The 281,345-nt window shown below is 30.4% G+C and overlaps 21 protein-coding genes, 4 long non-coding RNA genes and 4 pseudogenes across 66 annotated transcripts in view; 13 read left to right on the top strand and 16 right to left on the bottom strand.

Moving 5' to 3' along the window:
* The window catches only part of LOC149891335 (uncharacterized), a 216,200-nt gene extending 196,508 nt beyond the window's left edge, over positions 1-19,692 (bottom strand). The window contains exons 1-3 of the mRNA XM_090083009.1: positions 19,259-19,692; positions 18,812-19,067; positions 18,232-18,764 (exon numbers count right to left, since the gene is read on the bottom strand). The gene's annotated coding sequence lies outside the window, so the exon portion shown is untranslated. The remainder of the gene's footprint in view (positions 1-18,231; positions 18,765-18,811; positions 19,068-19,258) is intronic.
* LOC149891334 (uncharacterized) overlaps positions 1-31,451 on the bottom strand; it is a 111,099-nt gene extending 79,648 nt beyond the window's left edge. For 6 of the 10 annotated variants that reach the window (XR_016451097.1, XR_016451096.1, XM_090083002.1 and 3 more), the window contains exons 1-4: positions 31,388-31,451; positions 17,476-18,681; positions 16,699-16,836; positions 194-307 (exon numbers count right to left, since the gene is read on the bottom strand). Coding sequence is in view for 5 of the 10 variants with exons in the window: in XM_090082995.1 (XP_089939121.1) it covers positions 194-307; positions 16,699-16,836; positions 17,476-18,013 (790 nt within the window). In the remaining 5 variants the exon portion in view is untranslated. Of the gene's footprint in view, positions 1-193; positions 308-16,698; positions 16,837-17,475; positions 18,682-31,387 lie in introns of those variants that run through there. The other 4 variants (XR_016451095.1, XM_090083000.1, XM_090082999.1 and 1 more) reach the window with 3 other exon arrangements.
* Positions 2,322-4,576, top strand: LOC145192294 (uncharacterized). The gene is made up of 2 exons (XR_016451361.1): positions 2,322-3,922; positions 4,015-4,576. It is a non-coding gene; the product is annotated as an uncharacterized LOC145192294 (long non-coding RNA).
* Positions 5,057-6,951, bottom strand: LOC149891337 (uncharacterized; annotated as a pseudogene).
* On the bottom strand, positions 10,801-13,204 carry LOC149891336 (uncharacterized; annotated as a pseudogene). Its single transcript, XR_016451099.1, has 2 exons — positions 13,167-13,204; positions 10,801-13,018 (listed from the first exon to the last, which is right to left on the bottom strand). The product of XR_016451099.1 is annotated as an uncharacterized LOC149891336 (transcript).
* Positions 24,775-45,071, top strand: LOC149891333 (uncharacterized). The gene is made up of 3 exons (XR_016451100.1): positions 24,775-31,165; positions 44,708-44,796; positions 44,903-45,071. It is a non-coding gene; the product is annotated as an uncharacterized LOC149891333 (long non-coding RNA).
* Positions 45,072-55,990: 10,919 nt separating this feature from the next.
* LOC149891332 (uncharacterized) lies at positions 55,991-57,036 on the top strand (annotated as a pseudogene).
* A 9,575-nt stretch (positions 57,037-66,611) lies between these two features.
* Positions 66,612-94,330, bottom strand: LOC149891331 (uncharacterized). Its single transcript, XM_090082078.1, has 7 exons — positions 91,671-94,330; positions 79,003-79,264; positions 72,697-72,867; positions 68,208-68,251; positions 67,522-67,613; positions 67,050-67,391; positions 66,612-66,961 (listed from the first exon to the last, which is right to left on the bottom strand). Exons 1-7 carry the CDS (start codon positions 94,200-94,202, stop codon positions 66,736-66,738), a joined length of 3,669 nt encoding a protein of 1,222 aa, XP_089938204.1. The 5' UTR covers positions 94,203-94,330; the 3' UTR covers positions 66,612-66,735.
* A 1,828-nt stretch (positions 94,331-96,158) lies between these two features.
* On the bottom strand, positions 96,159-111,800 carry LOC145202365 (uncharacterized). Of its 7 annotated transcripts, none has more exons than XR_016450508.1 (14): positions 111,567-111,748; positions 110,829-110,931; positions 108,994-109,426; positions 108,208-108,644; positions 107,715-108,043; positions 106,932-107,595; positions 105,445-106,704; positions 104,790-104,939; positions 101,772-101,906; positions 97,827-97,937; positions 97,641-97,684; positions 97,340-97,431; positions 96,888-97,232; positions 96,159-96,758 (listed from the first exon to the last, which is right to left on the bottom strand). XR_016450508.1 is itself a non-coding variant. In XM_090081046.1 (14 exons), the coding sequence occupies exons 2-14, from the start codon at positions 110,875-110,877 to the stop codon at positions 96,242-96,244; spliced, it is 3,615 nt and encodes a 1,204-aa protein (XP_089937172.1). In that variant the 5' UTR covers positions 110,878-110,931; positions 111,567-111,800; the 3' UTR covers positions 96,159-96,241. The 7 variants fall into 7 exon arrangements, 6 of the variants coding, with proteins under 6 accessions (XP_089937172.1, XP_089937171.1, XP_089937174.1 ...); XM_090081046.1 differs by having other exon boundaries at positions 106,396-106,704; positions 111,567-111,800; XM_090081045.1 differs by having other exon boundaries at positions 101,766-101,906; positions 106,396-106,704.
* A 2,136-nt stretch (positions 111,801-113,936) lies between these two features.
* On the top strand, positions 113,937-115,679 carry LOC145180652 (uncharacterized). The gene is made up of 4 exons (XM_090081121.1): positions 113,937-114,090; positions 114,237-114,312; positions 114,387-114,472; positions 115,113-115,679. Exons 1-4 carry the CDS (start codon positions 114,055-114,057, stop codon positions 115,359-115,361), a joined length of 447 nt encoding a protein of 148 aa, XP_089937247.1. The 5' UTR covers positions 113,937-114,054; the 3' UTR covers positions 115,362-115,679.
* Positions 115,557-122,068, bottom strand: LOC145180651 (AFG1-like ATPase). 6 transcript variants are annotated; one of them, XR_016450525.1, is made up of 12 exons: positions 121,771-122,068; positions 121,366-121,605; positions 121,157-121,258; positions 120,805-120,938; positions 120,496-120,595; positions 120,356-120,414; positions 120,161-120,212; positions 119,905-120,070; positions 118,263-118,372; positions 116,912-117,052; positions 116,126-116,323; positions 115,557-115,873 (listed from the first exon to the last, which is right to left on the bottom strand). XR_016450525.1 is itself a non-coding variant. In XM_090081116.1 (12 exons), the coding sequence occupies exons 3-12, from the start codon at positions 121,242-121,244 to the stop codon at positions 115,751-115,753; spliced, it is 1,020 nt and encodes a 339-aa protein (XP_089937242.1). In that variant the 5' UTR covers positions 121,245-121,258; positions 121,366-121,605; positions 121,771-122,068; the 3' UTR covers positions 115,557-115,750. The 6 variants fall into 6 exon arrangements, 4 of the variants coding, with proteins under 4 accessions (XP_089937242.1, XP_089937244.1, XP_089937245.1 ...); XR_016450526.1 differs by having other exon boundaries at positions 116,213-116,323; XM_090081116.1 differs by having other exon boundaries at positions 116,213-116,323; positions 119,969-120,070.
* A 275-nt stretch (positions 122,069-122,343) lies between these two features.
* LOC145180653 (transmembrane protein 242-like) lies at positions 122,344-123,064 on the bottom strand. Its single transcript, XM_080055579.2, has 2 exons — positions 122,658-123,064; positions 122,344-122,572 (listed from the first exon to the last, which is right to left on the bottom strand). Exons 1-2 carry the CDS (start codon positions 122,937-122,939, stop codon positions 122,438-122,440), a joined length of 417 nt encoding a protein of 138 aa, XP_079911705.2. The 5' UTR covers positions 122,940-123,064; the 3' UTR covers positions 122,344-122,437.
* A 147-nt stretch (positions 123,065-123,211) lies between these two features.
* On the bottom strand, positions 123,212-135,278 carry LOC145180650 (lon protease homolog, mitochondrial-like). The gene is made up of 16 exons (XM_090081115.1): positions 135,097-135,278; positions 134,913-134,957; positions 134,211-134,430; positions 134,008-134,096; positions 133,760-133,876; positions 131,518-131,755; positions 131,153-131,285; positions 130,759-130,901; positions 130,260-130,480; positions 127,256-127,455; positions 125,630-126,216; positions 125,393-125,555; positions 125,118-125,257; positions 124,819-125,016; positions 123,523-123,561; positions 123,212-123,407 (listed from the first exon to the last, which is right to left on the bottom strand). The coding sequence occupies exons 1-16, from the start codon at positions 135,237-135,239 to the stop codon at positions 123,258-123,260; spliced, it is 2,826 nt and encodes a 941-aa protein (XP_089937241.1). The 5' UTR covers positions 135,240-135,278; the 3' UTR covers positions 123,212-123,257.
* Positions 135,279-137,533: 2,255 nt separating this feature from the next.
* LOC145202584 (cyclin-dependent kinase 8-like) lies at positions 137,534-147,594 on the bottom strand. Of its 4 annotated transcripts, none has more exons than XM_090081112.1 (10): positions 147,476-147,594; positions 142,731-142,873; positions 142,394-142,469; positions 141,266-141,376; positions 141,042-141,182; positions 140,672-140,729; positions 139,635-139,766; positions 138,881-139,024; positions 138,379-138,785; positions 137,534-138,028 (listed from the first exon to the last, which is right to left on the bottom strand). In XM_090081112.1, the coding sequence occupies exons 2-10, from the start codon at positions 142,856-142,858 to the stop codon at positions 137,870-137,872; spliced, it is 1,356 nt and encodes a 451-aa protein (XP_089937238.1). In that variant the 5' UTR covers positions 142,859-142,873; positions 147,476-147,594; the 3' UTR covers positions 137,534-137,869. The 4 variants fall into 4 exon arrangements, with proteins under 4 accessions (XP_089937238.1, XP_089937237.1, XP_089937239.1 ...); XM_090081111.1 differs by having other exon boundaries at positions 147,437-147,578; XM_090081113.1 differs by lacking the exons at positions 142,731-142,873; positions 147,476-147,594 and having other exon boundaries at positions 142,285-142,426.
* A 6,158-nt stretch (positions 147,595-153,752) lies between these two features.
* Positions 153,753-156,113, bottom strand: LOC149891330 (zinc finger BED domain-containing protein 4-like). Its single transcript, XM_090083583.1, has 2 exons — positions 154,415-156,113; positions 153,753-154,071 (listed from the first exon to the last, which is right to left on the bottom strand). Exon 1 carries the CDS (start codon positions 155,315-155,317, stop codon positions 154,562-154,564), a length of 756 nt encoding a protein of 251 aa, XP_089939709.1. The 5' UTR covers positions 155,318-156,113; the 3' UTR covers positions 153,753-154,071; positions 154,415-154,561.
* A 1,266-nt stretch (positions 156,114-157,379) lies between these two features.
* Positions 157,380-182,614, top strand: LOC149891328 (uncharacterized). Of its 8 annotated transcripts, none has more exons than XM_090082428.1 (19): positions 157,380-157,510; positions 167,067-167,231; positions 167,394-167,704; positions 167,988-168,142; positions 168,261-168,489; positions 168,656-168,842; positions 174,560-174,724; positions 174,887-175,197; positions 175,481-175,635; positions 175,754-175,982; positions 176,149-176,335; positions 176,482-176,694; positions 180,112-180,416; positions 180,597-180,751; positions 180,852-181,032; positions 181,143-181,338; positions 181,765-181,864; positions 182,139-182,188; positions 182,319-182,614. In XM_090082428.1, the coding sequence occupies exons 1-19, from the start codon at positions 157,462-157,464 to the stop codon at positions 182,498-182,500; spliced, it is 3,525 nt and encodes a 1,174-aa protein (XP_089938554.1). In that variant the 5' UTR covers positions 157,380-157,461; the 3' UTR covers positions 182,501-182,614. The 8 variants fall into 8 exon arrangements, with proteins under 8 accessions (XP_089938554.1, XP_089938555.1, XP_089938556.1 ...); XM_090082429.1 differs by having other exon boundaries at positions 157,398-157,510; positions 167,028-167,231; positions 167,988-168,067; XM_090082430.1 differs by having other exon boundaries at positions 157,398-157,510; positions 167,028-167,231; positions 175,481-175,560.
* Positions 176,707-180,007, top strand: LOC149891329 (uncharacterized; annotated as a pseudogene).
* A 2,267-nt stretch (positions 182,615-184,881) lies between the features above and the next one.
* On the top strand, positions 184,882-187,181 carry LOC145202578 (uncharacterized). Its single transcript, XM_080075565.2, has 2 exons — positions 184,882-185,457; positions 186,560-187,181. The coding sequence occupies exons 1-2, from the start codon at positions 184,903-184,905 to the stop codon at positions 186,719-186,721; spliced, it is 717 nt and encodes a 238-aa protein (XP_079931691.2). The 5' UTR covers positions 184,882-184,902; the 3' UTR covers positions 186,722-187,181.
* A 5,339-nt stretch (positions 187,182-192,520) lies between these two features.
* Positions 192,521-204,735, top strand: LOC145202510 (protein TEX261-like). Its single transcript, XM_090083416.1, has 6 exons — positions 192,521-192,669; positions 197,987-198,066; positions 198,148-198,301; positions 198,451-198,518; positions 204,160-204,268; positions 204,380-204,735. The coding sequence occupies exons 1-6, from the start codon at positions 192,603-192,605 to the stop codon at positions 204,502-204,504; spliced, it is 603 nt and encodes a 200-aa protein (XP_089939542.1). The 5' UTR covers positions 192,521-192,602; the 3' UTR covers positions 204,505-204,735.
* Positions 192,663-197,108, top strand: LOC149891327 (uncharacterized). The gene is made up of 2 exons (XR_016451258.1): positions 192,663-193,382; positions 193,518-197,108. It is a non-coding gene; the product is annotated as an uncharacterized LOC149891327 (long non-coding RNA).
* Positions 200,471-202,038, bottom strand: LOC149891326 (uncharacterized). Its single transcript, XM_090083623.1, has 2 exons — positions 201,443-202,038; positions 200,471-200,625 (listed from the first exon to the last, which is right to left on the bottom strand). The coding sequence occupies exons 1-2, from the start codon at positions 201,957-201,959 to the stop codon at positions 200,600-200,602; spliced, it is 543 nt and encodes a 180-aa protein (XP_089939749.1). The 5' UTR covers positions 201,960-202,038; the 3' UTR covers positions 200,471-200,599.
* Positions 204,736-205,332: 597 nt separating the features above from the next.
* Positions 205,333-209,867, top strand: LOC145180309 (tetratricopeptide repeat protein 33-like). Of its 2 annotated transcripts, XM_090082476.1 has the most exons (5): positions 205,333-205,595; positions 207,194-207,275; positions 209,011-209,142; positions 209,213-209,263; positions 209,434-209,867. In XM_090082476.1, the coding sequence occupies exons 1-5, from the start codon at positions 205,396-205,398 to the stop codon at positions 209,572-209,574; spliced, it is 606 nt and encodes a 201-aa protein (XP_089938602.1). In that variant the 5' UTR covers positions 205,333-205,395; the 3' UTR covers positions 209,575-209,867. The 2 variants fall into 2 exon arrangements, with proteins under 2 accessions (XP_089938602.1, XP_089938603.1); XM_090082477.1 differs by lacking the exon at positions 207,194-207,275 and having other exon boundaries at positions 205,370-205,595.
* On the bottom strand, positions 209,410-216,532 carry LOC145180308 (vesicular glutamate transporter 3-like). 8 transcript variants are annotated; one of them, XM_090082470.1, is made up of 10 exons: positions 215,699-216,532; positions 215,479-215,512; positions 215,123-215,322; positions 214,726-214,813; positions 214,555-214,650; positions 214,267-214,397; positions 214,007-214,153; positions 213,798-213,924; positions 210,330-210,568; positions 209,410-210,247 (listed from the first exon to the last, which is right to left on the bottom strand). In XM_090082470.1, the coding sequence occupies exons 1-10, from the start codon at positions 215,858-215,860 to the stop codon at positions 210,047-210,049; spliced, it is 1,425 nt and encodes a 474-aa protein (XP_089938596.1). In that variant the 5' UTR covers positions 215,861-216,532; the 3' UTR covers positions 209,410-210,046. The 8 variants fall into 8 exon arrangements, 6 of the variants coding, with proteins under 6 accessions (XP_089938596.1, XP_089938598.1, XP_089938597.1 ...); XM_090082471.1 differs by having other exon boundaries at positions 209,908-210,247; positions 210,330-210,373; XR_016450908.1 differs by having other exon boundaries at positions 210,110-210,247; positions 210,330-212,024.
* On the top strand, positions 215,956-220,601 carry LOC149891325 (uncharacterized). The gene is made up of 2 exons (XR_016450909.1): positions 215,956-216,034; positions 216,568-220,601. It is a non-coding gene; the product is annotated as an uncharacterized LOC149891325 (long non-coding RNA).
* Positions 220,602-221,429: 828 nt separating this feature from the next.
* On the bottom strand, positions 221,430-225,936 carry LOC145201972 (uncharacterized). 3 transcript variants are annotated; one of them, XM_090082467.1, is made up of 13 exons: positions 225,824-225,936; positions 224,205-224,552; positions 223,946-224,058; positions 223,746-223,799; positions 223,556-223,603; positions 223,256-223,444; positions 223,042-223,182; positions 222,923-222,952; positions 222,779-222,808; positions 222,259-222,291; positions 222,115-222,147; positions 221,944-222,018; positions 221,430-221,843 (listed from the first exon to the last, which is right to left on the bottom strand). In XM_090082467.1, the coding sequence occupies exons 1-13, from the start codon at positions 225,852-225,854 to the stop codon at positions 221,799-221,801; spliced, it is 1,170 nt and encodes a 389-aa protein (XP_089938593.1). In that variant the 5' UTR covers positions 225,855-225,936; the 3' UTR covers positions 221,430-221,798. The 3 variants fall into 3 exon arrangements, with proteins under 3 accessions (XP_089938593.1, XP_089938594.1, XP_089938595.1); XM_090082468.1 differs by having other exon boundaries at positions 223,259-223,444; XM_090082469.1 differs by having other exon boundaries at positions 223,262-223,444.
* A 2,543-nt stretch (positions 225,937-228,479) lies between these two features.
* On the bottom strand, positions 228,480-231,132 carry LOC149891324 (uncharacterized). The gene has a single exon (XM_090083294.1). The coding sequence runs from the start codon at positions 231,076-231,078 to the stop codon at positions 229,120-229,122; it is 1,959 nt and encodes a 652-aa protein (XP_089939420.1). The 5' UTR covers positions 231,079-231,132; the 3' UTR covers positions 228,480-229,119.
* Positions 231,133-236,627: 5,495 nt separating this feature from the next.
* On the top strand, positions 236,628-237,065 carry LOC149891323 (uncharacterized). The gene has a single exon (XM_090082077.1). It carries the CDS (start codon positions 236,628-236,630, stop codon positions 237,063-237,065), a length of 438 nt encoding a protein of 145 aa, XP_089938203.1.
* A 1,985-nt stretch (positions 237,066-239,050) lies between these two features.
* LOC149891322 (uncharacterized) lies at positions 239,051-255,207 on the bottom strand. Its single transcript, XM_090081033.1, has 11 exons — positions 255,084-255,207; positions 254,494-254,583; positions 250,988-251,116; positions 249,441-249,611; positions 246,984-247,100; positions 242,111-243,144; positions 241,758-241,851; positions 240,409-241,655; positions 240,191-240,317; positions 239,934-240,047; positions 239,051-239,675 (listed from the first exon to the last, which is right to left on the bottom strand). The coding sequence occupies exons 1-11, from the start codon at positions 255,105-255,107 to the stop codon at positions 239,580-239,582; spliced, it is 3,243 nt and encodes a 1,080-aa protein (XP_089937159.1). The 5' UTR covers positions 255,108-255,207; the 3' UTR covers positions 239,051-239,579.
* On the top strand, positions 255,181-256,436 carry LOC145180261 (uncharacterized). The gene has a single exon (XM_080055121.2). The coding sequence runs from the start codon at positions 255,407-255,409 to the stop codon at positions 256,376-256,378; it is 972 nt and encodes a 323-aa protein (XP_079911247.2). The 5' UTR covers positions 255,181-255,406; the 3' UTR covers positions 256,379-256,436.
* The last annotated feature ends 24,909 nt before the right edge of the window (positions 256,437-281,345 follow it).

The following is a 281,345-nucleotide window of genomic DNA, read 5'->3' as shown; positions in this document are numbered from 1 at the left end:
GTATGTCCGCATACCTTGTATGTTTGCATATATGTATGTATGTTTGTATATATGTATATATTGACATATATTTGCAGTAATAAACACAAGATATCAAACAAAACATGAATAGATGAAATATTTTTTTAAAGCACAGTCTTTTCAATTTTTTTTCAACATATATTGCAAACTTTATGATTAATTTGCACTGTACCTGTAAAACATTTCTTGCCTTCGGCTTCCAATTTCAATCCAGCAGGACAAGAGCAGACTGTATTGCCTGACACGATACTACACATATGAGAGCAGCCGAAATAATAACACGGATCTTTGAACGAAAAATAAAAAAAGCCTTTCCTTAATCAATGAAAAACTTAAAAATGTAAGGTAAGATAAAGCGCCTACGGTTGTTCCGGTTTCTCTATTTTCATTGTGTTTATTATGAGTGTCAGCATGAATATATATTTATACAAAACTATATTTATGAATAAATATATAAATATAAATATCGATATAAAGTTAGGGAAGAACCTTAATGAATGGGACGATTATTGAATGGGACAAACTCAGATTCTTATACAAGCATCGATGTAAGGATATTCAAATTCCTGTAACAAAGAGTAATAGAAACAAGAATTCAACTGACCGACTCATCCATCCTATTGTGCTATGACTATTATTTACACACTTTTACACTTCAATATTCTACTTAAATAAAAAATACTAAATAAGACATTCTAAAATGAGAAAGTTCCACTTTGATTGAAATTTAATTAGAGTTAAAATGTTTAAAGTTAAAAGCTTTTTTTGTGTGGTGCCTATGTATGTATCTATATATTTAACTACATTTACAATTAATAAGCCAATTTAAAAAATGATAGAACTAAATACTTTCATTTTTAATTCTTTTATGTATGTTCCATTCAATGAGACATATATGTCTCATTGAAAGGAACATTAATAAGTATACTTATTAAAATGGAAAAATGTCATACTCAAATGAAACTCTGTTTTTACCAATAGCCAAATGCAAATCCAATTTTTTTGTTTTACCATATCATTGAGCAAGAGTCGGTGGTTGTCAAACATATTTAAATATATGCATGTATGTATGTATGTATGTATGTATGTATGTATGTATGTATGTATGTATGTATGTATGTATGTATGTATGTATGTATGTATGTATGTATGTATGTATGTATGTATGTATGTATGTATGTATGTATGTATGTATGTATGTATGTATGTATGTATGTATGTATGTATGTATGTATGTATGTATGTATGTATGTATGTATGTATGTATGTATGTATGTATGTATGTATGTATGTATGTATGTATGTATGTATGTATGTATGTATTTATGTATCTATGTATGTATGTATGTATGTATGTATGTATGTTTGTATGTATGTATGTATGTATGTATGTATGTATGTATGTATGTATGTATGTATGTATGTATGTATGTATGTATGTATGTATGGATGCATGCATGCATGCATGCATGCATGCATGCATGCAAGCATGCATGTATGTATGTATGTCTGTATGTATGTATGTATGTATGTATGTATGTATGTATGTATGTATGTATGTATGTATGTATGTATGTATGTATGTATGTATGTATGTATGTATGTATGTATGTATGTATGTATGTATGTATGTATGTATGTATGTATGTATGTATGTATGTATGTATGTATGTATGTATGTATGTTTGTATGTTTGTATGTATGTATGAACATAGGCGTAGAACGCGCTACGGCTCGGGGGCTCGAGCTCCGTCCGGAATATTTTCGCTGGGGCTTTGTCTTAACTGGGAATATTCACCAAGATTTCAAAAATATTTAAAAAATAAAAACCAAAATATACTTAAACATTAACAAGTATAACAATTTAAAAACGATTTTAATATTTCCGCAAATACCTATATTCATTTTCAAAATTTTAGGCTTTTAAAAGTTTATTTCATTTTTCGAATTTCAGAAATTCCACGCTTCTGATGAGTCTCAAGGGAGTTTGAGATCGGTAAAAACGTAGAAAATAGCAAAATAACGAAATTTCTTAAGATAAAAAGTTGTGTGAGCTAAACGCTCGTTTGGTTTGGTTTTTTTTTTGTTTTTTTTCTGATTACTTTGGTAGTATGAATTTGTATGAATTATTTAAAAGTTTTTAATCATTTGAATTAAGAAAACGTAACTTTTTGAAGAAATTTTTTAATTGTTGAATGGTACATTGACTTTTAAGTAATAATTTATACAATGTTAATTTAGTAATAATTTATACAATGTTGAAGAAGAAAGAATATTAGTGAATAAAAGAATATTAGTGAATACTTCAAAAAAAGAAAATCAGGTAGAAACAGTTACATTATTTTCTGAATCTCAAAATGCTAATAACTTTTAAAATAATACTCATGAAAGTTTATCATTTGTTCAGTCAGATAATGCAACTGATTCAACCGCTGTTGTTGAGTCGCCGTCTTATACAGAGGAGCCTAGACCGTGTTGTTCAAGACAGTCATCTTTTCCATCAAAAAAGGGAAGAAAATTTAAACCAAGCTGGAATGAAAAATATAAATGGGTTTTACATGACCGCGAGAAAGAAAAAGTTTTTTGTTCTATCTGCATCAAAGCTACACAATTGAAAATGCTTTTACCTCGTAATTCAAGAGAAAAACATTCTTCAAAGCTTTAATTTTAAACGGATTTTCTAATTGGAAGAAAGCTTTACAAAGTTTTGGTTCTAACGAGCGATCTGAACTCCTTAGGGTGCTGTTAGTATAATCTCCTCAGCAACACTAGAATCGACCGTTATTTAACAGCTTAATTATCACCAAAATGAAGAAATGATGGATAATCGTACGGTTTTATTAAAAATATTTACAAACACTTCTTTATTTGGTAATTCGTCAATTTCGTTTAAGAAAATTTTAGATAAACTATCAATCATTAAGTTTATTTACTGGATAACTAAATGTTTCTTCTTAATGTATTACGGAACGCAATACCTTGCCATTCGTGGAAAGGTTGAAAATAGTGCAAACTTTCACATGCTACTCAAACTAAGAGCAGGCGATTCTCTGAAATTGAAGAAATGGTTGAGCCGTCCTGAACAGCAAAATTAACTCTCGTGTGATATTGAAAACGAAATCCTATAAGACTTTGCTCATGATACGCTTTGTAAGCTATGCGAAAGTGTAAGGGAATCAGAATTCTATAGTTTGATGGCAGATGAAATAACAGATATGTCCGCGAAAGAACAAGTTTCGATCTGCATTTGGCGTGTTTATAAAAAATTTGAAATTGAGGAGCTTTTTATGGGATTTTACCAAACCGAGAACATCAAGAGCGCAGCTTTAATAAACTGTTTGATGGTTGTTTTATGTCGATTTAGTCTGTTGATTCAAAGTTGTAAGGGGAAAATGTTTTGACGGATCGTCTAACATGTCTGGAAGTATCTAAGGATTGCAGACTTTAATTAGGGGGAAAGTAGAGCGGGCAATTTACGTGCACTGCCGCGCTCATAATCTCAACTTGGTAGCACAAGATTCTGTTGAAAATCAAACAGATATCGGGAATTTTATGAATTTAGTGCAACCATTCATCGCATTTACCCTTGGATCTCCGAAACGATAGGCATGTTTCAATAAATTTTGAAATGTAGAGGATCTAGAAAGCGGAAGATCACTGCGGCCATTTTCTCCCACTCGATGGATCCTTAGAAAACCGTCCATTATATCTATTACGAGTAACTATTCCGCCATTATCAACTGGTTAGAGGATTTTGAAAATCATTCTGATAATTCAGCCAAAAATAAGTCAGAAGCAGTGGGTTATCTGGAATCTTTCTGTAAGTTTGATACACTTTTCAAATTGGAAATTTTGCTCATGATCTTCACGATAATCGTGGATGCTAATACAGCACTCCAAGGTAAACATTGTTTTATTTCATGGTGTTTTTTTTTTTTAATATATTATTTTAAGCAAATTATAATGTTAAACATTTATTGAAAATCATTTTAGGCTTGCAGCTTAATTTTTGCAAAGCAAGAAATACCATCAACACGCTGAAGGAGGTGTTAAAAGAAGCCCGGGGTCGATGCTCGCTTCAAAGTCTTATGGGATGCAGCCGTTGTAGCAGCAGAATGTAGTTTACTTGACAAACCAGAGATGCCACGGAAACGTAAAATTACATCAAAATTTACTGGAAGTGGAGTTCCATACTTTACTACGACTCCAGAGGACCACTACCGACAGCTTTTCTATGCATCTCTGGATTGTGTTATAACGGGGCTTACGACCCGTTTCGAACCGACTGAGACCACTAAGCATTTAGCAAACGTAGAGAAATTTCTAATTGGTCAATGCTTAGAAGTTGGATTCGTTGAGGCTTTTTACAAAGATGACTTTGAAGATCATAGAAGGCTGCAACTCCATCACAACATATTTAAGGATCATGCAAATTTCAAGAATATTCAACTAATTGATCGATGAGTTTATATGAGTATATATATAATGCGTGCTTCCATACGCATGAACACATTTTACTAGAGAAAATAATTTATATTTTTATGCCCATTGAAAACACTTTGTATTTCTTATTACAGATTTTTAACTCCTACAAAATAGTTTATGCCCCATCCGGGAAAACTAAAACTCTACGCCTATGACTTTCACCGCTACCAAAAACCCTAATCGCCATTTTTAAAAAATCTTTTTCAAAACTATTGTTTTTTTTGCGAACCATTTTCGTTGTGCATTGTTACAAATCCTTATTTTTAAACAATAGAAATTAAATTATATTAAAGTCTGTCGGATTCGTCCAGAGGATCCAAAACCGAGAAAAAATCGGAGCTTCGATAAAACTTTGTTATAAATTAAAAAATTAAACTATCTAGTTGATAATTAAACATTGTTCTTATATTTAATTTTTTTATTTTTATATATTTCGATTTATAATTTATAATAGATTTTTAAAAAAATTTTATTTTTATATTCCTTAGTACTTAAACATTTTTCTTATCGCAATCTTTTAACGAACAAGTTTTATCTAATAAATGGCTTTCTAACCAGCATCGGTTAGGAAGAAGGCGTGAACTTTCAGTTAAATGCCCTTCCGCGGTGCTCTGTAATAAAGACTTCTTGGGGTACCTGTAGTAAAAACTAAAAAAAGAATGTTAAAAAAGTATTTATTCTGAAGATCTTTTAAAATAACATTTTAAAAAGATGAAAACATTTATCATTTCATCAGAAAGTGAACTACAAAACTTTGTGACAAATCTGGAAGACGAGGAGAGAATTCTTTCTGCTTCCGAGGAAGTTGCTTGAATTCTGTGGATGGCTAGTTCAAATTTCAAAACTGCTTCTGATTTCACACCAGTTACTTCGTATTCTTTTAACTGATCGGTGAAGGTCTTGACTTTTTTTGGCTTTTTAGCTGTTGATTGATTTTGATATAAAACTTCTTGAATTTCGACAAAAAAAGATGTCGATTGTGATGGTTCTTCTTGTTTGCTTTTAGCGCCATCATCTGATTTTATTTGGAGACTAATTTCTTTTGTTGCAAATAGTTGATCAAATAATTTTGCAGCATAAACTTGAATATCTTTTATGGAAGCGTAAAAAAATGTGTGGTTTTTATTTTTAAAAAAGTCGGGATTGTGCAAATAACGACTTAATGATACCAACATAATGTTTTTACGATTTTCGTATCTGGAGGTTAACGCCTCTGCAAAATTACAACTGATGTCAGTTTCTACAACCTTCAATTTCCTTACTAACGTTTCCATAATGATGTCACACTCCAAAATTGTTGTATTTGGTTTTTCCAATCAAACTGCAGCGTCAGCAATGATTTCCAATAAGTCAGACAGCGAAGTCAGAAATCCAAGTCAATATCATCTAACATGTTTAAGCAGTTTAGTTCTTCGAGTATTTTTTTTACAGCTTCTAAGCAGTCAAAAAATCTTTTGATCATCTGAAAAGCACTGTTCCATCTAGTGCGGTTGTCGAGCAATAGTCCTTTGTCATGCGAATATCCGTAAACTTTGTGTATTATTCTTTTAAGAACTTCATATCGAAACGATGAATATTTTAAAAACTTAATTAGTATTCGAAGTTTCTGTAGACTTTTTTCAATATTTTCTTCATATTCAACCTCATTCTCCGAATAGTCAATAAGAAACTCTCCTTCAGTCTCTCCATCAGTTTCTGTTTCTGTTTCAATATCCGATTCAGTTTCTTTGTTCACAATTTCGCGGCAACCTTTTTTAGCGTATAGCAAATCACAAACACTCAAATGAATTGATGTGGAAACTTAAACATGGTACCCAATTTCACCATCCAGTTACAGCCATCCGTAGTTTTACCTGCAACATCTTCATCATCTATACCAAATTCTTTTAATTTTTGCATTATTAAAATGTTTAATGTTTCGGCAGAACTAGGAGATGGCAATTTCACCATTCCTAAACAATATGTTCGGTCGTGATGAACATTTAAGTTGTAGTATCTTCTTCCTCTATTGCTACACCATTCGTCACCTGTTAGTCCAAACTTTTCTCCTTTTGCTTTCAATGCAGCCAATTCAGCGATCATTAAACATTTGGCTTCAGCATCAAACATCTTAATTTTTTCTGAAGTTGTGGACGCTGACTTGGGCAAACTATGCCCATAATTTTCGAAAAGCATTCTTAGTGTTTCAGATTGAGTTATGGACCTAATCGAGTATCCATCAAGTGCTGTCAACTTGGCAAAAAGATAGTTTAACGATATCTTAGTCAAAACTGGTCTGGAACTGGATGGTTTTAAATTTATTTTCTCGCAACTTTTAATGTGACCAATTAGGCCGTTTGTGCTGCTTCCTGGACAAGCGATTCTTTTATGGCATTTTTTGCAATCTCCGTATTTCTTATCATTTACTACAACTTTATCAAAGTATTTCCACGCTTACGAAACCATTTTTCTCTATAAAAGAATATTAGACTTAAGGTGGATAAAATTATTTTGATCATACGATATACGACATTATTGTAAAAAAAAAAGTATTATATGTTTAAAACTTACCTCGTTATTTTAAGACCAGTTTTTGTATATATTTGTGGGGAATTGTTTTGACTTTCCCTGAGACACTGAAGAGTCACTGTTTTCTTTATGAACTTGATAATATTTTTTCCCATCTGACTGCGAATCATACATTTTACAAACTAAACTCCCCTTATATACAGTTTTACAAACGAGTCATTTTAACACATTGAATACATTAAGAGCGTACATACTTAACAACTACGTACATTACCCTTTCCTGCCTTACGGTACTTAGAAGTACCACCAAATTTTTCGTCTATTAACTTAACACAAAGTTGACGGTACTTTTAAACCTAGGTCTTGGAAATAGTACTTCTAGGTAAAATAAAAATCTTAAAATAATCTGAGCGTTTCCTTTTAACTACCTTAATATAATAATAAAGTTAAAAAGCGGAAATTTTCAAAAATCACTACCCCGGCAGGAAAGGGTTAAGAACCTGCACACATTAGCACCTACATACATTAAAACCCACACGCATACATTAACACCTACACACACGCTAATTGCATCTTGAAGACATGATTCACGACATATTGTAAATAATGATCCTGACTTTCTTTTGTAAAGGTAAGCTACTAAATAGTTAAAATACATTAACTAATATCACACACGCATCATATTTTAAAAGTTACTGTTTACAATATCTTTGCTTAAAAATTAAAAAATTCTTGCTTTTTGACAAAAAAAGATATTTTATTATGCATTACATTTTATTATACCGCAACTGATTTTTGTGGATTTAAAAACTTCTATTATTAAAAAGATACTATTATAATCAAAAGAGTTTCTGAAATAGTACAATGGAAAAGTACGAGTATGTTCTGTTATATGGTTTGGAATAGAATAAGCTTTTTTTTTGAGGTTTTTTCCACCACCACCATCTGTCCCACTGTGCATTACTAATTGCTTTGCGATGTAAATTTGTGTTGATATTGAACAAAGAGAAAGCTTATATTTTGAAAACAACATGAACTATTGTAAAAGCAGCGTAGAAATAAAATATGAATTTAACTATTTTACGAGTAAAAATTGATATTTTCTAAAAACCTCGTCGAAGTTCCGTCGAGGTTTCTCGATTTCTCTCGAACTCCGAAACTCCGAAAAACCGAGAAAAATCCGACGAGACGGAGTTCCGAATGGATCCATTGGATTCGTCGAAAGTTTTTGATCTCGTCTAACCAGTCACATCAACTTCCTTTTAGTTATTCAAGATAACAGCAATAGAAACAAGTTTTAAGCTTAATTTTATATAGCTAGACATTCTTAATATTTTCAGAAATAATGCTGATGATAATATAGAAATTGAGATCATTTACTTAACTACTTTTGTCCATGTATAACTAGAGATAAAATAAATAATACAAAGTATCAACTACTTTTTTAGCTACCTGGAGCACAATAGTTTCATGTCCAGGGAACGACTCTATCTATTATATTGCTGTAGACTTCCAGTTTATAAATATTATAGAATTTTCTGCTTTTATGTTTAACAACAGAAATATATACAGTTAAGGATAAATAACTTATACATAAAATGAATGTAAATACAATAAAGAAAAAAGTAATTTGTCACAGTTTTAAAGAACTTAGCTAGGCCAATTTATGGCAAGCCGCAAGAATAATTAAGTATTTATTATTAGCATGGTATGATTTACCAGCTATATATAAACTAATTTTTATTTGACAAAAACAAATTGGTTATTTTGTGCTTCTTATGACAGATGAAATAATATATGAAATATGAAAAACAAAAACATGAAATATATGGCCACATTTTGCAAGATAATTGTAAATTTGTATAACTTTTTATAAGGTTTTGCATTATCAAATTATAAAAAAGCCCATTAGAAAATACACCTACTAAAAAATAATGCATTGTGGAACATATATTATGGAGCTTTAAGAGTAGTCGAGGCAAAAAATGGCGACATATCGGAAAAAATACTTTGAAAATACACAAAATTAAGCTTGGTGAATGAAGGACCAAGGAGTTGAATGAAACCAGACCTTGACTAAAAATTTTATTTCAGCTTTTTTAAATTTCGCTATACTTTTTTAGCCATTTTAAAATTATCCTTACAGATCCATTTTATTATTAACGGAACTTTGTTTACACGAAAAAAGTTCCCAAGTTTACAAATGTTTATCTTGGAAAAATGATGAAAATCTGTTCGTGCTGACAACTAACTTCCTTACCTTGGTGTAATTTGTTTAGTAATTTGTCAACGCGTTAAGTTGTTAAACAAATGCTATAAAAGTTTAAACTAATACCACATGATCAGAGTTTCTGTTTTACAACTGTGGGCAACCATTTTTATAGATTTTTTTTGTTGACGGGTGAAAATTTAGAGTTTGTTGGAAGCTCGCATGGCTCGCTGGTTTTTGCGGCCTCTTTGATGTAAAACAACAGGTTGCACGTCCATCTCTTATAGGTCCATGTTAAAACCACTGATCTCTATAATAACTGGATAGCGCATCTCTAATATCAAAATTTACGCCAAAATCGCCATATTGGAAAGCCCCAGAACAATGAAATCTGATATGTGCGATAAAGCGATAAAGCGATAAGCCGAAAAATAGAACTTAAAGCTTACGGGATTAAAATTTTTGGGGCTTTCCAATATGGCGATTTTGGCGTCAAAAAATAAGAAGTTTTGCTCGGAGTTGCGCTATCCAGTTATTATAGAGATCAGTGGTTAAAACGCTTTGCTCTTAAATGAAAATTAACTACCGTTACATTGCGCAATAAGCAAAGCTGGTTTCCATCAGCATTAGCATTATTTTAAAGTGCCATAACGAAGTCAAATTAATTCAAGATTTAAAATAAAGATTGAATGTAGAATATTAGAATGTAGACAAATCGATGAATAATTACTATTGTATCGTAAGCTGGTTTTTTTATTAAGACAACGCTATGAGGGTTGTATTTTAAAAATTTAAAATGTGATAAAACGATTATAAATTAAATTTCAGAATAAAAAAATTTCAGGAAATAAAACTGTTGAGTTCTTTTTTAAAAGTTATTACAAAAGTACATTACTTGCATTATAGTTTATTCTGTATTAAACCAAAAAATGACTGTTTTCATAGCCACAAAAAATTGCGCAAGATAAACCTACTTCAACGACTTTTTTAATGTAAAAGCCATGTTATAAAAGTGTTGCTTTTGTAATCTAAAAGCAATGATATATCGCTAGCCGAGAACCAAGAGACCGTATCTCCACTTTTTGTGATTTGGAGTAATTCGATTTCCAAATTTTAGGGCACAAATAGTGGCAGTTGATCATTTTGTAAAATATTTATATTTTCAAATCTAATAGTAAATTAAGTCTTATTTTTATCAAAAGTCATAAAAATTTGTTTGAAAGGGTGGTTTTAATCTGATAACGATGCAAACTAAACCTAGTTGTGGACATGGAGCCTGCTGGTTTTTATTTCTTTAAACTTTAATAAACGGCGTTTTGCAGAAAGCGGTTTATATGATTACTCTTGGGTGATTAATAAAGGAGGTTACACTTAAAGTTTTTATTCTTGTCATGACTGATATATATTTCTATAACAAACGTCCTGTGCAGTGTTTTAAGCACCAAAAAGGTGCTTAAAACACTGGTTCTTAATTGTTAGCCTTTCATGATAAATTATTTTTTAAATATTTTAATGCAGTTTTGAAAAGTATAAAACCAAAAAAGATTGCAAAATATAATTTTTTGTTCACGTGGGTCAGTTATGTTGACGCAAACACAATACAAATAATAATACAAAACTAGTTTCAGGGTTTTTGAATTAAAAAAACATATATACTTAATTATGTTGGTTACAATTTTTAAGCTGGTTGCAATAGTAAGTATAAATTAAAGACTAATCCAAAAATTCTGTTTTACTTGAAAATGAAATACAGTCTTCAAATAAAAATTTATGAAATAGTTTTTTTTATTTGATCAAAAGTTTATAAAAAGAGTTCAAAAAAAAATTGATGCAGAACCAAGGTGTCAATAGAGCATAAAATTGCTGCAAACAAAAATTGATAATAGTTAACATTAAACACTAGGTGAATGTTTGTAAGACCTATGGCATATATTCTTTGTCTTGAAGTGGCATGAACTTTAACATTGATTATAGATCTTTTACTTTTTTTATTGAGATTTCTTCTTTTTTTTTAAGCACATTCGGTTGCACAAACTTAATATAGTTTACCATTTTTTTATTATTTGAATTTTGGTGTCTAGTGTTATAGTTGAAAATATTTTCCAACTTCCATTCAGAACTAAATTCAGTTTTGTATTCAACACTCCATGGCTTATCAGCTGTGTATTTAAGTATCTTTACTTTAGCATATGGAACATTTTTAAGCAATGAATAATTCTTAGCAACCGTTTGAAAGTCTGCTCTTCTTTAATTTGAATCAACTTGATTGTATTCTTTCGAGGTATGTATTTTAGAATTCTGACAAGGCCAATTGGACTGTAAACTTCAGCTGCTTCCATATTTCTTTCAATAATACTATGTAAACTGTTTATCTCCTGGATAACATGATGTCCTAGCTCACAAAATTTCTGAATGATTGTTTTAATTTGCGGATGAATTTGCATGAAAATTTTTAAAGCAATTGTCATAAAACTATTTCTATTCCGCGGTACAAAAGAGTCGCTCCATAAACAAATTTCAGTTATCTGAGATTCATCTGCAACTAATTGATAGAGTATAACAAGAAGAGCACTAGCTATATCATTTCCTGTTCGACCACTTGTAAGTTCTGACCAGACTGCACTATAATTTTTTTTTGATATTGAGCATTGTGCAGTCAAATGAAAAACAGCCAACTTTCGTTTGTAAAAAAAGTTGGAAATGTTTGCTGTTGGTAGGCTGAAAACATTATCCATATCGAAGCAAATAACACCCTTGCTATTATCAAGCCTATCATAATTATGTTCTTCATTAGTTTTAGCTTTGTTTTTTATGTGAATTTCATATTCTATTTTTTCAAATGAGTTTGGTGAAGAATTCATTTTCATACTTTCACATTTGTCACATCTATCTTTTTTAAGTCTATGAACTTCAATGTTAAACTCTGTGTTAAATATTGATCTATACATAGTTTTTTTTGCAGGAATAACATTTTCAGAAACACATTTTTCACAATATTACTCATACAAGATGGTCATATTCAGATTTTCTTGAATGTACTCTTTGTTTTTACTTTTGCAACAAAAGTGACTGTCGGTTCTGGGAATGCTTTGAATATGTTTACGTACAGAATCTTTAATGTAATTTGGGACAGTTCTACTAGGTACTTTACCTCTTTTATACTGTTGAGGTGTTCCTGTTGTTTTGTTTTTTGTTAAATGGTAATTTCTAACTCTTTTTACATCAATATCTAGAGTACATAGATAAAATTCTTTGCAAACACGTAGAAGTTCATCAGAAACAATAAAGTAATATGAGTAACTATGTTTTTTTAATTCTAAATTTTCAGCAAAACAAGACCTTTTTTTGTTCTCTACAACTGTAGTTTGAAAGTAAATAAAACGCTTTTCTTGATCATTTAAAATCCAGTGTTGTTTCTGCAAAGATTCTTTATCAGCAATATTACTTTTAATTTATATTTAAAACGACATTGAGTGTGGTCTCTCTTATAGTCTTTTTATAAATTTCGCCCGTTGTATTTTGCCTTTTGAGGCTATGTATTGCTGGCCACTTTGTCTAAGTTTTTTTCTTATTTCTTTTTTCCAGAAGGTAGGGTCTCTTTTTCGTTTGCGTGTAAGATTTTTTCCAGCTCTCCTGTATTTTCTGCTACTTTCCCTGGCATCTCCGTTCGAATCAGTTTGATTAAGGAAATCATCATTTTTATCAACATGTTGTGATTGAATAACAATGATAGATTCAGAGTAGTTGAATTGAAGATTATGTTGTAATTGAATGTAATCTTGTTCCTTTAAGTTTCTAAATTAATAAATATTATATATACAATAACAATAACAATATTAACAGTTATAATATATTAAATATATAGAACTATATAGTAAGCATTGACTAGTCTAAACAATACTTGATTTTATAATTTTAGAGAACTTTATATTTATATACGTACCTTTGAGAGACTTCATCAGTAGTTTCTTGGTACGCCATTTTTTTGATAACAAATAGAGTTTTAGCGGTTCTCAGGTGATTTAAGGCCAGTCCAAATTTTTACGGTAGTTCGTCCTACCTTCTACAACTCCTTTTTAAAAAAAACTGTTTATGAAAATTTGTTGTCTAAGCTGAATAATACTTAGCAAAAGTTGGGCTAAGTTAAAAAAAATATTATTGACAAAAATATGGTGGATGACGCATATTGTCCTTAAACTTAAAGATGAATGTTTCAAAAAATAAGGGTTTAAATTGTTAAGCACAACTTTTCTAGTTATCTACAAGCTAAAAGACATTGATATTGAATTATATTGTTTTTTCATACTTTGATTCAGAAGGTAGGGTAGAAAATCCGACATATAATAATTTCTTTCAACGACGTACAATTAAGTGTCGAGAACTCGGTAATACTTAGCGATTTTGTTTTGAAAGGCTTTTTGATAACCGCATAAACAGAATGGTTTCTGTCGGTGGAAGTTATTCGTAATAAACAAAATAGAGCGTGTGGTCACCATATATACATATAAATATACATATTTATATGTATATAGTGTTAATACAATCTATTATGTTTAATTGGTATTTAGAATTAAATAAATTTGGTTAATAAGTTTGCTCATTTGTTTTTATAATTTTTTAAAAGGTACTTATTTTTATGTCTGCATTTAGAAATAAGTTCAGTTTTTTTTATTTAGTAAATTTTCTTGATCTAAATAAGTAATAATTTCAAACTTTTTTGTTAACAAAATATACATTTTTGAGATATGTTATTATAGGTAGGCGCAGTTTTTAGGATAGACCAGTTTAATATAAAGTTAATATTTTTTTCTTTTAGTTGCCAAATATATTTTGACAGCATAGTCTCTTTTGAGTACTTTTCATGATTTTTTAAATTTTTTAATGTAGTTGATGGAACTTCCTGGTCAAAGAAATCAATTACTATTTTACAATGCTTACTATATAACTAAAAAAAAATTATTTACAAGTATATTTTATAATTATATAGAAATGTGATTTATTTTACTTTAGGAGGATGGATCCTGCTTAAATACAACACATTGAAATTTGACTGATAGCATGTTTAATTTTTATAGTAAAGATAAATAAAACTGGAGAAAATAAAGAAAAAGAAAATGTTTATTTAACAAGAATGAAAATATTGCGAGAAAGAAAAAGATCTAGATTGAAAATAAATAAATTAATAAAATCAGCAGTAGTGTTTAGTACACTGTTGACACAACGAATTTAACCGATTTGTTTGCAAGAAATAGAAATCGATTTATTAAATTCTTTTGTAGTAAAATTATTATTATTCGAAATACATTATAAATCAAAGACAACAAATGCATGGTCATTAGTTGAATTAACAAGTAATTTACATAAATTTATTAAAAGCAGCTAAATAAGTTTAAAGATTATGGCAATTGTCGAATGTTTAAATACATCAAAATGAATTGGAAAAACCTTTGAGATTGGTTTTAAAAACATCCCTTGTGATATTATTGGAGTAATAGTTTAAATTCTAGTAATAAAGTTTTGTTAAATAGAATATGATTTGTATTGATTATCATTATTTAATTTATAATTTTTTATTCATTTTGTTTTAACAATAATCATCCAGTCAATTGATTTATTAATTTTTTATTTGTTTAGATATTATCTAGATTATCTAGATTATCTATATATATATATATATATATATACATATATATATATATATATATATATATATACTTGCTACCAGTTTCTCTTTTTTCAGAATCGTCAAGAAGTTTTTCTATTTTCTTGTTCTTTAAGAACATTGAGCACTTTCTATTTTCTATGTTCTGTTTTGAACATTGAGCACTAATTTAGTAAAATATACTAACACAATTTACATCCAATTTAAAAAATCTATTGCAAATAATAAGTATTCAAGATTTGAATAATAAATAATGTGGTTTTTTATAAATCATTATATTATATACTAATTCATAACATGTTATGAACTCATGATATATACTTAAAAAATTAGAAAACTTTCTTGTCGGACTTTTTTAGTTACCGCTTTATTATAAGCGTTTAGAAAAATCCCACAGGATCTGAACGGCATAATTTTACGTCACCCTCAGATAAACGAAACAAACCCGAAATTTACGGAGACTGGCCTTAAACTACATGAGTTGTTTAACAGCGTAAACAAAGTCTTGACTAATCTGATTGGTCAAAGGACATACGCCCAGTTGATAATAACAGTCATCTCTTTTTTGGACATACGGCCTTCAGGTTCTATTAGTATAACCCTAAGTTTTATGATTTTTGTGACTAAAATTACTCATAGCATAGATTTCATCATATAAAACATTTTTTAGTAATAAATAGAAAAAAAGTCAAAACTGGATATACGGCCTCTTGGTTCTCGGCTGGCGATATATTAACCAGATGTCTAACTTCACAAAAATCCCGTAAAAAAAAGTGAAGCAAGCTTTTTAATTATAATTAATTAAAAAACTTGCTTCACTTTTTTTAATTCATCTATCATTTAGACTTTTACTCATTAAGTTATTATTCTTTTAAAAGTTGCAACCCTAAAGGGCTCATATCAACTTGCAATATCTTGAAATGCTGTTCAATGCTTGTAGTGTAAGTTTTATTATCGGTCAAGTTTGTTATGTTAAAGTTATCTGGTTACTCAAAGTTTTCCCGTCCCTATTCTGCTTTTGCAGATGTTAGTTTTATATGTTTAAAGTAATCTGCACAGCTCTCTTAGAGATTTTCAATTTTTTCTGCAACGCAGCTACGTAGGTAAAATTGGCTAGTGCAAAAAAAAAAAAAACCTGCCTTATGAAGAAAATGAGTAGTTTTTTTCCACCCAATATCTGACGATTTAAAACGAGCAAAATATAAATTATATGGAATTTCTGAACCCTCTAATACATAATCAGAAAACCTAAAATATTAATAACAGGATGATTTTCTTCCCGGTTTCTTTAGCAATTTTTTCACTAAAAATCAATTTTATTGTTCAATACCCATAAATAATTTTGTCCAAAATCCATACATTTACGTAAAACTGTCATGCATAATGATAGTGAAAAAAAAAATCGAAGTTCTTGCTGTAATCAGCCGCAAGCTGTTATAAGTCGCACTAGGCTTGAGGCCGTAACCACCCTACGGAATTTTAAGCCACGTTTGCTTGAGCCGTATTGACTCTATGCCGAAGCTAACCTTGAAACACAGCTTACAGCAGTCAGCACTTGTGTGCTAACTTGACCAAGCTTTATCTAGCTTGCAAGCCAAGGAGTGTCTAAATTGGCTGTAAGACTAAAAAACCTACCACTTCAGGGTATAGATACAATTATTTAACAGAAAGTAGTAATATAGATATGTTTAACATTCGTAATTCATATGTTTAACAGAAAGTAGTAATATAGATATGTTTAACATTCAATAAGTTCCATTTTTGATATATTTTATAAGTTGTTAGTTAAAAAAGAGGTAAAAAAAGAGTTTACCTTTACATACTTCAGTTAATGTTTCAATGTCTCCAAATCTTGTTTGGTAACCATTCTTACAGATGCAATTGTAACTACCATTCGAATATACAAAGTTAGCATTAGCTGAGCAGTTATTCTGCAGTAAATTGCACATGTCTTTATGAAACACAAAACATAAGTTAATATATTGATAACCCAGATCGAAGTCAATTTTTAAAAGATTATCAGTAAAATAATGATAACTATGAATATAATACTTTTAGATATATTTGTTGATTTCCCGTACATTCATAAGATAAACGAAAAAAATCAAAAACAAATGTATAGAAAAAAAGATTTTATTTGTATAGAATAAAATGGACGCTTATTCATTAAGGTCTTATAATTGTTTCTTAAAATATTAATTCGGAAATCAAAATAAACCAAGCTAACTATTTTAGCGTCTTTACACTAAAATCTTTACGCGTCTGATGCTGTTTTATTTTAATTTATCGCAAGAACATTAAAACATTTGAAAGGAATTTGATATACAAGTAGGCAACAATGTAAAAGTAGTTATCAAATTTAGCAATTTAGTAGGTTTACGTAATTTCTTTTTGTATAAGAAAAAGTAATAAGATAAATAAACAATCCCAAAAAACACATAAAAAAATTATTGCAGTGCAGTAATACTAATTAATACAATATTTTCGTGCATTAAGTAAATAAAAAAAATCAAAAACAAATGTATAGAAAAAAGGATTTTATAAGCATAGAATAAAATGCAGGCTTATTCATTAAGTTTATAAAAATTACCTGTTTCTATTAATTGTCCTAGCGCAATAAAACTTCTTGTTTTATAATTAATGCAGTTGCCAGAAATTTTTACTGTTCTTTCTCGCATTAGTTTGCTGACAGCTGCAAGATTACAATCACAATTCAAGGGATTGTTTTCCAAATCAACCTGAGTTAATGACGTTGTCGATTTGAAAACATCAGGCGGTAGGCTGGCTATTTGGTTGTATTGTAAAGAAAGAAACCTTAATGAAGTTAATGATATGAATATGTTTGGTGGTAAACTGGATATTTGGTTGTAGATTAAATCAATGTACCATACTGATGTTAATGAACTGAAAACGTCGACCGGAAGACTGGATATTTTGTTCGAACCTAACCCAAGGTTATATAGAGAACTTAAGGACTTGAAAACGTCAGACGTAAGATTGGATATTTGGTTACCATCTAAAATAAGTGTACTTAATGATGTTAATGAATTGAAAATGTTTGGAGGAAGACTGGATATTTGGTTGCCAGTAAAATAAAGTAACGTCAATGAAGTTGAAGAGTCGAACATGTCAGACTGAAGACTAGATATTTTGTTAAAAGATAAAATAAGTTCTCTTAATAAAGTTAATGGCTTGAATACGCCAGATGGAAGTATGGATATGCTGTTGGAATAGAAATCAATTGTTGTTAATAAAGTTGATGAGTTGAATATGCCAATCGGTATACTGGATATTTGGTTGTAAGATAAGTAAAGTTCTTTTAATAAAATTAAAGAATCGAATATGCCTGACGGAAGACTCGTGAATTGGTTGAATGATAATCTCAAAGTTGTTAGTGAAGTTAATGGCTTGAATAAGTAAGGAGAAAGATTGAATAATTGGTTGAAATAAATCAAGAGTTTTTAGTGATGTTAATGAATTGAATGTCTCAGACTGAAGACTTGATAATTTAGTATTGTCAAGGTAAAGCTCGGTCAATGAAGTTAATGAACTAAATGTGTTTGCGGGAATTGCAGTTATTTGGTTTGAACTGAAGCGAAGAATTCTTAATGAAAATAATGATTTGAACATACCAGATGGATGAATGAACAAATCGAATGGTAAAGTAAGATGTGTTATATTAGACGGAATTCCGTTAGATGTTTCGGTTAATGAAGTGTATTCACAAATTGTCTCGTCGAAGGAAAATTTACAGTTTGTCGGACTCATCTTCGCACCGTATTTCAATAATTGGATCCTAAAGAAATTTATCAATTCTATGTCACTACAAAACTATTAAAGACACATTAGCATATAAACCTTTACCTAAGATCAATAAAACTGTGCAACAAAAAAAATTATCATAAAACTTTATAAACAAATATAGCTATATTATATGTATTTTTCGGTCCTGACCGCATCTGGCGTTAATTGTTATGTATAACCTACAGCTTTCTCACATTTTGACTTAAATTGTATTAAAAAATGGGGCATGTAGGGATTAAAGAAATAGAATATCTTTGCCGATTTCGTAGTTTGATTCATTTTAGAAGTTATTTTACTCAACACATCATGTTTTTTTTAGTTTAAAACAAAGACCTGGAAGCAAACAAGCAGAAAAAAGTGGGAAAAAATAGAAAAGTGCTCATGGTAACACTTACCATCAATACCATTCTAGTATCGTTTGGATTTACCTTATGTTTTGGTATACTAAATTGTACAGATAGGATAAACAGTTTATTTTTTGCAGTAATGTGTTTTTTGTAAGAAAAATACTTTAGAGTACTTCACAAGTTCTGACTATCTCGTACAACGTGTAAATATTCATAAAAAACTATTCTGAATAAAATTTAACATTTCTTCGTGTTGGTTTGACAAGATTCTAACTAATCCATGAATAGTTTTGAGTAAATCGGTATCAAAGATTATTATGTTCCTACCATAGAAATTTGTTAATATGCACTCATTATACTTTTTCCTTTTTAACAGAAACAATGGTCATTAATATCACTATTTTTGTAATATAATTTTATTTAAGTAAAAATGTTTCACTCATCATAGAAAAATAAATATCCCCAAAATGCAGTTGGAACCTTGCATTAGAGAAACAGTTACATCTTCACTATGAAAACGTTTTAACTACCATTACCCAATATCATATTATCGTTTCAGTCACAAAATTTCAAAGTAGGTCACAATTTAAACATTTTTCTTTACTCCTTTTATTTTCTCTATCAAACTGCATTTTAAGGGTACATTTTGCAACGATCCAGGTTTCATGTTTAGATGTTCGTTTTCGGACATTTTTCTTTAACGTTTGCTAAACATGTTCCCTGGAAGAAAAGCAATATTTACATAGTTATGTAAGGTTTGGTTAGTATTAATATTGATGCGACTTTGAAATAATGCGCCTATCAATTAATCAATTATTTTATTTTCCAAAGTTGACCAAAATCGAGTTATACATTTTCGAATCAACTAAGTCGACTAAAAGTCATTTTGGTTAAAATATTTGAAAAAAAAATTAATTTTAACTAGAGACCGCCAATTCGTTACTGTTTATCCGAATTATCTATGCTAAACAGTTCAAATTACTTACTGATTGATTTGATCCGAAAATAATGTATCGGAAAAAAATTCGTTAAAATTTTTTCGGATTATTTTTTCGGATTGCAATCCGATTCGATACTTTCGGATCGGATTGCAATTCGAAAAATTTTTTTTGAATCGGAATTCGAACCGATATTATTTTTACGGATTTATACGGATTCAGAATAAAAAATGCTTTTGAAATAAGATTCATTTTTATTTATTTATAACATTCAAATATACAATGAAACGAATTGATTTCCTTGTTAGGAAAAAAAAAAAGTCAAAATCACACTGAAAGTTAATCATTTTCCAAATACATTTCCTGGCCACACAATGTCTTGAATTTTACTGAGTTGCTTAGTGTTTTCTTTCATATATACCAACATCTCAACCTTTGAGATTGAAAGATTGGTTCTTCTAGAGCTGTATATATTCCTTACTGTTGAGAAAACTCTTTCAATTTTTGATGATGCAGCTGGTATACAGAGGTTTTTTCTGGCCAGCCTTGACATTATTGGGTAAGTATACTGGTTTTGTTTCCAGAATTTCAGTACATTTATATTTGCTGGAACTGGTTTTGAATTCAAATACTCCTCAATTTCAGCAAAAATGGCTTTCTTGGTGCTTTTTTCACCTCCAGGATTAATATAACCTGCACCAATTACTTTTTTCCTCAGTTGTTCAGTGAAATCAAAGTCGTTATCACCTTCATCATCCAAGATTGAAGGGGAAGGAGTGCTTTGGCTAGCCAAAATTTCTTTTTTTGACAGTTCTTCCATAGCTTTCTTTACTGCAGTTTTGACCACTTCAAATTTTTCCTCCTCATTGTGGATGAGAGGGAAAAATTTGAAGCCGGATGAAAGATTGAATAGATTCCACTTCATCATCTGTTGGTTAAAGATCTGTCAACTTACAACCTCCAGAAACAGTAGGGTTCGGGTTCTTTAAAAAATGCATCGCCGGGAGAAGATCCACCACAGATTCCATTTGATGGAGGTCAGAGCTCCGTTTTGTGGGGTATCTCTGTACTAACTTCGTTCTGGAGTTATTTAAGGCTTTGGCAGCATTAACTAAAGTCATAGCTTTTTGAGAGGGCTGGTTGAAGTGACCTACTAATTTTGTTACTTTGTGGTTGAGAATTGACCATTTTGGACATCTTTTATCATCGACAGCACCACTGACAACTAGATTTAGACGGTGGTCGACAAGTTCAAGTTTGTTGATAGATTCATTGAGCTTCTTGGCAATATTGTCGCCAGTATGTTGTTCGGGGAAGTAGGACATTTCCACCAAGAAGCGCTTTAATTGGAACTTTGAATCTATATAGTGGAGTTTAAGGCTCATGAAAGTCAAATTGGTGTGATCAGTGGTCCACACGTCGGATGTAATGACCACTCCATCAAGATTTGACTTGTCTTAATTGGAAATGTTTTTTACTTGTTCCTTGATGAATTTAAAAAGGAGAGGCATCTATTTTGTAGATATATTGTTTGCTGTAATAGCTCTGAATTGACCGTTGGTTGCAGTTTTCACCATCCGGGTGAATGCGTCAGTTTCTACAATAGAAAATGGTTAAGTGTCCTCAACACCCATTTAGTAATGTAAACAACAGTTCTTATTTGATTGATGTCAGTAACTTCCCATTAAGGTTTGGTAGCCTGTTTTCTGCATTGCCGAATCTGTGTGTTGGAAGTGCTACAAGTTCCACTTGGTCCAGGATGTGGCAATGCTGGTGTATCTTTTGTGTCTGTGGACATCTCCTCTCTTTTTCTCTTTCTTGTGTTTGTTCAAAATCTGAGACTTCAGATGCAAGCTCATCAAAAATATCTGGGATTGTTGATTTTTGCTTGTCTTTCCTTTCTTATTGTTTATATAAATTCAAATGGACTCTTTTCAAATGGTTCCTTAAAGGACTTGTGGTGCTTTTATTGATTAAATATATTTTGCCACAGGTCTTGCATTTTGCCTTGTTTTCCTCCACATTGTTGAAGAATTCCCAAATATTAGATAGCTTAGGCATCTGAAAAGAAAAAAAAGTGAAATAAAAAAAAAGAAACGAATCTGATTAAGTTTGCCATATCGGATCGGACGAATATTTCAGATTATTTATTGAATTTAAAATCCACAAAAATGGATCAGATTACACTTGTCAACAAAAAAATACTTTTTGAATGCACCATAAATCTAAATAGTTTTTTCTAAACCAGTTTTTTGCGCTGATTTCAAATCTGTTTTCAGTTTTCTTCCAGCACGTCTAGTTCTTGAGATATTTGGAATTTTAATTTTCGGACATTCTGTACTTTATCCCAATACATAAACATTGAAATACATTCAATATTTCAAGCACCACTTATGTTTCTATACAAATAAGTCAAAGTCTCTGTGACTAGGTTTATTCGTAAACATTTATACACATTTAATAGTTTAAAGGCTGTTGACTAAAGCATGTAAATCACTTAAAATCTCTGTGAATATGACTTCCTTTTGTAGACTTTTTCTGGTTCATCACAATAAAGCATCCAACAGTTGTCAGCTAACATGCTTTCATTCCAGAATCCTTGGTGACGCTTTTCCATCACTTGAATATCTTGATGGAATCATTCACCTTGTTCATCACTCACAGAGCCCAAATTTTCAGGAAAAAATCCCAAATGCGAATACAGAAAATGCATTTTCAATGACATACGACAGCCCACATTTTGGAACGAATCGAGTAGCTTTTGAATACAATTTTCATATTCACACGATTTGTGATACCCCAAGAAGTTCTTATAAACCCATAAAAACGCTTTCCACGCTTCTTTTTTGTCGGAAGTAAGTGACTCTTCAAATCCATGGTCTTTCAAAACCTCTCGAATTTGGGGTCGGTCAAAAACGCCGTCTTTGAGTTTCGTTGCACTAATTTTGGGAAATTTTTCAACCAAGTATTGAAAACCCGCTGATTTAGTTTTACCTAATGCTTTTACAAAGCTTTTCATCAAACCAAGCTTGATGTGAAGCGGTGGCAAAAATATTTTGTCTAGATCAACCAACGGAATATGGTGAACGCTGCTTACACCGGGTTTGTATTCAGTTCTCAACATCCAATCACGTTTTACGTAATGTTCGTTCACAGCATGACTATCCCATAAACAAAGAAAGCAGCAGAACTTGGTAAACCCTGTTTGCATACCCATTAACATACCAATTACTTTCAAATCACCACAAATGTTCCACTGGTGAGTTTTGTAATCAATAGCGTCTAGTAATATTTTCATATTTTCGTGAGTTTCATTCAAGTGTACGGAATGAGCAATTGGAATACATGGCTTCTGATTGCCAATATGCAACAACACGGCCTTCAAACTCCTCTTGGATGAATCAATGAAGAGGCGCCAATCACGAGGCGAATGCACTTGAGATAAATTTTTGAAAAGACCATTGACATTATTGCAGTAGCACAAGGGTCCATCAATGGTGAAAAACCAAGATAAATCGTTGTTGCGCTTTCGAAAGTGGGATACTTTGACACCAACTGCTAACAGATTCTTTTCTTTCAGTCTTGACGCTAAAAGTTCAGCTTTTTCCTTGGAAAGATACAAGTCTCTAACCAAATCATTCAGTTCACCTTGTGTGAAAACTTTGGGCTCTTCGCCATCAATATCTGGATCAAAGTCAACATCAGCCGCATCTTGACGTTCAACATCAACAACATATTCGTCTTCAACAGAGTCTAATCCATCAGCTGGTGGTACTGGAACGAGCAGGGTGTTGTCATGGAAGAGGCCTCATGGCCGAATCCAAATTCGGGTACACAATTTGGTGCTTATTTTTCGACGAAAATCCAGCAGTATTAATGGTGCAAAAATAGCAGTCATTGAAATGATCTTTTGGTTCCCTCCAAATCATCGGTAGAGCAAATTGAAAAGAAGACTTTCGTTTGTTGATCCAACCTCGTAATAAGCTGCAACAACTATAACAAGCCACATGTGGTGCCCAAGTTTTATCTTGATCTCCCAAAGGACAACCGAAATACAGCTTGTAAATTTTCGAGATTTCTGGAGTGATTTTCTTTCCCTGCCCTGACAATGTAAATTGCCCACAAATGCAGCAAAAGGCGTCTGGCGAATTTTCGCAATTTCTAGGCATTATATAAGTTAATTTTATTGAAATAATTACCCTGAAAATAAAGAAACATTAGTATATTTCACACTTAAACTAGATATTAGTGCAAAAAACACACATACATTATCTAAAGATTCAGACGTGCTGGAGAAAAACTAATCACAGATTTGGAATCAGCGTAAAAAACTACATCTACTAAGCCTAAAATTAAAGCTTGTGCAAATTCATTGTTGACCAGTGTTATTAATAAGGATTACATTTCGGATTAAATATTCGAAAACACGGATCAAATCACATTTTCGGTTTACGGATTTTTTATTGAAATATTTGCCTCAATATTTTCTTAATATTTGCCTTAACAAAACGTGATTGTTTTTGATGCATACAAACATTTTGCGAAAAAGAACTAATTATTTATTAAGTTATTTGAAAATTTTCCTTAATATTCGTCTTAACAATAAATGATATTTGAGAGGCATGAATAAAGTTTTCAATAAAAGAACTAATTATTTGCCTTAATTATTGAAATAAACGTAACAATTTTTCAAATTAGTTTTTATCTCTATTTCTATTTTTATTTCTGTTAATATTTAAGCAGAAGAAATATAACAATATAGATTTTATCGGACCAATTCACTAATTGAAGTAATCCGCAATGTGAAATAGTTCGCAAAGGAATTCAATCCACAAAAAAAAAAAAAAAAACCCGCAAAAATTCAGTTTGAAATATTCTTAACTTTTAAATCAAAATAATACAACAATGGCTTACCGTGATAAATGTAGGTGAAGAATAGAAGACTTGATCTGTTGAACGAATTGTTGTAGGTTAAGATTTCCAAATAGGACTGATTGAGAATAAAAAGAAATCCACTATTTATAGGACGCGCACATAATAAAAATGTAATTTTTTTGGACCACACCATTTAATGGTGACGCGAACGGAACGCGATTCGTATAATTCGCAAAGCGAATTAAAGTTAAATTGATTGGTAAAAATTTTTCGAATAAATAATCCGAACAGCAAAGAGAATCCACAAAAAAAAATCCCGCTAATGGTTCTTAAAAAGTTTTCGGATTATTAATCCGAACAGGGAAGTGAATCCCCAAAAAAAAATTCGCTAGTGGTTCGTAAATTAGTTTTCGGATATATTCAAGGTTTATTTATCCGAAAAATTTTTACGAACTGACTGTTTTAATCCGCAAAGTAAGTCGGATTGGCTTTTTGGGGATTTTACGAACCGAATCGGCGGTGCCTAATTTTAACCATTTACTTAATGTTGCTTGAATATTTACCTTTTTAGATGTTACGAAATAAATAAAACTTTAAGAGAATAAATAAAAGACTTGGTGGTGTGTAATACTGCTTTATGGATACATGCTGTTGATATATCAAGAGCGTGAATATTTTTGTTCGATCTTTATTCATTTAATGTTAGATAAAACCGAATGAACAAACAAAATAAAACGGAAAATACTACATAAAGTAAAAATAAATGAGATTAGCATTTGGTATGTCTTGGTTTAACAAGACTTATTGCTCATCTAAATCTGGTTTGTCTATTTTGCAGTTCAGTTATGATTTTGGCATCACTTGAAAATAACTCTTCCATAGGCGTTGATGAAACAGTTATGTAAATAAAGCATTCTTCACTATTTTTGACAAAACGGCATAAACTATTTTTATAAAACGCAAGAGGATATGAATTTTCTGATTTTATATTCATTTTAAATAACTGATGATTTCATCGTCTACTGATAACGAATCTTTTGATGACACATCTTTTTTGTCATCGCATGAAAATACTTTTCTTTTTTTCTTTTTTTGATTTTATTCTTTGATTAAATGACGACTCTTTGTTTGACAACTTGTTGATATGAGCTCAAGGCTTAACTAAACAACTGTAGAATGCGCTTTTTTAATACAAGCAAGTTTTCGCTGTTTCGTTTTATAATAAATTTAAAAGTACGAATAAATTTTTTATTAAAAGTGTGTATAACTTTTCAATTTTTAGAAAATCTTAACATCTTCGATTAAAATGGTCTTTTAATTTGATGCCAAGATTCATGACTGCACAAACATTTGATTCACTTTTAAAGTTGGAAAAATAATCAGTTGATTTAGGAACGGCTGGTAAAATAATTGAACTAGTGGTGTATTGTGATCCGCTAAAAATTTTTGTAAACTCATGTATTGGCTCTAAAAATTCAATTACATCGCTAATGGTTTCCAGTTCCCAGCTATTAAATAAAAATTATTTATTACCTTTATTCTCTGGTTTGATTATAACGTCTTTGAGTCGCTAAGTTCAAAAAATGACTGCAACATCAAAAAAGCCAATTTCACGGAGTAGGCATAACTTATTTTAAACCAACCAGTTTCCTATATTATTCTAAAATTATGAAGCCACAACCATTTTCTTAAGTTGATAGCTCATTATCTTTTACAAGAACATCTTTAAGAATTAAATTTACTTTTCCACAAAAACAACGTATATACAATTTGTTAAACGGATCTTCAAGACAGTTCGCAGACATGTCTACACTTGTTAAGAATATTTTATCATTTCTTTTCCATTCATTTATAATTAATTCAATTTGTCTCTTTAAATATAGATTAGAATAAGTAAAGTTAGCGAATAGTTTAATTAATAGGATACAGTGAAGTAGCGAGGTGTAGGCAAATGGGGCAAGTAAAACGTGTTTTGGGACGGCAGGTTTATAAAACTTCTCATCTTTTTTGCATCCCTAAGTGAGAACCATAACGCATTACTTATTATTTTGTTTTAAAACGTATCAACTGGTTACTATAATGACAAAAAGGAAACATATTAATGAGTTGGTGCTACATAAAGTAAGCTGGGAATTAATCATCATCATACACTTTAATCATCATCAAAAGTATAACAAATTAGGTTCAATGTTCAGATGTTTTGGTTGAAGTTAAGAAACCTCTATGAATAATATTCTTATGCAAGATTTAGCGTTTATAAATAGTTTATCTTTACAAGATAAACTACTTACAAAGATATCTCTTTATTAATGGGTCATGACTAAATTAAAGATTGGTAAAGTTAAATCAAGTGAATAAATGGAAATAATGATGTTAGTATGATTAGCCGACTAAATCGACTTTTAGTCGATTAGGAGGAAATTCATAGTCGATTAAACCGGCTATTCAATTTTTTAAAGTTGACTATATTTCAACTTTCGACTAGTGGATTTTTGGTCGATTTAGTCGAAGTCAGAAACAAAATTAGTTAATATATATTAGAAGAATATAGGCTATTATTTGTAAGACTTACCCCTATTGCAGGAGGGCGATCGTTCTATTTACAACATTTCATGCTGAGTCAGCATTACACATTTGTTGTATATCCATGCCTATTGTAGAGTTGTTTTCTGCCTGAGCCAAATAAACATAAATTGCATTTCCTTCATCAGCAACTTTTAAAATATCTTTTTTAGGATCTTGTAATATTTTGGTAGAACTAAATCTCTGTTTAAATAAATTTTATAAAAAGATATGTTGCAAAGCTGCATAAATATTTCTAAAAATTATCAATTTAGCAGCTTCAATCTGTTAATGCATGGCCAAGGTCTGTACACAAAAGAGTAATTTTTGCATAAATATTCTAAATGCAGTGAGTCTAGCAATCTAAATTTAGTGCTTTAGGCAGTCTATAGTATTTGTATAAATAAAATACTAACCGTGTACTAGGTTCGTGGTACACTTCACTTCTTTCACAGGTTGGAGACATGTAGTATTCTCGCAACGAATTATAAGGCAAAAAATCGTCATGAGAAACCTTCTATATCAAATAATACTCCTTCCGTTTCTTTGTGCTAAAATTCCATTCGCAAGTAAAGATATTGAACCAAACTTGTGTCTTACAAGAGGAGAAAGCTGCAACCAATTTAAGTGGAAAAGTTGCTATAGATCCAGCAAAACTATGACAAGGTCACCATGAGAACCTATATCTTTAATTTCAAAAGAAGAAGAGTTTATTGCTCTTGAAGATTCACCAGCATTATCTGAGTTTGAAGATTGGGGAACTCAAAGTAGTACTCAAGAATCTTCTGCTAATGGAACACCAATTGGAACTCCATTGGGTAGTCTCACGTTAATTGCTCACACTCCAACTATGTCGAGACACACCTCAATTGGGACTGCTAGTGCTGGTGCTGGTGCTGGTTTAACAACTGGCCATGATTAGACATATTCCCTGTTTTGTTTTATGTCTTTTCACTTTAATTGACCTTTAATTAATTAGGTTTTATTAATTCAATTGACCTTTAATTGATAAGCTTTAAATTTAATTTGATTTTGTGAGTTTTCATTTTAATTTTATTTATGATAAAAAAATACGCGAAGTCACGTAATGATGCCAATAGGCGCAATCAAGAGTAGCCCCGCCAAAAGACGCCATTTGTTGCTAAAGTTTAATTTGTTAAATAAGCTAATAAAATATAACATTAACAACTGATATTTGTATCTTTTTTATTGTTTATAACAGCAGATACTGATAAATACTGTTAGTTATCTTTAGTTATCGAAAAATAACGAGAAATACGAAAAATAACGGGAATTACAGTTATCGTATAAAAACGCAAGTTTATTTTTTACCTCTAAAAGCTCCGCTAATATCGAAAAATTTCGATTACTTATTCAAAGAAGTTTGATAACTTATCGTTTTAATAACATTTTCGATAACGTCACGAAAGTATATCGTATCGAAGTTTTTCAATAGGCAGACGCCTAATTGAAACGTGCCATATTGTATAATATTTTCATATTAACTTGTTACATCAATGTATTTAAGAACATCGATTGACAGTTAGGAATAAACGAAGTGAAATAAACATGTGTTGACTTACTGTGATTGAAGTATTCTGCAAAATATACTTCCATCGACTGACCGTTAGGGATAGGCGCAGGAATATGTACTTATATCGACTGACGGTATGGTTGTGAGAAGGCAGTATTTTCATTATTTATATTTAAAAATTAAAAGAAAAGATTTAGTTTAAACCCCCTTTTAAATTTGTTTTTATAACGATTTTACTTTTCACGAGTTTTCCCTTTACCTATGAAGTATTTGAATAAAAAGGACAACAATGATAGTATTCTTGTTCTGTTACGTGATATTTTGACGAAATATCTACGCATTTATGCTGATTTCAAATATGAGCTCCGTTTTTGCTGTTCGACATTACCAAAACATTAAAATTTTTGTTCTTATAAACATTTTTTTTCTCTGTTCGTTTTCATCATATTTTCGAATAACTCAAGTCGTCTTACATTAAAACATGAACTTACATTAGAATGCCGGTAAACCAATAAAATCTTTACATACGAAAATAAAATTATTGTTTGAATTTAATCCAAATTTTAGTTTTGTCAATTTCTAAAAAGTTACAATTTCAATAAATAGTTACAAACATAATCCTGTCTCATTCTGTTACATTTTTAGGCTGCTATATGCATTTCCAACAATACTTAAATACTTATATTACACTAGGCAAAAAAAAACAAACTTTAAATTAGCGTTAAACTCTTTTTTTTTTTTAGTTTTTAATTTGATAACAGCGGACTCTACATTCTGTGTGCCCATTTTGTGAAGAGAGTCTTCGTGACTTAAGAAGAAGAAAAGCGGTCTTCTTTTAGTTGTTTTAAAAGTTTTAAGATAACCATTATACCTCATTACTGAGGCGATTTTTGTAAAAATAAAGTAAAATAAATCAGACAACAATAGCTTTTTTATCCCAGCATCTCTGCGGTTATTAGACCGATTTCAGACTCAAAAGAAGTTTTATTTCCAGTTTTTGAAAGATTTTAACCCAACATACCAGATAAAGAAACTATAGTATTAATAATAAATTTGGGAGACTTATTGTACAATGTTCAATATTGAAACCTACTTTACTTATTTTTCAGAATAAACTTCATGACTTTTCTTAGCAAATAGCTGAGTAGTAACTTTTTTTCGATTAAACAAAAATAACCTTTTAATTAAATTTCTTGGCAGCTCTGCGAACATTCTGACTTTAAAACAAGATAGCAAAACTTTTTCTCTCATTAAAGTTGTGCATTTCCATACATATTCTAAAGGCGATAATTCAAATAAAAACTCAAAACTGTCTTTAAAATAGGGAACCAAAAATTGTCATTCTAATATATTTGTAAAAAATCTACTGTGTTGTTAAAGTAGTGTTTCAGTTAATTAAATATCTGGAGCACAGTTCGATTATTTGTGTTGATCTTTGAACGGTTAACTTTCAACTTGGTTTAAACAAATTTTCTTGTTATCTCTGCATTAGAGCTATAAGTTAAAGTTTCTACCAAACTGAGATTTTGTAAGGAAACGTTACGTTGGCTTCAGTCTTTTTTATTTTGTATAGTTTACATTAATTAATTCATAAAAAGCTTAGAAATTAACTGGTTGCTTAGCGACTTGTTTGGCAAAGATGCTGAAACATTTTGAGTAGTTCTATATTGTTTGCAGCTAAACAAGTTGTTATTGGAAATATTTTTTCTGATGCAGCTAATGTAACTCGCATCCCGTACGATCAAGAATGACTCCTTTCTCTGAGTAGAATAGTTATTCATAAAAGGAGTTTTTTCTAACAATAACACAGGCCGAAAGTTTCCACTGCGGCACAAAACCTACTTAGTAGAATGGTAGCAGGGTTTAAATTAAAATGTAGACAACAAGTTGTTTCTTCGATTTAAGATATGGCATTAATTTATACTTCAAAACACATTTTTATCTTCAAACATCTAAATTTCTCACAGCTTACTTTAATCCCGTACAATATAAGTTATTAAAAATCGGTATTCAATTCGTTAAAGCATTGTTGTTATCTTTTTAGTCATACACTTTAATCATCATCAAAAGCATTTACAAATATTTTGAAGGAAAGGAACTTTGGTTCTCGAATGATTTTGTAAATTTAATGTTTTTTCATTATGATGTTTTGCCATAAAGTTAACGTATTGCGTGAATTAGAAATTGCAAAGTCAACCTTGAACAATATAAAGTAAAAAGGTTTGTGTTAATTTAAATCACGTTTTTTTAGGAATCTCAAAATAACTAACATTGCTAAACCTAATGATAATTGCATGTAGTTCTTTGAAGCAATTATTGCGCGACCGTATTTTTGTTTATGATCAATAAACTAAAACATTTTTTCACTCAACTCGTTACAAATTCATTAAACTAAATTTTTGCACTACTAACAAGTTGAATTACACCAAATTATTAACTTACATTAAAATGCAGATGACGGAATAGAAATTCATACTTTTGTCAATTTCGTTGGCGCTGTTAAGTTGTGAGCTTAATAGAGCTTAATGGCTAATAGCTTAATAAATGGACGTGATGCTTCAAATGCGCATGCTCATGACTCATACATGCGTATTCAAAGAAACAAATAATGGAGCTTTTAAAACAAAGTTTCAAGATATCTGAACACAATCTGAATGACATTTAGTAAAATAGATGGTTATTAGGAATTGAAATTCAGTGTAGCATTTGTATTAATTTATATTGCATGTTAAAAAGTTTTCGAAATAGTACATTCAAATTTGAATCTTCGGTCTAAATTCTATTACTGTAGTTTCATAAGGAACAGGCATAATGTCGCCGCAGGTCGGGTTTGACAAAAGCAAACAATTTATGCATTTCTAAATTGTTCATAGTCCCTTGTCTTTATAGCAAGCGCAATAGTTGCGGGTTGCCAGTTTAGCAATCATATCGGTATGGTTGGCTTTCTTAGTTGTTGCTTGAATTTATCGTGGGCAAACGGCATCTTGAGATAATATTTACGGCTTTAGATAATCACTTAGAATTTATTTATTAATACTTTTTTTTTGCAAACATAAAAGTGCTGTATCTGAAGCAATAAAATTGCACAGATTGTGTGTAAAATAACATTTAGGGCGTATCGAAAGTTCTTTTCTAGTCATTTCATAGATCTATAGTAGAAATGCATTTGTACTAAAAGAGTATATTGAGCTATTTATAAATGAGTTTTTTGTGGAAAAAATCAAAAAGCATGTCTTAATTTGTAATTTGATACAATTTATTGGTAATATAATGTATAAAAAAAAAAAAAAAAGGGTTTAAATAGTTATTTTTTCACTTAATTTTGAAAGTAAATGTACTTAATAAGGTTTCAAGAGTCAATAAAAATTTGTTAACGGAGACGTATTTTTATTATTGTTTTACCCACCGGTAGTTTTTTTGACCTTTTTTCCAGGGTTTATTTGCACTTTGTCAGAAGTTCATACCTTAGGAAATGCTAAGATTTTCACGATATGCATAAGCGAATTCAAATCACGCTTTAAATAACAAACCAATATTTTGGTCTATAAAATGAAAACGATACATGTAGCAGTTAAACAATTATTATAAAAATTGTTGTTATGACATAGTAGAACACTTGTGTAACCAAAATTTTGAAAATAGTGACTGAATATCACAGTAATCGGTAATGTTTTGCGGTATAAGTAGTAAAAAACTAACAAAATTTAAACTAAAGCTGCCATAAATCCATAACTAATAAACCAATCCAACTGAAATTTTATCCAAAGTTTGGTGTGGATATAGGCAACATTTGCACCAATTTTTATAAAGTTATATGAGTGGTTCTCATTCTACAGGCGTTTTTTATTGGCGCCATATAAGTGGCGTCTTTGGTCAGCTAGGTTGGCATTATCATGTCCATGATAACTGTTTTGACCGTAGTGAAGTTTGTTTCCATTTAAAGCCGATGTAGGAGCATCTCCTAAGCTATTTAATTTGCGGGAAAAATGACAAAATTTTTTTCTGCATATTGAGTTCAATATAAGTAATATGATCATAGTTTTATATTGTTCAAAACTAATTTATGGCGTGGTTTGTTTATTGTACAATTCTCAACAGCTGAACTGGTTCAAATTAAGATTTCAATCATTAAAATCATAAAGGTACTAAAACAAATTTGGCAGCGGGTTATGACTTGAAATTAAAATTGTCAAATTCTCTTTTTTGCATTTTCTTACAATGACTATGCCACGTCAGGATGGTAAAAGTATTTAAGACCATACCCATAAAACCTCGTAAAAGGCTTTAAGGCCATACCTATAAATAATTTGTGAGATCATTTTATAAAGACAATCGCTTTTTTTTTTCAGTTTAATAAATACTCACATGTTGATGATTTTGAACAGCTGGAAGGGCTAAAAATAATTCCTACTAAGTCTGGATACTGGATCAAGTTCAAAGTTAGAATACAAAATGCGACGATATGAATGCATTTATATTCATCCTGGTCATAAAATGTTTTAACATTGAAAAACTACTTATTTATGTAAACACTTCAGATGTCCTACATTTAATTGATGAAAACCACTACTTAACTGCAAAGATACCAGTAAGTTTTAACTTCAACCTCATGGTTTTTGTCGCTTTCAAAAGCCCATTTCAAATAAATTCTAGAGATTCAGAACAGGAAAAAAGTTTTGACAGCTAAATTGTGGTCTGAAACAGCAAGCCATTTAATTCCTGGCACTTTTTTCCCCAAAATATAACTGCTATAGATGCAACTTAAAAGTAGCACTTTGTAAAACTCCTCAAAGATCTTCTTCGAACTTCAGAAGAGATTAGAATAATTTAAACTTTTTATCTGGTTCATTGACTGATGAGCTTTATTTCATCCACTCGTTGCTGTAGAATAGTTAGATGAAGTTGATAAATTCCCTTATTTTATTCACTTTAGGAAAAATTACAACTGCTTCACGCGGTAGTTGTTAAATTTATTGTTTAGCAAACATAATGAGTAGTTTAATTTTACCATTTAAAAAAGTTTGTGACAAGTTTCACGTATGAAAGTGCAAAAACTCTTTGTTCTGCTGTATTTAGGAATACCCTTAAAACCTCAGTAGCAGCCTTTGTCATTAGGAATTGAGCATTATTGTCTCTCCTTTTCGAGCATATATTATTAGGAAAGCTTCAATGAGTGCTTAGACTCGTTTTCTTTCTGAAACCCAAGTTTTTACTTTTAAATGTTTCGGTTGTGCATCCCTGTCACATCTCACTTTTATTTGAACTCTTTGGATTTTAAGTAAATCACCAGCCTGAATGTTTTTTACACAAGCTCAAATCAAGGCTCATCTTGTTCCGTGCCTAACCGTTGGATAAAGGTACATCTTTAAGGCTCATTTTCTTTTGCGCCAACGAACAATGACTCGTCGCCTCTACATTAATATTTTTTAGGGTAACAATTCAGTCATTTAGACATTCACTAATTGAGCTATTATTCTTGTTTTGTGCTTTGTAGTTATTATTTAATAATTTCATACACATTTTGTAAGTATCTTTTAAAAGTCGCAATGTCTTAAAGGCTAATATCAGCTTGCGTTAGTTTAATATGCTGCTAGTACTGTGCTGTCATTCTTATTATCGGCCAAATCAGTTTATTATCTGAACTTTTTATGGTCTTTATCCACCTATTCTGATTTGTAACTGCAAGTTTTATAATGTATTTTCACAGGTTTTATAAGGTAACTTGCACAGCTCACGAAGGGATCTTCAATTTCTCAGTAACGCATCTACGTGCATTTGTGCATAGAAGAAATAATACTACGTTACGAAAATGATAAGTATTTTTTATTCCACCAATAACTATTTCAAATGATCGAAATATAAATTATATGAATTTCTGAACCTACTTATACATCATCAAAAAACATTAATTGACCTAATAGAAAGAATTTGTTCAAGGTTTCTTTTATACTTTTTTCAATATAAATCAATATTTAACATTGATTAAAAAAACATAACTTTTCTGAAATTACATATATTTGCGTAAAGCTATCATGCATTTAATAATAGTGAAAAAAAGACTCGAAGTTGCCGCTACAATCAGCCACAAACCGTTTTAAGTCGCAGTAAGCCGTAACCAGCCTAAGGAATTTTAAGCCACGCTTGCTTAAGCTGTATTGGCTCTATGCCATAGGTAGCCTTGACACACAGCTTACAGCAGTAAGCACTTGTGTGCTGACTTGACCCAGCTTTATCTAGCTAGCAAGCCAAGGAGTTTCTGAATCAGCCATAAGGCTAAAAAATCTACCTTTTTAGGGTCTAGATACAATTTTTTGACGGAAAGTAATAATAAAAACATGCTTAGTATACATGATTTAAAAAAGTAGCTTAAATTAATGTAAAAAGGATGTGGACTTATCAATTCGATTTCTGATATATCTTAAAATTTGTAAGTTAAAAAAGAGGAAAAAAAAAAGAGTTAACCTTTATTTCATACTTCAGTTAATGTTTCAACGACTCCTGATTTTGTTTGGTAACCATTCTTACAAATGCATTTATTGCTATCAAATTTACAAAGTTGGAATTAGTTGAGCAGTTAAACAGAAGCATACTACACATGTCTTTATAAAACACAAAACATAAGTGAACATATAATGAAGAACGATATTGATATTAAAGAGATTATCATCATTCAATAAATGATAATTATGAAGATTATGCTTTTAGATATATTTTTTAATTTCCCTAACGTTGTTAGGATAAATTGAGCAGCTGTGTGGGGTAAGTTAAAAGTAAAGTCAGTAAGTAAAGTCAACAAGTGATGCCAGATAAGTGTTTTTTTGAAGAATCTAAGAGAAAAAAAGGCAAATATTATTTTTTACTTTTTTGGTCAAATATCGAAAATGTCCCCGTGCATCTCACTTGATTGCGATCCAACAACCATTTGATACGAATTGTATTACCATTATATATACCTATCTTTATCCATTAGATGTTTTGTCGTTTAATGCGTAGTTTTTGAGATATTTTAGTTGCTCAACTTCCCCCTATGCTCAACTAGCCCCGCCCTACCCTATAAGGAAATCAAATAAACGAAAAAAAATTTAGCATCTTTACACTTTTGCTTGAAATGAAATTTCGATAGTAATTTATAAAGTTTTATCTTAATTTATCGTAAGAACATTTCCGAAAGGCATTGCACAAATCATTTGATATAGACATAAACATGTAACTATGTAAAAATGATTATCAAATTTAGTAATTTAGTTGGTTTACACTATCTATTCTTGAATAAAGTAGAAAGATAAATTTTGCAATGCCCAAAAACATATAAAATAATCACCGCAGTGGAACTAATTAATTTTTCGCGTGCAAAGTAAATAAAAATAAATTAAGAAACAAATATTTTACAAACCTAGGAATTTTTTGAACATAAAATTGAATGCTTATTAAATTAGTTTATAAAAGTTACCTGTTTTTGTTAATTCTGGCATAAAAATTAAATGTCTTGTTACATTATCCAAGCAGAAGCCGAAAATTTCTCCACTTCTTGCTAGCATTAACTTGGCAGTTGCAAGGTTATAATCACCGTTCAAGGGATTTTTTCCCAAAATGACCTTTTTTAAATAAATTGTTGATTGGAAAATATCAGACTGTGGGCGGGCTTTTTGGTTGCAGCTTAAATCAAAATGCATTAATGAAGTTAATGATATAAATACTTCTGATGGAAGACAGGATATTTAGTTGTGAGATAAATCAAGTAATGTTAAAGATGTTAATGAATTAAAAACGTCAGACTGAAGAATAGATATTTGGTTGTTGTCTAAGTAAAGGTCACTTTAAGAAAATAATGGCTTGAAAAAGTCACAGGAAAGATTAGATTTTTATTGTAAGATAAACCAAGTGATTTTAAAGATTTTAATGAATTGAAAACGTCAGATGGAAGAATGGATTTGTAGTTGATATCTAAATAAAACTCACTTAAAGAAGTTAACGTCTTGAAAACTTCAGTCTGAAGACTGGATAATTGGTTCTCTATTAAATTAAGTGATGTTAATGAAATTGATGAGTTGAACATGTCAGAGTGAAGACTTGATATTTTGTTAAAAGGAAATCAAATTATGCAAATAAAGTTAAGGGCGTGAAAACGACAGACGGAAGATTGGTTATTTGGTTGCTCATTGTATTAAGCGATGTTAACGAAGTTAATGAGTTGAATATATGAGCCTGAAGACTGGATAATCTGTTGTAAAATAAATAAATGATGTTAACAAAGCTAATGACATGAATACGCTAGATGGAAGTATAGATATTTGGTTGTGAGATAAATGAAGTTCCTTGAATAAAGGTGAGGAGACAAAAAAGTCAATCGGAAGATTGTTTAATTGTTTTGATGATAGTTGAAGACTTGCTTGTGAAGTTAATGACTTAAGTACGCAAGACGGAAGTATAGACATTTGTTTGTGAGATAAATCAAGTGATGTTAATGAAGCTAATGAGTTGAACGAGTTAGCCTAAATACTGGATACGCAGGTGAAAGACAAACTCAGTCACTTTAATAAAAGTAATGACTCAAATAAGTTAGACATAAGACTGATTAATATGTTGAATAATAATTGAAGAGTTGTTAGTGAAGTAAATGTTTTGAATAAGTCAAGAGCAAGGCTTGTTGAAGCCTGTTCGGCTTCAACAACCCTTCCTCTTGAATTATTCAAAAAGGAGTGCAATTTGTGTTTGTGTCAGAATTGACCATAGTTTTTTTGAGTAAACATCATTTGTTGTTGTTGACACTCATAGGGTTTATATATAATGTCAAGTATTTCTGGGAAAAGACGTATTCGTACCATTACGGTTACTGCAATAAAAAGTATATTTCAAAAAGCTAGATTGCAAGATAAATTTTAGCTAAGGTAGTAACTCGTTAGAAGAACTATTCTGTTTAAAAGAAGTTTTGATTGAAAAATAAAATAAAGTTAAAGCTATTAATGATGATTTGATTAACTTAATTAAAGACGATGATAAGTTGCAAAATGAAGAGAATTTAGCTAATGAATTTTTTTTATAATTTAAGAAAAATATTAAAATAATTGAAAAATTTAATGATAATAATTGTAAGAGTAATAATAAGTCGCAATCTGGAAGTGCACAAGGCTCTACATCTACTTTTGGAAAGAATAATATTAGATTTCCTCCTTTAAAGTTAAGTACCTTTGATGTAAAGCCTGAGGAATGGCAGAAGTTTTATGAAAATTTTAAATTTGCTATACACAATAATGAAGATCATTCCCCAATACAGAAACTTAATTATTTAAGTAATTTATTTGAAGAAAAAGCATTAAAAACAATTTCAGGCTTAAAGGAATGATAATTATGACACATCATTTGAACTGCTTAAAGAAAAGTTTATTAATAAACAACTTTTAATATCTTCACACATAAAGTCACTCCTTTCTTTAGAGAGTGCAAAGTAGAAACAATATTTCCTCGCTACGTCGTATACATGACAATCTTCAAGTTCAAATTAGAAGATTAGAAAATTTAGGTATAGATTCCACTATGTATGGAACTTTATTAATTTCTACCATAAGGCAAAAAATTCCAAAAGAGCTAAATTTAATTATTGTTAAACAGTTTGATTCTTATGATAATTGGTATATTAAGGGCAGTTTAAAGTCTTCAAAATGTGAATTACAAGCTAGAGAGAAAGCTCATTCAGGCAGAGAAGGTAAAATTAATCATTCCACTGCAGAGGTGCCTCATTCTAGAGCTTACTTTAAGCCACAGATTGATTTAAAATAATTTTTTTGCAGCAATAGTCACAGAAGTGAAAATTGTAAAACTAAGACTAATATAAGTTCCAGGAGAAACATTTTAAAAGAGAAGAAGCGTTGCTTTAATTGTCTAAGGCCGGGCTATGTCTGGTAATTGTCGTTCTAAAATCAGTTGCTTTGAATGCTCCGGGAAGCATCACGTGTCTATGTGTTTTAAAAAGTTTCCTTCTCATGTTGATGATGAAGAGGAGTCAATTAGTAAATTGACATTTGTTGCAAGTAATGAATTATTAAAATCTAAGAATGCTTTATTCCAAACAGCAATGGTCATTGTGAGGAATAAAAAAAATACACAGATATGTCGGCTTCCCTGTGAGAGTTGCTCTCAACTAAGTTATATTCCGCCATCATTACTAAAGAGCTTTTTCTTCCCACAATTGGTAGGAAGCAAATAAGTATTAAAACCTTTGGTAATCAAACCTAAACACAGACTTTAGATATGGTTCAGTTTTCAAAAGTAATCATAAAAAATTTTTTAATATCTATAATATGTTTCGTCAAACTCATATGAGCTCCTTTTAGTGGTCAATTTATAGAAGTGGCTGTCTATTCTTTTGAGCATCTTAAAGGTCTCACTATATAGTAATATTGATAGTAATATTGGTTGTAGGTCCTTAGAAGTTGATGTATTAATTGGTGCTGATTATTACTGCTCATTTTTTAATGGCAAATTAATTCGGGGCAATACAGGTCCTTAGAGTATCCAATACCGGTCAAAAAATCAATACCGGTTTTTCGGTATTATAAAAATATAATACAGGAATACCGGTATTAAAACCGGTATCAAATATTTTAAATTTTTAAAGCAAAATAAATAAATTTAAGAATCACGAAAACTTGAAAAGAATTCAAATTTATTGATCCATTTGGTAGAACCTTTATCTTTTATTCCATGAAAGTGACCTCTTAAAAAACAAAGAGCATCCAGAGTTTTGTCGTCCATTCTGCACCGCAACTTGTTTATAATAATACCGGCAGCAGAAAATGCTCTTTCGGATTCAACACTAGTTGGCCGAATCGTTAAAAGAAGATCATAAACCTGTTGCAGATATTTTACTCGCACACCTTTATCTTCGAAGAGACTCATTTCTTTTTTTAGACACTTGATTATATCATCAGCGCGTTGTGGCTGTTTCCCGACTACCTTATAGTTTGTTTGTTTACAAATGGCCTTGAACATGTATTTTTTCATTGATTTCTCAGAATCTTTTCCTTCGTTAATCTCAACTGCGCTAACCTCAAAAAGAAGAATTTCCCGGGCTCGTTCTTCAACAGCAGTGCTTTGATTCCAAAGCCCCTTCTGATTTATAATGCTTAAAAGTGAATTGAGATTAACGCTTTTGGTGCACGTGGAAAGTAAAAACTTAATAAGTTTCAGTTTCTAATACCATCTTCTAGACATTTATGCAGATAAGAAATTAAATTGGACAACTGCGTTTTTCTTACAATAATACGTTGTTCTAAAGCACTCATAAATTCTATGCTCAATGATGACTTAATTTCACATAGCCTGTCAAACATAAGTGTCAATGCTGCATCCGTAGAAATTAAGTTCGCATTCTTGCAACAAAGTGACTTAACGGCTAATTTTACCGGCAAAAGTGCTGAGATAGTAGCTGAAACTGTTTCAAAATAAGTTTCTGTAAAGTTTATATTAACTTTTAAATCTATATCTAATTTTTGAATGCATGACTTTAATTTGTAAAAACGCTCGAGCATTGCAAAGAGGCTATTCCATCTAGTTTTGGAATCTGCGATTAAGAAGTATTCTTTACGAAAGTCGAGCTTTACATAATTCTTTAGTACCTCATTTTTTAATGTTGAACGTTTGAATATTTGTACAATTTTCAACTTGACTATGTGTTATTTCTGTATCTTGTTGTTGTATGTCTTAATCCATCACTAAGCCTTCCTCGTATGTATTTTAAATATATTCAAAGGCACGATAGTTTTCGTACTCTTCGACGTCTGAATATGAATCGAAGTTTATTGATTCATTCGAGCAAAAGGTTCTTTCTTCGGTTGTTTCTTTTTTATATAGAACATCTACAACTGCAAGTTGAATTGCATGGGCTAAGCACAACTGCTGAGCAGCCGGTATTAATTTGTCTACTTTTTTCATAACTGCTGCACCATCATTTGTTAAACAAACAATATTCTTTTCCAATGACAAACCATACTGACTCAATTCACTACCATTGATTCGAAGAAGTCCTAATTTCCAAAAATTTGACTCCGAGTGAAGACTCACGTTTATGTTTCGCCGTTTCCTTAAGGAAGTCCACTCATCAAAAGTACTACTAAAGCCTTTTCCATTTAACTTATATTCTGATATTTCTTTAATTACTAACTGGAAGTTTATCACTTAAATTTTGGAAGTTTATCACTTAAATCTAATGCTTTTAATGATTTTCGAAGATCATCTGATGTAAAGAAAATTCTGAATGGAAGCCCATCAAGTGCTGTCATTCTAGATAAGATTGCTGCCAGCGTGTCTTCTGTAGTTTTTTTTTAAATACTTAGTAATTTTAAAGGAGGCGTATCAGATATTGAACTAGATTCACCAAGAGGTTCAGTAGCATCTCATTTTCGCAATATTACATTATGCTTTGTTTTTAAATGTGTATGAAGGGCGCTTGTTGGGCCACCTGCTGTTTTTATAATTTTTGCGCACTTCTTACACTTTGCACTGTGCCCTTTTTCATTTTTGAGAAAGAAAAACCAAATAGAATATTTATCTCCGCCTTTTGAATGCTCAATAAACTTTATAATTTCGCTCTCCATCAGCTAAATTAGAATATTATCTCAATTTGTAAATATCTGTCACATTTTATCTTCACAATGTTTATATTAGTCACATAATATCACTGATATAAAAATTTAATACTTAAATGAAATGAATTTAAATAAGTTTAAACTTAAAAACGTTAATTTTTTAAACTTACCAAAGTTGTTTTTGGTAATCATTTAAAAAAAACTATTAAAGAATTAGGTATATAAAGATTTTGTAATTTGTAAAAATGTTAGCCCGTTTTTTACTTTTAGATCCTCGCCGTTTAACTAAAAATGTAAAATCAAGAACTAAAGAAAGAACTAAAGAATTTTTAAGGCATTGCTTTAAAGTATACGCACTTACGATTGTTTCAAAAAAGAATAAAAACAACAACCCGTAATTTTAAACCTGCTGGGAATTTAAATGATTTTAAAAATGAGTCAAGTAATAATGAGAAGAGTTTCATTAAAGAGTTCTCAATGAATCAGATTTTGACAACTTTACTTTTATATATAAGGTTTTCACTCAAGCAAGTAGTTTAAACACATGATAGAATACAAAATATTTTAAAAATAAGCAATAAATGTTTACGAACTTTGATATATATGTAATCTGTAATACGACAATGCGATACGTCTCTAAAATAGTTGCATTTTAACATCTACTTAAATGTTGTAATACTTTTATTAAAACTTTCTTTATAAATTAATTTAAATAGGTACATGAAGTATACAAATATTGCTGAAAGTAATAAATAAAAAATAACCATTCAAATACCAAAATACCGGTGTTTATGCCCTTTGATACCGGTATTCGAAACTAGACAAAATAGACCGAAATCCCGGTTTTCGGTATCCCGATACACCGGTTTTGGATTCCCTAATGAAATATGAAACAAACTAATAGCATTTTTTTCTTTTCCTAACAACTTCTTATACAAAGATGAGTAATAATTTTTGTGATAATCTTTGTGATAATCTATGTGATAATATTTTTGATAATCTGTCATGACTTGCATGAACTCAGAGAGCAGAGATCGGAAACATATCTCACTCATGGAGATGATAGATATTAAATGTTAGGAAAAACAATAGGAAAAAAATTACAACTTATCCTCTCCGGAAACGAATACTTCAATGAAAGTTTGTTTGGTAAACAGAAAATTAACATTTTCTAGTATTTAGTTTTAGAACAATTTCATGGTTTTGTATTAGTTTTGCAGTTTTGTTTCTCAATAATAAAGAAATCTTTAAAAGAGAAAAATAAATCAGAAGAGAAAAAGCAGGTTTATTGATAAAGTCAAATCCGAAGAATTAAAAAAAAAAGTTAGGATTCCTCTTATGAGAGGGATCAGCATAAAAAAAACTGAAGACCAATTTCTCATTCCTGGTCCACAGCCTTCAATACCTTCTACATTTACAAAGCAAGAGTTATTTTTCAAAGGTCTTAAAAGCATTTCTAAAATAAGCAAAAGTATATTAAGTTGATAATTAGAAGAAGTTTGTAATTATAATGTCAAAACTACCGTAAAGTTTGAAATTCTTTATAAAATTTTGATGAGAATGTACTTAGCTACCAAATATTCAAACATCTAATACATTATTTTAAAGCAACATGCAAGTTATAAAACCAAGCAACAAAAGAAAAGCAAGCTTTACCAAAAAAAAAAAACTTTCAAAATACCTGCTATACAATTCTTGCCGCTGGAAAGTAATATCATTTCATGAGGACACGAGCAGTTTGCAAAACCGGACTTAATTCGACATATATGAGAGCACCCAGAATAAATGCACAAATCTAGAAAGGACAAATAAAACTGATTCAAAAAAACATGTATGTATGTATGTATGTATGTATGTATGTATGTATGTATGTATGTATGTATGTATGTATGTATGTATGTATGTATGTATGTATGTATGTATGTATGTATGTATGTATGTATGTATGTATGTATGTATGTATGTATGTATGTATGTATGTATGTATGTATGTATGTATGTATGTATGTATGTATGTATGAGCAAATGAAAAATTTTTATGTATGTGTTAATGGATGTTTTTGGTAATAAATGCATCAGCTTATGACAATGACACTATTAGAAGTTTTAGTTTCATTTTTTTTGTTGCAGAAGCGGAATCGAAGACTTCAATTGGTCACTTTAACTTTATTTAAGGTCCTTGAATAATGATTGACTTTCTTATATATAAGCATTGATAAACTGGTTTAAAATTTAGATTGTGGGTGAATGTTGTAATGGCAAATATAAGAACCATGGCCGATGCTTAGATGATAGAAAAAGGATACAAATAATTTACTATATCCTCCAACAAATGGCAGCGCTTTTTAACTGATTAACATTTTTACATAGAGAAATAGTCACTTAAAAAAAAACAGCATCGCTTGCCATGTCAAAGGAATCAACATTTGGCTGTATATCCTGAATTTAACCAAAAAGAACTTCAGAATGCAAATCCTGCTCAATCTTCATGTTGGTCAAAAAATACTTTTAAAGAAACGAATGAAAATAAAATATAGTTCAGGCCAACCATAAAGTATTTCAAGCCCACCGCCTTTTTGATGTTGCAATAAGAAATGCATTTCAAACAGTAAAAATTGATGAGAGTGTTTTGCATTGTTTTCGCTATTAAGGTAAATGATGTCTCACCATAACACTATTTCATCCACAATAACAAGCGTTCTTCGAAAACCACAATGTTTTTCTTAGTGATCTTAGATGTGGCATGAGTTTTAAAAAAGTTGAAACGGTGATTTTTATACTAGCTATAGTCTACTTATGAACAGAGGGTTCAAATAACTTTTTAAAAGCCAAAAATTTGAACTCATTCTAGCGTTTTCTAAAAAGGCGATTACTTACCAATTTATCTTTCTGTCTAATCTTGCACTAATTGTTTCTTTATCTTTGACTAGTGGATGCAATTCAGTTTTCAAGGCGTTTTAGCCTCACAATTTGTAGTCAATACAAAAGTATTGACTGAAACGCTTGAAAACTGAATTGCATTCACTAGTCTCTTCTCTTTGGATATTCTTGGCACTTATGAACTTTCTCCCCATTGATGCCTTTGGCTTGCTCCTAACCGCATAAATTGTAATTTTCGCACTCTAAGGTGAAACTTTGGCTTCTTTTTTTGTTTGTGTAATTTCCATTTTTATTGCAGGGAAAATAATATTAGGTGACGCCAAATTTCAAGCCCTTAAGCTCGCTGACTGCTAAGATACTACCAGTTATCTGAATGCGGTTTTTGAGGTACGCACGCCAAAATATTTTTAAGTTTAGTAGACAAAAATAACAAAACTATTCCTAAAAAGGCTATCAAACTAACCGGGAAGAACTTATGTTTTCATGTTTTTAGAAGATGCAGAAACAACAGAAAAAATACAAACTTCCGTTCGCACGCCGGGTGCATTCTACATGGTTTGATGGAACGCACCTGGTGTTGGCATTATCTTATGCAACTAACGAACCGTGATGCTCTACAGTCCAATGGAAAAGAGAAGTCTCAAGCCCTTTAAAAAAAAGGATCCTGCAAGATGGACTGAGAATCTTTCTTTTGATGACTTCAAATGATCAAAATTACTCTTGAAAGTAACAGAAACCTAATTGTTTTTCAGCTTAACCTCTAAAAAAAATCAACAATTTCATAAAGTTATTTAAGTTTTAAATTGGCTTCTGTAAACTGAAGTTTAATTTTCTTTCTCAATTTTCCTTTTAAGAACTCTTCTTAGCTTTAAAAAGAACTTATCATGTGTTAACCCATATATTGAATAGCACATAGCCGTGATTAGTGAAAAATATTATTTGCACTTTTGTTTGCAGCTAAAAGCTTTCAAAGAACTGTGGCTGGAGAAAAACCTAGAAGGTAACATTCTGACATTTTTTTTGAACTCATAGCTGCTGATGCCAGAGTAAGTATCATAAAACACTGAAAAGTTTAACCACTATATTCCATGGCACTTAACAAATTTAAAACCTAGGAAAAATGGAAAAGGCAGCAATAGAAATGAAACAAAACGGATTTTAATTAAATCTGATGGACATTGTCTGGAGTGAAAACAGAGAATGTTTGATAAAAATAGCTTCTTACAATCTAAACACTGTAAGAAATTAGTCTGAAAATTCATAGTAGTAGAGCAAATATATCGACCAGCAAAACAAGAAAGGTCCGATAAAACCTTTAATTGTAACAGACATCATTAAGAGAAATAAATAATTTTTTGTATTATGATATCGACTTTTCAATAACTAACATGATTAAAGATCAAATAGGTAGATAAAAGGTTGATAATACTGAATAAGGGAGAATTGCTTCAACTTTATGAAACTTAATCTTTTTCTTACGGTGCAAGCAGGAAGGGTAGGAGGAGAATTTTTCATTGTCTCAATGGAGAGTGAATCGTTTTAAAGAAAGTTAAAAATGTAATTAATGTAGTAGAAAACCATAAAACAAATTGTTCGACAAATTAAGAAAGGGAATGCTAACAAAAATCATTCGCAACCATAACTTGATTTACTAATGAGCCTTTACCAAACGAGTCGTTTATGACAGGTACACGCTAAACAAGCAAATTCCATTAAGTTGTTAATTCTATTAAAAACTACACAAAAATAGTGTATTAATGTAAAGAGAAAGATGCTTGTTAAGGGAAGCAAACTTGCTATATTATATGTAATTGGCATTCACACCGCATTTTTAAAAATGCTTTAAAAAAGTATTCTTTAAACAAATTAGAAAAAATTTATACCATATAAACAGTCCTTGCCATCAGTCTGCAACTTATAACCAACTAAACATGAGCATACTGCAAACATTGAGACTTGAGTACCAAGATGAGAACAACCTTTATAGTAACAGGGATCTTAAAAGGAAAAATACAAAAATGATACTTAATATACATAAAACAAGTTTACAATAAAGTAACCATAGTTGATATAAAAAAGTATGCAAACTATATTACATTATCAATCTTTTATTAACAATTGTCATAAATGAGATCTCTTTTTTTTCTTTTTTTCAGTGAAAATTTAAGAGTTGTTGAAGGTTAGCAAACAATTATGCTGTCATGAAATAAGTACTTTTTTTTATATAATTTTTTTATCTCGCTCAAACTAAACATCTAACTCATTTTCTCTTTTCTTTAATACATATTCAAGATTTCCTCAAAAATAAACATTAATTAAATAGATATTGGGAAACTAAGGAGTCTTTCACTCGTGTGTGTGAGGGCTAGCACGCTTATCTTTCAGAAAGAAAAATTGGTTTGACATTTTGAAAAATAAACTTAAGTAACTATTTCTCGAGCAACAAAAGACACAGCATCTGGTATGACACAAGCATAGAAATTTGGGAATAGTGCACTCAAAACTTTCCATTTTATGTCGAGTAAGTTAACCTATATCAACCAATTTTTGTTACATTAGTAACTATAAGACTTATTTAACGAGTACAAATTTTTTGGTCAGTATTTGTGATGAATCGGTCAGTATTTTTTGAAATAAATGTTCAGTTTTTTTTGGTCAGTATATATATAATTTTGGGTCATTATTTTAAACAAATGGTCAGTATTTCACTTTAGTTTTGTCAGTATAAATAATAAAATTGGTCAGTATAAATATTAAAATTGGTCAGTAAAAACAGAAGTTGGTTAGTAAAAGCTTTATTTATACACTTTTGAAAAATATTTGATCTCCAAATATTTAACAATATGAAAATGTGATCAGTCTCTTAGTAATGCTTTAGTAGCTTTTTTTGGTCTCCCACGTTTTCCTTTTTCACTAATAGGAACATCTTTTGCTGCCAGTGGGGGTTTACAATACTTCATTCGAATTGCAAAACCAACAATATGTTTGCACATGAATTTCTTAAAGAAATCTGAACAACTACATACATTATGTGACCAATTTTCTTCATTCTTGATAATAGTTAAGGTCCAGAACTTAAAAGCTTTTTGTTTAAATTGGTCAAAAGTCTTCCATTTCATTTCTTTAATGAAATCTATTTCTGAGTAGTTTTTATTTCATCATTTGCAGGTAAATAGTATTCAGTTGATTCACCCATTTGCTTTGATGAAATTGATTTGTTGGTCTTTGCCCACTGATAACCTTTTGCCCACAAATTTAGTGCAACTGTTGGTTCTTGGCTGTATTTTTTCATGTTTGTTTAATATTCATTTGACTATTTTGCAAGCATCTCTAATGCAACCTCTTTAAAACTTGAAAATGGATGCCTTTCCCATCTTTCACCACTCTATTAAATGATTCAAGAGCATTATTAGAACTTGGTGTGAAATGTCTAAAGCCTTCATACCAAGTTTGATGAGAATTCAACCATTCTGCTTCAAAGTACCTAGAAAATTCTGGTTCAAGTGTTTTCCATTTTTTCAAAAACAAACCTGAAGCTTTTTTAAAGATCTCTTTGTTCTGACGTTTTTGCAATGTGTCTATATCCTCAATAAGTTCATCTTGATGGGTTTTGTTCACCATTGCCTCAACCTTTTTATATATATGCGCCCAACACATCACCATATCCTTTTTGCCAAAAACATCAGAAAATGCATCTCGAATTGAATCAGCACCATCTGAGATTAATACTTCAGGTTCATACCCTCCCAGGATGATTTTTGCCAAACCATAAGAAATGCTATCAAATATAAACTTGAAATCTGCGGTTTTTTCATTGGAACACATGGCCATTCCAAATACATGAAAATGGCAATCCATATCAGTGGTCCCAACTAGTAACACAGGTAACCCTTGCCAATTTAGTTTGTACGTAGCATCAACATGTAATTTATCTTTTCCTGAAACTTGACATAAGAGTCTTTTTGTTGATACCAAATTTCGAAATATCGAATTGTCTAGGACATCATCATTTTCTTCTTTGACATCTGAACCATCTGAGTAAACTATTTTGTAGTTTACTATGAAAGGTTCATCCTTACTGTTGGGAACATTATTATTTTCTAAGCACCATTGTTCTAGTTCACCAAGAGAAACTGATGTACTACCATATTTTTTCTTTTTGTAAGCAGTTATATAGTTTTGGAGTTGTTTCATTTGGATTTGGTGGCCATTATCTACAAGGGTTCTTAAAATTCTTTTTGGTTTCATAAGCAAGTCACACATTTTGTTGATTTCAGTCTTTAAAAAAATAGGGATGGTTTCTTTGGACATGTTGTTACTGTCATGTTCATGTCCATTTTCAGTTCTGTAAATGATTACATTGTTACTTGCTGAATCAAATAACAGATAAACTGCAGCATCACATTTCTCTTTGCCACTTTGAATGGCTTTACATCTATAGTATGATTTTTTTCCATCGTTAGTGCATTTGGAATAATGATAACTCCATTGATTTTCTGCTGTTATCGCTGAAAAAGTATTTGAGAAGAATTAAATAAAAAGAAGAGGAGAAAGAAAGAGAGAGAAAGAGAAGAAAAGGAAAAGAGAGAGAGTTATAGGAGAGAGGAAAGATGGGAGAGAGCAAAACGCATCTCCTCTCTCTCTCTCTCTTCTCTCTCCAAATGTGCAATGAATCTATATGTTTGTAGACCTAAATGGCTCTTAGGCCTAAAAGTTTGTCAATCTAACTGTAAGGGACCTAACTGTCTGAGACCTAACGGGTGGTTACTAAAAATCCGGACAAACTTTCATGGGCAACAACTCCCATAGTTTTTATGGCAGAGATTAAATAAAACTATCATTAAAAAGAGTTTTTAGTTATTTATTTATTTTGATTAAGTTTGCCTTCAACCAGTCTGTTTCTTCGGATTCGGCCAACTCTAACACGAGTTGACCCAAAAAGTGAAAATACAAGGTTAAGGTCAAATTTTTTTCATGCAAAGCTTTATTCTGGTTTGTAGTTGCTTCACGTCTTTTGCTTGCCAGCTACTCTCATACACTTTGCCTTTCAAAATAGCCCAAAAGTCTATTGGACGACACTCCGGTACGGCTGGTGGTTTGTCAACTTTTTAGATAAAATTGATGGTATGAGTCTCATAGCAATTGGTCACGGTTTTGGCATAATGCGAAGACGCCAGGTTTGGCAAAAATATATAATTACCATCGGCATGATGAGCGTTGATGAACGGCACTAATCTTCTCTTTAAACAATTAATTTCATAGATGGCTTTATTGACTGCAAGGCCGTTGAGGACAAAAATGGCTTTGAAATACCTTTGTCAGAAGCGGCCAGCCAGACAAGTACCTTGGGTTCGAACTTGCGCTTTTTGCGATATTTAAAACTTAGTGAAGTCTTGTCTCTGTTGCTAGAGTAGTAGGTGCTGTTTCCATTAATTGTTGAGTGTGACAGCGTAAAGTAAGGCTCGTCGTCAAGGATGACCGATTTTCCTTTAACATCACGATAAAGACGATCAATGCCGGTTTTGATTCGCTCATTCTGGTTCTCTTGCCGATAAGGTATACCCTGTTTTTTATAACTTTTGATGTCAGTGTACTTGGCAAAAGTTTTAATGATATGTGAATGACTGCATCCATATTTTAGACCAGCTTGCATCCTCGAAACTCGGTCACTGTGATCAGATATGGTTTTCAGGCGCTTGATACCCTTTGGGGTCATGATTTTGGCCACACGACCACTTCCTTGCACTCTTTTGTACCCAGAATCATTCTCAACACGTTTGATTATATCATAGATAGTGCTTCTTGGAATTTTTTCAGCATTGAAGTAAGCTACTGTGAACTTTTTACCTTGCAATTTATTATTCAAATAGAACTCGTAAATCCGTTTTCTTACCTCTTCTTGCTTGGCCATCATTATTTTCTTAATTATTATTAATGATCTAAAAACAAGTAAATTAACTTACAGAGAACTAAATAAGCTTTAAAATGGATATAAGCATGAAAAAAAAAGATTTAGCTTGTGGCATTTAAAATTCAGTTTAAGTTAGTCCGGATATTTAGTAACCACCCGTTAGCTGTCTGATGACTTAAAAACTGTTTACCTGCAACTTATCCATTCACGTTTTCGTTTCTGTTTCCTTGATTTCAATGATGCTTGCTCTTCTATTGTCTCAATTTCTTCTTCACTAGAGGACTTGTATTCTGGAATAAAGTTTTCCATTTTTTTAAACTTTCTTTGTTCAGTGCTCAGATAGAAATGGCAGTCTTATTTGTAAATTTTATCTAATTACTTTGGTCAAAGTTCATAATACTTTAGTTAAATAACAGATCATTTTATTTATGTTACACATCTTTAAATATTTGTTTAAAATACAGATCGTTTAATTTAAAATACAGATCATTTTAATTAAAATACAGATCACCTAATTTAAAATACAGATCATTTTGCTTAAAATGCTAATCATTTTAATTAAATAACTAACCACTTGGTTAAACTACTGACCATTTAATTAAAAACTGATAACTAAATTAATTAACTGACAGTTAATATATAATACTGACCATTTAGTTAAAATACTGACCATCTTAATAACATACTGAAAATTGAAAATAAAAAAATACTGACCGACTCATTAAAAATACTGACCCAATAAATGTCACCATTATTTAACAGTTGAATAAGCAGCACTCATAAAGCATCGCATTATGTTAGGAAGTCAAAATCTAAACATACAATAGATATGGACATGTGCTTTAGCAACAATGCCAGCTTAAAAAGTAAATCCATCATTTCATATAGCTTTCATTCATTGATGTTGCCCAGAATAAGAGAGCAGTAAAAATGTTATCAACACTAACTTGCTCAAATTTCCTTCGTAAAATGCTGAACAAAGTTCTCCTGTAATTTTTAGCGCTGTTGTTTCTATTTTAAATGCCGTATTTAAAGGTAGCAGCATTCATATTGGAATAGAAAGCTGTTAGGATTGCTTAAGTTTTTCAAAGTACTTTAGTGCTACGGATAAAAGAGGAAATTTGTACAGTCGGAAAGGATACCTACTTTAATTGACAACTTTCTTTTCACTGCAGCATTCCTAGAATTTTAATTTCAATCAGCAGTTTACGCTAGCAATTTACCCTAGCTGAGACTGAAATAAACCTACATGGCCTACTTGATTTTATTTGAATAAAATTTCTTTAATGGTATATTTTAAAGAAAAGATTACTCACTTCAGTTTTTGTAGCTACTCGTTTGTGACTATCAACGAATACCTTTAGCTCATGACTTAAATGAAAAGGAAAAGGTGAATTATTGAAGGTGGTTAGGAAGTTCTAATGGATAACTTCACATTGTGTTGATTATTGTTTACTAAACAGATTTTGTGACTAAAGTGTATATTTTTTAAGTTGTAAATTAAAAGATGAGATCAGTAAAAGTTTTCAACACATGGGATTAAACTTACATGCGTTTGGCTAGCTCATAGGTAGATCTTTTCAAAATCAATTATGCCTAACCTCAAACAAGCTTATAACTATTCACTATTACACTTATTTACTAAAATGCTTTTTAAAACCGGGCAGTTCACTAAGGGTAACAAATAATTAAGTGCTTAAAAGCAAATATCTAAACTTAATTCAAATTGAGTTATCGATGGTAACATAAATCAAGGGTTGTTTTCAACGATTCTGTTTTTAGGCTTGATTTAGGTTGTTTTTGTTTATTGCATTTTATTGAATGCGGAGCTGTGATGTAAACAGTTCTGAGTTGCTTTGACAGGTTCCTTTACTCGTGTTGGAATACGGCTGATTTTTTTTTTTTACTATAGCTATTTTTATTGTCCTGCGAATACTGCCTTGGGATATATGAGATATGACGTTGACCGAGGAGCTACACTTACATTGACAAAATAAGGTCTCACATGTGAAGATGATCAAAGGTTATATAATAGTAAGGAGAACTTCGGAAAAGGTCAACTCTCTCCACAGAGTTGTTTGACGGCTACAGTCAAAAAGCGTTCATAGCTTGAAGAAAAATTGATTTTTCTCTTAAGATTTAGTGTCAAACTGGAGGCTTAATATTTTCAATTTTTAAAACACCTAACATTTAATATTGGTAACTTAGAAGGATAGAGAGTCAAGTTAATATAAATGCTTTTAAAAAAATGACAAAAGAAAAAAAAAATTTTTACACTTCAATGTTTACCTGAGTAAACTCCTTTTTTAATTGAAGAGAGCTTTAAAATATGCAAAAGCAAAAAAATAAACATGCTATTTATTTCAGTAGTAACTACTAAATAACAAGAATCAGTGAGTGCATGCTAAGAAATAACTTTTTTTTCTTTAATCTTAGGGAAATGTACAATGCTCATAAACAAATCTACTTGATTATCAAGTTAGTACAAGAGTATTTAGATCTGACTAACCTCTCCTTTATACCTTAAAATTACTGCAGTATATCCTATGCTAATCCCTAAGTTTGATGAGGTTATTTACTATGTAAACTCTTTGATCATCAATTAATTACTCAATTCTGTACCAGGCCTACTTTTCAGGTTAATATTTTTACAAAAATCTGCAAACAAATACTTCTTCTACATACACAAACCAAGTATTATCTTCCAAAGTCTTAAAAAGTATTTCTTAAATTCATAAGCGCCAATTATGTCAATAGTTTGATGAAACTTATAGTAAAAATGCTAAAAAAAAAAAAAAAAAATCCGAGCTTGGAGTGTCTTTTCAGATTTCTATAAGAATGTAATTAGCTGGCTATAAATCAAACCTCAGATACATTATGCCAAAGCAATACACAAGAATTTAAACAATAAACTATTTTTAAAAAACACAGAGTTATCAATTTGTTATTATAATATATTGAAAACTGTATGAAAAGGCACAATACCTGTTAAACGCAATCGCTGTTAAAGATTGCTAAAAAAGCACAATACCTGATAAACATTGCTTGCCGTTGGGCTGCAATTTCATTCCAACTGGGCATGAGCACAATGCAGATCCTGACACACTACTACACGTATGAAAGCATCCGTAATAACAACAAGGATCTTTGAAAGAAAAACGAAAACATTTTTTTAAAACGATGTGAATAACTGCTATATAATAAGTAAGTTAATGTATGTATGTATGTATGTATGTATGTATGTATGTATGTATGTATGTATGTATGTATGTATGTATGTATGTATGTATGTATGTATGTATGTATGTATGTATGTATGTATGTATGTATGTATGTATGTATGTATGTATGTATGTATGTATGTATGTATGTATCTATGTATGTATATATGTATGTATCTATGTATGCATCTATGCATGCATCTATGCATGTATCTATGCATGCATGTATCTGTGTATGTATCTATGTATGTATGTAAAAAAAGCAACTACTTTATTTGTAAAGAAGAATGTTCATTTGTGCTTTATGTCCTTTCTGAAAAACAAAAAGCAATTGCAAAATACCTTGATAACAATTCTTTCCTGTTGAATCCAATATCATTCCGATTGGAAATGAGCAAAATGCTTTCCCAAACCAACCATTGCACGTGGGAGAGCATTTTTTATGAAGACATGGTTTTTTGAAGGAAAAACAAAAAAGCATCACCTTAACATCAACAGTACCTTAAAAATTTAAAAAATGTGCTAATGATAATATGCAACTATATTGTTCTTCTCATTTCTTCCAAAAAATGTATTAAGGCATAAATGTTAGGTATGGTGAAGAATATTTTTTTGATTTTCGAAAATTGTAAGGTATATTGGCGGATTGCTGCATTCAACAAAAACACTATGTAGTTGTGAAAGTTATTTATTTAAACAACTGGAAATGATGTAAATTGATAAAAATGATTTTTTTTTAATTTAGAAAAAAAGTTCCACTTCAGTTGGAGCCACAATTTGAACATGTGAAGTAGCTGGTGAATGTTGTAACACATGGAATGAAGTCCTTGACTACATGTGTCTCCTTTTATGGAATGAGCTCCTTGACTACATGCGTCGAAATTCCGGGTATTGTTGCGGTTGACCACAAGTGGCATTGGTTTCAGATAAAGAATACAAAAATCTTAAACTGCATCTTCTTTTGCTTGCTTCTTTTACATCCAGCTTGCCCTTTTTGCTACCGGCTATTCCGGTGGTGTTCTTTCATTTTCTGGTGTTTATTTCTTTCCGGCTGGTGTTTTTTTGATCGAATCGCACTTTTCTCTTCTTTATCCAATATTTTAAGCTTGGTATCATATTTTTCAAGCGTTACAGACACATTTTTAGGCGAAGTTAAAACATTGAACTTCATCGGCTTTTGATAGCAATTGTATTTTTTGGTTGTTGTTCCCATCTTCAGCGTCCCAATAGTTTCAATTCAAAATGTAGAGATGATATCGAAGTGGCCAAACTCAACATACTGCCTGATTTACTGAGTGTCGCAGAAGACTCATATAGTGACTTCATGCGCAGCAGTTGAGCTCACTATCTCGTGATTTGTTAAAATAAAGATATGGCGCTGGTCTTCCGGATTATCGCCTTCATTGCCAAATAGATTTTCGTCACTTCATTTGGCAGCAACATAATCACTTTCGGAAAAAACATTTGGATTAAATGATTAATAATACTTCCTGTTTGTTTGGGCATTTTCGTCTCACGAAGTGGATATTTGATGTCGATCTTTTTACCTTATTCATATGTCAAGATCCTTAGTTCTTTAATGCTTATATCATAATAAAGCGATCTTGCACGAAGGAGATATTTAACCAGTTCCTTTCCTTGTTGAGCATTCAAGATCTGATACACAAAGATAAACAAAAATAATTAGCTTTTCATTTTAAAAAAACATTTAAAACAAGAAAAAGAACGAAACAGTTGAAAAGAATTAACTAATTTTGGTTTTTGAATTGCTGGTTTTGGACCGAATGCAGAAAAACAAACAAAATACTCTTCACCACAATGTCAGTTTCTTTTGAAACACTAATATTTACTTCGTCGAATTTACTAATGTAGTGTCTCAATCTGGTTTTCGGAGTTGCGTTTGCTTTAGAAACAGAGGCCTTGTAATTGCCATGAACATACAACATTTTGATTGCCTTAATCATTTGGTATAAGTCAAATGTTTTTGTTATTTTGCTTTATGTGAAATATCAATATGTGGGGTTTAACAAGTCCGCCACCATACCTTCCACGCCATAATACCTATATATATATATATATATATATGTATATATATATATTTATATATATTTATATATATATATATATATATATATATATATATATATATATATATATATATATATATATATATATATATATATATATATCAGTGTTTGGAAGAACGAGTTCCAGGAACTAGTTCTTTTTTTTGAGGAATGAAGCTTGGAACTGATTCCTTTTAAAATAACGGAACGAGGAAAGAGAACGAATTCTTTTTTTGAAGTAACATGAACAAAAAGTATTAGTTCCATAAAAATTTTTTAACTTCACTTTTTGAAATAGTTGTTTTTAAAGTTCAAAACAAAATGATTTGTTTTTAGATAATATCCAATCCAAGTTAGTGTGCATTTAAAAGACCTTTTATTTAATGTTTATTTTACGCGATTTCTGCGAATTACAAAGATTCACAAATCAAGAAATTCAATTAATTCATAAATATTGTGAAGTAATGACTCCTATTGCCTAATCTTTAGACTTATTACAAGGAGAAGAATCAATGTTCATTGGGGTATTTGTTACCGACACTTTATGGATTGGATAAAAATTAATTATTTTCCAACAGAAAAATATGAGCTTTTGTGGTCCACTTGTCAACACAGTAAGAACTTCAACTAAAACTCGATTTAGTACTATTTGGGAAAAAAAAGAACTAATATTAGCATCTTGTTTAATACCGCGTTTTAAATTATTATGGCTTTATGGTATTAAACGTTTCACAGCAGAAGCCTGGTTAAAGTCTTTGTTTGAAAATGTGGATCTTAGTTCTACAGCTTGCGAAACCGAATCACTCGACGGAAGAGGTGTGTTAAGTTCTAAAAAAACTTTTAATACTGCTTAGTATAATAATAACAGAGTTAAGCCTTTTGATTGTGATTTTAAATATAACTCCAACTCCTAAATACCAGAAGTTGCTTTCCACTGGTTAACAGAAAAAGTCTTTTTTAGATGAACCTGTTGCTATATGTGAAGAGGATTCGGTTTCGCAAGCTGTAGAACTAAGATCCACATTTTCAAACAAAGACTTTATCTGAAAATGTGGATCTTAGTTCTACAGCTTGCGAAACCGAATCCTCTTCACATATAGCAACAGGTTCATCTAAAAAAGACTTTTTCTGTTTACCAGTGGAAAGCAACTTCTGGTATTTAGGAGTTGGAGTTATATTTAAAATCACAATCAAAAGGCTTAACTCTGTTATTATTATACTAAGCAGTATTAAAAGTTTTTTTAGAACTTAACACACCTCTTCCGTCGAGTGCTCCGGTTGAACAGCTATTTTCGACAGGGTCTTATGTGATGACTAAAAATTAGAGAATCACACAATGTGACTCTAACTTTTCAAATAGAGAGTCACATTGTGTGACTCTCTATTTGAAAAATTAGTTTTATTGAAGCAAAATAAAGTTGGCGTCTAAAGTTTTCTTTGTCTTTATACTTTTTATTTGTTTTCTAAATCTTTATTTTCCAGTAACAGTTTTATAATGCTCATACTTCCGAGCTGAAATTAATATATCAATTTTATGTGTATAATGTACATGCAGAGGCAGACTAGGCCGGCAGGACACAAGAAATGTTAAAAAAACTTTTTAAAAGTAATGATTAAAACACTTTAAAAAAGCGTCTGCTTCGCGAAGCAACAGATCTTCTCTTATTTTGTTACAGATTTCCTATAAGTAATACCATTTACTATGTAAAAATAAGTTTAAAAAGAAGAACGAAGTAGGAACGAGTTCTATTTTTTGAGGAACGTGTAACAAGTTCCTTTTTTGAATAAGGAACGAGGAATTAGAACGAGTTCTTACTTTACGAAATGGGCGGGGAACGGAACGAGATCCTTTTAAAAAGGAACTTTCCAAACACTGGTCAACATATAAGCTTAACCGTTCTCTGAAGAGTACTTGAATCTCTTTTTTTGTTTAAGTCTACAGATAATTTTTGCTCAATTGTTTTTGGCTTAAACTTTTTAATTTCAGTTTTATAATTCAAATAAAGAATAAGTTCCAAGAATTTTATCCAGCAATGCAAAGCTGAAATTCCAAGCCCCGAGGCTGACTCATTCTCAGTTTTTACTTTTAATAAATCAATATTGTTCATTTCGTTGGGTTTAGCATTGCAAAGATTGCTGGATTGAGTGGATTTTGTCTCTGTAAGTTAGTAAACTACTTTATTATCTGATTCTTCTTCTCTGGATAAAGTTGGAATCTCTTTTTTATATTGTAGATGAAAAAGTCTACAAAAGTGACAACTTTAAGGATTTCCATTTTTCTAAATTTCGCCATCTTCTACTTTGAGCAATAAAGGCACAAAAGCTGTACAGAAAAGATTTTCTTCACTCTTAAGTTCTATTCTTGTGTTGCTTGTCTCGTATTTCTGTTTATAAATACTTTGGCTTGATGCTTAGGCACCGCCGATTAGGTCCGTAAAATCCGCAAAAAGCCAATCCAACTTATTTTGCGGATTAAACAGTTAGTACGTAAAAATTTTTCGGATTAATAATCCGAAAACTAATTTACAAACCACTAGCGAATTTTCTTTTTGCGGATTCACTTAGCTGTTCGGATTATTTATTCGAAAAATTTTTACCAATCAATTTAACTTTAATTCGCTTAGCGAATCATACGAATCGCGTTTCGTTCGCGTCACCATTAAATGGTGTGGTCCAAAAAAATTACCTTTTTATTATGTGCGTGTCTTATAAGTAGTGGATTTCGTTTTTATTTTCAATCAGTCCTATTAGGAAATCTTCACCCTACAACAATTCGTTCAACAGGTCAAGTCTACTATTCTTCACCTACATTTATTACGGTAAGCCATTATTATACTATTTTGATTTAAAAGTTAATAATATTTCAAACTGAATTTTTGCGGGTTTTTTTTTTGTTTTTGTGGATCGAATACCTTTGCGAATTATTTCATATTGCGGATTACTTCATTTAGTGAATTGGTCCGATAAAATTTATATTGTTACATTTCTTCTGTTTAAATATTAACAGAAACAAAAATAGAAATAGAGATAAAAACTAGTTTAAAAAATTGTTACGTTTATTTCAATAACTAAGACAAATAATTAGTTCTTTTATTGAAAACTTTTTTTTGAAAAATTAAAAAAAAACACCTGAAAAACTAAACAAATCTTGCTATTTCACACCAAAAACCTGGCTGTTTTAAACGTATGAAGAGTTTTATTTTAATAAACTTCAGAAAATTTGATTTATATTAAAAGATTGATATAGAAATTTGTTCTTTATTCATTATCATTCGTTAAAAAAAAAGGAAAAACCAAACACTAACGCTTGATAATGACTTTTTTCGTCTAAATAAAGTATCCACCTATAGTGGTTGTAAATAAGCTCACTCCACTTTAAATTTGGTCGCGATTGCTCTAATACACTGATCTTAAAATATAACTGGATAGCTTATTGAATTGCCTAAGCAAACGAAAAGCAATCAAACCCAATTCAGAAGGTAAAAAATATCAGAATGTAAAAGAAAAAATATATGTATGTATGAATGTAATATATGTATTTATGTGTGTGTATATATATATATATATATATATATATATATATATATATATGTATGTATGTATGTATGTATGTATGTATGTATGTATGTATGTATGTATGTATGTATGTATGTATATATGTATATATATATATATATATATATATATATATATATATATATATATATATATATATATATATATATATATATATATATATATATATATATATAGCTGTGTGGGTGTTTGTATGTTTATTTACAAGAAGAAAAAATTGAGTGCTAAGATCTGATAAAAGTGTTAAATACTATAAAAACTCATCTGAATTTAAAAAAAAAAATTATTTAATTTCTACGCTCAGAAAATTAGATAATATATTTTTAAAAGTGTAAACAAATCAGCATATTCAAGAGTGTTAATTTACTTAGAAAAGCGCAACTTTAAACTTTTTGATATAAACTTTATCTTATTTGAATCATTTTCTTATGCAACTGAGATATACTTATGATTTTAGTTTTAGAAAGAGTTTAAAATGTTGAAATATAAGGAAACATTTATAAATAATCAGTCAACTAAATAAAAAAAATCGTTGCTACGGACCGTAGCCATTATTAAAATTTGACTTTTTTAAAGTTACTACTGCGCTTGCGTATAATAACTTGTCACCTCTGAACGACCGTGAATCATTTATTGTTAAGACGAATATAAAGAAAAATTTTCAAATAACTTAATAAATAATTAGAGGGCAGAGGTTCTATCTCCATTTTGGGTAGTTTTGCAGGAGAACAAAAACAAAGTTTGACCATTAAGCATAAATCAGCAATTTCATTTTTTGTTAGTGTTAATTTTTTTTGATCAATTAGAACTATCAAACATGATAGGAATAATTCAACTTTTTTGAAATTATTAACATTGAAAAGAGTATGGCACAAATTATAAAAGTCATCATGGAGATAGAACCTTTGCCTAAATTAATTGCGAGTTGAATGGAATTTTTGAAATTTATAAACATAATGAGTCCAATTAAAATTCTTTTTTAATTAATACAAAATGCTTTTTATGATTGTGTAAACTATCAGATAATGACAATCATGGTTCAAACTTTTTAAAATTAGTAACATTTTGGGACAAATTTTACAATTACCATAGAGATAGAACCTTTACTCAAATTAACTATGAATTGAACAGAATTTAAAAATTTGTAAACAATTTTTTTATTCTAATCAATATTATTAAATTCTAAGTGAAATCTTAATCTTAATTAGCAGAAAAATCAGAAAATTGTTATAATAGCAAAATTATATAACAGAATAATAATAGTAATACTGAAAAAAATGACTGACAGAAAACTAAGTCTTAGTTCTAGTTGTCTTCATAGTCCGATTCATCAATTTCTGACTCATCAGCAGTTGGTTCTGGTAAACTGTCTCTCATGGCTACTGCAGACGGTAGGTTGTTATACCATTGGGCATAATCTGGTGGAATAACACGCGATTTCACCATGCGCATGAGATCTTTTTTTTTCGCATCCGAAATAGGTAGGCGAGTAGGATACAATGGCTGAGGCTCTAATCCTTCGATGTTGGATCGTCGTCCTCTTCCAGACTGTACATTTATTTCCATAAAGGTAGGCGAAGTAATGCTATATTTGTACTGCATAATGAACGGTCTTGACTTTTCAAACCTTGCCCACTTAATATTCAACCAGTTGACGGTGTCTCCTTTAATATTTTTTGTACGATTTTTCACAATTTTACCGCAAAGTTGTTTTAAGTCAAAAAAATCGGTGTGTTGCAGTGGTTTAACAAGATATGGACACGGATTCTTGCGCGCTGCAGCAATCAGAACTTCGTATTCTCGTGTAGTGTAAATTTTTTGATCGCTCTTACTGCATTCAATAGTACTATGCATAGAGTCAACTTCTAAATAAGAATGACCCGACTCCATATACTTCATATCGATGCATTCCAGGTGAGTTGTTTGAACAATGTACATCATTGTCGCAACAATAAATTGGTTTCTATTTTGTCCAGAGCACGTATCACTAAAAGAAGTCACCCTCTTCACAGAAACTGGAAGAGACTTCATATAATCTAACAGAGCTGTATTTATTTCATTGGCTCCTCGTTTACCTTCACTTTCGTCCCATAGGTAACAAATTCCTTTTTTGGTCGACGTTTCATAAATAGTAAAATTATAAACGACAAGTTTCCGCATATAGAAAATTTGTGCATCACCTGCAAATGGAAGTGGTAACACTGCTTCGAGGTCAAAAGTTATAGAACGAATGGACTTGTCAGCAGCAGATGCAGTCTTATCAGAATTTTTTTCGTCCATAGCTTCCTTTTCACGAAATTTATGACTGTCATAATTTGGTCGTAGCGTTTCTTTATCATCACCACTGGCATTTCGAAAAGCATTGCAAATCGAGCATTGGTCTTTTTTTGGAATAAAAAATTTTATATTAAAATCAGTAACAAATATTCTTCGATATACACCGATAGAAACTGGATCTGTGATATTTTTCGTTGTGCAATAATCATCTTTGTATAGTCTATAAAGTTCCTCAATACTTAGTTCAGGACTAAGGTATTTTGCCTTTGATGAAGCCCGACAGTAGTGAGATTCGACCTGAGGAAAGCTTAGGATGTGCTCTCGAACTGCATTGGTTCGCATTTCTGAAGTCTTATTGGCTGGAGTTTTTCCTTTTTTTGAATTTGGTGGTATGAAATGACCAATCTCATTTTTATTTTTTACAACAAACTGAACAGTTTTCTTGCTTATGTCCAAAGTCGTGCAAAAAAATTTTTGGCACACTCTAATGACATTGTTTTCATTCGCTTCCACTGGCAGATGATATACACAGGATATTGTTTTTGGTTTTATTCCTGAATTGTCACGACAACGTGAAACATTGCTACTTTTCACTAAATGGCATATGAAATCTTTTTTTCTATTTTCACCCTCAGGTTGGTAGTAGTGTTTATTTATTTCTAGTCGTTTGGTTTCCTCAAAATGTTCTCCACACTTGAATTTGCACTTTAAACAGTTCACCGTTCTAGGTGTTTTGGGCGGTACTGCTTTACCTTTTCGCGTCTTGTATGCCATTCCTTTCTCTCTTTTGTCTTTTTCAACAAATCGTTTCCAAAGATTTGGTCTTTTGCCTTGTTTGCGTCCAATTTTTGGTTCAGTGAAAGTTCCCTTTTTTGAACCATTGTTTAATTCCATGGTGAATTCTTAGAATTACGAAAAAAACTATTTAAAATTACCTCTGTTTTAATAAAAGGTTGTTTATTTATTATATTTCGTTTGTTATCGTCTGCCATTTTCAAGAATTACGTCATAGGGCAAAGAAGATATCTCCGGTATAGTCAGATGGCAAAGAAGATAACACCTTTGCCCTTTTGGGATTCCGCACAAATGTAGAGATAGCTCAAAACTCGCACAAATTTATTGCTCTTCTCCTACTATGTGGAGATAGACCCGCTGCCTAATCTGATTCTAGCACTTAAAATAGATGTCCCTAAAGTCATAGTTGAATTTGAGCACAACATGGAGATAGAACCTCTGCCCTCTAAGGCGACGATATATTAAGGAAATATTGAGGCAAATATTTCAATGAAAAGTCCGTAAACCGAAAATGTGATTTGATCCGTGTTTTCAAACTTTTAATCCGAAAAGTAATCCTTATTAACAATCTGATCCGTTTTTGTGGATTTTAAATTCAATAAATAATCCGAAATATTCGTCCAATTCGATATTGCAAACTTAATCCGATTCGTTTCTTTTTTTTTTATTTCACTTTTTTTTCTTTTCAGATGCCTAAGCTATCTAATATTTGGGAATTCTTCAACAATGTGGAGGAAAACAAGGCAAAATGCAAGGCCTGTGGCAAAATAAACTTAATCAATAAAAACACCACAAGTCCTTTAAGGAACCATTTGAAAAGAGTCCACTTGAATATATATAAACAATTAGAAAGGAAAGACAAGCAAAAATCAACAATACCAGACATCTTTGATGAGCTTGCATCTGAAGACTCAGATTTTGAACAAACACAAGAAAGAGAAAAAGAGAGGAGATGTCCACAGACACAAAAAGATACACTAGCATCGTCACAGCCTGGACCAAGTGGAACTTGTGGCACTTCCAACACACAGACATGGCAAGGCAGAAAACAGGCTACCAAACCTTAATGGGAAGTTACTGACATCAATCAAATAAGAACTGTTGTTTACATTACTAAATGGGTGATTGAGGACACTCAACCATTTTCTATTGTAGAAATTGGCGCATAAACCCGGATGATGAAAACTGCAATCAATGGTCAATTCAGAGCCATTACAGCGAAGAATATATCTACAAAATAGATGCCTCTCCTTTTTAAATTCATCAAGGAACAAGTAAAAAACATTTCCAATTAAGACAAGTCAAATCTTGATGGAGTGGTCATTACATCCGACGTGTGGACCACTGATCACACCAATTTGACTTTCATGAGCCTTAAACTCCACTATATAGATTCAAAGTTCCAATTAAAGCGCTTCTCGGTGGAAATGTCCTACTTCCCCGAACAACATACTGGCGACAATATTGCCAAGAAGCTCAATGAATCTATCAACAAACTTGAACTTGATTTTGGAGTCAAAACCTAAATAACAGTCGATTGTGCAACTAATGTCTAAGCAGGTGTCAGGAAATCAATTGGGGTTCAAAGTGCAATTTGGTGTGTTGACCACCGACACACCAAATTGCACTTTGAACCCCAAATTGACCATTTTGGATATCTTTTATCATTGAAGGCACCACTGACAATTAGATCTAAACCTAGTTGTCAGTGGTGCTGTCGATGATAAAAGATGTCCAAAATGGTCGATTCTCAACCACAAAATAACAAAATTAGTTGGTCACTTCAACCAGTCCTCTCAAAAAGCTATGACTTTAGTTAATGCTCCCAAAGCCTTAAATAACTCCAAAACGAAGTTAGTACAGAGATGCTCCACAAGATGGAACTCTGACCTTCATCAAATGGAGTCTGTAGTGGATTTTCTTCCGCCGATGCATTCTTTAAAGAATCCGAACCCTACTGTTTCTGGAGGTTGTAAGTTGACAGATCTTTAACCAATAGATGATGAAGTGGAATCTATTCAATCTGTCATCCGGCTTCTGAGAGGCTTCTCAGATTTCTCTGAGAAATGCAGCAGCAAAAAGAATGTTAGCATCTGTTCCGTTGTTAATTGCTTATACAACATCAGAGGAAGATTAGCAAGGGAGATGATCAAGCCAAAAACCGAGGTGTCATCAGAGCTTGCTCACTACTTCAATGAAGATCTAAACAAAAGATTCGAAGGAAAGTTGATGAATATTGAATTCTCTATAGCTTATTTTTTAGATCCTAATAGCAAGGGCATGTGCTTTGTGGATGAGGGGGAAAAATTTGAAGTAGTCAAAACTGCAGTAAAGAAAGCTATGGAAGAACTGTCAAAAAAAGAAATTTTGGCTAGCCAAAGCACTCCTTCCCCTTCAATCTTGGATGATGAAGATGATGACGACTTTGATTTTAATGAACAACTGAGAAAGAAATTAACTGGTGCAGGTTACATTAATCCTGGAGGTGAAACAAGCACCAAGAAAGCCATTTCTGCTGAAATTGAGGGGTATTTGAATTCCAAGCCAGTTCCAGCAAATACAAATGTACTGGAATTTTGGAAACAAAACCAGTATATTTACCCAATAATGTCAAGGCTGGCCAGAAAAAACCTCTGTATACCTGCTGCATCATCAACATCTGAAAGAGTTTTCTCAACAGCAGGGAATATATACAGCTCTAGAAGAACCAATCGTTCAATTTCAAAGTTTGAGATGTTGGTATATATGAAAGAAAACACTAAGCAACTCAGTAAAATTCAAGACATTGTGTGGCCAGGAAATGTATTTGGAAAATGATTAACTTTCAGTGTGATTTTGACTTTTTTTTTTTCCTAACAAGGAAATCAATTCGTTTCATTGTATATTTGAATGTTATAAATAAATAAAAATGAATCTTATTTCAAAAGCATTTTTTATTCTGAATCCGTATAAATCCGTAAAAATAATATCGGTTCGAATTCCGATTCAAAAAAAATTTTTCGAATTGCAATCCGATCCGAAAGTATCGAATCGGATTGCAATCCGAAAAAATAATCCGAAAAAATTTTAACGAATTTTTTTCCGATACATTATTTTCGGATCAAATCAATCCGTAAGTAATTTGAACTGTTTAGCATAGATAATTCGGTGCACAATCTGCAAACCGATAAACAGTAACAAATCGGCGGTTTCTATCGATGCTCCATCAAAAACAATCTTTCTATATATTTCCTTACTTTGACCACAATTAGGCATTTCAATCATTTCAGTTATTCTACTCACAGTGTGATCTAACATGCTTTGAAGAGTGCACTTTGCAGAAATTTCAGAAAAATGTATATTCTCAGGATAGCATTTCAATTTTTCCACGAAAATATTGTGCAAGGTAGGATAAATATAATGATCATAAACTGGCTTTAACAATTGTCACATTGTTACATCCTGTAATAACACTATATTACTAAGTTAGCTTTATATTACAGGAAATACTAAAGTTGTTCAGTTAAGCTTTTTCAAACATGTTGTACTTATCAAATGATTAATACTTTCAAAAATGGCGGAAAACAAAGTTTTTAAGTGTTTATCAACATTTGTATTTCTTTAATAATTTCCAATACCGCAGGAGGCCGCAGTAATCCCTTTATAACTTAAAAGTAGAAATGTTAATTAACTAAAAAAAATGTGTATATTTTTGGAACTCGGTGGAACATTTTTTTGGCTGATATATAAAAATAAAAAATACAATTACTTGCTACCTTTTTTTTTAGAAGAGTCTTGAAATTTAAACAAAAAATCAGACTTTTTTTTTCTTTTTAGTAAATTTGAAATATATAAAGCCAAAACATTATCTTAAAAATAAATATACACTTTTATTTAAATTAAAAATACTCTATTTTAGTTAAATAAAAATCTCACATTTTTCAGATTTCTTTGAAAATAATATCAAATTCTTTTACTTCTTTTAGCTATAAAATACAAAATAAAAGGTTTATGAAACAATTATTTGTACTTTTGAAATAAAAAATTATTGCAATTTCATATTATTTAAAAAAGGGCACTTAATTTATAGAAAAGTTGTGAGGGGTTTATTACCATTTTTTTGCTGTTTTGAGTCACTGCGCAGCGGTTGTGATAATGTACCTCAATATAAAATCAATAACTTCATTGAGAATGAAATGAAAATCTTATAAAAATCCAAATACTTTAATTACCGGTATACATACAGGAGCTGATTTAGCATTCATTCAAACTCTTTCGTAAACTTAAATGCTTTTAAATGACTTTAATAGCCTCAGTATCTTGCAAACAAACTACCAAAACGAACAGAAATAAAATGTCGATGTCAAGCAGAAGTTTGCCGATAATATAATTTTTTTTAATATAAAAGAAATACTGCTTTAATAAAACATTTAAAATATATTTAAATAAAGCGTTTAAAATAAATCTTTTCACATGGTGTTGAATTTTTTTACATAAACTATTAATTGTTCGACTGCCCAAGTGCAAATGGTTCATATGGGGGAGGAGGCTCAATGGATTGAAGCTCAGATTCATATGTTTCATACGGAGGAGGAGGCTCATTAGAGTGATCTAAGTTGATTACCCCCATTTCATTAAAGAAATTATTAGTTTGAGTTGGAGCTATTTCTCTCACCGTTGTAGTTTGAGATTCAGCTGTACAAGTTATAGCAGCATTGCGTTCTCTCCTATTGTTAAAGGGCATAATTTTTTTCTCTCTTGGTTTTAAAATAAAAAATCAATTGAAGTTAAATATTTCATTCGATTTAATCTTACCGTTTTTTAAGTCGATGTAAGTAAAAAATGACGGTAATTAAAATTATAATCGCTCCTATGGAGAGACAAACAAGTACAATAGTCAATGCTTGACTTCCAGTCTTTTCATCCTCTACATTCTTTTTACCATCAGGTAGAAATTTTACCCAATAATCGTTATAGGTCAAAGTTCCTTGACTGTATAACCCGGCTTTTATTGAATCGATTGCTAAAACTTCTCCATCTATAGTAGCTATTACAAAACTCAAATGCAGCATTTGGCTTTCGAAATAGAAACTTAAAACTAAAGCTCTTAATTGGTTGTTAATTCTATTTTTTCCAGTTCCATTTGAGTTTGGAGTTCTATGAAGATAAATAAATTTTCTTAACTCGCACATTTTCTTTGGGAAAAATTTTATAATTCATAGTTATGTTAACATTTTTTACATCATAAAAAGTTTAAATCTATAACTATTAAAATTTAGGAACTAACGGTTGGGAAGTGTAAAAAGTGAGGCAATTATCGTTATTACAGTAGTTATTGAACAAAGATCTCAACATCTCTTCGACATGAAATTTTTGTATCTAAACAGAAAAAAACGCAGATTTTTGTAAAATCATACAAAATATCATCATAATATTTCTAACAGTGGGCATGTAAAATACTTTTAAAAATTTTGCTATTAATGAAACCAACACTGAACGCAATACAAATTGTAATTATCATAATTAACTCTATATTGATTTGAACAATTGAAAATCCTTTACATTACATCCAATTATATTATTATCTCAAAACGGTCCTAAAACAATTTAGGCACCTTTAGAACTTTACTAACAATATTCATAATGTTTATAAAATTGAGACTTTGTTTTCTAATAAGACAACTCGTTCAAGCAGCAGTTACTATTTAAAAAAAAAAAAAGATTAAATTTAAAAGTCCTTTCTGAAATTTTTTCCTTTTATCTCTAAGGGGATGAGCTCCATCACTTTTATTCACTCAGGGGGCAAGTCTTTGACTCTTTTTATTCAAAATATAATCATGAAAAATAGTTTCACTTTGCTTAGCTAACCTAAAACACAATATTCATAAATATGTATTAACATAGATTTTTTTTTTTTCAAATAACTCTAGATAAAGTTTTTCCAAACTAAAAAATATTTGTGAAAGAACTCACCTTCAAGCTTGATGTTTCAAATTGTGCCACAATTGTTTGAGATTCTGAAAAATAAAAGCTTAAAATGACGTAATTGTTTTTTTAAATGACTTAAACTTAGATTTTAGAGTTTAATTTTAGATATGAGTAGGAGTTACATCATTTATTGAAGAAGCTTCATCGTAATGAATTTTAGATAGGAGTTAAAATGACGTATTTGTTCTTTAAATGTCTTAAACTGAGTATGAGTAGTAGTTACATTATTTATTGAAGAAGCTTTACACACCTGCCCGGAGAGCCTCAAAACATAAAAGTCATGCTCAAAAAATAAAACCAATTGGGTTTTGTAGCCTATACATCCATGTTTCAAAAAACAAAACAATTGAAACCATCTGCCTACGTCCAAGGAAAAAAAATGACTTTGAATTTTCTCATGTTATTGTCTCCTTTCCTATAGGTATAAGGAAGAAAAGATGATACTTATTTATGAATAACTATAAAATTTGATAGATAATTACTAGAAAAAATAAAATGTGATAAAAAATAACCATATAAAATAAACAAAACGAAACTAGATTGCTTTTATTGTTAATCCATTTTAAATTGCATAACCCTAGGGGTATCTTTACCTGCTAATTCGCTTTCTTTTAAAAGTCAAGTGTTTTAAACTTTTTTTTAAGCCCATATTTTTGAATAGCTAGGTCCTTTTTATTGCTTAGTACTTAATGTTACAGTGTTATATATTTATGTCATTTAATAGTGAAATAAAGAAGCTGTAAAAGCATAAATTTTTTTACTAGTTGCTGACAATAAATTATCCATTGGATAATTCTACAACTTCAAATCCCAAAAATCCCCTGAAAAGATGTTCAGATTGTCACCACTACCCAGTAAGCATATGACGTTGAAATAACGTTGATCAACGTCGATCAACGTTATTTCAACGTTGTTTCAACGTTGTGTGCTTGCTGGGTAGGGAAAGGCTTACCTCATAAATGCTACTCGATTTCTTTGAATTTAAGCCTTAGAAAAAATTTCTACAGAGAACAAAAAAGTTTTTGAACAGATAGCCTCTGCAACTATCAAACGTCAAGAATCATCACCAGGTTAGACAATCAGGCTGTCAGTGACTAAGGGAGGTCGTCCATTACCTGTTACCCTCGGTAACTTAAATTTTGTATCATTCCTGTTTTAAATGGTCCCATTTAGTCTATTCTAAGATTACATTTCATAGCAAGGTTTTTTAAAATTCGTCTTTAGGAGCATCATGCTCAAAATCAACAACCGCAGAAAAGTATAAGTTAAGTGCCCAAGACCTGGTGCAAATTCAGCAAGCTACAGGCATGTCTAATATTGTCAAAAAACTCATCAGGCGAAAAAATGCCACACAAAGAGTACACAGTTGTTCTGTAAAAATCTCTCTGACTTTCTAGCAGAAATTTCACTTAAGAGACAACTTCAAGCAGGTCATCTCATAAAAGTTGGGATTGAAGGAGGCCGAGCCTTCCTAAAGCTTACTGTAAGTCTTCAAAGAATGAATGATGAAGAAGATTCAAGCAGTCCACCTTCAAAAAAAATTGTTACCTCTCAAGTTCTAAAAGACAGTGGAGTTAAAAAGCAAATTCTAATTGCAGTTGCAAAGGATCTACAAGAGAATTACAGCAACATCAAAAACTTTATTGAGCTTGTTCAACCTGGAAATGTAGACTTTGTGGTCTCGTGACTTGAAAGTTGCTAACATTTTATGTGGTTTGCAATGCCACTCTAGCTCACATTTATGCCTATACTGTGATAGTGAAGCAAAAAATTTAGCTGAAAAAGGTGTGCTCAGGACGCCGTCTGATCTTCAAAATTGTTACACAGACTTTCTTTCAAAAGGTGGTGACATTAGGAGGGCAAGATTTTTCAACAATGTTGTCCATAAACCACTTCTAAAAGCTGATCCAAGGAAATTCATTTTCAAACTAATTCCCCCAATGGAACTTCTGAAAAATATTGAAGTGATAGATCAGATCTTTGAGAACCTAGATTCATCAGTTTTGGCCATCATTGATGCATTCAAAAAATTCAGTGCTGTTGTTAAAGCCTGCTATGGAAACGTCCTTGACAAGGAATATGAAAAAAAAATTGATTTGAAGGATTTGTAAGTGTTACCCTAAAAGTACACATCGTTTATTTCACATTGATGTTTTTATCAGAGTGAAGAAAAAATCCCTTGGCATTTTCAGTGAACAATCTTTAGAAGCTCTTCATCACAATTTTTCCGTTCAGTGGCAAAGATACAAACATTCAAAATTACATCCACAATATGGAAATTGGCTTGAAAGATGTGTAGTTGAATACAATAGCAAGCACATTTAGGTGAAATATGTCTGTTGCATCTTTAATGAACATTGAAACCTTGCTACTTTAGAGTAAGTGTTTGTGGCAAAAAAAATCAACTGAGAAATTACCAACTGATTCAAAAATTTATTTATGAGATTGAACCCATAGTAAATAAAACCTATAATACTTAGAATTTTGAAACAGCCTTTGCCAAAGTTTAATTATAAACACTATTTTAATAGTTTTTTTATTTTGCGACAGTGTTTTAAGTTTAGAAATGATTCAAGTTCAAAGAAAAAATAGTGACTAAAGAAATCTTTTCTATTAAAAGTAAGGGCAAAATGACTGACAAGTTTAAAGTAACAATGATTTCCAATACATTGACTGATGGCTAAATTTTTTATTTTTAAAGCCTCTATGATTAGACTATGCATATCAATAATAGTAATATCAGTTTTATTATTTATTTCTTATTTTTGAGTGTGTCTTTTTCTGTTTGAGGCTCTCCGGGCAATAAAGCAAGGAACAAAAAAATATCAAAAATATAAAAAAATACGCTTTGTTTTTGCTTTAGCTTCTGCTTTACGCGAAACACTTGAAAAAATCATAGTCGATGGAATGGAGTCAAAAAAACGTATAGAATTTTAAATGCAGTCCACCTAAATGGTAGGTCAACGAAAACAAGTGTTAAAACGTCAAAGGTACTGATATATATTTATACCCAACGTCTAAAGCAGTTTAAGTTTAAACAACTAGGGTCGGTTTAAACAAAATTTGTATTTTGTTATTTATTTTTTTTTTTTTTTTTGTTTTTTTTTCATGAGTTAACTCTACTTTTTGCAAATTTGAAATTACCTTTATTATAATAAAACCACTTTTGTGGATTAAACTTTATGTTTAAAATTTGCAAATCACATCAGCTTGATATTTACATCAGCTCATTTTTATTGTCTCTTCATGGCAGGCAATGATCATTCCTCATAGAATATGGGCCGTAACATAACAAACAGAGTTTCCTAACCAGTGTAATCTTCTACAGTTTTTTCAGGACACTTTGGTGGCTATGTTTTTTGTAATATTTTTCAATTGGGGCATATTTCATGAAATGTTGTTCTTCAGTAATGAGATTTTCAATTTCACTATTGCCATTTTATAATTCAGTCTTTCTATTTATTTGGACATTTATTTAAGTCAGCTTTAGCTTATGGTTTCAGAATCTCAGCCCTACTTTATTGTTTCAGAATCTCAGCCCTACTTTCCAATTGAGTGCTAAATGGACGTAATTGATTTCCATATGTTTGTGATTAAGAATGTAATCTGGAGTAAAAGGATTAAGAATGTAATCAGGAGCAATAGAATGCTTTTAAAATTGAAGGTAATTGATGCTTTTAAAAAATTGATACTTTTAAAAAATTGATGCTTTTAAAATTGAAGGTAAATATGCTTTGTTCCCTTTTTTTGAAGTATCTGAAGGACATTGCTCTCATCGTTTGCTCAGGGATGTGTCTTCTAGGTCTTGCTAAGCGCGATCCAGGTCCCCTAAACAAGCAGACTGATAAGAGAACACATATTAGAGTCCTTGGCATTCGAAGAGTGATAAAAGGACGTTGGGATGAGAAAGTTTGATATTCCAAAAATAAACTTTGACTCAAACGACTGCATTGAACTAATTTAATGGTAGCGGAGTTACTTCGCTGCACAAAGTAACTGCGCCACCAATACTGAATCATATGACCACAAAAGACTTGAAAAATATGCTGAAAAAACCTATACCAACTGATTGGGGTTCTACATAGTTTTCATGCAACTCATAAGCTGCGGAAAGAACAGTAAAATTGGTTACGGAGGCCTCAATGAAAGCAAGTAGCCCATGACTGAATTTAGGTGCAAGAGACAGTACAAAACCTAAAGACCTAACAAAATACGCATTTTTGTACTTTTAATTTTGAATACTTATTTCTTTATTCTTATATATAATACTATGTGAGAGTATGAAAATTCTGTTTTGTATTTGACAAATGTTGGTTAGATAATGAAAAAGCAGTGTATTTGTTTAATGTATATTTTAAAATCAAACTCATAATTTAAAAGATGTTCAAATAAGTAAAAGTCATACTTTAAAAGATATTCAAATAACTAAAAGTCATACTTTAAAAGATATTCAAATAATTATAAGGAATCTTACCTCTGCAATTGACACATCCTAAATATGACGAGAATACATATGTTTGATATAAAAACAAACATTTATCGACCGTCGCTTCAATGCAATTTGTCAAAATACTGTGTTTGGGGAGTTGATAAAAATAATGGCAATTATCATTGTCCATTCGACTTGTTAAGCATTGGTTGTATGCTAGTTTATAAAAAAAAGGCAAATGTAAGTTTGTAGTTTTTAACAAATGTAAAGTTTGTAGTTTTCACTTGATATAAATTGTTACAATTAAAAGTATCGATATCAGTAAAGCCGAAACAAATGGTGCACACAACTGCATGAAAGATAAAACAGTCATACAATTGAAGTTTAATTATATCGCAAATAAATATTAATGCAATCGTGTGTTTAAACTGAAATTTAAATTGAAAAGAAACTTTTAGTTTTTCTCTTTTAGTTTCAAACCGAACACTGTTCTTCATTAGTTCCAAACCGAACACTGCTGGTTTCATTAATGTTATCATAATCTATGCAAACAATTAATTATTGTTAAAACATCAGTTGTTGCAGTTTAGGTGTAACATCCTTCTCAACAGGGACATAGCTCTATTAGCATTGTTTCCATACAAACCTATGCTATTGTACCCTCATATCAGTATGTAATGTGTTTTCAAACAGCTTCGAAAAGCAAGCCAATTGCATAAAAGCAGAGTAAAAAGTTTACCCACATAAAACTTTACCTACAAAATTTACCCACATAACTCCCATGATCATCAGGAGCTCAGGTGGAGAAAGAAACAAAAATAGAAAAGTTTTTTGATCTTCTTTTAAATGAATTAAATACTCATTAGATTTTTATATTCCTGCATTTCCTTTTTTTATTATCAGAGCGACGCGTAGTGCGGTAGAGAAAATCTGACCGAATCTTTAGAAGGATTTTTAGGAGAGCTTTCAGAAGATTTTCAAAAAGAGAGATTTGGAGAATAGTGATGTTTAAGAAAGAGTTAGAGAAAAAATAGTAAAAGATTATTTTCAAAAAGAAAGAATAGATTTTTAAAATGAGAATAGTTCAAATAAAGGTAGACACAAGTTCCAAAGTTGGCAAGAGAGTATTTTTGAGTGACGTTTGATTGCACATTATCGTTATTTGTAAATATTAAAAGAGTATATTTGAGTTATTTTATGAAGTAAAATGAGGAAGATTTCTAGTAATTATCTTTTTTTTTTTTTACTATGATATAAGAAATATTATATTTTTGTAAATTGTATTGGGATTTTATTGACAAGCGTACGTTTAAAATGTTAGAATAGTCTACTGTTATACGAACCGTTACACGAGTTACATTCACCAACAACATTAAGGCCAATCCAACAACCCAATCATAAACACTTAAACACTAATTGTTCCACCTGTAGCAAATTTAGGGGGCTTACCGACCATTTTTAACCAACTTCCAGGCACTCGAGTAAGTGCATCGGCTAAGTTTGACTCCGGGGGTACAAGTTTGATATCCACTCTGAGTTTGAATTCGTCCACAATATTTGTTATGGTCTGAAGCTGTCTTTTAATCAGCATTTCCTTTGAAGGTTTTGTCTTCAATCTGGATTTTCCAGCCAATGCATCGGTGACCCAATAAAATACTGCTTTTAAATCAGTACAAGTATGCAAGATATTCATCTTCCAATTGAGACTAATGTTTAGTCCCTTGATTGCTGCGTCGAGTTCCGACATGCTTATTGGTGTTATATCATCTTTTTTCAAGCAACTTCGATTATATTGCCATCAACTTCGACACTCACACTAGTGAAGTATCATCCACCCACACTGTTGCCTCGTTGCCATTAACATTCTAAACTCATTTGGCAGGATCGTTGTTACGTGTTATTTTTACAATATTTTTTATCATTTTTTCAACAAAATTGCATGGTATCTTTTCAGCCTATGTTTTTATAGGGCGTTTGTTGTTCTTTTAACAAAGAAAGAAGCTACACGTAACCAACCACAAGCAGGATAATTCCTTGTCATCTTTCTTCATAAAGAAGAGATCTAACTCCTCAAGAATATTATCAATCTATGATAATGTTTCTTTCCAGATCTTTTTGTCTTGTGATTGAAATTTGTCTAACACTGTTTTCGTTTTGACGGGCGCAACGTTTAGGCTTAATCCCAAACTTGTTAAACAAAACCTTTGCCCACGGAATACAACAGTTTGTTAAGCCTAGAGTTTCTCATTGATTTTGAGTGGCATGTAGGCCAAAGATAAACCAAGTTCTCTGACTGTTTTTTATCTTCTAGCAACCTCGGATCAATACTTTTAACTGAAGCAACAGCACATTTTTCGTCCCACTGTTTCGCTCCTCAATCATAAGTTGTAAGATCGTCCATGCAAGAACTCGATCTCAGCATCTGTTGAACTTCCTCGGGGATGCTCGGGGAGCCCAGCAACAAAGGCACATGCAATTGCATTGTCTGGCAGCCCACCAATTAGGATAGATAATTCTCGCAGTTCCGAAATAAAAACATCAACTTCCTCTCTATGCTTTAGTTTTACCACACGTGCCAGATCAGTTACACCAATCACTTTGCATACCAGTTCAACCTTTTCCAGTCATTCTACAACTAATTGTTGATCGTTCCCACTAAACTCTGGAATTAACTTTAAATCAACTTTAGTCGATATTTTGCGGAAATAACTTGTAGTTTTACATAAAAAAAGATTTTTAGTTATGCTAAAATGCAGATATATCTATGTGAAGTTCAACATAATTTATATACAAACTAAATCCCTTGACATATACGCGTAGGGTAAGGTTGCCGATATTGTACCCCCTAAGACCAAATTTAAAAATGTAGACAATCTACTGAGTGGAAACGCGGATTTTCAATTGGATTTCATAATTTAGGGATTGTTTGTTGTAAAGACGTTAAAAAAACTCAAAATTTAAAAAGCGTTAAGTCTCGGAGAATCAAATTAAAAAAATAGCGCCAAGAGTACGATTAAGGAAATAAAATCCTTAATTGTACCATTGTAATCCAATATTGTATCACTTTCTTGATTTCAAATACTTTACAACTTCGCAAATATTTTATGATTTTAGATTTAAGGGATTAAAAGAACTGATTAAAACGAATGGTTTTTATAAAATCAGCCATTGGAAATATTCTGATATAACATAACATAACACCTAACTGCCCATAATATAATGAAATGAAGTTTTTTATTTAACAAACTCTATGCAAATTGAATTTTTTTTTCTTCTGGAAAATGTCGAAAACAGGTATCACCACATATGGTACAATTTTTATTTGAATTATCTTTTTAGTTGATATGGGTAAAACTGAATTAGAGAGTGCATCTTTGTAAAGACTACTTGTCAATACAAGAGTAATACTGAAATTTTTCTTTTTTTGTTTAAGTGGCGAAATTCGTATTAGAAGATGGGTATTTCTTTAAATGGAATCTCAAAAGGGATTTGTTAAACTTTTCACGCCATTTTTAGCGGTCAGAATGGTAGCATCGGTACAATTTAGGATCTGCCTTGAGGTACAATTTACGCAACCAACCTGACATTCAGTTGATTAAAAAATTTAGCAACTAATAATAAGGTATTTTAAATTCTAGGTAGTTATTTCGAATTTAGATAAATTATGCTTTAATATAAATACACTGAACAAATCTTATCTTCTACTTTCTTTAGTGAAATACGCTTGGCCATAAATCCCTAAAATAAGAAATCTCCAATAACAAACCAACAAAAGCTTACTCCGGCCTTAATGCAGTTGGATGACAAAAAAAACACTTGAACCCTTAATTTCATTCAACAAAGATAAAAAACAAATTAAAAAATTTCTTTTGGGTTGTAAAAATAACGAGTTATGTTAAAAGTACAATATAGGCATCGGTACAATATTAGCAACCTTACCCAATCTTTTTATGCATACAGTTACTTACAAGTAACGCTAATTGATCATTTGCTATAATTACAAAAACTTAACAAAAGCTAAGAAAGGTATTTCTCACTGATAAATAGTAAATTAAAAAACTTATTTTGGAATCTGGGAAATCATCAAATAGCTTTCCAAGATAGTCATACGCCCTCGGATAGGAAACATCCGAAGAAACGGCGTTGTTAAAAAAGATTTTAGAGTAATAAAGAAGATATAACTCTATAAAACTCTTATTTTACAATTATTTTTGGTAAAAAAAAATTTGAATTCTTTTAAATTATGGTCATATTTTAATGAAAGTAAGTTGATACGAAAATTGAGATACAAATAAAACCCATGCTGCACAAACCAGTACAGCTGCAAAGAATGATAAAATATTTCATGTAATATTTTACATAAGTACAGTTTGTATTTGTGGCAATGCCGTAGGTCAAAAAAGAATTTGAATAATAATGATGGCACAGAAAAAATTAACGACATCCGCAATTGAGTGAGACTACAAAACGAACTGTTTGAAGATTTGAACAAAGCTGCTTAGAGATTTATGGTTTATTCGAGAATCATGGGACAGATGAAATCGTCATTTACATGTCGATATAATAATACGAAATAAATATGCACATTAAAAACAGTGAATTTTTCAAAAACACAACTGAATATACGTTATTCAGTTGTGTTTTAGAGCAGTGGTCCAGTTGTTACTGAATAGCCGGTACAGGCCGATACGAGCGCAGTTACTTGGGTAGCAATATTATTGCATAAAGTTATCTTAACAAATATAATTGCTAACTCGTTAAGCAATTGGACGTTTAAGGACGTTCAATGTTTACTAAGGACGTCTAAGGACGTTCAATGTTTACTGGGAGAGTTTGTTTTTGAGGTTCCTCTGCATAACATTTAAATAGTTTAATCAAAATTGCAAAATAAAAACACCCTTTTTCAAAAAGTACAAACCGTAGTTCGAACAAACCTTACCTTGAAACTTACTGATCCATATCAAGAAAAAGGAAATTTCTATTATCGTGACTAAGTCTTTTCTCATCATCCACAAAATTTTTTAACACAGCTTTTTCTGAAAATATACAAGTGCATTCCATCAAGCACACGATGCACAACATTATTCAAAATCTTATGAAAATCCTATTAACAACTGGCTATAAACTGCCGATATTTTCCAGAAACATTAACATATTTGCGAAGCCTTAAATATTTAGAGCGTGTTGAAATGGTAACCAACCAAATTGCAAGTAATTACGCGAAAAAGCAAATTAAAAAGTCTGATCAAAGTTTTTTTGATTATCATTTTTCCCGTGTCACTTAAGAGTTTCGAAACTTCTATAAATAGTAATAATACAAGTATTACGAAACAAATAAGTTTCGATCAGACAAACTTTCTTTTTAATTAAAGTACGAAAATATTAATCTGTTTTTTGTTAAAAATAATGAAGTTAAATCCTCAAAGCTCAAAACCTTTTCTCAAAAACTCTTTTGTTGATTTCTTTACGTTAAAGTAAAATAAAACTCTTTTTAATATCAAATTTTCGATTATAGTAGGTTACCTTAAGCCTATATAACTACTATAAAATGCGGGTTCTGGCTCATTTTCATTTTTGATCTCTGTTCTGAGATTTTTGTATAATCGCGGGTTGAAAATGTTTTCCATCTCCGTTCTGTTTTTTTTTTATAATCGCGGGGGTGAAAATTTTCTGGTTTAAAATAAAAAAAAAATCGGTCAACAAAAAACATTTTTTTCATGACGTGATAAACACGCGTAATGAAAAAAAATTTAATGGCTGTAAAGGTGTTTAAATGTTGCGCGAAAAATTTCTTTTATTCTTTGCTCTTGTTTTTGTTCTTGTTCTTGTTCGAGAATTGATTTGTACCTTTCAATTTCGCGCCATCCTACTCCTTTGCTCCTTAAATATTCAATGGGGTCAAGTGTTTTTATGCTTTTAATTTTTCCGTCCTCATTTCGCAAGATCCTAGTTTTTCCGTTCATTTTATTATGCCAAGAAAATTATTTAACTCAAAAAATTTTTTTTAAAAAGGATTTTTGAGAATGGGTCCGAGAAGCAATCAAGATAGGATGGGTACATATTTTCTGTCTCTTTTGAAGTATAATCCATCTTTGAGTGAGCTTTCTGTGACCCAGGGTGTTAAAAACAGTCCGTCTCCTTTGTATGTGGCAATTTTCATTCCTTTTCCATTGCTTTTGAGGTAAGCAATACCATTTCCAACAATTTTTTCGATCAAAGTGGGCGCAAGAGCTCCCAATAAAGGTTAAAGAAAAGGAAGAAACCCTCCTTCTGATTTTATTCCATTTCCTAAAATTTTGTCGATCATATTGGATCCAAGAGAAGAGGCAACCCCGCCCAAAGCGGCCTTACCAAAAACTGGGACGGCTTTAGCTGTAACCCTTCCCAATAAAGGTAAAAGAGCACCAAGAAATCCTCCTTCTATTTTTGCGTTGTGTTCCAATTGAGTTTTGCTCATTTTTATGGTGACTCCAACTCCTCGATTGAGAGCGTCCACAATTTTTCGATGTTGGCTTTCTGTTAAAAGTGAAACGTCGTTTCCGTGTAGATTATCTTTTGAAATACGGATGCTAGCGGGTTTTCCTTCAATGATTGATTTTTTTATTTTATCGATCTGTCCTTGAGACACATTTAATTTGACACGAATGTAATTGCTCATTTTTAAAATGCCGGAAAAAATATTTATTTCACTTCTCGAATGTGAAAACGGATCGTGATGTCCTCGCCGCGAAAGTCGATTAGGTTACCGTTTTGATCGACAACGCGTGTGACCATCGTGGAAATTTCTGGTACTTTGACAGGGAGGTAAACCAAATGGGTGGGTCTTTCGATGATTTTAAAGCCAGGACCCACAGAGGGGTAAAAGGAGTAAATGCAATTTAATTGTGATCCGTTGATGTATGCCGACCCGATAACGTTGTTGACGATTCTGATCGTGTTGACGTTTGTAATTCTGACAATGTCGTCGGACTCGTATTCGGAATTGGAGTCTAATTGTCTTTTTGTGAAGCCCAAGACAGAGGCGATGCTGTTTTCGACGTTCAGGTCCATCATATAGTTCAATCCAAGTTTGATGGTTGATTTTAAAGTGTTTGAATTGGATCCAATCTTGATGTTTTCTGGGGAGTAGCTGATTTTATTTGCGGCAACCTAGCTTGCGCTTTGAGATGCATAATTTTTGATTGTGTTTGAGACGGTTTTTTGCAAATAATTGTTGATGTCGATAATGTCGTAGCTTCCTTCTGGAATGACGACGTTTTCCCAATTGGCACCGTTGGTCATGCTGTACCGGAAAGAATTGTTTTTGCTGGTGATGTTTGGAAAGCTGTTGTATGTCTCAAGACCGAGAAAAGCCATCTCATATTTTTTTTCTTTTTCAAAAACGATTTTGTCCAAAAATTCTGTTATTATTATGTTGGATGTTCCATCCACATCGATGATTATGCCTGACATTTTTTTAATGGGTGAAAAAATTTTTTAAATGGCTTCTTTTGGAAAACAAAAATCATCAAGTCCGCGTCGATATTTTCCATTGCATTTTTTTGAGGTTAAATCGATAACAGCAAATCCGTGATCATCCTTCCAGCATTTTTTGCAAAATTTTAAGAAATCTTCTTTTGTCATGTCACCCTCCACGTGTTCGTTATAAATGAAGTTTAAACTTGTTGGGCCTTGTTTAAAGAGGCAAATAAAATTGACGTTGTCTCGAATGGTTTGTTTTGGTAGCTTGAAATAATTTTGAGTGAGATAAAAGCAGTCGACGTTAGAGTGCCTTCCTCGGAGATAATAATCTTCGCACTTGCTTTGTTTGGTATTTATTAAATCGTCAAATATCATTAAATTTTTTTTTGTTTGAATCGAGATCTGCAGGGTCAGGTACATCGTCATCATTTTCGAAAAAATGGCACTCTATGTCTTCGTTTTCGGGTTCGTTTTTGGCTTCGTTTTTGTTTTTGGCTTTGTTTTTGTTTTTTGCTTTGTTTTCGGAATAGTTTTTTGAAAAGTCGTTTATGACAGATTCATGGTTTAAATTTAATTTTATCATTTCTTTTTGTAAATCGGGAGTGAGCATATTTAGAATAATCTTTTTTTGCAATTTTTTCTCGAACGAGCTTTTCAGTATTTTGTACTCGGGTTGGAAAAGAGATTTGCCAAAAACTTGCAAATGGTTGTAATCTAACATTCCAGGCTGAAGCAACAAATTGAGAACCACCGTTGTTTTCCCGCAACCGGATTTACCAACGATGATTCCTAGAATGTTTCTTGGTAAAAGCTCGCTATTGTTTCTTTCATTTTCTTTATTAATAAATCTCAAATCGATAATTGACATTTTTTTTTTAATATAAAAATAATTATTTTTAAAAAAAAATGTACTGCGTCAAATGTAAAAGGAAAACAGAAACGATCCATTTGAGAAACGAGAGGACAAAAAACAATAGAAACATGATAAAAGGGACTTGCGACTCTTGTGGAACGACCAAATGCACGTTTGTTTCTTCGACGGCAAAAGGGGGTGACTTGGTCGAATCGATCAACAATTTTTCAAAAAAAATAAAGCTTCCGTGGGCAAAATTTCCAGGAGAAATGCATATTCCAGGAATGAATTTTGCAGGGCCTGGCACAAACCTGGACAAAAGGCTTACATCCACCGACATGTACCAAGAGTGGAGCAAACCGGTGGACCGAGTGGACAATGCAGCGTACCACCACGATTTAGCCTATAAATATTTAAACGACGTTAAAAGCAGAAATTTGGCAGATCAAATGATGCTTGAAGAAATGAACTCCATTCTAAACCCCACTCAAAAAGAAATAAACGAAAGAAAGCTTATCGAGCCCATCATCAAAGCCAAAGCCAAATTCGGACTGGGTGTCTCAGCTAAAAAATCGAAGATTTTCCATGGATCTGAAGGATCTAAAAAAAAAAATTTTTTCAAGATTAAAATGAACGGATCAGCTTGCAGAAGAGCTTCACAAACCGGTCATTCGCTATTTTAAAAAAAGAAAAGTGTTTGTGAACGACATCGATGAAATATGGGCTGTCGATTTGGTTGACATGCAATCGTTTTCAAAATTCAATAAGGGCGTAAAATATTTGCTCATGGTGATCGACGTGTTTTCAAAGTATGGGTGGATCGTTCAATTGAAAAGCAAAACGGGTCTTGAAGTGGCTGAAGCGCTGAAAAAGATTTTTGAAAAAAGAAAGTGTGCCAAAATGTGGGTGGACAAAGGAAAAGAGTTTTACAACAAGCACGTGAAAGCGCTGGGTGTTCAATTATATTCCACTGAAAACGAGGAAAAAAGCTGTGTAGTCGAGCGATGGAACAGAACGATGAAAGAAAAAATGTTTAAACATTTTTCAGCCAACAGCACCAATAAATACATTGACGTTTTGGACGAAATGGTGAAAAATTACAACAGCACAAAACACTGATCCATAAAAATGACTCCAATTGAAGCCAGCGAGGAAAAAAATAAAAATATGGTCTGGATGAACCTGAATGGAAAGATACAAAAAGAAAGACCAGAACCAAAATTTTTAATGGGTGACAAAGTGAGGATCACAAAAAAGAAGACCAATTTTGAAAAAGGGTACACGCCGAGATGGACCGAGGAGGTTTTTACCGCATCAAAAGTTCAGCGAACGGATCCACCCACGTACAAGGTTACCGACGTCAACGGTGAAGACATTCAAGGAACTTTTTACGAGCAGGAGATGCAAAAGACGGATCAGAGCATATTCAGAATTGAAAAAATAATTCACAGAACAAAAAGCAAATCACTGGTCAAATGGAAAGGATACCCAGACTCGTTCAACTCATGGGTGGACAATAAAGAATTGATCCGTTTGAAAAAATGATATAAAAAATTTTCTTTTCATATAAAAAAGATGAATTTCGTGACGATTGAAAATTTTGACGACAGCAAGCTATCGGTTGGAGAGATTTATTCCGCAACCAAACCAATTCAATACCAAAAGATTCCGCTTTTTTATGAGTACCCCTCTGGAAAAGGTCCTTTTATTCTAAGAACCCCCGTTTTGTTTTCTCTGGGTGTGTTTGAGAACTGCAGTTTTAGAACAAACGAGCTGGAGGGATATTCCATGTCCTTTCTCGGTTTCAACGAAAAAAACGGAATGAGCGAAAATGAAAAAAGGTTTATCGAGGTGACTGAAAAATTATCAAAATTTCTTCGCGAAAAAGTCAAGGAAATGATTCCCACTTTGAAAAAAGGAGGAAGAACGAAAAAAATAACGACAGAGGATCTGTCCATTTTTAAAAACAAATCAGATAATCTGCATGCAGCGCCCATTTTTTTCGGAAAATTGTTTACAAAGAAAAGTGAGAAAAACATTGAGGTTTCTTCTTTGTTTTTCAAAAAGAAAACGAAAGAGCTTGTGAAAATGAACCCTTTGGAATATGTTCGACAAAAGTGCTATGCCGTCGCCTCTTTGAAAATTGAAGGTGTTTTTGTCGGAGCGCAGATCGAGTCCATTTAGGTAAGGATTCCCGAAGTGGTCATTGCAAAAAATGCACCATCAGTTCAAAGCATCATGGGTGACGATTTGGATTTGGGAGAAATGGAATCTGTCGAAGAAATGTGAAAACACTAAGAAAAAAATGAAAATAAAATGCGTTAAAACATTTTCTTTTCATATAAAAAATGCATGCCCCTCACAAGTTTTATAAAAACGTTTCCTCGGCAGAAAAACATGTCGATTCGAGTTTGGAGATCTCGAAAATGTATTTGGGACACATGGATGAGAGGATAAAAGAGTTGGAGCGATTCAAAGAGTCGGATCGAACCAAAAATTTAGAAAATTTGGTGGAAAGAATCAAAGAGCTGGAAAATTTGGTGGAGATAATCAAAAACCTGCAAAAAAGACATCCCAAAATATTATTGTTACGAAAAAAAAATTGGATCACCCAAACTGTTTTAACATAAATGCGCAACACGAGATTTTTGCTCAAAAAGACATAAAATTTGCTGCTCTTTCTAATACAACAATATCATTGTCCGTTGGACTTAATCTATTCAGAGGCATTGCAGTCGTCACTTTGATGCAATCGATCAGCGAAAAATCAAACTTTAACAAAAACGATGCCATTTTTTCTGAGCCTGTGGAAGACATCGTTTTGGATATAACCAACAACAGTGTTAATGACGTCATTGTCAAAAAAGGCGAAATGCTTTGCAAAATAAATCACATCGATTCGAATTAAAAAAATCTGCCTTTGTTAAAAAGATGGAGATAATAAAAAACACTGGAAAAATTTATCCAGTTCTTCCAACAGCACCAACCGATGGAGCACACGTTTACCGCCTTCAAAAAATAGGAGAGATCCAAAAAGAAATGGAGGATGAAAAAGTGAAAAGAATGGCTTTGAGCAAAAAGTATCATCGAGTGTCAAAAATTATTCGTTTCGTAGACGATGGATTGCAAATGGTGTGCATTGGTTTGGGGATTACAGGTATTGCACTTTTGTCAACCGTCGTTGCTACCCCAGTTTCTATTGCGTGCGAGGGGATTGCGGTTGGAATGGGTGCTTTGTCCATTTTTGGAAACCATCAAAACAAAAAAATGATGATAAAGGCTGAAAAGCACGAAAAATTAAAGGTTCTTTCCGAGTCGAAATTGAACACGATTAGCGATCACATTTCAAAATCGCTCATGGACGGGTTTGTGAGCGATTCCGAATACGAACTAATCCTCGGCGAGCTTCAAAAATTTAAAACCATAACCGAAGAAATCCGAACAAAAACAAAAAGCAGCATTGACAAATTGACCTAAGAGTCGTTGATTCAAAAAGGAAGAGAAGAAGCCATTCAAGCATTTAATAACCTTTACAAAAAAGGAAAATGAGCGCAAACGCAAACGCAAACTCGTTTTTGTTTAAGTTTTTTTCTCCGTATTTTAAAAAATGGAGTTCTTTAAAATACATGACCCAAAAAAGAGAGATGAGATTGTGAAAAATTACATGGCCACTAGGGAGAAGCTTTACAATGAGAGCCTTAACCGGGACGTTTCAAATGCAAATTATCAGACTGATCTGTCAAAGTTTTTTCAACCGATGATCGAGAGCAACGAAAAAGTGAAAAACGAGATAAAGAGCATCGCATACAAAGAGGATGGAAACACTCCACTGGCCTTGACTTACCCAGAAAGCGAGACGTCTTTTGAAAAAATGAATGTTGGAAATACTGCTTTTGATTATTTGTCAAAATACGCAGCCAAAGCAGCTGTTGCAGACAGAGTGTTTGGAATCCACGCAAAAGAACGTGGAAAAATGTTTATTGGAGACAAAGAAATTTTTATCGAAAATAACGACATCATTATTGATGGAGAAAAGTATGAGGGTAATTTAGGTTTTTGGGAGCTGATCACAAGATCCAGACCTGATATGACAAAGGTAACAAACGAGGACTTGAAAAATTATGAAAAAATACTGGTCGAAACGCATGCAATGGAGAGAGAAGGGAAGCCAACCATACCAAAAGCTTCGAGAAGTAAAAAGTGGGAGAATATTGTTTCAAAATTTTGGGAAAAAAATTACACAAAAACGAGGGGAACAAAAGGTCGCGGAGTAATCATTCTCCCGAGCGATCCAAATGCACTTGTTCAAAGACTAAGCTTGAGCATCGCCGCTGGTCATGCTGGAAATATTGCATCTAGAAACGAAGCTGTGGCCATTTGTGACGAGCTTTTGAGGCAGGGTGAAATAAACAAAGAGGAATACTGATCGATTCAAAAATACATCGAGTCGTGAAACACGAATTTAAAAAAATATTTTCTCATTTTAAAAAAATGCTCATTGTGAACAACAGAAGATATTTAAAAAAGAACGTCGTCGGAGGAGGAGGGATCGTGGACACGTTTAAAAATTTTTTAAGGAGAATGATAGCATCAAACGCATCAAAGTCATCTCTTCATTTATTGAGGAAAGCAGCAGCAAGCGAAATTGGAAGAGAAGCGATCACCGCCGCCAGATCTGCAGGAAAAGAATTGGCCTCTTCAGCCATATCAAACGCCAGAGACGTTGCCATCGACAAAGGGAAAAAAGCGATTGAAAAAGTTTGCGCCAAGACGGGGACGATGAATCCAAACCAATTGGTTAACACAATTGTAAACGAAGCAGCAAAGGTGGATCCATACGCGTATATTAATCCGATGGAAGAGCTTCATAAAAAAATGTTTGGTTCGTCCATTCAAGTAAAAAAGAAAATGACAAAAAAGAACGCGGCTAGAATCCAAGATCTGGTCAAAATGGGGAGCGGGCTTTTGATTGCGTGATTTTTTTGACGAATCAAAAATGACATAAAATTTTTTTTCTCATTTTAAAAAAATGATAAACACCGACAGATTAAGAGTTGATGAAATGCCCGAGTACGACACCGGCATTGAAAAAGTTGATTTTTTCGAGTACCTTCCAACGAATCTCGATTTAAATTCTTCAGGATCAATCGTTTTTGATTGCCAGTCTGTGCAGACACTTCCGTCTGAGGCTTACATCCTCGTCGAAGGAGTTCTGAAAAAAGCGAACGGAACTGCTTACGCGGCAGCAGACCAAATTGTCTTGGTGAACAACGCCATCATGTATTTGTTCAGTGGCGTCACTTACGACTTATCAGGACAGCAAGTGGAAAGAGTCATGTATCCAGGACAGGGAACAACCATGCTTGGATTGCTAAAATATCCTTTCGGTTTTCAGCTGGCTGATGGTTTGAAGCAAATGTGGTATAAAGACACCTCAAACGCAACTGGAAACGCGGGGTTCATCGTCAGGCGAGACCACTTGTTTGCAGACACCACATCCATTGGTGCATTTTCTTTTAGGGTGCCTTTAAAGCACATTTTTGGTTTTTGCGAAACATATGACAAAGCTGTTTATGGATTCAGACACACGATCACCTTTACAAAAAAAGAATACGATGACGCCATTTACAGAGCGGGGACTGTTGGTACAGGAATGATCGACATCGAAAAATTCCGACTTTTCATGCCTCGAATTGAGCTGGATGTTTTGAAAAAATCCGAATTTTTGAATCTAATGGCAAATAAAATCTCCGTTCCAGTGGCTTACAAAGCAAACAAAGTCGAAAGGCAAGCCATTCCCGCTGGTCTAACAGAATTCACTTGGACCCTTGGAAGAATTACTGACAAAAGCGTTCCGAGATATATCGTGTTTGGTCTTCAGACAAACAGAGGTTCCAGTCAAACCGCAAATCCAGCCGTATTCGATCATTGCGATGTCAACAATTTTTTTGTGACCGTCAATGGGATTAAATATCCAAACTACAATTACGACTTGAATTTTGGAGAAAAGAAAGTGGTTATGGCCCATTCCGACGCGTTCACTTTTGACGAAAAAGATTACGGCACAAACGAGCTTGTTTGTCAATCAGGTTTGTCTCTGCTTGAATATAAAAATTTGTATCCGTTGTTTTTTGTCGACATCAGCAAGCAAAAGGAAAGAGTTGTTTCCGAAACGGCCGAATTGGTTGTCAACCTAAAGTTCCGAACGGCAGTACCCGAAAGCACCGTTATTTTCGCAGTGATCATTTCCGACAAATTGATCCAATTTGTTTCAGACGGAACCAACATGAACGCTGTTTATTAGGCGTCATGAGATTCTTGACAAAAATTGATTTAAAAATTTTTTTTCTTTTTAAAAATAAAACATGAGACTAACAAAAAATTATCTGAAAAATTTGCTGAGAGAAAATGGTGTCACAAAAACCTCAAACAATTTGTTGACCTTGATGATGATTGCGCTTGAGAACAATCTCGTAAACAAAGATTCGCTTTTGGAAGGTGAAAAAGAATGCAGACAGGTGGGTCGACCAAAAAAAGAAATAAAAACGCAAACGGAAAATGCGAAAAAACCGATCGACCCAAAATACGAGAGGCTTGGTTCGATTCGAAAAAAACCTGTGTCTGTGAAAACGACCAACATCGAAACAGGGGAGGTGGTTGAATACGGATCCCTTTACAAAGCGATGAAAAAGACGGGACATGGCTGGAGATATTTGGAGCGTCGAAATGGAAAAGTGGAGGATGGGATCAAGATTGAGATTTTCAATTCTGAAAAACTCGAAAACAGAAAAAAAACTCCAAGTCCGAAAAATTGATTTTGAGTTAAATAATTTTCTTGGCAATAAAAAAAAGATGGGTGAAACGAATGAAAGAAGGATTGAAGAAGTGATAAGACGGTTGGAGACAGAAATTGGAACATTAACTGAAGAAACGAGAAGACGGTTGGAGACAGAAATTGGAACATTAAATGGAGAAACAAGAATAATGGTTGATATAACGATTACAGAAGGGTCGGAAGAAGAGGCAGAAGATCAGGAAGAAGAGCAACGACAGAAATTAAAGATTAAAGCGTTGAAAAAAGCGATCCATAATGATAGACGTAGAGTGTGCGCTCCTGCTGCTTAATGTTTTTTAATTGAAAAAATCTCCAAGTCCGAAAAAAAATTTTCAATTCTCGGAAAAAAGAATTGAAAAAAAGTTCTCGGAAAAAAAGAAAAAAAAATTTTTTTCTTGGCATAATAAAAATGGAAAACAGAATGCGAAAAATCGGCAAGCCCGAAAAAATCGGAAAAACCAAAAAAATTGATTTTGAGTTAAATAATTTTCTTGGCAATAAAAAAATGGAAAACAAAATCGTCAAAGAATTGCGGGAAATCGCCAAAGCTCAAAAATTGAAAAATTATTCAAAGATGCGAAAGGCTGATCTCGTTAAAGCAATAAAAAACGCGAGACCTGTCATTGCTCCTCGTCCTGATCTTAGTTCGATCTCCCCGCGTCAAACTGTTCAAAAGCCTGTCATCGCCCAGCGTCAAACTGTTCAAAAGCCTACCATCGCTCCGAAACCATCAACAATTCCACAAAGACCTAACACGTGGAAACCAGCTCTTCCTAAAAAACCAACCCATTTTCAAAAACCTGCCGTTGCGACTGTTCCAAAGCCGTCGCAATATATCTTTGACGCTCCTGTTCCAGATTCGTCTCCTGTGATGACTCCTGGAGTTTTTTCAAGGTTTACGACGTCTGTGACAAATGTGGTCGTCAACAGTTTCAACAGCTTGCTTGAGTTTGTTGATCCGTACGTTCCAGAGGCGGTGAAGAGAACAATGAGCAATGTGGGGAACGAACTGAAAAAAAAAGTAGACCTCAAATCAACAGTCCTCAAATCAATTGTGCGCGAAGCAGTTTACAAACCCCTCATTCATTTTCATTTGACCGATCACGCTCTGAAGTATGTTGCAAAACAATTTTCGCATCAAGTCAAAGGAAACCAAAAGGATGCTTCTGCCTTTTTAGATTTGGCGAAAGACGGAGCGATAAAAATTCTTCAAGAGAATAAAAATAAAAAAGCGATCATTGTTTTGACATGCGAAATGGTGAGCGTTAGCCTTACTACGGGAGAGGAAGTGCATCGAATTGCTCCTTTTTCGTCAAAAGCTGGGATTATTTTGGAGTCGACGGATTTGGGAGAATTTTACGAAAAAGCAAAAGAGGAAATCCTGGAAAACATTACCAATTACAAAAAAACGGGCTCGAATTGCACAGTGTCCGCCATCTTGAAAATGGACATCAATTTAATTGAATACAGACCCATCGGTGGCCGGTCGTACATCCCTATCGACGATTTTCTGTCAAGAAAAAAAGCAATCATCAACATGGTGAACGAAGACAACGAATGTTTCAAGTGGTGCGTTACAAGGGCATTGAACATGAAAGAAAAAAACGGAGAAAGGATTGACAAAGACTTGATTTAAAAATCAAAAAAAATAAATTGGGAGGGGATTGATTTTCCGACCAAACTCGATCAAATCAAAAAATTTGAAAATAATAATTCAGAAATAAGCGTCAACGTTTTCGGGTACGAAAAAAAATCAATACACCCTTTGCAAATATCGAAATGCTTGAACAGAAAGCATGAAATAGATTTGCTGCTTATTTCAGACGAAAAAACAAATCATTATTGTCTGATCAAAAATCTGAGTCGACTCATTTCATCACAAGCATCCAAAAGAAACGTAAAAAAATATTTTTGCAGAAATTGCTCGCAGGGGATGGAAAGTGAGGAGGATCTTTCAAAACATTCGACCTATTGCAGAGAGCACAGCGCAGCACGAATGGATCTTCCTCTGAAAAATTCGTTCATGAAATTTGGGTACATAGAAAGGTCGATGAGGGTTCCATTCATTGTTTACGCGGATTTTGAAAGCTTTGTCAAACCGATGGACTCGTGTGAACAAAATCCAGACAAGTCTTACACTAAAAAGTTTCAAAGTCACGTTCCGAGCTCCTTTTCCTTTTACATCAAATGTTTTGACGAAACCATTTACAACAGAGGACCCACAATTTCCGCTTATTTAAAATATCTTATTTATCAAAATAATGCAACTTTTGTAAACTTATTTTTTTTTTTTATTAAATATTTTAGGAAGTCAAAGAATAAAAAAAAAAAAAGTCAAGAAAAACTTTGGTCTTTTTTATATCCATAAACTGTTGAAAAACCAATTTTAGTTTCAGAACTCTCATTTTGCAATTGAAGGGAGAGAAACTCACAGAGTTTTCCTTTTACTTTTATTTTTTAACTAAAATTTTTTGATATCAAATAAAAAAGGAAATAGTATAAAAAGAGCATAGGTACTCCAAAAAAAGATAAACTGATATACTAAATGTACAAAAAAAAGATAAACTGATTTATTAAATGTACAAACTTAGATTTTTAAATATCAGAAGCTGTTGGGTTTTTTTTTTATATAATTAAAAATCGAATTAAATAAAAATAATCATTATAATCAATAAAACAGTCTGGGTAAACAAAAAAAAAAAACCGGAATGAAAACGCTAAATTTCTGTTAGAAGGCTAAATTTCAACAAAACGCGGTCAAAGTCACCTAGCGTTTGGGAGCCATTCAATTAAAGGGCATTCAATTGTTTTGATAATAGACCAAAATTTGAGTTATACAATCCAGTATCCAGATGAATGCATGCACCTTAACATTTCTTTTTTTGCTTACCAAGGTTGAGACCTATCATTCAAATCTGCAACCGAGATCGTGTAAGAAAAGCAAAAGATTTTTTTTTTTTGTCAGAAGAGGAAAGGTTTATCATAGAAATGCCCGTAAAATAGTGAGAGAACATCGCTGTCTCTATTGAAAAGTGTTTTGTCTAGACCGACGGATAATAAGACGGTTGTTAAGCTCTGCGGGTCGTGTTTCGGAAGTTCAAGTTAGACTTACTAAAGAGAACAAACTGGAATATCTTGTGAGAGATGAAAAAAATGAGTCTAGGAATTTATTCAAAGATATAATTGCCCTAAACTCTTTATTAGTGTGTGTGTGTGTGTGTGTGTGTGTGTGTGTGTGTGTGTGTGTGTGTGTGTGTGTGTGTGTGTGTGTGTGTGTGTGTGTGTGTGTGTATATATATATATATATATATATATATATATATATATATATATATATATATATATATATATATATATATATATATATATATATATATACATACATATATACACACACCATGGCCTACTTAAATACACGGCCTTCTTTACTGCTTAAATCGAAAAAAAATAGGCCAGTTTAAAAATCGTATATTCGGCCGGATGGACAAACTTTCTCAAATTAATTTTGATTATCGCGCTATAAATTTTCAGTATGTATATCTGGCACAGGATAAAAAATTTTACGTTAGCTAGCTAAATCTTAACTGCTAAATTTCAATAAACTTAATTGTGAATACTTAATTGTGGCTTCTTTTTAGTATAAGATAATGGTTGCACCTCTAATTATTTCTGTTGTAAAGTAGTCTCAGTTTTTTGTTTTCCAAACTACAATGATTTGAGAAAGATATGAGTTATATTTTGCAATAGAAATTTTGGGACTGTCAAGTTCTGTGCATGAAATAAAAATATACAAATTCTCAAAAATAAGCTTCAAAAGTATAAAAAACTCTAACACAAACTGATTAAAAGTGAAACAAAATATTTTCATTTTTCTCTCTGTCTTTTTTTAAATGCAACTATGTTATCTGCAACAATTGAATCCCCGACTCTCTTTCTGGTGTTATTAAAATAAATATTTGAAATAACAGTGTGTATAATTTCTTTTCCATGACTTTGATGGTTTGAACATAAAAATGGTTGATACCCTTCTCTACTGCCAAGAACTAACTTTGCTGCTTTACGGTGTTGCATTTGAGACTGATAAATAACATCAAAAATGTGATCTAGCATAGCAAAACTGTCACAGACATATTCTAAAAGCAGTACTGATGGAGTTGTTAGCCCACCTCTGGATAATATATTTAAATAATTATAATCATTTAACTCCTGTTGACAATTTTGAGTACAAAGCAATTTGCAACATACTCCAAACTTCTTAATCAATTTTTTGGCAATAAAACCAGCAATATAACTGGCAACTTCACGAGAATCATCCGATAAAGTCACACAATCAAAATCTCTTTCTTTAATCTGCTCCATTAAGGATCTAACATGTTCTATATCTTTATCAGCATTGATATCATTTTCAAAAATGTCAATTCCTTCTTTTATCAAACTTTTTATTTGGATTATACTCTCACTATAAATGACATCTTTCAAACTGACAAGGAATCTGCCACCGCTCATTTGACGGTATTGTCCATATCTTCTTTCTAAGGGATCACTTTGAAAACGAGCAGTCAATATAAATTTGTACTTATCTTCCAGCAGATCTTCAATTAATGAAGCATGACATAATAAAGTTCTTTGCAGTGCTGATGATGTTTGGGGAGATAATGTATATTTCTCAAAATTTGGAATTTTTGTGTTTTTCCATTTGTTTAACCAGTCAGCAAAAGCTCGAAAAAACTCAGGTTTTTTATCATTTATAATAGCAGCATTACCAAGAAAATTATTAGAAAACTGATTTTTTGAATTTGTAATTGTCCACCATTTATTGAATAGAGTTAAGAATGATGCAATATCTAAACGGTCAGGAAAATATGAAATTATTGCTGCTGCTGTAGTTTCATGGAAGATACCTAAGGCAACACTGACATTTTGCTTCCATTTTCCAGGATGGACAACTTTGTTATTTATATTTGGTGCTTTTTTTAAACTTGCATCCAACAGACTGTCCTTTTCTAATAAATCATGAAATATTTTCCATGATATTTCTCCTGATTGAACATGAATTTCATCTTTGAAAGCTGAAAAATTAAATTCTGGAAAAATTAATCTTTTTTTATTAAGTAAGTTGTTTCGAATATTTTTAATCAGATGCACTGTGTCAAAGAATAAGTAAACTTTTTGTGATAGTACATTAATAAACAAACCATCTTTTTTTTCACCATGCGTATCAAGTAATTTTGTAAAAGAAGAAACATTTGAAGCGTGATTGTCACAAACAACACCTCGAACATTAAAATTATTTTTTATTAAAAATTGAATCAGGTTAAGAATTTCAGACTTTAACCAGTCACTGTTCAATTTTACAATTGGAATTGCTTTGACAATACAGGAGATACTTTCTTTGAAACCAACTACCATGAAAGAGACAATGCTTCTATAACATTCATTTTCCTCACTAATCCCAATAACATTGCCACCAGAATATTCAGCACATCGTTGCAAATACATTTCATCAAAAATTATTATAAGATCTTTCGATAAGTTCCCATTTTCATGTAGCAACTTCAAAACTTTCATAGAATCTATTTCACCTGATTTAAGCTTGCCTAACAAAGATATAGATGGGAGTGGGAATTCCTTCAGCAGTAAATGATAAGTTTGCAGTGAAGTGTACCGCAACATTAATGCATATTGAAGAACATTTGAAGAATAAATTTGTTTTTTTTTTATTTGGTGACTTTTGAGTTCTTCAAGAATAGAAGACAACTTTTCTTTTTCTGTACTAAAATGTGAATTGAGATTTTCCAGCATACTCCTTCTTTTTAACATACATTGGTGGGTTACTCTGAACCATGATGGTAAGGAAACTGGAAGATTTTTATAAAAAAGTTGGACATGTAAATTTTTGTCGATACGAATAGACTCAGCAACTTCAGGTATGTGTAGTTCATTTTGAATAATTCTATGGAACACAACACAATCATCAAATTTTGAAAATAAATATCCTGCTGGTGAATCAGCAGCTGAAAGGGAATCAACATCTTTAATAATATCTTTTAATAAAAATTTCTGATATTCATCTTCTTGAAATATTCTTTTAGCTGGTGATTTTCTTGGTCCAGATATAACTGGAAGAGAAGCAGTTGCTATGCTAGCAGGGTATATTGTAGGAACAGGCTTTAGGTTATACAGCAAACGAAATCGTTTTTCTGATGCTCCTTTATGTACAAACTTTTTCTCAAAGTGTTTTAAACAGATCACAGATGATTTTGTGACAGTCCAGAAATTTCTATTTACAAATCTAATCCATAACTTTCTTAAATCATCATCTTTTGGAAAACTGAAAACTGGAACTACTTCACCACCTAGATAATTGGAGGTACAACCAACAACACAGCATTTATTAACCATAATTACTATCTATTTATAAAAAGAAGCTATAATCAAGTATATGAGGTTTAGTTGATGTGAAGATATAGAAAACGCTGAAGTTTTTATCCTATGCCGGATATACTTATTTAAAATTTATAGCGCAATAATTAAAATATGTTAAGAGAGTTTGTCCATCCTACAGAATATACGTTTTTTAAACTGGCCTTCTATTTTTTTTCGATTTAAGCAGAAAAGAAGGCCGTGTATTTAAGTAGGCCATGCACACACCCACAGTGGGTTGCATAAGTAAGAGTCAGTTGATTTTTAATATGATTATTTTTATGTTTTTTTAAATTTTAAAGCAAACAAAATAGTTAAAAATAAAAATGTTTTAAATTTTACTTACAGTGGTATTATAAACAAAATAATTAAAAAGATTTTTTCAAAAAAAAAACTTAAGAGAAATATATGCAACTGTTAAAAAAAAAAAAAAAAAAAAACAGAGCAAAAATATAGAGTCATGGTGCTTTTAAGTATTTTGTATGCGCACCATGAACTTTCACACATGCACGAAAACGTCTAGGCATAGATTCAACTTGTCTGATGAATAATTCTCTTGGAAATTCTTTCAAAAGCTTTTCCAAGACCTGCTATAATTGCGCAACCTGGTTACGCTTTTTTTGACCAATATCTTGTCTATCCAAGCCCAAATGTTCTTGGTGGGATTGAGATCTGAAGAACGAGCTGGCTAAGACATAACCGAAGCATCCCCGTATTCCGACTGATCCTCCTCCGCCTTGTATCCTTGGTACACAAAAACGCTCTTTGAACTTTTCACCAGCCAGCCTCTTGATGATTAATCTTGACTTGCTATTTATCACCTCAAAATTGGATTCGTCACTGAAAATGATTTCGGCCCAGTCTTCTACAGACCAGTGAAGTCTTTCTCTATACCATTTTAATCTTTTTAGCCGATCTGAGACACGCAAAAGTGGTTTTTGAGCTGCGACATAGCAATCTAAGCCATTCTTATTTAGCCATCTTTGTAGAGTCCATCTACTAACATTAACGTTACCAGGCGTATTTGTGAACCCTTCAGTAAGTTCGTGGTAAGAAATTTTAGGGTCATTTCTAACCTTTGGATAGAGATAACTTTTGTATCTTGAAGTTAGCTTTAAAGGACCACCAAACCTTGGTAAATTTTTGACATCAATATGTAGCTCGTGGTTTTTCAACGTTGTTCGTACACATTTAAGAGAAACATCGCACATTTGAGCTATTTCTCGTTGGCTTTTTGTTTTATCTTTTAGCAGACCTACAATTTGCCATCGCACGTTGTCTGAAACAGCTTTTCTGTCCATTTTTGTCTTTTTACTTTACCAAATAATTACCACTGCGAATAAATCAAGATATAAAAATGATAACTTAATTTTATTTTCGCAAGAACGTTTATATCGTTCGAAAGAAATCAACCATCAAGTTTTAGATTGCTCGGATAACATTTCTTTGAGATATTTCAACTTAAGTCTTTAAATCTTAGTTGACTCTATATTTTTGGAAAGAAAATTTGGAAACGCGAAAACATTGTAAAAAGAATTTTAATAACTAAGAGCAAAATTGTTGGTGCCATTTTTAAGAATAAAAAAATTGGGAGCTTTTTGAAGGCAGCCATTTCATATTTATACTATCAGGTGAAGAGATAGTTATGAGTATTCAATGATTATTGAAACCCATAGTTTGAGAATCAAAACCCTGAGGGAAGAGGAATTATGTTGCTTCATGAATATTTTCTATTGACCAAAAATTTTCAATAGAGAAATTAAGTAACACAAGAATTTAACCTAAATAAGGAAAAAAAACCTTCGAAGATTTTTTCCGTAACATAATCATAACAATGGATGAAAAAGTGTTACAAAACAGGTGTTGTTTATCTTCAGACAGAAGATCGTTAAGTAAATCAATCGCAACCTTACGTTTATACCACAGAAGAAAAAATTTGAGTTGTGCCTTTTAATAAAACACACCGGTGAGTTCCATGATAGTTAAAAATAAAAAAGAACTTAAAAACGAAGATCAGTTCAGCAGTTATAGGCATTTTCATTTTCGTTTGCTTCAGAAAAGTTTTCGGAAGAAGCAATTTGTATTGTTCTTGGAGTACCAAGGCTTGTTATTGACTGCATTAAATTCTCAGACTCATATCTTGATGAAGGATTAACATACGTAGGAAAAAAGTCAGTATTAACCTCTTCGATGAAGGGGATGTTGAACTGATTTTCGTGCAATCCTAAAGAATGAGTCATGTCAGAATCTAAAGAAGGCGTGACAAAGTCTGTTATTGGATATTTTTTCGGTTCGTCTTCTTCTGTAAACTGAACCCATTGCTGTGGTTCTTTTTTAAAATCTTCGGTTTGTGTAACTATTTGAACTCCAGAATAATTTTTTAAATTATCATAATTAGTCGCATTAAACATGGGATTTGTATAACTGAGGGTGTTCGAGGATGCTTCTGTAGGGAGAGATACTTCATGGGGGAAATCATCAGTGCACTGCTGGCTTCCAAACGACCATTGAACAACATTACCAGGTTGAACAGGTCTGTAATTATAAAACATGCCTTTGTATACAGTAAATACCGTCATTGTTCTTGTTACTGTTATTGTCATCATTGTCATATTATAATTAATGCATATTAAAGCAAAAACTCTTTTAGTTAAATTTTTTTACCTTCTTTTAAGCTTCACGAAAATAAATAGCATGATCAAGATACCCATCATAATAAAAAGGCAAATGATTGCAGTGATAATCACCGAGTTGCTTTTACTTTTTTTAACAAGCAACTTGTTGTTAAGGTAACCATAATTAACAATTTTCAATTGCAGTTCATTTTCCAATGAATCACTGAAGTTCTTTAAACCCGCATCTACACTTTCCCTAGTCATGACACCCCTCACATCACTTACAACAGCAAAGACCATAGTCAAGCGAGTGTCTTGATATTCAAACTGTGGTATATAAAAGCTATCTTCGTTAAAAAGTGCCAAGACTGACATCGGCGAAGACAACCGACGGCTAAATAAATAATTGTTTTAAACCAAAAGAAAAAACAAAATGACTAAATCCAGTAAATTGCCAATAAAAATTAACATTAAAAAAATCAAAGGAAAAAGAAAAATTACTTTCGAATTTCAGTAGCAAACGTGCATTGATAATTCGCGCAATAATCAGAAAAAAAAAATGCAAATGCAGTAACAACAGATTCTTTAGAAACCTACAAATTAATGTAAATTGCTGATAAAAGTCACGAACAAGACACTGAACTGATATTTATAACAATATTTATGCAAACAACAGGGAAGGATTTATAAACCTTTTTTACTATCATTTAATATTTATAACTTAATTTTATTTAAATTTTTTTAACTATTACCTCGAACTAATATATTTCTATTATATTCCTTTTACAAAAAAAAACCTTACATTTGTGCTTTCGACTTGAAATTGCACTGTAACTAAGTGGGGTCCTGATGTAAAAGAAGAAAATCAATTATTCAAAAACCTCCAAGTTGCTATTTCAAAGCATAGCTTCAACTGAATCGCGATATACTAATACATTTCTATATATAGAAAACTGGACGCTTTTAAATCAAAAAAAATATTATGTACTTGTATATAGTTGACAGAATGAACCAAACCAATCATCTACACATAAGCATTTGGGTCTTTCGGTGTCATCGGAGCAACTACCACCATTTTGGCATAAATCAATTTCACATTCTAGAATCATAACATTTATTTTCAGTTATGGTAGGTAATAAAACAAACATGAAATTGTGAGAGATCAAAAGGAGAATTCTTCAAATTTATAAAATATTTAGGCTCGTTAAAAAATCAAGCAGTCCTTAACTGTATGTTTGTTCTCAAGGTAACAGTTTTCTTTTTTTTTTATTATTATTTTTTTATTTTTTATAAATTCCTTAGATAAATAACACCAAAGTTTTTATCTAAAGATTATTGAATAATTTATTTAAAAAATCAGGTCTTACTTCAGCTAGTCGTTATTTAAGATTGTTTGATAATTTTAAGAACATTACAATATATAAAAAATACACAAATAATTTTAATTGTTTAAAAAAAAAAAAAAAAAAGCATGAATGAAAATGAGACTGTTAAATGAAAATGAGGCTGTTAAAAAAAGTAAACTTTATTCAAAAAAATTTCATTTAAACAAAATCAAACTGAACGAAATTTGATAAAGTAAAATTACCATTATAAATTGCATTTGTTCAATGGTATTTTTTTAGTATTTCAATTTCATGTGAAATGAAGAGTTACAATATTAAAAAAGATATAAAATCTGATTATCTGTATTTTTGTGGTTGCAATTTGTATGCTTTAAATTTAGGTTTGATTTTGATTTGTTTTTGCCAGTTAAAAACTTCATCAAGTTTTGACACCTTTCATGTTCTTCTCGAATTTTATAATACAAGTGTTTTGTTATTTTAGTTTTTCAACTTCAACTTTTAAACAATCTATCAAAAAACATTTTTTCAATTGACACAAGGCACAATACATTTAGCCCTATTAACCATTTATAACATGGAAATATCTTGATCTGAACAGAATAATCCTCAATCTGGTTTTTCCAAATCATCTCAACTATAAAATGAGAGGTGTGATTGTTTATGCTTCAGTGCACTTTACTTCATGAAAATTGTAAAAATGAGATGCCACAAAAGGTGGGAAAAAAAACAGCAAAAACATTGATATTTATCTTATATATACTGGGAAATATTTATTGTAACTTGTCACAAACTAAAATAGGTTGTAAAATATTTCAATATGATTACTGAACCTATAAACTTATCTTAAATACTGTTGCTGTTGCTTCAATCAAAATCAGCAATAATTATTGTTGTTATATTTATATCGGTAACATCTCATATATGTTTTGTAAAATTAAAATCAGTACCATTCAAATTCTTCCAATTTCAGTATTGTCACATTGACAAGAGACAGTAGAAAAATATTTGATTATCTGATTCTCAATTTTTAAATATCATGAACAAAACAACATTTTAATAAGAATAAATAGTAGTTAAAAATTTAGAAACTCATTTCATTTTAAAATCTATAAGTAAAATATTTGTTTTTCAACTTAGAATTTTTTTTAAGGAAAAATACTACTTACAAAGTTAAACATCTTTTTCAATTTCAACTTCAAGAAATATTCAAATATCTACATTATGATAGAAAATATTCAAACATCAGCCTTTTCAGGGCACCTTTGAAGCAAATTAAATCCTGGATTAATTCCAAAATTGGGAACTAATTCAGGATTTAATTTCATTCAAAGGTGCCCTGAAAAATTGATAGTAAACTAAGGTTGGGAGTGAGAATATTTTCACAAAAATATCCTTGTAAAATAGCATTGAAAATGGAAAGCAAAAAATTAATTCGCTCAAATAAATTAATACTTAAGAAAGTTAAAAGCAAAAAAAGCAACTATCATAATTGTACTTTTACTGACAAAGAAGAAATTATCTGAAAATTTTCAACAGGTAATCCTACAGAAGCAGTCAAAGGGTTCTTGGTTTAAAATTAGATGGATTGTTTTCAAATTCACAATACCTTTTTCCAGTGTGTCAAGAACTCCGCAATACATCATGTTGTTTTGTACTGAATGATGCTTTGAACTCTTTTTAAAACAAACCAATCACATTATTGATCATTTGATCACAAGAAACATCCAATATCAAGAGAGTTGGAAGACTGAGTGATAATTTAAAATTTTCTCATTAAAATTTTATAAGAGTTTGTAGAGCTACAGTGATGACGTGGACCAGATAGTAACAGTAAAAACTTACTTATTACTAGCAACTCCTTTTTTTCTTTTCTTACAACTCCCTACTCATCACAAGCTTTAAATGCACTTGAACAAAGTCAGGTAAAAAATAAAATTAAAGCTGCTGGAATTGTAAACATCTAAATTTTTTTGAAAGTATTGTGAAGGAATACCAACTCAGATACTTTGTTTGCATCTTCTTGGACTGAAAAATCTCTAGCTGCCACTGATCACCACTTGATGCCAATCCTTTAGGAGATACTATGGATCAAATGCTTTACAGATTTATTCATCTATTATTTTTTGGAACAAGCCTTTTGTGACTAAGACCTGTTCCCAACAATATAAACTTTTGGATCTTTTCATCAAAAACAAGAGTACCCATAGCTAAAATCTCTGGGATCTATGAGCCTTAGTGTAATTATTTTACTACTTTTGTTAAAATTCAAAAAGTATAATTTGAATTTTTGTACAGCAACCGCTGGTTTCTTTTGAAGGAATGCTTTTCAATTTCGTAGCTGTGTGTAAACTTTGTAAGTTGCTCTAGGGTGAAAGTTAATTTGAGATTAGGCCACTGATACCTAAATGGCACATTCTACTGCTCCAAACTATATGTTTTCTGAACTAGAATTGTTGACATGATGTGTATGTAAGAAACAGTATCTTAACTAATACGTTGAATCATTTTAGAAGCAGACTCAAAAGTGAATATCATAAATGAAATCAAAATAATAGCAGTAATGGTATTAGTGTTAATGACATTGAATTGATCAAAAGCAATAATTGCAAAAGACAATTGTGGAAGTTGAAGCACCAGTTGAAGAACTAATATATTCTAATGATGGAATCGTTTGAGTTGCTAAAGTTAGTTACATACAAGAAAGCAGAAAATCGTGTTTACTTAGTTGACCTATTAACAAGCTATATCCTATAAAATATTCTGACAAAGCAAAGCTAATAACTATCACCTTCGTTAACAAGAAGACTAATCCTTTACTTGTCAAAGGTGGCAAGAGTGTTGAACCCTATTTGGCTTCCTGCTAACAAATTATTGATTTACAATTATTCCTGCGCTGCATTGCATGCTTACCTTGCTTTCATTTTACACTCTCTTTCTTGTTAGCCTGCTATATGATAATGTTTCAACTCTTCTTCTTAAATATTAAACTTGGTTACAATCATAGAAAATATATATTATTCAGTAGTTTAAAAAACTCAATACTTGGAAATTTTAATTTTTTTCAATAAAGTTCTGTGAAATGAGTTTGGCAATTTTCAATAAAGGCCTATGAAACTATTGGGTACCTGTAAGTGTTGACCTGAAATCAACTCTTTATCAATACTGTAAAATAACCATTAAAACAACTTCTTTTTAACAAGGCTGTATTAGAGTGCGAGACTGCTGGAAAAAGAACAACTTTGACAGAGCATATAGACCAAAATAGAACATTAGCTAATAAAATCAAGCAAAGGTTTTGGATCTGCAATAGATATATCATTAGTTCTTCAAAAGCAAAATATTTTTTTGATAAAAAATCTACTTCAAAAAATTGACAAAGATTTGAAATTAAAGAAATAGAAAAGTTGTTTTTGTTTGCTCTTGCCCAGAGCCCTTAAAATCAAGAAAATGAACTTAAAGCTTGTGAAGTTAAACCTTACCAAACTAAAAGCAAATTCTGTTCAGATTAATTTTTATGGAATTTATGAAAATTGACAAAATTCACATGCATTTATCACAACAAAATTAACATTTATAAAACCTTTACTTGTTGAATTTATAGAACGGCATTCTTTTCCATTTTGATTAAGCTCCATTCCATCAGGACAATCACATTTCTGCCACTTTGAGGATGATAAACATAAATGGGAACACCCACCATTATTAACAGTGCAGGGATGGTCTAAGTATTAAAAAGAAAGAGAAGCTTAAACACAAATCTAAGTGAAGATATTTATTTTTTAAAAAGGACAATTTTACTAGTTAAGTTAAAATCACCTGATGACTTTGAACTTTAAATTTATGGTTTCAATTAAAAAACTCAAAGCTTTTTAATCTTTAAATTTTTTATTTACTTATTTATTTTGATAAAATATTTTTCATATTATTTGATATTTTTTGTGAAAAATATCAAATAACATGATATTCTTATTTTGGTTTTCATAATTTGAATTAGTCGTATTGTTGGTGTTAGAGACACATGTTCCTAATACCAGATAAATTTCAGTTCAATTATTTGGCTTATTAACATCAGCAGGTCCCTATATTTCTATAACTCTGCATAAAGTCAATTTCGTTATGCATTAATGTGAAAATGGCTTTAAGCATGCCATATTTTGTCACTAACAGCTTCAATACATAGTTGATTTTCTGTTTCTTTAGCTTTAGCCATAGCATGTAAATATTGTCTTGAAATGTTATTTATTTAAATAACCTGTTAAGACAATCAAAAATGTCACTTCACTTTTATTTGATAGGAGAACACTCTTTTTAAAAAAACTTTTTTTAAACTCTTCAAATTCTCAGAGGCCATTGAATTGTTGAATATTTGGAAAAAGGAGCTTTTTTTTTTGCTAGCAATGTGCTATGTTTTCAAATATTACATGCTATAACTTTTATTTTTTTATAACTTTAATATTTAACATTTTGGCTGCTTATACTGATTTTTTAAATCAAATTAATAATTTAATAGCATTAATTTTAACATAAAATTTTATAAATTTAAGCGGAACACCATTAAAATCTGAAATTAGGTGAATTTATTGTGTATAACTTAAAATAATAAAACTTAATGAATCATTTTAACTTGAATAACATCTTTATTCATGAATTGAATAACATCTTTATCAGTGTGTAACACGCTAATACATTAGTGTAACACACATTTCTTAATGAATTTAATAACATCTTATAGTGTAATACACAAATATATTAATATCATTTCTTAATGAATTGAAACTAAAACCTTGAAGGTTTTTCTAAATCTTAAATGACAGACAAGTGCAAAAAAGTTTAAACAAACAAAAATTACTTTGCCAAAGTAAAATAATAAATTTTTTTCTGCAAAAAGTGGCTAAACTGAAACCATAAGAAATTGCTTGGGACAGCAGGATGAGTTACCAATCAGTGTGACAAATGGCATTGATTGATCTTAATAACAAGCACCAAAATGGTTGATTTCTTACACATGAGAATAAGTATATTTCCAAGTTTGCTTCTACTTCATCTTGCAGATACAACATGGAACAAAAGTTAAAAAGTAGTGTACTACACCTTGGAAGCTTTGCTATTTCCTTGAGCTGAATAATACTTTGCTAATGACAATTGGGTGGTCAGATTATATATGTTTGAATCAGATTATATATATTTGTACATAAAAGAATAAGGTACCAAAATCAAGCCCCCAAGATAAATTTGTTGAAGAAAAGTTGAAAGCTCTGTAGGCTATTTTAGTTTCCAGACAATCATAAAATTGGAAAGCGCTAACAAAGTATTAAAACTGGCAGTATTAAAACTGGTAATATTAAACTGTTATATTAAAACTGTTTTCTGCTCAAAAAAGTTTGAAACCATTTCATTAAAAAGTTGAAAAAAAGAACTCCAGAAAAATATACTCCAGAAAAATAATATTCCAGAAGGAATTTCTTGAGAGCCTAAGAAATTCAAAGTTATATAAAATGAATTTGTAATAAGACAAAAAATAATTGCATTAAAGTATAAATTAAGCTATACATCACAGTTGAGAAATAAAAGATATACTGAGATTTATTGAGCGCATTAAATGTCTAATATTAAACAAATATTTATTACTTGTGAATTTTTTAAAAATATATAATTGCTTGGGACAGCAGGATGTTATATATGTTTGAATCAGATTATATATATTCAGATTATCTTGATCTTGCATTCATTTTTTTATTTCTAAATTTTACTTCTGCTTTCTGTAAAATACTCGTGAATCCAATTCTTTGAATGATTTCAATAAATGAATTCTTAAGTAAGTTTTTTTTTTTCAACTTTTGGTGCATGGAATGTAACTTTTAGATGTATGTTGTGATAGCCTGATGAAAAAAAATAACTCTTTAACACTTGTGATTTGTGTACATAGACATTATACATGATGTATTACAATAAAAGCCTTTTTGACAGATGACAACGAAAACTTTATGTTTTTATTTTATAGAATATTATTTTATTTTATTGAATAGCCCACCTGTTAAATATCTCATACTTGTTTATAAAAAACTCTTTAAAAAAAAAACAAAAAAAAAAACCTTACTGTTACCTTACAATTTTTTTGAAAAAAATTTTGAAGAAATTTAATAACAATTTTATTGCTTTAGCATACATCCAGTGATTAGCCCACCTGTTAAATATCTCATACTTGTTTATAAAAAACTCTTTAAAAAAAAAAAAAAAAAAACCTTGTAAAATAGCCATAATTATCAATTTTTAATGCATTATTTTTTATCTTAAAAACCAGCGAAATAGAAAACAAACAATTAACTTCATTCAAATTGAAAATTAAAAAATATTTTCAATCTAATAGAAATTATCAACTTCTTTTATAGGAAGAAAACTATAATTTGTGACATCTTTAAATATGATAATTCTCATTAAAGATGAAGTCATGCAACGTCGAGCAGCTCGAAAATTTAGGTGCACCAAACCATAAATATTCATTATATATAACCAAACACTACACAAAGTTATTAGTTTGTGCTTAGATTAATACATACTACTCGTGAATACATTAATATGTATTTATGCTTATACTAATACATACCACTTTTTTCAAGGAAGGGTACACATATGGATCCACATTTACTTTCACAACACTTTGATAAGCTGCTGCAATCTTCATCAGATAAACATGACTTTGAATTAGTTAGACATTTTTCGCTAACTTCATAAGGGCAAACTCCAGCTTTCACAACTAAATAACAAACAAAATTGTATACAAGCAATTACTTTGTGTAAAACTGGTTATTACTCACTTTTAGTCCATCACTTAATATTAAAACTGCGTTTATAAAAAAAAAACACTGTCCATTTTATTGATTTATTGAATTATTACTCAGATATTGTTGAATAAAAAAATTATTTTTCTGCATTCAACAGAACAGTTTCAATAGTTAGTTTGAATATACAGTGCGTCTACAAAGTTTAAACGTGGGCAAATTTTTTTATGAGATCAGTCTAGTTTTTAAGTTATAAAGTAGTAGTTAAGTAATAAAGTTTTTTTTAAACAAGCTTTATTGATAGTTAATTAACATATGGAATAAATTTTAAAAAGAAATTTACAAATTTAAATATATAAAAATACAAAAACATACTATTACAATAAATTTTGGTATAAAAAAGTTGCTATTAAATTTAAACAAATTGATTATTATAATAAAAACTTCAATAAAAAATGACAAACAAAAATTTTAAATAACCTCCTTTTGCTTTAATGTATAATCAGATGTGTTGAAGAATGGATTCAATCAATCTCATGCAATAATCTTTTGGCAATTCAGTCCAAATCTCACCTAACTTTAGCTTTAGATTTTCAACTGATCTTATTCTATATTTGGCAGGTTTTGAGTCCATCCAACACCAAACATGTTTGATTGGATTTAAATCAGGTGACCTAGCACACCAAGGAACGACTTTATATCCTATAAACTGTATAAGTGGAGGCGCCGTCTTGCTGAAATAACCAATTTTTGCTTCTGCCATAAAATAACAAATCTGAAAGTTTCAAACACTTTTCCAGAGTGTCTTTAAGGTGAATTGGTTGATTCGTCCAGTATGAATGTTGATGAGACCAGGACCTTTGTGAGAAATGCAGCCTCAAATACCAGCAGAGCCTCTGCCTCCTTGTAATCTTGGTACAAGGAAGCAAGATGAATACTACTTATGATGAATTCTTGTTGCATAAACCTTGGCAATTGAATACCTCGAAATTAGCCTCATCACTAAAAATTATGCGTGACCATTGTTCTACAGACCAACTTATTCTTTCTTGGCACCTATCATTCGTTTCAGGCAGTCCTTTACAGTCAAAAGTGGTTGTTTTTTTTTGTGATGTATGAACCAATGCCTTTGTTACATAAAACCTTTATGTAACAAAGGACTCTATGAGTGAAGTTGAAGGACTCTTTTATCAGTGTTTGAATTTATGCATAAAAGTGATAATTATGCATAATAATTTATGCATAAAAGTAATAAGATAATCTACATAATTTTCACTAAAATATTCAAAAACATTAAAAATCCTAAAAATAAGTTATAAATATATTACATTGTAAAAAAAATTAAAAAGCAGTTCTTTAAATAATAACAAAGTATATGAACAAAAAAATCAACTTTAAAGTTCTAAATTTAAAAAATATTAAATTTTTTACCTTGCGCACATTCACGAACTTTGAACTCAATGAAAGGTGTTTCAGGGGAGCAACCCAGTATCTCAGCATAACCACGCTGAGCACATGTTTTCCAATCTGTGCAAGGACATTTAAAATTAGCGCCAAAAGCATCTGAGCAATTACTACAAGAATACCCATAGTTTGTTTCCTTGTAACCTAGTGGGCAGGCTTGTGGAGAAGGTATAGAAATATTTCCTAAACCACTACACAGAGGTTGTGAATAACAATTTACACTTTTCTTCAGATCAGGATTCAAATTAAATGAAAAAGTATATACTTTACGCAATTCTGAAATTGAAAAAATTATGCATTAAGGGATTGCAAGAACTTATTGACTTAAAAACTTTAGTACATAAATATTTTTTAACAACTATGAGTAAACAATACATGATTATGTTTTACTAGACTACTTAAACTTAAAGTTTAATATGGATTTAATTAATTTATTTCAAAAACCTAAATGTAATGATTTATAAACTATTAAGAAAATGAAAAAAGAAAACTAAAATTGATACCTTCATGGGGGATATCTCCTGTAATAAGTATCCCTCTGGGCTCATTTAGACCACCTGTTACATACTCAATATTACCACCACTACGCTTATCAGCAATATAAATTGCTTGTTTTTTTAAGTCTGTCCAGAAAATATTTTCTTGATGGATAGTTAAATCAAAAGGATCTAACACTTCACCAAGGTCAGTGACCAACCAAAAGGCAGAGTGAAAATAGACTGTCTTCTGAATAATCTTTCTACGCTGTAAAAAGTTAAAATCACTAGACTCAATCAGATGACTATCTTGATCACACCAATACAAGCGTTTCTCAATATTATCTATGGCCAACCCTGTCGCTTTTAATGGAAAATATCCTGAATTCTTTAAAGTTATTAGTCCAGATCCATCTGAATTTATTCGCCCAATAATTTGAGAACCAAGGTCAGAGTAAAAAACATAGCCATCATAATATTCAATATCTTGTGGGTTGATTAAGTTTAAAAGAAGAGTTTTCTGATTGTTGCCATCCATGTCAGAGACAACTAAATTAAAACTGTCATCAGCAACTTGGTCAAAGAAAAACATTAATCTGCTCACATCATCAATAGCAAGACCAATTGAAGCATGATCTTTATGATTAATCACAATCTTCAATTCACTTGCATTAAGATTCATTTGATAAGTCTAAATAAATCAATAAAAAATTGCTGATATTTTCATGTAAGCAATAATAAAAGTAAGAGTGAAGAAAAAAGCTACAAAGAGAGTTTACAGATAAAGGCTTCATTTTAAATTACAAATACTTTTTGAGATTCAGTATCTGTCCAATATAAATTGCCTGTTGTCGCATCATAATCAATGGCAACTGGATGCCCCAATAATCCTTCTTCAACTGGAACTGCAAGCGGTTTTATTGTAAAACCATCTTGATTCATATATTTCACTAAGTGGTAAATTGACTTCATTCCACTGTCTGCAAAGTAGATTTCAAAATGTTTAAGTGCATTAGTGCAGGTAAAATTGTCCTTTGAAAGTATCATTCCAGTTGGGCAACCACATGAAAAGTGAGTTGGGGATAAAGTAAAGCACAAATGAGAACAGTTATTACCTTTAAATGAACATGGGGATAACGCTAAATAGATGTAACAAATAAGCAATAAATAACACAATAAATAAATATCTTTAAACTATTATCATAAAACAAACAAAGAAAAACAATAATACCAATAAATTTTAAAGAAACTATTTTTAATTCTTCTATATTTTTATTGATATATATCTAATAAAATATCATACTTTTATGCCATCCTTTAAACATCCTAATTTGTCCAATATTCATAAAATCTTTTGACTTTAAATCACTATCAAGTTGAAATGTTTTCTCAACATTAGAGATAGTATTATTTAATAATGCAAGTGAATAAACTGAATCATCTGTCCAATCAGATATATAAAACTTGCTTTGAAAAAACAATAAACTGAATGGATGCGGACCTGGTTTTCCAGCAATATAGTCAAGGTTCTTAATTACTTTTCTATTATTGCCATTTATATCAACAGATGCTAATACATCAAGATATGCATCAATCCAATAAAGAATATTATTATCATAATCAATCGCAAGATCATTTGGCCACACAATATTATCAGATACTAAAGTAATACGATTTGTTCCAGCAAGACTTGCTCTTTCAATTTTAGCTAAAACACCCCAATCAGTCCAGAATAAATACCTGTAGTATAAAATAATTAATGATTCATGCAAATAAAATTAAGTAAACATAAAAAAAAAAAAAAAAAAAAAAAACCTAAACTGTTATATCAGGATAAAACTTCTTAATATCTTTATTGCAATTTTTTAAATTACTTCTATTATTATTTTTATTTGTAAACAATAACATTATTACTTTTACTATAGTTGTCATTGTTATTACTATTATTATTCTTAGGAAAAGCATAACTATGCATATTCAGTTTAATGGTCAGAACTTTAGAATTAAGTTTAAAACTGTAATGTACTGTTAAATAAACAAAAGTACTAACAAACATTTGTTATTTTAATAACATTTTTGAAAAACTAACCCATATGCAGGGTGAAGAACTATTCCTCTTGGCTCAGCATCTCCTTTTAACTTAAATAAAACTTTGCGATATTGGCCCTCAGTTGTTGATGTCTCAATAAGTTTCATTAAACTATCAACCCAATATAGAATATTTGAAGTCCAATCAACAGCTAGACCAATAGGATAGCCTATAGCATAATTGAATAGCTTTTTTTCAAACCCTTCATTTAGTGAGAATTGAATAATTTCTTTTTGCACTAGATTACCCCAATACAGATGTCCATTTTTTAAATCAAGCTCTAACCCACGTATTTGAATATCCCCTGAAGGAGTAGTTACAAACTCTGGTGTGCTAATAGCCAAACCTGTAGACTGGTTTAATTGCATTCTGAGGATACATTGAACTGTTGCAACATACAAACAGGGTGCATCACAGCGATCGGCATGTAAACCTTAAAGAAAATACATTATGAACATCACAAGATCAGAACAAACTAAATTACCTGAACCAGAAAGACAAAACTATTACGTGTGTTTTTATCCATATACATACATACATACATACATACATACATACATACATACATACATACATACATACATACATACATACATACATACATACATACATACATACATACATACATACATACATACATACATACATACATGGGATGGGATGGATGGATGGATGTATGTGTGCAGACAATATCCAATTTAGTGATTTCAAACAGGATACTAACTTGTAGCTTAAACTTCATCCATGCTTATAGCATTTTAAGGTCAAATCATTGGTGTGCAACATACAATCTAAAATTTCTTCTGATTCCTGTACTGGGGAACTATACATTTTATTTTTCGTACTCTCTACAAGGACTTTTTTTATAAATATCACCTTCTCAATCCATAATCAGCTCTAGATTCAGTACGAGAAATCTTAATTTCACATTTATACAAAATTTGAGTTTAACATGGTTGACTATCATTAAGCCTATTTAAGAAAATGAAAAATAAAGAAGGCTGCTCTGCTTTTTAGAGTTAATTTTAATAGGTCAAATATTTAAGGACAACTCTTTCAAATTTAACCGAATTATCCAAAAATTTTCAATTTAGTGTTCTAAACCAACCAGTCTATCACAACGAAAGTTAATTACGCCAAATCTGAATTGACTTTCAACTAAATATGTAGTCTAAGTATTACATTGGCAACAGAGTAAAGTTATGTATAGTAATAATAAAGAACTCTTTTGCAATAGAAATGAGTATATCATATCAAAACGCAGAGAATCATTGAAATATCATTAAACAGAGATTATGCAAAATTTGGATTCCTTTATGTCCCTTTAAAAAATGTGAAACCTTATAAAAAATCATCCTAGCTCAAACATATATTTTTATAGCGAAGACCCAGAAAAATGTTTTGCAAAAGAATTTATTCCACGAAAATAACTGTTGCTAAATTTGCTTTGATGACAAGTTTGATCTTAAGCTGTTAAATAGTGACCTTTTACTTTTTAAAACGGACAAATGTGACAAATAAAAGACAGGACATATTTTGTAGTAAATAACTCTCCCCAGATCGCTGATATTTGCACTTCGATACTGGAACGGAAGAGTTTTTTTCATGATTTTAACCCTAGTGACCGATTGGGTGGGTAATCCGCACCTAATTATATTTTAATGATTCTTTGATTACGTTACCTTTTAGGTATTTATGTTAACAAATTAACAAATGCTTGTTAAATTCTCTCTGTCATGGAAACTTTAAATATTAAAAACAAATCTGTAGATTTGAAAAACTTGAAATAAAGAAAAATTTTGGTAATAAAGTGAAATATGATATTTATGAATTACTTTGAATTTGAAGCGCCCAAATAACAAAACCCACAATCTTTATATTCATGTCGATGTGTTTTTTTACGAAAGTTGCCAATTTGAGATCAACCAAAATGTTTATCTAAAAGTTCATGAAAAATAAAAATTTCAATGTTTAACTTCATCATAAATTTTAAAGAATATATTATATATATATATATATATATATATATATATATATATATATATATATATATATATATATATATATATTGTAAATATATATCATTGTCACTGGAATAACTATGATACAGAGACAAGGTAAGATAGACAACTATAAAGAGTATTTTTTAAATATATTTTACAAACGTTTAGCAAATGTGCTTTTTTCATTTTTTAAACGAGATCTAAGAGCGAACTAAAATGAATTTATTTACATAGAGAAGGGAGAGGGGTAAATCGATGCAGCAACAGGTAAAAGAGGAGGGAAAATGAAGGATCCCCAGTGTATGTTAAATTTTATTTTAGAAGGCAAGAGATAACCTTATTTCAAATCATATCAAACTATCATTCTTAAATTTTTTTTCTTTGTTTTTTTTTTTTCATCAACCAAAGTCAATGTCAAAATATATACTATGCGTTTTTAAGATACCGAATATCTTTACAAATAACCTGATATTGTTACTTGCTATACACTTTATCTTTAGAAACAAAAAGTCTCTTCTAAATTTGTATAGAATTTGTAATACTTTGAATGATATAACATTTGATACACACCCTTTTGAGAGACGTATATCAAGACAAGATCTATAATCCTTGCGTTGCGATAGTAGAAGTTGTACCAACCACTAAAAGCAGCTTCATGCTTGCTAACAAAATATTTTGATACTTTAAAGACAGTCTTCAGTTGAACACAGTAAATTTAAAAACTCTCTTCCTTATCAACTATTTTGGAAATTAATTATTTATCTTGTTTAAATGCAACTTAACTGTAGATAAACGCGAAGGGATATTTTATCTCGTGAACAGTTTCCCATGAATTAACTGAAACCATTAATTGACAACTTTTTTCTGTTTGATTTCAATAGGAGATTCATTTCGTAAAGCTCATTGAAAGTGTTGCTTAAGATTCAATAATTGATGTGAGGCAGTAATGAACTATATTTAATGAGAATTTCCAGTCGCAAGAGGATTTCTTTTCCTTGATATTATGAATAAGAAAGAGAAGATACTAAAATATTTAGATATACCGTAGTGCTTTGCAGTATATTGCATCACTTAAACATTAAACGAAAGGTTTTTTTAATTTAATGATTCTTAGCAAAAATACCATTAAAAGTCTTTACGCTTGAAAAGTACTACAGCTTCAGGTGTAAAAGCATGCATTAAAACCTAAGGTTTTAAGTTTAAATACCGCAAAAATGGCGTAAGGCGCTATGGTAATACAATAAAAATTCAAATACGGCAATCAATTGACCTTGACTTTTTCTAACGGATAAAAAAACTTAACATCATCATATGAATATCTGGTAATAATTAAAAATTTTTAAAGTCTATTTAAAGATAACAGCTACCAAACTTCCTAATCTATATAGCATTTAATGGATTGATCAAAGTTTTTCATTGTAGACGGTGAGAGCCAGGTTAAAAAGTTATAGAAACCAGCCACACCATGTGGCGTTTTTTATGTTATTAAAATATTTTGACGCATTTGTGGTGCACGTGACGGATTTCTCCGCTCAACGTGATTTTTGTTGAGATAAATATTTTTTTATAATAAATTGATGTGAAAAACAGCTACTCGTATTCACTGCACCCGCGCAGTACTTTTTGAAGCGAGAGGCTACGCGCTATTTAGATTGTAATTATTCGTAAATATAATTTCCTTTGGTTAAAAATAAAATTTGTTTTCGCAAAAAAATGAGTGCGGGTTTAGATTCAGTCTGATTTTACGAGTTTTCTCTCTGTATTTCTTTATCATTGTTCATATGACGCATACGCGTTACATAAATTAAGGTTTTTCACAGTATCCTTTCACAATAAACTCTTACAGTTAAAACATTTTTTGCACAAGTTTTGCTATCTTAACAGAGAAGTCATACGCATTTCCATTTTAATTTTTTTTTTCTTCAAGAAGAGGTTAATAAGGAAAAGTAAAGACACTCGATATATTAATTCTAATTTTAGAAGTGACGAAATAGTTTTAGAACAAGAAAATGATTCGGAAGCATCAATCATGAAATCTACTTTTGATCTGTTGTTGCATCGTGTTGCAATATGAAAAAAATTTCCCTAAAAAGTAAAATTGTGTTTTTTCACAAAAAGTATTTATTTTAAAATGTTTCTGATAATTAGACGATTTAGATAATTATTGTGATAAAAATTTCTGATAATTAGCTTCGTATTTTTTAAAGCTGTGTTGTCGAAATAGAGAAAACGTCAATGATTTGTACAGATGTTAAAAAACTGATGTATTATTTCTTTTTTGATATTACGAAGTTCTTAAAACATTAAAACTAAAGATAAAATCGAAGGGTTTTTTTATTAGTTTTATTTTCTACCTAAACTTCTAATTATATTCTTTTTATTTTTAGCTGGAAATTAAGCTCCTCACATTCAGACTTTTAATCAACTCTCGACGACGAATAGGCCGTATAAATTTACTTCATTCTAAACGACTGTTTTTCTGGGCCGTATAAATTTACTTTATTCGACTGTTTTACTCGTTGTGGCGGAATTGTGGGGTTTTCTTTAAATGGTTTGAAGAATGAGGCTGACAAGCCGTATATAAACATTTGTCTTTTAAATTAATTAATTTATATACACTCATGCGCCCGCACGCACGCACGCACATCATACGTTTTCATAATATATAGGCATACAATTATATATTCATAAGTAGACCAGAAACAAAAGTTTTATAGAAAAATTTCTTAAAAAGAAGATTTTTATATTCAATAAAAAGGTTTCGTTTCAAAGTTAGGTAAACGGAAGTTTTTCTTAAAAAATAGTCCTGCAGTAAAATCTTCGTCAGATATTGTGATTAACTTCACTATTGATGAAAAGAGAAACAAACGGTTGTTTTTTGCTTTTTAAATGCTACATAAAAATGATCGTAGTGGAGTAGACTTTTTACTCGTTTCAAGTTATGAATGCTAACTGTGGTTAAATTTATAGCGTTTTAATCCGCGATAAATCTGGAATAAATAAATTATAAGCTAAAACACAAGCGAAATTCTTATCGAGAGGAAAAATATATAAAAGTATGGTTCGTAAGTTATGTATTGCGTGCGGAAAAAAGGTAAAAAATTATTTTCTACGAGTAAAAATCGCAACTGCAAGAAAAAAATAGAATTTTTTTATTCACATACGCGATTGATTTCTTCATTTCACAATTTTTTTTTTTTAATCCGAAAGCTTTTTGAATGTACACTGTTCGATGTTTAGGTTATTATACGATTAAAGTCTTGCACATGCGGACATGTTTTTGCAGAAACATTACTGGTCGGCCACACAAAAGAACGTAAGTGTAGATTTTTAATGAACTTTTTTATGATTCTTTTGAAAGATGATTAGGACTTCATATCCTAATTACAGGTCATCTTAGAGGAAGCGATAAGAGGATGCGATCTATTAAAGGTATTCTTCGAACACAGCAAACTCCACGGATTTTGAAGAGCGAGGTTAAAATTTTTTTATGTTATAATATGTTATTATCTTATGATTTTTATTATCTTTGATTTATTTAATTTTATATTTAACTTAACTTTTTAACTAAAGAAAATTAGTTCGATCGAGAAAAAAGTACATTAAACTTTTTTTGCTCAAATGAACATTTAAAACAACACAAAAATAGAATCAGCTCGGATTTTATTCAGTAAACACAAGAACTGAATCAGTTCAGATTTTATTCAGCAAACACAAGAATTGGATCAGTTCGGATTTTATTCCGTAAACGGAAATATCAAGCATATTTACCATGATAGTTAAAAAAGAGATTTCTAGAAAAAATCATTCTCGATTTTTTCAATCAGATTGTTAAAAAATAATGCGTAATTAAGAACGGGGAGAAGAGGAATTTTCAAAACGCTTACGATGGACTGTGGGGTATGGTAAAAGAAAATGTATGGATATAAGGGAACTGGAAGGTGATTTCCAAGAAATACCTAATCAACTATGTATTTGAGTGTTTGAGCAGCAAACATTATGCACTAAAGTGGCTAATTGAAAATAAATCAGCCAAGACATGTATTCTACGGTCGATGTTTATGTATATAGTATTTGATCTCCAGAGTGTTATTTATCTTTATTTGTTCTCTATAGGTGCGAAAGTATTTCCTTTCGAAAGAAAAAGAACAAAGTCAAACTGTAAGGCAGAACAGAAAACCACAACAGCGGTTATTTGAGAAGAAAGGATTATTGCTTTTGGAGGAGCGTCGAAGGAAAATCCATGCCATTTTTAGATCCCCCCAACATCAAGATAAAATGAACAAAGCATTACACTTAATTAATAAAAAACTTTTGTCGCAAAAACTATTCGCAATTCTCATCAAAGAGCAAAAGCCCGATTGACTCGATTACTCCATTCAAAACGTTACACTACGAAAGTATAATAGCCGAGAAGGTTTTTACAGGCACGATATTTTATATTTTTAAATGGAGGAGGAAGTAAGGGGAGAGGGGTATACTTGATGTGATGGTATCATTATTAAGAATGTCTCACCGCAAAAGGGTTTCAAGATTATAATTGAGAAATAACAATAGTAATTTATAACAATAGTAATAAATAATTTATGTATTTACACATAAAACATATTATGCAAGTTTTTTTAAAAAACTTAAGTGCAGCTGCTAAACTAATATCATTTCAAACAAAATAAATTAACATAATAATCTCTTAATTCAATTAAAAAACTACACGCGTTATTTATTTAAAAAAAAAAAAAAAAAAACTACACGCGTTATTTTATTCGTTGATTCCAATATTGTTGAGTTTGCATTTCACTAATACGAGACAAAGTTCTTTTGAAAGCGAAAATTTCTTCCTCACCAGTAAAAAGACTCACATTTCCACTGTGTTCGCGCTAAAAAAAAAAAAAAAAAGAAAAAACTATCCAAAGCTTTTCGAACACTTAGATTGTATCTAAAAACAGCCCAAATTAAAGGTCTCTGTAAACCAGCTTTGATAAAGCGTCATGAAAGTAACCATTAAGTAAAATACTTATCACTAAAAGAAATCAGAAATTTTAAGTAATATTTTAAATCATTAAAAGAACGAATTATAAAAACAAATCTCAGGCTCCCTGACAATTTTAATGTAAAATAAGAAAATCTACTCAGTATTGCGCGTGTAAGTTGTACAAAGTATTGCGCCCGAGAGATGTTCAAAAGATAGAATAGTAAAGATGAAACAACAATCCAACTTTTAAGTGTAGATCATCAATCAGCTGCCTGACTTCATCAGAATCAAGAGCACTATCTTCAACAATAAACATTTCTTTCCAGGGTCTTTCTGTCGTGCAAACCAAGCGAACCTTTAATAACAAGATCAACATTTATTTGCGATAAAAAAAAATGTAGATAAAATAAAAATCTGACTATATTTTCTCTGTCGCAATTGTATATTCGAACTTGTTTTTACATCGTTAAGTTTGAGATTTGATAGAAAACATTCTTATCTTTTTTTAATTTAGTCATATTTTGTTGGAAAAATTAAAAAATTAATTTTGGATTTATATGATCTACCTTGATCTCCCTAATCTTTTATCAGAGAAAATAAGCTGTTTTTATAGAATAAAACAATGTAATTAATAAATAACAAGCTTTTAAGAATAATAATGATGTTTCTAAGAGCAAATAAGATTTGAAATGACTATAGAAATTTAATGCATCAAATAATTTACATTTTAATTTTAAAATAAGCATTTTCATCTTAAAAAGAGCATCGCAACTTCAAAAACCACATTGTAGTTTTAAAAAAGCAGATTTTAATCTTCAAAAGTACATCAATCTGAAAAAGAACATTTTTTATCATAAAAAAACTATTTCAACTTTAAAAGCACGTTTCAATCTTAAAGAACATCTTGTAATCATAAAGATCGTCAAGTGTTTATAAAATGTACCTTGTAATCATAAAAATTATCAATCATGGTTATAAAGCGTCTCATCTCCACTTTCTTTCTCACGCTCATTGTTGGTATATTTTCCACTATCACTGTTTTATATGCAGTAGCTATGGCAATATAATCTGCAGCACCTAATGGCTAACAAAACAATATAATATGAATGCTATATAAACACCAACAAGAAGCAGTGAGAATGGAGAAAAATCTAAAACACCTACCTATTTTGCAATGCTTATCTTATGAACTATAACCATATCACTTACGTATAACCATACCACTTAGTATGACCATACCACATAGCATAACGAATGTTTATGAAAACCTTAAGTTACTTTTAAAAAACTTCCTTTAAGATTTGCAAAAAAAAAAATGACAGCTCGGATTTTGATCTTCTGGTTTTAACTGATTGAATTAATTAGACAAAGTCTGAAAAAATGAATAAATCTGAGTTTAATAATTAGTTACGCATAAAAAGTCTGGTCAGAAAAAAATCAGGCAACTTATGATATGCAAAATTCACTTGAATTGTACAGGTTAGACTATGAGACTTTCTTAGAATATCGGAAAAAAAATTATTTTGTATGTAAACATTCATTAAATTTTTTTAATTTATTTCAGACAATAAACATGGGAGGTTAAAATTTGGAATAACATTATTGCAGAGAATAATAAAGAATTGTGTCTGGATGAGGCACACATTCATAACTAAGCATAAGATTTATGAACAGCATTACATTGAATAATCTGCATTACTATCAATGGAAATAGATAAAAAAAAAAAAAAAAAACTGCATTAATCTTTTGAGCCAAAAAAAAGACATTGCTTCAGCCAGATGGCACTGACCCAAACCACACGTGAGATAATCATCTTGTTGTGGAAGCAACTTCCATACTGTATTATCTTAAAGAATGGTGAATTGAAAAGATTGCTGTGATTGCCTGATCTGACACTTCAAGACATTTTCAATAGGCTAACTGAAGGAGAACTATCAGGTAATCATTAGCACATATTCCATTAACATTAAAATTTAGTATTGACATAATTATTGACTAAAAGCATAATAACTATTACATAACACTAATTTATAATAACAATAGTTACATAATAAGCAAATACTCTTAATATTAACATGAAAGAATTAATAAAACAAATATCAATTAGCATTAACCGATAACAGAAATGGATAAAGGTCATTAATACTAATTCAATAAAAACAAGAAGCACAAGTAGATGAGTGAAACTCAAGTGTGTATCCAATTATATCAGATTTTTCTATTACATTTTTAAAGTGGCCCAAGTGAAATAAAAACAAATTGTTGCCAAGAATAATTAGTGACTGACACTCACTTGAATACATAAATCTTCAAATGTAAAACGTGCAACAGAACCACATGAGTGTTGTATGAATAAACTTCTTCCAAAAACAGTCAAAATATTTGATGTATATATATGACCATCTAAAAAATAAAAAATCCAATCAACAGATGAATTGATAATATTTTTAACACTAATTTCAAATGTGTTTTGAGTTTTCTTAAGCACATCTAGTTTTCTGAAATAAAACTGACTATATATTTTGTGGGATTTTTTTGGTTGTTTTACAAATATTCATGCACTGAATAAGTTTAAGCTGATCTGTCAGAAAACTGTGGGTAACTAAAAGTCTCCTGCATATGCTGTTAAAAGATTACTTAACACATTGTTTAAAAAAAATAAATTTTCAAAATTGTTGAGTCTTATCCCTTAAAAGTTTTCTTTTTTATAATTTACAAAATTTCGCTGAAATTGCAAAATATTTTTTCCTTTTGAGTTGATTTAGCGATGGCCCATGACCTTAAAAATCAATAAGCTAAGATGGGAAATCTCAACAAAAATGATTAAAAAGCAGATGTACACATATCAAAGAATGTATTTTTTAGCATTGTATTTGATGCTATTTTATTTTGGACTGTATACAACATCTTAATAGAAGTTTTAAACACTAATTCAAAATGTATTTTATTTGAATTTCAACATGAACTTGACCTAGAAAATAGGTTTGCCATATGGTTATTCAAACTGTTTACATGTTGTTATGTACTGTTGTTATGGTTATTCAAACTGTTTACATGTTGTTATGTAAACTGTTTACATGTTGTTATGTTCTATGAGTTGTGGAGGATCAACACAAAACTTTCAAAAAGTGAAGTTTAGAGAAAGTTAGCAATTTGTAGTTTTGTAGATTGTGGAATGTAGACATTAGACAAGAACTAACTTTTTGTGCTCCATCTTATTTTTTAGTTTTTGTGCTAAATAAACACACTAAACCCATAGAAATTTGAAATTTTAGTCAAGTTTGAACCTAAACACTAAGCATTTACATATAATACAAGGTAAAATATTTACTGTAAAAGAAATGACTTTTAAAATATGTCATCTTATTCACTTTTGATGAGATTATACACAATAAACAGTGTGAAATTAGGTTGACAGAAAGGTGCTATCAGAGGTTTCAGAATGAATGTAAATCTGTAGACTATTAAAGTCTATCATGGTATTTTTAATGGATTATATATATAAAGAATGAAGTAAATATCATCCACTAAATAAATCATATTTTTTAATGGTTATTACTGTTAAAAATCTAATAGTTACATATATTCCATAGTTAGAGTGTAATATAGTGTTTAGAAAGTACAAAATTTGATTTATACTTTACCGAATATGAGAAAGTCAATAAAACGTTATCAGCTAACGTTTCAGGAACCTGATGTGCTACAGTTAAAACAAATGACAGATTTGTAATCAACAAAAGATCTTAAAGAAATTAATTTTTATCCAAAAAATGAAAAAAGAATAATTTTTTTTTTGATGTAGCTTATCAGTAGCATGAGCTTCTAATTTGTTGTCTGGTGTAAGAAAGTTAATCTTTGCTTTTGAATGGTTAAATATCAGCAAACCAAATGGGCTGTAATTTATTGCAAAAAACCCTAGTGGTATAATTATTTACAAGAATTTCTTTCTTGAGTTGACTGATTTTGAACAGATATGTTGACTCTGCAGCAAACACTTACTCTTTCTTTCAGTTTCGCAAAATGTTTCAAAAATACCAGAAATTTTAGCTCTAGTGTCTTTATCTGTCATTAGTAAAGTTGCCCCACCCATTTCTTTAACATCTAAAAAAACAAGTCAATTAAAGAGAACTTAAAACCATTTTAATAATAGTTTTCTCTATTAACAATTGATATTCAGAAAAAATTACTCACTTAACCATCGATAGTCAATGCCAGATGATAAATGAATAACTTCACAATTTTGCTAAAAAAAAATATAAACAACGCTAAAAATGTAAGTTTAAGTTGATAAGTTTGATTCATAGCTAAGCATATCTAAATAATTATATAAAATTAGTAACTTTTAGCATTTTTGAGTCAAATAAATATCAGCCTTATCAAGTTTACTTCAAGTATTGTGATAAATGGTAGAAAATCTCGCCTCTGCAGCCCATTTTTGTAAAGATCTAAAAAAAAAAAAAAATAGGTGTTAGAGCAAATCTACTTTTTTTTTTTTCCATTAAAATTTAGATTGAAAATAAGATTACCAGTTGGGTGACGATTAGAGGTTGCAACTACAACTACTCCAGCATCAAATAGACATGTAAATAAGCGCTTTAAAATCAAAGCATCAGCTACATCTGTCACCTGGAGAACAAAATCCAAACATCAAACATCAAGACACATCAAATTAGTAAAAAAAAAAAAAAAAAAAAAGCAAATAATTATACAAAATTCAAATAGAAAAATTTCAAGCAAATAATATGAACAAGCAAATAGAAATTGTGTAGTTAAATAAAAAAAATATCAAGAATAAGCAAATAGAACAAAATTCAATAGATAATCATAACACTTACTTGAAATTCATCAAAACAAAGAAAAGTAGTTTCTCTTCGTATAGCATCAGCTACGGGCAATATAGGATCTAATGGCTTATCATTTTTATTGTAAGGATGCGACTGTATGTTTTCTTTTTTAAATTGATGAATTCCTAAAAAAATGTTTTTAAGAAACACTGATATAGTAAAAATAGCATTTTCAAAAGACTTGTCTTTACATACACTTGCTAACACAGCTCAAAGTTATACGAAAGGCTGATGTTGATTCTATAAAATACTGAAAACAATTCTACTAATTTAAAAAGTACAAAAAAATGAAATAAAATAATAATAAGAATTTAAAAGGCAAATAAGGAACGAGAGAACATACTCCTGTGTACATCCAGCATAAAGGCGTTGAAATGAACTCTTTTTTTTCTTTTTAAATGTACATTGTTATATAACAAATCCATCAACATAGTCTTGCCACAACCTAATAGTACAATAAAACAAAACAAATGAATCCTTAATGAGTAAATTCATACTTGATTGCAAATTAAAAGAAAGAAGCCCAACCACTTTCTATTAACAGTTATTTACCAACAGATCCATATAAATATGCTCCTTTAGGTTTGCTGTTAGATTTCAAACTAAACCAGCTGATAAAGAATTTTTTACTAATTGACTCCTCATATAAAACAATTTGTTTTGACAATTCATGCAATTTTTCTATGATTTGATTTTGATGATCATCTTGATGCAGTGTTCCATTATTGATTAAAATATTATATGCTTCTTTCGGTCCATTTAGTGAGAGAACTGAAGAGTGCTTAACTTGAGCTAAAATTAAATTTAGTTTGCATGCAAAATTATTTTATATATTCAAAATTATTTAGTAAGTCACTAGGAAAAACTTAAATAAAAAATGCGCAGATCAAAAGACTCAAAGAAACCAAAAAATAAACACCACAAAATATTTAAATAATTTTTTAATATATTTATTACTCTTTGAAAAGCCAGACAAGAACAAATGTCTTCTTAACACAATTGGAAGTAGTTTACTAGCAAACCTCGTTTCTTGAAATCTTCAATGATCCACTCGTTTTCAAAACAAATATGTAGATTTATGAAAGAACTAATGCTTTAAGCTCATTAACTAGCTTGCTTGGGAAAGGGCACCACAAAAAAAGACAACAAAATGTTTTCGAAGATTGAATACAAAAAGACCATAAAATAAAATGTAAAGTTTTAAACCATTATGCTTATTTTAATCTAATTGAATTTATTAAACTGAAATTAGGCTAGAGCCAGAAAAATTATTTTCAATGTTAGACTTTTTAGAAAATATAAAAAATTATATACAGCCAGTATACAAATAGCTATAAATAAATTTTAAAATTAAAATGAAAATTCTTTCCACAAAACCACTAAAATGTTAAGCAATGTAAAAATATCCTGCAAAATCCCCCCATCCCCAATCCCCTATCAAATAGCTTTTTAACATCAAAATCACTTAACAAAATATGCCAACAGTCATGTAAAAGTTACAGGGCAACATTTAAAAAAAAAGTCTTACTGTAGATAAAAATACTTTATACTTTTTCTTAGTATTTTCTATCAAAAAAAGTAAACAATCAAGAAAAAGTATTTATTAGATCACTTTAACTAAAGTTCATTTGAATTCTTCTTTCCATTTACCATCATCAGGTTTTTTAGGAAACTTTGTTGGCCAGTTGTCAAATTTGTGAATAAAATTGCCATCTTTTGATGGAAGAAGGGTCTTCATTCTTATTCCAAATTCCTGAGTCTTACATGAAAAATAAAATATGCACAAAATATGGTAGTATTAGTAGTTCAAAAAACATTATTACTTCAAAAAAAAAAACACTTACACTGTTAACACCAAAGACCTTTGCAACAAACACAACTAGTAATCCACATGCAGAAACACTTATTATTGATCCATATCCAAGTGCTTTCAATGCAAGCTTTGTTCCATCATTGTTTGTAGAGCCAAAACTTGATGGATTAGATTTTCGTGCTTTTGCTAGTGCAAGTCCAAACCCAGCTAGGACTGATGTTGCACTTACATACAGCAAAAATGAAGCTGGAAAAATGTTTTTTGATAAACCTGTTCTTGTATCTTCAATAGAGTCTTTTGATATATTGCTCATCTGTTTAAGCAAACAACACTTTAATCTGTTATTGTCTTATTTTTTAAAAAAAATTAAAGTTTTGAATAAAATAATTAGAATTTTTGAAAATTTAAGATAAAATTTTTCTTCAAAAAGTTGCAACTGTGCTTGTAAAACAAAACAATACTTTAAAAAATAACATTTGGTATTCAAAATATCTTATCAAAAGTAACAAAGCTTAAGATCTCTAAAAGTAACAACAGACAGCAGAGTATTTTTTAAAGACAACTTTAAAACAATAAAAAGACAAATTTAAGCTTTAAAATTGGTTTAAGGAAATAACTTTGTTTTCATATATCAACTTTCTCCAAAGGCTTCATTAAAAACATCTTCATAAGTGGAAACAAACTTCACTTGAAGATCTTGTTTTATAAAGTCTTTTAAGTCATCATAGTCTTTCCGATTTGCTTCTGGAAGCAGAACAGTTTGGATTTCTGACCGTCGAGCCTAAAAATAATTTTTGTTTCTTTTTTACTCTAAAAAATTATCATCTTTAAAAAAGATGACTTATTATCTTTATTAATGGATTATTTACATCCTTCAAAACGGTAACAAAACTTACTGCAATTAACTTTTCTTTAATTCCACCAACAGGTAAAACCTTTAAAAGGCAAACAATGAGTGTAGAAATAAAAATTTCATAAAATGAAAATGTGAGTACAAAATAGAAAAGGTGATAAATGCATCCACCACAAATCACCAATGTGGAGGCCACTTACAGCAATATTTGACTTTAAAAAAAATGTTGTTTTTAATCTGGCTATTGTTTTAAAAGGATAAAAATATAATCAAATCCTAATGATCTAAAATTTTACTATGACTTTAACAAAAATAATGTTATAAGATAAAGATAAACAAAAATAATGTTATAAGATAAAGATAAACAAAAATAATGTTATAAGATAAAGATAAACAAAAATAATGTTATAAGATAAATATAAACAAAAATAATGTTATAAGATAAAGATAAACAAAAACACTCTATGTGAAATGAGAGCAAAGCAAAGCTCATTTGAATGAAATAAAATAATTTGAATGAAATAAAATAATTTGAATGAAATAAAATAATTTGAATGAAATAAAATAATTTAAATCAGAAACAAAACCAATGAGTAAAATCAACAAAAAAAAAAAAATAACTAAATAAAATAACTTATAAGCTGGATAGATGGATGGATGTATGGATGTATGGATGGATGGATGTATGGATGGATGGATGTATGGATGGATGGATGTATGGATGGATGGATGTATGGATGTATGGATGGATGGATGTATGGATGGATGGATGTATGGATGGATGGATGTATGGATGGATGGATGTATGGATGGATGGATGTATGGATGGATGGATGTATGGATGTATGGATGGATGGATGTATGGATGGATGGATGTATGGATGGATGGATGTATGGATGGATGGATGTATGGATGTATGGATGGATGGATGTATATATGGATGTATGGATGTATGGATGGATGGATGTATATATGGATGTATGGATGTATGGATGTATGAATGTATGGATGTATATATGGATGTATGTATGGATGTATGTATGGATATATGGATGGATGTAATGTAATGTAATGTAATGTAATGTAATGTAATGTATGTATGTATGTATCTCTATATTTATATATCTCTATATTTATATATCTCTACATTTATATATCTTTATATCTATATATCTATATATCTATACATCTATATATCTATATATCTATATATCTATATATCTATATATCTATATATTTATATATCTATATATCTATATAAGACAGTTTTTTAACACTGAATTTTGAGTTTCAATAAAAATTTTCTTTTTCTGTTGCTAACTTTTATAATAAAATTACCTTTCCTGTTAGAGATATTTCCCCAGTCATTGCTAAATTTGGTTTAATTGGTCGATTAGTGGCAAGAGAAATTAAAGCAGTAACTATAGTACATCCAGCTGAAGGACCATCTTTAGGTGTAGCTCCTTCAGGGACATGTAAATGAATGGCTGATCCATCAAAAAAGGTATTTGTTGCATCTTTTTGATTTAGGAATGCCTAAAGAATATTTTTTATCACTATAAACTATCAAAGTTCAAATTTTAACTTTTTGAAAACTGTTTGTCTTTTTTCAATTATATACCATACAATATAGTTACTTTAGCAAATGTGTAGGCAATCCTGCAGCTCTCTTTCATCACATCACCAAGTTGACCAGTAATCTCTAAAGAACTTATAGCTTTATCCTTTGAGTCTGACTTGACTTTCCCAGTGGTTTCAATAAATAGAATCGAACCTCCTAAAAAAAAAAATTTATCTTTTAAAAAAGGTAAATTTCTACAATAAAAGTTAACAAAATTAATTTTATACAAAACAAATACAAATTTATTGACTCATATTTATTGAAATATAAAGTTAGATAGATGACACTCACCCATGGAGGTCCATGCAAGTCCTGTAGCCACACCAGGTGGAGTTTTAGTATACATTCGCTCTGCATTAAATATTGGATTTCCCACATATTGTTTTAAGAGACTGGGAACAATTTCAATGAAATCATTTTTTTCAATATACTTTAAAGCAGCCTTTCGGAATATCTAAATTAACGACAATTGTAATATATCATTTAAAGTAATTAAAATTATTGTCTTTTAAGTAAAAAAGTATTTACTTTTTCAATATGTTTTTGAAGGTTTCTCACTCCACTTTCACGACAGTATTTCTGAACCAATTCTTTCAGAGTTTCTTTACTAATGTCAATCATTTCAGCAGTCATTCCAGTTGCAAGTCGTGCCTGTGGAATTAAATATTGTTGGGCTATGCCTATTTTTTCATCTTCTACATAACCAGAAACTTCAATGATCTCCATTCTATCTCTCAAGGGGGCAGGTATCATTTCAATGTTGTTGGCTGTACATATAAAAAGAACTTTAGACAGATCAACTGGGACATCAAGATAGTGATCTAAAAAATTATGATTTTGCTCAGGATCAAGGAGTTCAAGCAGAGCAGATGTAGGATCTCCCTGAACCCCTCGGCCAATTTTATCAACTTCATCAATTAATATAAGAGGGTTTTCAGTTCTTGTTTTTTTTAAACACTGAATGACCTTTCCGGGCATTGCTCCAACATAAGTTCTCCTATGACCTTTGATCTCTGCAACATCAGTCAACCCACCAACACTGAATCGAAAGTATTCACGGTTTAAAGAACGAGCAATTGATTTTCCTATGCTAGTTTTACCAACTCCAGGCGGACCTGAATTAAAAGATAAGTTTTAATAAGAAAAATATTAAGCTTATACCATTTATTTTTTGCAACTCCATACTCAAAAAAAAAAAAAAAAAAGGAAGTTATCACATAAAAAAACATGATGTAAAATGAATAATGAATGATCTGATTGACTTTATAAGATCAATACCAACTTAGATATACAATAGATACTGTATTATGCATGTTGAAATTAGTTAAATCAAAAATTTTGTTAGATTAATTATAGTTTTAAACAGCATTTAGAATTTATACACATTAATCAGTACTTAAATTAATTGTTTATTCAAACTTCAATCAGCAAAACGTTTTAATTTCTGTTTATAAAACTATCATTACTGGTTGATGAAGAAAAACTTCAAAAAATAATTGATCATCATTTTTGATAAATTGTAATTAAACAATCATTAACATGATTGCTTAACCCTCTATCCAGCATCATTATGATCAAACTTGCAAAAAAAAAATTTTAATAAAATTTTTGTAAGAATATGATATTTTGTGCTAGAAAAAAACACAAAATAAAACTTTTTGATAATTATTGCTTTATAACAAAAGAACAGGTCATGTTACATATTCTGCACCATCCCTTTTTGTCTTTGATTTCAGGCCAGTGACAGAATCCATATCTTATATCACCTTAAAGACAGCTCTTTTTCTTTAGGCACTTAAAATTGAGTACAGCGCCTTCAGTATAATAACCAAGTTTTTATCTTTGATATATCAATTCAGTGAAAAATCAATTTTAAGCACCACCGTTTTTTAGTGTTTATTCTCATCTGGTATAATGATATCAGCAAGTCTGCCAGATCTATACCTCCCATTTTTTCTGGATTTATCTTCAGGTTTATATTTCATACTAACCACATGTTTTTTGCACTATAAATTTTCTCCAAATGAAATTTTGATCATAGCAATATAATGTTTCCAATTAAATTTGGAGACATTAGGTAAATAAAAAAAACAAAAAATAATAAAAGTACTAAATTAAGTAGAAAATTGAAATAAAAACTACTTTATTATTAACCTGAAAAGCAAAGTATCTTCCCCTGAACATTTCCACTTATTTTAGTTACTGCAATAAATTCTAGTACACGATCTTTAATATCTTCAAGACCGTAATGATCATCATTCAGTATTTGACGAGCTCGCTTTAAATCAAGAATATCTTCACTGTGCAAACCCCATGGAACATTTGTCAACCAATCAAGATAATTTCGTGTTACACTATAAATTTCAAATGATATAAAAAATTAATGGTTTTGAAGTGCAGTAAAATTTGGTAATTATTTTCTGAGATGCAAAAGAGTGCTAAACTTAACAGTTTTCTGCATAACTTTTTTGAAGTGTTGTTGAAAAAAAAAAAAACAGCATTTCTTTTTTACACTAACCTGTTGTATATACATAAAACTATAATTACAGCAAATTATAATTCACTCCCAAGATCAACTTTACAAATTTCTTATTTCATAACAGGAAGAGAATAAAGAGATAGAACAGTACCTAATATAGCAATTTACATTAAATTTAGTTCAATCAATTAAATAATAAGTAAACTTTAACATTTAAGTTTTAAACACAAATTTAAGTATCAAAATGCAAACTTTATAAAATAAATTTTGTAATGATAATACAACATTCGAATTTTGTATATTTTAAACAAAATCATACATAACACAAAATAAACTGTGTCATTTGCTGGAATATCTCCTCCAATTCATAAAACATACACAAACTTGATTAAATTTAAAATTCTAGTTCAATAAATTCTCAAATAGCAGTGAATGACAGGATGTCATAAAAATTGCTATTTAAACTCAGAAAATCCTTGCATTCTTAGCAAAACTGCTTTAAAATATGGAATTAGATAGCATAAACTGTCTGGGTCACAATTTGAAAACTAAAAAAATATTTAGAATAATATGCTTTTCTGTAGGCTTGATTTTATTAGTCATTAAAATTGAAAAATATATATGTAATTGAAGTAGTTTAGACCTTCGAAAAATGGATACTGCATAATAAAGGCACAAGATGGTGTTTAAAGATTTACTTAATACTTTTTCAGAATTATTTAACTTAGGGCATAAAAAATTAAATTACATTCTTGATCTGAAATTAGTAAATCTTTTATAAACATATTTTTAAAAAAATATATCATTATTTTCTGTGACCAACAAGACTTTCCTGTGACTTGCGACTCATCATTATCTGCTCAAAAAATTTTATCAGATCCAATAACCCCTTTTCATCTCAAGATAAACCTTTTCAGAAGCACAAATTATCATTCCAATGGACTGTGTGTAACAATCCCAGTTTACAATTAATGTAGTCAAATATTTATTGTTGAATGAATGATCATTTGCAAAGAACAAGTCAAAACATGTTTGCAGTGGGTTAAACAAAAGAACTAGCAGTTGCATTTATGGCTGGACTTCTTCTTGGCCTAACTATTTTTCTACTGAAATAATTGTTTCTTATTTTTCTTAAAATAGATTGATCTTTAAAGTATAGTTTCTTTGGCCTTCAGTCCAATTATTTCAAGTACTAGAGATCTTCTGATTGCTGACCACAATGAGAAACCCAGAGCCTATAGACACTATTGGCTGTTGTTAGCTACCTAGTTAAACTACCAGCCTCTATTGAACAATTTCCCAATTGTTCTTCTCCATCTTAAGTTTAACATCCAGAGATAAAATTACACGTTATAATGGTAATTCATTTGTATGATAAGTGCAGACAACACTAAAAAAATTTCTTCCTATTCTTAAATAGTGTATGACTCAGAGGTATTTTCCTCCTATGCTGTATTGACATTAGTAAAATATGTACTTATGGCTTTAAATGAATCATAAATGTCCTTGGTTTCAAGAATATTAATGACACCTGCAATAATTTAAGCATATTTCTTTTTTCTGTGTTTGGTATGAAAAAAATTATTTCTATTTCCAGAGCAGATGCTGTCATGTTTCTCATAATTATAGCTGATTACTTTTAACAGTTAGCATCTGACTCTGAACTTTCAACTGTAAGCATCAATTTAATCAACTATACTCTTCCATTAAAAAGGTAAATGATGATTAAAGGATGATGTTGACTCTACCCATCCAACTGGTTGGGGAGAATTTCAATGCTGGGTGCATTAAAAGAAGGTTTGCATTCTGCCATGTTTAAAACGCTAGCATACAGATCTTATACATCATACAAATTTTTTATGCATTTCTGTAACTTCTCTTGTCTTGCAGGTTTTTTTTAGGAAGATTTAATTCAAATCTGAGAACATATCAGAAGGTTAGTAACTCAGTAGAAATTAGCTCTTTTCCTGTGCCTACAAGTGTACAAAGAGTGGAATCATTCTTCTTTCTTATCCTGCAATCCATTAATTGCTATTGAAAATAATCACTTAACTTAAAAAGTTTAAATTCAGAAAATTTAATTATCCTTAATTTTTAATCCAAGTTGCAAAACTTTTGGTTATTTTTTAAAATACTTTATTCTGTTTGCAATCGTAGATACAAAATCCAATCTAATAAATGCATATTTAGTTTAATGCTATATTGTATACAAATAAAATCCATCAAATGCATAACTAGTATAGCTATCAAATTTTATAAGGAAATTTTAACACTGAGTTAAACAAGTAAAACTTGTTTGATATTCTTGGTTGTTTATGTAAAACAGATTTTCAGCCTTTTTTTTTTAGGTCTTCAGATTTTTCTTTCTTTTATTCTCATGGTTTTAACACAAAGAATATTTTTAACAAAATGAAAATCATATAGCTTTTTGAGACATGCAGCATTACAGGATATGATTGGTTAAACAATTTTAAACAATCAAATGTTTTTCTCATTAAACTTCAAACTATTTTAACTAGAGAACAATTTATTAAAGTTTGCTTGTAGCTGCTATTTATCTATTCTGACACTTTGAGCAAGCTACCCCAATGAATAAAGCTAGATTTCAGCAAAGTTTTTAAAATTAAATTTAGTTAAAAATAAAATTAGCCTATACGACCATAAAGATCAAATTCTTGCCTGAATTCAGAAGAATGATTATCTAAGAAAGATAATTTATTGATCTCCTCTTCAATAACTTCATTCACTTTTTCAGGTACTTTAAGATTTTGTAAACGAGCACGAAACTTTTCAACAACACTGTCTTTATCATCTTTTTCCAAGCCTAATTCTTTTTTAATTATTTTGAGCTGTTCTTGAAGAAGATATTTTCGTTGCATTTTATTAACTTTGTCTTCAACCTAATAACAAAGTGTACTTATGTAATGATATATAAGCAGAAATAATAGATTCAAAATAGACCACAGAGTAATAACCAAACATAATCCATATTTAACTTTATCAATCTATGCAAAAATAGAAAAAAAAAAAAAAAGATTTCATTACTTCTACTTAAATTTTAAAGTAGAGAAAAAGTTTCTGATTAATCAACATTATTATATAATGTATTGCACATCTTTTTATTTTTGTTTTCATCCGCAAATAATCAATAATTAAATCTTTAACAGTAAATTATAACCTCTTTTCCAAGCCTCTGCTGCAGCATTATAACAGCATACTCTTTCTTTAGTAATTCTAATGCCAGCATTAGCCTCTTAGGAATGTCACACTCTTCTAAGACTTCTTGCAATTGAGAAGGTTCAGCACTAGTTAAAGCAGCACCTAAAAAAATACAAATAAAAAAGAAATATTTTGATTGCATGGTATAAATGCAATGGTGATCACTAAAATAGCAGATTTGCAAGATTTTTTTTTTTTACCACGATGAGCTAAAATTCTTATAAAAGCTGCTTCACAAAAAAGAACATCAATTTGATTATTTAAGTTTAAATTTTAAATTTTAACTTTAAAATTAAATAAATTAAATTAAAACATTAGCTAAAACAATTTAGATTTGATTGAATTTTATTTACCAAAATCAGCCAGATGAACAGGATTATCCACAACCCTCTTTCCTGCTTCAATTAGCTGAACAAGGGATTCCTTGTATAAAGGGTTCATAGCAATGATATCACGAATTGTTTTTATAACTTCAGCAGCTGTTGCCTAATAGAAATAAATGTACAAAATATATGTATATGAATATAGTGCAAAGCTATTCAAATTAATGTAAAATTATAAAAAAAACAACAGATGTTTTGGAGTCAAATGATTTTTTATCAAGGCTCAAAGTACATCAAAATTCACTGCATTGTCTTAAACTGACTGAAAATGTTTCTAATTCATTCAATCCATTGTTACTGTTAATCAAATTAAGACTATTTGCAAAAAAAAAAACCTTTAACTCTTGTGTCTGTTTATATGCTTTATTATGAACATTTTCTACATCAACCAAAAGGGCAGGTAAATTTGAATGTAAGATACGATCTTTTAAATGACTGATTGAATCTTCTACATCTTTTTCAACTTGTGATGCTATTTCTTCTTTTTCTTTATCCAGAAAGTCTTCCTTTTTGAATTTGTCATTTTGATCTATTATGGCTTCATTCTCTTTATTTAGACCAGTTATTCGAATCCTAAAAGCAAGATTGTATTATTTTACTTAAAAACTAACAAATGTGATTAGAGCCTAATTAACTATTTTCTTGATTTTTTCTCATAATATTTCTAACTCTACCAAACAAGAATCCTGTAAGATTTTGTACGAGAGATGACAAAGGAAAATATGTCCTTTTATTGTATTAACAGTCATTTCATTTAAAAACGTTTTCTTTCAGCTTTCAGCCAATAAAAAAATTTGATACAACATTTTTCATTTGCATTCAAAGTTAGAACATGACTCTATTACGATGTTACAGTAAATACAACATAAACATTCATTGATAGGATACTATAAAAAAAAGTTTTCCTCTTTAAGTAAAAACTTATGTTTTTACAGTCATGAACAATCACAGCCTATTTTTTAAAATTTTTTCAAACTATAATTTTGTATCTCTATGATTTTAAAGATCATTTTAAGCTTGAAGAAATTATTTTTGAATATTTACCTTAGCCGATATTTTTATTTTACAGATGAAAAACTAGAAATTCAACAAGAATCAACAAAGAATTCAACAGTGATAGGAAGAATCAAAAGTCTTCTAGGATGAATATGCATTTTAACTTTTATTGTCGATATTAAAAATATAATAATGGTAGATTTTTTTTAAACAAAAAGTAATTTTGACATTTTTTTACCTTTGTTTCATTTTTTACTTTACTACTACAAATATAACTTCTACATTATAAACAGTTTACCTAAAAACTACAAAATTCAAAGCAAGTTTCAAATTGGTTAGAATATTTTAATCTAATACTTATGCAAAAGCAGTGGGTCTATTAACTATTTTAATGAAAAAATAATTTTTATTCAAATAAAAAGTTAGAAGTTTTCTTAAATAAAAAAATATATATTTTTGAAATTTGTGCATAAAATTTTAACTAAAGTTTTTCTATTTACAATTTTATGAACCACTTCTGTTAAACTTCTATTACAATTTTAGCATATATAATATATACTATATGTAACACATAGTATATACAATAAATAATATTAGTAAATAATAAAGAATTAAGGCAAAAAACTATTTATTTTAAGTATTAGAATAATAGCATACTTATTATATATAGTATATATAATAAATAGTATATAAAATATAATAAAAAAGTGCAGCAAAAAAACTATTTATTTCATATATTAGAAAAATTTATTAAACAAAGGATAGCAATAATACACATTCAGGCACATTCTATATACACATTCAGGCACATTCTATATACACATTCAGGCACATTCTATATACACATTCAGGCACATTCTATATACACATTCAGGCACATTCTTAAGAACAAAACAGATAAACCAAATAATTTAAATAATAACAAGACAGTTGAGTACTTTTGTTTTATTGACTCCAATTAACCTCTCATTGCTTGTTCTTTTATTTGTTAATTTGTTAAATCTCATTTGATTTCAGTGAAAAATCACAATAAAAAGTAAATCACTGTAAAAACCTTAATTCAGATTATGAACATAAAACATGTAATTTAACATGTTAGCATTCTTTATTTCAGAAGAATTGTTCAACCAGTTGCTTTTTAAGACTATACTTACAAAAGTACATACAAAAAAAACTTTCAGGATACCAACTGCAACTTCAAGAGACATACTCATAATAAGTGTATTTTAAAAATGAACTTTGACAATCTGTTTTATTAACATTCTGTTTTCCCTTTTTTTTTTTTTTAACAAAAACTGTTAAAAGAAAAATTTGATAATTTCTTAAGACTCCTTTTCTCTTTTTGAAATTTGGTTGAAATACTTAGCAAAAAAGATTTTTAAGGATTATTGATTGTATATTATTTGCATTATTTGGCTGATTAATTGTTATCTATATAAGTATTGTATTTTAAAATATACAATATTGATTAAACTTGCTTATTCTGCTGTTAATACCAATGCGCTCAAAACAAAAATGAATAGAAAATTTTTATACAAGAGAACTCTTTATTGCTTAATATTTGCTTTAAGTTTATTTTACCTTCTATGTCCAGTTATGATGAGACGTAGTTTGTCACCAGAATCATGCATTTCTGTAATTTGAACAAATGTTCCAATACTATAAACCTCATCAAGGCTCTGAATGGTTTCTTTATCACTATAAAAAAAAGGAGAAATGAAATAACTGTATAACAATTGTGCAAAGAAATAAATTTTTTCATTGAAAATTTTCTACAACATTTACAAATTAATAAGTATAACTTTTACATTTACAGGCTAAAATTCTACCTATCATCTTTGCGGAGAAATGCACCAGCATATGGCTGTGCCAGCTTTACTTTTTTTCTGATTAATTCAACAAGCCATTTATCAGTCACCTAAATGATAAATTAGATTAGTCAAAAAAAGAAAAAAAAAAGTTTTAGAAAAAGAATTAAAAGATGAGTAAAAATATTATGCTAACAAGATAGCAAATATAACAAACTGTGTACCTCTACTAGTTTGACAAACTTTGGAAAAACAGGATTTCGATAGAGTGGCAGAATAGGAACAGTTGGGTAATTCTCAGGAACAGCTATTTGGGCAAGAGCACCAAAAGGAGGAACATCATTAGGATCATTTAAAACTACATGCCTTATAGAACCTTTTTTGTCATCATCATCTCCATTATTTGGATTTTCATTACTTTGCTCTCCATTTGAATTGAATGAGCTAAAATGGAAAAAGAGATTAAATACCATAATGATTAAATTCTTAAACAAGCTTTAAGTACATGTTTTCATGAAAATAAATTTATATCACGAAAATAAAATGTAATTGGTAATTGTAACTTTTAAGCACACAACATTAAAATAAAAATTGTGCCAGAGGACCATGGGAATCTTTGAGATACTTGAGTTGAATGAAAAAAAGAAAAAAGTAAGCTAATAAATAACAAATAAAATTATTGATATTATACAGAATATTCTGTGTAACCCTCCAATATTCTGTTTAACAACCCATAAAACTTAAAAGTAATTAACTAATAAATTTAAATTAGTTAATAAACTTGAAAAAGTTCTTTAAGAAAGCATTGAAGCATTGAAGTGAGCAACATTTCTTGAAATATAAAAAAAAAAAAAAATTTAATAACTTAGTTAAAGAATCATAAAAGCTTGGATCACATTTAGAAACATTTCATTAAACATAACTACCCTCCAGTTTTTTTTCGTAAACCTCTAGGGACTGCTAGTACCGATCTAAGAGCAACAAAAAAATTTCATCAACCAAACACTTATGTATATGCTCATTTGAAAATATAAATTCTTAATTACTTAAGAATTTAAAATTAGTAAGTTAAAGAATGGTTACAAAGGAGGAAAAACATTTAAACATTACCTGTTTTTATCAAGGACATTAAGACTCAATAATCGAGATCTGCAAATATGATGCACAGAGTTTTTGCTTACAATAATAGGAGACCTGCTGCAATTAAATGAATACTGGAAAAACTGCCTAGTTATAACTCTTAACATTTTCATTCATATTCTAAACACAAATCACATAGAAACAGGATTATGTCTTGACTAAGGGAACTTTGTCAATAACAACTGTTTCATAAATTCAAACATTTAATGAAAACAGAAATTGATCAGCTTTGAAAAGCTCATGCCAAGTATCCTTTTACAAATAGAAAAAACAATCATTTTATCTCATTAATTAGTTGTTTGCATAGCCCAATATGATAATCCCATATCATAAAGTTTCTCTGTTATAGATACATGTGTGTGTGTGTATATATATATATATATACATCTATAAAAGAAAAACTTAATGATATGGGATTTTATATATGTATGTATGTATGTATGTATGTATGTATGTATGTATGTATGTATGTATGTATGTATGTATGTATGTATGTATGTATGTATGTATGTATGTATGTATCTATGTATGTATGAATGAATGTATGTATGTATGTATGTATATATGTATGTATGTATGTATGTATGTATGTATGTATGTATGTATGTATGTATGTATGTATGTATGTATGTATGTATGTATGTATGTATGTATGTATGTATGTATGTATGTATGTATGTATGTATGTATGTATGTATGTATGTATGTATGTATGTATGTATGTATCTATGTATGTATGTATGTATGTATGTATGTATGTATGTATGTATGTATGTATGTATGTATGTATGTATGTATGTATGTATGTATGTATGTATGTACTTACTACTTCACAGATCTTTTTAATTTTTTTGCAGAAGGAAGCCAATTTGTTGTTGTTTGATTGTATTGATGTTAGGTATTGGTTATCATTGATATCGGGTTTAAATGAGTAAACAAATATCAATAAACAAAAATTAAATCGAGAAAAGTTTTAAAAGTTTTTCTTTAAAAGAAATCGAGTGGTGTAGCTAAATCTTCCGTTGGATTTATTTTGCAAAGATATAAAGAGACTTAATCTACTGAAAGAAAAGCAGGAAGTGAAAAAAAAGGATTTAAAAACAAATCTAAAGCAAAATCAATCATTCACTCAAAAAAGGCAAATCCATGTCAGTCAAAGTGAAATGTTTTGAGAAAACTTAAATGCACTCAAAAGCTTTGGTAGGAAAAGTGCTTAAATCTGAAGAATATAAAGCATATTATAAAAAGAAAACTCCAAAGTAATCAATTGAACGAAGAAACTAAAACAAGTTGTTGTTCAAAAAAACTATATATTCTTTTAAGCTGAGAAAACTTGTGTATTGAAGATGGTAAGACCTATTGCAAAAAGGCATTTTCATAATTGCCATATTTCTATTTTTCATTAGGTGGATATGTTGCCAACAAATTCAAGTATATTTCAGCTAAAATACTTTCTTGTATGCTAAGCAATCTGCTCCTGTGGTTTGAAAAGTGCAACATACATGGCTTGTAAGACTTTGAGCTTTGTAAACAGAAGAATGCTTAATGAAACGCCTTTTGCCATTCATTAAAAAGCATGATATTCCCTACAATATTTAGCCTAATTTGGCTATAATCCACTACTTCAAGAGGTCTCCAGAACGGTATGAACAAAATGACATTGATGGTATCTAAAGAAGCAAATCCTCCTAATTGTCCTGAGGAGCAAGTTATTGAAAACTGTTAATCAATTATAAGAAGAATCCTATTGAAAAGCAAGAAAACAGCTTCAGATGAAGAAAATTATAAGAAAAATAGAATAGCAGCTTTGAAAAAAGTAAATCAAAGCAAGATCCAGAAGATGATCTTGCAAATAATTTAAGTTTCTTTCTAAGCATCCAATTAAAAATGTAAAAAATAATTGAAATAAATAATTTAGTTAGCTTCTTTGTGTAAAAAAATTACAAAAATCTGTTAGTAGTTTTTCAAGTAATTAACAATTTAAATGTGCTGAACTTCATCATGTTCAACTGATATATACATACATTACATATACATGTATTTACATTTACATACATATACATGCATTTACATTTACATACATATACATGCATTTACATTTACATACATACATACATACATACATACATACATACATACATACATACATACATACATACATACATACATACATACATACATACATACATACATACATACATACATACATACATACATACATACATACATACATACATACATACATACATATAATGTATAAATTCAGATCATTAGAGATCTAAAAACTGAAAAATCCTTTAAAGTTTTGCTAACATCTTCAAATATGAAGCTAACATCTTCAAACATGAAGTAAACATCTGAACAATCTGAAGATTATGAGGAATTTAGAAACCACAACAAAATAATTGTTATAATAAAACGTCTTTTAAAGATATGTTATGAATATATTTACTGTTTACCGATTTACAAATGTACAACTGACTTTTAGAATACAGTTTAAATATTTCATACATAACATATTTCTCAAAATCAGAACTTAAATACTAAAAAAAAAAAAAAACCTAATTTTATCTTTGGGATTGATTTTAAATATATCTTAATATATCTCTAAAATGTACATCATATTCAAAAATGTAAAATAAAAAATAAACAAAAAATAAATATAAAGATCGAATATAAAAAAACCCTTTCTTTACAAATTTAATAAAATATCTAAGTTCAGCATTACACAAAACAATATAACCTAGTAACGATGTAAGTTTTGTGCTGATGACACAGTATAATGCATGGTAGCAGAAGGATTTGATGTAAAATTGATTCCATTTTGTTGCTGCTGTGACTGCGAAGATTGTTGCTGTGAACCTTGTTGCTGTGAGGAAGGCTGGTGAGAAAACCACTGTTGCTAGAAGAAAAAGTGGTTAATGTAAAATTTGGATTAAATAAACTATTTCATTCAGAATTAGCATATGTATTTTTTAACTATAATCAATGCAGGTCATTTAAGTAGGATGAACTTCTAAAAAGAAAGATTTCATATTTTTGTATTTTCTACTTTTTTTTTTCCTCAATATATTGATACTTGAATGTCAATTTGTTTGTCTATAGCAATAAAGAGTTTAAAATATTTTTTTTTTCTGAAAAGTTTCTTTCATATTTATTAGTCTGAAATTTTGAAACTGCATATACAACTCTATTTTTTTTGGTTTTCTTATTAGTTTTTAAAGTCATAAGTTGTTTTTTTTAAAATTTTACCTGACTAGATTGCTGTCCTGGCTGCATAACTCTTACTCTTTTAGCCTCATTAGTATTTCCACCTGTACTAGCCCTTGCCAGGCTACTTTTGTTTGATTTTGTATCAGCGTCATCTTCTGCAATAAAATCCCGCTTGGGGTAAGGAATTGGTAGCCCACAAAACACATCTCTAGTGGGGAGTGGCTCTTCAAGAAAATATGGATCTTTCAGTGCAACCTCAGATGAAATTCTTTTCAATGGATCTATTGTAAGAAGTTTTGAGAGAAGTTGGAAGGATTTACATTCAGCTTTAACTTTGTGTTTTTCCATGTAACGAATTAAAGAACTGCACCCATAATTAGTCTTTTTAAAATCTTTCATCAATGTCAAATGCTCAGGCATTTTTGTGATATCAGGCCAATCTTTTTCTATTAAAAAAAAAAAAAAATTATAACATTTTTTTTTTTAATCACTGAGCAATAGTATCACATCACTATCTTAGTATTTACTACCATTTTACTACCTTGTGGGAATCCCATTACAGAAAATATTCTATCAAGTTGATCATGGTTATAAGGAGTAGAGGTTTTTATATCTTCTTGTCTGCAATGAAATATTGGTTCAGATGTAAGAAGTTCAGCAAATATACAACCAATTGCCCAAATATCTAAAAAGGTGAAATGTTATCATGCTCATGACATGCTATTAAGTGTGTGTGTGTATATAGATACATACATATATATATATATATATATATATATATATATATATATATATATATATATATATATATATATATATATATATATATATATATATATATATATAAGGGTTATGACTTTTATGTGACCTCATATTCCTTGGTCATAGATTGATGCACATTTGTTCAAAACTCATAAAAAAGACCTTGATTTGATTTCAAACCAAAAGTTTGATTTTATGCATATGGATGAAGAATTACACAATTTTACAGTAAGAATTAAACAATTTCATAATTTTACAAGTTTTTTAATTCTAATTTTTGTAAATGGAGAGAGCTTTTGTAACTTTTAAGCATATAACATTTTGTTACAGTGTAACATACTAAATAAGATTATATATACAAATAAGATTATATATATATTATATATTTTATATATATATATATATTATATATTATATATATATATATATATATATATATATATATATATATATATATATATATATATATATATATATATATATATAGATAGATAGATAGATAGATAGTCTCAAGAATAGTGTAACAACTGTACCAATAGCTTTAGTATAATGCCGAGCACCTAGCAATAACTCTGGAGCTCTGTACCAAAAAGTGACTACAACAGGGTCAAGATCAGCAAGAGGTTTTAAAGGAGCATTAAAAAGACGTGCAAAACCCATATCAGCTATAATAAAAAATTTGTATTCTTCAAATATTAACAAACTAAAACTTTATATAATTAAAAGAAAGTAATTACGATAAAATATATTAAAAAAAGAATGTACTGTATATTTTAACAAGTTATATTTGTGTATAGATCCATGCTCATATTTTAACTTAAAACAGAACTTTAACCATTTAGACCCATGGTATTAACTGATTAGCGTTTTCCACAAATCTAAATTTTAATATCTTTCTCCAATTCAACTTTAAAACAACTATAATAGCCCTCTGAATCAACTTGATTTTAAACTGAGCAGTTAATTTTGTTCTTGCAGGTTTTTTATATAACTTAATTTTTGCCTTGTGTTTGAATGGAATATTTTTTAAATACAGCTTAGTGTGGCTCAAAATTGCTTGTTAATAAAATTTAAATGAATACTTTATGTAAGAAATTTGTGTTTATAGATAGGTGTTCTAATTAAATAAATCTTTTTGAAGTCTAAATTGTTTAAGGTCACTATTTCCACCTTATACATTAATACTAAACCAATCTATAAATAAATGTATGTAGGATATGGCAACAAAATTCTTTTGAAGATAGGTTTTATTTTTCAGTATTTTCAATTTTTGAAAATAAAAATTTTATCATTTAAAAGAATTTTGCACAGTTTATTTAATATTTATATTAAAATATTTATATCTTAAATTTACATCTAAATATTTAGATCTTAACACTTATACTGCAAAAATCTCAATTCTTCAACTACTTTCATCTCAAATTTATAGCAAAACTCTCAAAATTGTTTTTACTTGATCCTTTTTTTTTTTTATTTGATATTCCTTAATATTATTGAAAAATAACTAAAAAGGTGTGAAAAAAAAAGGTGTGAAAAAAAGGTGTGAAAAAGTAAAACTTAAACTTCATACCAATTTTAACAGTTCCTCTTTCAAATCCATCTCCCATGACAAGAATATTAGCTGGTTTCTAAAAAAGCTATTTATAATTTTAAAAAAGTCTAATTTAAGTAAAAGTATGCCCTTGATCAACACTCTTTTTATATATTTAATTTTAGCTCTTATGTGTATGAAAAAAGAGACTTGCAATTATTTTTACTTTATTTTTAATTTTCAAAACCCAAAGCTAAAAGTGTAAATAGACAACAATAAAAAATTTAAAATAATAAATCAAAAAATGGAAAAAAACTTCAGAACTTAAAAGCAACAAACTTTATTACCGCAATAATTTGAATGAACTGAAACTTAAGTCTGAAACTTCAAGTAAAAAAATAAAATTTACCAGATCTCTATGTAGCACCCAATTTGCATGCAAATAATGAATCCCATCAAGAATTTGATATAGAAGAGATTTAACCATACTCTGTGGGACAGGTACAGGTTTTTTGTGAGCTTTAGAAGTTCGATGGAACTTTATGATATGCTGAAAATTTAAAAAAACATAAGAAAATTGAAGAAAGGGATACTATTGTTAAAAAAAATATTTTTTTAATATTGATTTTTTACCCACAAATCATACTCTGAATAATCTACAAGAAGCCACACTTTTCTGTCAGCATGTGATAAAAATACTCTTCTAAGATTGATAACATTTGGATGGGAAAGCTCACGAAGCAACTAAAAAAGATTCATCAAAATGTTTAATCATCTTTAGATATTTTTTAGTTATAAAGAAAAAAATATTCATAAATTAAATTTGCATATATTTAAAAAACAAAACTGATTGAAATGAAAATATAGCTAGAGGTTTAAAAAACTAGTTGAAAATTTAGATTTAAAAATTTCTAATGCTGTGAGATACATATTTTTTTTATTTATCAGCATAGGGCTGACAAGCTTATCAAGGTTCAAATTTTGTAAAAAATAAGCATCTGATATGTTATGACTAATAACTGCTTGATTATCTTTATTTTTTATTCTCAATTTTATAAAAGGCAAGAACTCATTTTATAGTTTTAAAAAAGGACAGAACTTGTATCTCAATGAACTTTCATACATTTGAAAGCAAATTTTTTTTAGCAGAGCATTTTAAAAACTTAAAATGTTTTTTTATAATTAAATAAATTTTTTATATTACCTGTTTATACATTTCTACACATAATGTTAACATCAATTCAGTAAAATGTTAAGAAAATTAGTATATTGACATAATCAATTAAATTTATAAAAACTATTCATGAAATATTAAAGGGATCATTGTTTTTACAGATATAACATTGATATGTAATTATTCCATATCATCTTTTAAATAAGTTTTAAGGAAAGAGTGTGCATCCAAAGTTAGATGTTAAGTTTTAGAGCACTATTCTTTCATTACTGGGATTCTCAAAAGTGTTTTGTTTTTTTGAAGTTTTTTTGAACCTTTTAAGCATATTGTGAGCCCATTTTTTCTTTGAAATCAGCAAGTCATAAGCACATTATGAGCCTGTTACACTTTTTGCATAAGCCTACCCAATTTTAAAAATTTTATTTGATAATTAAAAAAAAAAAACATGTATCTTTACTGAAGGAAAACAATAGCTCACATTTAAAAACCACAATCGAAAGCTCAGGTATGAAGTAGCATCATCTTAAAGAAATATACCATATATACTACTTTTAAACTACAAATTTCTGCAAAATTTATTAGCCTACTGCTATTTCTCTGCAAGCAGACATAGATATACCAGCTCCTTCTATCTCTTTGAGAGCATACTCTTTTGTATCTTTTCTAAAATCATAAACACTTACATTTCATAACTAATATCATAATATAGATTTTAAAAAGTCTTCTAGCTCGGTTGAGCTTTTAGATTTTTCTAATTCTCTAGATTCTAATCTAAAAGTAAATGTGTTTGCAAACCTAGAAAATATTTTTACAAAACTTTAAAATTTTGCAAGAACTTACTTTTTTATAATGTAAAATAGTTTTGAATACTTATGCTTTTATAACAAAATTTTCTAAAATAATGTCATTTATAACAAAACTTACAAATCTTTAGCTTTTGCTTTGTAAACATGGCCATATGTTCCTCTTCCAACTTTCCAACCTTCAAAATCAAATAGATCTTCAACCTTCTGTCTTTTTTCATTCATCATACTTTTGAAGTCAAAATCCATTTCATTTAGATAATCCTTTTTTATAACATAAAATATTTTTTAAATATATAGATAAAACAAAGGAAAACCTGACAGCTATAGGAGAGGTTTATATTAGGTTTGTTTTAGTCACACCATTGTAAATATGTATGCATATATTTATGTTAACATACAGTTTATCCCATCATTTCCATGTCCTATTTCACCTTAGCCCAGGATAAAATTGGGACAAATTTATACTACAACAACTACATTAATCTAATACTTTAGGCATATATATATGTCTAAAGTATTACTTAGACATATATATATATATATACATATATATATATATATATATATATATATATATATATATATATATATATATATATATATATATATATATATATATATATATATATATATATATATGTTCATTATATATACACTGGCGAGCAAAAAAAAGTGAACAGTACAATTTTTCAGTAAATTATGTATTATTAATCAATTAAAAATATAATACATAAAATATAACATATCGCTTATATTAAATACATATACATACACATATATACGACTCATTTTGAAAAAAAAAATTAATATTTTGTGTGGCCACCACCATTTTTCATCACTTCATTTAATCGACGCGGCATCGACTCAATTAAATTTGCTATCAAACGGTCAGGTATCGTAACCCAAACTTGTTTTATGGCTGCCCAAAGATCATCCAAAGATGAAATATTATTTTTATGGACCTCTTTATCCATATAGTCCCACAAATTTTCAATGGGATTAAGGTCTGGACTTTGGGCAGGCCAATTTTCAAAAAGGAAGATATTGTTATCCTTGAGCCATTTTTAAACTTGTTTAGACGTATGGCAAGGAGCATTGTCATGTTGAAATTTAATTTCATCTTTCTTTGAAAGATAAACGTAAATTCTTTGATAGTACGAACAAAAATAAACAAGCTTGTATGAGTTTCTGACCAGAGCTCTTTCATTTTATGCGTAAGCAGTCGCTGTTCACTTTTTTTTGCTCGCCAGTGTATATATCATTAAATATCAAGTACATTTTATATATATATATATATATATATATATATATATATATATATATATATATATATATATATATATATATATATATATATATATATATATATATATATATATGAAATGTACTTGATTCTATTTGGGAACAACTTGTGTTTTCCTTATTTTTTTATAAAGATTTGCTAGATTTAATTTACATTTCCTGAGAAATGCAAACATTTCTATAAAAAATTTAAAATATTTCTATAAAACATAAAAAACAAAACATTTCAGACATTTACGGAAGAGGACTCTTTGTAAAAAACTTGATTATTTAAGCTGTTCTTGTCAACGAAATTCTTATAGCAAAGATTTTTCAAAGTCTACAATCTTTCAAATAGTTAAGAAATTGTAAATATGTAACTTTGTTCTGAAATTTCTTTTAATTGTAAAGTATAGACAGCAAAAAAAAGCTACATTAGTTTATTTGGAATGACAGATGTATCAATTTATTTGGACAATCAACAAATAAACCAATGATTTCTTTGAATAGTAAACCTTTTTTAGATGAGTAAAAAAAAATTCTAAATTAACTGCCGATTGCAAAGCCACACCTGGCATGAACATTGAACAATCTTAGAGCTGCCAGTTTTGTTCAACAGAATCATAAAAAAATCATTGCATCGAAAAAAAAAATTTTCTGATTTTTATTATAAAATCTAAAAGAAAAAAATGCTAATGCTAAAATGCATTCAGTTACAATAATCAATAAAATCTTTTAAGAAATTTTTTTCATAAAAATTCTTTTTTCAAACATATTAAACATATCATTCAAAAACGTACTTTCAAAAATTTCAAATGTCAATTATTACCAACAAATAAACAGTATTTAGGATTTTTAGTAAAAAACTAAAAATAAGTCAATTGTGAAGTTTATGGATTTCATGATACAAATATATCAAGCAGTAAAGTAATTGTATTCTACCAAACAAGTATTAGATTTTTTACAAATTCATGTACTTTGAAATGCATTTTTTTTAATTTAAATTTTTTTTTTTTCTCTGTACTTAGTTTTTTTTTACTCAAAATATCAATTTCTACACCATTATGCATCTGGTGACATTATGGACTGAGAAAAAACATATTTTAAGAATCTTTTGCACATTACATGATATGTAGATATAAACCATTTGCACACATGTTAATGAAATGTTTATATATGTAACCTATTTGCATAAATATTTTAAAGATAAGTTATTGCTACTAGGAGGAAGTTTTAAACATTTCCTTAGCCTCTCCATTTGACCAGATTGCATTTGTTGCATGAATAACTTTAGCCAATATGTTTAATACAAACCTGTAAGTTATATACAAAAGATTGCTATTATGCTACTTAAATTTTATTAACGCAATTTTGCAATTAATCTCTTATCATCTACTAAACATTTTGTAATTGAATATAGCTTGATAACTATGGCAAGTAATAACTCATACCTAATTCATAGTTAGAAAGTCAAAACCAGGGATTAATAGGATTGTAAGATAAATAACTTAATAGTCAAATTGCCATTGCTAATTAGAATAATCGTAATTCAAAAACATTTTTTATTACTTTTGGAAGTTCATAATTTAAAAATTTGGTGACGATTGAAATTTTACTGATTAATTATTATTATGCAACACTTAAAAGAAATTTACTGGCCCACATAATAGCAGATGTGTTTCAATTTTCATATTTTTTTACTATTATTTTTTTCCTTTTTCTGCTTCTACACTTATTCTATTTCTCTAACTTATTCTAAACTTAACAGCAATTCACAGAAACTTTAAAATTGCTTATTTATTAAAAAGTATTCACTTAAAAGCAATCCACTATGCTATTGAATAAAACAACTTTATGCAGTAGCCAGCAGAAATGTGTTTGATTCTTTGTAAAATTAATTACTGCAACTTTGTAGAACCTGAAACAATAAACAAATCAAAGATTTGTTTGCAGTTGAATTTAATTCTACAAATATTTTCTTTATTCTTTATATAGCTCCAACTTTTTACTTTATATATATATCCAAAAACTTTAGTGTTGCTGTTTGAGCCATGACTGGTCCATCAGATGAGGAGTTTAAAGGTTTGCTGTTTTAACTAAGCAGTCAGTATCTTGATATTGTGTGGAATGGTTAGCTTTGAGTAAGGGTATTTTTCATATTTAAGAAAGGTAAGATACTTTTCTGGATACTTTGAAGTGAATTCTATGAGTTTATTTATTCATCAGTATTCAAAAAGTATTAACCACATTGTCCAGATGAACTTATAGTCAAGCCATATCAGGGGGGGGGGGGGACCATTTGGCATGGACCTCATGATACATAGAGACCTCTAAATCCTTAAACCATAAAAACTTAATAATGATGTGAAAAAAAAGCTATTTATCTTTTAATTCTTAAAATCTCATTTATCATAAAAAAATTTGCATCTATTTTTTAATAACCAGAGAAAATTCAAGCATTTTTTTTTTTTTGCTATTGTCATGACTTATGTTAATAAATCTAATATTAATTTATATTTAGCTATTATTATCACCTTTAAACTTAAATCTAATAGTAACTCAATACTCTGAGTAATAAAGACCTTTCCTCTGCTGGCAATTAGTTTTTTGAAAAATACTCTAAATTCAAGGGAATTGTTTGAGGAACTAATCATTCTGAAACATATATATTCCACATACTTCAAATTAGCTTGCATGTCTCACTATTTGTTTCAGGAGATGTTTGAGCTTGGATTTCTCTCAATCTTTCCAAACATTTATATTGTGTTACACATATTTCTTACTACAGTTGAATGCTCTTTCAGTGTGCTGAAGAAGGTAAAGAATATTCACTGTTCAACTATCTTAAGAGCATTTGAATGGGTTGGCAATTCTCAATATAACCTTCGATTTTGCGCATAGACTAGATTTTTAATAACTCATTATTACATTTCTATGATTTAAATTGTCTGATTATTTGCTATGATAAATGCAAGAAAAGCATTTCTGTAATTATATTTAATGTTCAATCATTGGAACCATTGTTTTTGGTTGTTTTTTTTTTTCAGTTGTAAATACATGATATACAAGAGGCCTCAGAGTATTAAGGCATCCTGGGCATCACTCAGCTTCTATGACGGCTTGCTAATACCATAAGAATGTTTAACTATGAGATATGAAATATAAAGTCACACTATTTCCCCATAGGATGCCTCATATAAAGCTTTTTAACATAAAACTCAACAACAGTTGACACACTAGAATCTTTTCATCAGTCAATGATTTGCAGTCCAAATCTTTAAATTGATAAAAAAAAAAAAAAAAAAAAAAAAAAAAAAAAAAAAAAGTCTTTGATGTTAGCAGTATATATTTTTTTGAAATTTTTGAAACATTTCAAACAAAATCAAAGCTTTTTGAAAATTTGACCACTGTGGCTTAGGAATATCAATTTTGAGGCAAGCTGTGACTAGAGCTAGCTATAAATTGTTTATAGCTACAACAAAGAATATTAAGTTATATAATAACGTAAATAAGTACTACTTGGATAATAAAGATTTTAATTACCTAATAGAATTTTCATACAATTTGAGTTACTAAGGGTACCTGAGGTATAAGTCTGTGTAACTGTTGACATAATCAGACTAGTAGGCTAAATTCTATGTTATTTTCTTGTCAAGGTTTACAAAACATCGCACTTCATGTTAAAGGTTGTTACTACTACGTTCTTAAGAGTTGAGTTTAACAGGGCGCTAACCTCGATTAAAACCTCGCGCAATCAAAATCTGCGCCAAAAAAAAAAAAGAGTTTTTACAACAAATTTCATTTAAAATTACAGCGTTAATAACACCATGTAACAACATTTTTGTTTATGTTAATTTTTTAATGTTTCTTACATAATTTTTGTATGCTGATTTCAGTGGTACCATTGGTTTTTCTCTATCATCAAGATTTCCTGAGAAAAAGCATAAAGTATATTTCGGAGTTTTCGTATATGTGTAATGCAATTAAAACATTATATATATATGCTGATTTTAACTATATTCGTGTGTTTATTTTCAGTTTAACTAATTACAACTGTTACATGAAGTGGTGAATATGTCTAGTAGATCCTGCAAGCTTTGTCCTGACTCATTCTGTTATGTTTGTGGTTACTATATTAGTCCAACACAAGCTAAACATAAGATTGTCAGTGGTACAAAATTCTTTACTGCATATCATGCTTATTTTGGCATGGCTATGGGAGATCAGGACAAATCGTGGGCACCACACTACAGTTGTGGTAGCTGCAGATCAACTCTGGAAGGATGGCTGCGTGGAATCCGAAAGTCAATGCCCTTTGCGATTCCGAGAATATGGAGAGAACCGACGAACCATCATGATGACTGCTTTTTCTGCATTGTTGACATTTCAAAGTATAAAAAACCGAAAGATAGGCTGACTCTAGTTTATCCAAGTACACCATCTTCTATTGGACCAGTTCCACACAGTGATGAATTGCCTGTTCCTACTCCACCTCAATCCGAAGAAGCAGCTGCATATCATTCTGAAGTAGACTCACCGGATGAACTCAATGATGACTGTGATTTCAGGGAACCGAATGATTCACCTCATTTCCCTATCCAACAAGAACTTGATGACTTAGTACGAGATTTAGGTCTCACTAAATCAAATGCAGAACTTCTGACATCACGTTTGAAAGAATGGAATTTATTAGATCCAAGCTGCAGAACCTCGAAATACCGAAAAAGACATGAAACATTCGCATACTTTTATGTAGTATCAGAATCACTGTGCTATTGTCATGACGTTCGTGGTCTTTTCAATGACATTGGCATTGTTCACAATCCTGAAGAGTGGAGATTATTCATTGACAGCTCAACAAGAAGTCTAAAGGCAGTTTTGCTCCATAACGGAAACCGATTTCCTTCGATTCCAGTAGCTCATTCCGTTCATCTAAAGGAAGACTATAAGAACGTGAAGTTGTTGCTTGAGAAAATCAACTACGACAGTTACAAGTGGGATGTATGTGGAGACTTTAAGATGCTAGCATTTCTTCTCGGTCTGCAAGGAGGATACACAAAGTACTCGTGTTTTCTTTGTTTATGGGATAGCAGGGCTGCAAACCAGCACTTCACAAGACGTGAGTGGCCAGTGAGAGAACATTTACAGCCTGGTTCGCACAATGTTATTAATCAATCTCTGATACCTGTTGAAAAGATCTTACTACCACCCCTTCACATTAAACTTGGTCTTATCAAACAATTTGTCAAAGCATTAAACCCAGATAGTGCAGCATTCCAGCATATTCGGCAGATGTTTCCAAAGGTGTCAGATGCAAAAATTTCAGCAGGTATATTCTTTGGTCCACAGATTAAAGTTATGTTGGCATGTAAGGAGCTTGAGGACAAAATGTCTGCGGTTGAAAAAGAAGCATGGACTGCATTTAGACATGTTGTTCATAGCTTTTTAGGCAACAATAAGAGTGATAACTACAAAGAGATAGTGGAAAACTTAATTGTACGGTACGCAGATATGAAATGCAGAATGTCAATAAAGCTGCATTACCTGCATTCACACTTGGAATTTTTCAGACCAAATTTGGGTGATGTGAGTGAAGAGCACGGGGAACGTTTCCATCAGGATATTCTTGCAATGGAGAAAAGATACCAGGGCAGATGGGATGCAGCTATGATGGGTGACTACATCTGGTGTTTGATACGCGATGACGAGAAACTTCATAAAAGAAAACCTCGTTCTACTGTTCACTTTTAGTGTTTTTTGAGATTGTGAGAGACTGTTACAATACAATATAATGTAACATGATTGCAAAACGATTTATATTAATTATGTTTAATTGATTTTTTTTTTTTTACGACCAAACGATTGATGCAATAAAAAATCCAATGTCATATTCAGACTCAGCATACTCAAATTAATTAAGAAACATCAAAAAACTTTGATAAACAGAAATTATTTTTTTTTTGTTACATTGTGTAATTATTGATAATAATCTCAGCATGGATTCAAAATTAAGGTAAATTAAAGTTTCAACCAGAAGAAAGAAAGATAACTTTTAATGATTTCACACATTCAGAATAATGTATTAAGCTTTTGTAATGAAAAACTTTATCAAAGCAATTGTAACCCAGTAACCCAGTGGGCAACATGGTTATGTTAGGTTATGCAACATGGTTAGTGGGCATGCATCAACCGCACGACGTCCCATGGACGTCCCAAAAACGTCTGGACGTCTTACGGACGCCGCGCGGACGATGCATGCCCACTGGGAATATGTAGGGGAGATGGGGGTGTTGCGTTAAAAAAGTTTATTAAATGTGAAATCTGCGCATGCGCAAAATCATTAAAACTTTTTTAACGCCTTACGGCGTTAAAAAAGTTTGCCCGTTAAAAAAGTATTCAAAATGGTACCGTCAACCGAGGTAACTTTGGTTGCCGGGGTGACTTTGTTGACCGGGGTCAATTGTTGATTTTTTTTTAAATTCCTAAAATTTAACAAAGATAACATGTTTTAATTTTGTTAGAGATACCAACAATATATATCGACTATTATATCAACAATTTTGGTATATCAACAGTTTTTGTGAATATAGTACAGTTACTTCGTAGACTACATTGAGTTTATTTTGGCATCTTTTGACACTTCTGATACATTTATTGAACCATTTGAATTCTTAGCCGGTGAAAATGCCGAGGAAATATAAGCGAAAGCGTGGTTCAAGAGCATATGCAACTTCATACAATCAAGAAACGTTGTCCAATTCTATAAAAGAATGTTTAACTGGAAGAATAAGCGTGAGAAAGGCTAGTCGACAGTTCGGAATATACGCTTCCCATTTGCTTTAACCGCTGGACGTTGCTGTTTTCCGTCCGCTAAAGATATAAACGCGCATCAAAAAATCAATACCAAAAAATCAGTTCCTCGGTCTTCTTGCTCTACTGCAACGTCAATTGAAAAGCGATAATTTGAGATCTGACTTCAAGGCTAGTGGAATATTCCCCTTCGATAAAGAAATGGTCATGAAGCGTTTGCCACAGATTAACAAAGACATTGGAGGAGGTACCGGTAGTACTGTTAAGGAAGTATTCAATGAAGATATAGGTCTATTAGTGAAACATTGTGGACAGGATGGGAAAACAAATCGCACCAGAGGGAAACAGATCACACCTGGCAAAGCGATAACACCGCAAGATCTGGTGAATAACACAGATCCTAGAATCAAAGCATCAAAGAATAACACCAAGAATAACAGTAACACCAAGAATAACAAGAAAAGGGCAAGAGTTGAACAAGTGTCATCATCCTCAGATGACGATAATGACCTACTAGAAAATGACTTTTAATGTTCTTTGCACAATAACAGGGAGCTAGTTGCAAAATTTTTTGTCCATTTAAATGTTCTTTTCATGTTTCTCTAAGTGTTTAAGGACTGATGATTTTTTTTCATGATAAAAACCTGGGGTAACATTGGCCACTTTTCGGCGTTTAAAAATAAATATTTGTAATAAAAAAATAAAAAAATGAATATAGAGGCCTATAGCCAAGACCTATAATGTTATTACCACAAGAGAAAACTGTAAAAAATTAATAAGATTCAGAGATGTTTAAGAAAAACTGCCAAAACTGACCTAAGTTACCCTGGCTAACGATACTCTTTAATTTGCGCAACCCTCAAATCCACAACAGAATATGCTTTGAAATTTTGATTAAGGCATTGGGAGGCATTCTTTTTTTATTTTTGAGCAAAAGCTCTCAAAGAGAGTTGCAATTATATTTTCCAAATTTTTTTTCCCTGTAATTTTCTAATTCTACAACGTTATACAATTTTCATGACATTTTTTTTTTCATTTGACCTCCTCATAGTATCAAAGCTTTTAAACTCCTAAATAAATTATATTTCATGAAAAAGTAGAACATAGATACTCACTTCTAAAAGAATTATATACACACTGATACTTTAACCGGCTCTCTCAAAGACAAAAACAATATTTTTTTATTTTAAAATTTCTTTATTTAAAAAATAGGTTGAAGAGACAAAATTAAATATTTTTAATTTCTCATATTATAGTTCAGAAACAATAACATTTCACCATGAACTCCTGTTAAGCTATTTCTCTTTGCAGTAAATACATTTCCACCAACCCTAAAAAGTCTTTCAGTCTTCACAGAAGACGGTGGGCAGCTTAAATACTTTAAAGCAAGCTTTGTTAATAGTGGCATTTTGGTTTTCTGTGATTTCTACCACAACAAAAGATTGCTTTCTTTGTCAATAAGGTCTTCATTTGAATAGAGTTGAATTTCGTTTAATAAAGTTTCATTTGAAAATAAAGTTTGTGGTTGACCAATTTGTTTAGAATATAATCCTACAAGTTCTTCAAAGCAATTGTCAAAACCCATTTCTGCTATACCTTTGTATTCATTTAGTACTGTACCATTATTTGCATATCTGAGTCAATATTTTCAATATCACAAGCTGCAGACCGATCATTTTCAGTAACTTTGATGTTTTTTACATTTTCATGGGTTTTAATGAAATGTTTCAAAAACTGTATCTGTGGTATTATATCTGAGACAATAGAATTTCTTTCACTCAAGCACTCTGTTGTTTTGTGGAAATTTTTTAGTAAAACACAAAATTGTCCAGTAATCATCCATTTGTTTGCATTTAATGAAGGAAGCTTACCATTTTCAAGTGCATATTTGGTTAGAGGTTTCCTTTGTTCTAACATATGATAGGTGCTATTCCACCTTTTTGGAACATTTTGAATAAGTTTGTGCTTAGGAACATTGTTTGCTTCTTGAAGAGCTTTAAGTTTATGGCAGGCTTGGGGAGAATGGCTGAATTGCCCAACAATTAAATGGCAGTTTGCAATAACATTCTTGACTACTATTTGTTCAAAAATACACTCATTGATTACTAGTTGCAGTGTGTGTAAAAAACAAGGCATACTATCATATGGGCTATCTTTAATAGCCATTATCTCTAGTTATTAAATGAATTTTTGAAGGTAATATTTTAAATTCGGCCATATCTTTAATCAATTCAGCAATATTTGCTGCTGTATGCCTCTCAGGAAATGGAGCTACTCTAAGTACAACAGTTCTCTGATTAAATGTATTGTCTAAACAGTGACCTGTCAGGCTCATGAAGCTTTCATTTGAACTACTGGTCCATATATCAGTAGTAAAGCTTATGAATTCAGCAACTGAGTAAACATGGACAACCATTTTCAATATAAAGTATAAAATAATTTCATCAACTGAGTAAACATAAACAGCCATTTTTAATGTAAAGTATAAACTAATTTTTAATATTTTACATACTCTAATGAAACAATGCAACTTTTTTTAACGTCTAATTTCATTCCATAACGAACGCTTTTTAACCATACTGCGCATGCGTAAAGTATGCGCAGAACTATTTGTTAACTTTTTTAACGACAAACTTTTTTTACGCAACACCGCAATTATTTTTTGTTCCATTATTGAAGAGTGTCTTTAAACTAGGGGTGTCCCGGATAGGTTATCCGGCCGGATATCCGGGTCGGATTTGTATATTATCCGGTATCCGGTATCCGGCCGGATAATAAAATTATCCGGTTGGCTATACCGGATACTTCATGTTTATCAATAATAAGAAAAAAAATTATATAAGCTATTGCTGCAGTCTTAAAGATATACATTTTAACCATGATCAAATCCTTTGGTAATTGACAGAATGACAGAACCTAGAACACAAACTTTAATGTGTTCATCTTTTTGAATAATCAAATAATTAATCTAAATTAAATTTTTAAAAAATGATTCAATAAAATATCATTCAAATTGAATTAAGAACTAACTGTACACAAGAACTACAGATTTTATCACTCATTTGTAAATTTATTTGCATTATGATGTATAAACAACAACATTTCTCCGCGTTGAGGTAACAGCCTTGATCGCTTTTTCTCATAAATATTTCCATATTCAGAAAACAATCTCTCTGAAAATACAGAAGATGCTGGTGGTGCTAATAATTTAAGGGCTAAATCTTTTAGCAGCGGAAACTTTTCTTCATATTTCCAATAATTTAAAACATCATTGTTTTTATCTATAATAGATTGATTAAAGAAAACATCAACTTCTTGAGCAGCTTGTACAAGAGAGACTTGATCTGAGTTTATATGACCATCATTTTCTGAAAAACAATTACAAATGAAATTACAAAATAGGAATTTTGTAATTATATTTTATGAAATAAGATAAAATTGGCAAAGCAATTTTCATAAACAACTTACAAAACTTTTAGAAGTATTAAATAAATATAACACTAACATCTGTTGTCAATAATATACAGTAATATGTTACAATAAAATAATAATTAAATGAATTTTGATAATAATAATAATAAAAACTGATATTCTTATTTAGTTTTTGATAATAATAATAATAATAACAATTGATATTCTTATTTAGTTTTTAAGTACTATTAAACGACAAGTTTGTTGTAAAATTTCTTACAAACAGAAAAAAGTTCTTACCTCCATTTCCTTCATATTCCGCAAGTTCTAAAAAGCAAGAATCAAAATCATTCTCTGTCAAATCAACTTTCTTTTTTTGGCTCTTGGTGTAAAATTATTGGAACAAGTAGCAATATTAATAACTTCTGGTGAAAGTTCATTTTTATTTCATTGATTTTTCACTACAGCCTCTAATAGCATTGATCTTGCTTGCTCTCTTTTATCAATAGGAAGAAATTTGAGCTTGTAACGAGGATCAATAATGGTGGATAAAACATATCTCTCATCATTTGTAATATCTAGATTATCTTGAGAAAAGAATCTCTTATTTAAAGATGCTAAAAGATGTTTCGTTATTTGAACTGTATCATCTTTTTGATCAACTTTTAATAAAAATCTTTGTAAAGTACATATATTTGGAACAACTGTTGACAAACTACAAATATCAGAACTCATAAACTTAGTAAGTTCATAAAAAGGTTTCAAAATATGCAATAGACCTTCAATGAATTTCCAATCATTTGATGTGAATGTTGGCAGCTCATTATGATCAGCTAAATATATTTGAACTGCTCTTTTAAGTTTCTGAAGTTGTTCTAACATTAAGTATGCACTATTCCAACGAGTGGGGACATCATGCACTAAAAGTAGAGGTGTTTCATTTTGTTGTTGTTGTAATAACTTAAATTCTGTACATGCCTTTGATGAATGATTAAAATAGCCTGCTATCCTACGTGCTTTAGCTAACAAATCTATTACTAATCTTTGGGATAAAACTGCATCCTTAATCACAAGCTGTAATAAATGAATTGTGCAATGAACTGATGTTATTTGAGCAAGTTTACTTCCTAGAGACATGTTTGCAGCACCATCTTTAACTAAAAGATGTCTTCTTTTTGAATTAATTTCCCAGCTTTCTAACATATTGATGAATTTCCCAGCTATATTTATTCCTGTGTGAGATTCTGGAAAATGTGAAGCATAGAGTACAGCATGTTTGCGTTCAAAAGTATTTTTTATCCAGTGTCCTGATAAAGAAATGTTTCATTAGATGAGGATTAAGTCCAAATATCAGAAGTGAAACTTATGGACTGTGCTTTTGTAATTTCATTAAAAACTTTCTTCTTTATATCATCATACAATTGAGGAAGAGCATTCTCTGAAAAAAAATGTCTGCTTGGGATTAAATACCTAGGCTGTAAATGAGCCATTAAACCAATAAATTCATCATCTTCAGTAACACTGAATGGTTGGTTATCTAAAGCGATCATCTAGGCTATTTTTTTATGTATTTGCTTTGACTTTTCATTATTAATATCCCATATCCTTTTTGATAAAATACTATCTTCAATAGACATTTGTTTTTTCATTTCACACATTTTCTTTAAAATTAGCATGCTACCTTTTGAACGTTCTTGTGCAATTGAAGATGCTGAAGGTTCAATATTAGTTTCTCTTTCCTCTTCATATAGTTTTAAATGAAACTTTTTGGCGTGATTGTGCAGTGGAGTTGTAGAAAACGATTTTTGACCAGAATTATTAGATCCCCTGCTTATCTGCTTTCCACATGGAATGCAAATTGCTATTGATTCAGAAGGATCATTTATTTTAAAAAGCTTCCAAACAAAACTTGTCATTGTAGAATCTTTACCGTTGTGATATTTTGGAATAATTGGCTTAAAAAAGTACCTGTTATAGGTTTTGTAAATAAAAATTATCCGGCCGGATAATTTTAAGATATCCGGTTATCCGGTATCCGGCTGGATATTTAAAACAAGCTATCCGGGACACCCCTACTTTAAACTCTGTTTCTTTTAGGACTGACATGATCTTATTGGTAATATCAGTATTTCGATTGATTTCTGGAACTACATAATCAACATATTTGTTTTCTGGAGAGGAAACTATAATGTAGTGCTTTCCTTTCATACTTCTACGGCATTTGGTATCATGCAGTAGAGTATGATACCAAATGCCGTGGATGAAAAAGTTGTTCTATATGCCTCTAGGTCAAAAAACTTTCCATCAGATCCAATACGCGCCAGTTTCTTCGTGTCATCACTATGCAACATAATCTCTTGTTCTCTCCAAATCTTCTTCTGTCTTTTTATTTTACTAGGTTCGATTACAGTTTCTGATGTCAGGAGATTTAGGTCTCTCAATACAGCATTTGCAACCAAGCAAGCTTGTCTATTACTGTTCTTGCATCGATCAAGAGCCTTACATATTTCTATATACTTGCATCTATTTTGAACAGAAAGTGAATCATCAATTAAATGGTCACTCAAGAACATGCTATCATCACAGTTCATCATGTCACTTTAATCTTCATCTTCTTTTTCTTCTTCTTCTTTTCTGCTTTCTTCACCATTGTTATACTTATCAGCCATTTTTGGTTGAGTACTCTTGCATTTATTATATTTCCATTTTTCCTTTCTCGTAAGCTTAGATTTTATAACCATGTCAACTTTGCCAATGATGCACACTATATTATAGCGCTAACCTAAGGAATAAACGTATTTAAGACGTACCTTAGGCTAATGATACGCTTAGCTCAAGGAGTTAACTAGGAAATAATTTTTTCCACTTAGGCATTCAAAAACTTTAATTTCAGAAAAATAATAACTAAGATAAGAAACATAAGTGACATTTTTTATATTATTTAAATAAGAATGTCTGAGAAAGAGATTAAAAACATATATATTTTACTAATTCCTTTAAGTTGATGAACAGAAGTTTTACAATACAATTAGTAATTTTGTCTTGTGGTTAAAAACAAGAAATTAGGAAGATGGGAATTTTATATTTTTTATTATTACTTTTTAACATACAAATTAAAAAAAAAACACTTCTTGAACTTAACTATTTAAAAAAAGTCTAAAAGTTGAAATGCAACTAAAATCTCTCCTCATTAGCATTCAATTCCATCTTTATTATTGAAATTTATCTCAATGCATATTATACAGAATACAAATTCAAAATGTCCAAAGTTCTTTGAAATGTTTTGAACATAGGTTTTAAACTTTTTGTTGTTACACGTTGGATGTCGTTTCGAATCTGTTTGTACAATGAGAGGCGTTTATCAGGTTGTTTTAATTCTGTTAGCACTGGACAGAGGTAAGAAATAGAAGCAAAATTTTTTGCGGGACTAAGTAAGGATTAGAACTGCGTTAAGACACCGTTGTATGACATAAGAGTCCTTGATTATATGGTGATTGACTAGAATTCAAGTGACGTTCTAATCACCATCACAAAAAAGTTTTAGCATCACTTCAGCGTAAAATTTGATTTTAAACAATCAAATGTATAAGTTTGACTAGTGTTTGTTACAACTATATCTTTATAAAACTCATGGTATAAGATTATTTCGTAGTTTTTGAGATGTTTTTTGAAACCTTTTATGCTTCATTTACTTTTAGTTAATTATGATTTCAAGTTAACTTTTGTAACATATTTTTGTATTGAAAAACGGGAAAATGTGGAAAGTAAATTATGCATCGACGAGAACATTTTTTTTTTTTCTTAACTTTTAGAATTCATTTTCTACTCTATGACTAAACGTTAAAACAGATCAAAAATGATTTTCTGATTTGTAGACTTTTTCTTATCTATCTATTCAAAATCAAACTTTTAAAATATCCAATAACAGAAGATAAGAATGAGAGACAATAAGAGAAGATAAAAGACAATAACAGAAAATAAGGATGAGAGACAATAACAGATGATCATCTCAATACAATAAAAACAAATTTTAAAATTAATTTGAATTAAAAAAAAAATTGAAACTCTGAAAGGAAGTGAGCTAAAAGTGTCTAAACACTTGATCACCATCATAAAAAACCTCTTATATTATATTTACAAAGACTTCTAGTTAAAAGACGTTAATTGTGTCATAGAAGGACACCACTTAATGTCTATTTTACTACACCTTTCCATAACTGCTTCATCATAACACAAATACACTAGATGTAACTTTTTCCTCTGTATATCACAATTCTTTTTTAAAGGTAATTTGAAAGTAAGAGAGATCTTTAGCAAGCAGCACCTAGTTAATATCTATTTACAATTAGTGAGTAACAAGTAATTCTTCAGTTTTTTCAGATTTTGAATTGGCACAATTATGATTAAAAATCTCATCATATTTTTTAATATGGTTTTGGTTTTTTCCAAAAAATTTGATGCTCAAACCTTGGTGCTTTGAGCCAAGTCAGTTACAATTGGTTGTTTTTAGTTTATTGTCTGTAAATGTCCTTATAAGTACGTAAGGTAGTTCAGGGGATATTTTTTCCATTTTCGAAATTTATTTTTGACAGGGTTTTCACAGATGGTAACACAATTTCTAATACCTTTGTAAATTCTACCTCACCTAAATCCTGAATCTAACAACTTCCCTAATGTTTAGTCCCTTCCTAAATGCGTTGGTCATTCAAAAAATACTCAGATCGCAATAAAAGCGTTGGTCATTCAAAAAATACTCAGATCGCAATAAATGGGTTGTTCATTTAAAAAATATTCAGATTTCTCAATCGCAATAAAAGAAGGATTAAAAAAGCGTCACAAAAACGTCGCATTCAAGTTTACAGAAGTTTATAATCTTAGGGAAGCTGATAGCAAGGATAGCTGATAGCAAGGGAGAGAAGGTATTTAAAAAGATATTTAAAAAGGTCGATATGAAGAAGTCCCCATTAAGTTATGACATAAACCTGGTGTTGGTTTATGTAATTTTCCTAAAAACCCAGAATATTGCATTTGCATGTATAATGTTACTGATTATTTTTCAGAAGCAAAATCTATTCACAGGAAAAAGGCAGCTAAGAGACTGCTCAATTTTTATATGAGTTTATATTATGTTATGGCTGCACAATAATTCTAATTAATAATTAAGGCCGAGAACTTTGTAATAAAGTTTCTGAAAGTTTTATTTAACCTCACTGAAACTTCTCTATGTCTTAAGCTTACCATTCACATGCAATCTGAAAGAGCTAATCGAGCTATAATGGGTTCTAGGTCTAAAATTCTGAATGAGAGCGAAAACGCCATTCTCTAGATGGTATATTGTTTGGATTTCGTACTGCTCGTCATAGATTAACAAGGAACAGTTTTGCCTTTACATTGCATAGAGATTTATTTTAAATTAGATTGAATGATTTTCTTGAACGCTTAAAACAAATTTTAAAAAATCAAATCCCCAACCTGGTATTTTTATACTTCATATCGGATTACGTATTCTCTGATTTTAAATCACGGAAATATTTTCTGTACCAGTAACAACTTTCACGATTTAATGATATTTTTACCACATTACCTTTAACAGATTATAATTTATTACGTTATTACCAAATACAAATCTTTAACTTTAATTTTTAAATTTTGTATTGACCCCTACATATGCTCATAACTTTCATAGTTTCTGGAAATGTTTAAGTTCATCAAGTACTCCTTGACTTCGTTATTATTGGGTTTCTTCCACATTTGTGCAGCTGATAAAATGATCGACTTTTCTTCTTTTTGTTATGAACGTTTTTAGTAAGAAAGGGGAAAAAATTTGAAAGTTTTATGGTTAAAATACTTTAAACTACAATTATCTAGTTTACCCTTACAAATTTTACAAATACTTGAAAAAGTGTAAAAACTCTTGCAAAATTTCTTAATCCTTTACACCCAACTTTCGTACACACAATTAATAAAAACTTAAAACGGAATTTTGCTTCGAATTCAATAAAAATATTCTAAACCATTAAAATTCTGTATAACAAGTTAGCACAATAGCAGTTTGTCGACTCTCTTTACACAATAAAATGTCTCGAAAATGATTTACAAATGATCAAAATTAAATAATCTTCGTGTGATTGAAATAAAATAATCTTTACAGGATCAAATTAAAAAGTAAATAACCTTTTTTAGTTTTTACAAATTTTACTTTTAAATGATTGCAAATCAGATTTAAAGCTTGAGTATTATCTTTATCTAACCCATGCTCCTTCCTATAGTCGTGATTACAACGCAAAAAGCGGTTAAGTAAAGTTTATCTAAAAAAAGATTGTTTCATGTCAATTTTTTTTTTCATTTTTATTAAAAGATTTTGACAATTCTTACATAATTTTAGATAATAATATACCAGTAAATAATAGACTATATTATTCAATTAAGTTAATCGATTGTTTTCGTTCTTAGATAATATACTTATATTTATTATACATATATTTTCTTCTCGATTTCTTCCGTAACTCACTTAGGTTTTTTCACATCTTCTTGGATTTTTTTTTTTTTTTTTCATCTTCATTTTATTCTCACAATCTTTTTCTGCAACTTTATAAAGACGCTAATGAAACAACCTTGTGGTATATTTATAATATCCCAGATTCCAAAGCCCAAACTTTACTTGAACCTATTGTTAGAAAGTGCTTTAAAAACTTTAAAAAAGCTGAATTTATTCAAGATATTTCAAATGTTGAATAGCATGACTATGTAAAAGAAAAAAATGACGCTAAAGATTCCAATAAATAATTAATCGAAATTTTTTATTGTATTTCGAATAAACATACCCCTTACAAAAATTTAACGAAAAATCAATCAACAAGTCATAATAAACCTTAACGAAAGGCAATAACAATTAAAAGTAAACTTTATAAAAAAGATTTAAAACCAGAAATCTGTAGAATGAAAAATTTACTTTTTATTAAGCTTAAACAATATCGGAATAGTATAAACAAAGATATGAAGTTTAGCAAAAAGAAATATTATACAAATTTTTTTGGCAACAAAGTAAATAACATAAAAAACACTTGGAAAGGTATAAAAGAGTTTACAAATGTAATGCCAAATAAAAGTTACTCACCAACAGTCTACTTATCCACAACAAATGCGAAACTAAATTTTAATCTCCAATCTTCACTACGATTGCATCAAAATTATTCAGAGAAATTCCAATTTCTAGATTCAACTTTCTAAAGAACCTGACCAATCCTAATAGCAACTAATATGTAACTAATAACTAAAGAAGAAACCCTCGACTATATAAACTCCATTGTCATACAAGGTATGAGTGTTGGATCGAACAGCTTTCCAACAAAACCTCTTGATTGCACCAACTACCATCCAATTTCTCTTCTCTCTAATTTAAGCAAAATCGTTGAAAAAGTTATGCATAACAAACTACACGACTTCCTAAACCAAAATCAATGCTTATGTAAACAGAAGCTTGGTTTTCGTAAAAAGTATAACATTTCACGCTCTGTTAGAAAATTACAGAAAGTATAAGAGCAGCTCTTAATAATAGAAACTTTGCTTGTGGGTTTTTCATTGATTTAAAAAAAGTTTTTGAAACCGTAGACCATGACATTCCTCTATCAAAGCTTAACTATTGTGCTGTATGCAGCATATCCTTGCAGTGGTTTAAAATATACCCTTCCAATCGTTAACAATTTGTAACTTTAAATGACACCTTCTCAGACATTAAAACCGTTTGCATTGGTATACCTCAAGGAGCCATATTGGGTTCTTTTTTCTTTATTATCAATGATCTCAATATTTAGAATAAGCGGCCGAAAACTGTCATTGTGATATAATTTATCTTGATGATAGATTAGAAACTTTCATTCAAAACAAACAGAAATGACCTTATCCTCAAATTAGCCGCTTCAACTAGGCAGGGTCGAATATTAATTAAATGAATATTTTAGAATAATGTTCGTTCTTTTTGCGAATATTCATTTAATGAATACTAATAGTTCCATATTATTTAAATGAATATTTTAGAATAATGTTCGTTCTTTTTGCGAATATTCATTTAATGAATACTAATAGTTCCATATTATTTAAATGAATATTTTAGAATAATGTTCGTTATTTTTTGCGAATATTCATTTAATGAATACTAATAGTTCCATATTTGTTCAACAGATATTTGTCCAGTTGATAAATATTCGTTTGAGGAATATTCTATCATTTTCGCATAATAATATTCGTTCAAATACAGCTATTCACGAAAGTTTAAACGATTACAGAATTTTAAGATCTAATCTTCGGTTTTTCTTGAATAAAAATCTAACGGAAATAGATATCAAAATAATTTTTTTTTCCAATTTGGCAAATAGGTTATTTGTTAATAAAATAAAAAAAAGTAGGTTTCGACTCATCACTGTTTACACAGAAATTTCATTAAAAGGTAGGTGATACAAATTAAGAGGTGTCACAAAAGTTTAAACGATTTTATTTAGGATCAATTATTTTCTAATTAACTGATTAATCCGGTGCGAAAACTTTTTTTATTTTCAAATAAAGTTAAAATAAGTGGTTTACAATCAAAAAATTCATCACAACATCATCAGGCAGCTTTTAATTCATTAAAAATCAACTTGAAATATTGTAAATTTCAAATAATTTCAATTGCGAGCAAATGGGTCGAATAACAGTTTCTAGTGGGATCAAGTGGCAAGTTATTGGTATGGCGAGGACAAAAAATCAAACAAACGTTTAAATAGGCAAAATACTTCATGTTTCTAAATCTTGCGATCGAAAAAGCAATAAAACCAGGGAACTTATCCAAGGACGTCTCCGACATGCCGCGTACTGGGAGACCATCCAAACTCAGCAACCGTGACAAAATTGGTATAATCAGAATGAGCAGAGAAAACCCCAGACTCAGCTACAAAAAGCATGCACAAATCTTCAACAACTCAAAAAATAATCAAAAAGTTAGTAGAGAGCTAGTGAGACGAACATAGTTGGACAAAGATATTGGAACGTACATAGCTGCTAGAAAACCTATTCTTTCAATCACGGATAAACGTTAACGACGAGTGTGGTCCAAAGAAAGGCTGAACTGATCTGTAGAACAGTGGGCAAAAGTTATTTGGAGTGATGAAGCTAACTTTCAAGTTGTAAACCGCAAGGGAAGAATCTATGTCAAAAGATTTGTAACTGAGAAATATTCAGACAGGTTTTTGCAACGTCGTCGACAAGACGGTGGAGGTTCGGTTGGCATCTGGTGATATTTTTCTCACAAAGTTATAGGCTTCTGCGAGCTGTACGAAGGCTGAATTAATCAATACACTTACAAGAACACATTGGAAACGTATTTAGTTCCATCAATCAGACACTTGTATGGCAGAAGCAAGCAATTTATCTTTCAACAAGACGGGGCTTCAGCTGACACAGCTCACTCAATCAAAAAACATTTTTTGAAAAAAAAGTTCAATGTGATGCCCTGGTGCCTTAGATCACCAGATCTCAACCCAATTGAAAATATTTGGTCTTGGATCGACAATCAACTGACATACCATGAAATTCAATCAACTCAGCATTTAAAGCAACTTTTGAATGAGTACTGGCTAAAAGTACCTCGCGTGATGTGCATGAAATTAGTTGAATCAATGCATAAACGAGTTTATCTTTGCTATAAAAACAAAGGAGGACACTTCAAATATTAATTTCGCTTTTTTTTTTCATTTTTTGTTCGAATGTTGCAATTCGTTTAAACTTTTGTGCTACTTATTTTTCCTATAAGATTTTTTGTAATTGTTTTTTTCTAACTAAATATTAAAGTTTTTATAATATGTTCATATTTATTTTAAAGCTAATTACTTTTTCTTTATTAAATAAAAAAAATTGATTCGATAATATTTTACAGTTTTTTTTTATTCAACAATAACCACACATACTTGATAAAAATTCTGCAATCGTTTAAACTTTCGTGAATAGCTGTATTTGTTTTACAAATAAAATATTCATTTATTATAAATTTTTTTTTTTTTTTTTTGTAATAATTTTTTGTTAGTTGTTTAAAAAGAGTTCTGTTGTCAATTTAATGCAATCTTTTCTTAAGATTGTAGATTTTCTAGATTATTAAGTTGATTGTTCGATCTTAGTTTTAAACCCACTTATGAACACTTTGTAAAGCTTGTGTTACGATCAAATGGATCTAATGATCCGCACACCAAAAACTGTTGTTGATCCCTTTGTTTAGGCGTATAGCTTTCACAAAATTAGAGCCTCTATCAGTAGCTATTTAGGTATTTGTTATTCTCTCCAAATGCATTTCTTTCATCAACGAATCAACTTTTTAGCAATATTTTTACTAGGATATTGCTCTGGAAGAGATTCAAGTTTGACAAAAGACGTTTTTTTAAACAGGCTAGTAATAAAATGAAAAGTTAGAGATTGAAAAGCTATATTTCTAGATCAAGCCCAGATGTCAGTTGTGAAAGCCACACCATTTAGGTTGAGCTTTTTCTTATTAAAAATTTTCTTTACAAGTTCACTGTAAACTTAAATAATAGAGGAATTCGAGTATGAGAAGGTAATCTTGAAAAAACAGTCTATACTTCCCTTCGTTGCTTGCTTCATAATTGAAAAAAATGCTTCGCTATTCACCATGGAGAATGGCAAATTGTCAGTGATGATCTACTTTGCCACTTCAGTTATTAACTTAATATTCTCAATATGTTTCTTTGGCAATGATATCGCAACACAAAGTTGACTTAGAGCCTTCAATGTTTATAAATGAAAAAGAGAATTAGTTTAATTAATTACTGTTAAAATATTTTTACTAACGAATATTATTCGTAAGCTATATAAAAAAAGCGATGACGTCACAATTTGAAAATGTTGACACACTAATGAGTTTTTTTTAACAGTAAACTCGATGTAAAAAAAATACATCGATCTTAAAATTAAAAATATTGTTATGGGTTGATTGTGGTCTTTATTATAATATTTAAAAAACCTAAATAATGTCGAAAAAAAAATTATTTCTTGCTTGAATTATTGGTTATAGAAATGAAGTGTTAAACTTTTGTTAGTTGTAAACCCAAATCTTTTCTGAATGTCTTTTGCAATCTAATAATTTAGATTCAAATTCCCTTGATATAGTTGAATAGTTAATGATTTAACTGTCAAGGAAATTTGAATTTTAATTATAAGATTTGATTATCATTACTGACGTTATTTAGAAATATTTAGCACCTAAAAACTGCTATATATAATATTTAAACTTAAACGAAAATATTCGTACAAAAATATCTTATAATAAAAATATCAAATATTATTATATTATATTAAAAATATCAAATATAAATTAAAAACATCAAATATAACGAATAATATTCGTTCAAACGAATATTCGAACGAACTAAAATTTTTTTCAAATATTCTTAAACGAATATTCGTACGCATTTATTCCTTAAACGAATATTCGTCCCTGCCAAGTTACAACGGCATTTTACCAAAAGTTGGACACTCCATTAGCTCAAAAACGCTGATATTACATTCAATTTTTCTTTCACACTTACGACATGCATGTCAAACTTGGGGGCAATCTAAAACCGTCTGTCTTTCTAAAGTTATTTCACTTCAAGATAGAGCAGAACGAAAAATTCATTTCTGTCCAAGAAATTTCCTTAGTGATATCCTGTATCTTACATCCAAAATTCTTCGTTCTATGATTTAATCCAGTTCCTAAATTTTTGATTTGTCTGGAATCAACAATATGGTCTCCTTCCGACCATTTTTCATAACTACTTTAATATTAGAACAATGTGTGAGCATTAGCTAAGGTCAGTCATAACAATTTAACTATCCCACTAAAATAGATAACTTAACCTGGAGTAAATTCTATTACCTGCCAGTGTATTTTTTCTTGGAATACCTTCGGAGCACCCTAAAACCAGATTTTATCCTTAGATCCAAGAATCTGTTCCTAAGTCACTCCATTTCTGCCTAAAAAGTTATGCTTATCTTCATTCTTTACCTCTATATCTTTTTTTTCTGTGTATGTGTACATCTTATCTTTTTTTATTTGTGTACATGTGCATGTATATGTGAATACATCATATTAAATATTTGACCAACATTTTATCTTTTTAAAAGTCTGTTTTACTAGTGCTACTTGTATTATCATGTGATTAGTTTATTAATAATATTTTTCTTTTGCCTTTTCTTTATCTTCTTTGGGTCATTGCATTTTACTAGTGAACTACTATTTGCAATGACCTGTGTTTTTAGTAACATTCCTATTAACACAAAATATATTGATATTGGTTGATATTAGTAAAATTATTTATCACCTGGTCTGGAAACAAGACTACTGTGATATGTTTGCCTCAAAAAATTCAGATTTGGTAACTGTTTTGCTTATGTTATCAGAGAACTTCTGCATTTCCTTTTCTTTAATCTAGTTGATCAGGAACACACTAAAAAATGCCAGGAGAGTTTAGGTTGGTACAGAAGATTGTATTTCGAAAAAGCTTCTGATAAAATTCAAGATATAAATATTGAATTAAATACATTATAAAAAAATGTAAAAATCTTATCTCTAGAAATTATTTTGTTTAGTCAGTATATATAGGGGAAGATGGGGAACATTTGATCATGGGTTACTTTCAACCACTTCTAATATTTATCATGATGTTTAAAGTTAACACTTAAAGTAAAAGCTCATGAAGATGGACTTATAGTAATTTCCTGCTCTAGATTACTCATAGATAAAACAACTGCTGAGGTTTTAAGTGTTAGTTTTAAGAATCATGACCAATTGAAGAGGTGGTTGGAAGTAACCCATGGTAATATTCCCCTACATCCAGAAAATTTTTACTTGCCAAATAAAAATTATATTTTTTAAAACTGTATATTTTAGCCCTAACATTGAACAGTTCTGGTTACTATTTAAATTTAGCCTACACTGAGCCGTTCAGTCAATCAGAGAAATGTATTGAAATTTGTTGGCGAAGAGTCGTTAATGGGAGCCTTGAAGTTGGTGTCTTGTATTCCTTAACTGATTGTTACTGTACAATAAATACAACTCATGAAAATCAAAGTTTTTACCATAAAGAATTTTTTTGTAAGATTTACGTTATCTTATCAGTGTCTGATTTGCTACTAAAATAAAACATTTTGTATTATTTTAGTAGCAAATTGAGTAGAAAAAGAATAATATTCCGTAAAAAGAAAATTAAAATATTAGTTTTTTTCCATCAGCTTTTCAATTGAAACTTATTTTTAGTCTCTCTACTAACTTCTGAAAACTCTATCTATTCAATCAGCCAGCTGGCAAGTTTTATGGTTCGAATTAGATTTTTGTCTAGCGGAAGTGATAAAACATCAATATATTTCATCGACAACCTTGATCAACCGGTTCTGCAATCAGGTAGAATGATATTGACGACATCCTTTCTTGAAAAAACAAGAAGTGATTATCAACAACGAAGTTTTTCATTGCATGCTCTCAGTAATCTATATAATGCCTTTAATGAAGTTTATTCAAACAGAGTGATAGGTTCAGAGATAGAGAGCTTTTACTCATTTACAGCTAAGGTGATAAGTAGTTTAACTTTTTTTGATTTATTTAAAAAAGAGTATTTTAGTAGAAACGTTTGTGCTTACTTAATTATGCTTAATTTTTTTGAAAGAAAATGTCATGCTTAAACTGCACTATAAATCCATAGATTTTATAAAGTTTAGTTTATATTGTATAACATTTTGCACTAGCAAAAAAGAGTTATGCTAAAAGTTCATTATGCACACAAGCATGATCTTTGGTGGAGTGTATGATAATGTTTTGGCAGTACATGTAACCTTTAAGAAATTATATTTTTAGGTAGCCGATATGGCAGTGGAAAGTAATCATACGGAATGGGTGGCACTGAAGCTGTCTACTAATCAAGTAATAAAAATAAGGTTAATACCTTTCATCATTAGCTTTGAAACAAAAAGCTGTGGTATAATCATTAATGCCTTCAGCAATGTAACTCAGTACGTATACTCTGTTCATATGGATAGTATGCTTTATTTGTATTACATTATATATTACATTTATGTTACAATTACACAAATGCTCTAAAGGTTAAAAGTTATTCTTACTAAATTTTAGAGACTACATTACAAATCGAAACTTTACAGTTGATAAGTATAATGTCACAGAAAAGATGTATGTCAATTTTACACTCACAACAAGTGCCAATTGTACGGCTGATCTTGAAGATGTTGCAGTTCTTGTTGAGCATGATCAAGCATTCTTAGCTTTTGAAAGTTTTGTCTGGCACAATACTAGTGTTGCCAAATTTTTGTTTGATAATAGTTCAACATTTTTCAATGTCACAGTAGGCAGTTATATTTAAGCTTTAATTTGTAGATTTTTTTTATAAAAAAGCGTTTAATAAGTTTTGACAGAAATGTTTTTTTTTTTTTTGCTTGTTTTTAAAAGCTATGTTTTGTTTGTTTATAAATGTTATTATAATTTATGAATGTTTAAACGTTTTCCATTAGGTGTCAAAGCTTTTCATTGATTCTATCATGGAATTTTCTGCAACATATTGTATAAACACAACTTCTTTAAATGTTGGAGATACAAACATCACTGTTAACGCAAGTATTTATTACACATATTATAATCAAAGTGAGAAGATGACAACTTCAACGCTAGTCTTCCTAAAAGAAGGGTTAATTAAACAAGGTAGCAGTTTGATAGGGTTGTAGGGCAAATTTATTCTATAAGTAAGTTTGCTGTTGACTGTGGAAGCTCAAATAGATAAAATTAGTGCAAGCTCATAATCATTTTTCAAAAATATATCGTTTCTTTTTTAAATATTAAGAATATTTCATAACTATTTTAGTATTAGGACAATGTGTGAGCACAAGCTAAGGTCAGTCATTTATAACAATTTAACTATCCCCACTAAGACAGATAACTTAACATGGAATGAATTCTATTATGTACCAGTGTATTTTTTTTTGGAATACCTTCAGAGCGCTCTAAAACCAGATTTTATATTTAGGTACAAGAACCTATTCCTAAGTCACTCCATTTCTCCCTAAAGAGCTATGCTTAGCTTCATTCTTTACCTCTATAACTTTTTGTGTAAATGTACATCTTATCATTTTTTTATTTGTGTACATGTGCATGTATATGTGAATACATCATTAAATATTTGACCAATGTTTTATCTTTTTTAAAAGTCTGTTTTATTGGTGCTACTTATATTATCATGTGATTAGTTTATTACTAATGTTTTTCTTTTTTCTTTTCTTTATCTTATTTAGGTCATTGCATTTTACTTGTGAATTGTATTTGCAATGACCTTTTAAGTAACATTCTTGTTAACACAAAATGTTTTAAGTAACATTCTTGTTAACACAAAATATATTGATATTGGTTGATGTGTCATATTTATATAGATGTATAAATATATGGGCTGATCTTAGAGATTGGTGTTGGTCTTAAAAGAGAGAATATGTAATAAACACAACATGGCGCTATGAGTATGTGAAGAAACGTGCAAAAACTTTTTATAATTATTATCTTGTTCAACTTGTGAATTGTTACACATAAAATGGCAGAAAGTGTTAAGGGAGGTGTTTCTCCTCCAATGTTGGATTTAACTGTAGATAGATTTGCTTCATTTCGCTCATGGATTGAGAAATTGTATGATTATGTTTTATTGTCAGATTTAGAAAAGAAACCATCAGCATATCAAGCTGCTATGTTAAGATATACGTTTTCTTCAGAAACTCGAAACATTTATGAATCATTAAACCTAACTGAAAACGAAAAGACAGATCCAGCTATTATATTGGAGAAAATGGAAGTGTTTGCCAAGGGTATTGTTAATGAGAATTTATAAAGACATAAATATTTCAAACGTTTTCAAGAAGATGGTGAATGTTTTGATGATTTCTTAACAGAGGTTAAGTTGTTAAATAAAAACTGCAATTTTTGTAACACTGCAAATTGTTTTGGCAGTTTATTAAGAGATAAAATTGTATATGGGATAAGATGTGACAAAGTATGAGAAAAATTACTTTCTGAAAAGAATTTGACAATAGATAAAGCAGTAGAAATTTGTCGTTCTTCAGAAAAAGCACAAGATGGTGTATCTGGACTACAAAATAATAACACTGAGAGTGTAGACCGTATTGGACAGCAATTTTACAGGAAAAATAAATTTACTTCAACCACATGGAATACTATCAATAAAAAAGATGTTAAATTTAATTCATTGAGAGGTAAATTCTGTTTAAAAAAGCATCCTTTTATTCAGGGATCATGTCCAGCATGGGGTAAAAAGTGTAGAGATTGTGGTATTATGAACCACTTCTCAAATAATTCAGTTTGCCTAAAAACAAAATCAAACATTCCCGATAGATATGTTGATCAACAAAATGATAATAAAAATTTGTCAAGCATGCAGCAGCGTCTAGGTGCATTGTTTTTTGGGTAGAGTAGGAGTAGATAATGCAGAAGCACCTTGGGAAATACAATTAAAAGTAAAATATGGAAAAAAAACATTTAAAGTTGACACAGGTGCAGAGGTAACAGTTATAGGAACTAATCATTTAAAAAAGTTTGGAGTTAAAATTAATGTTACTAACAAACAATTGATTTACATGTTACTAACAAACAATTGATAGGTCTTGATCATAAAGCACTCGATTGTCTTGGTTACTTTCAAAAATCATTTTCAATCAATGGTCAGCACAGTGAATTAATTACTACATATGTTTTTAAGAATGTAAAAACTGCTGTATTGGGAAGACCTGCCTTACTAAAGTTTAACCTGGTTAAAATAGACATTCCAGAAGGATTCATGTGTGCTGCAATTACAAAGTCAAAATGTAGCATTATAGAACAGTTTCCATCAGTATTTAAAGGATTAGGGACAATTAAAGGTGATTCTGTACATATTACAGTACAAGAAAATGGAACACCATACCACATTGGAGCGCCACAGCGAGTAGCATTCCCACTACTTGAACCATTGAAGTTAGAACTTGAGCGAATGAAAGAAATGGCTGTTATCAAAATAGTGAATCAACCTACAGACTGGTGTCATCCAATAGTAGTTGTGAAAAAACCAAACGGACAGCTTCGTATCTGTATTGATTTGACACAATTAAACAAAGATACAAAATGTGAATTCTATGAACTTCCGATTGTAGATGATACATTGGCGCAACTAGGAAATGGGTGTTAATACATGGTTAAGTTGGATGCCAACTCAGGATATTAGCAGTTACCAATGAATGTTGAAAGTCAATTAAAATGTACATTTACTACACCTTTTGGTTGTTTCTGCCCAAGAAGGGGTCCATTTGGGCTAACATCACTCCCAGAAATTTTTAGTAAAAAATTGGATCATGTAATTGAAGGTCTAAAAGGAGTAGTAAAAAGTATGGATGATTTTTTAGTTTTTGGCAATACAGAAAATGAGTATAATGAAAACCTTTTAGCATTGCTGAGTAGATTTGCAGAACATGGACTAACACTTAATTTAGAAAAATGTTTATTTAATCAAACTGAAGTAGAATTTTTAGGTCATAAAATTTCAGCAGAGGGAGCAAAACCATTGACCAAAAAAGTTGAAGCTAAACAAAATTTTCCAAGACCAACAAATATTACAGCTTTACGTAGCTTTCTTGGTATGGCTCAGCAATTATCAAAATTTAATCCGTTGCTTGCTAAAGTAGCTCAACCTTTAAGAGATCTTTTAAGTTCAAAATCAGCATGGTTTTGGACTGACAATCATTCAAAAGCATTCAATGATGTAAAAAATATTTTGACTAATCCTCCCATTTTGGCCCACTACAATGTTAAAAAACCTGTAAAAGTAAGAACAGACGAAAGTTTGTTAAACGGATTTAGTGTAGTTGTTTACCAGAGTCATGATGGTGTATACAAACCAACTGATTGTGCATCTAGATTTTTAACAATGACTGAGAAAAATTATTATCTAATCGAAATAGAAATGTTAGCTGTAGCATAGGAATGCATACGTATGTCAAAATATTTGTATGGTCTACCAAATTTTATATTGGAAACAGATCATAAACCATTAATAACTACATTAAATTATTATTCACTTATTGAGATGTCTCCAAGAATTCAACACTTAAGAATGAAATTGTTAAGATTTTTATTTACTGCAGAGCATGTTCCTGGCAACTTGATCACTGACGCAGATACAATGTCTTGTGCACCTGTATCTCAACCTACAAAGGAAGATGAGATAGCAGAAAATGATCTTAACATATATGTTAATTCAATAATAAAAAGTATGCCTGCTACAGAGAGTCGGTTAGATGAAATTAGGAAGAAAACTGGAGAAGATGAACTTTTGAAACAATTGGAAGAAAGTATAATTTTGGGATGACCTAATAAAAAAAAATACTGTCTACCTAATCTCCAGCCTTATTGCGATTTCAAAGTAAAGTAGTTAAAATTGATGGATTTTTGTTACATCAAAATAGAATAGTAATCCCAGTTAGTATGAGAAAAGAAATTCTTTCAAAATTGCATGAAGGTCTCTTGGGAATGGAGAAGTGCAAACAGCATGGACGGAGTGTTTTCTGGCCTGGTTTAAACAACCAAATTGAACAAATAATTTGAAAATGTGTGGCATGTATGAATTATCTCCCATCAAAACCAAAAGAACATCTGTTATCTCCTGTAATTCCAACACAACCATGGCAAAAGTTGGGAACTGATTTGTTTCAATGGACTAATAAAAACTATTGAATTATTGTTGATTACTATAGCCTGTGGACTGAAGTGTTTCTGCTTTCAAGTACTAGATCAACTGACATAATACAAGCATGCAAAGAATCATTTTCTAGAAATGGTATCCCAGAAGAATTAGTGTCAGATAATGGTACACAGATAATGGTTTCGTGTCAGATAATGGTTTCGTCAATTCTCTCAACATTGGGAATTCAAAGACATAACGAGTAGTCCACACTATGCAAGATCAAATGGTTTAGCAGAAGCCACTGTAAAATCAATAAAATTGTTGATAAAGAAATGTTATATGTCAAATGAAGACATTTATAAAGGTATCTTAATATTATGTAATACTCCAATAAAATGTGGCTTATCTCCAGCAGAGCTATTACATGGACATCAACTGAGAGACAATTTACCCAGATTTCAAACTCAAAACAAGGAACAATTAAAAAAGTCAAGAGATTTAGTCAAAGAGAGAATTCAATCTAAAAAATACCATAATAAAAATATTGGCCCTTTTGTACCACAGGTCTTTAGACAAGGTCAAAATGTTGCAATTCAAAATGAAGTAACTTGCGAATGGAGTCTAAGAGGTAAAGTAGTTAAATGTGTTGATCGCATGAAGTAAAATTGAATGACAACGGACATATCCTTTGTTGAATTCAGATTCATCTTAGAAAAGTGTATGCAGTATCTGCTCCTTGTTTGAAATGGGATAATACAGCAAGAATGCGCAGAAGCAATCCTAATCTTCTGGTTGATGAATACAGTAATAACAGAATAGTTTCACTTGATTTTGAGAGTGAGAAAATGATAATTGCAAAAGAAAACAGATTAGTTGAAGATACAAGAGAAGAACAAATATGAGTATCCAGTCGCAGACGAATAAAAGGCCACTTGATTATGAGGAGTTATGAGTTATTGACATTTATATTTTATTAGGGACATGCGTCATATTTATATACATGTATAAATATACGGGCTGATCTTAGAGATCAGTGCCGGTCTTAAAAGAGAGAATATGTAATAAACACAACAGTTGATATTAGTAAAATTATTTATCACCTGGTCTGGAAACAAGACTACTGTGATATGTTTGCCTCAAAAAATTCAGATTTGGTAACTGTTTTGCTTATGTTATCAGAGAACTTCTGCATTTCCTTTTCTTTAATCTAGTTGATCAGGAACACACTAAAAAATGCCAGGAGAGTTTAGGTTGGTACAGAAGATTGTATTTCGAAAAAGCTTCTGATAAAATTCAAGATATAAATATTGAATTAAATACATTATAAAAAAATGTAAAAATCTTATCTCTAGAAATTATTTTGTTTAGTCAGTATATATAGGGGAAGATGGGGAACATTTGATCATGGGTTACTTTCAACCACTTCTAATATTTATCATGATGTTTAAAGTTAACACTTAAAGTAAAAGCTCATGAAGATGGACTTATAGTAATTTCCTGCTCTAGATTACTCATAGATAAAACAACTGCTGAGGTTTTAAGTGTTAGTTTTAAGAATCATGACCAATTGAAGAGGTGGTTGGAAGTAACCCATGGTAATATTCCCCTACATCCAGAAAATTTTTACTTGCCAAATAAAAATTATATTTTTTAAAACTGTATATTTTAGCCCTAACATTGAACAGTTCTGGTTACTATTTAAATTTAGCCTACACTGAGCCGTTCAGTCAATCAGAGAAATGTATTGAAATTTGTTGGCGAAGAGTCGTTAATGGGAGCCTTGAAGTTGGTGTCTTGTATTCCTTAACTGATTGTTACTGTACAATAAATACAACTCATGAAAATCAAAGTTTTTACCATAAAGAATTTTTTTGTAAGATTTACGTTATCTTATCAGTGTCTGATTTGCTACTAAAATAAAACATTTTGTATTATTTTAGTAGCAAATTGAGTAGAAAAAGAATAATATTCCGTAAAAAGAAAATTAAAATATTAGTTTTTTTCCATCAGCTTTTCAATTGAAACTTATTTTTAGTCTCTCTACTAACTTCTGAAAACTCTATCTATTCAATCAGCCAGCTGGCAAGTTTTATGGTTCGAATTAGATTTTTGTCTAGCGGAAGTGATAAAACATCAATATATTTCATCGACAACCTTGATCAACCGGTTCTGCAATCAGGTAGAATGATATTGACGACATCCTTTCTTGAAAAAACAAGAAGTGATTATCAACAACGAAGTTTTTCATTGCATGCTCTCAGTAATCTATATAATGCCTTTAATGAAGTTTATTCAAACAGAGTGATAGGTTCAGAGATAGAGAGCTTTTACTCATTTACAGCTAAGGTGATAAGTAGTTTAACTTTTTTTGATTTATTTAAAAAAGAGTATTTTAGTAGAAACGTTTGTGCTTACTTAATTATGCTTAATTTTTTTGAAAGAAAATGTCATGCTTAAACTGCACTATAAATCCATAGATTTTATAAAGTTTAGTTTATATTGTATAACATTTTGCACTAGCAAAAAAGAGTTATGCTAAAAGTTCATTATGCACACAAGCATGATCTTTGGTGGAGTGTATGATAATGTTTTGGCAGTACATGTAACCTTTAAGAAATTATATTTTTAGGTAGCCGATATGGCAGTGGAAAGTAATCATACGGAATGGGTGGCACTGAAGCTGTCTACTAATCAAGTAATAAAAATAAGGTTAATACCTTTCATCATTAGCTTTGAAACAAAAAGCTGTGGTATAATCATTAATGCCTTCAGCAATGTAACTCAGTACGTATACTCTGTTCATATGGATAGTATGCTTTATTTGTATTACATTATATATTACATTTATGTTACAATTACACAAATGCTCTAAAGGTTAAAAGTTATTCTTACTAAATTTTAGAGACTACATTACAAATCGAAACTTTACAGTTGATAAGTATAATGTCACAGAAAAGATGTATGTCAATTTTACACTCACAACAAGTGCCAATTGTACGGCTGATCTTGAAGATGTTGCAGTTCTTGTTGAGCATGATCAAGCATTCTTAGCTTTTGAAAGTTTTGTCTGGCACAATACTAGTGTTGCCAAATTTTTGTTTGATAATAGTTCAACATTTTTCAATGTCACAGTAGGCAGTTATATTTAAGCTTTAATTTGTAGATTTTTTTTATAAAAAAGCGTTTAATAAGTTTTGACAGAAATGTTTTTTTTTTTTTTGCTTGTTTTTAAAAGCTATGTTTTGTTTGTTTATAAATGTTATTATAATTTATGAATGTTTAAACGTTTTCCATTAGGTGTCAAAGCTTTTCATTGATTCTATCATGGAATTTTCTGCAACATATTGTATAAACACAACTTCTTTAAATGTTGGAGATACAAACATCACTGTTAACGCAAGTATTTATTACACATATTATAATCAAAGTGAGAAGATGACAACTTCAACGCTAGTCTTCCTAAAAGAAGGGTTAATTAAACAAGGTAGCAGTTTGATAGGGTTGTAGGGCAAATTTATTCTATAAGTAAGTTTGCTGTTGACTGTGGAAGCTCAAATAGATAAAATTAGTGCAAGCTCATAATCATTTTTCAAAAATATATCGTTTCTTTTTTATACAAATTTTTTTAAGGAATACCTACACGCTGGATTGTTGGTTATTATGATAGTATTGTTTATGAAAAGCCATTGGTCACAACTGATGATTGTGTTCAGACATGTTGGAACAAGACATTAATTGGTGATTTAGTTATGGGTGCTTCATATTCAAAAAGCTCTTGCTTTTGTTTTTCAAGCACAGAAAACTATCAAAAGAATTCAAGTTATTTTCTTTCTAATTTTAATTGTAAGTTTTGTTTAATTTTAGTTTTTTGCTGTTGTGCATGTTGATCGTCCATGCTTTTTATGAATGCTGTTGATGTAGATTTGTAACATTAGGATAGAAGTTTGAAGTTTTTTTTAATGATGTTAGGTATTAGAAAAGAAATTCTTAAGAAGAAGCTATAAAAAAAGGTGATGTTTTAGTAATAGGCCTTGACAGGGGTGGCAGAACAGTGGGGATATAGGGGTCTTCAGCCCCCTCACTTTTAAAAGTTTGTGTGCTTTTGCTATTGTAGCGCCCCCACACACACACACTTTTTATGTCTGCAAAATTATTTTTTTTAAATGTTTTGATTTGTTTTAAATCACATCTTCAAGCTGTTAGAGGGTAAGTAGCATTTTGTATCTGATGTAATAACTTAATGTGTTTGCTTCTAATCACGTTTTACCAGCTAGGGAGCAATAAAACTGCAAAACTACATGGAAGCAATTAATGATATATATGCATAAGCACATTTTTACATAATTCACAATTCCTAATCTTACAACTAGTATTTCCTTACAACTGCGTAGAGTCATGATGGAACCATCTCATAAAAAAAAACAGACACTGTTTTCTTTTTTTGTACATGATTAGCCTTTTTCAAATACAACTGTATCAATCGAAGAAGTTTATCAAGAAATGATAGTGAGAAATCTTTTCCTGCTTGTTCCTGCTGCAAGTGGAATACCAAAAAAAACAGAAATAAATTCTGCTATCAGGCAACCAAAAAAGTTTGTGTGGGTTTGCAGATCCATAAATTCAATTTTTTAGCTACCAAACTCAAGACTTATGAAAATGGAATATACCAGCTTTTTTCAGAATGGGAGAAAGTTATTCTTGCTGAAGGAAACTATTTTTCAGAATAAACTTTATTAAAACTGTTTTTATGTGTATTTATTTATGGATCTGCAAAACCGCACGAACTTTTTTGGTTGCCTGATAATGTTGAAGTAACCAAAAAAATATATGGCAAACAATTTAGATTTTTCAATAAAAAATGGATTATAGATTACCCTTGGATTCATCTATGTCATTCCAAAAAGAAATTATCTTGCTATATTTGCATTGGTGCTGTCAAGAAATATCTTGTATCCTTTTTAAATTGCAGTGAACAAAATTTTTTGACAATCAGTTATGAAAATTGGGAAAAGACTGTATAAAGATTGCAAAAACTTGACCTATCATCATTTCATAAGGAGGTACAGGAAAAATTATTCATATTGCATGCAGCAGGTTCAAAAACCATACATCAAATGATAAGTGAAATGCATGATAAGCAATGTGATCAGCATTATGAGTGCTTAATTCGTGTTATCTCTACATTAAAATGTGTTACTCAACAAGGCTTAGCTATTCGACAGAATGATTAAATTAAAGACAATCTTAATCAGTTACTTTTAATGAGCAGTGAAGATTGTGCACCTCTATCAAGCTGGCTGTCAAGCAGTAAGTACATGTCATGATATTGTAAATGAGATGATAGAACTAATGGCAAATTATGTGCTAAGAAATGTACTTATTGCTATTAAATCAAGAGTTTTTTTTTCTATATGCAATGAAGCTCGGGACTTTTCTGGTACTGAGAAAAGGTCAATTTGTATTCGATTAGTTTCTGAAAATTTTACAATATACAAAGATTTTCTTGGTCTCTATGCTGTTGATGCTACCAACAGTATATCACTTTTTTATGCAATATGTGATTTAATAAGATGTAAATTAGACAAAAAAATGGTGCATGGGCAAAGTTATGATGGTGATGCTTCAATGTCAGGGCATCTAAGTGGTTTTGCCAAACTATTTAAAGATAATGTCAATGAAGCAATTTTTATACATTGTTACATGCATCAGTTCAACCTTGTTCTTCAAGAGGCCTGTAAACAAGTTAGATGTATGAACATGGGACAGGAGTTGTGCAAGCTCTTGTATAATTTTATTTATTTAACTCCAAAGAGACTAGTAAGGTTTAAAAAATAACAATCTGATATACTTGACAGGGATGATAAGCAAATTTATTTAAGTGCTCCTTTTCCAACTCGTTTTACTGCGAGGACCAAATCATATGGTTCAATTCTGACAAATTTTTAAGTAATTATTTCACAGCTTCAAGAAATTTCTAACAGAGCTAAAGCAGAAGATTCACTTGACAAGTTATTGTCATTTCAATTATATTTTGGGCTTCGACTGGCTTATGATATGTTTGCAACTGTAGAGTAAGTTTCTCAACATACACAATCTGCTGAAGTAGATACTCAAACAATTGCTTCCTCAATAATGTTACCAAAAGTTCATATGTCATCTATGCAATCAAAAAAATGTTTTAAATCATTTTTTGAATCTTATGTCAACAAAGGAGTTGATATATTTGGTTGTAGTTCACCTCATGCTTGCTTGCCTCGCCAAGGTTTAACTCCTTCTTGTTTTGATGATAATACTCTGAACAACCACAATTGGGACACAATGGAATATTACCAAGCCCAGTTTTACAAGGTACTTGATGTTATAGAAAGTCATTAATGGAATGATTAACCACTTTAGAAAAGTTGTTATTGTCCACTGCAAATGGTGTTACAAACATAAAAACTTTAGATATTATAAAATTTTCTATAAAAATGATATAGTTTATGATAAATTAAAAGCTGAACTCTTTCTGTTTAAATCCATTAAAGAAACTTAGTATTACATGTAAAATGACCATTAAACAGGCCACATCAATCACAACTATAATTGATATGTTAAATGATACTAAAGGAGTCTCAATAATGTTTTCTAAAATATCAAAACTTCTCAAAATTTACTTGCGGATACCATTGACAATCTGCACAGCCAAGCAATCTTTCTCCCATTTAACAATGATGAAGTCATACAGTTGATCGGCCTTGGCTCAAAAGCAATTGAATCATCTTCTACTTCTTCAATTTTATAAGTTGAACACCACGGAAATAGATGTAAAAGCTTTAGTAAAAGACTTTATAAATGGAAAAAGTAAAGATACCAGAATTTCTTACTTCGGAAAAAGTTAAATTTTTTTTATATTGTAATATATTCTTTTAATTTTAGTATGTATGAGTTTGAAATAATTTGATATGACATTAAATTTTAGTGAAATATGTTTATAGTTGTTATTATATTTTATTGAAAATTAAGACGTGTGGTTTTCTTTTAAGATTAACTGAAAATTGAGATTAGTTTTTATAAAATTTTCAAAATATTCTAAGGCCCCCTCCCCCCACTTATTACTTCCTTCCACCCCCCCCTGGGTTTTGAATAATTTGTTAGTCAAATAATGTCAAATAACATTTCAGACACTCTAAAGGTTGTGTTACAATATGTGAAGTACTGTATTATTTTTAATTAGGTTGTGATTGTATGATAATCTTAATCATAATAGTAATTTTTTAGTTTCCTTCATTTCATCTCCAAAGAACTTTTTTTCAACTGGTGATTTGGCTAGTTTCATGGTAAGAGTGAGGTATTTTACAGTAGGAAATGACACTAGCACCATTTACTTTGTTGATGATATAAAATACCCAATTAATAAAACAGGAAGAATACTTTTGTCTTTTGAAAATTTTGAGAAAAGAATTAGTCAACTGAGAACTCTTACAAGAGATGATAATACTAAAATTTGGAATGCAGTGCAAGAAACATCGATTGGTGAAGAACGCTATACAGTGGTGGAAAATTTATATTCTTTGAATGTTATGGTAATTTTGCTATATTTTATAATAAACTTTAACTACTTGTTTTGTTAGAGGGTTAACCTGCACAGAAATTTTTAAAAGTTATTTGACTTCCCTTATTTTGTTTTACAGCATTGACCTTTTTTTAATCAGAGATGTTCTGATTACAAAACAAAACTTTTTTGAATTTGCTTTTTCTCATAGATTGGAGATATGTCTGTCCAGAACAATCATACTGAATGGGCAGTGTTGGTACTGAGCAATATTCATAAAGTTCAAGTGACTTTGACACCTTTTATTATTATGCGTGCTGTCAAAAACTGCAGTTTACAAGTTAATTCTTCAAGCGAACTAATAAAGTACTTTAAATATTATTTTGTTTTTTAATATTAATACTAAGAATAATATTTTCTCTAATACTTTCCCATGTTAAATAATTATTATCATTATTTTTTACAGGGAAAGTATGAGTATTTCTTTCCTCATTAAAACAAGTTCTCCTTGCACTGCTGATCTTGAAAATCTTAAGATGCATTTTCATCATGTTCCTGGTATGATGATATTTAATGGTTTTGTGTGGGATGATTTAAGTTTGACACCAACATCTTTTTTGCAACATGAGAAGTTTAATGTTTTTTATGTAAGTTTTATGATATTTTTTAAGTTTTTTTAATTGTACTTAATATTTGAATCACAATACATTAACACAAATTTTTTATTTTAAAAGTTCCATTTATGTTATGCTTGTAGGTTCAGAAGTTGTTCATTGGTTCAATGCTCAATTTTTCTGTTGTATATAAAACAAACATAACTTTTATGCCAATTGGAACAATAAATATGTCAGTTGTGGTGAATATTTGGTGGGATGAGTATTTAAATGGTAATCTAAATAAAACTCAAAAAATCCTCATTTTTCAGCAAAGTACCATAAAACCTTCAAATCGAGGTAAAAATCAAAATTTTTATTAGATGATTTCAAATAGTTTCTTCATTGTTGAACTAAAACTCCTATTTTCTTTATTACCATCATGTTCTTTTCGTCTCCACCATATTATATTACCATCTCAAACATATTGTTTTACTTTCTCTGCTATTACCATATCACTTACATTGTATCATTTTTCTTTTGTCAATTGTGATCCTTTTCTTGATCATTTATGGTTTTCATCTTTACTCTAAATGTAAAACTCTTGTTCCCTTTTTCTTTTCATAATAAGGCAAAAAAGGAAAAAGAGCTTCTTTACAAAAAAGATAATAGTTGGTAAATTATTTTGAAATGTACCACAAAACTTAAATCATCGACTCTTTTTTCTCCCTCCAGAAATAAATTTATCTGTTTAATGAAATGATGCTAATTGTACATTTATTTAAGGCTTAATTCAAATGTACCCAGAATTGAAATATACATCCTCAACTGAGACTAGTTTTATTACGAGCACATATCAATTTGTTTGCGTTCCGATGCAGAAGTGGTAATTTTGTTGTAGTGATTCTTTTTTTTCTTGTTATTAAATCGATTACCAAACGAGTATTATTTCCATATTATCTTTACAACCTTTTTTCAGTTATATTTTTAATAAATGTAATTTTTTTAAACTAAAATAAAATGATTTATGAAATTTTTTTTTTACAGTTTTGCTTATTTTTCTATTTTTTTTAATTTTTTTTTAAAAATGGTTTGTACTATTTTTTAATGTTGATGAATTCTATACTTTTTAAAATTATCGTTTGTGTATGATTATTTAGGCAGCAAGCACCATGCTATCAACGTGATTTGGCAACTGGTCTTGTTCAGTGTACGTTTTTTTTAGCTAATATGTATTTACAACGTGTAATTTAGGAAGTTGTTAAATGTTGTATTCAGCATGTTTCTTAGGATCTTACTCTGATCATATAATGAATGAATAATAGTGTATTTTATGATAGTTCTTCCGGTTCAATTAACAGAAGTAATTGGTTTTAATTCTGCAACAAATCTTGTATTCGGGTATACGTTCCGAAACAACATAGTCGAAGTAAATATGGAAAAAGATCGATTTATTACAATTATTACTCAAAAAAAGTGGGAGTCTGTACAAAAAGAGAGCGGATTTATATCAAAACATTAAAACTTTTACCCTATGTATGTCATCTTAAGGAATGGTTTTTACTGTTGTTTTTCGGTGTTTTTACTATCAAGTTGTATTTAAAATCATAAACTTTAAAAACTCATCCCTTTAAAAGTAATTTTTTCTTTATGAGTAAGTTATTCCTTTATTATATAGTTTTTTAATTTATCATCTTGTGTACATTAGATTACTTGATAAAAAACATGATGCTCACTTTGATTGACACGTTCTCTGTTTACTTCTATAGACGGGAGTGTTAAAGCCAAATAATCTCCGAAACCCACTCCACCCTCCTTTCTTTTTGACTTTCAGAAGTTTTGAGCAACGCCTGTGGCCTTTTTTATTTTTAATCGCATAGTAATTTTTGTCACGAAAGATCTTTGTATGCAATTAATTTTGAAGATGTTAAATCTGAATTTAGAAACAGTTGCTTTTGAATATTCAGTTCTCACTGTTTGATATTCTAACTTCAACAAGACGACGGCCCTCTATCATTATCATGAAAATAGTTGGTTGAAAGACGACGGCCCTCTATCATTATTATCATGAAAATTGTTGGTTGAAAAGCTTTTTGTAGCGCTCTGACTGATTAATTAGCTTAAATAAGTCCGGGTCAGTTAGAAACGGTTTAGTACAGCCTATACTGCTTGCATAAACTGTAGAAATCACTTTAAACTTACTTTAACCCTTTAGCGCCCGTGTAGCAGATCTGCTACATAACTTCAGAAACCTTTTATGGCCATCCTGTCAACACAGTGATCTCAAAAACACCTTTTGTAGCATATTTACAACATATTTTTGTTGATCTGATTTAGCTAGGTTAATATAATTAGATAATCAAGACTTAAAAACACATCAAAATTGTCTTTTTAAAAATCGGATGATTGCTGTCAGACAAGGTATTTTCAAAGAGAGTTTTTTCCTGTTTTTTTACGAATATTAAAGCTTATTTGTTTATTTTATTTTAAATTAATAACACGTGTAAGTTTTAGAAGTATTTAAGAGAGTTTCCTCTTTTTGAAACTATCACAAAATGCTATCTGAATTTATATGTATCACATATGCTACAATGACAAAATTGGGTTTGCTAGTGAAATTTTAAAATTTTATTTTTTAATTCATAATCTACGCCCTAAAACAATTGCTTTTTGAAGTTTTTGGAGTTTTTTGAAAATTTTAAGCCCTGGTGGGCGCTAAAGGGTTAAATTAGTCTATAAGATGAATTCTAAATTAAAAATGTTTTAAATTGAAACACTTATAAAAAGAAGGTTTTAAATTCTAAAGGCTCGTTCTTTTGGTGATGCCTCTACGTATAATTACGTTTTTTAGAATGCGTTTTTATGGAAACGGATTTTTTTTTTTTTTTTGCGTATGCTTTTTTTTTTATACATTACAAACAGATTTGAATGTGATAACGCAGTGCCATTAGTCTGGGACTTTTTTGTTTTATTGATAATCTCGCTATTGATAAAGAGTGGGCTAAGAGCCCAATTAATATCATCGAAGTAAGAATAGCTGTTGTCAGTTGTAGATCTGTCTTGTTCTCTGTAAAATTTAAATAATTGGTCGCTGTAAAACTCAAACTTGCAGAGATAAATTACGGTTACTAAGGATTCGAGATTGTTGTTTCTAAATATTTAAGATCATTAAGATAAATAAATCTTTAGAAATATAAAAATTTAAGAATACTGTAGTTGCTTTTAAACCCCAACTTAAAATAGTAAATATTAAAAAAAAAAAAAAATGTTTTTTAATTAAATTCATTTAGTTACAATAGGAATTCCAGATGAAAAACTTTTGTATTGCTTTTTGTTTTTTAACTCAACGGTACTAATGCAACGGTTTTTAAACAAGCTTCTTAGTTCCTGACTGAATGAATTGATAAGCTTTTAAGTGGTCAAATCTAAAAGTGGAGTTTTTTACATGAACATATATTGGACCTTTTGTAAATGAGAGGCAGAAAAGATGAAAGAAATTTCGATGATCGCTTTGGAATAATGTTCAAAAATGCGAAAGGTGATAACAACATAAAGACGAAAATTACGAGTAAAATTTAAAACAAGTTTAAAAAAGAACAGTTGTTTCTATTATGAATGCATCAATAATCTGCTTTAACATTTTATCAAAATGTTTTTAAAAAACATAAAAATGTAATTTAAAGTTTTACTACAATTTTTGTTAAAATGGCCACAAGTGCTTTATTTACATTGTGTTTAAAAACTTAAATACGAATGGCTAACATTAATTTTTTCTCAAAAGTCAGACCACTCAATGATTTTCAATGTAACTCTCATTAAGGCTGAACTATTTTGAAGATAATACAACGGAATTGTTATCTTTCTTCATTAAAAAATCTTTTTTTTAAAGTGTTTAAAGAGCCTTTGGTTAATTTAAGCTTGGGTATGAAGTTGCTACCTATTTCATTGGCTGTTTCAATCCCGTACCGAATTTCTTCAAAAACATATATCTGTGGGTCATGCGCTTCTCGAAAAATCCGACCAAAAAAATTATTTTACTGTTTCAAATACCAAAGGATGGTCACTCTAACAATGGCTGCTGATGAACACAAAGATGCCGATCCTTTTGCAGAATACTTATGGATGGGAGAGATGGAAGAGTTTGATAGAGAAATTGAAGCTGAAATCGAAGAAGAGTTTCACGAAGAACAGTTTATAATGTCATGTATCGAGCAACTTCTAGACGAAGAAGAAGAACAAACAGTTTATTACCAACATAATCAAAATAATGGTGAAGTTTATTCCAATGAAGTTTATCCTACTTATATAAACAACTTTTCTGAGCGTGATTATCAAGTTCAAAACTCTTCTCACTATTATTATGGAAATCAACTTATACAAGATACAAATAACATGTATGTCACAGTACCTTATGAAAATGAATATTACAATAATAGCCCGTATCACGTTATTCAAGAGAATCCTAATACAATACTTAAGGTACAAATTATTTTGCTCTTGTTTAAACTATAATTATTTGTTCAAATTAAAACTCAAAAAATTTTAACATGACTACAGAAATTTTTTGTCTAGAAAAAACTTTCTCAGTTAAAATCTTACAATTTCAGCGTAAATTTTCTTATCAAATACTTGTTCAAATTTTAGCACTATATGATAAAAGTAAAATATCTAAGCTAATAATAAAATTTATGTCAAGTTACAGTATAAAGAATTTCATTGCATCCATCAATAAATCAGAATTTCTTTTATTGTGAAGAATTATTTTGTGTTTAAATTCTTTTGATTATTTTCTTGAGTTGTTATTTTTTTTTGTTTGCTTACTGTAAAAACTTTTTATTTAATTAAATGTTACTTTATATTTTATTTCTTTTATAACTATTATAAACCTAATTCTCTTGACCCTGTTTTGATATCATTACTGCAAATATATTTGTCAATTTAAAGCCTATATTAAAGTGATAAATTTAGGCAGTTTCAGAGCTTGTAAAAATTAAAGAAAAAAAAAATGGTTTAAATATATTCTTGATGCTTTTAAAATATATGAAATCTCCAGGTACTTAGCTGGAATTCTGTTATTTCTAAATGTATTCCAATTTTTTAAACTATCAATCAATTGTCAAGGTGTGTGTGTATACATACATACATACATACATACATACATACATACATACATACATACATACATACATACATACATACATACATACATACATACATACATACATACACACACACATAGATACATACATACATACATACATACATACATACATACATACATACATACATACATACATACATACATACATACATACATACATACATACATATATACATACATACATACATACATACATACATACATACATACATACATACATACATACATACATATAGTTGTTGCTTACAGAAATTTTGGATCCTATGTAAATCTTGTTTACAATAACGTTGTTTTTACAAATACCAACAAAATGATTTAAACATAGTTGAAATTTCTTTCTCATTTCTTGATTGAGAAATAATTCTTGAATCATAAATTTTAAATTTATAAAAATTTCGCATTTTTTAATAATTTTTCTAGAAATCCACTCTTAACCCTAATGCTGCTGTCTTCACCATGAATCCAAATGCTCAAGAATTTGTCCCTCGACAAACAAAAACTTCTGTATTTCCATCAACACATGATCAGTCTAGAGAAGAAGCTCTTCCAAAAGTAGAAACTACTCAGAAAGATTGCTACTAACTTATTAAATTCAGAGACAAGGACGAAAAAAATGAAACTTGTTTTTAAATTAATCTATAGTTTTATTTATTTTAAAGTTTGTTTTTATTTATGAGAAGCAATTTTTAAGCATATATTGGGTTTTGTATGTTTTATTTAAATCACTAAAACTTCTGTTTAATTCTAAATAAAGTCTTACGTTAAGCAGTAAAAGTCAATGGCTTCGTGTCAAAGGTTTGTTACAAATCCTATTACTTATAATGAGCGCATAAAGTTGTGATTAATGGAAGAACAAAATACATTCGATATCCCAATTACAAATATGATTCTTGATTGGTTGTTTCTTCAACTAAAACATTATATTTGGTCTTCATATTTAAAGCAGCAATTTGAAATGGCATTTTATGAGTTGGGAAATTTATACTACGTTGTATATATATATATCCATTTATTTTGAAATTATATTGACATATTGCTTTTTTTTTTTTTTTTTTTTTTTCTTTTTTCTTTTCTGATTCTAAATTAATGAATCAAGTTAACTAATCAAGTTAGAAAAGTTAACCAAAAAAAGTCTTACGATAGAAAAAAGATTCTTTAAATTGCATTTAATGTCAGTTTTATAACACTTTACAACACTTATCCTGTTCTTTTAACGTTAAAATAAAACTAACAAGATGGTATTTTTTTGGTTTATATACTTTCTAAATTACAAAGAACATAAGAAATTTTGGGAAATCAGTCAAAATACTTGGTTTAAGATCTTCTAAAAAAATTTTTTAAGACGTTATTGCCACCTTTGATTTGTTTTGACAAAAAAATGTTTCTAATTAGAAATGATCTCTCGAAAGAGTCAGGATATTGGCAGTTGTCTAACTAAAGATTCGGCCAGATCTGCAGTGAAATACATAAGAGACTTAAGAAACGATATTTAGTTTTTAGAGTCTGTAATATCCATCGGAAGTATATGATCTTTCTAACACAAAATCTTGTCAGTTTTTCGAATATTTTCCTTTTTTTTTTGAAGCGAATAATTGCCTCAACTTTGATTAACACCAATTTCCTTTCTTAACATTTGATTTTGTGCACGAGTCAATATGCCTTACTTAAAGTATGTTTATCCAAGACACAAGTAGGCATTCATTACCTGGTAGCTAAGATGGATTAACCGAACTGTACGTCCATAAATGAAGAACTTTTCATCATCAGATGCAATCGAGTTTGTACATTCGTCTCAATAACCTTTTAGTTAATTTTGTAAATGTTCACTAGTATTTGGCTTGTGAATATATAAAAAAATTATTTATCTTTTTCATCTGGTTACCTGTTAACACAGATGGTTATGGATCTGAATTTTTCCGGTACTCAACTTTCCGGTATTAGAATAAGGTTATAGTGGAGACAACAATAAGACTTTTAAAGGGTAAAGCAAAAGTTCAATTCTTGCCACTCAATTGAAGGATTAACACTTACGAGAGAATGATGTCCAAGTATATAGCTACAGCAAATGACTCCTAAAATAGACTTTTAATTAGCTTTAAACTCTCTTAAAAGTAATAATAAGTTTTTAAATGATTTGAAAAAATAATTGAATATTCAGTATTATACTGAACACAAATCTAGGTTTGAAATATAAAAACATGAATTGATCAGATCGGATAAAACATGATTTAATCAGTTCAAAATATTATCTACATAAAACAGCAATACAAATTTGCTTAAATTGGCGTGGCCTCATTCTCATGAAAGAATATTTTAAAAAGGTGTATTGATAAAAATTTTTAGGTTCGATATTTAGGGGGCTGTTTTGGTTTTTTCAATGTTAACTGCTTCGAGATTGTTTTCATATATTTATCGTTTACCTTTTCAACAACGTAGCGTAAAATCCTATTCAGGAAATCTACTAAAATCCTATCACACTCTGCATCTACTAAAATCCTAGTACACTCTTTCTTTTAACATTTGAAGAATGAGATGTGAAGTTATTCTCAGTTTAGACATACAATTTTGCTAATTAATCAGGTAACCCTATCACTTGACTAATGATGAAAAATTCTACTGTTTTTCTACCAAAACTTTTAATGCACGTTTTTTAAACGTAGGTTTTTTGTTCTTTTTGATAGATTTAAATTTTGTACGAAATTTAACAAAGATGTTTTTCTTTAGTAACACAAACAGATTTCATTAGAGACGTATCAAAAACAATATCTGTGTTAGTTCCAACAGTCTTTAGCGAGGTATTGCTCCAGTTTTTTTATTGTCTGTTTTTGTTTTGGTTTTCAGAAGCCCAGAAGATAGCTAAAAGAAAAATTAGAAGAGAAACTATAGATACACAAAATTTGAATAATGTTTTGATTTTCTTGAGTGTAGTCATTCTTTTCACTTTCAATTTTATTTGCCAATAAAAAGTTGATGGTGTTTAAAGAACAAACCTGGTTTGCCAACTTTTCAAATAACTAATCATTCAATAAAAGTTCTAAGTACGTAACAAAGCGAATGGCTAACTAACCTTTTCCTTCCTAAGAGAACTGAGAAGTTAAATCATAGATACCGGAAGCTGTATGTAAGCTGATTTGGTTAAATTAATGTGTGCGATGTCATATCCTGTAAGACGGGAGGTTTTATTGGTAAGATTCTTTTAAAAAAACCTTTTTTTTGCCGACAAATTAAAAATGTTCGGATAAACTATTTCTGGATTTCCATTTAAATCCTCAATAACTTGTTTATAAAATCGAATGAAGCTTACTATCTTCTTTTGAGAAAGATAGTTTAAAAGCTAATCTCTGATATTTATAGGGTAACAAAAAACCGTTTAAAGCTTTCAGTCCTCACATAAATAAATAAGGTAAAAAGCAGTGCTCAATTGTAATTTTTGTATCGTCTTGTGCAGAGTCTAGTATAGTCTAGTGCAGATAAGAAAAAAGTCCATTTTTGTATAGTCTAGTGCAGATAAGAAAAAAGTCCATTAATATCCATGAGGCTGCTAATTAGGCATTAACCCTGGCATTGCCGCTGTGCTGAGTTTTTAGCTGGGCTGTGTATGTTGAGGATGTAGCAGATTCAAAAGTGACTTTAGATAACTTTTTTTCATATGCGTTTTAGGGAAGCTAATATTTTGTTGAATGAGATGCAGTTTTTTAATGAAAACTTCCTTGATAATGTTTGGTTAATTATTATTATTATTATTTTTACTTTTATTACTATTATTATTATCATTATTATTATTATTACTATTATTATTGATAAATCCATATATTTCACTATAAAACTTTTTTAAAACTTCATTTAAGTATCAGTTTATGACTAACTATACCAGTTATGTAACAATTTATAACTTGTGAAAATATGAGCCTTGGGTTCAAAATATATTCAACTTTAGCTATATACAGTGGTGATCATAGAAATAGCACATCCCATAAATCTTCTTTTAATTGCATTTTATAGCGCGTTTCCACGTATTTAATTTTAACGACATTTTTAATAACTTAAAGTCGAAATTTGCATTTTGTTTTTGGGCGTAAAATACGACAATGTGACGATGAAAACTTTTTTAGCCAAATTTCATTGTGTAGACGTGCTCATTGATATAGTACATGCTGGTGGAGAATCCCAAATATCATTAAAAATTAGAGCTTTTCAATAAAATCTTTAAGTAAGAACTGGAACAAGACATTGTAAATATTATTTGTAACGTACATTTAATTTTCTTGTAGTAACTCAACATGGAACGAAACAAAAATTGCTTTATAGAAAAAAAGAAAAATAATTTTAAATCTGTTATTGTGTGGACTAAACATTTCTCAAATTTTGCGTCAACTAAGGTGTTCTAGAAAACTGGTTCAAAACAGTCATAAACATGTTTTTAAAAATATGTAATACCACTGATAATAAAATTCGAAAGTCATCGACAAAAAAAATTTCAACCAATATAGGTCGCTTTTTGGGATTTCCAAAAAAGATATCCTTTTTTAACTTCTAATGAAATAAAAACCATAATTGAAAAACAATATCACATAATTGTGTCAGCTCCAGTCGTTCGTCGCTTTTTACAGAAAACCGGCCTACGACGTTGTAGAGTAAAGAAGAAACCAATAGTTTCTAAAGGAAATCGACTGAAACAATTAAGGTGTGCAAAGTTCTTTCTAAATAAAAATGTTTCTTTTTAAAAAATGTTTAATGGACTAATAAATCCAAGTTTATGCCCTTCCAGTCTGATGTAAAAGTATATGTTAGGCGTCCTATGAAGCAAGAAGACAACCTATTGTCTTCTCTAAAGACAGTGAAGCACGATGGGGGAAATATTTAAGGTTTGGGGAGCTATGTCTTGCGTGGTATTGGTCTGTTGATCAAAACCGGTGGAAGTTTGGATCAATACAAGTTCAAAGATGTATCGCAAAACGTTATGGAGTCGTATGCTGATGATAACCTACCTGCTACTTGGAACTTAATGCACGATAACGTCCCAGAGTATTTTGCGAGATCTGTAAAATTTTTGGCTTGAGGAAAATAAAGTTAATGTTCTAGATAGGCCGCCTCAAAGGCTCGATTTTAATCTTGTGGAAAGATATTTTGGCGGTGAAATAAAAAAAAAAAACCTCTAACTTTAATGAGTTTTAGAGGGAAATTCAAAAAGTCTGGATTATGCCACTACAATCAAACAATGTCAATAATTTTTTAACAGTATACCATCAAGATGTGTTAAAGTAATTAAGAATAAGGGCTGCCCAACAAAAATTTTAATCTTAGTTTTAATGTTTTGATGCAAAATTTTATACAGCACGGTTTTTTTTGTTTGGTGTTAAAAAATATACAACACACAGCGAAAACTTGTGTGTTGTAAATTTTTCAGTAATAAATAGTTAAACTTAATTGTAGTTACACAATAAGGATTTTGTGATTTAAGGCCAATAAATGGGAGTTAATTAATCGAAATTATCTTCTTTTTTTTTAAATTTCCCTTCTAAAGAAAGAAATTATATTTTACTCCAAAGAAGAAAACGAAAGGTGCACTATTCTTGTGATTAACACTGTATATTGCTACCAACAATAAATTTGTGTAGAAATATCACTAAATAAAACTATATTTTCACCAACAATATATTTATGTAGAAATATCACTAAAATTGTTGAAACAAAGCCAATCCTGCTTTGTTTCAACAATTTTTAGTGATATTTCTACATAAATTTATTGTTGGTGAAATTTTAACCAATTATTTTAATTTTAAAGGGTAAAGCACTTTTAATGTAACGCTAGATAACTTTTTGTCCCATTTCTGAACAGTAAAATTAATATAAATTCACTTCATTTCACTTGAAGCATAAAAGAGGTGTCATTAGAATCCTTTCACCAATCTCTTTTTGATTATATAAGTTTTACTGCTGTATTTTAATTATGCTTTTTTAACTAGGTTTTTAATTTTAAGTGTCTACTTAAAGTAAGTAAAAATGGTAAAAAGTGATAAACTGGATACGGCCTTTTTCATTTATTATGCGGACGGATAATATATTGAAAAAGCCACATCCGGTGCTTATTTGTAAAATGGGAATCTCCTTGTAATAGCGTTCGCAATTAGTTCTTAACTCACCTTTGACTATGTGAATTAGTCTGCATCTTAAAAAAGAAGCCTAACTTAAATGTCATAAAATACTTTTAACAGATTTTAAGTTTGAAAAATTTTTTAAACCCAAACTAGATAGCTCACCCATAAAAGTTCATCAATGTATTTACAAAATTTATTACTTTTGATACCCACGAAAATTACGTTTAGTACTCTAATTACCAGTCAACCCATGAATTTATCCATTCTTGTATGCATAATTAGGCAAACTAGACACTTATTTTAATAATTTTGCGGATATAAAAATGTGTAGTTCGTTTCCTCTTTACATTTAGACTCTTAATAAGATGTTTTTTTACATTCTCAGTTGGATCTCCACTCTGCTGCATATTGTCTTAATAACACTGTCATTAGGTATGTATGTTTTCATTTTGTGAACGTATTGTATAAAAAAAAAAAAGTAAATACAAGCCTAGCTAAATTAACTGCAAACCCCTTTCTCCCCTTCCTTCTATCTTTCCCCCTTCCTTCTCTCTTTCCTGTTAATCAAAACATTTCTCAGATGGCATAGAAACAAGTATATACTTAATGCATGCTATTTTTCTATAAATAAAAATCTTCAACCACAATTACTACAGTATTGTGGAAATTAATTGCATCAAAGACTTTTTTTCTTTTTACTTGTTGTTTTATTCTACGTTTTCTATAATTTTACTATGATTAGAAGGATAAATAAATTTTAAAGAAAGATGGGAGATAGCCACATTATTTTCAGTAAACCAATCTACAGTTAGCTGGGTTAAGAAGCATTACATTGCAACAGGCGGCTTATCACCATTAATACAAGGAAAATGTGGTTGAAAATGAAAGACTTCAGAGAGAGATGACCAATATCTGATGCTGGAGAGTATCAAAAATCCAAAAAAAAAACAAGTGACCAACTAATGAATGATTTAGCTACACATGACATCCATGCTTGCTCGAGTACTATGCGTAAGAGGTTGATAGCTGTTAGAAGGTTTGCCAGAAAACCTTCTAAAAAACCATTACTTTCAGATGTCATGAAGAAGAAGTGTCTCTTGTGGACAAAGGAATACAAAAAGTGGACTAAAGAACAATGGAGAAGGGTAAGAGGAAATGTATTTGTTAAATTTACAGCTATTTTATATATTTTATTTAAATAATCATACTGTTTTTAAAAATTGAAGCTATTAAATTGAAAAGAATTTGTAATAGTTAACTTGTTTATTTATTGATTGCAGGTTTTATTTTTGGATGAATCACAATTTGAAGTACAAGGCCGGCGGTCATAGTTTGTTTGTCGTTCTGGTGGTGAGCCTATACAACCCAGATACATTGAACAATATGCCAAGCATCCAGAAAAGAAGATGTTTTAGGGTTGTTTCTCTGCTTTTGGATCAGGAAGACTCTACCCAGTTACTGGCATGATGAACTCTGACACTTACATTGAGGCTCTGCAACCATTTAATTCCAGAGATGTTAAAAGTGTTTCCAATGGAAACAGAATATTACAGCAGGGTTTAGCCATATGCCATACATCCAAAAAAGTCAAGAAATTCTTGGTAAAAAAATAATATTAAAACACTAAAATGGCCTGGAAGCTTTCCAGATCTTAATCCAATTGAGAATCTCTGGGCAGTTGTAAAAAAAAGACTTCGAAAACATAATTGCACAACTAAAACTAAACTAAACCACTACAGCTTGCCACCACTATCCTTGAGATTTCATTTGAAGACACAGAAATCCAAAACATTTGTAAAAATTTGGTAGATTCCATGCCAAATCGTGTGCAGAATGTCACAGCAGCACTAGGAAGACTCACAAAATATTAGTGTATGAGTTTTTATTTTATTAGAGTATAAAAACTTTCCTGGAATTTTATTGTTTTTGATTTTGATGCAATTAATTTGCACAAGACTGTAGTTATGGGTCTCCAAATATTTTCCTTCCTCTCCTTGTTTTAATTGTATTTTTTATGAAAAATTATGACCTTATTAGTTTTATATAACCTTATTAGTTTAAAATAAGGTTATTTATGAGTTACAGTGGGTTGCATAAATATAGAGTCACTAGTTTGTTTGTGTGAAATTTTTGTTTTTTTCAAAATTATCTTTGAAACCAACTAATTAATGCAATTAAAAGTGTATTAAATGTGTTAATGAATTGATTCTCTATCAAATGGTATGTAATTTGAACTCATTAAGTTAAACAGTCTTGAGTAATTTTTAATTAGAACATGCCTGTATTTCTAATGTAGCAAAAGTATAGAGTCAACTAAAATTTAACGGCTTAAGTTGAAATATCTCAACAAAATTGTATCTGAGCAATCTAAAATTTTGTAGTTGATTTCTTTCAAACTATATAAACGTTCTTGCGAAAATAAAATTAAGTTATCATTTTTTTATCTTGAATTATTCGCATTGGTAATTATTTGGTAAAGTAAAAAGACAAAAATGGACAGAAAAGCTGTTTCAGACAACATGCGATAAATAATATAAAGAAAAGACAAGATGGCAAATTGTAGGTTTGCTAAAAGATAAAACAAAAAATTTTGTGTTAAGGATGTTACAAAAAACACAGGTAATTGCAAATAGTTATTCACTAATAAAATGCAATGACCTAAATAATATAAAGAAAAGACAAGATGGCAAATTGTAGGTTTGCTAAAAGATAAAACAAAAAGCCAACGAGAAATAGCTTGAATGTGCAGTTTTTTGCTTAAATGTGTACAAACAATGTTGAAAAACCACAAGCTACATAATGATGTCAAAGATTTACCAAGACTTGGTAGTCCTTTAAAGCTAACTTCAAGAAATCAAAGTTATCTCTATCAAAAGGTTAGACAAGAGCCTAAAGTTTCTTGCCACGAACTTGCTGAAGGGTTCACAAATATGCCTGGCAACATTAGTGTAAGTAGATGGACTGTACAAAGATGCATAAATAAGAAAGGCTTAGATTGCTATGTTGCTGCTTGTAAACCACTTTTCCGTATCTCAGATCGCCTAAAAAGATAAAAGTGGTGTAGAGAAAGACTTTGCTGGTCTGTAGAAGACTGACCCAAAGTCATTTTCAGCAACGAATCCAATTTTGAGTTCATAAATCGCAAGTCAAGATTAATCATCAAGAGGCTGGTTGGTGAAAAGTTCAAAGAGTATTTTTGTGTACCAAGAATACAAGGCGGAAGAGGATCAGTTGGAATATGGGGATGCTTCTCCCATAAAGGAACAGGGTCATACAACATTTATAACGGCAGAATTAACCAGTACAACTACAAAGAGACCCTTGAAAGTAAACTTTTACCAACAGCCAGAACTTTTTATGGAAGAAACAACAATAGATTTTTCAGCACGATGGCACAACAGCTAACACTGCGATCTCGGTTAAAGAGTGGCTTGATTGGGAAAAAATTACAGTCATGTCTTGGCCAGCTTGTTCTCCAGATCTTAATCCCATCGAGAGCATTTGGACCTGGATAGACAAGAGATTGGTCAAAGAGAGCATAGCCAGTGTTGCGCAATTACAGCCAGCCTTAGAAAAGCTTTGGAAAGAGTTTCCAACAGAATTATGCATCCAACTAGTTGAATCTATGCCTAAACGTTTTTGTACATGTGAGAGAGTTTGTGTTGCGCATACAAAATACTTAGATGCACCATGACTCTATATTTTTGCTCTGTTTTTTTGTTTGTTTTTTTAAGAGTTGCATATATTTCTCATAAAAAAATATCTTCAATTTTTTTTTCTTATTTTGTTTATAAAACCACTGTTTTATAAACAAAATAAGAAGAAAAAAAAAATTTTAAACAATTTAAATTAACTATTTTTTTTGCTTTAAATTTTAAAGAAACATGAAAAAATCATATTAAAAATCAACTGACTATATGTATGCAACCCATTGTATTTTTAAGTTATTATAATTTAAGAGTTATTTTGTAAATTCTAGAATTAAGTGATAACAACGTATATAGAAAATCAACCAATATTAATCAATATCAATATATTTTGTGTTAAGGATGTTACAAAAAACACAGGTCATTGCAAATAGTAATTCACTAATAAAATGCAATGACCTAAATAATATAAAGAAAAGACAAGAGAAAAACATAAGAAATAAACTAGTCACATAGTAAAAGAAGAACTTTAAAAAAATTTATAATTAACACTTATAAAACAGACTTTAAAAGAGTTAAAATATAGGTCAAATAGTTATTATAATGTATTCACATATACATACATATATACACATATACACAAACAATTAAAAAGAAAACAATTATCAATATTGAAATCTTTTTAAATAAATTTTAATTTTTTCTATGGATTTAATAATACTTGAAGATTGCAACTAGGAAATTTTTAGCTATTTTTTTAACAATCTTTTTAGAAAAGATGATTTAAATTTTTTCTCTCACCTGGCGACAGTTAAATCAGTTACTCATCTACAAATAATATTTTACATTATCAATACACTTTGCATGTCTGCTGTTGTTTTAATTCTGTTGTTATTGAAGCATTTTTTTATATTCTCTGTAATCTGTTTTAACTGTTAAATAATTAGAAAATACATAAAATGTCCAAACAGGGATTCTTATAATGTCTCAAACTAAAGAAGTGTCTGAAATCTGATCTGATTCGATCATTAATAATTAACTGGTTGTTGCTTCCTACACAAGTCTGACTAAAAAAATATACAAGGAAGTTTTTATTCAAAAAATTGGAAGAGTGGAAAGTGAAGCATATTTGACAATCTTAGTACACGATTTAATTAGTATTTAATGCTAGTAATGATTTAATTGCTTGGATTAAACCTGTTGCAACTGATCAAAAAAAAAAAAGTTTTCTCAATGTTTTTTATCTGCATCAATACTGATTGCTACATCTCAAGATGATTTAAAATTAATCCAGCAAAAGTATTATTCCAATTTTGTTTCAGTTATTTAAGGAAAGAAGTTTTTTTTTCCAATAGGAATTCATGTTAGCGATAGAATGATAAAATAGTTTGAAGCTAAGAAAATTGATTTGATGTAGTGACCAGCTATAAATCATGATCTTGTCAAAATTGTTTAGGGGTTTTTAGTTTTTTTTTTTTTACTCCTGCTCCATCACTTAAATAAAAGATTTGTAAAATTTACAACTTATATATGATCATCATAAAAGTACTGAAAACTATCATATGGCTACAAATAGAAAATACCAATAGAAAGGATATTTCATAATGAAGCAGTAGTTTTCACTAAAGTTAAGAAGTATTAATAAACTGTTTAACAGTATTTTTGCCTCCTCTTCCATTTGAGGCTTTTCTTCTATTTGAAAAAAATTCTAAAGCTTATATATATATATATATATATATATATATATATATATATATATATATATATATATATATTATATATAAATGTAAAATAGTAATGCACATCTTGGATCTTAATTCATTTAAATATATTTTATGTTCAGAAATATTAATTATGTTCAGAAATATTAATTTATGTTCAGAAATATTAATGGTTAAGTATAATACTTTTGAATTTTCTAAACATAGTTTTTTTACCAATTCTCCCTTACATGGAGAGCATTGGTACAAAACCTGTTTATATTATTACGGTAAGAAATTTCATGAAAAAAAAGTGCAATTTGAATGAAAAATAAAACAGATTTTTAAACCAACAAAATATGTTATAACATCAAGAATTTTTTTTTTTATTTTAATTATTAGCTGCTGGTTTGTATTATATTGCTGAGGTAGTTGAAGAATACACAGTGATGACAGCTAAAGTTATTAAATATATGATTTATGTAAGATTTTTTTTTTTTTTTTTTTTTTTTAAACATAAACTTTTTATGTCATTTTTTTTACAAGTTAGTTTTCTTTAACAGACAACTATAGCAATTAACATTGGTTTGCTGTTATTTGAAGAAATGCCTTTATATTTAATTGGAATGGGGTTCTTTACGAGCATTGATCATTTTGTATTGTTAAAAGAATTTCCTAACATATCACTTATATCCCCATCATTTATTGTTGCTGGAGGTAAAATATTTTCTACTCAAGTTTCAAAATCAATTTCTTACTGTAACAAATAAACTTAAATTATTTTTTTGCCTAAAGTATTTTGGTTTTCTATACTTGTTTTTTGCAATGCTGTGAATTTCAATTAAATTAAAAGTTTGTTTTTTCAGTAATGGTGTTTGTGAATCACTACTTCGCATTTCAGTATTTTGCAACATTTTATTATCAATTTTCAGAGGTATTTAATTTTTTTTTTTCTTTTTTTTTGAATTTATATATATTTTAGGCTTCTTATTTAACTAAAAAAGTTTAGTTTTTACTTGGAGCACCATCCAATTCAGTTTTTATACATTAGAAAAATTCAGGTAAAGTTTAATGTAATTATTTTGATAAATAAACTAACTGTTGTTGGGACAACTGTTGCCTAATGTTATGAAAGAACTCAACAAATAAATATAACACATTAGTTTATTAATCGATTTGTTCAAGAAATATTTAAATATATTCTTATTAGTGTGTTACAATAGATCATTCACTTAACTTATCAATATTTGTTGAGTTGTCACCTTAAAATTTGTATCTTAGTATAATAAATAGCTTTGCCCATAAAGCAGGTTACGTGAATGCAATGGAAATCTTTCAAATTTCAAGATAAAGTTTTTATCTTTGTGATTATTCCAATTGTATTTGAGGTTTTGAAGCAACAGATTTTCAGGATCTTTTTTTTATTACTTTTAATTTGTTCTAAAAAGTGTTAAAAGTGAAGGCCATAAATATATATATATATATATATATATATATATATATATATATATATATATATATATATATATATATATATATATATATATGACAAGTTGTAAAAGTATAGAACCTTAATGAACTCTCAACCTAATGTTAGTTCCTAAATATCTTCCAGTTTTGCTGCTATGGTAACTAAAACTTATTCCTTTTACTTTTACCCCATTCACACCAACAAAACCGAGTTTTAATAACACTCGCTTTTAAAACGGGGTTCAGTTGAAACCTTTTTCAACTATTATCCTTGTCACACCAGAATAAATCTGGTTCATTTTTACGAAACCGAATAAAACTTACATTTGCTAGCTCAAGCAAAAATTTTTTTATACAATACTTCGGTCACGTCTACTTTGAAATATTTTTTAAAAACAAAAACAAAATGGAAAGTTTACGAAATCAAGAGATATCGATTTTCCTAACTAAAGTTAATGTTCTGCAGTATTGCAGAAGACGACGCCATAGAAGTTACTTTCATTTGGAATTGATAAATCAAATTTTATTCAGCTATATCTCAAGACCTCGGTTTGTTTGGAAGAAATCGAGATCTCAGCAGTTTTATTTTGATAACATGAATAAGTATTGGTCAGAATCTGACTGGGTTGCAAATACCAGAATGACAAAAGAAGCATTTCTATACTTATGTTCAGAATTAACAATATATGTAAAAACAAAAGACACTAACTATAGAAAGAGTGTTTCAGTTGAGCAGAAAGTTGCAGTAACTTTGTATTTTTTTTCTGGGTCTTCTGACATTCGAACCATAAGCAACCTTTTTGGTCTGGGTCGTTCAACAGTATGTGAAATAATTCACTTGGTAACAAATGCAATTGTTGATAACTTACTACACAAATATATATATTTACCTCGAGAAGCAGAGGTAAAAGAAATAATGAAACAATTTGAAGAGATTTCGAGCTTTCCACTTGTTGTTGGTGCAGTTGATGGGTGCCATATTAGAATAAAAGCACTGAAAGAGAATCCAGAGGATTACATTAATCGTAAAGATTATCATTCGATTATTCTTCAAGGTTTTGTTGACAGCAGATATCTTTTCAGAGACATATTTGTTGGCTGGACAGGCAAGTCTCACGATTCTCGTGTGTTTAAAAACTCCCCTTTATACTTAGAATGCCAGCAAAAAAGTTTTCTACCAAGTCAGTTCTCAAGGAACATAGCAGGAAAAAAAATATCTCCTTTAATTTTAGGGGATTCTGCATACACTTTGGAAGAATGGCTAATGAAACCTTATTCAGACCGTGGGAATCTTTCAAGAGAGGAAAAAAGTTTTAACTTTTCACTGAGTAGATCTCGTGTAGTAGTGGAGAATGCTTTTGGTAGGCTTAAAGGAAGATTCCAATGCATCTCCAAACGAATTGACACATCTATTGAAAATTCTGTTAAAATAGTAAGTGCATGCTGCATTCTTCATAACTTTTGTGAAATCAGTAATCAGAGCTTTTCTGAAGAGTGGTTGCAAGGTAGTGAGGTTAATATGAGCACTGGAAGAAACGATTCTGTTCAAATTGAAGCAGAAGTAATTCGGTCTGCAATAAAACAATATATTTCAAGTTGTGTAAACTTTATTAGTAATTCCAAGACATAGTTTTTCATAAAATTAGGATTTCTTTATTTTAAGAAGTATTAAGACTGCAATAAATATTTGCAATGTTTTTTTACAACTCAATTGTACAACTTAAGAGATGACAAAATACACATTTCCTCTAAGATTATTGAAAAAAATTACAAAAATAACACAAAATAGAATCAAAAACATAACAGAAATAGTATTTAGTCTCTAATAAACAAGATGTGTGGAATAAAGGTTCATTCCAAGAAAAAGAACAAAAAAATGACAATTAACTATATATATATATATATATATATATATATATATATATATATATATATATATATATATATATATATATATATATATATATATATATATATCCAATCTCTTTTATAATCTCCAAAATTCTAATTCATCACCATTCAACAACCTTTTAACATCTTTATCATTCCTTACACGTACATTGGGAAGTTTTATTATAACTATATTTTGACTGAAATTATAGTTAAAATCATCCAGAATTAATGCAGTCAACTTTTCCATACTCATCACAAGCAATTCTGTTTCAATAAAAAATTCATCTCCTTTTTCTCTCACTTTTAACAATACTGTACTTTTATCTTTTTTATCAGAAGAACTATTTTTAGGTGCACTTTCAAATAATGTTGAAAAATACTCTTTATCTGTCTCACCTTGCGCTTTTATAAAACTTTTCATGTTTGCATCAAGTTTTTCAAATAATAACTCAGCTGAACTTCTTTTTTTTTTGTTTTTATTAAAAAAATAATTACCACTGGAAGTTGTTGTTGATCCTTCAGGTAAAGTCTTAGCTGCATTATTGACTGGGCTATCACAAACAAAATTTATTTCATTTTTAAAATCAATTTCATCAGATTTAGGTTGCTCAAAAGTAGCGTTATCTGTAATTGTTAGCAAAGAAAAACTACCAGAGGAGCTTGTTAAATGTGTTGGAAAAGTAGTTGGTCTTCCTCTCAAAACTCCATCGATTTCATTAAAACAACAAGGTACTTTATGTGCAGATGCTCCAGTAGCATTTCTTTTATTGTCCATATAACTTCTATATGCACAGAGAAGAGTGTGTATTCTTGTTTTACAAGAATCTCCATCTCGGTCTAAGTATCCTGCTGCTTTGACATATACAGCCACATCATCCCATATTTTCATCTTTCTCGTGCATGACTTTAACTGTTCCTGAATATTTTCTTCTGACCATTTCAGTATAAGTACTTTTGTTTCGGTCTCATCCCAATGTCGAGACCTTTTGACAACTTTTTTTTGTGTATTCATTAAAGTATTTTATATAAGCTATTTGAAGAAAATGCTGTTATTAAAACACAAATCATACTTACAATACACATAAATATATACTTAAATGTATCATATATGATGTAAGAGAGATATAAAGGGAGAATATTTAAAAAAATCGTATACAAATAATTTCTTTTGATTTATATACATATATATATATATATATATATATATATATATATATATATATATATATATATATATATATATATATATATATATATATATATATATATATATATAAATATATATAAAAATATATATAAATATATATATATATATATATATATATATATATATATATATATATATATATATATATATATATATATATATATATATATTTGTGATTAGTAAAAGACTTCTTCACTCAAGAGTGCTCAATAGCCTGCTTGCAAGAGCAATTACATAGAAACTTTAAGTACCAACGAAGTTGTCATCCTTCGCTGTATCTTATATATATATATATATATATATATATATATATATATATATATATATATATATATATATATATATATATATATAATTACTATTCTCAATTTTTCATTAAAACTTTTTTTTCATGGAGATTTATAAAACCACTCGGCTTCCAAATATTTAAAGCTTTTAAATAAAACAACCTCGCGATGTTGTCTTATTTAGTTATGGTTTTTTAAACTCATTTATTTGAAACATGGTTTTAAAAAGCAGTGTGAACGGAAAAATGCGTCACAAGTTTAAATAACCACGATTAAAACAAGTTTTATTTTTGGTGTGAATGGGGTATTTGTCTTACAAGTTGTCTTATTTCATATTTATAAATTGCCTTTTTTGATATTGGGAAATTTCACCATTTCAACTCCACTTTCACCTTTGCCATTAGCACCAATATGTAACAGATTTCTTGAATTCACATTTCTAGCAGCTGCAATAATTGGCTTTAGCAAAATAGTTTTAAAGGTGAAATCATGGTGGGCCAATCAGAAATCTGAGGTTTTACAGTTATTTTTTGGCAATTCAAATTCTAAATTAGTGTCTGTAATTTAAATACTAATTGTCTTAAAAATTAATTCAATCTCACCTACACTGTCTAATAATTGTTAATGCTTTTTTCTCTTCTAAAATCTTTTTTTTTTTTTTTTTGCTTTTTGCTTTTGATATATTCTATATATTTGGTTTCTAAAGTCATCACTCCTTCTGATCATTCTAAAAACCTGTATCCTTTTTTTTTTTTTTTTTTTTTTTTTTTTTTTTATAAATTTACTATAGATTTTGTTATGATCAGTTTGAAAATACAGATTTAAAAGTTGTGTTTGCCAAAAGTTTGAGCTTTAATCCTTTAAAAAAAGCAAGCATCTTTATCTAAGTATCTTTATTGGATTCAACAATTTCCTTAAAATTTTATATTCAGTATAACTTGAAAATTCTTAGTTTGGAGTTTTTATTTATAAATTTTTCATCTATAAATATAAAGCAAGTTTTAAATTGTGTATGATTTTTGTGAATATATATATCTAGTATATTTTGTATATATTTATATAGTTTTTATGTGTATGTGTATATTGGTGTTCAAAAAGATTTCATTTATATGAAATAAAATGATGATTTTACAATACCTATAATTACTTTTTATGCTTCTTTCTGGAGGACAAGTACACATTTTGTTTGATTCTGTACCCTTCCTTTTTGCACTTCACTCATATCTTTTGTATCTTTCTGTTTTTTCTAAACTCAGATTTTGAATTCATCATATACATCTTTGCCAACCACCATCTTTCACAAGATTTTGGTTTTTAAAAAATGATGTTTCTTCCTTTTTGACCTGTTTACTCCTATTTTATTTTTTAATCAAATGTAAAATGTAGAATTCCAGTTTAACAGGCTTTATTTGCATACATTTACTTTTACAATCTTCAAAAAAAAAAACTCATGTGAAGTCCTCTGAATGAAAAGACTAAAGCTTTCAATGTTTAAAAGCTTCTCTTCTTAAAATTTTCATGCCAGAAACTCAATAATTGGTCCTCCTTTGATTCCATTTAGTTGGTTAAATGAGGAAAGTTGTTAAAGTTACAACTATCTAAAAGCTGTAGTTTCTGGATTTGTTTATGATTTCTTTGTATCAAATTTATAATAGTTTTAATAACTAATAATAATACAAATGTATATGTATTAAGTCAACATGATAAGTTTAATTTAGGTTCTAGCTTATTTTACTCTTTGCCAATGGATGGTTCCATTCGCTTTCTTTGTATCATTATCAGTAAATGAATCAACACTTCCAACTACAAATTCATCATCTACATATGGTGAGTGAAATGAATAGGTCTCTTATTATCTATCTTTGGAGTTTAATCAGCTTAATCAGCTTTTTAATATATTTTGTGTCAAAGTCATGAGAAGAAATCTTTAATTTCTAGGAAAACATTCCTCAGATATGTATGGTAAACCAAAACGATCTGGGATTCTTGGCGTCTTTGATTTTATATCACAAAAGAAAGATTTATTGAAGGAATATTTTTTACAAAGAAAACATATTTATTGAAGATTTCATAAGATTTCTAGGACTTTTTTTACAACTTTTTAAAATTGATTCTTTTTTCTTTATAAGTTTAATCTACTTATTGTTTACACTCATTATTTTTGTTGTTGTTATTATTGTTCTTACTATTATTTCATTGTTATTATTGTTATTATTTATATTTCTGTTATAATTGTTTTAAAAAATGTTTTATTTAAAATTTACTAATATTTGTAACCATTTAATTTATGGTAACAATAATCACTCTTATACCTCATGCTGATTTGTGTATTAAGTCTGTTTAGTTTAAGTATTTATTTATTATAGTATATTTATATTTATCATGATATAATTAACATCAGCAAGTATTTAAATATATTTTTAAGAATTCTAAAACTGGGATTAATACATTTTTTTTATGGCTTAGAAAAAAAAAATTTCAAAAGAAGTCAAATGATTCGACTTTTTGATTTTTTTATTTGTTAAAAATTTAAAAGTTTAAAATAAAAGTTGAGCTTTGATTTGTTTAAGCAAAGTTTGTTTTTTTTTTTACTTCAATAAAATGAAGTCATTTTAAATTCTCATAAAATTAAAGAAGGATTTGTAACTTTCACTAACTGTAGGGAAGAAACATAACTAGCAAAGTCTTTCAGGTGTTTAACCTCATTTTACATTTTTACTATTGTAGAAATAGTTTTACTAAAAGCTTTTTGTTGGTACCAAGCCCTTACTATTGTAGAAATAGTTTTACTAAAAGCTTTTTGTTGGTACCAGGCCCTTACTATTGTAGAAATAGTTTTACTAAAAGCTTTTTGTTGGTACCAGGCCCTTAGTAAAAAGTTTCACTTCTTTTGTTAACATATATACTTAATATAAAGTACATTTTTAAATTCAGCATGTAAAATATTTAATGAAATGATGATATGGAAGCGGAAAGTTCCTACTCTCCGTAGTTGTGCATTCTTTTCTCAAGCAGAGCATGACGATGATGATGAGCCTGAAAAAAAAAAAAGTCCTTGCAATGATCCTAGCTACAAAAAGATAAATATACAAGATAAAGAGTCAAAGAGTAGTCAATGTGTCCAGAGTGGGATTATATTAGCAGAGGAAGGAAGGTAAATGTTCTTTTGAGCTTATAAACCTTACAAATTTTTAATTTAATAATCTGGTAGCATGAATTTTTTTCCTGCTCCAACCACTCAACCTGCACATTTCTTAATCATTACTTGAGATTAAAAGCTTTAGTTTACTTTCTTAATAATTAAAAAAATGTTATTTAGAAAAAAAAAAAGGTTTAGAAGAACTTGAACATACAAGTGCAAATACTTTCACAAGCAGAAAAAATTTTTAAAATTCTTAAAATTTTTTCTTAAAAGAAATTTTTCTATTTACTTAAAAATTTCTTTTTTTTTTCTTTATTATGCTCAATTTGTTCCTGAATATTGGAGTTACTATGAAAACATTTTAGACATATTTATACTTTCTAAAAAAAAAAATGTTCTAGGGGAGACCGAGGTTAGTTGGCTACAGGGGTAAGTTGACACACTGCGTTTAACTTTGGAATTTTTCACCAGAAATTTCCAAAATTCACATGGAACCTTCCCACTTAACTAATTCATCTTTCAGTGTAGTATCAGAGCTATAAGCGCATGCGCATAGAGGTTATAGCGAATGTTGTGTTTTTTTTTACTAATTTTTTAACTTTTGTAACTATATTACTTTTTCAATTTTAAAAAGCAATAGCATTAGCTACAAGTAAATTCAAATAGATGAAGGTGTTGTATGATTCACTCTTATTTTGTGTTTCTCAATATTTCGTGTTTTGGGGATTTGTAAGCCATTTTGTGAGCAAAAAAGCTTTTGGGGTTAGTTGGCACAATGATCGCAGGGCTAGTTGGCAATATGTGCCACCTTACAACTTTTTGCATTAGTTGTAAATTCACTTAAATTACATAACACAACAGATCAACAGACATGGGAAATTATAAAAGAAAAGTAGACAGGCCTGTAAATTCTCAAAATGTTACAAAAAATGTTGTTGATGCTATTTTCATAGAAGAAAAGTCTATTCGATCAACTTAAGGGCAATAAAAGTTAATGTCAAAAAATATTGTTGGATAAAAATTATCAAGAGTTTTCATAAAAAAGATGTGCTTGAAATATATGCCTAATGTTGCTAAACTTATCTCTTTTTATATGGTGTGCACATTTTTTTCTTTTTTGGAGGCCCTCTTTGGGTCACCAATTTTTTTTTTCTTTTTTTAATGTTTGACACTTGAACATGCTTGCCAAATTCATATTCTTTTGCAACTTGATATCCTCAAAAAAGTTCATCCAGAAATGCACAGAGCTCAAAAACTAAAATTGTAGCCAACTAGCCCCGGTCTCCCCTACTTTATAAATCTTGGTGCTGATTATGTCTACCACGGGTCAGCAAACCTTGGTGTACAAAATGTGAATAATTTTATGCTTTTTAGGTCCCATTTAAATCTTTTTTAAAATTTTGGATGAAAAATTTTTGTTTTTGCCAATAAGATTTTCACTGAGATTGAAGTTATTTTAAAAAGTTAAATTCTTTTTTTTAAAAAATAAATTTCATTTTAAGAAATGAAACAAGATATCGATGAAGCCCCATAATTATGTTATTAGCAAATGATTTTAAAGTCAAATGAATTTAAGTTACTCACATGATAAATTTTTACTTAAAAATTAGGTACTGGGAATCTTTGTTGTATTTTGATGAAGCCATTTTGTACACTCCAAATGAAGCCAAAATATATGAAATGAAGGCGCAGGTAACATTTCACATAAATAATAAATAGTTTTCACATTTCATATTTTTAGTATCAGTTCTGATGAGCAGTTGCTCTGTTTTGGGTTTGCTGACCTGACTGCTTTTTTCTTTTTTTTTTCAATTACCTTGGGATTAAGTAACTTCTCACAATATATTTTATTACTAAATTAATGTTGATTGGCAACCATAGAAAAATGAATTCTGTAAATTTTTTATAGACTTAAATCGTGAAACGGTTAGCAGATTTATAATTTATTGATTTACAAATCCGTACAGTTAGATAAAAAATCTTAAAAAGAATTTAAAAATTTTTAAAAATAGTTTAATACTTTGTGAAAATATTGGAAAAGCCAATATTTTCACAAAGTATTTATGTTTTAATTAGTTTTAGATACTTGAAAACCTCACGAATCAAAAACTTATCAGGATTAAAGCGTCATCTTTCTTTTTTTTTAAAATAAAGAGTAAAAGAATCATCCATTTCCAAAATGTTCTCAAAATCTTGTCTCTTGGTTACTAAAAAGTAAGATTTCTCAAAAGTTTTACAAAGTGGGCAAAAGACGTTTTGGTGTGGACGACTCACATGAAAATTAACAAACGCTAAAAGTTTGTGCAGAGTTCAAAAGGCATAAGAAAAACAAATTGATAGTTTTTTTATTAAATTAAAATCTCGATGTTTAATGAATCGATTTCTTATGATTTTTGCAACTCATTCTTCGAAAATTTTATTTTAATGCAAAGTTGTTAGAGATTTTTTTTGTTCGTCTTACGCGTGCGTAACCCGCCGAATATCACCCGATCGAGCTGTAAAATCTACGATCAGGCGATATTTAGGTACGTTTGGCGGGTTATCAGCTTTTACAACAAAATTAAAGCGTTTTTCATCAAAGTATGAAACAACGCTGTTGTAATCGCGTGATGTTGTTAGGTCGGGCCAGAATAGATTTATCATTGTACTTTCGTTGATGTGTACAATTTTTCAATGAACCTTCTGATAAATTTCAGCAAATGCGAATTCGTTTCTGCTGGTCATCTGTTAGCAAAGGAGTTCTTGTCAAATGTTTTTTCTGCCAGTCTTTCGGCAATATATACAATTGAAATGAACTAAATTTTCAAAGGACTTGCCTAATAGATGATCAAAATGACAAAAAATCTATATTTATAAATCTCCTATGGAATCCCAAAGGTCTATAGAAATTCTGTAGATTTTCTGAAAAGGTCTTTGTACTGGAAATTGCATGATGATTGTCGAAAATTGTTTTTATGCTCTTCTTGAGCTGACGCTCTTCTTGAGCAACTATCAATTCGATAGCAATTCGATAGCGATTCGATAGCGATTCCTAAATAATTGGCAACTGAACTCTTTGCAGGTTTTCTTTTGATACGATTTTTGTTAAAGACTGAAAAGCGTTGATCGTTTTGACTACTTTTAGATATAAATTAGTTTTTATTATCCTATTTTTAATGTGTTTTATTTTTTTTTTGTTAATGTAAAAAGGTATTAGGTTTCGAACAATAGTTCCCTGTTAGCTTGCTGTCATAGTTACATTTCATATAAATAAATACTATTTTCAATGGCTGCGACTAAATATAATTTTGCTATTCAGACTTAAAGATTGCAGGACGATATGTTATTTTTTACGATTTATTTGCCGCAGGTAGTTTCTTAAAAAGGTCATCATGATCACTAGAATTATCTTAAACGCTTGTAATGATCCTTAGAATTGATATTGCAGGCACTGCTCGAGCTCAGGGAGTTGTATCCAGCTTTGGAAGTTGCTGAAAAAGCTGTCTCCCTTAACACATTATGGGCAGAAGGGTACCAAACTTTAGGGCGATGCCAAATAAGTTGTGGTGAAATAAAACAGGTATGCTTAATTATTCTCTGCTAAATAAAGTATAGTTTTTTTAATCTTCAAGGTAGCTCATTTTTTTTAGGCCTTGAGAAACTTCTGCAAAGCTGTTCATCTTAAGCCCACTTTAGATGAGGTAAGATTAAACAGACTTTTTTTGGTCGAATTTATTTTCATCAATTGATTTAAAAAGCCGAGTTAATTGTTCCGTAAAATTCTTATGGAACTGTATGGTGGTCAAATTATTGAACTGTATGGTGATCAAATTAACGTCCTGATGTTTATATCATTTTTATTTATTTCAAGATTTATGAAGAAGATATAAAATGGGCTCAGCAGTTGCTGGCTCAACAAAGTTTGAAATCATCGAAAGCGTCTTGCAGCACTTGTTGTTTAACGAAAGCTGATGCAGAAAAAGAAGCTTGTATTACCGAGAAAGACTTGTAACGTGACTGGCTGTGATCGATACTTCAAAGTATTCTCGCTTGAAAAATCTAGGATCCATATTCTTTGGGGGAAAAACGGCTCCGAGGCGTATTCGAATATGGAATCATAGTTTGATAACTTATTTGCAAAAGTTTTGTAAAGACTGACTTAACGCGTTGTTTCGAAATTGAAGAAGCTTCTTCTGTGGTACTTTTGGTAATTCAAAAGTTTTAAAAAGTTTCATGAAAATTTATAAAATAAACAAAAAAACATTTTAAATGTGTTTAGTGTAAACAAGATGATCAGTTGTCTAAGTTATTGTGTTAATGATCATCACTATGTTCTGCGAAATAGATCCATGTGATGTTTATTGATGCGATATTTATACATATTGCATTCATAAATATCATAGAGACTTATTTCGCAGAAAACAGTGCTTGTAATTGCATTCAAATATAGATCAAATCACCAAACAAGATTAGGCATTTAAACGTCATTTAAAAACACCCCGTTGGATTTTCGTTTCAAGCTTGTGTTTCGTTAGCTCGTTAAGTTCTTTTTCTTTTTTTTCTGGAGTAATTTTATATTGCGCCCAAGGTTGAATGTTTCCTGATCCAAGCGTTATAAACAAAATACCACCAATGGCACCAGCAGCTGCTAAGCAGTACATCACTCTTACCCATTCTTGTTGAGTCTGGGAACAAATAAAAATTGTTACAAATATTTGACACTTTTTATTCGCGTTTTTGTATTTTTTTAATTTAGAGTTATCTCACCTCATTTTTTGTCATTATTCCAACTAAGGCAGGACCAGCAAACCCTGGAATTGTAGAGAAAGAGTTTGAAATACCTATAATGATTCCTGCGTACTTGGGGGCAATATCCATGGGGTTGACCATAAAACCAGCAAATCCAAACCCGAAAAAAGTAACACCCAAGCACAGCATAGCAATTGTTAGCTCCGACGATTCCATTTGGCTACTTATGATGAGAAATATACCTGATCCAAACATTCCTCAAAAAGATTAAAAAGTCATCCTATATTTCTTAATAAAAAAAATCATCCACACCTTACGAGGAGTGTCCAATAATTTTCTAGGTTGGTAAAAAAAAAAAAAATACTCTTGGCATGAAATAAGTCTTATTTTTCCAAATAATCGTCCTCAACATCAATATACTTTGTGAAATGTTTTTCCAATAATTCTATTGCGTCATTATGAAACCATTCCAGTTTGTCTTAAAAATACTTATCTGCGGGTGCAAGAAAATACTTATCTGCGGGTGCAATGGTTTTTTCATTCGATGTAAAACGTTTTCCAGCATAAAAATTTCTTAAGGTTTGGTAATAGATAAAAGTCACTGACGGTCAATAAAATTCTTTTTTAATCCCAAAAAACTCTAGCCATAACCTTTCACCTGCTAATGAAACGTCTTCTTTGGTGCACTTCTACCGTCTTCAATTAATTGTTTCAACTGTTATTTTTGTTCTGGTGTACAGCGTTAAATCCAAGTTTCATCAACAGCAACAAAACGAGGCTTGGTTTCCACTTATTTTGTTTCAAAACGAGGCTTGGTTTCCACTTATTTTGTTTCAAAACGAGGCTTGAGAAACAAGTATTCGAACATGTTTTTGTGATCAATTGGTAGCAAATGTGGCACCCATTTTGCATAAAGCTTTTTCATCTTTTATTCTTCGTGTAAAATTTAACCTTGTCTTTTGTGATGTCTAAGACCTATACTGTTCTAGATACTTTCGATTATGGATCATCTAACACCATATCACAATTTTATGTGACAGTTTTTGGACGTTCAGTGTCTAGATCATTTTCAAGTCTTACAAAACAACATGACTCCGTTTAAATTCAGCAACCCAGTTGTTTACTGCTGCAAGTGAAGAGTCCTTACACACTTCTAATAATCTTCATGAACTTGTTTTTTATTTACACTTTTCAAAACTAATAGTTAAGACACTGCGCAGTATTTAATTTTTTCGATGGTAAAAAAAAATGCATTGACACGTAGATAATACCTGACTTGTAATTAAAGAGTAAATAAACACATCTTAATGTTCTAAAAACTAAAAAATAAATTAAAAAATGGCGGAATTATAACGTCATTTGTCTGTCTAGAAAATTATCGGACGGCCGAAGAAATAAAGCAAGAAAACTAGTAAAAAATAGATTTTTATTTTTAAATAGTAAGTTATTGATTTTCAAATCATTTAACTCATTTAATTATGGTATAGAAAAGGTCGATTAGTCTAGAAAAAAATGACCGTCAAAATTGTTACTGAGGGATTTAAAATATTGACCGAATATAATACAAATCAGCAATAAATTGCGTATTGCTCAATCCAGAAAATTACTTTCTATTTCAAATCAAAATAATTGACACCTTATACTTAACAACTGCTTGTAGAAAACGTTGCTCAAACTGATCAGAATTTGGAGGTGTTTCCATGACTTTAAATGCTAATAAAAAAAAATTTGCCAATTTTAATTCGACGACAAAAAAATCCTAATGAAAGTTAGCTTTTAGAAAATCTTGACATTCATTAAAGTTATTAAACATCTTGAAATACTATAAGTCCCAATTTTATAGTAAAACATTTCACAACTCTGCCATTTTTCCTGCATATACTTGAAAAACATAATTGGAAACCACCACAGGCTTTTAAATGGTTTGAGTTTTTTCAGCATGAGCTTTTACTCTCGAGTTGGCCTGTTGTAAGAGAAAAAACTCTTAAATTGCCTTGGGCTGCAATAGCTTTTTAAAAATTGGGAGCTATTGCTTGTTTGCGTCCTTCACGTTTTATACTTCAAAAATTTATTATCACTTAGATTTAAAGTATTTTGCACCTTCGTGATTGTTTCATGTGTCTTGGTATTTTGATTGTTTGATGTTTTTTGACATTTTGATTGTTTGTTAGGCAATTTGAATGCTTTTCCAATGTTTTTGACATTTGACTGACCTGCCTTGCATACTTGGCAGTTGCAAATTGAATTCAAATACTGGCTCCAGATCGCCATTTAAACGATCCAAATTTGTAATATACCCTAAATATCAGGTTTGTAAAGAATTTAACTAAAGAAAAGTTGTTACACTTGATCGTAAAAAATTTTTTAGTAGCAGTTTCTTCAATAAAATGGTGAAGTGGAAAAAAGCACATTCATTAATTATCTTTAGAAAATTGTAAAATTTTTCTGTTTTATTTCTGCTCTTTTTGTTCTCTTTGTTCTTTTTATATGTAAAAAAAGTTGTTATAACATGGAAAATGACCCTCTGAGAAAAAGCAATAAAATTCTAAATGGGTGAATTGCTGGCAAATCTGTTTTTGCATTACTGTAAGGTACAATCTCAGCTATCAATACCTCATCCATTTTTATCGAAGTATGCCGTTCATTTTACCAACCTTGTGAACTCAGGTGTACTAACTTGTGCAACAGATTAGGAGGAATTAATCTTTAAGAAAACTTTAACAGGGCTGTTTTACTTTGGAGATTAAAGTTTTTTAACAAACTTTCTCACGGCATATAATAAGTTCGTTACTAATGCAGTTGTAAAAGGGGTTTAAATCAGGACAGCGCTCATACTCTATATATTGTACATCTCGTCATTTAGACAAAAAAATTTTATTAGAAAATAAAATACTTTTGGACGATTATTTAGTAAAGCTATTCTTCATTCATTTTGTAAAATACTTGTGCAAACTTATATGTTCCGACTTCAGGTAACTTCTGACGCTTATTTAGAATCATGCTGAATATAGTGTAAGATGCTACTAAAATTCGTGTGCGGAATACCAATTTTTAACGCGATATTCCTGTTTGAAAGCTTCTTCTTGCGCATCGATTAAAATTTGCTTTTTTAAGTTACTCGTTGATGCAGCAGTCTAGGTCTCTCGTATTTATGCTTCACTACGTATTTAGCCTAAAACGGAACTTTCGATGTTTTAGTGTTGACAAGCACTAAAAGCTCGCACATTGAAAACCCACATGAAATTGAGAATGCACATCAAGTTTATCATAAATTGAATAACGTTTTTAGATCAACTAAATCATTTGAAATTGTAGATTTAAATTTTTTTTTGGTTGTATTTTAATCCACCAGAGACAGTTTTGATAGTCATTTTTTAAAACCTTCAACTTACTTATGGGCCTTCAACTTATTACAACTTAAATATCAATTTATAAAATAAATAACTAATTACTCATTAACTAAAACTCATAATTTAGAATAAATACCTATGTTATAAAAAAGTTTTCTTACGAAGCCGACTGAAAAATGATTGCTTATCTTATCCGATAAGAATCCCGACATTGGTGTCATTATCGTCATAAATAACCATGGCAATGCAGAAACAATTCCAGTCTATTATCATAAATAATCACGGTTCTCAGAAAAAATGTCTCAAATCTCACAAAAAGTGACTAACGTTCAAAAGGAAACTTACTGTGGCAACGTTAAACTTGTGAACATCTCTAAGAAAAAGAGGCATGGTAACTAGCAATGTGTAGTAACTGCAGTCAAAAGCAAAGTTAGCAATAACAAGCCCCATCACTGACAAGCTTGTAAAGATACTACACCAAGGTACTCTCTCCTAAATATATTTGTTATAGTTTAAATTCTCATCGCTCAGGTGAAGTTACAATAAGCAAAAGAAATAGGTACGAAGTTGCATCAAGATGTAAGATATAAAAGTACATCAAATACCTGTTCGTTATTAACAGACGATTCTATTTGATCCATTGCTGCTAACTCATGTGTACTAATTGAAGGATGTGCTAATGGTGTATCACTAACAAGTTTGTACCATAGGAACGTCCAGATGACTCCTAGGCCTCCTAAATGAAGTTTTATTAAAAAGATCTATTAATCATTAATCAATTTTTTTATCTGCAATTTTATATAGAATCTTTTTAAATTACTTATCGTATTCCTTCAAAGTTTACGAAACACATTTTTAAGTGTATTTGTTTCATATGAATCAATTTCGCTCACCAAATACATAGAAGACAGACGGCCATCCTCCTGCAAAACCATACTGACATAATAAGCCCGATATTGGATAAGATGTGAGCATTCCAGCTGATAAACCTGTCATAATAAAAAAAAATTAACCTTTAATTGTTTACTTGCGGTTCCAGGCAACAGGGTTGCGTTGTATCTTACCTGCAACCGAAAAAGATACCAAAGAAGATTTTTCTTTGGTGGGAGCCCATTTACTCCACATAGATAAGTTGCACGACAAGGAGACACCCTATAAAAGGATTTTTTTGTGGGTTACTTTTTTTTCCTTAAGAGAATCAGCTGTTCGCTCTACACTATTTCTTTTTAGTAAAAAAAAAAAAGAGGCCATGTTTTAGTAGATGTTTAAACAGGATGATATGGCTAAGTGCTTTAAACAGCTGTTTGAAACCTTTTTTTATAAATAAAAGAAATTCGAAAAAACAAAATCCGAAAATCGTGGTAAAGTTTTTGTTTATTACCCCAAAGCATCAAAAGTTTTTTTTATTTCCACTGTAAAACTAAAGTGGTTTACAAAAAAAGAATTCATTAAAAAACTAACCAAGACAAGACCTTGAAAAACTCTCGCTAAAAAAAAGAAATATTCGTTCGTTCGAACAATTAACGGAAGCAAAAGGTTGATAAATGAGGAGATAAAGATAGCAAATCCGAGAACGGTTTTTCCTCCAAATTTCATACAAAGCCAGCCACCTGGAATTTGCAGAATCAGATATCCGTAGAAGAAGGCTCCAAGAATAATTCCTAAAAAAGGATGTTCTTAAACTACAAAGAATAAGGCTCATATTTTCACAATGTTCAGATTACATCTCTGGAAGGAGCTTTCAGAAGAAAACAAGAAAAATAAGAAATATAAGAAATTATTTTTCTTTCTCTTTTTTTTTTTTCGTTGATAAATACCTTTTTTCTCGGAATTCCATTCAAACTCAGCATCCTAAAGTGAAATAAATGTTATGTTTCTCTTTGAGTTCCTAAATTTTAAAGTTACTAAAATAAGTTTGTTTGTCTTGCTTATTTCTTACAATTCAACGCGATATTTCTAGAAGGGTTCCGTATAACAACTGGCCTTGGAAACGCATATTGAAGTGTATTAGTTAACAAAGTAATTCGAGGAAAATACCTTATTATGCCATTCTCCGTTTTCCAAGTGCTTAGTTTTGCTTGTCATGGAAACGATGGCTACACTAAGACATGAACGTTGACAGTTCATTATCAAAAAACCGGTGCAAATTAATGAGCAAAGTATATATCTTTTCGGGATGTAGAAGCTGAATTCTCCCATTTTTTTCTACTGTTAAACATGGAAGTTTTGAAGCCTGTTTGGTACATTTAAAAACTTCCATTACTTTTGTTATAGCTGCCTCACAACTGCGTTGTATTCTGTATTTTGTGCTCGTTCAACCATAAAGCATTTGATGTTTGTTTAGTTATTAATTGAACGCCGGATGAAACTAATGTAAGTTTATTATTTTTTCGAATTTTAAAGCATTTACACTTTTTCAACAACTTATGATTTAAATTTATAAATTTAAATTCATGCTGAAAGAATCTTTGAAACCATCCGAATTTTGGAAACTCTTTGAAGAGAAAAAGCGTGTGACACAAACACATTTAAACTCTGAGAGTTTTTTAAATGAAGTTAAATTAAAATGGGTTATTTTAAAATTAAAATGGGTTATTTTAAAATGCGTTAGCTTAAAGAGTTCGTACAGATTATTTACCGTAGAACTTTTAAGGAAAAGTGGTGTTTTTTTTTTCCCTGTCCAAATTTTTATCAATATTTAACTACTAATACTTAAAAAAAAAATTTTTTTAACAATATTTTTTAACAACAGCGTTTACCAAAAAGATCATTTTTTTCAAATGAATTTTAATTGGAAAAGTTTTACGTTAAGAGCATGCAAAAGTTTTGTCAATTTTTTTGTTTTAGATTATTTCAAAAAATTAGTTTAAATATATTGTAATTGATGACTTTTTTCTAACTTGTAGGTAAGTTTCGGATTTCATCCCTGTGGGAATTATTTAGTTTTGACTCAAAAAAAAAAAAAAAAAAAAAGGCGAGGAGATTTTCAATGTCTTGCCATGTGGTAAACGATTTCTCTCTAAGAGAATATTCAAGTGAACGAAACAAATGGCAATCTGGTGAATAAGCAGAGTAAAGGATGACCTCTCAGACTAGCTCAAATATTGTATTTTGAATTTCTATAGCAACGTGTGGACGAGCTTTATCATGTAGCAATCTGACCTTTCACTTACCATGACCTGGTCCAATTCTTTTTTTCTAAAATTACTTCATTCAAATGTTGATAACAACGATAAGCATCAACAGTTTACTTAAGTTAGCAATAACTCAAAATACAACATACCTTTCATATCCATTTAAAAGCACATCACTTTATTACAGTAGCAGTCTCTTTTTGGAGTTGCAACTGTTGACCACGACTTAATCGCTGTTTTTTTTTTTTTTATTATTATTTCTTAAAATAGATCCATCTCTTATTTACAATAATAATTTCCAATTTTTAAAAAACCGATTTTCTTAATCTTTACTAAATGAGAAATGTATCTGCTCAATCGTTGAATTATGTTTCTTTCTCTCAACACATACGGAACCCATTTTTCACTTTTTCCTAATTCATGCAAACGTCTAAAAATAAACTGAACTGAATGCCTAAAAATGAACTGATGAACTGAACACCTTGAGCTAATTTTATTTCGTTTGCCGTTAAAAAACTCCTGAAGTTTCTAAAATATTTGTGATCATCCATAATTAGTTTTTAAACAATTTAGTTTCAGTATGTCTTCAGTACTTTGCGTTCTCATTGACATGTTCGCTGCCGAGCGACATATTCAAAAATATATAATCTAGATAATTTTTAATTACTTTATTAGTTAATGCAAAGAGAATAAATATACTACAGTTTTAACGCTTGTGGCGCAGATAACAAACGAACGGTCATTAAAATTAACTTCGTAATCGGCAGCGAACAGGTTGAAATGTTTGATTTTTTTATTACGTTCGTTTAAATTAGAAAAAAGTTTATATTAATTACATTTCTACAAAAAAAAGGTGAATGGTAAAGAAAGTGAGGAAAAAGAAAATGTTTAGCTATGACGCCCATTGGTCTACATACGTATTTAACTCACCTTTAAGCTATCTACTTACCAGCTAACTACCAACTACAGAATGCGTTGCAAAAAATCACAGTTGTTTTAAAATGGATTCTGTACCAGAAAAAAAAATTGTTCCGAAGTTTTTTTTCTTCTTTGTCTCCACTAAACTTGTTAAAATTAGCGAAAAATGGTTTTTGCTGATATGACCATATTTCTGATATGGAAGCCAAGTGTGAAAAAATAGTTGCTTCATTGCCCGCGGAAGTACCATTTCTACTGATAAAGAAAAAATAAATTGTAACATCTCTGAGCGTAATTTACAGAATCAAAAACAGTTTAAAAGAACAAGGACATGTCAAACTTAAGCCAGTATTAGAAGGGAAGCCTTCAGTTGTCAGACCCAGGCTCGTCAGTGCCATCAAAAGCACGATTACCAGGAACTCCATCAGGTCAATAAGAAGGATGGCGAAAGATCTCAGTATTTCTGAAGCAATAGTGATAAGGGCTGTCAATAAAATTGGTGTCAGATCATTGGTCAGTAGGGTGAAACTTATTTTAGGAGAAAAAAAATTATTTTATTCTAATGGTGCTACCACTTAAGTTGTCACTTTTAAGTAGAAATCATAAAAACTTCAGCAATGTCTATATTTAAGGGAAGCTCAAGCGATTCAAAGCTCAGAAATTTTTATAAAGGCTAACCGATTAGGAACAAATAAGAATTTATTTTTCATATCCTGTTATATCTCAATAATTATAAAATTTGTGATTTCCACATGATGCAATTAAACATAAACTTTATAAGTTCATGCATTTTAACAAAAATTTATATAATTTGAGGTAATAAGCATAAAATATATGTATTGTCATGTTATGCAATATTAAATTTTTGTACAAAATATAAACTGTAAGATTAATTAGCAACTAAATGTTCTACTCTGGTTGTTTCTTTGCCAAAGTTTGCTTTCTGTTATCTTTTTCTGCTTTCTCTCATAGTCAGCTCAAAAATGTTCTTCCACAACTTTTAGCATTAACTGGAGCTGGGATTTATCGCTAGTGATAAGCCCACTATTCTACTTGATTAATTTATCGGTAGTGATAAGCCCACTATTCTACTTGATTAATTTATCGCTAGTGATAAGCCCACTATTCTACTTGATTAATGCTATTCCTCGTTCTTTATAATTGCTTACCACTTTCAAAGGTTTTATGATCTCTTTTGGTTGTTTGAAAACATTACACCCATAATTCAGGATCAATTTTCAAAAATCTGGTAACTCCATCGTTGAAAATATCAGATTAGGATGTTACAAAATCTTCCGAATTCTTGTTCTTTAATACCTCTATTGGAACACTAAACCTTTTGGTGCAATCTTGTTTAGCATCTTCATTTTGCAAGGCACTTGCCATAATCTGCTTGGCGGTTAATCATCAAAAAATTTTATGCCAACAAGTTCACTCCAAAAGGTACCAAAAATGGTTTGATTGCTTGATTGATGTTGATTTTGAAATTTTAATAGATGGATGTTCAAGTTCAAGCCGACAAAGATTTCAACATCATCAAATAACTGTATGGAGCACTTGTAGTCAGTGGGGCCAATGATTTCATATTTTCTAGACACAAACTGGTAATACACAAATTTCACGTAACCAGATTTCTTATCTTGGCGTTAATTTAAACTGATGTCTGAAGATCCAGATTTTTAAACTTTAAATCACCATGGACATCCAATGTGCATGAAGCATAGCTCCGTAGCACATAAATCAAGTTCATTTTAAAGAGCGGAACCCATGGCGCAAATGTTAATCCAATACATACTTACAATGCAGCCCAAGGATGAGTTCCATAATTTGATGTCGGTATGTAAAATACAGAAGCTCCGTGCTAAGCTTTTGCTACAAAAGAACACATGCACCAGAAAATCAAGATGGCAGCTTGGTAACAGTTAAAAGTTCACGAATCCCTTTGCTAGAGATCAATACTGATAGACCATCTACTTTCTCTTAAACAACCAGAAGAACTTTAACATAAGACGATGCTTTTAAGCTTACTGATTTGTTTCCTCCGATGCTTCTGCGTTTATTGAAGTATTGAATCTCGGTTTAGATCACGGTTGTTAATATTTTTTTTTGGTAATAATAATTCAACAAACCCAAGGTTTGAAGAAAGAAATGATTTTCTACTTCTTACCGATGAGTGACGAGGGAAGCAATATGATTATACACGTATTATGAATTTCCTAAAAAATTTTGAAACTGACGACAAAATTGTAGGATTTTGTTCTGATACAACAGTAAGAGTTCTTGGACAACCATTTCTTTAGTTACTGTGAAGGCATCATACTGCCAAAATAAACATTATTTAAAGCAAATTTGAAGGAAGAGTAAGAAAGCCCTGCTAACAAGTTGATGAAAGAATTTCAGCAGAACAAAATTTAATCAAAAAATGTTTATGCCAATAATATTACATATGAGTTACAAACGATTTGCATACCGTGATCTTCTTAAAGACAATATTCTCTGCAGGGTCTTTTTGAAGACCCCAACAGTTTGCACTACAGCAATTCGATTTCTGTGAAAATATTCCTTTTTTTCTTATTCTTTTAGAAGGAATGAAATTAGATTAAAGTATTTTACAAATGATTATTGGAATACTGTTCTTAGTTGACCAAACACGTTCAAAGTTGCTGAAACAATCCAATTAGGATGGGATTCTGACGTTGGTAAGTCACTTCGAAAATTCATGAGAAAATACACATACATCTTGGATCTTAAGGTTGTGGTAAGGTGTGTTACCACTGGGTGATCCTGATGTTAAGCTTTTAATCATTGAGAACCAATTAACATTTGTTTCCTTGGTTTTAAGAAATTTAGAAGCTCCTTCTGGTGTTGATGTTTCAAGGCATTGTAAATAGAGTACTTAATCACCAAGGAGACTTGGGTATTCTTTATACCTAAGGGATACACTTGATCTGTTTGAGAATGCTATTCACCAAGTGATATCTAAACTCTAGATCTACTCAAGCATTTTATTCAACTGGTTAACAAGCTTAGCGGGATCAATGATTGCCCAGAAACATTAAATTTCGTTGTGAACTTTGCTCAGTTCCCATAGTGGGGTTAAAAAACAATGTTAATTTGGTAGTTGTAAAGTATAAAACTGACATCAAACAGTAGACGTCGACGAACAGATAAAAAAAAAAAAAAAGATTAACAGAGAACCATTAAGTGATTATTTCTCGTCTTCTTTATAAGAGAAAAAAAAAAAAATTAATTGTAGTTAGGTAAATCCCTTAAAACAGATTATTCATATCATTACTTAGTATTTGAAATTGTGACACTTCTCATGGACCAATGAAGTTCAGACGTATTTCATCTATTTCAATGACGGAAATTTACACGGGACAGACACATAATCTGCGAATTTTTGAATTATTCTTAATTTTTCACACTTTTTTTTCGCGATTTTGATGTATTATTCAGCGTACTTTTTTTCAACGTTTTTTTTTTCTTTCCTTTTCAAGATTTCTCGCTTAATACACATGCAATAAGGATCAAATAAATCCATTTTCTAAAGGGCGTGTATTAAAAAAAAAGCTGTTTCAAGCATTAAGACATGAACCAAAAATCACAATCTTTTAGTTAACAAAGCACGTAAATTTTTTTTCTTTCTGATACGAGGAAGTCAGCCCTTTAAAGTATTATTAAAAATTAAACTTATTATAAATATGAACGGACAATAAACAGTCAACCATTATGTATTCCCAAAATTTAGACTCGACATACCAGTCGGAACATACAAAAAGTTCTAAAAATAATTTTTGTTCATCGATGTTAAATCCTTGAACAATGGCGATCCCATGACAACCAATTTTCAGTAAATAAGATTTAGCCCAAGCGATGTTTCATCAATAGATATCTGTATAGTTTTAGAAATGATCTGCTTCAGAAATGATCTGCTTCAGAAATGATCTTCAGTTATTATGCAGAATAACTTTCAGCAACGAATTAACAAACATCTTTTGAAAATACATCATTGCAAAAAGTAACTGTTGATACTCATGTATATTATTTACAAATTACTTCCGGTTAAAACATTCACTACACAATTACTTTTTGTTTTTCTGAACATAGTCCCAAAAATCTTTTTGAGCCTAAAAAAAAAAAGTTTGTGTTAACATCAGATGGATATCATAGGCAGTCGAAAAATTTTTTAAATAGAACTTTAACATTAAAAATCCAATAAATACTCACAGCTGGGTCTACAACTTTCATATTGTTTTTCATGAAGTTAACAAACTTATCGAATGTCTTTGGTACATTTGGAGACTTGATATAAAAGTAAGTCAGATCATTTACTTAAATTTTGCAACACAAAAAGATTGTCACAACAATACAATCAAACCACATTTACTCAATTATTACCTTGACAAGCATCTGTTTTATTTCATCTGGAGTCTAGAAAAAAAAAAAAAAAAAAAAATAATAATAAAAAAAAGCATAGTCAAGTATTAGAAAAGAAATAATTCCTAATGCCAAAGACAAAACACAAACTTAAAATCAAGTTACTTTTTTAGCTTGTGGTGTTTTTGATGCGTTATCCTAAATACAAAATTTGTTGATAAACAAAAATTTACAACTTCCTGATGTGTAATAACCTGATACTTATGTTTTTGGGTGTGTTAAGCCCAAAAATAATAGTAAAACGTAAAATCACTCACCATTTTTTTTTTTTTACATTTGAATATACAGGAATGTAAAAAATATATTTTAAATCTTATCTGTATTTTTATATACTTAAACCTTATACCATTAAACCTTATACCATTAAAACTTAGTGAAATTGGTTTGGGAGCAGTGAGAAATGGCACCTTTTGTACGGCTCTTTGTTTTAAAAAGCACTTATTATGTAGCTTATTTCCCCCATTTTTAGATATAATCAAAATCATACAATAAGAACTGTAGATATACAAATATAATGATGACATATACAATTTCAGCACCAAAAAATATATAAGATTAAGCTACATTTGTTAAAAAGCATTCACAATAAATATTTGTGGAGCTTAAGTAATTCAGGACAATTTACCTTTTTGGATTGTGGTGTCTTCTGTGAGTCCTTAAGATTTAATTAACAAAAAGTTATTTTAATTAACAAAAAAAAAAAAAAAAAAAATTAAAATTTTATTGTTTTTTAATAATTTAAAAAAAAAAAAAGAGCACTAAAACTTACCTTTTTAGCTTGGGGTGTTTTAGGTGCATCCTTAAAAACACAAAACAAAACAAAAATCAACAACATGTAACACAACTCAAAAAAAGTCATAAGAAAATTTTATCATTTTACTTGTCTACCTTTTTAGCAGGCGTTTTTTTATCTAAAGCTTTCTGGTTTGAAGGAGTTTTCTTTTCATTTTGTGCAGCTTTACCATTTGCCAGTTTTTGTGGTGTTTTTTTGTTATTTTTTTTAACAGGTGTTTCTTCTTCTTCACTTTCCTGAATATTAAATTCCAAGATTAAATAATGCATTTGAAGATGAAACTAATTAAAAAAAAAATCAATATTTTACTTCTTCTTCTTCTTCTTCATCCTCCTCCTCCTCATCATCATCTCCATCTTCATCAGACTCAAGTTCATCTTCATCTTCATCATCTTCATCATCATCAGTTTCTACATCATCTCCATCTTCTGGCTCATCATCTCCATCTTCACTATCTCCATCTTCATCTTCTACTGCCTCAGAATCTAAAAGGCTGGGCTATAAGGCAAGTTTATAATAACTTTTATTCTAATTTTTTTTTTTTTATAGCAGAACTTTCATTTTTAAAATTTTTGATTTTAAGCAAAATTTAAAAATCTTTTAGAATACCATTTCTTCATCTTCACTACTAGCATCATCATCTGCAACAGGCTCAACCTAAAAGCACAACAAATAATTAATACACATTAAACACAAATAAGTTTAAAATGATTGTTTTAAAAATTGTGCTGTATATTTTAGGCAGAAAAAGAAAAAAAAAAGCCATCAGACTGTACAAAATTGAATGAGGAAATAAAACCTTTTTCTTTTTAGCATCATCATTGTTTTTGTCTTGTGCTGGTCGTTTAGTAGCCTTGAAAAAAATAAATTAACATACTTGTATCTACTTATGCATAACATGTAGCAGAAAATTTATAAGCATTTCATATTTTTTCTGGCAAATTTTTCATATTCTCTCCTTTTTTTAAATTAAAATATTGTTCTAGAAATTTCATTTACTTTTGCTTCTTCTTTGTTCTCTTTAGCTGCTACTTTATTATCTTCCTTGGTTACCTCTGACTTTTTGTTTTCTGAAGTTTCTTTTGATTGAACTAGTTTGGGAACATCTTCATCTGAGTAAATTTAATAGAAAACTTTTTCAAATTATGTATAAATCTTTGAAAATTAACTAATGAGAATGTTATGACAGAAATGTTTGACTAGATAGAGGATTATAAAATTGTACTGTTGTCTGGATAAAAAAAACCGATTGACCTACCCTCACTTTCATTTTCATCATCTTCAAAATCTAAAGGAAGAGCCTGCAAATGAACTCCAGATAGAGCAATAGGACCAGATCCTTCCTTAAGGAGAAACTTTGTTTTGTTTGTGAAACCCAAATCTATATGAACACACTCTTTCCCACCAACCCTAAGAACAACAATTGGACATGTGATGCTTTTCCCACTGTTATCTTCTGTGGTAACCTCAACAAGATTGCGCTCATTTTCTTTTGCTTTAAAACCCAAACAGGCAGTACTCAATTGAAGTTTGTGCTCAACATCATCTTCACTGTCAGTTTGTGGATCCCAAACAAACTCTTTCTTGTCCTTGGTTAATGTACAGCCTAAAACAAACCAAATACCCTGAGAAATTGAATAATCAAATGTTCCAGGAATTTAAAAAGAAAACTTTTTATTTAAAACCAAAAAAAACAAAAAACAAAAAAACAACCTGAGATAAAATTAAAAACATCCAGAGTTACCTCTCTTCAGAGATAAACTCTTTTACCCCTGCTATTGCAGTAAAAAACTCATTAAAAACTGTGCAAATAGTCTAAATGAGATAGAGCTATTCCTGCTGTTACTACATTTATCTGTTTAAAAACCATTAAACTTTTATCATTCAGTGCTAATAGGTTTTACTATGTTATATCACCGCTCTGGTAATAAATTGCAGATACTTATATTGCATAGCAACTCAGTATTCCTAATTTAGCTTTGTCAAGTTGCCATAAAATTATTGGACTAATAGCATGGAAGTCTGAAACAGTACAGACCTAGATTGGTTGAGGGATGGTAATTACAGTTAAGATCAAGTGTAATTACAGTTAACTTTAGTGGCTGCTACTTTGCTTTAAAAGAATTTTTCTCATTTTAACACCTTCTTCAGAAATAAAGCTCTTAGTTTCCACATATTTGTTAGGAGTTGGATTTGAATCATCATTAGAAGGGTAAAATATTAAAGATGAGTGTCATTTTATTAGAATTATAATGCTGAAAATTGGCTGTCACCTTACTAAAGCTTGCTTAAACTGTTGAATTGATAGGGTTGGGTATAGGGTTAAATGCAAACAAGGTTTAACAAACAAGTTTGTAAACCAAACAAAGAAAACATTTATCTTCAGATTTGCTTCTTCCTGCATATATTTTATAGGAGTTGGATTGTAAATCATCATAAGATAATAATCACATCATTAATTCCATATACCTATACCAAATTAAAAATTTATAAATTGAAAGCAGCAATTATTTTTACAATTTTGTAACAAAATACTAGGTTTAGTATGATATTTTCAATGAATCTTTTACAATTAGCACAGTTTTGAATATTATCTAATACTGAGCTTCATTTTTTCTTTCACCTTAGTCATGTGTGCCAGGTGCCACTTTATTGTATAACTTATGATTAAATAGCTTATAACATCTTTAAAGCTTTCTTTAAATGCAATTCTAGATAGAGAACACATAAATATGTACGTATTTAATGAATCATATTTGATAAAAATATCGTTACATTTAGACTCTATTAAAATATATCAGTTACGTAAAAACTAATATTTGACAAAATTAGTAAATTATAAATTTACATCAAAATAATTCGTTTATGTATTATTACCCCAGAACTCTTCTTGAGTGTCACTGGCCATTTTGTGGAGCACGTGAAAAGAAAGGTTGATAGAGAAAAAGATACATAATTATAATAACATTGGACACACGGGAATAGCTTACTTTAATATTTAATAACAATATTTATTCCTAAACAGTTTGACCATTATATATAACGTGCTTACTTTTAACAAAAAGCCGTTTAAAATCGAGAATGGGTTTTACTAATATCTTTGGGAAATTGGAGTAGTTTTGGATTAAATCAAATAAAAGTGTTTCTGTAGTCATGTATAGGAGAACACAAACAATTTATTGGATTAATTAATGCATGAAAAAATATTTTAGCTTTTTCTAAAACTTTCAGTATCGTGAACAGCTTTTGCTTAACAACGAACTCAAGTTTCTGTTTAGTTGAACTTCTAGTTTGCAACACCGAAATGGAAGGGTATCGCGATTCCAGTGTAGCAGCCAATAATAACCCTGATTTAAAAAAGATTTTTCTCTCATATTTCTAACAGACAGTTTCCTAAAATAACTCGTTTAAAGATTTAAGTTCACGCTATCAAGATTTCTTCAGCAAATTACACTCATGGCTTAATCATCACACAATTCATCATCAATCTCACAATCAGACCAATTGAATACTAAGTAATCTTCATCGTCACACAGAAAATCACTTGTTATTTTTAATGTGTTGGTATCAAAAGAGACAATTAACTTCAGATAAAAGGTTCTGGATGCAGAGCAAAATTTCTCAAATTCAATAAAAGTTATTTCATATTAGAAACTCAGCGCTACTTAGTAAATTAGTTCAAGCAAGGCAAAACATTCGAATTGGGACAACAAGCGAAATTCTTAAAAAGTCTCTTTTTTTTTATTTCTTTGCTTATCGAAGTGTAACGTGCGTTCCTATCAACGGTGTGTTTTAAAAAGCTTAAACCGCTACTGTTACAAAATAAAGCATAGTTCCTAAAGGTTGTTGACAGTTTCTTTATGATATTTTAATGAATCGTGTAGAATTTATCTTATTTGTTCGGACTTACTCTGCGTTATCGAGAACTAGTGGATGAATCTAAGAGAGAATTCAAGGTCAGCTTTAATCGTTTTACTTCCAAATTCGGATGAGTTTTGAATATTATCTAATATTGTATTGAGCCTGGTGCATAACTATTGCGGCTTTAAATCGCTATTTTATTATATTTTAAAATTTAAAATATAGTAAAAATAGCGATTTAAAGCCGTAAAAATGCGTGTTGAAAATCATATCCGTATTCGCCATAATAAGCTGTCACTTCAAGAAAGGTTGGAAATGACAGTCCCAGTCATAATAAAAAAATTCGAAAAGGTCCCCCTAATCATACACCGGGACACCATCTCAAACAGGATTTGTTATGGATGAAATGGCGAAGATGGGGAATAACAGTGACTTATTTCGAACAAAAACGATAAATAGGTCAACAACGACGTCTATATAAATCAATTTAACCACATTCATGCGGCAATCGACAGAAGCGCCTACGGATAACGTCAATCGATCGATGAAAAATTAGTTCGCTAATAAAACGTTAATGGGTTTCTCCATTACTACTATCAAAAAAAATTGGATAAAAAAAAAAACGACAGATTACTAGTTTCTTTTTGCGATGTTAGGAATTACAGTATTGTGAAAAAGTTAAGAACCACTAAATAAAAAAAAAATTTTTTTAAATAAGTTTAATTTTTATTTTAAAGTTAATAAAATAGTCTTTTTTTTCAAGCATATTAAATAGAACATGAGAAAAAAGAAAATTTTTTTTTTTTGAAAATTAGTTAATAGAACCTATAAAGATAAGGATTAAATATTATGTGTTAATTTTTTTAAATATTTTTTTTGTGAAAAAGTTAAGAACCACAAAGAATTTTTGGAGCTAAATGCGGCGGAAACGTCTTTTTTAATTTATTTTTTACCTTTTTTGTTTAAATATTCTATTCAGAGTTGTTACGGCATATTATGTCTGGCAGATCTGTCGACATATTTTTAGACATATTTTACATAGACATAAAATATGTCAGAATTATTTTTCTGTCCTCTTACTTTGACATAACTTTATGTCTGAAACATTTTCTGCCGACATAAAATATGTCAGAATTATTTTTCTGTCCTCTTACTTTGACATAGCTTTATGTCTAAAACATTTTCTGCCGACATAAAATATGTCCAAAATATTTTTCTGCCTACCAACTATGACATAATTTTATGTCTAAAACATTTTCTGCCGACATAAAATATGTCAGAGACATTTTTCTGTCCACTTACTTTGACATAATTTTATGTCAGAGACATTTTCTGCCGACATAAATTATGTCAGAAACATTTTTCTGTCCACTTACTTTGACATAATTTTATGTCAGAGACATTTTCTGCCGACATAAATTATGTCAGAAACATTTTTCTGTCCACTTACTTTGACATAATTTTAGGCCTGAGACCTTTTCCGCCCGACAAATTATGTCAGAAATATTTTCTATCCACATATTTTAACATAATTTTATGTCTGAGACATTTGCTGTTTCTTATTTTAGAAGAAAAAATCGTACAACTTTATTGCTCATTTTAGATTAATTTGACGAGTAAAACAAAAGTTTCGATTTCCCCTTGTTAGAATGTAAAAACTTAGTCTCAAACTTAGTTTTTATTATTGAATGTGGTTTTTATTATATGGCGTCCTGTGCCGCACTAGAAATTATGTTAAGTAGAAAGGAAAGTAGAACTTTTAAAGGGTCGAACCATTTACAGCATAAATTCTACGATCTAATCGTCTGCAACATAATAAAAATAGAAAATAATTCTTTTTCAGAATATTTATATCCGTTCCATGATAGGTCGAATAATTTATGGTCGAAGCAAACCTTATTAAAAATATAGTTTTTCACCAGCGCGGCGTTTCAGGTTAAAATAGATTAACCACAGGACGAACGACAATTTAAAGCAGCGGTTAGAATACAATTTTAGCCGTAAGAAAATATCTGGCCAACGTTTATCTTTTAATTTAATCGAACCGTCAGAATCGTGGAGTCTTTTGACCCAAATGCAATTCAGTTGTAGATTTTTATATCACGGCCGTTTAATCTATTCTCAAAATTAACTTTGACTTTTTGTGCTAGAATTTTGTCAAGTACTTTGCTAACACAAAATCTAAAAGAACTTTATTACGTTATAAAAAAATTTTTTTTTTGTTTCGACTCTAAAAAGGTTTTCAGAACTCGATTCTTGCACTGGGGCGCCATAAAAAATTGACTAATAGAAAATGTGAAACGTTTAGTTTTTTAAACAAATTTTATTTTATCAATCAAATCTAGATTATTTTTTACCACCATGATGGAGTCTAAGAAATCATTTGAAATGCGAGTACGTAGATGGCTATAAACCAAAGCGAATCCAGAGAAATCACGTTCAACTTTTACGCTGGAGAACGCTGCACCGTAAACTACTTGCGAGATTTCATAAAGCCGATTCCATTTTGTTTTCTGGTTTTTCTTCCAGTACGCAAGAATGTTGAATTCAACGTCTAATGACACTCGCGGTTCATTAAGAGTCCATTTTAAAATTAATTGACGAATATCTTGATCTGACTCTAAAGCTGCATTAGCAACATCTTGTCTGGTTCCTCCTCCAGTATATTCAATAAAACGGCGTACTTTTTCAGCATAAATTTCTTCTGAGTTCATAGGAATCATCTCTTCAGAAGTATTTGAGGAATATGACGCATTTAATTGTATGGATTCTTCTGTTGATGAAAAACTTGATTGTTCTCGTTGAGTACAAAGTTTTTGATGAACTTTGATTAGCTGTATAATTCCTCTATTCAACATTTCTGTATTAAACAGTTGATGACCCGATGTAAAGCAAAATCTAGGATCCATAACTAAAGCAGCAATAAATGCTTCACATTTAAAAAAAACTTGTTCTCGTCTATTGATTGCGTTGGTCAGTAGCATTTTTAATCCCAAATCACCTGCTGGAACGTCCTCAATTCCTATTTTCATTTGAATCCATCGAACGTAGAATTCACTAATTGATAATTTTGCGGATTGAAAATCCATCATAGCCGAATGTATTGGTAAAAATGCATCGAAATATTCATCTATTAAACTCCATGAAGCATCATTTAATTTTAATTGGTCGTGTCTTAGCCTTTGATATGCTTCTGCGTTGGTATGGAAATCTTCTATCATCAAAAACGTGGAATCCCAGCGTGGTTCAATGTCTACACGAGGTTTTTTTAGATTTTTAAATGTTTGAATATATGCTACTTTCTTGGATTCGATAGCAACTTTTCTGATGTTATTTAATGCATCTTCAAACATTGATGTCACGTCCTTAGCAGCTAGCTGACACACATGTGCGCCACAAAACATGGCTGAACAGAACGATCCAACTGATTTTTCAACACAAACAGTTTGGGCTTCACTATAATTCCCTTCTTCATTCTCTAAAGCGCCAATATCAATTTCCTCGTCTTCGAAATCTATAAATTCGTCACCATAAATTTCAAGGATCACTTTCATTTGAACTTGTGCATTTTGAAGAATTTTTGAAGCCTTCGTCATGTTTTTTCCTTGATCTGTGCAAGTTGCGTAGATATCATTAGCACATTTTCCAATTTTTCCAATTACATTTTCTAACTGAGCAGCTAAAATTTCGCCAAACTGTCGACTTTCTTGAGTAAGTATGCCTAAGGTTCTGTCAGCTATTTGCCCGTCCTTCACATATCTACAGCTAACTCCAAACACGTTTCTTCCATATCGCGACGCACTATCAAACATCAACGAGACAAGAACATTTTCAGTTTCTTCTCTTATGAGCGAAAAAATATTTTCACACGCAAGTTGAATGTAGCGTTTCATGCTGTGACGATTTATAACAATTTTGAATTCTTTGAGTGCATTTTTCACTAAAGACAATTGTCCGATTTCATCAGCTGACGCGAAAGACAAGTTACGGTTCATCATTAACTTAATCATTTCTCTAATTAATTGATTTACATCAACATCCAGCTTGATTCGTTTAATTAATTGAATCTCATCGTTATTTCGATTCCTTGTAGCCGAAGTAGTTTCAACTAAGTCAATTTCGCCAGCTTTTTCTTTGTGTTTTCGAAGAAGGTGATCTTTGAGGTTACTTAACTTGCCTTTGTAAAATTTTTTGCACATTTTACACTTTCCTCCTTCTTTACTAATTTCAAATTGGCTTTTCACTTGTTTGTGCAATAAATTATTCTCCATATTTGTCTTTAAATCTTAAGGAAAACAAAAACAGTGACAAGAAAATAGTTATTCCAAGATCTATTTATACCACAGGACAATCGTTTAAACCGCGAAAAATGAATAATTAGATTAATAATCGTTTTTTAATGCGGCTGGGAAAATCGTTTTAATGTCTCAAACGTAGAAGCGAGCATTCCAAGTCGTCATATTTTAGTCGTTTTAATTGACAATTAAATTCAGAGTTGCCAACATTTTTTACATGTGAAATGCCAGAAGCGTGAATGTAAAATGCCATAATAATGCCCTTTTTCATATCGCGGCTGTTTCAAAATGATTCCGTCACTTTATTTTGAACAAATTTCATCAATGAAATCAACTAGTTAATCTTCGGATCGGAAGTCAAAAGTTGTTTTTAATTATCCTTAAAAATTCTTGAGGGGCAAAAATTAATTTCAACTTTTTTTCCAAAATAAATTCTTTTTCGAGAACTTAAATTTTTCTGTGTCAAAATGCCAAAATAAAGGTAAATGGCCATAAAGTACCATTGGATAAAAAAAAAATGCCAATTTTCCAAATATTAGCAACCTATAATTAGAGACCGCCGATTCGTTACTGTTTATCGGTTTGCGGATTGTGCACCGAATTATCTATGCTAAACGGTTCAAACTACTTACGGATTGATTTGATCCGAAAATAATTTATCGGAAAATAATTCGTTAAAATTTTTTCGGATTATTTTTTCGGATTGCAATCCGATTCGATACTTTCGGATCGGATTGCAATTCGAAAAATTTTTTTCGAATTGGAATCCGAACCGATATTCTTTTTACGGATTTATACGGATTCAGAATAAAAAAAGCTTTCGAATTAAGATTCATTTTTATTTATTTATAATATTCAAATATACAATGAAACGAAATGATTTCCTTGTTAAGAAATAAAAAAAAGTCAAAATCACACTGAAAGTTAATCATTTTCCAAATTCATTTCCTGGCCACACAATGTCTTGAATTTTACTGAGTTGCTTAGTGTTTTCTTTCATATATACCAACATCTCAACCTTTGAGATTGAAAGATTGGTTCTTCTAGAGCTGTATATATACCCTGCTGTTGAGAAAACTCTTTCAGATGTTGATGATGCAGCAGGTATACAGAGGTTTTTTCTGGCCAGCCTTGACATTATTGGGTAAATATACTGGTTTTGTTTCCAGAATTCCAGTACATTTGTATTTGCTGGAACTGGTTTTGAATTCAAATACCCCTCAATTTCAGTAGAAATGGCTTTCTTGGTGCTTGTTTCACCTCCAGGATTAATGTAACCTGCACCAAACACTTTCTTCCTCAGTTGTTCAGTGAAATCAAAGTCGTCATCATCTTCATCATCCAACATTGAAGGGGAAGGAGTGCTTTGGCTAGCCAAAATTTCTTTTTTTGACAGTTCTTCCATAGCTTTTTTTACTGCAGTTTTGACTACTTCAAATTTTTCCCCCTCATCCACAAAGCACATGCCCTTGCTGTTAGGATCTAAAAAATGAGCTATAGAGAATTCAATATTCATCAACTCCCCTTCGAATCTTTTGTTTAGATCTTCATTGAAGTAGTGAGCAAGCTCTGATGACACCTCGGTTTTTGGCTTGATCATCTCCCTTGCTAATCCTCCTCTGATGTTGTATAGGCAATTAATAACGGAACAGATGCTAACATTCTTTTCACTGCTGCATTTCTCAGAGAATTCTGAAAAGCCTCTCAGAAGCCGGATGACAGATTGAATAGATTCCACTTCATCATCTGTTGGTAAAAGATCTGTCAACTTACAACCTCCAGAAACAGTAGGGTTCGGATTCTTTAAAGAATGCATCGCCGGAAGAAGATCCACCACAGACTCCATTTGATGGAGGTCAGAGTTCCATCTTGTGGGGCATCTCTGTACTAACTTCGTTCTGGAGTTTTTTAAGGCTTTGGCAGCATTAACTAAAGTCATAGCTTTTTGAGAGGACTGGTTGAAGTGACCTACTAATTTTGTTATTTTGTGGTTGAGAATTGACCATTTTGGACATCTTTTATCATCGACAGCACCACTGACAACTAGATTTAGACGGTGGTCGACACACCAAATTGCACTTTGAACCCCAATTGATTTCCTAACACCTGCTTGGACATTAGCTGCACAGTCAACTGTTATCCAGGTTTTGACTCCAAAATCAAGTTCCAGTTTGTTGATAGATTCATTGAGCTTCTTGGCAATATTGTCGGCAGTATGTTGTTCGGGGAAGTAGGACATTTCTACCAAGAAGAGCTTTAATTGGAACTTTGAATCTATATAGTGGAGTGTAAGGCTCATGAAAGACAAATTGGTGTGATCAGTGGTCCACACGTCGGATGTAAAGGCCACTCCATCAAGATTTAACTTGTCTGAATTGAAAATGTTTTTTACTTGTTCCTTGATGAATTTAAAAAGGAGAGGAATGTATTTTGTAGATATATTCTTTGCTGTAATGGTTCTGAATTGACCGTTGGTTGCAGTTCTCATCATCCGGGTGAATGCGTCAGTTTCTACAATAGAAAATGGTTGAGTGTCCTCAATCACCCATTTAGTAATGTCAACAACAGTTCTTATTTGATTGATATCAGTAACTTCCCATTCAGGTTTGGTAGCCTGTTTTCTGCCTTGCAGTGTCTGTGTGTTGGAAGTGCCACAAGTTCCACTTGGTCCAGGCTGTGGCGATACTGGTGTATCTTTTTGTGTTTGTGGACATCTCCTCTTTTTTCCTCTTTCTTGTGTTTGTTCAAAATCTGAGTCTTCAGAGGCAAGCTCATCAAAAATGTCTGGTATTGTTGATTTTTGCTTGTCTTTCCTTTCTAATTGTTTATATAAATTCAAGTGGACTCTTTTCAAATGGTTCCTTAAAGGACTTGTGGTGCTTTTATTGATTAAGTATATTTTGCCACAGGCCTTGCATTTTGCCTTTTTTTCCTCCACATTGTTGAAGAATTCCCAAATATTAGACAGCTTAGGCATCTGAAAAGAAAAAAAAAGTGAAATAAAAAAAAAAAAGAAACGAATCGGATTGAGTTTGCCATATCGGATCGGATGAATATTTCAGATTATTTATTGAATTTAAAATCCACAAAAAACGGATCAGATTGTTAATAAGGATTACTTTTCGGATTAAAAATTCGAAAACACGGATCAAATCACATTTTCGATTTACTGACTTTTTATTGAAATATTTGCCTCAATATTTCCTTAATATTTGCCTTAATAAAACGTGATAGTTTTTGATGCATACAAACAGTTTCCGAAAAAGAACTAATTATTTATTAAGTTATTTGAAAATTTTCCTTAATATTCGTCTTAACAATAAATGATATTTTAGAGGCATGCATAAAATTTTCAATAAAAGAACTAATTATTTGCCTTAATTATTGAAATGAGCGTAACAATTTTTCAAACTAGTTTTTATCTCTATTTCTATTTTTATTTCTGTTAATATTTAAGTAGAAGAAATATTACAATATAAATTTTATCGGACCAATCCACTAATTGAAGCAATCCGCAAAGCGAAATAATTCGCAAAGGAATTCGATCCACAAAAAAAAAAAAAAAAAAAACCGCAAAAATTCAGTTTGAAATATTCTTAACTTTTAAATCAAATTAATATAATATTGGCTTACCGTAATAAATGTAGGTGAAGAATAGTAGACTTGATCTGTTGAACGAATTGTTGTATGTTAAGATTTCCAAATAGAACTGATTGAAAATAAAAAAGAAATCCACTATTTATAGGACGCGCACATAATAAAAACGTAATTTTTTTGGACCACACCATTTAATGGTGACGCGAACGGAACGCGATTCGTATAATTCGCTAAACGAATTAAAGTTAAATTGATTTGTAAAAATTTTTCGGATTAATAATCCGAACAGCAAAGAGAATCCGCAAAAAAAAAAATCCGCTAGTGGTTCGTAAAAATTTTTCGGATTGATAATCCGAACAGCGAAGTGAATCCGCAAAAAAAAAATTCGCTAGTGGTTCGTAAATTAGTTTTCGGATTATTAATCCGAAAAATTTTTACAAACTGACTATTTTAATCCGCAAAATAAGTCGGATTGGCTTTTTGCGGATTTTACGAACCGAATCGGCGGTGCCTACCTATAATGCCATGTGGTTTGATTGAGGAGAGCAGACACATAAATATTTGATTCTAAGGCATTTAATTGCCATTTAATTTGTTTGAGTTGTATCATTTACAATCTGAAAAGGGATATTTTCTCTTTAAAAAACGTGCAAGAGAAAAAAAAATTTTAACAACCAAACATTATCATTGATATTTGTTTTATTTGGAATAAATTTTCGGTTAAGATCACTACTCTTCAAAAAACGATTCTGACGGTTCGGTTAAATTAAAAGATAAATTTTGGCCAGAATTTATGCTGTAAATGGTTCGATCCTTTACAAGTTCTACTTTTCTTTCTACTTAACATAATTTCTAATGTGGCACAGGACGCCATATAATAAAAACCACATTCAGTAATAAAAACTAAGTTTGAGACTAAGTTTTTACATTCTAATAAGGGGAAATCGAGACTTTTGTTTTACTCGTTAAATTAATCTGAAATGAGCAATAAAGTTGTACAATTTTTTCTTCTAAAATAAGAAACAGCAAATGTCTCAGACATGAAATTATGTCAAAATATGTGGATTGAAAATATTTCTGACATAATTTATGTCGGCAGAAAATGTCTCAGATATAAAGTTATGTCAAAATATGTGGACAGAAAAATGTTTCTGACATAATTTATGTCGGCAGAAAATGTCTCAGATATAAAGTTATGTCAAAATATGTGGACAGAAAAATGTTTCTGACATAATTTATGTCGACAGAAAATGTCTCAGATATAAAGTTATGTCAAAATATGTGGACAGAAAAATGTTTCTGACATAATTTATGTCGACAGAAAATGTCTCAGACATAAAATTATGTCAAAATATGTGGACAGAAAAATGTTTCTGACATAATTTATGTCGGCAGAAAATGTCTCAGACATAAAATTATGTCAAAGTAAGTTCGCAGAAAAATATTTCGGAAATATTTTATGTCGGCAGAAAATGTTTTAGACATAAAATTATGTCATAGTTGGTAGGCAGAAAAATATTTTGGACATATTTTATGTCGGAAGAAAATGTTTTAGACATAAAATTATGTCAAAGTAAGTGGACAGAAAAATGTTTCTGACATATTTTATGTCGGCAGAAAATGTCTCAGACATAAAATTATGTCAAAGTAAGTTCGCAGAAAAATATTTCGGACATATTTTATGTCGGCAGAAAATGTTTTAGACATAATATTATGTCATAGTTGGTAGGCAGAAAAATATTTCGGACATATTTTATGTCGGCAGAAAATTTGTCTTGGACATATTGGACAGATAACAACTCTGATTCTATTAATGACCTGAGTCATTACCAAAAAACCAATAAAAGTATTTGAAAAAAGTTGATTTTTTTAAAATACTTTTAAAAAATTTAATTTCAAACAAAAAAAGTTCTTTTCTTTTGAAAAAAATGAGTAGAAAAGCTATTACCTATGAAGATCGTGTAAAAGTGGTGCATTTTCACCAGGAAGGTAAATCCGCTCGTGAAATTGGAAAAATAATAAAGCAATCACATAGTTTGGTGTTAACAATCATCAAAGGATTCAAAGAGACGAAATCTTGCGTTGATCGCCATCGTTCTAGAAGACCGCGTTTGACGACACCCTATGACGATCGCCTTTTAATCAGGTTGGAAATGAAAAATCGAACCATGCCGAGGCATGAATTAAGAAGGGAATGGAAGCTTTCAAATGGATGTCAAGCATCGGCATCACTTGTGCGTTGGAAACTATTAGCTAACAATATGTTATGGAAAAAAGCTGTTCTAAAACAGCGACTTACCAAACAACATATAAAAAAGCGAAAAGAATTTTGCAATAGCGTCAAAGAATGGCCTAAACAAAAATAGAGGACAGTAATGTTCATTGATGAGAAATATCGAGGTTGATAACCGAAAAAACCGAATTATGATTCGGAGGCAGCCTTCAGAAAAATATAATCTCGATTGTATAGTTCAAAGAACAAAACAAGGTAGTGGTTTGGTTGGACTATGGTGCTGCATAACATATTATGATCTCAGTAGGTTTAAATTATTTGATGGTCGACTCAACTCTATTTATTAAGTGGATATTTTAAATAACAACTTGTTACCGTGAATTGATGCACTTGAGCAGAGCTATCCGTTTATTTTTCAGCAAAACAATTCACCATGTCACAGGGCTAAAATTGTCTCTGAATGGTTCAAAAGCAAAAATATTGAGCGTCTAACTTAGCCACTAAATAACCTAGATCTAAATTGCATTGAAAATCTTTGGAGTTGGCTTGATAAAGAAATTGCCGAGAAAGCACCAAGGAGTCTTGAGGAGTTGCGCAATATTTTACCAGCAATACTTGGAAATGTTTCCAAACATATTTTAGGGTCTGTTTATATGGAAAGCGGGCTGGCTCGGCAAACGAGCCAGCCCGTTTGCCGAGATCTCGACGTCGTCCTTATTTCAACTTAATTTTATTTTGCGTTTATATGAATAAACGAACTAGCCCGGATCGCTATCCGGGCCAGCTCGTTTATTCATATAAACGCAATATAAAACTAAGTTAAAATATTGATGACGTCGATATCTCGGCAAACGAGCCAGCCCGCTTACCATATAAACAGGCCCTTAGAGAATTTAATAGACTCAATGCCAAATCGTATGAATGAGTGCTTAAAAATTCATGGTAGAATTACGCGGTATTAGGTAAAATATTACCGTTTTTTGTTCTGTGGTTCTTAGCTTTTTCACAATTTTTTTTAAAATAAAAATTACCTATAAAACTTTAAATACATTTTTCTTATTTGTATGAAAGTTTTTATCATTATTATCATTTTTTATTTTGTTTGCCTATTTTCCAAAATTTATTTTTTTTTTTTTACCAGAAAAATATATTCAGTTAAATAAAAATTTAAAAATAAAAATAAATTATGATTTGTTGTTTCTAAAATTTTTCACAATACTGTAATATGAGGCTACGAACAGCCAGCTAATTCCTTGTAAAACAATATTAGCTAAAACAGTAAAACGTAAGATTTGGCGTAACCATGCTTCTCTTAATAGTTTAATTTGTTTATTAATTAACAATTATCAGTTAATAACTATATAAGGGGTGCAAATTTATTACATAAATAACAGGTAGAGAGAAAAAAAAAATCTTAAATGATTTTATTATTATCTGTATAATAAAATAGACATGTCTATCTGTGACACCCTGTAATAACCATTAGAATTTTTGCACAAAAACATGGACACATGCTTTTTGCGTATGGATAATTATGTGGCGCTGTCGAGGGCAAAATCAATCAACTCCTTAAAAATTCAATTGTCTGAAAATGCAAAAAAAAAAAAAAAAAAAAAAAAAAAAAAAAAAAAAAAAAAAACAACTAAGAGTATTGTTTATCGAGAAGTATTTGAATAAAATTTACCGATTATCTATTTGTATGAAGTGTTCATACACACGCAGCTCGTTAATTATAAATTCTAAAAGCATTTTATACAGACAGTGACTGATATTGAGTAAAACAAAGCATGTCTTAAATATGATCCAAGCAGGTTGGAAATAATATAATTCCATTTTGGAAATCTTGGCGCTTAATACATTCTTGCTCCCAATGGACGAAAAGTACGGTAATGCTTTGTCAATTAAAGCTGAAAATTATTTAAAATTACGATTATTCAGCATTTTCTACCGAATTTAGAAATATTTTAAGTTGATATTTAAGCATTAATGTGCGAAAGCAGAAACTTCTTGTTTTAAATGGTAAATTTAAAAATGGTAAATTAATAAACTGTAAAACCTTACTAATCTTTAAAAAATAATCACGATCTGTTTTTTTTTTAAAAAAAAAAAGTGGCCAGATTTTCTAAGAGAAATATATTTTAGTTTTCTCTTCCTTAACAAGAATAACGTTTTAAGAAAAATTCCACCGTAAGAAACCGCTTTCTGAAGTTATTTTTGCAAACAATTAAAAAAAAAAAAAAATTGTCGCGAACAAAATATACATGCGCATAAATAAAGTGTTGAAGTTTTTTTTTTTGAAAAATTATAACTTCTAAAAGTAAAATTTCGCTATTATGAAATATTAACCAAATTCTTAAAACCTTAAAGTTTCGTATAAAATTTTTAATTAAAAATCTGACGTTCCCAAATGGATATCCATTACAAATTTTCTAACCCATACTCTGACTTACACGCCACCCCTACAGAGATTGGTTGAAACTCCAACGGATATTAAATTGTAATTAAGCATTGCCTAATGCTACCAGAATTCAAATGTTTCTGTCCTTTTGTATTAAACAAACGTTGACCTGATCGCTTTTATTACTTCTCAAAACAGGCTCCAGTATGTCATGTTGACCCATTCCATGAGTTAATAACCCAGAAAATATCAATCAGATTCTGAGCGGCGTTTTATTCGCTGCATAGATTTAAGTGCTCTGTCGCGTAATTTTTTTTCAACGTCTGAAATTTCATCGGAAGAATCCTATTAAAACAAAATTTTCACTCAATTTTCGTTTAAAAACTGTTAACTGGGGATTCCAGGAATGGAATCTCATTTAAAATTTTGATGAAAAAATGCAGATATCAAAGTGTGAAATTCAACAGTATTTAAACAAATAACTGCCTTCTACGGAGAAGTGCTCCCCTTTTTTAGATTAATTTTGGAGTGCACACTTTAGGCACCTATCAACGGGAATGTACAATACTTGGATGCTATCTAGCTTAAAGTTGAATAACTTACCTCTTCAGTTGAAGTTTTTCTCTTCTTCTTTTTTGATTTACGTCGATTACTGTGATTTTTGCGTCGCGTTTTTCGAGCTTTATGACGATGACGTTCGCGGTCCGATGCACTTTCCTTAAGATTTTATTAAGAATACTTTAATACTTTAATAATGCAGTATTTAAAGAACTAAAAATATTTAAGAGTTAAAAGTTTTGAAAACTAATTAAAATTAGTTAGACATAAAAATTATAAAAAAAATACGGTAAAAATTTAACCTCTTCCTCACTGTCTGATTCTTCTTTTTCTATAGTCCTATCAGACTTTCTCTCAACTTGATAATTAACCTCTGGTTCACTATCCACTTCTTCACTTCTTGCTCGCCGCACTACCTGATTTGGAGACCTAAAAATTTTTTAATTTTTTTTAACATCAAAAAATAAAAAATACAAAGTTTTTTTCAGCCATGTTTGCAATAAGAGATTAACCAGCTTACCTAGAAGAAGACGTGCTTTTTTGACGAATTACAACTTTACGCTGATCAACATCGTTTTCAGAATCTTCTGAACTTTGCCTACTAGAATTATTTGAAGACGCTTTTTCTGAATCAGTTACTGTCTCCTGTCTCCGACTGACATTTAATGGCTTTTTATTGGCTTCAGTCGAAGATTTTCCTTTGTGTTTTAAGTGTTCGACTGAAATTTCTTTTCCTTGCTTTAACTTTCTTTTTAATGAGCTTTGCTTAAGACTTGATTCTTGATCACTAGATGAACTATCTTCACGTTTCAGTTCCTCTTTAGAGGATGATTGGGATTTCTCCTTTTGTTGAACTTTTTGCCTTGAAAATTTCAAGTCTTCTTCAAAATCATCTTCTTCTGAATCATGAGACTTACGAACTCTACTTGAACTAACTTTTCTTTCTTCGCTTGACGGCTCACTACTTGATTTTTTATTTGCTTCAACTTTTTTATGACTTTTTTTGGTAGCTTTGGATTCTTTAGGGTCATCGTCTGAATCCGATTTTTCAGCCATTCGTTTTGCAGCAGCTTCGAGCATCTTCTTGCGACGTGCATCATAAGAATCTTCTTTTCCACTTGATCCAGAAAGACTCCGTTGTTGACGCTTTCTTTCACTATGTTTCCTACGCAATCTTTCAGCCATTTCTTTTTCTTTGACATGAGCAGCACGAATATGTGCATCAGACGAAGATTCTTCAGAGCTACTACGATTTCTTTGCTTCCTCGGAAGGGATGCTGATGATCTATTAAATTGAGTTTTATTCTTTTGTGTTGGGGATTGTGATCGACTTAAACTACGACGCTTAGGAGCAATAGGGGATCTTTGATGACGAATTTTCTTGGCAGGAGACGGAGAAAAAGTTGCAGACCTTTTACGACGCAAAGGCGATCTACGTTGAGGAGACCTAGAAATTGACCGTCTTGTTCTAAATCGCTTTGGGGAATCTCGTCTTGCAGATCTGTCTCTTTGAGGAGAAGGAACACGAGAACGTTTTTTACTCAGAGGCGATCTTGAATCTACCTTCTCCAAATTATTTTTAGTTGATTGAGCTTCAACGTCTATATCAGATTCTGATTGCTGCCGTCGGTAAGTACGGTTCTGAGTTTTGCCAGACTTTTGATATTGAATAGGAGAATTGTCCCCTTTTAAAAGAAATTCATCAACTTCCTTCATTAGTCCTTCATCCGCAGGTTGGATTTTAACAAGTTCTTCATCTGATTCCAACTAAAAAAATATAAAAGATAATGGTATTTGTAATGACATGAAACAAAAATCCTTCTCTTTTAAACATTTTCTAGACACAATTAATTCTATTAGCACAATTACCTTAGGTGATGAAATTTTTACAGGATCTTTATTATTTATGTTTGCTGATGCAGAAGGTCGTGAATCAGGTGAAACACTTGGTCTACCCTTACTTCTATCAATATGAAATAATGCATACGTTTTAAATATAATAAGTATAAAAATGTTAATCAATTATAAATATCTGACAAAATCTAATTAAACTTTTTAAATGCTGCTTTGTATAAAAACATTAAAAACTCAAAACACTTTAAATAATATGCAGCACTCAAAACATTTTAATACGTAGCAAGAACAAAAAAAACATAATAACACAATGACAATAATCAAAAAAGCAGATTCTATAAAAAAAAAAACAAAAAAAAAAACATCACCTTCGAATTGGCGATCTGGAAAAAGAACGAGATCGAGACCGACGTCTGCTGCGACCGTATGAGCTACGATGAGAATACCTTCTTCTGGGAGAGCGAGATCTACGTCTAGGCGAGTGAGACCTTGATCTTGTTCGTGAGCTTTTTGGTGATCTGGAGTATCTTCTTGGAGATCTTGAGATCGAACGTCTTCTATACGGTGGTGAAATACTTCGTGGTTGTCCAACCTGTTTAGTGATTTGGTAATTTTTACCACTGTAGTCATCACTGAGCTCTGAATCAGATGACATTTCTATCTTAACTCCTCCATAAATTTTTGTAATTATATCAAAAATAGCTTTACCAAATTTTTCATCACCCTCTTCAACTAAGTGTAAATGGTCATGAAAGTAATACTTAGTGTTTAATGTGCCATCAGGAAGAACCCAATCAGCGTCTGGCTTTAAGTAATAGAAATTCCTTATGTGCCCACTTTTACAGAGCTTTTTGAGGTACTTGTTCACTTTAGCAGTCTGCTCTCGTTTAAAAGAAGGTTGCAAATCTCTAGGCAAAAGCCCTGCTAAAATGATTTTAGCATTGGGCTTTGCTTCTTGGAACATCATTGCAATAGATCCTATACCATTTGCAATATCTTTAGGACTATCTCTATCAGTGTTGTTAGTACCAACATGAATAACAACTGTCTGGGCATTTAAAGGAATTTCTCCGTTTTCAACCCGCCAGAGTACATGCTGTGTTCTATCTCCACCTAAGCCAAAGTTTAAAGATTTCAATGGTGCAAAATATTTGTTCCATATTTTTGGATACCTTGCAAGCCCTTGAATAATTGAATCTCCTATGAGGAGAACACAAGCACTTGATGTTTTAGCAATTTCAACATGCTTTTCATGCTCCCCATACCAACCAGCTTTATCTCTACATACTGGGGTACAGGCAGGAGAAGACATGTAACCAGTGAGTGACTTGCGAATTTCTCGTTGGTCTTTCATAGTTGGAGTTCCATACTCAGATGGAGGTACAACACCAATTGTTAAAGCCTAAAATTTAGGGAAAATATTTTTAAAGAGGAGTAAATATTCATTTGAAAGTATATTATGATTTAATTATTTACTAAAAAAAAATTATCTTTTAAAGAAAATTTATAAATTTGTGAACAATATCATTTTTATCTGAAATTGAACTTATAACTTTCATTTGAGAAACAGCTGAACATCTCTTTTTTTTTTTCTAAACAAACTTTTAGTTTGTGTTTATGTTTAAAATTGTAAAAACCTTAACAAAGAAAATAATGTACTTATTTATACTCTGAATTAACTGTAATTTTGAAGCTTTTTTAAATGTTAGTCACTGAAACACTTTTTAAAGATTCTAAAGGATATTTTTTAAAATTTTAAGAGAAATACTTAAAACTCTTTCTAGAGAGAGAAAGGAAAAAATGAGAATAAAGAGGAAAGAAAAAATAATTTACAGTGCAAACATATTGTTAAAAGTTACCTTTATCATAAATTTACAAAAGAAAGCTAAAAATTTACAGAAAACAAAAGAAATATAAGAGGAACATTTTTCATAAAAGTAAATACAATTAAATGTCTTGTATAGAATGTTGTATAAGTATAACTAAAATAAAATTGAACTGATCTTTTCAGTTAAAAGTTGGACAAAAGGGATTGACTTATACACCGGAATATGCAGTATATATCTTCCAAGTTAATTAAATAAATTTTCAGTTATGTTTATTCGAATTACAACTAAAAACCATCTTAAGTAAACCCATATTTTTAAAGGAAAATAAAAAAACTTTTTTAAAAATGACAAATTTAATTAAAAAAAATTTTTTTAAATTAAATTTGTCTTAAATAGATTTCAGTCAAGATCTTGTCTGAAACCCTACTAAATACGCAGCTCCTCTGATAGCTGACAATAATAAAAGAGAAGTAGAGAGTGTGTTTATTGATTAATTTAGGTTTTAATTTACAATGAACTTAATTTATTCACTTAATTTACAATAGAACTTTGAATTTGCAACATTTTTGTTCAAATGAGACTTCAATATAGTACAGTACTGTATCATAATGATTCATTTTGAGTCTATTGTTAATTATATTACTTATAAACAATTTACCTTAAAAGACCAATCACAGAAGGAACCCTAACTGTACCTAGCATTGAAAATGACTGAGAACTAAACATATTAATTCAATTTTAAGTAACAAAACTTTATGTGAAAACTCATCACCTAAGTTGAGTCTTAGAATTAGGAGCATTGGTTACTTACCTATCAGAAAATACCACCACTCTGACCATTGTATTTAAAATATATTCAAGCATCTAAACTATTGAATACCAACTGCTGGTACATCTTGTATAAGTTATGTGCAGTGCAACCAATGTTAAAGAATGTTTCGATGAACCTTAAAATAAGTCACATTAGTACCAGGTGTGGTATTAATGCGACTTGCTACAAGATTCATATTTGCAGCATTCTAATGAATGCAAGCAAACCCACAGCCATTAGGACCAAACTCTGAAAAAACAACATTCACTTTTTTAGCTAGATTAATTTCTGTATTTCTTTACCAGTTTTGGTTGCAAGTAAAATCCATTCCATTTTCCAAACTTCCAAGCAGTGAACAGCAAATATAATTAAATGAAAAATATAGTGAAAATAAGAGTTTATCTCAAATGAGTGAGATTATTGGATAGCACTATACATAAAAAATTTAAAATATTGAAGTGGTGCATAGTGAGTTATATTCTTGTGTCAAGATATTGCAAGACTTAATGTTGTGGCAGAAACATATACTTATATAACCCTATATTATGGTACTTAATATTGCATAGCTGTTACAATAGTGCAACTTGCTTGTCCAACTATTGGTGGTGATGTATCACGTATCCAGAGTTGTTATTCATTTCTAATTATAAGGTGTTTCACAATGTGTTCTCACTTTTCATTCGATTTGTTTTAAAATGTGATTATAGCAATAAGTTTAACAACAAGGTCTTGTGGGTTCCTGATAGATGTGCTTTTTAGCAAGAGTATATAGAAATGATTACACTAGATTCAATATAGAGTAACTTTCAAAAATACACTTAACCATAAAATTAATGCACCATGATTTATGATTAACCATCTCAGAATTTGATTAATCACTTAGATCAATCTTCTACTTAGCAGTGAAGTCTTTCTTTACACCACCATCATTCCTTATACCTTTTAATCCTATCTATCACCCTTATAAGCGGTTTTCTGGTAGCAGTATATTAATACCTTTTTTATTAAGACACCTTCTAACTGTGCTATAACACTAACATAACCAGCCTTACTACTAAAATCAATTAACAATTTTCAGTTGTTAAATTTGAGTCTTAAAAGGTCCTTAGTTGTCTTATTGACAAAGTTCAAAATGATGAAATAAAATCCATTTAAAATCATATTGGCTATAACTTTAAATAGTGTCTATTTTAAAAAATCCAAACCTTTTAATTTTTTAAAAACCTAGTAGATAGATGATTATATTTTGAATTCGAAAAAACAAAACCGTTACATTTCCCTTTTTTTTGTTATTTCACCAAAAAAATGAAATGAAACTGTTCTGTTCATTTTAATGTTTAACCCTTTCAGTACCACAGGCCAACAAGAGATTTTTTATGTTCCAATTTTTTTATTTACTTTATACGAGGTTTATTTTCTATTTGTAATAAAACAATAATAGAAACTAAATATTATAAAATATTACTAGTAACAGGTTTTAGAATTCACTTTAAACAAAGGTAAAGGCAACCTGGAAATCAAAAGTGTATTGCCAAGATCTTGATTGGCTGAGTAGTTATATAAAAAAGAAATAAGAAAAGAAAAGAGAAAGAAAGGGACATTGTAAAATATTGCTATTATGTTTGCAGAAATGAAGATGGTAAAGACAAAGGGTCAAAGTCTGCTCATGAATGTTACCAAACAGTTACCACTGAAATTGAAAATATATGGCATAAATTCAGGTTTTGTGGAAAAGAAAAATGTTTTGAACCACACATTAATTAACCCGAGTTGGTAATTTTTTTTGTGTGAAAAAAAATTACCAAATCTGGTTTATTAATGAGTGGTTCAAAAATTTGAACCAAGATTCCCTAGATTGTGTGGCCATTGGACATTTACATCATACAAAAAAACATCATACAAAAGATATAGTTTTTACATTTTATTAGAAATGATTAAGAATTCAAACCTATCAAGAAACTGGAAAATGGATTTTTTAAGATAACTTTTAAGATTTTTAAGGTTTTTTATGCATGAAAAGAATCAATCCACTGGCTATATTACTCCAAGTTGCCCTTCTACACTAAAATAATAAATTCTATACTAAATTAAAAGAATGAAAATTCTTAGAAAGAGAAGTTTCTTGGGTATTGATTAATCTTAAAGAAATCTCTAGGAGATTAATATCAAAGAAGTCTCTTGGAACCTTAAACAAAACTCTAGAAATTAATATTTAAAAAAATCTCTAAGAGATTCTAGGAGAAAATATTATGAATGACTCAAATGCTAACAATATTTGTTAACTCAAAACTACTGGAATTTTTTGTTATCAAAACTTAATATCTTTTTGGGAATCTGACTATAAGCTTAGTGACAAAATTAAAAGTGAAAAAGCAATTGGTGGTTTACAATAACTTTAAACAAGTTATTATTTATTCACCTTTTTAATGCTATTGCTGTTGTGTTGTATTGATGGTAGTAAAAGAAGTGAGATAAGGTTAAAATATTTTTTCTGGTCATAAATTTTCATTATTGCTTTTGGTTTACATAGCATTAATAGTAATAAACAGTTTTTTTTATCATAATAAATAATAATTAAAAAAAAAACAACTTTTTTTTTACCTCTTTATAAACAGGTTGTTTACTCTTCTGTTTGGGTGGTTTTGATTCTGGTTCAGTACTGTCTGCTTCTACCGCTTGAGTTTTCTGTAGATTTGCACTGATTCGTTCAGTTTCTTGCTAAAATTAGGATAAGTAAAGACATTTAAATTCTGATTTTTTATTCCGACTACTATCTTGGTCAGAAAAGAGGTTTCATCTTCCATAAAACTATACTTATTTAATTGTATGAATGTCATCAATAAAACTGATGACAAATCATCATATGGAGGATTTTCTAGTACTTTTTTATGCAAATGGTTTTATGCTGCTGTTTGTATCCCAGCCAATACTATATTGTAAATTCTACACTAAAGATTCATATTCCTTAGTTTGATTAATAACAACAAAAAACGGAGACCAATAATATTTATATATAATATATTATATATAATATCATATATAATATATTATAAATAATATATCATATACAAAATATATATAAAGTGCTGAAAACTAGCATCAGTTATTAGTTAAATATCTGACTTAATAAGGGATGTCTAAACAAGTTTGTTTCTATAAGATATCATGTCTGAAAGAGTTTTATTCACAGAAGAATGTAAATACCATTAAAGAATAAATTTTTAAATGACTTGAAACATTTTTCTTTACATATTGAAAATTAATTTTTGTTAAATAATTTAGCTATGCTTATTGATTGGAATTATCAAAGAGTTTTCATTGAAAGAAATTTAAAAAATATGATTGATTTTTATTTCTAACCAAATACAATTATAAATTATATTGAATTTATCAATTAAGTGGATTAAAGTATATTTCTTTTTGAAACTTTTTTCAACAAAATGTCTTTAAAAGTAATTGGCAAAAATTTGTTGTTTTACTTAAAGCACACAGCAACTGTGTCTGAGATTTCATGAGGTTATTGGTTTGATAAACAGTCTGCTGCATTTATTCAACTTTTTAGAAAAATATACAACAAAATATAGTATGTATATGATATGAACCAGGCAGTATTAGTAATAAATTAAAACTGTAGTAGACCATAAGAATCAAACAATTACAATGCTTTTCTTTGTACCACATAAAATTCTCTCTATTAACAGATGTTACAGAGAGGGATTTGCATATTAATAAATGGTTAAAGAGTTTTTTTAAGTTTAAATTTGCATTTCTTCAATTTGCTAAAAAAACTTAATTTATAATATTGCAGTTTGAATTGAGTTAATTTACGAGCTTAAAAAATCTGCTAAAGAAAGCTGTCATTAAAAAAAATACTAAAAACAAGGAATAAAAGAAATGTTAAAAAAGTTATTCAGAATTTAAATAAACTCACTTTCTTAGATAACTGTAGAGGTTTTTTAGTGGCTTTACCACTTGACATACCAAATGAGATGAATTGCAAAAACAGAATATAAATTTATCATTTACCAAAGTTGGTCATTGAAAAATGATCCATTTTAGCTGCTTTTTTAGAACTTGTTAAAAAGTAGAGTTTAGGTTTAGTGTTAAAAAAAGTTTAGTGTAAAAAAAGTTTTCTTTCAATTTTTCAACTTTCTACATAAGTGAAAATGTTACGTAATAAAATCTTTCTTTGTCAGTACCATAAAAAAAAAAAAAAAAACTCTTCAACTTTTTTATTCAAAAAAATTTAACTTATTTTAGCATTTTAATTTAGAACTCTTTTTTTTATTTAAATATTAAGAACTCTTTTTTTATTTAAAATTTACAACTTTTTTTAATGACTGAGTTTTAACAAAAATACTAAAAATCTTGATCATATTTTGAGCACATCTTTTTTCCAAGGTCATCTTTATAAATCTGTTCACAAAATTAATGCTGCCAATTGTAAATTGAATAAACTGATCAAGCTTTTGCAAATAAAAGGGTAGCCTATCTAGGAGTTGTTCTATTTTGGAAAACTTATTAAACATATTTTTTAAGCTTTTTGCAAACAATCATTTTTATTTTGCAAATTTCGCTAGCATTTATATTTAAAAATAAATAAATTTCTTATGGGAAATTACATAACTTACTCTATTAGAAAAGCAGCGCATAACACTGTCTCCGCGGGCTGACTATCATGCATTACAACTGAATAAATAAAGTGTGTGTAAAAAATATTTGACAATTAGTAGAAGTTAAGCCAAAGCTTTTTCTTTAACTTCATTTTTACGAATGTCAACAAACTAGAAAAAAGGTGCAATTTTGTCTTTTTGTTTAAAGTTATCTTAACTTAGTAATGTATATTGTTTTATGAAAAAAAGTTTTTTTTACCTGAAAATATCTTTACAGACAGCTATCACCTTCAGCAATAGATTTCAAATTTTTGGTCCAAATATTTAATAGCACTCTTTTAAAAATAGAATGGCAGATACTATTGATCTGGTCTACTATTTTTCCTTTATTAATTTAAATTCTTTTTAAAAAATTGAAAACTTAAAGTATACAACTATGCTTTACCTTACGAATCAGAATTTCTTCTTTTTTCTTTTCTAAAAATTGTTCCGGAATACCAGCTATACTTGTTTGAGCACTCACTAGGTGTGACCATAATTCTCCCATAAATATGCGTGCATTTTTACCATTTAAGAAGCCTGTCACTGATATTTGAAGTGATTTAGGATCAGGATACTAAATATAAAATTAAATGACTAAAAAAATACTAGAAGTTTATTGCTTATAATGAATATAATGCTCAAGTCTAAAGAAAGCTATATGTGACAATAAGTTGACAACAATATAGCAGTTTTTAAATTTCATAGCAGAAATCTATTGCCAGCACATTCTTAAGTATGGCAGGTATGGTAATTGCCAAATAAATAATTATCCAATTAAGCCAAAAATTGATCTAGAAATAAAAAGCATGGATTGTTACAACCTATCTCTAAGATTTTTAAGTATATTTTAATAAATTTATTCATTTTAAGCCAGAGGGAGTTCAATTTTTATATAATAATCTTATACTAATAAAGCAAGAAACTTAAAAATTTCAGATGTTTTTAAGTTACTTGGTAATTTAGCAACTTTTACCATTATTTGATAGGATTATAGGATAATATTGATATTTGAAACAGTTTGAAAATGAACTTTTAGGTTTAGAGAATTAAAATAGAGAAGCCCTGTATGACATGGTGCTATAGCAAATTCTCTTCCCTGATAAACTAAAACCAAAAAAACAAAAAACAAACAAAAAACAACTAACCCTATATCAGGACTTTTCAACAAAGAAAAAAAAGGTTTTAAATTTTAGTTATTATCTTTTAATGTAAAGATTTATCATAGAAAATCTTCTTTTAAGATGATGAATTTTAAAACACTATTATAGTGCAAACTAGTTAAAACCAAAACTTTCTACTTCAATTTTAGTTTTTTTAATTAGTTTTTAATACAAATTTAGCCTAAAAATATTTTGCCACAGCAAATTTGGCTAATTACTAATATACTATTGCACAAAGAATATTATTATGCAACATCATTTGTAGACTACTTTTGCATAAACTTTAGTGATTTGTTGCAGAAAATCTTATTTCTTCAACAAATATTGAGGTTGAGAAAAAAGTTTGCAAGCCATTATTAAAAGAATGCTTTTTTACATGTTGTGTGTATGTGTTTTTTTATTTGGTTTCATGGCTATAATCAAAATTTTAGAGATTTTAAAAGATATGTAATGAAATGATAAATACAGTAAACTCCCAGTTATTGAACCTTCTAAGGGAATAAGAATTTACTTCGAATAACCAAAATTTTGAATAACTGAGTTTAAGAAAAATTCACGGGGAAGAAACATTGCTTTGAATAAGCGGGAAATTCAAATAAGTGCCAGTTCGAATAACTGGGAGTTTACTGTAGTTTAAATTTTTTTTAAAAATTTTGCATAAAAAAAAGTAACTATTCGAACACAAACTTTTTCCTCAACCTAATGAGATATCTGATGAGATATTTTAAATTATATATCTGATGAGGTATTTTAAATTACAAAGTTTTTTTTAACAAATTAATCAGTTTACTCGTTGAGACTCTAGCAGTTCATAAATATAACCAATTAGGACTTCATCTTCAATACCACCAAGCAAACTAGTGATCCTTGATTGCACCCAAGGTTTGATTGTATCCAGATTAACCTTTTCCATATCAACCTTAATAAATTATAAATATAAAATATTAAAAAAAGTTTTTTTTTTTTTTACATATAGTTTTTTTTCTTTTTTTGAATCAACTAAAAACTTCTATATCAGTCATTTGAAAAAGAGCAAATTTAAATTAATTTACATATTCATACAGAGCTGTAAAATTTCAGAAAAAAAAAGCAATACATCATAACCCTTATGTTATTTTGTTTCAAATCAAGACATTCCATAGAACTGCTATTTGATTAAAACTATTTAACTTATTTTTATAACAATTTTTAGATAACAAGTTTATGAATTATTATAAACTTGTCACACTAAAAAACTTGTTTTAAATGTATTAACTCTTTCTTTAACAGGCTATCAGTTGATTTACTATTTGGAAAAAGTGAAACTTCCTAATGTTCTAGATTACAGTACAACATAAATACCAAAAAAAATTTTAAAATATTTTTAGCATATTTAGAAGAGGTGGGACTTGTAAGTCTCATCACTAATCTAAGTGCTGAGGGACATACAAATGTCAGGGACATTTTTTACTTATTTTTCTTTTTACTTTAAAGTTTAATTACAATTTGATTAGTATGCCAACAACAAAAAAATACAATTGATAAAAGCTTCATTTTATTTCTTAAAGAACAGGGTTTAGTTAAAACATAATGAGAAGCTTGAAAGTATTGCTTGAATTCATTGAAGCACAAATGGACACCACAAGCACTACAGATGGAAAATGGCGTCGATTCAATCCCACTCTTAGAGCACACTTCACACCTAGTTTTTTTTCTTTGTAAATTCAGCACCAAGGTTATTCAGGCTAATATTATTAAACATTGAGTATACTGTCTTCGTCCTTTTTTCTGTCACAGGAGAGGTTTCTGACTTTCTTCTTTTTTGGAGCACAAAGGTGGTTAATGCTCTATTGTCTTTAAAAAGTTTTTCTACTTTTGGTGGCAATGGTACACAAGTGTGGGCAACATGGTGTCTGAAATTAAGTAGGCCCATATTGTTGTTATTACTTACTTTGCAGAAAGACATGAATGTATTTGCAACCATATAATCAACAATGCCAAAGAATATTCTGTGGCACCATTTATTTGATTTCCTGTCCAGCCCAGAGAATACAAAGCATATCAGCTTTGTCAACTTCTTCCATATACTGGTTGTAATCTCTGATGGCTTCAGGATATCTGACAATTAACTATGTACCATCTTGTTGAGTTCTGCCTACTACTGTTTACTCTATGGTATGGAAATTGGGCAATAACATAACCAGCTTATTGTCTTTTAAGGCAAAAAACACAAACCATCATATGCCCTAATGTCAAAATTACATCTCTGAGACTCCTTTTCCTTTTTTAAATTCGTGGGTAGACCTTTTCTATTGTTTCTGATTGCTCCACATGCAGAAATATCATTGTGTGACAAACACCCAAATAGAGGGTTAGAGTTAAATTGTCAAAAAAACAACTTATGCCCTTTCTTTTCTAACACTTGGCTCATGTTGTTTACCACTGATTCACCTAACCAAAACCAGGGATTAGGTCCATGTTTCCCCCTTTTTCTTGGTAGACATTAAGTTTTGAAATGTAGCCATTAACACCAGCCCTAACCAACATCTTTTACTCAAGTTTAATGGGCTTCATTGGGCAATACTGTTTTAGGCTGCTTCTACTTTTAAATAAAATCATACTCTCATCCACACTTTGAATGTAGTGAGGGTTATGAAATTTTTTAAAGCTGTTTTGACCAGGTTATTAAAAGGCCTGACCCTAAATAACTTATCATTGTATTAGCATCCCTCTTGTCATTATTAGACAGATGGAGATTACTCAGCATTTGAAAAAACCTACCCCTGGTCATGGTCATGGTAGAGAAAACATAGGGAACACCAAGATCTCTATGATTGCTCCAGTTGAGTGTATAACATAGTAGGACATGATACCCCATTATGAACTTGATTTCCATGAACTCATAAAGCACTTCTTGTGTAATAACAGGACCTGTTTTTCAATACTGATGAATATACAAGACAGTTTGTAAGAAATTTGAAGAAAAAGCTTCCTTGCATAGTACAATTGCCAAAATATTCTTTATTAGGTCCTGCAAATAAAAGAATTAAAAATAATTAAAAAGTTATTACCTTAATGAAATAAAAATTGAAAACTTAAAATACTAAAAAACTTAAAATCATTTAAAAAACTTAAAATCATTTAAAAAAACTTAAAAGCATTTAAAGTTTAAACCTACCTTGATCAAATATGAAATCCCTAATGGTCTCAGTAGGATCTTTATTTCTTCAATGACAGGCCTTTGATTTACTAATGGAATATCTTAAGTCATCACTGATAGATCATAAAGTTATCTTATTGGTTGAGCCTTTGTCATTACCTCTCATCAGTATTTCAGATGGCTTCTCCTTTGAATCAGATAGTTCTTCATTAGCAATGTTGTTATCAGAGGGAATCTGCTCTAGGAGCAATTTAGTGTCAGCCAAATTAAAAAACCTTAGTGTTCTTTTTCTTCCATTACCTTCAGACATTTTCTACAAGCAAAAGTGATCATCATAATAAATAAAAATATTTATTGTCAGAGCTTAATTGTTACTAATAATTACATATAGAGATAGTTCTTTATTACCTTATATAATTCTTTAGCATTGTATAAGTATAAGGTAATAAATAAAGTAATAGCAAAAATATGTGCTGGAAATTAATTAAATAACTATCTGAACATCAAGAAACATGCTACACAAACTAAAAGCAAAAATTAGTGTTAACAGTTTTTATAATAATTTGATATTTTATGCTTAGGATCTTCAAACCCCATTCCATTAACAACCAATATCTATGACACTTATTTTTAAAAATTTTTTTTAATGTTTTATAAATTAAATTATTTTTTTTTATTTTTATTTTTTTTTCAAAAAAGATATTTTATCTGCAAAACGACTATGAGTTCTTCAGTAAAAAAATCCATACCAAAAAAAATATTTTCAACTTACCAATTTTGTTTTTCTTCCTGATGATACTTGATTTGTAAAAAAAATTATAAAAAATTAACACAGCAAACTAATGCAGCACAAATGGATGCAATCAGAAAGGAAACAACTTAATGTTTTAAAAATGCGGAAAGGAAGTTTAAAAAATAAAAACTTAAACTTTAGCAAGTTAAAAGAAAGTGATCAGCCCTATTAGTAAAGAGTTTTATTTTATTAAACTTGAGAAAATTTGGTCTATTTTAAAAGACTGATATAGAAGTTGGTTGTTATTCATTATATACCAAAAAACCAAGTGCTGATGCTTAAGATTTGGTTTAATTATTATCATTTATGCAATTTAATGACATCGATAAGTTAAAGAGTTGCAAACTTTTGTTTTTTATAATACCTTTGACTGTAACAGAGGATCAAATTTCATTTTTTTCATCAATTTCTTTTCTTTGTCTGCAAATCGAGAATCTTGCTCAGAAGTGGTCCCCTAAAATTAAAAATTAAATCTTAAAAAGCTAATAATAGTTTGTAATCATTTAATTTAATGCTTTTCTTTTTTCTTTTCTTTTTTTTTTAATCTTAAAGGAATAATTTATATTACTTTTTTTTAAGGACATTTCTTTGCTTTTCTTTTTCATTAACATTCTCATATAAACAATTTTTAAACCTTTAAATTCTAAATGTATATGAATAAATTGGAGGAAATCTGTTCGGAAAAAAACAGACCTTTTCAATGTTAAATTACTATGAAATTTAGATGATTATTCTACTTAATACTATTAAGCTTTATCATGCTTTAGGAATTAAGCATGGGCTATTAGTAATATGGTTTCATGCAATTTCTCACTCTTTAAATTGTCAATCTAACACAATATTCTTTTTAAAATTCTTAAAAAATCATAGTTAATTATTTTCCTTGAAAGAATTTTATACAACTTATTTTCTTCAAGTTTAAATATGAATTAGTATAGTAAAAGTGCTCCATACCCTAAAGAATCCCGCGTCAGCCATCTTGCTGGTCAAATTTACCGCTCGCCTCGGAAACTACTTTTTAGGTAACAAGCTATAAGCCTATTTTGCAGACTGGTTAAATCTATCCAAAATAAGCATGGTCTGGGCAATACCCATGAAAATAATTTAGAAAATTAAAAGATATAAATATTTATCTTAAGAGTACAATTAAAGTTTTCCACTGAAATTGAACGAAAAACATCAACTTTACGTCATTTTCTAATTTGATCAAGAACTTTTGTTTAGCTATTCTTTTTGAGGACTAAAATTTTTTGTCGAATTTATGAGCACGCGGGATAATGGTGGATGTTAGTAAAGCTGAACTGGAAATTAGAGCCACCTCAGGCTATTTTAATTCTCTCCTTGAGTTAATACCAACCAAATATTACTTGAAATCTGATAATGAAGTCCTTGGAAATTTAAAACAACTAAAAAAGAAACAGAAGAATGCGAATAAAAAACTTCTTGCAAAAAAAGCAAAGCTTTATAAACTAGACCCTTCTGCACACAAGAGCAGCTCTGAATTACAGCTCGAGATCGAATATAAAGAGAATGAGTTATTAAAAGATGATTGTTTTAATGATACACAAATAAAGTCAGTAAACGTATCCTGCATTCCGAGCAAACCGTTAGAAGAACTTCGTGCAAAGCTGCATGCTAAAGTTGCTTTACTTTCTTCAAATAGAAAGGTCGTCGGTGAAAAAAGTAAAAAACGGCGATTAGAAAGTAAAGAGCAAGAAAATATAGCTAAAAAAAGGAAGAAAGATCATGAAAATATAAAGCGTGTAAATGAAGTTGAAGGAAAGTTATCTAACGGTTCAAAACTAGGGAACTCTGTAGAGTCTAAAGTTGTGTTTAGTAAATTTGATTTTGCAACCCAAGTAAATGATGTTCGAAAAAGGAAAAAACAAAAGACTAAGAAACAATTGCTTGTTATTGCTGAAAAAAATAGAGATAAATTAACAGAATTAGAAAGTGTAAATGCAGAGAAGGCACAAGAACTGAAAAAAGAAATAGCCTGGAAAAATGCGTTAAAAAAAGCTGAAGGTGGTAAAGTAAAAGATGATCCTAAGCTCTTAAAAAAATCTTTAAAGAAGAAAGATAAACAAAAACAGAAAAGTAAATTGAAGTGGAATGAGCGCATTAAAACTGTTGAAATGCAAAAATTAGAAAAGCAGAAATTAAGAAAACAACATATTCAAGAGAGGAAAGAATCAAAAACAGGCAAAAATAAAAAAAGCAAAACAAAGACTAAAAAGCCAGGATTTTAGTTTAAGTTATTATGAGTGAAAATAAAAATGTACAATTACTTTGAAGGCAAATTTTAATGATTTTGAATGCTTGATAAATCTTTCATAATTTTAGTTTTGAATTAAAATTATAAAAGATTATTGTATCCCTTTTAACTTAATCTATTTCTTCATTGAAACAATCAACTAGGATTTTTACATTCAATTTTTATCGGAGAATTGCCCAAAGTGGCACTGAAACTAAATTTGTTAAATAGTACTTAAGATTACAGTGTAATTGTAAAGTTATAAGCAAGACTGTTCCCATGCCTTGATATGAACTTATCCCTGTAATCCAAGGAAATAAGGGTGTGGGAGACTAAATCCCAATTTCTATTTCTACAATGTTGATACATGTTTGATGCTTGTTAAACAGTTTCTAATTCATTGTGCAATATCTTAGAAGGAAGAAAAAATGACAAAGATTTGTTACTCCTCATATGCAGTAAAATATTCCTTGACCAAAATATTTTGTTCAAAGAATTCAAATCTGATCTTAACAATGTTCACATGCTTTAAAGATTTGAATATTTTGACCCCAAAAGCCCCTATATCCATGTAATAAGCATGCCAATACAAAAAATCAAGAGGATAAAATAAAATCAAAGAACTTCAAGTAAAAATTTAAAAAAGGTGTCCCTGTTTTCTTTACTGTTGTTATCTCTTGATAACAAAAAAAAAAGAAAATTTAAATGTAGAAATTAATGCTTCATTTTTATCGCAACTGATTACGATTTAACTTCAGGTTTAAAAAAACTTATGCAACGTTTTAACGTTATGTACCAGATTTCCAACAGCTTAAGTTCTAAGAGATCATTTTTTAAATTTTATTTAATGAAGCTTTTTGCGTACAACTTTGGCAGGAATTTGTCTGTCTAATCTTATCTTCCTATCGAATAAATTCTTAAAACTCACAACATTTATTTGTTAATAAAAAAAAATGGACGAAAATTAAGAATTTTTGTGGTTTAACTCATAAAATGAAGTGTGTGTGTGTACTAGGGTGGTCCTTATTCATTACAAAAAAAATTTTCTTCAGTTTTCTGACGGGGCACCCCCTTCAATGGTTGACGTTTATGAAAAAATAATTGTACTGAAAATTTTATTTGAAAAAAATACATTTTAGGGGTCTCTACCGCAGAGTTTATATCTATAAAAGTGCCCACAGAAGGCTCATATGCTCAGTATTCTACAATATGAATGATTAGGACAAATATGATCACAGAGCATAACATTGCTTTATTGAAGCACATTTAAACAACTGTTACAGTGTTACATATTGTAATTATTATTGTCCTTCTGTGTTGAGACTGTCAAAGTGACAAAAATCGTCAAGTTAGTCCATTGCCAGGGTATTCTTCGCTCGATCAGGAAATCGCTGGCGGTACTTCTTTACAATTAAGAGAAGGCACTGTTTCTGCTCCTCATCGTTTGTGTGCAGCTTGTTGTATTCGTCCATTAAGGCAACTCCACGTTCTGCTATGTCATTCACAACTCTCATACTACTGACAGTGTTCTTCGCCAACTGATAGTCAGCATCTGCAGACCAGAGCTTCACATCTTTGTTGAGGAAAGTTGACGGTAGACCAGTGATGGTGAAGAATCTACGACTGCTCTCGGTGACAAAGTCTTCCAAGTTCTTGGAGCTCACCAGCGTAGAATCAACAGTTATCCTCTTCAAAGGATATTCTGGACCCGGTGCTTGCAGGGCACTGACCATCAGACGTTTAGTGTCATCGGAGACTTCGTCATCAAAGAAAGCCAATACAATCAGTTCTTCTGACAAGTACCACAAATGTCCTAAAATTTTCTTCATTGCGATCTGAGAGACTGCTTGATTCTGTGCCTTATATTTGTCGATCTCCTTGATAAGCTCGAGATCAACACAAGGCGAAGATGGCGCTGACGGCGCTCTAAACCAGGCCTTGACATACAGAGTCACTGTGAAAAGACACACGTCTGCTATTCCCTTCTCTTCTTTTTTTGTCATCTTGAACTGGCTTCTCAGCATCCATATTTTAAATGAATAAATAGCCTTGGCCATCCATCTGGCTCGATGCAGTCCTGCCGGAGCTTTGAATGAGCATCCTTGAGATGGAACGCCTCCCAGAAACATTATTGTCAGCTCTAGCAGTTCGCGATAATCATCACGAGGCTGAAACTGTTGCAGTTGGTTTTCAGCAAATGCAATAATTTCATTTGCAACACTGGAAACGGCACTGTGCACGATGTCATTCGAACTAGATGCCTGAAAGTTTGACCGGTCAATGATTTCCCAACTGCTTTGAAACCTTTTAAAAATCATAATGTCTGGACCCTTTGATGGGCCTAGAGAAAGAGTAACCGTTGCCTCTAAGACTATTTCTAAAATGTGATGACGGCAAGCAAACCAGAGCAAATCTTTGTCAAACTTCTGCTCCAGTAGGATGCAAGCACCATTTCTTGGACCACTATTGACGGAAGTAGTGTCGAAGCACACGCACTTGACTTTATCAGCTATGCCCCACGCTACAGTTACATCATAAACAGCTGTTGCTGCAGCTTCTCCAGTTCCAGATGGCAGCTTCGGTACACAAAGAAGTTGGTCAACTCCTAGTCCAGACACGAGGATTGGGAGCCGGTTCACAATTTTTTTGCTACTGATATCTTCCAGCAACTTCCCATCCCAGTGTATTGTTAGTGGAACTGTTGGCTTGAATTCTGCTTTCAAGTTCTCTGCCATTCTCTGCCTACATTTCATCCTTTCTCTTCGAATGGACGATCGATTGATATTAAACTCTGCTGGGTCATGACCGAGGTGCTGCAGTGCTGGAGTCAGGACTAGTGTAGCATTGACCTTTGCCATATCCAGACATACTGCTAACTTGTCATTCAGTATTTTGTGTGTGCCACGTTTACGTTTAGTTCTCTTTGAAGTTTCCCTGAGAGAGTCAGTAGTCACTAATTCAGATTCATCAAATATTATTGTTATATTGAGTGTCTGTCAGTGTCTGATTACAAATGGCTGACAGCTGGTGAAATGCATTCTGGATAATTTAACAATAAATAAGTAACATCATATTGATAAATTATGCAGGCGGTATAGTGTGCAGTGAAAGAGTTCACCAGCATAACAACTAGTGACATGCAGCCACGGAACCCCACATGATACTTAACTAATATATATGTGGTAGGGACCTCTAAATGTTTTCAGATTTAGCTGATTTTTTTTGTGAACTTTTTATGCATGCATATAAACAAAATTCAAGGGTGCCCTGTACAAAAATCAAACTTTGAAAATTAAGGACCACCCTAGTGTATACACATGTATAAACAAGGTAAAAGAATAACATTAATACTAACATATAAGTACAAATATATAACTTTTTATTATATTGTATCAGAAATAATATTATTTGATTAAAATGATTTCAATATATTAAACGGTAGATATGATCCAAGCCAATGTATGCGATTTTGATCGATTTTTTTTATACATTACTCGATCGGATTTCTTAGTTGGCGGAGATTTTCAGCCAATTATCTACATACACGCATCAAAAAAAATTTAATTTCAGTCTAAATTAGTAGGTATGTGTGCAAAATTTTTAAACTATTCAGCTATTTAATTATTTTACATCATTGTAAAGAGCTTTAAATCAGTATAACGATGGTGAAAATTTCATAAAAAACTAATGATTCTACTAAAAGTTATGCCCACTTAAGTGACAAAAATTCATTATAAGGAATGCTTAAGAAAACTGCAACCAACTTAAAAAATTAGCGTTCGGCTTACGGTGGTTTTATAATAGAACTTCATTGTTTAGTTTTTAGCGCATCACTTTGCCTCGGTTATATTTTTATTCAACTAATAACAGAATATGGTTTTTTTGTATGTGTTTTTGTGTGTAAATCATGTTTTGAATACTTTAAAAAAATCACCAATATTTTAAATAAAGTTTCATTTTTCTAAAAAAACAATTTTTTAATGAATAAAAAAGTCAAATATACAAAAGGTTCATAATCTTGAATCCCCCCCCCCCAACCTCTCCAACAGAAGAATATTTGGTACCTTTACTGCGTGCAAAAATAGAATATGAGCATGTCATTATTTTTTAATAAAATTTGGCAGGTACATAGAAAATAGATATATAAAATTGATTCAAAAGTTAGAAAAAAAACCCATCATCCCTTCAATGTCAATTCACTTCCAGAACAGGAATGAAGTTTTCAATAGCAATGAAATCACTAAAAACGTTAGTAACTGCAAAAAAAAAAACATATTGCAATAAACTTACAACACTCTACTTTTAAAATATTATCTAAGTCAATATAAAATTCTAAAAAAAAGACGAGAAAAATCCATCCTTACGACACCTACCTCGAGCACGCGGTTAAAAAATGGTCACAGATTTTAACTTTAAAATCGGTGCCGTAAATCACAGATACGCACATACCTAAAATTAGGGTTTTTGGCTCTCGGCACAAATTCGATATTTTCACCTCTAAGGTAATCTTGCGCTTTGTTTGAAGTAGTGTGTTAGTTTTGTTTTTTTTACCTTCGAGTCGTTTACTTATACCACTATAAAGATTTTTAATAAATGTGTTTGGATATCTACCATTTTTCATGTAGAATGTTCGAAAGCTCATTTAACTTCCTTGACACCCTTTCCACATTCTTTCTGTTTAAGTAGTCCCAAACATGTTCAATTATGTTTGGCTCTGAAGGCAGCAAGGAATGTTTTGAAGCGCTCCCTTTGCTTTCAGATTTGACGAATATCTTTTTAGTAATTTACAAGTTTTGGATTATCATCCTGTTCCAGGATAACATTATCTCTAAAGTCATCCCGAAGGCATAACATGATGTTGTAAAATATTTTAGTATTTTTCACCATTAAGCTTTTCCTGCATTCTGACAATATTAAACTTCTTTAGTTAAAATGAATTCCCAAACTTGAATATTACCTCCATTATTTTCACTGTCGATGTTAGATAAGTTTCCATTAAAGCCTCTCTTTTTCTTCGTCTCATATACTGACGTCTATTCTATTATGTTTCCCAAACAGTTGAAGTTTTGACTCGTCCGTTAAAAATACCTCGTCCCGTTGATTTTTTTGCCACTCAACTTGTTCTTTTGAGGATTTTAATCTTTTCTCTTTATTACTTTTGCGAAGTAAACGTTTTTTGATAGCTACACAGCTTATTAAGCCAGATCTTAACAAAGATCGTCTCACAGTACCTGGATGAACTATAGTTCCGGTAGCTCTTCTGAGATCATGAACAAGTTTTGCGCTCACTTTTTTTACAATTTCGTTATGCTGATACTTTTTAAAGCTATTCGTCAGTTAAAACTAACAGTTAGGCAATTTTTTGAGACGACCATATTTCTTTTCATCCATGCATTACCAGCTTCGATGTATTTTTTTGACTATTTTTTGAACCGAGGCACAGTGGGCCAGGAGTGAGCAAAACCCCCTAAAACTATCGTTTATATTGGGGTAATTTTTTTTTTAATGAAATCTAGAGACCCCCAGCACTCTAAGACTGATTAAACTTTTTCCCTTTTATGATTTTTAAGCTCAGTATATCAATTTTACCACAGTAATGTAAATATGTTAAATTTCAAATATTTGTCAAAATGAAAAAATCATGTAATAAAAAAAATAAGGCCAGAAAGACGATTTTAGAACATTTTTATACTATAAAAGGATATATTATTCGATAAACGCTATATATTGAAACAATTTTTTATACTTGCATTTTTTCAAAGTTCTTTCAATGAAATCCCTTAATGTGTCCAAACTTAACTTTACACAATCAAAAAAACGCTAGGCCGCACATTTGATCAACTTTAAATAACACTCCCATACATACATATATATATATATATATATATATATATATATATATATATATATATATATATATATATATATATATATATATATATATATATATGAACTTTAATACTTAATTTTCTGAGCTCATTTAGCTCAGGGGAGGAGGAATTTAGAGAAATTTCTCCAATAAAATTAATTAAACTACTAATTAATATTTGACAAATCATTTAAGGTGGTAAGAGTGAGGGAGGAAGACCGAGAAGGTCATTTGAGGAGGCCATTCTGAAGAAGATGAGAATCTCCCAGATTGATAGCTCAACAACTACGCATAAGTACTACAGTGACATTGAAGCTTTGGCCCTTCTTCTGGACTGTGGGTAAGTAGATAGGTTAAGCACAGCTTTTTATTTGTGTTAAAATAATAATACACAAATAGAAAGAATTTTATACAGCTTACTAAGCCCTACAATTATTAGAACTATTATTAAATTAAATATATAGGGCAGGGTGGGGAGAGCTGGGATAGGGGGGAACTGGGACACCTCATGCAGCAATTTTGCAAACCATTTCATGTAGTCCTTGACTTCCTCTTTACCATGTGTGATGGAAGCCAGTCTTGGATTCTTGCAGTAAGTACAGTGCCAATAATTTGATTTTAATCCTCAAAATTTATTTTTTTAATATGTTTTCAAAGTTAATTATTCAATAGATATTGCAGTTAAATGATTATTAATGCTGATATAGTAGTGCTACCTATGTTAATGTGTAACTGTACTAAGGATATGATGTTTACTGTAGATGTTTGCTAGTGAGAAATAATATGGTGTGGAAACTGGCAATTGGGCGAACAGGGACAGACTGTCCCATTTCTCCAATTACTGTTCGACTTCTCCCCATATTTTATTATCAACAAATTACTATTTGAACAAGAATGTAAACTATACTATAATTATATTTTTTCTTTTTTTTTTTATTTTCCACAGTAAACTATAAGATGCCTAGAAAATCAGCTGCAGGACTAGTACCTCCAGGAGCTATGTTAGTGGCTGTTTTGGAGTTTGTTGAACAGAAAAAAGGAAAAAGAAGAATAATTTTTGTTTGGCTTTAACATTGATGACCATGTGCAGTTGGTAGCCTAAGTTTCTTTTGATTTGAATTGTTTCAGGCACCTATGAGAAAAGAATCAACCAGAGGACGTAAAAGAGGAAGAACCATGATAGCCACGTGCAGTCCAGAAATGAAAAGAATCAGAGAAGAGGCTAATGTACGGCAGCAAAGAAAGGCGAAGAATTCAAATAGAAAACTAGTGCTTGAGGGAACTGAAAAAAAAAAAAAAAATCAATGCGAACACTTCAGACAGTGATAAGGATGATGATTTGCAGATGGTGCTGAATAACACAGATGATGACAGTCCAGCATTGAGCGAGGATTATAATTCTCCAGAAATTCATCTGAGTCCTGTTGCTCTGAATGATGTTAAGATGGATATGTTTGTTCTTGTTGAATTTCATTCTGAAAACCAAAACCAAAATATGAAACCAAGAAAAAGAGTATGAAACCAAAATATGAAACCAAGAAAAAGAGTATGAAACCAAAATATGAAACCAAGAAAAAGAGTATGAAACCAAAATATGAAACCAAGAAAAAGAGTATGAAACCAAAATATGAAACCAAGAAAAAGAGTATGAAACCAAAATATGAAACCAAGAAAAAGAGTATGAAACCAAAATATGAAACCAAGAAAAAGAGTATGAAACCAAAATATGAAACCAAGAAAAAGAGTATGAAACCAAAATATGAAACCAAGAAAAAGAGTATGAAACCAAAATATGAAACCAAGAAAAAGAGTATGAAACCAAAATATGAAACCAAGAAAAAGAGTATGAAACCAAAATATGTAGCCAATTCTTGGATGTTGCTGACGAAATCGTTGTTGAGTATTTAAGAAAAAGTATCAAAATGGAGAATAAATTTATGCATCCGTATGTTCCACTCAGTTTACTTGGAGAACATCAAAGCTCTTTTCCCTACGCCTATTCTTTTATATTCAGGCTTTCAAAATTGGATTACCAAACTATAAAAAATGGTGCCATGAGAAGGGCAGGAAGCTGTACAACCATATCCAAGAGGAGAAGAAGTGCATACCAAGTTTACCAATTCGAGGAGAGTGTAATGGAATTACGGCAGGGGATTATAATGCCTCAGTTGACTTGCAATAATTCTCAATCATACAGCTAAGTGGATAATTGAATCTGTTGGCTTAGAGATCAGGCAGAAGATCTAACTATGATCTCTAAAGTAGGATATGATTGTTGCAGCGGACAATCTGTTTATATTAGTTCATCATGGTAGATTAACACTTGGAGAGAAAATACAAGAAAAGTTGACCTCGATTAACATTCTTACTCTAGAATTTCATACCGGCTTCTTACTTGAGTAGTGTTGTGACCAAAACTAAAAATTCCATCTAACTTAACTAAAAAAACCGTAACTAAAATTAGCCGACTAACTTTTTAGTCTAACTAAATTTACTCGAATAATTTTTAACCGTAACTAAAATTAATCGACTAACTTTTTAATTTGCGAAAAATATATTGTTACTTTTACCCAAAAAATACTTTTTTAAAATCTTGTTATGTGTAAGTTTTGAAGTGGTTTGAGCGCCATTTTAATAAAAAATTGCTGTAAGTTATAATTTACATCTCCAGGGTATCTTTTTCAAGGTCGATTTTCAGAGTTTTTCAAGTTTTCGGAGAAAGGTTTGCGACATATACATCTGGAATTTTGTAATAAAACTTATCTAATTAGTCCCCCGTTATTATTAAGTACTTGTTTTAAATTTCAATGAGAAGCGGTTCATATATGGGTTTTTCAATTTCTAATTAAAGTGAATTATAAATTATAAAACACGTGGGAAATCAATTTATATAAAAAAAAAATGGCATCATGTTTTTGAAAGGTGTGTTATGTGCAGAAGCATTTTCGGATTTCCTTTATATATAACCTGCAATGATTTTTTGAAGTAATAATACCTAATTTATTTCGTTCTATACTTATAAAAACGCAGATATTTACAATGACAACAATAAGATTGAAACAGGCAATTAATGTTTTTTATTATTTCTATATTGCGTAATTGAACATATATCTTGTTCAACTCTCAATTTTGTTTTTCTTTTAAAAATTATTATTAAAATGCTAATAACTAATTATGTTTTTGGTATAAAATATCAGCTGTTTTTGACGAAGTTGTTCTGCTAACAAACCAATTTTTATTTAAATCAATAAAAGAAAATTTGGGGCAATACTTGGTACAAACAAAACAATTTTATTACGTAAATGTCATAAATTATATTACGTACTAAACAATAAATTTTGATGAACATCACTAAATTGATTTATTTGTCATAATTCATATTATGTTCGTATAATTTCATGGTGTTGATTATTCAGCTTTTTTTTAGCACTAAATCTTGTTTCAGTCGACTAAATTTGTTAGACTAAAAAGTTAGTCGACTAATTTTAGTTACGGTTTTTTTAGTTAAATTAGTCGGGATTTTTTAGTTTTGGTCACTAAAACTAACCCTAACTCCCACCCACTTGAGATGGGATTTATATGATAGTACGCCAGATCAACTCTCTGTTTCCAAATCATGTCCACAAGCAGCTTTTTGAAAATACGAGCGAAAAAGAAGTTGCGTTGTCAACATGGGACCAGTGTATAAATGTTTGAATCATAAATTGGCGGCAGTAAGTTTATACGAGGGCAAGTTTTTTTTATGATACGATTTTAGTTTTTTGATGATAAAATTGTCAAAAGCGAAAGATTTTTTTTTGGATATTTTTTTTTTGTTGAATAATTAGAGTAAGAGATATATTTTTATTGTGACCATTTTTGTAGATGCGCGACACTTCCCTCTTTTTTATTGATAATTATTATTTGATTTTTTACTTGGGAAAAAATGACCATTAAGTTTAAACGAATTGCGTTATTTTTTATTTATTTGATCTATCCGATTTCCGTTTCCTCTAAAAATTACAATATTTGTTATTCATTAACTAAATAATACCCCACCAAAAAAACTTGCATGAAATATTAAATCATTTTTGAAATAATTAATGCTAAATCAGATTTGGTACAATTTTAACCGAATGGGTAAGAAAAGTATCCATGAGAGCAATTGCAAATTGTTGGTTTAAATAAACTAGGAAACCAATCTAATTTTGCTATGGCATAATTAGTCGGTGTTTCAGAGGGCTGCGTTTGAAAAACATTAAAAAAGTTTAAAGAAACTGAGACTGTCAAAGATTCTTCAAGGTCTGGTAGACGTTCAAAGATAACTGAAAGAAACAAATTTTTCGCAGGATTTGGTCAAATCCTAGTCATTTTTAGTTGATTTTGATCAAATCCTAGGATAAGCATTTTTAATTTAACCAAATAATTTAACACTTCCTTAAAGAATGTTACAATTGGCGAAGAAACAGCGAGAAAGCAATACTCAACAAAGGCATAGGATCATATATCACCATTAAAAAACCACTTTTAACTAACAAAAACCCCTTAAAACGATTCAAATGATGCAAAGAAAAAATGAGCTGTCTGTTGAAGAATGGTCTCGGGTAATTTTAAAAGATGAGGCTAATTTTGAGGTACTAAATCGCAAACGAAAAGTATATGTTAAACGGTACAAACATGAGAAGTATTCATCTCGCTACGTTATGCCAAGATTATAAATAGGTGGAAGCTCATCTGGAATATGGGGATGTATTTCTCACAAAGGTCCAGGTCTCAGCAATATATACCGGAAGAATCAATAATTACAATAATGCTCTAGAAAGGTGTTTGAAACAGTCGGCAACATTTGTTTTATGGAAGAAGCAAAAGTTGGATATTTCAGCAGGATGGTGCCACAGCTCATACTGCGCATTCAGTTCAAGACTGGATCAATGAGAAAGGCTACAAAATTATTCCTTGGTGTGCTCGGTCACATGATTTAAATTTTTTTTTGAGCATGTATGGAGCTGGATTGACGAAAAACTTGCTTAATATAAGAGAACTTCAGTTGAAAATCTTAAACAACAGTTATCAGAGATTTGGGCAGAATTGTCAAAGGATTATTGCATGATATTGAATCCTTCATCACATCGAATTATGCATAAAAGCAAAAGGGGGCTACTTTAAATATCAATTTATAATTTTTTTTTATAAAGTTTTTTTTCGAGTAAATTCAATTCGTTTAAATTTAATGACCAATTTTTGTAAAATCAATTTAACAGTTATATCTTGCTCTTTATATATATATATATATATATATATATATATATATATATATATATATATATATATATATATATATATATATATATATATATAACTTTATAAAATTCTATAGAAATATTTTTTTATTTTGTTAATTAAAATTTATTAAAGGTCACTTAAAAAAAAGTTTTAAAAATCCTTTTGTTTTGACAATTTTATCATCAAAAAACGAGATTAAAATCATAAAAGATTTGCCTTTTGCATAAACTTTCTAGACACAGTGTATAACTTGGGATAATGATCATCTTCATTTCAACAGTTTATGTTTTTTAACAAGAGGATTTATGAAAATGACTTAACTTATTGAACAAATATTCAACAACAATAAAACTTCCGGGTTGGAATAAGTTTTTAATATTGTTATCTTCTAGAACATTCTTTAAAAAATTTCGGATGTTGTGTAACCGTTTAACTTAAATGTGGATTAATTACTATATTTGCTCATTCTGATTTGTGAAACTAAAACTAATGCTTACCGTGTATTAATGTCAAGTTAGTTCTTAAATTATTAACTGGCATTGATACATGGCGTAACGAAAGTTTGTTTTACTTCAACTAACTGGTGGTTTTTTGAAGCCATTGACTTCAAAAAACCACCAGTTAGTTGAAGTAAAAATCTTCAAAGAACACTAAAGAAGGTTTATTTGAATGGAATATTTATTATTATCTAATTTAATACGTTTAAAAACATTGATATCAATGGATTTGCCTGGTTTTTATTATAAAAAAAACTTTTTTTTGGATTATTGTAGGCGCGAAAGTTCTTTCGAGTGTAATCAGCAGACACTAGATAATCGGTATCGTATAAGTCGATACCGCGAAGAATAGTCTCGTATCGCGTGGTATCGCTTATATACTAATGTCGATACTATCAGTATCGGTTCGATACCACTCGATACCGAGAAGGAAGGTCTCGTATCGTGTGGTATCGCTTATGTTCCAATGTTGATACTATCAGTATCGCTTCGATACCAAACGATACCGATAATAAAAAGAATCGTATAGTATCGCATGGTCTTGACTCGAGACTCTCAATAAAACAAAAAAAAAAAAAATTAAAATGTGACTTATTGAATTTTTTATAAACAAAATACAAGTGCAATTGCTTTTTAGAGATTTAGTTATTGTTTTTTAATAATCTACAATCTTTGGCTATCGTCCATTCGTTGTTTTTTCCTTTGCCGTACTTTCGTTGGTATTTTAGGATTTTCTTCAATTAATATTGACAAAGAAAAGTCTGATTCATGTTCTATATCACTTTCATTTTCTTGTTCGATGGACCATATTTTAATGTAATTTTCAAGAGCGGAATAGTTCTGCATTATAAATACAAGCTTATCTGCCTTGTCACTATCGAGATTGTATCTACGATCAGTGATGACAAAGCCAGAAGCAGAAAATGCTCTTTCAGATGATACGGAGGTTGGTGGAGTTGCCAATCAAGATCTTGCAACACCCGAAAGGATAGGAAATTCCGCTGCATGCTGCTTCCACCATGCTAAGGTGTCAGTTTTTCCTGCATTTTTGGATCTTATTGTTTTTTGGTATTTTTCCATTTCAAGTTTAATAGGAGGGTTTTCGTGTATATGATGTAAATTAGTATCTTCATTATACTTTGCTAAAATAATATTGTACTTATTTTCCTCCCAACCTTGTGCATTATCAGCAACGGAATCGTTACTACCGTTGTTATTACTGGAGCTTGAGACAGACAATGAAGAGTTCTCAAAGTATTCTTTGGTTGTGGGATGGTTTTCAACCAGTTTTTGAATATTTTCATTGTCAACATCAAGAAGATGTCCACGAAAAAATGGATGAAGGTAATGTCCTAGTGCAAATGCGGGTAATTCACGGCGTTTGTCTGGGAATCTCTTATTTAGTTCTGATAATAAGTCCTCCAAGAATTTTTTTACTAACTTGTTGTTTCCATGAGTAACATAATTATTTTTTTCTTTCTCGATGAAGTTGATGAGTGCTGTTACTTTCCACAGTGACATGTCAATTCGGATCTCTGTGTCAGAAGATAAAAAAACCGATAATTCTTTAACAGATTTAAACACTGGAACAATAGCTTCAAAGAGTAGGAACTGTTCATCTGTAGGTACGGTTTTCTTCCAATCATCACCTTCTGTATCGCGTAAGTATATGAGTGGAACCTTTAGTCGAAGCATGACGTGCAGCATATCGTAATGGCTGTTCCATCTCGTGGTTACTGTGGAGGGTATTTTGAGATAACTCACATCTAACCTAGAACAAGCATCTTTAAACGAAGCACTGAAGGCTGTCGATTTATGAAGCCTGATAGTAAGTGAGCTGGCTTTAAGAAAAGCATCTTTCAGTTCCGGGGTACCCTCAACTGTTCTTTGAAGTGCAGTGTTGAGTTTGTGATCACTGCATGTAACAGAACCTTCTTCTTTAGTTATTAAAGACACACTGTTGTTTAGAGCACATGCCATATTTGATGCCTGATCAATAACACACAGTTTATTGGGTATTTTTTTTAATGATTCAGGGTATGAGAGTGTATTATCAAGTGCTTTTGCAATGTTGATACTAGTGTGTCGCTCTTTGAATAGGCACACTTCTAATGTAAATTTCTTTAGGGCAAAGTCTGGCGAGATATAATCTAATGTCACGGACATGTATGAATCATTTGCCCTTGATGTCCAGTGGTCGGTGGTTATGGCAACCTGATTAAGATCTATGAGCTCTTTTTCCATAACTTCATGCATTACTACCTTCAGTGTATGGTAAAGCTGATGGAGTTTATTTTTTGAGAAAGTTGTTGAATGTTTTATTGTGGCATATATAGGGAAAAGGCGGTTCTGGCGCATTGACCCTTCCCATACTTAAGGATGCATAAAAAATGGTGAACACTTCATATCATGTTCTTGGACAAAACCAATACTTAAGAGCCGTCTTTAAAAATCAAGAAGAAGTATAAAAATAATCATGTTATTTCTATACCAGTTCTTCAAGATGCCTGTTCTTCTTTATTGCCTTGTTTTGTAATGTCCGATAGCCAAGGTGTGAATTCCGTCTTCTAAGATGAATCTTTTGTCGTCGTTAGCGCTGAGTGCGACTTCGTTAATTTCTTCGGTGTAGACATCGTGATGACGTGATCGGAAGACGTTCATGGTGGTGAGTTTTTCTTGTTTAGTCATTAAGCAGTCGTAGTAGTCTTGATGAGTGATGTGATTTTTAACAATGCACTTCTTAACACCTTTGCATTTTTTATGTTCTTGATCATCTATTTCTTCAGGGATGTAGTAAGAGTAGAGTTTGGGTCGAAGACCAATAAACTGCGTGATTTGCTTTCCAGCGGTTTCATCTTTGAACTTGCCAATGATCTTTTTATTTTCGCCTACTTTGAATCCAGCGTTTTGAATGGCGGGATGATCTTTAGGAAAGTCGCTCGTGTCAAATTTTTCAAGTACGTCATCAGCAATGTCTTGATAAAAATCATCTGTTTTGATTTCGTAAATGAGCGAGTCAGTGTCAGTCATGAGTAGTTTTGCACGATCGTCGTATTTAGGCTTCATGTAGTCGTAATGATGTTCAAACATGAGAGTTTTGCTTATGTCCAGGACGCTCATTCCCAAGTAAACGGGTTTGTCGTAAGTGACTTGTGTTTTCTTCATATGAATTGCGATGAGTTTTTCATCAAAAATGGTGTAGCAATCATATCGAGGGCTTTTGGATAATTTTAAGGCTTCTTTTTAAGTGGTGACCAGTTTAATATCGACATGCTTTAGAATATTTTCCATGGTTTTTCCAAACATGGAGTTGTTCATGAGTTTAAAGAATTCTTTTTCAAAGTCGTTTTTAGCGACTTTTCTTTTATTGGTGTTGAGATCAATGTATTTTTTCATGAAGGGTTCTTCTTCAAAGGCGATACCACGACGAATTTTGGTGATGACTAAACCCAATCGTTCATAGAGTTTTAGGTTTTCATGGTGAATGATATATTTTTCTTTGTTGTTTAAATTGGGAACGAGCTTGTCGGCTTTATTAATTTTTAATCTTTCAGGAGCCAAAGGGTAGTCATTATGTAAATCGTGTAGACTTTCAGGATAGGTTAAATGGACTTCGAGAATACAAGGCATGGATTTCCAATTTAAAAGTTCATCCTCAGCCATCCATCTAAATCCTCTAACAGGAAGAGGTTTGCACATGGCCCACCCATAAAGGTTATTAGCGTCTAAGTACTGAATGAATTTCGATAGTTGTGAAGGATCGTACGAGTCTCCCATGTATTTGTTATTAGCGTTTCCAAGTCGGTTTGAGATCATGCATATTCCGCCGCGTATCCCTCTTTGAACCATGAGAAGCATATCAATATCGGTTTGAAGCTCTAACTGAATTCCAGTTAGTTTTACCTTTCCTTCCCAAGCCAAACCGGGTGAGGTGTAATACCAAAGAGGGTCTAGACCGTAACTTTCTATGCAAGTGTCTCTGAAATTTTCAAAGACATCAGCTAAAATGAGCACGTCTGAGATTTTGTACAGCTCGTGGTAATCTTTAAACGTTTCACATCCAAATACCTTCCAAACGTTTTGAGCATGTGCATAGTCTTCATCGCTGATGTGTTTATCGTCTAGTTTAGAGTAAAAGGCTTCTTTGGGTGGCAATTGTGTTTCAGAGAATTTTTTAATGGAGTCCACCCATTCGTAAGGGTAAATGCCTTTTCTTAATAGCAAATCTCGTTTTGCTCCGCTGTGGAATGAATTTAAGTTTTTGCACATGATGTCTCCTTTTTTAGATCTTCTATGAGCGCAATCTTCACAATTGTCTTTACATTTGCATTTTTTACCTTTCTTAACCATACAGTCCTTTTTGCATGTTTTTGGATCTAATTTTGAGCACTCCTCACACAAATCTTTAACAAGGTTGTCAGTTAAATCTTTTAAAGGGCTTGACATGAACCTGTAGCTGTCAACGAACCGTAAATCTCTATACACTATTTTTGGTTTACCTTTCTTATCAATAGAATCTCTCACTTTGATACTTTTTGTGAAGCTGATATATTTTTCTTCATTGTTGGGTATACAAGTGATCTTTCCTTTTTTTCCACCTAATCTCTTGATGAACAAATGGCTGTCATAGCCAGACAAGTTATGAAAGACAACGGGAATAAATTTTGGAATTTTATAATCCAAGTTGCATTTCTTATGAGCAGCACCACGGTACTTTCCAGTCAAATGGCAGTGATCCCATACTTTATCACCGTTAAGATCTTTTTTGAAAATATGGCATTGGGTAGCAGCCTCAAAATTCTTTTTATCCTCATTAGTCTCTATTCTCTTATTTTTCCATTGTTCTTGCCGTGAATAACTATCGTCACAAATCTTTATAAAGTTAGCTTCAAGCATGGTAACAAATTTTTGAGCCACGTCGTCATCATCACTTTCTGCTGTATACGTTTCAAGCTTTCCCTTGTAAATGGTTTCGTCGTAGCATTTTATATAATAGACGATGGAGCTTGGAACATGCTTTTGACATTTTTTGGTATATGACTCTTTATTATTATACTCAGTGTTGTCATCGATAGGTTTGATGAAACTTTCAAAGTCAGCATAGACGCAGTACGGAACTCTCATACTATTGTTGTAGTTTTTAAACTCAAGGATCGACCCTTCTTTTGGAAGATCGATTCTCATAGGCGCGTTATCATAGCAGTATTTTCGATGAATTTGGAGCTTTTCTTCTTGGTCATAGCCGTGCATGCACCTTCTGCAAAAATATCTTTTATGTTGATGTTTTGATGCTGAAGAACGAGCAAACCGACTGAAATTTTTAATGAGGCAATAATGGCTGTTTTCTTCGTTTGAAATATACAACAAATCAACACAGTGCTTTCGATCATGAAATTTGGATATTTGCATAGGTTGAGGTTTATTCATTTCGTAGTGAAAGACGTTCACGCTGATGTCAGGATTATTTTTCTCAAACTTTTCGACTTGAGTCACCTTTAAAGGAAACTCCATTCCTTCCCAATTCAACTCTTCTGATTTTAAAATAAGATCATTGTCAATTCTTTCATTGTCTCTATTTTTAAGATTCAGCGCCCTGGTGACAGACCATTTAAAGCATTGGTTGTCCTTGTTTACCATGTTGATGATCGCCTTTTTGTCTTTTAGCTCTTTAGACAGCTCCATGTAGGAAGAACCCTTGAAAGGTTCATAATCGATAAATCTGATATCCATTCTTAAAATCTTCGACAAGACGCAATTGGATCCCATCTTGTTGTAATTAGCGCTTCGCTCCAAGATTTTTTCTTCCATTTGACTCACAACCGTTCTTACATCTGTGCCCTCCAATATAATTTTCAAGTTGGATGAAAAGTGAGCCATCTGAGTAGTCTCTTCACCTGTTAAGATGCTTACGCGAGTCATTTCACAGATTAAAACAATTCTTACTTTTGTATTCCTTTCTCCTTCCATGGTTTGAATAGCAGACTCTCTTACCAAATTAAAAAAAGGAACAATGTCTTGGTATCGAGAAGAATGTGTGTAAGAAAATAGTCTAGCAGCACGCTCTGCAGAATGTTCAGTCATTTTAAACTTTACTGTAAATGGTTTTGGCGCGAGAGGTTTATACACTGTTCTTAGTACAAGTGATTTGATAGACTGTATCTTTTCATCGATTTGTTTCACTGATTCGCTTACCTTCTTCTTGACTACTTCAGGAACGTAAGGATCTATCCATTCTTTAATATCATTAAACTTATTTGCAACATATGACGTCACACTTTTTGCAACTGCCGTCAGACTTGAAAATAAACCAGGTCTTGGAGCAGGAACCGGTCTAGGTGTAATGACCTTTGTTGAATCGATAACTGGTGTGTTAAGAATAGAGGGTTCATCTCTTGTCATCCTATTTTGCAAGAGAGTAGAAGGTTCGAATGAAATCAAGTCGTCAGACCTTGGCCTTGGAGCAGGCACAGGTCTTTCAGAACCAACAGCAAATCTTACTTTTGTCGGTTTTACAGAAACTTTTACAGCTGGTTGAACAAACCTAACCACGGTAGGTCTTTCATTAACAGGCAACGGTCTTGCCTCAGTCGTTCGTCTACGAGGAGCAGGACCATACCCAATTATAGGTCTTATGTTTTTTATTGCCTCAACAAGCTCTTCCTTGGTCATTCTGGTATAGTCTTTTATAGCTCTTTCTTTAGCATCCCTTCTTAATGATGCCATTGATACTTTTCGATCTTTCACAGTTTTACTTTCCATTTTTATTATGGAAAGATTTTTCTTTATACCACTTTCAATTTTTCGCTCTTTAGCGGTAGTTTTTGCTTTTTGCTTTTTAGCATCAGTTTTATCACCCATTTTATTAATGGAAAGAAAATTTTTTTCGATGCATTCAAGTTTTCGCTCTTTAGCAATTAATTTTTTTGAAGAATGGAGACTCATTTTATCTCTGCCGTGATTTTCTTTAAGTCAATTCAATTTTTTTAAATCTTGGCACACTTTCAGCATATTTTCTTCTTCGAAAAGTTTTTACCGTTTTTTAATTCTTTTCGCGGGAGAATTAAAAACTTATGAAACAAGATAATTGGCAAAAATTTCGCTTATTGAGTCGTATACATGTGCTTGACCCATTTCATCAAATCTAATCGTATACTTTCTTCCCCACTCGTCATGTGCAGTAAATTCGCATCCAGCCGCATGAATTTCTTTTTCTTCATCAAACAGATGCGCATGACCCATGGTATCAAATTCAATCACATACTTCCTCTCCATCTTTTTATTTATGCCAAGAATTTTATTTAAGTCAATTTTTTAACATGTTAAAAGTTAAAAAATCAATTTTGCTGCTTTTTACGTTTTTCAAGCTTTTCAGAATTTAAAAATTCAATCTTGATTCCATTATCCACCTTTCCATCTCGACGCTCTAAATATCTCCATCCACGTCCAGTTCCTGCCATCGCTTTGTAAAGAGACTTGTATTCAGTCACCTCACCCGTTTCAATGTTGGTTATTCTCACAGTGATGGGCTTTTTCTTAACAAAACGAAGCCATTCCCATTTTGGATCGGTTGGTTTCTTTTCCTTTATTTCACGTATTTTCTTTTCTTTTGCTCTTTCTAAAATCTCATCTTTACTGATTAAATTATTTTCAACCGCAAGCATCATCAACGTTATTAAATCGTTTGTTGTTTTACTAACACCGTTTTCATTCAGCAAATTTTTCAAATACGATGTTGTATATCTCATTTTATTATACCAAGATTTTTTTTAAGTCAATTCAATTTTTCCTGAAAAGACATCTTAATAAACTTAATAAACAGCAGTCATGTTGGTTCCATCTGAAACAAATTTAAGCAGTTTGTCAGAAATAACCACTGCAAAAATAACGGTATTTGCAATAGTTGAAGTTCGAAATTTAAGGTTTACCACTAATTCAGCTGTTTCCGACGTCATTCTTTCTTTTTGCTTGCTGATATCCACAAAGAACAACGGATATAATTTTATATATTCAAGCAAGCTTAACCCAGATTGACAAACAAGTTCATTTGTGCCGTAATATTTTTCATCAAAAGAGAACGCATCTGAATAAGCCATAACCACTCTCTTTTCTCCAAAATTCAAGTCGTAATTGTAATTTGGATACTTTATTCCATTAACAGTCACGTAAAAATTGCTAACATCACAATGGTCGAATAGTGACGGATTAACTGTTTGACTGGAATTTCTGTTTGTCTGAAGTCCGAACAAGATAAATCTTGGAATGCTTTTGTCAGTGACTCTTCCAAGCGACCAGGTAAATTCTGTTTGACCGGCTGGAATAAGCTGTCTTTCACATTTGTTTGATTTATAAGCCACTTGAATGGGAATTTTTTGAGCCATTAAATTCATGAATTCAGTCTTTTTCGAAATATCTAATTCAACGCGAGGCATATAAAGTCTGAATTTTTTAAGGTTGATCATTCCTGCACTAACGCTCTCCGCTCTATAAATCGCATCATCACATTCTTTCTTTGTAAAGGTGATGGTATGCCTAAACCCATAAACAACTTTGTCATAGGTTTCGCAAAATCCAAAAATGTGCTTCAACGGAATTTTAAACGAAAAAGCTCCAACGGATGTAGTGTCTGCAAACAAGTGGTATCGTCTAACATTGAATCCTGAATTTCCAACAAGATTTGACGTATCCATATACCACATCTGTTTTAATCCATCAGCAAACTAAAATCCATAAGGATATTTCATCAATCCAAGTATGGTGGTGGCTGGACCTGGATACATCACTCGTTCCACTTGCTCTCCCGACAAGTCATAAGTCACATCATTAAACAAATACAACAAAGCGTTGTTCACCAGTGCAATGTTGTCTTTAGCATCGTAAAAGGTTCCATCGCTCTTTTTCAACACTCCTTCAATAAGAATGTAAGCCTCTGATGGTACTGTTTGAATCGATTGACAGTCAATCTCAAAAGTAATCGTGCCTGAAGAATTTAAATCGAGATTGGTTGGAAGATACTCAAAAAAATCAACTTTTTCAATACCAATATCATACTCTGGGTTCTCAGTAACTCTTAATCGCTCAGTACTTATCATTTTTTATATAATAAAAAATTATTTAATTCATTTAAATGTCTCTCATTGCAAGACATTGCAAGTTTATAACAAGTCATCGCAACAGAATCCTATCTTCATACTATTTTCATGCCCTGCCCTATTTTCACCAGGTCTTGAATTCGAATCGCGTTCTTTTTAGACATTTTCTTACTTTGAATAGATGAACCAGTCTTTAATTTCTCAATGGTCTTTTTACCTTTGTCAATAGCCACATCTCTAGCAGTGGAAATGGCTGAAAGGGCTAACTCTGTCCCAGCAGATTTTGCAGCTGTAATCGCTTCTTGTCCAATTTTGCTTGTTGCAGCATTTTTAAGCAAATTCACTGTTGCTTTTGTAACACTTGACGCAGCTGCTCTTTTTATGAAATTTTTAATCATGTCTACAATACCACCTCCACCAACAACGTTCTTTTTCACATATCTTCTTTTGTTCACAATGAGCATTTTTTTTAAATAAAACAATCTTTTTAAATAATTTTATCAATAGTCCTCATTAACGATTTATATTCCTCTTTATTAATCTCCCCTTGTCTCAACAGCTCATCGCAAATAGCAACAGCCACATTTCTTGACTCTTTATTCCCAGCATGCCATGCAGCTACACTCAATTCAAGCTTTTCCACCAACGCATTAGGATCACCTGGAAGAATAATAACACCACGACCTTTTATACCCTTTTCAATACGCATCATTTTTTCCCAAATAAGAGCAATAAGTTGTTGATACTTTGGTCTTCTTGATGATTTCGGTTTATGCGGTTGCGAATCAGATCTTATAGCATCACTGTCCATTAAAATTTTTTCATAATTTTGCAAATCTTCATCGGTATAGCTCTTTGGTATTGTTAATTCAGTCATCAGTTCCCAAAGACCTTTTGTTCCATTATACTTTTCTTTACCGACAATGATATCATTTCCATCTATTTCAACCTCCATTTTTCCAATGTACATTTTATCTCCAACTTTGTTCACTTCGAAAGGTCTTTTCTTTTTTTGATCGACTGACAGGCTTTTAATCATCTTTTCATTGCTTTCAATCAGAGGCTTGTAAAGCTTTCTCAAATCAGTCTGAAGATTAGCATCTGAAATGTTGCCGTTTCTTCTGTCATTAATTTCTTTCACAATTTCATCCCTTTTATTCATGTCTTGTATTTTAAAAAAAAACATCTTTTTAAAATACGTGGAAAAAAACATAAATTGGTTTTACGACTACGTTGATCCTTTCTTAAAATACGTGGAAAAAAACATAAATTGGTTTTACGACTACGTTGATCCTTTCTTAAAATACGTGGAAAAAAAACATAAATTGGTTTTACGACTACGTTGATCCTTTCTTAAACAAATTGTTAAACGTTTGAATCGCGTCTTCTCGACCTTTTTGGATCAAGTTTTCTTTAGTAACTTCATCTATTCCGTTTTTGGCTTTGACTCGTATTTCCTCCATCAAGGATTTAAATTTTTGAAGCTCACCAAGAATCAATTGAAACTCTGAATCGCTTATTTTCCCGTCCATCAACGCTTTGGAAATGTGCTCGCTGATCGTGTTCAATTTCGACTCGGCCAACACTTTTATCTTTTCATTTTTTTCCGCTTTCAATGCCATCTTTTTATTCACTTGCCCTCCGACAATGGATAAAAAACCCATGCCAATAGCCACACCTTCACATGCAATCGCTGCAGGACTGGCAATAATCGTAGACAAAAGCCCTATTCCAGTCGCACCTAATGCAATACATAAACCTTGCATCACATTGTCCACATTCGAAATGATCCTAAACACACGATGGTACTTTTTGCTGAGATGAACTCGCTTTGCTTTTTCACTCTCTATCTCTTTCTGAATCTCGCTTATTTTCTGAAGCCTATAAACATGCCCTCCTTCATCTGCAGGAGCTGATGGAAGAACTGGATAAAGTTTTTCATTCAATATTTCCATTTTTTATTAATAAAAAATTATTTTAAATCAATGTAATTAATCTTACAAAGTTTTTCTCCTTTTTTAACAATCACATCCTGTTTGCTGTTACTATTCACATCCATAATAACATCATCTACAGACTCTGAAATAATAACTTCGTTTTTTCTATAATTCAATTGATCAGTAATTTTATTCATTAATGTTATCACTGCAACACCTTTCTCCAAATTCAACCCAATGGATAAAGCTATCATTGTATGTGAGAGAGCAGCAAATTTAATGTCTTTCTGAGCAAAAATCTCATATTGTTCATTAACGTTGAAATAAAGTGGATGATCTAACGTTTTCGTAGACACAATAATGTTGTTTGATCTTCTTTCCTCCAACTCTCTAACTCTCTCTTCCAAAATTTTTAATTGCAAATCCAAACTGTGAACTTCTGCTGAGACAACATTTCTAAAAAACTTGTGAGGAGCATGCATTTTACATATTAAAAATTAAATTTTAGATCATTTTTGCAAACTTAACAATTCATTATTATCTACCCATGAATTAAACGAGTCTGGATATCCCAACCATTTGACTAACGACTTGCTCTTGGTTTTGCGAATGATTTTTTCAATTCTGAATATGTCTTGATGCGTCTTTTGCATCTCCTGCTCGTAAAAGGTGCCTTGAATTTCTTCACCGTTAGCATCAGCGATTTTATACGTGGGTGGATTCGTATGCTGAACATTTGACACGGTAAAAACCTCTTCAGTCCATCTCGGCGTATACCCTTTTTCAAAATGAGACTTCTTTTTTACGATCCTCACTTGATCACCTATGGAAAATTTTGGTTTTGCTGGTAATGTTTGATCCTTTCCATACAGATTCCACCATACCCTACCTTTATTCTTTTCATCGCTAGCTTCAACTGGTGTCATTTTAATGGAAGAGTGTTTGGTGTTGTTGTAATTTTTCACCATCTCATCTAATACGTCAATGTATTTATTGGTGTTGTTAGCTGAAAAATATTTAAACATTCTCTCTTTCATCGTTCTATTCCATCGTTCAACAACAGAACTTTTTTCTTCATTTTCAGTGGAGTATAATTGCACACCTAGAGCTTGTACATGCTTGTTGTAAAACTCTTTTCCTTTATCCACCCACATTTTGACGCACTTTCTCTCCTCAAATATTTTGCTTAGAGCGCTAGCTACATCAACTCCAGTTTTACTCTTTAATGGAACAATCCATCCATACTTTGAAAACACGTCGATCACCATGAGTAAATATTTTACGCCGTTGTTGAATTTTGAAAACGATTGCATATCAACCAAATCAGCAGCCCATATTTCATCAATGTTATTCACAAACACTTTTCTTCTTCTGAAATTATGTATTACTGGTTTATGAAGCTCCTCTGCAAGCTGATCCGTCCATTTCAAATCACTCACACCTAATCCAAATTTAGCTTTAGCTTTGATGATGGGTTCAATGATTTTTCGCTCGCTTATTTCTCTCTGAGTAGGGTTTTGTATAGAGCTCATTTCTTCAAGCATCATTCGATCTGCTAAATTTCTGTTTTGCTTATCGTTAAAATACTTGTAAGCTAAATCGTGGTGATATGCAGCATTGTCTACACTATCCACCGGTTTGCTCCAATCTTGATACATGTCTGTGGAAGTGAGTCTTTTGTCTAAATTGGTTCCAGGCCCAGCAAAGTTCATACCTGGAACGTGCATTTCTCCTGGAAACTTTGCCCATGGAAGCTTTATTTTGTTTGAGAGTTTGTTGATCGATTCCACCAAGTCTCCTCCTCTAAGCGCATGCGCAGAAACAAACTTGCATTTAGTCGTTCCGCAGATGACGCAAGTTCCTTTCAACATAGTTCTGTTGTTTTTTGTGATCTCGTTTTTCAAGTGAATGGTTTCAGTCTCTCTTCTACACTTAACGCAGTACATTTTAACATATATAAAAACTTTTTTAATATAAAAAATATGGAAGTGATGAAACTGTCGTGTAAAATTGGGAAAACCAAAAGAAACAACAGCAAGCTTTTACCGAGAAGCATTCGAGGAATCAAAAGGTCTTTCGAAAATAAACTTCCTAAAAAGGATATTGTTAATACTCAAAAGGTCTTTCGAAAATAAATTTCCTAAAAAGGATATTGTTGATTTGTTAACGGATGATGTACAAGACGAAATGGAAAAATTGAATTTAAACCCTGAAGATGTTATTAACGGCCTTTCAAAAAAATATCCTGGTAACGATGATATGGAGTGTCAATTCTTTGAAACGGCTGACGATGTGCCAGAACCTCAAG

The sequence above is a fragment of the Hydra viridissima genome, unplaced genomic scaffold (genome assembly GCF_058129835.1).
Source record: "Hydra viridissima isolate aposymbiotic clone 2 unplaced genomic scaffold, HvirCarnegie_v1 scaffold_3, whole genome shotgun sequence".
In the NCBI taxonomy this organism is placed as follows: Eukaryota; Metazoa; Cnidaria; class Hydrozoa; order Anthoathecata; family Hydridae; genus Hydra; species Hydra viridissima.
This window is presented reverse-complemented; position numbering and strand designations above follow the sequence as displayed.

Bases quoted from the DNA above. Each gene is read 5' to 3' on its own strand.
- LOC149891331 (XM_090082078.1), bottom strand. From the start codon at position 94,202: ATGGTTAATAAATGCTGTGTTGTTGGTTGTACCTCCAATTATCTAGGT. The intron at 79,265-91,670 runs AAATGAAAATAT...TCTCAAGGACAG, and splicing joins TTAAAAAAAGACAGAGAGAA to ATCGATAAAATAAAAAAATC. The intron at 67,614-68,207 runs GTGAGTTCTTTC...TTTTCTGTTTAG, and splicing joins TTGAAACATCAAGCTTGAAG to ATACAAAAATTTCATGTCGA.
- LOC145202365 (XM_090081045.1), bottom strand. From the start codon at position 110,877: ATGAATATAAAGATTGTGGGTTTTGTTATTTGGGCGCTTCAAATTCAA. The intron at 106,705-106,931 runs GTATCAATTTTA...TTTCAATTTCAG, and splicing joins AGGAGATATCCCCCATGAAG to AATTGCGTAAAGTATATACT. The intron at 97,685-97,826 runs GTACATAATATT...CTTTTACATCAG, and splicing joins ATTCTGTCAACTATATACAA to GACCCCACTTAGTTACAGTG.
- LOC145180652 (XM_090081121.1), top strand. From the start codon at position 114,055: ATGGTTCGTAAGTTATGTATTGCGTGCGGAAAAAAG. The intron at 114,091-114,236 runs GTAAAAAATTAT...TTCGATGTTTAG, and splicing joins GTATTGCGTGCGGAAAAAAG to GTTATTATACGATTAAAGTC. The intron at 114,313-114,386 runs GTAAGTGTAGAT...TCCTAATTACAG, and splicing joins GGTCGGCCACACAAAAGAAC to GTCATCTTAGAGGAAGCGAT.
- LOC145180651 (XM_090081116.1), bottom strand. From the start codon at position 121,244: ATGTTGATGGATTTGTTATATAACAATGTACATTTAAAAAGAAAAAAA. The intron at 118,373-119,968 runs GTAAGTGTTTGC...TTTATTTTTTAG, and splicing joins TTGCGAAACTGAAAGAAAGA to ATGGTCATATATATACATCA. The intron at 116,324-116,911 runs GTACATTTTATA...TTGTTATTAAAG, and splicing joins ATAATTTTTATGATTACAAG to GTTCGCTTGGTTTGCACGAC.
- LOC145180653 (XM_080055579.2), bottom strand. From the start codon at position 122,939: ATGAGCAATATATCAAAAGACTCTATTGAAGATACAAGAACAGGTTTA. The intron at 122,573-122,657 runs GTAAGTGTTTTT...TTTTCATGTAAG, and splicing joins AGGTCTTTGGTGTTAACAGT to ACTCAGGAATTTGGAATAAG.
- LOC145180650 (XM_090081115.1), bottom strand. From the start codon at position 135,239: ATGAAAATGTTAAGAGTTATAACTAGGCAGTTTTTCCAGTATTCATTT. The intron at 134,097-134,210 runs GTACACAGTTTG...TTTATCATTTAG, and splicing joins AGTTTGTCAAACTAGTAGAG to GTGACTGATAAATGGCTTGT. The intron at 131,286-131,517 runs GTTTTTTTTTTT...TATTTCTATTAG, and splicing joins AACAGACACAAGAGTTAAAG to GCAACAGCTGCTGAAGTTAT.
- LOC145202584 (XM_090081112.1), bottom strand. From the start codon at position 142,858: ATGGATTTTGACTTCAAAAGTATGATGAATGAAAAAAGACAGAAGGTT. The intron at 141,377-142,393 runs GTAGGCTAATAA...AATCTTTTTTAG, and splicing joins CTGCTTGCAGAGAAATAGCA to TTGCTTCGTGAGCTTTCCCA. The intron at 141,183-141,265 runs GTAAAAAATCAA...TTAAATTTTCAG, and splicing joins ATTCAGAGTATGATTTGTGG to CATATCATAAAGTTCCATCG.
- LOC149891330 (XM_090083583.1), bottom strand. From the start codon at position 155,317: ATGTTAGAAAGCTGGGAAATTAATTCAAAAAGAAGACATCTTTTAGTT.
- LOC149891328 (XM_090082427.1), top strand. From the start codon at position 157,462: ATGAGAGGCGTTTATCAGGTTGTTTTAATTCTGTTAGCACTGGACAGA. The intron at 168,490-168,655 runs GTAGGCAGTTAT...GTTTTCCATTAG, and splicing joins CAACATTTTTCAATGTCACA to GTGTCAAAGCTTTTCATTGA. The intron at 174,725-174,886 runs GTAAGATTTACG...ACTTATTTTTAG, and splicing joins TTACCATAAAGAATTTTTTT to TCTCTCTACTAACTTCTGAA.
- LOC145202578 (XM_080075565.2), top strand. From the start codon at position 184,903: ATGAAGTTGCTACCTATTTCATTGGCTGTTTCAATCCCGTACCGAATT. The intron at 185,458-186,559 runs GTACAAATTATT...TAATTTTTCTAG, and splicing joins ATCCTAATACAATACTTAAG to AAATCCACTCTTAACCCTAA.
- LOC145202510 (XM_090083416.1), top strand. From the start codon at position 192,603: ATGTTTTTTTACATTCTCAGTTGGATCTCCACTCTGCTGCATATTGTC. The intron at 192,670-197,986 runs GTATGTATGTTT...TTTAATTATTAG, and splicing joins CTTAATAACACTGTCATTAG to CTGCTGGTTTGTATTATATT. The intron at 198,519-204,159 runs GTATTTAATTTT...AGTTTAATTTAG, and splicing joins TTTATTATCAATTTTCAGAG to GTTCTAGCTTATTTTACTCT.
- LOC149891326 (XM_090083623.1), bottom strand. From the start codon at position 201,959: ATGAATACACAAAAAAAAGTTGTCAAAAGGTCTCGACATTGGGATGAG. The intron at 200,626-201,442 runs GTAATTATTTTT...GTTTTATTGCAG, and splicing joins ATCAACAACAACTTCCAGTG to ACCGAATTACTTCTGCTTCA.
- LOC145180309 (XM_090082476.1), top strand. From the start codon at position 205,396: ATGATGATATGGAAGCGGAAAGTTCCTACTCTCCGTAGTTGTGCATTC. The intron at 209,143-209,212 runs GTATGCTTAATT...CATTTTTTTTAG, and splicing joins GTTGTGGTGAAATAAAACAG to GCCTTGAGAAACTTCTGCAA. The intron at 209,264-209,433 runs GTAAGATTAAAC...ATTTATTTCAAG, and splicing joins TTAAGCCCACTTTAGATGAG to ATTTATGAAGAAGATATAAA.
- LOC145180308 (XM_090082470.1), bottom strand. From the start codon at position 215,860: ATGGGAGAATTCAGCTTCTACATCCCGAAAAGATATATACTTTGCTCA. The intron at 214,651-214,725 runs GTAAGATACAAC...TTATTATGACAG, and splicing joins GGTATCTTTTTCGGTTGCAG to GTTTATCAGCTGGAATGCTC. The intron at 213,925-214,006 runs GTAAGTTTCCTT...TTATGATAATAG, and splicing joins ACAAGTTTAACGTTGCCACA to ACTGGAATTGTTTCTGCATT.
- LOC145201972 (XM_090082467.1), bottom strand. From the start codon at position 225,854: ATGGCCAGTGACACTCAAGAAGAGTTCTGGG. The intron at 224,553-225,823 runs GTAATAATACAT...GGTTTGTTTTAG, and splicing joins CACTCAAGAAGAGTTCTGGG to GCTGTACATTAACCAAGGAC. The intron at 223,183-223,255 runs GTAAAATATTGA...TTTAATATTCAG, and splicing joins ATGAAGAAGAAGAAGAAGAA to GAAAGTGAAGAAGAAGAAAC.
- LOC149891324 (XM_090083294.1), bottom strand. From the start codon at position 231,078: ATGGAGAATAATTTATTGCACAAACAAGTGAAAAGCCAATTTGAAATT.
- LOC149891323 (XM_090082077.1), top strand. From the start codon at position 236,628: ATGAGTAGAAAAGCTATTACCTATGAAGATCGTGTAAAAGTGGTGCAT.
- LOC149891322 (XM_090081033.1), bottom strand. From the start codon at position 255,107: ATGGCTGACGCGGGATTCTTTAGG. The intron at 254,584-255,083 runs GTATGGAGCACT...TTTTAATTTTAG, and splicing joins CTGACGCGGGATTCTTTAGG to GGGACCACTTCTGAGCAAGA. The intron at 251,117-254,493 runs GTATTATAAAAA...TAATTTATTAAG, and splicing joins ATCCTCTGTTACAGTCAAAG to GTTGATATGGAAAAGGTTAA.
- LOC145180261 (XM_080055121.2), top strand. From the start codon at position 255,407: ATGGTGGATGTTAGTAAAGCTGAACTGGAAATTAGAGCCACCTCAGGC.